Here is a 268,938-nt window from a genome sequence, read left to right on the forward strand (position 1 = left end):
TTGTGTCTCTACAAAAACACTCCACTGTTCACGGCGTCATGAAACATTTCATAAGGTGGAATCGTGCTGGTCTTGGAACTGAGAAGGACTCGTGCCAGGACGACTTCCACTGGGGCGGAACTGCAGCTCTGCCCGGTTCTGGCTGCGTGGCCTTAGGCAAGTCCCCTGGTCTCTCTGAGCCTCAGTTTCCTCATCTGTAGGGTGCAGATGGTGTCCTCTTCTCAGGGACGGGATAAATGAAATCGTGTGCGTAGAGGTCTGCCGCTTGGCTTGGGGCGGAGCAGCAGGAAGTGCCAGGAGGACGCTGTTGACTTGATACCAGTTGCCAGAAGAACCCCAATTTTGTTTAGCTCTCAGGTGGCCTTGGGCTGTAGAGGAAGTGGGGACCTCCCCAGGCCCTGGGGGCGAATCTCAATTGGTCTAAGCCAGTGCAGTCCTCTCCCTTTGCTGGCCGATGAGAGTCAGGGGAAGGCAGCTGGAAAGGGGGGTTTCTGAGCATTTTCAGACACGGGAGGAATGTCTCTTCTCTGCCTTTTGCATAAGAATGTGATGCTCAGAGCAATGGTAGTATCTTTTTTTTTTCTTTTGAGACAGAGTCTCACTCTGCTGCCTGGGCTAGAGTGCCATGGCATCAGCCTAGCTCACAGCAACCTCAAACTCCTGGGCTCAAGCGATCCTTCTGCCTCAGCCTCCCGAGTAGCTGGGACTACAGGCATGCGCCACCGTGCCTGGCTAATTTTTTCTATATATTTTAGTTGGTCAATTAATTTCTTTCTATTTTTAGTGGAGACGGGGTCTTGCTCTTGCTCAAGCTGGTTTTGAACTCCTGACCTTGAGTGATCCTCCCGCCTCAGCCTCCCAGAGTGCTAGGATTACAGGCCTGAGCCACCGCGCCCGGCCAATGGTAGTATCTTGAGGTCATGAGGGGACAACCCTGAGACCAAAAGTCGATGTGCTGGATCCTTGAAGACAAGAAAATGCCAGCCAGCTGCTGAATTGACCAACCCTGGTGGCACCAGACTCCTTGCAGTGTGTGGCCGCTGCCGTTGACTGTCTCTAATGTCCAGTCTTCTGTGATCCTCTTAGAACATACTGAGTTCTAGCGGGACACATGGCCGCTCGACTAAGCCCAGACCAGGGGGATGTGAGCAGAGCGATGTGTACAACTTCTGGCTTATCTCTGGAAAGGCATGTGCCTTGGGTGCACTCTGCCCTTCCTTCTGGCTGGCTGGAGCATTACGGCAACTGGAGCACTTTTTAAACCACACTTTGTGGCTGGCAGGGTGGCCCCTCTGGCCCTGGGACACTGACCTTGGGACTATGATGTGAGATAGAAACCATCTTCTACCTATTTCAGCTGCTCTATTCTGGGGTCTTTTTCTGGGGGGCGGGGCAGAGTCTCACGCTGTTGCCTGGGCTAGAGTGCCATGGCATCGGCCTAGCTCACAGCAACCTCAAACTCCTGGGCTCAAGCAATCCTGCTGCCTCAGTCTCCCAAGTAGCTGGGACTATAGGTATGTGCCACCATGCCTGGCTAATTTTTTCTCTATATTTTTAGTTAGCCAATTAATTTCTCTCTATTTTTAGTAGAGATGGGGTCTTGCTCTTGCTCAGGCTGGTTTCCAACTCCTGACCTTGAGCGATCTTCCTGCCTCAGCCTCCCAGAGTGCTAGGATTACAGGCATGAGCCACAGCGCCCAACCTATTCTGGGGTCTTTTTGTTACAATAGCTTACAGGGTTCCTTAACCAACATGTCATGTGGGAGAGTGAGTCCCCTCATAGTTTCAGCCACTCTTAGTCGTTCCTGGCAGCCGGCGGCCTCCTCTCTGATCTTGTTTCTCTCCTTGGAAGCTGGTGGGAGCCGGGGCTGGGTTCCAACGCCAGGTGGTGGACTACGGTTGTGGGGCCCATGTTCCCCTCTGAGCTCACGTCTCGCCCGCCACCTTGGCTCCCTCCAGCTGTTGTGCCCACCCCGGAAGTGGCTGTGCCACCCGGCCCGCCCCCACAGTAGCACAGCCCACGCCTGCGTTCAGGCCTGTGGTCCGGTGCCCAAGCCTGGGCCCGTCCAGACCCCAACCTCAGCTGAATTCCCAGCATGCCTCGCACCGGGGCGGTCCAAGGTAGGACAGGCAGAGACGTAGGAACAAGCAAACTGCAAAGCCAGACTTCCAGGAACAAAATCCAAAATTGCTCCCTTACCCTCAGTCTCGGGCCCACTGACGGAGGACGTCACAATTTAATATTTAAACAAGAAGTTGAATATTGATACCCCAGCAAGGTAGAATTAATAGTCCCCTACCCCAGAGGGGCTGGGAAGGCGACTTCCCCGCTTGCCTGTGCCTGGCCAGCCCAGAGGGTTCACTAAGTAACGGACAGCCCCTGCCAGGCCACCCACACCCGCTGCCCCCAGGAAAGGATGGATCCTCCTCTTCTTCCTCGGTCCTGGCCAAAAACATCTGTAAACGCACCAGCCAGAAATGAGCCGCCACCTTCTGGGGATCCGATTACATGTCCCCAGGGCAGGTTTCCACCTGCAGCCCCTTCCTTCTGCTTTACAGGAACCGGCTGCCCAACAAATGTTCCAGCTCCTACTGCAAAGGGGGGGCAGCCTGAGACAGCCAGGGCCTGGCGACTTTGAGCCTTGGATGGGACAGGAGGAAGTGGAGGGTCTCTCTGGAATCAGGCCCAGGCAGAGGGCAGGGGCGGGACTCCTCAGGCCACCGTGGGAGCCCCAGGAGGAGGACATGGGGCTCTGGTCTGTGACTATTGCACAGACAGGTGATGAGGAGTTGTAGCCCCCGCCCTAGGCTAGCAATGGACCCTGCCCGGGCTCCCCAGCCAGCCCTGAGTGTAGGACGGCCAAGGTATGGTTCAAATCCCAGCTCTGCCACCTACTTGATGAGCCTCAGTTTCCCCACATGGAAAGTGGGGGTGTGATAATATGTGGAAGAGGAAGAATCCAGCCAGCCCCTCTGCCTCTCCATTGCCCGGTTCTCAGAGACACGGATGCCAGGCACACGGTGGTTCTCCGGTTCTGCACTGGGCCCCTGCCTGAGATGATGTGGGGAGGAGGTGGCAGAGGAGCAGGAGACAGCAGCGTCTGAGAGGTGAGCCAGGTGGCTTGGGGGAGTCCTTCCGAGCTCACGGACACTGCTGCCAGGGAGCCCCAGGAGAGAGAGTCAAAAGCTGCAACCCTGGGAGCCCCCAGATCAGCAGGGCCTGGCATGCTCCCCCTGGACAAAGGCAGCAAGCAGCCACCCCCACTGCTTACAGAAGGGACCACAGTGGCCAGGGCGGCCTTGCAGGGGAGGGGCACTGGCAGTGATGGAGGCCGGGCCAGGTCCCTGCCAGCCCAGCCCGCACCCTCAGAGCAGAGGCCAGGCCAGGCCGAGGCGCTCTGGGCAGTTGCAGGGCCTGGGAGCAGCGGCTCTGGCCCCATCCAGGCTCTGCGGGCCGAGGGAGTCTTTTTCCTCTCTGGGCCTTGGTGTCCTTCCTGCGTGGTAGACCACCCTGTTTGTCTCTGCTACCAGACCACGTGCTCCGGCTGGGACCTGGGGTGGAACTCCAGCCCCGTACAGGGTGCACAGGACATGCCTGCTTGCTGGGCATCAATAAAGGAGAAACTCACAGAGGCCCCAGGACCTGCACTCGAGTTGGGGCTGCCCTGCCTCCCGGAAGCCCCCACGGACCTCTCAGATTTCTCCTGGGCCACTCAGCCCCCTCCTCCAATGTTGCCGTGAGACCTCAGGCCCCCACAGCAGGGACTGATGGGGTGCAGAGGGGCCAGGCCGGGCCTTGGGGCCTCTGGGAAATTCACCCCAAATGTTACCTTGGAAACTCAAGAGGGAGTTGCTTGGGGGGATGCAAACCACACTCGGTAGGGACCGCTTGGAAGTCTGCCCTGCAGTGTCAGGGACAGAATGTTCTAGGGGCTGATGGACCTGGGCGCCCTGAGCAAGTTACATCCTCTCTGAGCCTCCGTTTCTGCATCTGCAAAGTGGGGGAGTAGAGGAACCAGGGAGCCTTTAAGCAGCTTCTGGCCCTAAAATCCCAGACAGATAAGGATCTTCAGGAACCTTGGGAACTAGAGCTGGAATGTGACCACAGGCCCATTGTGAGGCCTGGGTGGAGTTGGGGGTCTGACCCGGCTGCCTTGGGGGTACCTGTATCAGTGCCTGGAAGGAAGGTTCCAGGTATAGTCTCCACACCTGAGAGCCACATCTCAAAGTCCAGAGGCAGCAGAGGCCCGCACGATGGCGCATGATGGCAGGCATAGGCCAGGGAAGTGCCCATCACATGCCATCTCACCCAACCGTCTAGGTGGGTATATGATTGTCATTTCCCAAAAGGAAGCAGGCGCCCAGAGAGAGCGAGTGTGTTCTCACAGCCAGACAGCAGGTCAGGCGCCCGTTCCTGCTGCCCAAACCACGGCAGCATCTCAGCCTGCGGCCTGGCCCAGCATCCTCCTCCCGCCTCTGTCTAGCCGGCCCCTCCCGCACAGAGCACCTCCGTCTCCCTGCAGGCTGTGAGGCTCTCAAGGACAAGGCCGGTCGCAGAATAACCCCTTCCCCGGAGGGGAAGGGGGGGGCAGGATTTCACGTCTCACGAAGGGCTCCCTCACCCTCACCTGCACAAGAACCCCGTGGAGCAGACATCGCCCCCACTTTACCAGGGGCCTGGTAACCCTGGGGCCTGAGGCTCAGAGACCCCAGCCGGCAGGAGGCGGGCCTGTCTGACCCATGCCCAGGTGTGTATTCTCCTCCAGTAGCCTCGGGGAAACCAAGAAGGGCCCACCGGCCAATGGGGGACCGCAGGCAGGGTCAAGGGACCACCCCACCCCCGTCAGACACAACTCGCTGGCAGGCCCATTCCATCAGGTAAAGCCAGGGTGTCACAGCCCAGAGACTGGCCCTCCAAGAGCGGAGCCAGGTGGAGTGAAGCCCTGGGGGTAAGTTCCCCCAGCCCTGTTGGCGACCACACGTGGTGCCTAGCCCAGCCTCCCTGGCTCCTCTGAGAGGCCTCACCCACCCCGAGCCCCTGGGCACAGGAGCCAGCCCAGCATCTGAATGCCATCGGCCTGTCAGGAGCCAGCTCGAGTGGGACAGCCCCAGTGACCCCCAGACAACCCCCCTCGCCCCGCTGGACTGATGCCACCCCCACTTGTCCCCACTCCTGCAGCAGCTCCGAGGGTGGAGAGCGTGAGTCCTCCTGGAGGGTCCTGCATCCCCTGGGGCCGGACAGGGAGGTGGAAGCTTCCTTCCGGTTCCCCCTGCAGCCGCACTCGCTGCACTGCTCACTCCGTGTTCTGTAAGTGCCTCCCTCGCAGACCGGACTGCGAGCTCCTCCTGCAGCGTGGGAACCTCGCCTGACTCCTGTGAGCCCCGGCACAGAGGAAGCATCTGGTAACTGCTAAGCGTGCGAGCGAATGAACGAAGCATGGTCTCCACGTCTCAGCCAGGGTCCAGTTAGGAAAACAGAAACCGTACCAGGTACTTTGCCACAAAGAATTTAATGCGCAGGGAGCTGGCTAAACAGGCATTGATGAAGCCATCAAGGGAAGTAGAGATAGCCACCCCCAAGAAGGAGCTGCCACACCAGAGCTGGGGCAGCAGATGGAGAAGCTTAAAGGAGGTGCCCAGAGCTGGAAGCCACCCTCCCGCTCCCAGGAGGACAAGCTGCCCACCCAGCCAGCGCCGCTGCCTCAGGAGCTTGGAGGAGGGACCCCACCAAGCCAGCACCCAGGCCTCAGAGGAGTGGGTGCCAGTCAGCTGGTGCCAGCGCCTCTGAGGAGGCGTGAGGCGGCTGGTTCCTAGAGCACGGAGAAAATTTGCAACTGACACTGCTGACGGAGGAGCCATGGCCAGGGTGGTTTTGGCAGGACACAGAGCAAATAAGGAGTAAGTCCTTCTTCTCTCTTCTGGCCTTGCAGCCTCTTTCTAACACCTCCTGTGGGCAGAGCACCGCAGGCTGCACGTGGCACAGGGGGACGAGGTCGCAGAGCCTCCCGCCCGAGCAGGGTGGGCTGGGAGCTGAGGGCCAGCGGCACGAGGACTGTCACACCCCGCCTGGCCGATACACCTAGGGGCAGTTGCCCCAACCGCTTTGGCTTCACAAGATGAGCCTTTCCTTTGTAGAAAGAAAGTGATACAAAAAGAAATACAAAGTCCCAGTGCTCCGTCTCTGGGGAAGGTTAATTATTCTTGGAAGTCAATCATAACCTTCCCTGTGCGTTCTGCAATCTGAAGAATGCATTGCTGAAGTTAATCACCAATATCGATGCTAAAATAAAATAGGGGAGGAGGAAGCAAGGAGAACATTATAAGGAGGTTAGCAAGGGGGCAGGGAGCAAAAGAAGACAAAGAAAGAGGAAGAGGTAAAGAAAAAATTGTAGCAGGTGCAGCTATAGAGGGGAAGTGGCTCCTCAATTTTGTCTGTCTATACAAATTGACAAGCTGATCTCCAAATTTACATAGAAATGCAAGGGACCCAAATAGGCAAATATTTTCAGTCTTGAAAAAGAAGAACATGGGAGGAGTAACACTTTCTGATACCAAAACTTACCACAAAGCTACAGTCATCACCAGCCTGAGCAAGAGCGAGATTCCAACTCTACTAAAAATAGAAAAACTTAGGTAGGCATGGTGGCATGAGCCTGTAGTTGAAGCTACTCGGGAGGCTGAGGCAGGAGGATCGCTTGAGCCCAGGAGTTTGAGGCTCCAGTGAGCTATGATCATACCACTCACTTTAGCCAGGGTGACAGAGTGAGACTCTGTCTCAAAAAAAAAAAAAAAAAGGAAAAAGAAAAAGAAAATATAGGAATTAATGGTCATGCTTTTGCATCAGGCAATGGTTCCTTAAATATGACACCAGAAGCACAAATGACGAAAGAAAAAATAGTTAAATTGGATTTCATCAACATTAAAAACTTTCGCTTTTCAAAGGACACCACGAGGAAAGGGAAAAGAGAACCCACAGAATGAACAAAAATATTTGCAACTCATATATCTGATAAGGGACTTTTATCTGGACTATATAAAGAATTCTTACAACTCAAAAATATAAACAACCCAATTTAAAAATGAGTGATGGATTTGAAAAGGGCTTCTCCAAAGAAGATATGCAAATAGCCAATAAGCACATAAAAAGATATGCGACATCATTAGCCATTAGGGAAATCTGAATCAAAACCACAATGAGGCCGGGCGCGGTGGCTCACGCCTGTAATCCTAGCTCTCTGGGAGGCCAAGGTGGGAGGATCGCTCAAGGTCAGGAGTTCGAAACCAGCCTGAGCAAGAGTGAGACCCCCGTCTCTACTAAAAATAGAAAGAAATTAATTGGCCAACTAATATATATAGAAAAAATTAGCCGAGTATGGTGGCGCACGCCTGTAGTCTCAGCTACTCGGGAGGCTGAGGCAGGAGGATGGCTTGAGCCCAGGAGTTTGAGGTTGCTGTGAGCCAGGCTGACACCACGACACTCACTCTAGCCTGGGCAACAAAGCGAGACTCTGTCTCAAAAAAAAAAAGAAAACATATGTTCACACAAAAACATGTATGTGAATCGGGAACATTCATTTTATTAAATATTTTGTAGAATGAAGTACTGACCAATAGAAAAAGAAAAAAGAGGAAAAATATGTATGTGAATGTTCATAGCTGCCAAAAGGTGGAAACAGCTCAAACATCAATCAACTGATGAATGGATATATCCATACAATGGACAATATTCAGTGATAAAAAGGAACAAAGTGACCAGCTCCCTGGCTCATGCCTGTAATCCCAGCACTTTGGGAGGCCAAAGTGGGAAGATCTCTTGAGGTCAGTAGTTCAAGACTAGCCAGGGCAATATAGCAAGATCCATCTTTACTATGTGTGTGTATATATATATATATATATATTTTTTTTTTTTTGCCAGTGCATTAATCTTGGACCTACAAAAATTTTTTTAAAAAAATTATCCAGGTGTGGTGGCATATACCTATAGTCCTAGCTACTCAGGAGGCTGAGGCAGGAGGATCACTGGGGCCCAGGAGTTCGAGGCTGCAGTGAGCTATGGTTGCACCACTGTACTGCAGCCACAGCCTGGGTGACAGAGCAAGACCCTGTCTCTAAAAAAGAAAAAAAGAAAAAAGAAAGGAAGTATTGATACATTGATACGTGCTGCAACAGGGATGAACCTTGACAACATTGTGTTAAATAAAAGAAGAAAGACAGAAAAGGCCACATATTTTATGATTTCATTTATATGAAATATCTGTCTGGGCAAGGTGGCTCATGCCTGTATTCCTAGCACTTTGGGAGGCCAAGGCAGGAGGATTGCTTGAGCTCAGGAGTTCGAGACCAGCCTGAGCAAGAGCGAGACACCCATCTCTACTGTAAATAGAAAGAAATAAGCCAAACAACTAAAAATAGAAAAAATTAACCAGGCGCAGTGGCGTGTGCCTGTAGTCCCAGCTACTCAGGAGGCTGAGGCAGGAGGATCACTTGAGCCCAGGAGTTTGAGGTTGCTAGGCTGAAGCCACAGCACTCTACCCCAGGCAACAGAGTGAGACTCTGTCTCAAAAGAAAAAAAGAAAAGAAATATCTGCAACAGACAAAGCTGTGGAGAAAGAAAGTAGATTAGCTGGGAGGTGGGGAGATGAGGAGTTACTGCTAATAAGTATGCAGTTTCTTTTGGGGGTGAGGAAAATGTTCTAAAATTAATGGTGACGGTCACAGAGCTCATGAATATACAAATTCCACTGGGCAAATTTTATGGTATGTGAATTATACCATAATAATGTTATTATTTTTAAAATATATAATACCTACATATACATATGAGTATGTGTTTGTTGTTTTGTTTTCTTTTGTTAACTGTGTGGGTTTTTTTTTTTTTTTCAGTAGGTAAGGAGCCCAACCTGGCCAGGTGACAGTCCCCACGTCCAATTAAGTGGAACCAGTGTTCTCTCCACGGGTAGCAACATTACCCCCTTGGACCTGCAACCTAGCAGGACCTCAGAACAGAAATTCTGTGTGTGATGACTGGGTGGAGCCTTGATTCCTGGCCGTGTGCTCTGTTACACAGAATGTGCTGGTCTCTGACTCAGCCACATACACTGTGCCCTACAGGACAGACCCCATCTTTTCAGCGTGTTGCCTCCCAGCTGGGGTCGCCCGACTCTAGTTTCAGGAGGTCATGCCATCCCATTGCACCTGCTCTCTCTGGGCAGAGAGGTGTCTGAGAGGACAGGAGCATAACGATGGCCTGCTCTGCCCGGGGAGATTCCCGCTGGGTTGTGTGTGAAACCCACGCAGCTGACCTCTCCCGTGCTGCTGAGCAGGGCGGAGCGTGAGCCTTGGCCCCAGCTTGGCCTAACGTCCCCAGATGTGACCCGCCCCAGGCTGAATGATTCAGAGGCCGCCCATTCCACCTGACCCTGGGAGGAAATAGCAGGTGCCTTAGTGAGAAAGGACAAATGTGTATCTCTAGGATCCTGCAAGATAAAATTCAAAATGTAAATGGTGGTGGCCTGCGACAACGTGAGTGCACTCGCCACGCCTGACTGTACACCTAAACATGGCTAAGAGGATACATTTCATTGCCACAATTAAATTAGCAGAATAAAATAATGAGACAGGAAGCGTGAGGTCAGGGGCACCACGGCAGAGTCAGTGGCTGAACTTGAAACCCATCCGACATATATGTGTCAATGTGAACTGTGCTTAAAAGACAGAAATCTCAAACCTGAAGCTCCTCAAATTTCAGAGAAATTGAAGCATCTTCCTTCTTTGCCTTTAGCAAGCTACTATTTTAATAGCAGCATGAAACTTTCTCATGACAAATCCTTTCTTGAGCTGGGCATGGTGGCTCACGCCTGTAATCCCAGCACTCTGGGAGGCCGAGGCTGGAGGATTGCTCAAGGTCAGGAGTTCGAAACCAGCCTGAGCGAGAGCAAGACCCTGTCTCTACTAAAAATAGAAATTAATTGACCAACTAAAAATATATAGAAAAAAAATCAGCCGGGCATGGTGGCGCATGCCTGTAGTCCCAGCTACTCAGGAGGCTGAGGCAGCAGGATTGCTTGAGCCCAGGAGTTTGAGGTTGCTGTGAGCTAGGCTGACGCCACGGCACTCACTCTAGCCTGGGCAACAGAGTGAGACTCTGACTCAAAAAAAAAAAAGAAAAAAAATCCTTTCTTGGGCAGGAAAACCCATGACTCCATGAATAATTGTGTACTCACTGGGGGGAAATGATGATGACAATGATGACATCTTCGTTTATCTGGGCTGCTGTAACAGAATACCTTACACTGGGAATTTCTAAACAACAGAATTTATAGTTCGCAGTCCTGGAGGCTGGGTGCCCAAGATCAAGCCCCAGCAGATTCGGTGTCTGGTGAGGGCTACCTCGCAGATGGTGCCTTCTAGCTGTGTCCTCACATGGTGGAAGGGACAGACAAGCTCTCCTGGGCTTCTCTATAAGAGCACGAATCCCATTCGTGAAGGTGGAGCCCTCATGACCCAATCACCTTCCCAAAGCCCCACCCCGCCGTACAGTTACGGAGACTCGGCACTTGTCCACGAGGCCAAATCAGAAGAATGAGGACAAGTGGTTTGGGAAGGAGGAAAGAGAAGTTTTATTACTTTGCCAGCAAAGGAGGAAAAATGGTAGACCTTCCTGTCCCAAATTTCCTGAACATTTATAGAAATACAGAGCTTTTAAATGGTGGATTCTCAGGCTTCAGGCAATTACTGTTCTACTACAGCTGATAATTCTGATCATTCCATCTCTGCTGAAGACAATCTGTGACCTCTTCAGCCCAGGACCTCCCTTTACCAGGTGGGGCCGGGCCATCTCCTGTTACACAAATGAACAAAAGACGTGCCCCGCCTCCCCCATCTCCCAACCACTGGCCTGGGGAAGGGATGCAGGCTCTAGTTCTCAAAAAGGAATGGAGGCCGGGCATGGTGGCACACGCCTGTAATCCTAGCACTTTGGGAGGCCGAGGCGGGCGGATTGCTCAAGGTCAGGAGTTCGAAACCAGCCTGAGAGAGACCCTGCCTCTACCAAAAATAGAAATAAATTAATTGGCCAACTAAAAATATATATACAAAAAATTAGCCGGGCATGGTGGCACATGCCTGTAGTCCCAGCTACTCGGGAGGCTAAGGCAGTAGGATCGCTGAGCCCCGGACATTGAGGTTGCTGTGAGCCAGGCTGACGCCACGGCACTCACTCTAGCCTGGGCAACAAAGTGAGACTCTGTCTCAAAAAAAAAAAAAAAAAAAAGGAATGGAGGATGTTTTAAAGAGACAGAAAATATTTTTGCCATTTTTTCCAGGCTATTCCCTCTGTTACAATAACACCACATTGTAGAATATGTTTCAACATATGAATGAATTTTAGGGAGACACATTCAGACCTTGAATTGCTGATAACAATGGCAGCAAAGACTAACATTTTTTTGAGCCCATAGTCTCACCCAGGCATGATCTAAGCATTTTGCTTTTTTTTTTCCTTGCATTTTTTTAAAGACAGAATCTCACTCTATCACACTGGGTAGGGTGCCATGGTATCAGCCTAGCTCGCAGCAACCTCAAACTTCTGGGCTCAAGTGATCCTCCTTCCTCAGCCTCCAGAGTAGCTGGGACTACAGACACATGCCATCACACCCAGCTGGAAGGGGCTATATTGACTCCACTTTGCAAAACTGTGAAGTACCTTCTAAGTCAGGATGGCTCATTGGCAGTCAATGTCATTTTGATGTTGACCTTTAACCAATGTCCACTTCTTCCAGAATGTTTGGCCAGCCTGACTCCTCTGGCACTCTCTTGCTGGGATGCCCTAGAGAGAAGCTCCCCATCTGAGAGGGGCCCCAGCCTTAGGTGCCCCTCGAACCAGCGACCCGACTTCCCTGTGCTCAGACCCATGTTCTTGGCTGATGCTCTCCTGTCTCCTCCTCCTCCATTTCTGCCCTGCCTGAGCCTCCTCATCCTGTTTCCCATCCCAAGGAAGCCCCCGCCTGCCCAACAAGCCTCAGAAAAGCCAAATAAGCCTAAATATTTCTTCACCAGAAAATGCAACAGCCCAGCCATCCTGGGAAAACAAGTCTTTAAAAAAAATCAGAGTCCAAAAAAACCCCAAAATGACACTGTGATGTTTTGATAGAAGGGAAAACAATAGTATTTCATAAACTGGATTTCTGACCATTGTAAAATCGTCATAAATGCTCCTGACTTCCCAGAAACTGAAAGGAACATTCGAGAGCTTCTTACTTTCCATAAATGTAGTCTAACCTTAGTTTGATTACAGGAGGTCAGAACTGAAGTTGAGGAAAAACAGTTCATATGAAGAAAAGGAAAGAAAGGATCAGCCCCCAGTCCAGAGCCTAGAAGTTGCCAAGGCCTCAGCCCAACCCAACTGCCCCATCCTGTAACCGCAGGATCTCAGGACTGTGAGTGACTGTTGGTCTCCCGGTCTAGCTGCTCCATCCCTGGACAAGCACACATCCCCCCATCTTAAAACAGTCTGCAAGTTAGCGTACAGTTTCAGATGTGGAAACAAATACCTGCAATTAACAATGACCTAAAAAGGTAGAGTTGTGTTTCTCTTTGAGGCCAGACGTGGGCAGTCAGGGCTCAAAGGTTGATCTGCTCCCCAAAGTCATCCAAATACCCCAGGCTCCTGCAACCCTGTACTGCCCCTTAACACTCAGCTTTCATCTCATGGCCCAAAGCAGCTGCCCCAGACCTGCCATCACACCCACACTCAGCCAGCAGACTGGACCCAGCGATTACTCTCCACTCTCATCACTTTTGCTCTTATTCAATAGGCTAGACCTTTCTTCCCTCAGTTCCCAGGGGAGGTAGGAAAAACAGTTGCTAGATGGGCAGCAGGTGTCAAGCTAAAAGTCTACTGCTGTATATGACAGAAGACTGGGTACTGGGGAGAATCGAACCGTGTCTGCTCGGAGCTTTCCTGTGGGAAGATGCAGACCATGGCATGGCATGCTTTCCCAGATGCTACGTGCTAAAGCATGAAACATAACCACTTTGTTGTTAAGGCCAGAACCACATCCCAAGACAAAAATGTAACAGTTTTTAGATTTTGCTGCTGGTTTGGATGGTGGGCTCCAGGCCCTCTTTCTACAAGCCATGTGGCTGCAGGCAAGTTACCTACCTCCTTGTGCCTTGGTTTCCTCATCTATAAAATAGCAATAATAATTGTTCCTGCCTCCTATGATTGTTGTGAGATTGCATGTGGTGGCAGCCAGCACAGCACTGGACACATGGAGAGGCCCCGTTAAACACTGTCGTTTCTGTTATTCCTCTGCCACCTGAGCCACCAGTCCCACCTCTGAGTCTCAGCTTCCTCGCAGGTGCAATCAGGGGTCTGGCAGCGAATCTCCAAAGATAGCTCCTAACACTTCCTCTCCTCTCTGCACACACGCCACCGCCTTCTAGCAAGATGTGGAACTTGGCCAGGTGCAGTGGCTCAGGCCTGTAATCCTAGCACTCTGGGAGGCCAAGGTGGGAGGATCGCTTGAGTTCAGGAGTTCAAGAACAGCCTGAACAAAATTGAAATCCCATCTCTACTAAAAACAGAAAACAATTAGCCAGGTAACAAAAAAATAAAAAGTGGAAAAACATTAGCTGAGTGTGGTGTCACGTGCCTGTAGTCCCAGCTGCTTGGGAGGCTGAGGCAGGAGGATTGCTTGAGCCCAGGAGTTTGAGGTTGCTGTGAGCTAGGCTGACGCCACGGCACTCACTCTAGCCCGGGCAACAGAGTGAGACTCTGTCTCAAAAAAAAAAATGTGAAACTTACATCTAGGCCCCCGTGTCTGGTCTGGGCATGCGCAATGGCAGAGTGACGGTGAGCTACTTCCCATCTGAACTTTAAGAGAACAGGAAGTTTCCACTTCCTCTCTGGGAACTCAAACGCCACACTGTGAGGAAGCCCACGCAGCTGCATGGAAAGGCCCACAAGAAAGGAAGAGGCTCCCAACCAGCCAGCCAGCAGTCCCCGCTGAGCTTCCTAACTCGGAAGGGAACCTTCCAGTCTGGCCAAGTTATCCCAGCTGATGCTGGATGGAGCTGACAGATGATCTTGCCGAGCCCACAAAATTGCAATATCGTGAGCAAAGGAATAATCTTTGTCTTAAGCCACTAAATTTTTTTTTTTTTTTTGAGACGGGTCTCACTTTGTGCCCAGGTTAGACTGAGTGCCGTGGCTTCAGCCTAGCTCACAGCAACCTCAAACTCCTGGGCTCAAGTGATCCTCCTGCCTCAGCTTCCCGAGTAGCTGGGACTACAGGCATGCGCCACCATGCCCGGCTAATTTTTTCTATATATATATTAGTTGGCCAATTAATTTCTTTCTATTTTTAGTAGAGACGGGGTCTCACTCTTGCTCAGGCTGGTTTCGAACTTGTGACCTGGAGTGATCCGTCCGCCTCGGCCTCCCAGAGTGCTAGGATTACAGGGGTGAGCCACCTCGCCCGGCCTAAGCCACTAAATTTGGGGTGGTTTGTTATGCAGCTATAGATGAGCAGAAGACAGTTTGGCACGTGGAGGTAGGATGCTGCAGAAACAAAACATACATGCTTTGAGGACCAGACAACAGGAAGGCCTTCAAAGAAACTGTGAGTGAAAGCTTAGAGAACAGTGAGGAAATTGCTACTGGATGCTGACGAAAATAGGATCCAGTTGGGCAGGCGCAGTGGCTCACACCTGTAATCCCACACTCTGGGGGGGCCGAGGCAGGAGGATCGCCTAAGCTCAGGAGTTCGGGACCAGCCCGAGCAAGAGAGAGACCCCTGTTTCTACTAAAAATAGAAAAAATTAGCCGGGCAACTAAAAATAGAAACAAAAAGAAAAAAAATTAGCCGGGCATGGTGGTGCATGCCTGTAGTCCCAGCTACTCGGGAGGCTGAGGCAGGAGGATTGCTTGAGCCCAGGAGTTTGAGGCTGCTGTGAGCTAGGCTGACGCCAGGGCACTCACTCTAGCCCAGGTGACAGAGTGAGACTCCATCTCAAAAAAGAAAAAAAAAAAAGAAAATAGGACCCAGGTATGTAATGTGAGTTACATAAACCAGATCACATGGTTTAATCACCTCTATCCACCTCACCAGCGAGGGAGGGATTCCTGCTGTAGGGTTGCAGCAACAGCCGAACACAAGACACCTGACTCTGGACAGAGGCGCTGCACGGCAGTTTATGAGCCTCATATACTCATAGTCTAGGGTAGGAGGACACTGCCTGCCACCCAGGGCCACACAGGGCTTGTGCTCGGGAACAGAGGGAACAAGAGGGGCTCTGGGAGGCAGGCTTTGTAGTATCAAGAGGGAGAGGTGCCCCCAGTTCCACGGGTGGATGTGATTGGCTTGTTTGTAGAATTCCATGGTTTGGCAGGAACTGAAACTCGCCACTCAGAGGTAAGTAGGAATTGTACCTGGTCCACTTGACAAAGAGGGTTGTTTGGCTAGAGGAGCTTATGTTGAAATGTTGAAAAAGCCAGCTATTTATTTTATTTTTATTTATTTTTTTTTTTGAGACAGAGTCTCACTCTGTTGCCCAGGCTAGAGTGAGTGCCGTGGCATCAGCCTAGCTCACAGCAACCTCAGTCTCCTGGGCTCAAGCAATCCTGCTGCCTCAGCCTCCCGAGTAGCTGGGACTACAGGCATGCGCCACCATGCCCAGCTAATTTTTTCTATATATTTTTAGTTAGACAATTAATTTCATTCTATTTATAGTAGAGACGGAGTCTCGATCTTGCTCAGGCTGGTTTTGAACTCTTGACGTGGAGCAATCCTCCCACCTCAGCCTCATAGAGTGTTAGGATTACAGGCGTGAGCCACTGTGCCCGGCCCACTTTTCTTTTTTAAAAAAATGTATATATATTTTATCTATTTTTAGTAGAGAATGGGTCTGGCTCTTGCTCAAGCTGGTTTTGAACTACTTATCTCGAGTGATCCTCCCCCCTCAGCCTCCCAGAGTGCTAGGATTACAGGCGTGAGCCACTGCGCCCGGCCAACAAACATGGATCACATTTATAATGCTTGAGTCGTGGCTATACATGTGCCCATCAGCCAAATAGTGTTCATTGTACCCATTAAGTAGGTTTCGCCCATCCCCTCTTCCTCCCTCCCCCCTGTAATTTCCTTTATAGTAAAATTAACCTCACAATAAAAGGTTTGTTTAAAATCTTGCCTGTCTTTGTGCCTAGGACAGAGCCTGGGATAGTGCTTATCTGCATTAATATCTGTCCGGATGTGGCCTGATGCCTGTCCCGCCGGGTCCTGCCTCCATTTCGGCAAGTACTTTTCCTGCAAGGGACAATCCATTTCCATGAAGAGCTTAACTAAGCAGAGCAAGTGACCCCAGCAACAAGTGGGGCATCTGGGGAGCTAAGATAAATGGAAGCCACCAAGAAGGTACTTTCCAGGCAAGTTAGCTGTTTTGTTCCAGTACTGCCGCCGCAGCCACGGCAGTGCACGCTAGAGAAGAGGGTCTGTGATGTGAAACAGGGGATCCGAGGGCTCAGGCGCTGGGATCATCCTCCAGGGTGTCACGGAGCTTTGGGAAATGAGCAGGTCAATTCAGGCCACCCCACAAAGCAACCGAGGCTCAGAGAGGTAGTCATGCAGCCAAGATTTGCACTCTGGTCTCTCTATGAGTTTTATGAGGATAAAACTCATACTCTAGGCTGGGTATGGTGGCTCATGCCTGTAATCCCAGCACTCTGGGAGGCTGAGGCGGGAGGATAGCTCAAGGTCAGGAGTTCAAAACCAGCCTGAGCAAGAGCGAGACCCCGTCTCTACTAAGAATAGAAAGAAATTAATTGGCCAACAAAAATATATAGAAAAATTAGCCAAGCATGGTGGCGCATGCCTGTAGTCCCAGCTACTCGGGAGGCTGAGGCAGCAGGATTGCTTGAGCCCAGGAGTTTGAGGTTGCTGTGAGCTAGGCTAGCAACATGGCACTCTAGCCCAGGCAACAGAGTGAGACTCTGTCTCAAAAAAAAAAACCCAGAAAAACCCCTCATACTCTATCAATCACACTAAGGAGTTTCAAGTTTTCACTCAAAGCCCCACCCTGTGAATACCCGAGAGACCCATAAAATTCCCAGGCCTCAAATAAGGATGAAAATGCTTGCCATCATTTGCATGCTACAGTGTAAAAACCTGCCACACTCATCGGCTTCCGTGAGCAGGGTACGGTGTGGACGCCCCCGAGGCCTGTCTGACCTGACCTGGGTAGTAGGGGCAGCTGGGCTGGACCCCATCTGTGCAGGGCGCTTTTGCGGTGTCATTCATTCAATCACTATTTATTGAGGGCTACTCCACACCGGTCCCTGGCACACGGAGGCAGCCCATGGGGCCACACTGACTGGTCTGAATCAAGTTCAGCTGTGTGATGCTGAGTGTGTGAGTCACTGGCCTCAGTTTTGTCTTCTGTGGAATGGAAGCAATACCATGTTTCCCCAAAAATAAGACAGGGTCTTATATTTATTTTTCCTCAAGAAGACACCCTAGGGCTTATTTTCAGGGGATGTGTTATTTTCCCCTCAAAGCCTCAGCTTGCAGCACGCACAGGATGGGTGGGACCTGACAGGGGGAGCCGACCTTGTTGGTGGGGCTGCCCGCATCTTTCCAGTCACCTCTGGGATAGTAGCAATGGGGCAGATGAGAAGGGCTGCTCATCTTCTTTACCGCTCCACGACAAAATGCACGGGTTGTGCAGATGCGCTGCGTAGCCACGCCCGTCACTAGGGCTTATTTTCGGGGTAGGCCTTCTACTGCGCAAATGCTTAGACATCCTGTGAGGGCTTATTTTATGGGTAGGTCTTATTTTCAGCGAAACACGGTACTTCCACCTTCCAGAGTGGTCAGGAGGGATGGATGAATTAAGGCGTGTGCGCAGTGCCCGGCATGTAGCAAGCACTATCATTTCTTTATTACTATTATTTGATGAATGGATGGATTTAATCACAAAATTGTAAGGTAGACAGGAAAGGCCACAATTAAGCCCATTGCATAGATGAGAAAAATTGAGGCTTGGAAGCATTAAAAAGGTTGCCAGGAACAGAATAGGTACAATTATTCCCATTTTGCAAACAAACTCAGAGAGCTAAGTACCCAGCTCGAGGTCAATGTCAGTGTAAAAGCCAGGCCCAGGTCCCTCTGGCCCAGGCCCCACCTCTGCTCTCAGTAACAGCCCCCTCTTTGGAAGTCTGCACTAATGGGGCAGTATTTCACAGAAGGCACAGATAGCCCTAGTGACAGGAAAGGCCCTGGTCACCGCTGCCCAGGAGGACAGGTGGCCTGACATAGCACAGGTCGTGCAGCAGCTTGTACTCCACCTGGGCCTCACCTGCTCAAGTCCCACTTGCTCAGGCTGTGCAGGAAGTCCTCTGGGAAATGCTGGCTCACCCCACAGTTTGTGCTTGGGAACACCATTCCTCCCGCCCCCACTGGGTGGGATACAAAGTGGGGTTGGACCTGTAGACCCCCAGCACCCACCCTCACCTGGCAGCTCCCTGGCTGGAATAGAAGGGCCTGGCACTGTGCCTGAAATGAATGCTTCCTTGGGGGTTAAGGTAGTTGTTAGTGGGCCAGGTGTGGGGGCTCACACCTATAATCCTAGCCCTCTGGGAGGCCAAGGTGGGAGGGTCCCTTGGCCTGGTGATCAGGTGATCAGGAGTTTGAGACCAGCAAGAGCAAGATCCCATCTCCACTAATAATAGAAAAAATCAGCCTGGCATGGTGACATGTGCCTGTAGCCCCAGCTACTTGGGAGGCTGAGGGAGGAGGAGCATTTGAACCCAGGAGTTTGAGGTTGCAGTGAGCTAGGCTGATGCCACGGCACTCTAGCCCTGGTGACAGAGCGACAGAGCTAGACTCTGTCTCAAAAAAAAAAAATAAATAAGAAGTAGGTAATTGCCAGAACTTTCTCAGGAATAGAAATGTCACCCTGAGGGGAAACTATTAATATAAAAGAAGTTAACAGGTAGAATACAGAAGGGAAGGGGCTGGGTGTCTTTCTCAATTTTCATGAAAGGAAGCATCTGTTTGGAAGGGAAGGAGGCGGAAAGGGGCGGAAGGAGGCTCCAGAGTGTGCCACCTTCCTTGTGCCAGGCCCTGTCCCCAGCACTGACCAGCAAGCCCCCACTGAAGCGGTCAGGTGGGAACTGTTTTCACCCTGGGCGTGGGGACGCCCCCTCAAGGCGCCCGGCATCCCCTGCTGGGTGGCCACCCCCGGGGCCTCCATTCAAGCGCTGTCGCCCAGCACCAGATTCCCTGGGGCCAGCGTGACCCGGGTGCAGGAAACCGCTGCTGAACCCACGCTGGGCGCGGAGACGCTCGGCACGGAGACGGGACTCGGTCGTGAGCGTCCAGCTCACTGCGGGCGGGGGCCCGCGCTCCCCTCGGATTTCCGTGCGGCGCCGCGGCCCAGGTGTGGGGTCCGCGGCCTCTTACCCACCAGGTGAGCAGCCGGCTGACCCCAACGCCTCCCGGGGCGGCGGGGGCCCCACGGACACACGCCCCTCCCAAGGAGACCCGAGGGGGCCACGGGAAGGGGTAGGGGGAGCGGAATTCGGGGCTCAGCGCCGGGGCGGGGACGGGCTGGGGTGAGAGTGCAGAGTTTCGGTGGAGGGACGGCGGGACCCAGGCGCTGGGAGCCTTTTCGCGGCTCGGGGCGCCCCCTGGGGGCCGGAGCCTCCCTTCACGAGCGCCCCCACTTCGGATCTCTGGACCTGGGACACCACCCTATCCCGGGTCTCCGCTGCCCGCCCGTGCCCGCCCGTCCCCCATGTCTCCCCAGCGCCGTCGCGGTCTAGGAGTACCGGCTGGGCGACCGTGATGACCGTGCGCCTCCCAGGGACAAAGGGAGGGGGAGGGCCAGAGCGGTTGACGTCCTGCGGATCCAAATCTTCCATGGACCAGGACACGGTTTTCCGTCCTGGACTTCTCTCCCCACGCTGGAGCGACACACGCACACCGTGGGCGCGCACACGTGCAGGGTGCACACGCTTGCTGCACGGCCCACTACAGGCATGCAAACATGCGTGCCCACGTGCACGCAGACGCGCACCGCAGGCTCACACACCTACACGTGCACGCATGTACGCACACTCACGCAGACACACTGCCCGTCTGCCCGCCTCACCTCGCCTGGTTCATCGCCAGGCTGGTCAGTACCCCTCCCCCTCGGGGACTGGGGTTTGTCCCCCAGACCCTGGCCTTAAGGCTTCTGGGCTGCTCAGGTCAGCAGCAGTAAGTCCTTGTTAGTAATCCCAGGGGAGAATGGGGTTGATAATGGGCTTCTGTGGCCTACCTTAACCCAGAGTGAGTGGCTCTGATGGTGGCATCTTAGGCCCAGTGACAGGCAGTGGGGCTCTCATGAGTCTCTCTCTCCCCAGCCCCACTTATTGAGTAATTCACTTCCCCTCCTCCCAAATTCAAAATGCCACCTTTGTACCTAGATCAATTTCTGGACTCTCAAATGATCTGTTTGATGCCATTCTGCATTGATTGACAGAACCAATATTTTTTTCATAAAGGAATAAAGTAAAACTTTCTGTAGGGTTTCTCCCCTTCCTCACTCCCCTGTTCTGTTTTCCTGGAAAGGATTGTCCTCTGCCAGGTGCGGGGAGGCCGAGGTGGCGGATCCTTTGAGCTCAGTAGTTTGAAACCAGCCTGAGCAAGAGTGAGACCCCTCTCTACTATAAATAGAAAGAAATTGGGCCAGCCCGTGGCTCACGCCTGTAATCCTGGCACTCTGGGAGGCAGAGGCGGGCGGATTGCTCGAGGTCAGGAGTTCAAAACCAGCCTGAGTAAGAGCGAGACCCAGTCTCTACTATAAATAGAAAGAAATTAATTGACCAACTAACATATATAGAATAAAATTAGCTGGGCATGGTGGCACATGCCTGTAGTCCCAGCTACTTGGGAGGCTGAGGCAGTAGGATTGCTTGAGCCCAGGAGATTGAGGTTGCTGTGAGTTAGGCTGATGCCATGGCACTCACTCTAGCCTGGGCAACAAAGTGAGACTCTGTCTCAAAAAAAGAAAAAAAAGAAAAGAAAAATTAATTGGCCAACTAATATATATAGAAAAAATTAGCTGGGCATGGTGGTGCATGCCTGTAGTCCCAGCTACTGGGGAGGCTGAGGCAGAAGGATCGCTTGAGCTCAGGAGTTTGAGGTTGCTGTGAGGGAGGCTGACACCACAGCACTCACTTTAGCCTGGGCGACAAAGTGAGACTCTGTCTCAAAAAAAAAAAAAAAATAGGATTGTCCTCAACACTTAGATCTCAGGCCCCAGGGGAAGGAGACAGTCTCACCTGATTGGTGAGTTGGGAGGAGGAATTGGCCACTGGGCCAGTCTCTACCTCCTGCTACCAGAGAGCCCCTCTCACTCCTGCCTAATGACATTCACAGCTGTGGCAGGATGGGGCAGTCTGGCCATCTCTGGGATTTTTTTTAATAGACTTAAATTTTTTAGAGCAGTCTTAGATTTATAGAAAAATGAGTAGATACTACAGAGTTCACACATACCCTGTGTTCCCCACTCACAATTTCCCCTATTAACATTAGGGTGGTGCATTTGTTATAATCGATGAACTAATATTGATATACCACTATTTTTTTTTTTTTTGAGACAGTCTTGCTTTATTGCCTAGGCTAGAGTGAGTGCCGTGGTGTCAGCCTAGCTCACAGCAACCTCAAACTCCTGGGCTCAAGTGATCCTCCTGCCTCAGCCTCCCGAGTAGCTGAGACTACAGGCATGCGCCACCATGCCTGGCTAATTTTTCTATATATATTAGTTGGCCAATTAATTTCTTTCTATTTATAGTAGAGACGGGGGTCTCACTCTCGCTCAGGCTGGTTTCAAACTTCTGACCTGGAGCAATTCCACCTGCCTCGGCCTCCCAGAGTGCTAGGATTACAGGCGTGAGCCATATAGCATCCGGCCTGATATACCACTCTTAAGCCAAGGCCATAAGTTACATTAGAGTGCACTGTTTGTGTTGTACAATGCATGATGTCATGCATCAACCATTATATCACAAGGAATCATATGGAATTACTTTCTTTGCTCGCTCTAAAATTCCACCATGCTCCACCCAGTCATCCCTCTTCCCCTCCCCTGGGACTCCTGGCAACCACTAATCTATGTTTGCCTTTTCCAGAGTGTCCTACGGTTGGAATCATATAGTATGTAGCCTTTTCACACTGGCCTTCTTTGACTAAGCAATATACATTTAAAGTTCTTCCATGTCTTTTTGTCTCGTCTTGTCTCTTTTCTTTTCTTTTCTTTTCTCTGCAGGACTTGCTAGAAAATGTGTATCTTTTTGTGGTTTGATAGCTCATTTCTTTTTATTACCGAATAAAATTCCATTGTCTAGGCTGGTCAGGGAGTGCGGTGGTATTTACAACTAATTGGTCACAACCAGTTACAGATTTCTTTGTCCTTCTCCACTCCCACTTCTTCACTTGACTATCCTTCAAGTAAAGAAAAAAAAATCTTCCATTGTCTGGATATACATCATTTCATTATCAGTTCACCTATTGAAGGACATCTTGGTTGCTTTCAGTTTAGGGCAACTACGAATAAAGATGCTATAAACATTAATGTGCAGGTTTTTGTGTGGACATAAGTTTTCAGTAAATTGGGTAAATAACTAAGAGCGTGATTTCTAGGTCACATGGTAAGACTAAGCTTTGTAAGAAACTGTGGAGATGTCTTCCAAAGCAGCTGCACTGTTTTGCATTCCCCCAACAGTGAGTGAGAGTTCCTGTTGGAATTTGTCTGTGCCCTGTTGCCCCCTGTCCTCACATTTTGCACTGTTAGTCTTTTGGATTTTAGCCATTTTCATAGATGTATGTAGTATCTTGTTTTAATTTGCAATGCCCTAATATATATCATGTTGGCCATCTTTTCATATGCTTATTTGTCATTTGTATATCTTCTTTGGTGAGGTATCTCTTCAGATCTTGTCTTCATTGTTCATTGGGTTGTTGGTTTTCTTGTTGAGGTTTTTTGTTTTGTTTGAGAGGGGGTCTTGCTGCTGCATTGCCCAGGCTGGACTCGAACTCTTGGGCTCAAGTGATCCTTGCACCTCAACATCCCAGTAGCTGGTGTCCTTGTTGAGTTCTTTGTATATTTTGGATACAAGTCCTTTATCAGATATATGTGTTACAAATATTTTCTCCCAGTCTGTGGCTTGTCTTTTCATGCCCTTAATTGAGTTCTGTCTGAAGAAGCCCCCTGCTGCCACCGCCTAAGCCTCACCCTCCAATCCAGCTTCCAGCTGTGAGAGAAAGATATGCTGATCTCCACCTCCCTCAGATGTCTTCTCATCTGTTTTAAGCTTGGGCAGGGGGAAAGGGTAATCTTATTGAGCTCCTGAAACCCTAATATTACTACCTCAAGTGTTGTTATGCAGATCAAATGATTTCATTCTTATAAAGCCCTTGGAACATAGGCCGGAGCATATTAAGGGCTCGAGTCCTTAGATAATAATGTTCATCATAATAACTCTAGCAGTACATCTTTTAATAGCTAATGAGTCAATCCTTCCTCATTGCTCTTCCTCTTTAGAATTTTCCTAGCTATTTTCACACATTTACTCATCTAGATGAATCATGATTAATTTTTAAAATATCCTGTTGAGATTTTATTAAATGCATAATTAATTTAGACAGAAGTTGACTTTTTGATATTGGGCTTCTCGTGAGTTTTGTTTTTTACTCAAGTCTTCCTTTATGCCCCTTTTCTTCATATAGAACTTACATAATACTTGCTAAATTTATTTGCTGGCATTTTACTTTTAAAAAAATGCTATTATGGGGCCCAGTATGGTGGCTCACGCCTGTAATCCTAGCATTCTGGGAGACTGAGGCGGGTGGATTGCTCAAGGTCAGGAGTTCAAAACCAGCCTGAGCAAGAGCTAGACCCCGTCTCTACTAAAAATAGAAAGAAATTAATTGGCCAACTATATAGAAAAAAAAATTAGCCGGGCATGGTGGTACATGCCTGTAGTCCCAGCTACTCAGTAGGCTGGGGCAGAAGGATCCCTTGAGCCCAGGAGTTTGAGGTTGCTGTGAGCTAGGCTGACGCCACGGCACTCTAGCCCGGGCAACAGAGTGAGACTCTGTCTCAAAAAAAAAAACCAAAAAACAAAAAAATAACTTAGTTTACTCTTGTTGATGAGAAACTTTAGCATGAGTGACTCCATTTTGGTTGAGCCAGTTGAGCCTAGGGCAAGAGCTCAGTCCAAACCAATGGCCTCCCATATATTTTATTTAACAACTTAAAGTATAAAATGTATTCCTATTTTGATAAAGTCTTTCCTCTCTCTCTCTTTTTTTTTTTCCGAAACGGAGTCTTACTCCATCTTACTCCATGGCCCTGGATAAGGGGCAGTGGTATCATCACAGCTCACTACAAACTCTAACCCCAGGGCTCAAGGGACCCTCCTGCCTCAGCCTTCTGAGTAGCTGGGACTACAGGCACATCCCATTACACCAGGCTAGCATTTTCTATTTTTGGTAGAAACCAGTCTGGCTCTGGCTCAGGCTGGTCTCCACTCCTGAGTTCAAGTGATCCTCCCACCTCCTGAGTGCTAGGATTACAGGCCTGAGCCACCTCAACCTGCCTGATAAAGTCTTTTGTGAACATTTGGAATGGTGGTTGTATTTCATCAAATACTTCCTTAGCATCTGTTGACATAATAATCTAGTGTTTCTCCTAAGAAAAGAAAAATAGCTGAGAGCAGTCTGAGCTACGTGAGGCATGCACAATTTATCAGGCCCAGAGGGGCTGGAGTACCCGGCCTCCTCCAGCCCCCCCACCCACACCCATACCCACACCCAGGGGCAAATGTTTCAAGGCACTTTGTACCTGTTACCTGCCTCGCCCCTTATCTTTATGTTTCCAGAATTTGTGATAAAAAGAACAATGTATGGTCAATAAATAGCTTGTGTTATTTTACTGTTAATTCTTGCTAAACAATTTAGAAACTGCCTTGGCCCAGCCAGTTGAATCTCTGAGCCTCTATGAGGGATATGATCCCTGTTACCTGTCAGACACTGAGGGTTTTAGATGAATTCTTTTGTTCAGTCCTCACAATATCCCAGAGAGGGTTGATGTATTCCTGAGATATTGTGAAATATATAGCGTATTTGATCTTTGTTCCTGTTTCCTGTTACACAGCTCCTAAAACCCTAGGAATTCTTAAGTGATAAGTGCCACTTGTATGCTAATGAGTTAACAACAGCCTGGGATGGGGCTGCTTGCCCGGGGAACCAACCTGTGATTGGCCGGGGGTGGGGAGGAGGTGTGGGGGGTGGGGGGGGGTCTCCTCTGCACCCAGGCACCCAGCAAAGGGCAGGGGCTGGGAGTTGAGTTGATCTCCAATGGCCACTGTCATCAGTCAGGCCTATATAGTGAAGCCTCCAGAAAAACACAAAAGGATGGGGCTTGGAGAATAAATAGAATGCAACGTGGGGGTCTTTTTTTTTTTTTTTTTGAGACAGAGTTTCATTGTGTTGCCTGGGCTAGGGCGTCAGCCTAGCTCACAGTAACCTCATACTCCTGGGCTCAAGCGATCCTCCTGCCTCAGCCTCTGGAGTAGCTGGGACTACAGGCATGCACCACCATGCCCGGCTAATTTTTTCTATGTATTTTTAGTTGGCCAATTAATTTCTTTCTATTTTTTTAGTAGAGACATGGTCTTGCTCTTGCTTAGGCCGGTTTGAACTCCTGACCTCGAGCAATCCTCCCCCCTCGGCCTCCCAGGGTGCTAGGATTACAGGCGTGAGCCACCCCGCCCGGCCCACTCTGGTTTTACAGAGTAGGAAACTGAGGCTCAAAAGGTTTCTGTAACTTGCCCAAGTTCACACAGCCAGCAAGTGTCAGGGTCCATGCCTGGCCAATCCCTCTCAGCATATTCTAGAAAGTTCTGCTCAAATGGAGTACATCCTGTGAGGCCTGCACCAAAGATTTCCTCAGCCAGTAGACCCGGTTCATCTTTCTGTCCTCTGGGTGTCCCCACAGCTACTCTGGAGGCTGAGGCAGCAGGATTGCTGGAGCCCAAGAGTGTGAGGTTGCTGTGAGCTAGGCTGATGCCACGGCACTCTAGCCTGGGGAACAAAGTGAGACTCAGTCTCAAAAAAAAAAAAAAAAAAAAAAAACTAGCCTTAGGCTTCACAGGGTGACGTTATCTATGGGAGACGCAGAGAAAGCTGAGAATCTTTAGGACCATCAGCTGTGACTCCTGGGTAGTAAGCAATTACAGGACAGCTAGCTGGGGGACAATGGCTGGTTATGTACATATTTCCCCTACCACAGTGCCTGCCTCGGGTCCTTTGTTAATTATATAAAGGGCGGTTTCCATAGTGTCAGAACTGAAATTTGAGGCCACCTAGCTGGTGTCCGCTGGAGAACTGCTTGCTTGGTGGATGTGTGGTATGAACTAAAAATCTTAAGTGCCTCAGCCAATTAAATGGAGCCCCTGTTGGCCAAGGGTGGTAAGGAAGACCCTCATCAACATAATACTAACCTAGTACCTGGCTTCTGCGATACACTTACTGCTTCAGCCACCTGAGACCCCACCCCTCGGACCACCCCAACACAATAAATGTGGGAAAAACTTGGTAGAGGGGGCTTGGAATTTGGTGGCGAGACCCCTCTGAGCCCGCTGGCGAATAAACTTGATTCTCCGACTCTCGACTCTTGGGTGCTGCCTGGTTAGTCCTCGGAACCACCCGCTGGAATGGGGAGACTGGCAGGGGCGGGGCCGGAGGGCTGGCGAGAGGGCTGTGTGTGGACTGGGGTGTTCGAAGCTCCCTGTGGACGCTTCTGCTTGTAGAAACTGTGGGGGCCGAGGGAAAACTTCCCCTTCACCCTCTGAAGTTTCCCTGAAAAATCAACTCACAAAAGGCAGATTGATTGGAGCAAAGGGATACAAATGTATTTAATATGCACGCTGGGGGAGTCACGGAGTGATGGCCACCCCCCCAGGCAGAAGCTTGTAGACCATCCTAGCAAAACAGGTTGTGTGTGTGTGGGGGGGATTTTGTTGAGGGACACCAAAGGATTGCTGGGGAGAAAGAATGGATGCAGAAATAGCGATTAACTTGTAAATAGTTCTCTTTGACTGGAAGGGTCTGTCCTGGTGTGTGGGTACATTCTTGGGCTGAGAGAGGAAGAAAAAACAATTGTTCCCCTTGGGGGGTCTGGGTGTTATGCAGATAAAGTCCTGTGCTTTGGGAGAGATGTGGGGGAAGGAGGTCAGAGAGGCCTTGAGGCTTCTTGTACCATATTTTGGGGTATCAGTTTCTGGACCCCAAGACCACACAGGAAATGGCTGACATGTCCACTAAATTAGATACACAAGTGAGGCCCTAACAATAAAGCAGGATGGCAGGTGGCCAAAACAAGGACGGGGCAGCATCAGTTTTGCTTGTCTAGAGACATGGCCCGAGGGTACTGGGAGGTGCAGGAGCGGAAGGGCGGAAGAATGCAGAAGAACCTGTAATCCTAGCACTCTAGGAGGCCCAGGCGGGAGGATTGCTCAAGGTCAGGAGTCTGAGACCAGCCTGAGCTAGAGCGAGACCCTGTCTCTACTAAAAACAGAAAGAAATTAGTTGGCCAACTAAAAATATATAGAAAAAATTAGCCGGGCATGGTGGCGCATGCCTGTAGTCCCAACTACCTGAGAGGCTGAGGCAGGAGGATTGCTTGAGCTCGGGAGTTTGAGGTTGCTGTGAGCTAGGCTGACGTCATGGCACTGTTTCTAGCCCAGGCAACAGAGTGAGACTCCCTCTCAAAAAAAAACTTTCCCCCCTCTTTTTGGAAACTGTAGCCTGGACTGCATCCCTGAGGCAGGTTAAGTCTTTTGTTAAAACCTCCAGGTGGCGCCAGCCCCCCAGGTGGGCGGAGCTAACAGGCTTTGTCTTTGGCCGAAATGGGATGATTAGAATAGTTAACCACAGTAATTGCCTGAGGCTGAAAACCCTCCCATTAAAAGCTCTGAATTTCTACCTAGGTTCAGGTAATTTGAAATTTTGAGATGAGAGGTTGTATCATATTTCCCTTGTCGACAAAGTAAACTCTCTTTGTTTCCTCCTGAACTCCTGAAACCACTTGTCCTTGTTCTTCTGAGCCACACAGCTACTAGGGAAGCTTAAGCAGGAGGATCTCTTGAGCCCAGGAGTTCAAGGCTGTAGTGTACTATAATCGCACCTGTCAATGGCCACTGCACTCCAGCCTGGGCAGCATAGCAAGACCCCATTTTTACATTTGTTGAAATTTTGCTTTTTGGCAATTTTGACCCATCTATGCTTATAAGTAAAGTTCTGTTGGAACACAGCCAAGTTTCTTTGTTTACATTTGGTCCATGGCTGTCTTGTTTTGTTTGGCAGGGCAGAACTGAGTCATTTCAAAAGAAACCATATGGCCCCCAAAGCCTAAAATGTTTACTATCTGGCCAGCCCCTGTAGTAGAATACCCTTCAATTTGAGTTTGATCTTTCCTCGTGGTTAGATTCAGGTCATGCACCCTGGCGGGGCTATCACAGAAGGACCGCACATTCCTATTTCATCCTGGCGGGTAAGTGGCGTGATTTCAGCTTGTCCCACTGCTGGTGATGGCCACTCAGATCACTTGGTTAAGGTGGCGTCTGGCAGCCTCCTCCACTGTGAAGCTTCTTCTCCCATTAATCAATGGGTATTTTGTGGGCAGTTACTTTGAGACTGAAGGAGCTCAGAAAATGTTATCCCAAAATATGACCTCTGGGTATAAAGAATATATTTTTTTTTTGAGACAGAGTCTCACTCTGTGGCCCAGGCTAGAGTGAGTGCCATGGCGTCAGCCTAGCTCACAGCAACCTCAAACTCCTGGGCTCAAGTGATCCTCTGCCTCAGTTTCCCAAGTAGCTGGGACTACAGGCATGACCCACCATGTCCAGCTAATTTTTTTTGGTATATATATTTTTAGTTGGTCAATTAATTTCTTTCTATTTTTGGTAGAGACTGGTCTTGCTCAGGCTGGTTTGGAACACCTGACCTTGAGTGATCAGCCGGCCTCGGCCTCCAGGAGTGCTAGGATTACAGGCGTGAGCCACCATGCCCAGCCTGAAGAATATTTTTAATTAAAGGCCCTTCCACATTAAAAAGCATTGGAAGGGGCTTTCCTTTTATCTGCATAAACCGACTGAGAACAAAAGCTCAAACAGAAGGTTGGACTGGACTTCCCTTTTTCTCCCTGTTATCTCAACATATTGCAGACCTGGCCCAAATTATTTAAAATATAACACCCAGGCCAGGCGCGGTGGCTCACGCCTGTAATCCCAGCACTCTGGGAGACAGAGGCGGGTGGATTGCTTGAGGTCAGAAGTTTGAGACCAGCCTGAGCAAGAGGGAGACCCCGTCTCTATAAATAGAAAGCAATGAATTGGCCAACTAATATATATATAGAAAAAATTAGCTGGGCATGGTGGTGCATGCCTGTAGTCCCAGCTACTTGGGAGGCTGAGGCAGGATTGTTTGAGCCTAGGAGTTTGAGGTTGCTGTGAGCTAGGCTGACGCCATGGCACTCACTCTAGCCTGGGCAACAAAGCGAGACTCTGTCTCAAAATAAATAAATAAATAAATAAAATATAACACCTGTCTCTGAGGTTCATTTATCAATCAATCTATTTCCCCCATCCAGTCATTCTCCCAATATCTATTCATCTTCGTTAGCAACTGTTTATTGTCCCTAAACAGAATAACCTATACTCATTTCCCCTCCCCTCTAAAAGGCATCTATAAAAATATCTGAACTTCATTGGGATATTGGATAATCATTCTGTGATTCTCCCCATGGGAATGGTAAATAAAACTTTCTCTTATTAATCTGCCTTAATTGTGAGTTGAACTTTCAGGGAGGGGCAAAGGGGAAGTTTCCCCTCACCCCTGAAAGACTCTATCAATGTGTCTGTCATTCCTCATCAAAATATCAGTGTATTAATTCGTTTATACACATCACCAATGGCTTCCTCCCCATTTTATTCAATGGGTTATAATGTGTCACCACTATCATTTATTTAGATGCTCAGATGCCCCTGATTGGGCCACCTTGAGCCCACTGAAGGTGAAGGGAAAAAGGGAGAGGAAGACAAAGAACACACCACCTCCGGGTTGCTGGGACTTCTCTACTATGCCAATCTGTTCCTCCTTCAAAAGAGAATCTATGGCTGCTCTGAAAGTGTCTCGAGTGGAAGGGATATGGCTAATGTTTGTCTGTGTGTCCCCAGCACAGAGCTGTGTGTCCAGGGCCTGGGTGTCCTCAGCCATCTCTGACTGCCCTAGGCTACACCTTTTGCATAATTGTCTCATTTAATGTAGATTAATTTGTTATAACTAAATCCTCAGAGTCATCCTACCAGGAAGAAGGTAGGGGCTTCCTTGAGCACTCTGCCCATTGTGCAGATGAGGAGGCTGAGGCTGAGGGAGGGGAAGTAACTTACCCAGCAGGGCTGCTCCATGGGTCAGAGAGGCAAGGATGTCAGTCAGAGCCAGGTCCCCCCTTGGAATGCAGTTTTACCATTTTAACCTTCCAGATTTCCTGAGACCTCTGAGGAGTTGGCCATGCCAGTGAAAACAAACAGCGTGGGGGGTGGGGAGAGACCTCCGATTATCTGAGGGCCTTCTGGGATTGAATCCCATTTTACAGATGACAAAACTGAGAAGTCAGTGACCTGCCTGAGGTTCCAGAAGAGGTCAGTGGTGGAGGCCAGATTCAGATGGGGTCACCTGACGCTGCTCCAAGAGGTGACTTCATCCCCATCTGGGAAGTGAGGGGGCAGCTGGTTTCTTTTCTCCTTTTCAACGTTGTCATTCTCAAATTATCCAGCTGGGGGCGCTGGTAGGCTGAGGCCGTTCTTGAAGCAAAGGGATCACAGCTGCATGCAGCTGGCTAATGAAGCGGTGGCAGGAGCTAAGCAGAGTCTCTGGCTCAGCCAGCCTCAGTGTGTCCCCTCAGGGCCCCACAGCCCCCTCCTGCCTCCCAGAGCCAAGCTCACAGCCTTTCCCGCACCTGCACGTCCTCCACGCCCACCTAGGGGCCTGCTCAGAGCGCCCCCCAACCCCAGCTCTAGCCCGGAGTATGGGAGGAGAGGGACCCCCAGAGCAGGAACAGGGCCAGGCCTGGGCTGAGCGAGTCCTGGGATCCAAGCTAGCTGGCCTCTCCTCTGGCCAGCGGGGCCCTTGGCCATGCCCCTCTCCCCTCCTCCATCTCCAGAACTCTCCCTTGGCCTCTGCCTTCACCCTGAGATGGGCCTGGTGACCTCACCGAGCTGCTGGCAGGCTCACGGGGAGCCTCCACAGCCCCCTCATCTCTCTCTGTATCACCTGTTTCTGGGCCTGAGCCCTACCTTCAGCCTGTCCCGGCCCACGGGACCTTCTGTTACTCGAGGGGGCGAAAGGGGACCGTGCCCGTGCCTGAAAGAGACGGGCGAGAGAAAGGAACGAGACCAAGCAAAGGGTTGCCAAGGTCTACTTTACTTCGATTCTTTGTTGGTTTTATAAGCATACAGAGACAAAGAGGTAGGGAGGGGCAGGGGGGTTTTAGGGCTAATCAGTTACAAACAGCCTCTGGCAGCAAGCCGGAAATATCTTGCGATTTTTTCTCAGAACGGATTTTTTCTCAGAACGGTCGTTATGCCCTTTCTGGCAACTCAGGGTATTTTCTGCTCAGGGTATTTCCGGGTTAAGAACTTCAAAGGCCTCGGTTCCCAACATCTCCCCCTCTCTTTATTAATATGAGGGAGATTTACACAGGTTGGTGGAGAGCCTGTCTTAGGCTACGCGATGGGCTTCCGCGACCAGCACCCCAAATATAAGATCGGGCGATCAATGTGAAGGTGAGGCCTCTGTCTTAGGCTATGTAGGTGGCATCCAGCTCCGGCACTTCTGAGTATGAAGTGTGCCCCCGGGCATGGACCTACAATATTCCCGTCATGGAGTCACCTCACTGCTGGCGGGGTGTGCACCTGGTACGCGGCATCGCGATAATCCCGTCATGGGCGTCTCCACAGCCTTTGGAACCAACTGCGTTCCATGTCTGAGGCAAGGTCTGAGAAATTTAGACCTTCCGTGGGTGTATTGAGAGACTCTTCATGGAGGTCTTCTCTGGAGCCTCTTTGTTCTAGCCTGCCACGTATAATTGTAGACCTGATGGATGTTGGCTGTGTTGATGCCTCTAAGTGTGACCAGAACCAGGTACAGGAGGGGCAGCGCCTTATCTTGGGGAGTCATTGTGTTTCTGGAAGAGAACAGAATTAAGAATTCTTCTCAGGGGGTTCCCTGGGTGGATTATATAACTTAATTGTTCTTTCTGGCAGCCATCTGGCGTTTCCTGCCTGGGTGTCATAGATACAGGCATGTCCCTTTCCCCATATGAGGACGGGGTCAGGCCCTAACCATTTGTCGGTAAGCGGATCTTTCCATAAGGCCTGTGCATAAGTATCCGTGGTGGATGGGTGCCAAAGGCGGTCGGCGGCTGTTTTACCGGCAGCGTCAAAAGTGAGAAAGTTTAAAATGAACAGGGCATGATTAAGCAGGGTTTTGGAATTACCTGTCAAGGGGTATAAAATTCCTCCTCCCGATTGTAGTTTGGAGAGCGTATTTTTTAATGTCTGATGAGCTCTCTCTACAATACCTTGGCCCTGAGGGTTATATGGAATGCCTGTAATATGCTTGATGCCTAGCTGAGCACAAAAACTTTTGAAATTAGAGCTGACATATCCTGGGCCATTGTCAGTCTTAATAACTTTAGGCTGAGGAAGGGAGGTGAGACAGGCTATAATATGACTAATAACGTGGCGGGTGGCCTCGCCTGTTTGTAGGGAAGCGAAGATAAATCTACTGCAAGTGTCTACAGAGACATGTACATATCTAAGCTTTCCAAAAGGGGGGTAATGAGTGACATCCATTTGCCAGAGCTCCCCAGGGACTAGGCTGCGAGGGTTAACCCCTAGGTGTGGTTCAGGGAGAAGGGTAAAACAGGCCTTGCATTGGTGGACGATCTCTCTAGCTTGTTCTCTAGTAATGGAGAATTTAAGTCTGAGATGGTGTAAATTATAAGCTTGGCGTGCAGCGGAAACAGGATCAACGGCGATAGTGTGGACTGCGCCTGCAACGCGGGTTGCCTGATCAACAAGATTATTTCCAGCGGCTAGAGGCTCGGGAAGGCCAGTGTGGGCGCGAATATGGCCTATGAAAAAGGGCGTAGAACGGGAGTGAATGAGTCTTTGTAGTTGTTGAAACATTTGGGTGGTATTGTTGGAGGGCTGAATATGAGGCACGGTTTCTAAGGTAGCGACAGCATGAGCAACATAAGAACTATCAGTATACAAGTTAAATGGTGACTGATTTCTGTGTTTGAAGATCGCGACTAAGGCCGCTAGCTCAACGAGTTGAGCAGAGGAAAATCCAGTGGGAAAACTGCGGACCTGGCCATTAATGCTATAGGCCGCGGTGCCCGAGGAGGATCCGTCGGTGAAGACTAATGCGGCTCCTGGAACGGGGGAGACTCTTGTTCTTTTGGGAAATATTACAAGTGTCCGATAGAGGAACTGAATTAGCTTATCAGGGGGGTAATGATTATCTATTTTGCCCTGGAAAGACGTACAGTTAACCGCCCAGTCATCATCATTTTGTATTAGCCACCGAATTTGAGAAGCATTGTAAGGGAGTATTATGATATCTGGATTTTTTCCAAAGAGTTTAAGGGAGTTTTCTCGCCCTAAGCGAATAATTTTAGCTACTAAGTAAGGGTAGGTGGGAAGGACTTTGGGGGGGGGGAAGCCGATAGGTGAACCCAAAAAAGGGGCTTGCCCTGCCAGAAGAGTCCCGTGGGCGAAAAGGGGGTAGGGAGAACAATGAAGTACAAAGGGGAGTCAGGGGAGAAGTAGCCAATGGTCTGGGCATTTATGGCCTGTTTGACCAAATTAAGCGCTTGCTGCCCTTCTTTATTTAGGGAGCACGGAGAGATTGGATCGGCATCTCCCTGCAGGTTGTCAAATAGGGGTTTTAACTGTCCTGTGGTGAGTCTCAAATATGGGCGAAGCCAATTAATGTCGCCTAGAAGGCGGTGAAAATCATTAAGGCATTGAAGAGAGTCTTTTTTTATTTGTACCTTTTGGGAGAGGACCTTATTGGGGAACAATTCAAAGCCTAGGAACAGGTGAGGGGGGCAGACCTGAATCTTTTCAGGGGACAAGCAGAGGCCTCGAGCTTGCAAGGCCGAGACAACCTGCATGGTAACTTGATGTAAGGTTGCCTCGTCAGAATGTCATCCATATAATGAATTATGTATAGCTGAGGATGTTGAATTCTAAAAGAATCAATTGTCTGAGCCACATATTTTTGGCAAAGGGTAGGGCTGTTGGCCATGCCTTGAGGCAATACTCGCCATTGGAAACGGGGAGAGGGTCCTATACAGTTTACCACCGGGAGACTGAAAGCGAAGCGCTTACAGTCATCTGGGTGCAATGGTATGGAGAAGAAGCAGTCTTTTAGATCAATGACTATCTTATAGTAGCCTCTGGGGATAGCTACTGCGAAGGCAAACCAGGCTGGAGTGTCCCCATGGGAACCATTGTTTGGTTAATAGCCCGTAAGTCTTATAGCAGCCGCCACTTGCCAGTCCTTTTTTGAATGACAAAAATGGGGGTGTTCCATGGTGAAGTAGAGGGCTCTATGTGTCTGGCAGCTAATTGTTCCTGCACGCTGTGGCTAGTTTGTTGGATGGGAGGGGCCACTGATTGATCCAGACAGGGGAGTCACTTTTCCAAGTGATTTTATCTGCCTGAAGTGCAGGGGGATCAATGGCCCTTACGAAAAATGGTCTTTGAACCCCAGTCCTGATCTGTCTGACTTAGGGAGGGTAGTCAAGGATGCTCTTAGTCCCTGACCCTCTCTGCCTAAACCCTGCCCTGGGAGGAATCCCTGCTTAAGCATTTGGCTGGTTACAACTTCATTGGGGCTGCACATAATGACATTCATTTGTGCAAGGATATCACGCCCCCATAAGTTAACAGGTAGGCTCGGGACTACAAAGGGTTGAGTGGTGCCTTTGTTTCCCTCAGGGTCTTCCCATGTCAAAATTTTTGAGCTCTGGAGAGTATTTTGAGACTGTCCTATACCTTGTAAGTGCGTAAGGGAGGGCTGCAGTGGCCATGAATCGGGCCAGGCGTCTTGGGCAATGACCGTGGAATCGGCGCCAGAATCAAGAAGGCCCTCAAAAAGTTTACCATCTAATTTTAGCCGCAGGGTGGGCCGTTCTTTGGTGATAGCTTGGACCCAATAGAGATCAGAAGAGCCAGGGCAAGAAGCACCTCGGTTAGAGGCGATGGCTGGGAAGGATGTATTAAGGGGCAAGGGTAATGCCTGAGCTAAGCGCTGTCCCTTAGAGACATACACAGGGCCGGTAAGCGCGCTGGCTAAGATGCTAATTTCCCCGGTGAAGTCACTATCTACTATGGAGGGGTGGACTATGAGCCCTGCAAGAGTGGAGGAGGCTCGGCCCAGAATAAAAAAGAACATATTAGCAGGGGGGGGGCGCGTGTCCAAATGAGCCAGTGGGCAAAATTTGAACACCATCCTCAGGTCTTAATATTGTGTCGGAGGAGGCACACAAGTCCACTCCTGCGCTCCCTGTGGTTGCTCGGAGGAGTCTAAAGTCTGAGGGCTCTCTTGTCGGCTGTTCTCCGAGACTGAAATTGAATAGGACGGGGGGCCCGGGGCTGGCCCCTCAGGCCGTTTTCCGAAAGGGGGGGCAAGGGGTTTTTAAGGTAATTGGTCTTGGAGCGGGATTGATTGGCCCAATGCTTTCCCCTCCTACAGCGAGGACAGAGGGAGGAGGGCTGATCTGGCCTGCCTGGCGGTTTATTGCGGTTAGAGGTAGCGGAGGAGGCGGCTAAGGGGCACTGCCTCGCAAAGTGCCCTGGTTGACCGCACTTAAAGCAGTCCCTCTGGGCCGCGGTCCCTTGGATGGCGGCTCTAACCGCAAGCTGTACGGCCTGCGATACTCTATGGGTGAAGGGGTCAACATCGTTACACATTTGGATCATATCGTTAAGGTCTTTTTTCTTAAGTTTGCCCCTGAGGATGGCCCTGCAAGTGCTGTTGGCATTTTCATAGGCCAATTGTTTAATGAGTTTATTATCGCTATCTTCTTGTCTGAGGGTCCTCTCAGCAGATTCCAATAGTCTACCTACAAATTCACTAAAGCCCTCTTGAGCTCCCTGGGTGATTTTTGTCAGGGCAGTGAGAACAGATCCCGTAGAGGGAAGTGCTCGCCAGGCGCCGAAGGCGGCTGCGGCGGTCTGAGACAAGAGCCCAATCGGGAGTCTCCTTTGGCGCTGTTCAGCGGCAAACCTCCCTTGTCCGCTAAGCTTTTCAAGGGTCCAAGATGCGGAACTGGGGTTTTTTAAATTATGAGCAGCCGTGGTCTGGCAGCGGTCGATAAAGTCGGCCTTCCATGAGAGGAACTGCCCGCGAGAAAGGACCGCCTGTACTAGCTTGATCCATTCTCCGGGGAGCAGGTAGCCGCCTCCCGAGGCTGCCTCCAGGAGGGAGTAGGTAAAGGGTGCATTGGGCCCATACGTCCTAACGGCAGAGTTCAGTTCTTTTAAGGTTTTGAACTTTAGTCTGCGAAATTCAGTGGGCTCTGAGTCTGTCTCTTCCGGGAGGTCGTCGCTTTCGCTTTCTCTTTCCCTCCCTTCCGTATCCTCGTTATCTGAATCTTGGGGCGAGGACTGGCTCGAAGAAGGGGCGGCAAGGTCTTCTCGCCTATTAGACCGGGTAACTACTGGTAATGCTAGGGCTTTAGGAGAGGATTTTAAGGATTTTTTATGTAAGGTGACGTGCGACTGGGCGGTCTCATGACGGGGCTGGCTAATGAGGACAGAATCTTTAAGCGTATCTTGGAGGGAGGACAAGTCTTTGGAAAGCTGGACAAACTCTTTTTGAAGTTGTAAGACATCTTTTAATTGCGTAACCCTTTGACTTAAGTCTTCTTTGGCACGCAAAAGCAAGGGCATTGTAAGGGGAGGCATTAACGAGGGTGCGCAAATCTGGGGCGGGCAAGGAAGAGGTCTATGGGGTGCTGCGGTAAGAGGCGGCCATTCGGGATTGTGATATCGGGCCGCTTCCTCCTCGAGGGTTGCCTCTTCTGTGGGGTCAAGGGACTCTCGGAGGGATTGTCTCTTGAATACCGGGTAATTGAATGCATGAGGGGCAGTGCCCTCGGGCAAGGGAGGGTAGAGGGTCTTGGGGTCTGGCCTACTAATCGGGGGCTCGTCCCTAGATGTCTGGAGCTCAGCCGAGGGGTCCTGAGGAGGCATATTAATACAAACCGAGGGGCAAGGGGAAGGGCATGTAGGTCCCTCAGGATCATTAGGGGAAGTTGACCCTTCGGCCGTCTTTAAAGACGTTCCCGAAGCGGACCGCGACACAGGTCGGAGGCAGAATTCTGCTACTGAGAGCAGCTGCTTTTTATTGGGGTCTGAATCTGCCCCTTCAACAATATCTCTGATTAGTCCCCAGTACGAGAAAACAGATACAGGGACGGCATCTGGGCCCTGATTTAGAAGTAAATTGTTTAGATCTCTGCCTACTTTTTGCCACTTGCGTGGGTGAATCTCGGGTCCACCAACAATAAACCAAGGGCAAGCTCGGTCAATGAACACAAAAAACTTTACTAAGTCTTTTTTCTTAACTCTAATTCCTCTCTCTCTGAGTGATGCCTTAAGTTCCTTGATAAAAACGGCCTCTTTAGACAAGGAATGGCCCATCTCGATGGGATGACAATGTAAAAAATCTACTCACCAGACCGTCGATTCTGTGAGCGGCATAAGGAAGGTCTCTTCTATGGCGTGCACGGCTAAAGAAGTGGTCGCAGCGTCATCCGGCAAGTGTCCGTGCCTCGTGCCCCACGTTGGGCGCCACTTGTCCTGGCCCGCGGGACCTTCTGTTACTCGTGGGGGTCAAGGGGGACCGTGCCTGAAAGAGATGGGCGAGAGAAAGGAATGAGACCAAGCAAAGGGTTGCCAAGGTCTACTTTACTTCGATTCTTTGTTGGTTTTATAAGCATACAGAGACAAAGAGGTAGGGAGGGGCAGGGGGGTTTTAGGGCTAATCAGCCTCTGGCAGCAAGCCGGTCTGGCAACTCAGAGTATTTTCTGCTCAGGGTATTTCCGGGTTAAGAACTTCAAAGGCCTCGGTTCCCAACATCAGCCCCCTGAGGGCAGGCCTCTGAGCAGAGCAGTGTGTGGCGAGAGTGAACAGCCCAAGGCTCCCGTGGTGGGTACAGGGGTGTGTCCAGGCAGGGCAGGGCCTTTGGGGGGACAGGCCCCAGAGTGAGGGGGTTGTGCTTGGGTCCTCTGCCCCTTGCATTCCCAGCATGAGTTGACACATGGGACTGGCTTTCTGCTAACCAGACTCCAAAAAACTGACCAAGAACCCAGAGTGGCAAGGTCCTAATTTACACAGATGGACACAAGGGAGGGTGACCTGCCCAGGTGAGCTGCTGAGGGTGGTGGGTGGCCTTAAGCTGAAAGGGCAACACCCTCTGTGTGAGGCCTAGGTGAGCTGAGCTGCTGAGGGTGGTGGGTGGCCTTAAGCTGCAAGGGCAACACCCTCTGTGTGAGGCACTTCTGGGCTCACCGAGCAAGGCCTTGCCCACTCACCAGGTGGGGGAGCATCTCCGTGGGGGTGGTCATCTGTGGGGGTGGTCATCCGGTGCTACATGGACATGGCATTAACTAATGTGGACTCCCTGGAGAGAAGGTTACTGCCTTTCCAGTATCTTCCCAAACTGTTTACCAGAGATAAGCCACCATTTGTTGCAAATTGAAGGCCTGCAGGTTTGTCTTGCATACCCTTAGGCCTGTTAATGGGTTATAAAGGAAGTCTCTAAGAAGGGAGGGGAGCATGATAAGGCCTGTCTAACCTCCCTCTTTCTGGCAGGCAACTTTGCCCCTGAATATTCTTCTGGCCACGAGGGGGGTCTATTTAGTCATTTAGTCAGCCGGTAGGGGTTCAGCATTTTAGTTCACAATTTTTTTTTTTGGCCAAGATTTGTTATAGGCAGCATCTATGGCCAAACTTTTATTTTGTCCCATCTGTTGCCAGGGTGGTGTGGCTACCTGCCCTGGGTCTATTTAGTCTCTCGGTGGGACCCTTGTGGTTAAGAGGACAGGAAGAGCCAAACTGGGGCTTATAGCCAATTAAATAAGCCATACAGGATGGGAGGTAGACAGGCACTTATTACTACGCTAATTCTTTAGATGACATAAGAGTAAAATGCAAAATATTAAAGGCAAGGCTATAAAACTAATTTATCTACAAGTATTGAGATATACTATGTTCTTGGGTTTAGTGGTAGACTTGTAGCAAATATAAGCATTATTAATTAATATTTAAGCTAAGGGAGTTTAGTAATTTATATTAAGGTAGCTGATAAATTATTCATTATATTTTTTTGTATAATTTATAACAGATAAAAATTATACTCAGTAAGTTTTAAGTTTATAAAAAGCAAGAAAAAGGAACTTTTCAGAAGGATATCAAGATCACCGAGAATAATTTGGAGGTTGCCAAGGACTTATTTAAAAGTGTTTTCAAGTCCGACCGAGAACTCTAACATTTAGAGAAAAAAAAAAAAAAAAGAAAGAAAAAGGAACTTTTATGATTGGGATGGATATTTGCAGCATGTGGCCTGAAAAGACAAAGTATTTTTTTTAGTATTCTTTTAGGCTTTTGCACGTCCCTCTTATATTTGGAGGGTAACTAAATCCATCCCTCAGAATTGGCCCTTACAATTTGGCATGCCCCCTCTTCTGCGATATTCTCTGGGCTCAGAGGGAGGATATTTGAACAGGGCTTTGGCAGATTTTATGGTCCCAGAGATTAGGTAAACTTGCTAATTACTTAAAATTTGTCAGGACTCTGGAAAACAAAACAAAAGAATTAGTAATGTGTTTTTTTGTGTTTTTTTTTGAGACAGAGTCTTGCTTTGTTGCCCAGGCTAGAGTGAGTGCCGTGGCGTCAGCCTAGCTCACAGCAACCTCAAACTCCTGGGCTCAAGTAATCCTGCTGCCTCAGCCTCCCAAGTAGCTGGGACTACAGGCATGTGCCACCATGCCCGGCTAATTTTTTCTATATATATAGTTGGCCAATTAATTTCTTTCTATTTATAGTAGAGACGGGGTCTCACTCTTGCTCAGGCTGGTTTTGAACTCCTGACCTCGAGCAATCCACCCACCTCGGCCTCCCAGAGTGCTAGGATTACAGGCGTGAGCCACCGCGCCCGGCCAGTAATGTTTTAAATAAAGAGTCTTTATATGAAAATTTAGTTTTATTTCATGAGGTTTGAGTTAGCTATATTTACGGTCATATTAGATTATTAATTAAAGTCTTGGAACTTTGTTTTGTTTTAGTCTAGTGGTATATATAATTTCTAAAGTTATTAGAAACTAGTATTTTATTTATTTTTATTTTTTTATTTTTTTTTATTCTTTCTTTAAGCAAGTAACATACAAGAGAATAGAAACTAGTATTTTAAGTGGATTTGTCAGTCTTTTTTATGGCCTTTACTTGAAGAAGCCAATTTTAGACTTAGCCAGAAAGAACTACTTTTTGAAATGAATTAAAGTAAAATAATAACTTAAAAGATGATAAAACTTGACCAGCTATGGTTATAGTTGACAAACCAAATTGGTTATTTTGTGATATAGCAATTTATATAATAACTATAATTATTACTGATATACATACCAAGACATGCCAATATTTTGCAAAACTAGTATATTAATAACATAAGTACAGCTCAAAGAAAATTAAACACCATTTTATATTTGACAATGTTTTTTGGATGGTTTTGACATATTAAATAAATGTAATGTCTTTCTTAGACTTTTAGTGATTTTAATGTATAAAAAGCTAATTAAACAAAAGGTCAAAAGGCTGGATTTAGAATTTAACTTTTGGAAAGGTCATTAAATATTAAAGGCTTAAAGCATTTGTTTATATATAATCACAAACTACTATAAAATAATTTAACAAAGAAAGAGAGACATTAAATAAATTTAAAGGTGATAAAGTTATATGGATATAAATCTTAACCCCCCCTTTTTTTTTTTAGTTAGTCAGAACCTAATAAAGAGAGCACAGGGATTATTTGACAAAGTATAAAATGTTTTACTAAAGCATAAAATGCCAATTACTAAAATTAAACAAAAACCTTTTGTACTACACTACTTTTTATATTAAAAGGAAAAAAAAACATGTTATAAAATTAAAATGAGTACACATTGTTATTTTATTAAGAGTAAATTAATATTGACAGAAATTTTTGTTTTAGCCAAAATTTTTTAATAAATTTTTTTTATAAACTTTATCTTTACTTGTACGTACCATACACCATTTATAAAACATACCTTAAAACTTTCGATTTTGTCTTAACATTCTCTTTTTCTAAATAACTATTTATTTTAGGACGAAAATTTCATGGAAGACCTTTTTTTTATATTAATTCTTTTTGTTAACCTTTTTTACTAAAAATATATTTCTATATTTATTGTCCCTTTACATTTTTTTCTTATATAAGTGGAATTTTGTTTTTATTTTCTTTTTTAATTTATTTTGATTTAGCCCTTATTAAAATGTGTAACTTTGTCTAATAAGAACATTCTGTTTTATATTTTTTGGTACACTTTATATGTAGAATTACATATAATGACTAGAATTCTTATTTTTAGTAACTTTAAATTTTAGTGAAAACTTTAAAAAGTAGGAAATTATGAATTGTTTATCTTAAGACACTTGTCATGAAACAAGATTGTAGGCTACTGTAAAATTATAGCCAAATTAATAATTTAAATATATATATATATATTTTAAGTGAGAAAATTTTATTTTTTTTGAGAAAGGAGACTCAGTGTCTCAAACAAGTATAAGACCTAATGGACGGACTGCAGTACAAGTTAATAAGGAAGCTGAATCTGTGTCTTTTTTGCAGTTTATTAAAAGGTGAATAAAAAATTGTTATTTTTATGACAATCTAGTTTAAAAGAGAAAACCAAATTTTATTGTATTAGTGTACTAATGATTAAAGTTAATTTTAATAAAATCTTATAAATAAATCTATCTAATTTTAACCTATAAGACTATAAGACTTTTATAAACCTTTTATAACTTTCAGGAACTCTCATTTTTACACAAAATTATGGAAACTAAACAACCTTTTACTAAATGATTACTTTATAAACAAGGAAATTAAGATGGAAATTAAAAGATTTTTTTTGAACTAAATGACAAGTTATCAAACACAAGTTATTAAAACTTGTGGGAGGAAAGTTTATTTCTATAAATGCCTATAAACAAAATTATCTTTTAACAAAACTAATACTTATGTTGTATAACATTTTTATTAAAAGAATTTTTGTATAGGGTTGTTTTTTTTTATTTAGAAGTTTTAATTACACGTGCTAACCATAATGTCAACTCTTAGAAAAATTTAGGAAGTTAAACTTTGAACTGTTAGTCACTAATTTTATTAGTATTCTTAAATATAAAGCTATGAAGAAAAATTTAGGAAGTTAAACTTTGAATTGTTGGTCACTAATTTTATTAGTATTCTTAAATATAAAGCTATGAAGGTATAAACTTATATTTAAGAACTGATGTTCTAGTATTTTACCTTATAAATGACCCATTTATAAGGGACATATAATGACATTTTAGGATTATCTTTTTTTTTTTAACTTAACATAATGACTGTAAGATTTTTTTTTTTTTTTTTTTTTGAGACAGAGTCTCACTTTGTTGCCCAGGCTAGAGTGAGTGCCATGGCATCAGCCTAGCTCACAGCAACCTCAAACTCCTGGGCTCGAGCGATCCTTCTGTCTCAGCCTCCCGAGTAGCTGGGACTACAGGCATGCGCCACCATGCCCGGCTAATTTTTTTTATATATATATCAGTTGGCCAATTAGTTTCTTTCTATTTACAGTAGAGATGGGTCTCGCTCTTGCTCAAGCTGGTTTTGAACTCCTGACCTTGAGCAATCCGCCCGCCTCGGCCTCCCAGAGAGCTAGGATTACAGGCGTGAGCCACCGCCCGGCTGACTTTAAGATTTTAAATTACATGAAAACTTTATTTGTATTTATTGCATTTGTATTTACCTAATTCATTTATATTAGCAGCTTACTTAGATTTTTACTATTAAAAGTTTAAGTTACTTTTTTATTAACCATTTCTATACCCTGTAAATTAGATATATATAACAGAACATGGATTAAAATACAAACTCAAATTTTATTAAAAACAATAAGCATTTTAATAAGACTTGTTATTTTAAACAAATAACATCACTTTTAAGTTTTGTAAATATAGTGGTCATTTTAGAATATTTTGTTTAAAGGTATTAGCTAATTAGATCTTTTTAAAAGCCTTTATTTTAAGCTAGTTTTTTTTTAATCTCATCAACATAAGATCTCTTGGCTGTAGACTGAGGGAAAAAAACTTTCAGCACCAATTGTTAGCACCTCAAACAATGATATAAAGCGGTTAACATGGTTAAATGGTCTCAAAACAATGTTTAGTGTATAAACTTGAGCACATTTATAGAGTAAGATTATTTTGAGATTCTTATGGATTTTAACCATTATTCACTTTTTATCTTAAAATAAATTGCTATATAAAAATTAATAAATTAGAATTTTTTTAGGCAAAAACTCTATTATAGTAACACAATGTAATTATAACTAGCTAGATTATAAAGAGTAGGACAAAAATGGACAAGACCAAGGTAAAACTAAAGTTTTCAATTTAAGTTTTTTACAACTTTCAGGACAACTTTGAATTTTTAACAGTATTGTTAAATGAGTTGAATACACCTTGTGCACCTCTCTACAGGCATTGAATGAGTGGAGGTAAACTATTTTTGCAGTTAGGATTAAAAGACCAAAACTAATATGTTTTTTATACACTTTTAACGATTAAATTTGGATTTTTTTTCTTCTACTTGGTGTTTTATTTATTCTAATTTGCTGACTCAGGTACATTTGCATTTTTACCTTAAAGTTAAACACATAAGTATTTTTGTTGGTAACCCAGATTTAGTTAATATTATTTGACCAAATATTAAATTTACTTAACAAAAATCACCCATTACTTTGTCTTTGGCTGAGTTTACATTTTTATCAAACCTTTACACCTCAAGAACTTAAAAATGTCTAGTGGCCGGGCGTGGTGGCTCACGTCTGTAATCCTAGCACTTTGGGAGGCCGAGGCGGGCGGATTGCTCAAGGTCAGGAGTTCGAAACCAGCCTGAGCGAGACCCCGTCTCTACCAAAAATAGAAATAAATTAATTGACCAACTAAAAATATATATATACAAAAAATTAGCCGGGCATGGTGGCGCATGCCTGTAGTCCCAGCTACTTGGGAGGCTGAGGCAGTAGGATCGCTGAGCCCTGGAGATTGAGGTTGCTGTGAGCCAGGCTGACGCCACGGCACTCACTCTAGCCTGGGCAACAAAGTAAGACTCTGTCTCAAAAAAAAAAAAAAAAAAAAAAAAAAAGTCTAGTAAAACCCAGGCAAAAACAAATGTATGCTGACGGTTTGAAAGCATTTTTATTATTACTTTACTAATAACACCTTTTTATTTATTAATAATAACACAGCTTATTTACCAACGGTTACTAAATTTATATGAAGCATTTGGGTTTATTTTATGAGCGCTTTCTTAATTTTAAAACAGTCTGAAACCTATAAGCACAAACATGTGATATATGGACAGACATAAAACATACCCAAACATATACATTCTCTCAGACGCATACATACACACAAAGTTCTGATAAATTTTACCTTAGAACGTTAGCCATGAAATGGTAACACAAACTCACTAGCCTGTAAAAGAAAGCTGGATCTAAATTTTTTTTGATGAGACTGGAACTTGTACACCTGGCAAACTTTAGTTGACCTGATAGGTAACGTAATTAGGCCTGTGGATTAACGTTTTGGGTAAAGCAGTTTCTATGGCAGTTTGATTTTTTTTTTCTTTAGTGCAAAATGAGTTTTCTATGTTAGCATTTTAGCTAGAACTGGCTGCAAGGTCTCTAGGTAGCCTTTCAATTGTAAACAAACAATGAGTTATTTTAACATCACTAGAAAAAGTTAGCAGATTTTAGAGTAGCCAGAAAGGAAGAGAGAGTTGGCTTGAGACATTTCAATTGAGACATTTTAATAGTGGGGGGTCGACCATTGTAGCTCTGAATTTTTCTTGATGTAATTTTGCCCTTTCTTAAAAACTTGTGCACAAGAATTAGCTATAACCAGCTGGAAATGCCCTAGAAAACCTGGCATGCCTTTTAATCTTTTTATTTACAAAAATACTTGCAAGTAGAGACGCTGCAAACCAACTGAGGTGCCCCAACAGGAGTCATTTTCCTTGCCCTTCCCTCACTCTTAAAGAATTTGTTTCTCTTCATTTTTTTTTTTTTTGTTTGTTTTCAAGGAACCAAACTGTGGTCTAGGGTTTGGTGTAGTGGATCAGAGCATGCTGCTTGTGGGTGGGGCTCCTCAGTGTTTCACCATTGAGTCGGTCCCACACTCTTACGTGTCTCAGTTTCTCTTCGAGGGTCTAGTACCTCCAAGAGGGCTCAAAACGCCTAGTGATCAGCTCTTATATGCGTTTCCTGAACGAGCCTTTTTTTTTTTTTTTTTTTTTTTTTTAGACAGAGTCTCACTTTGTTGCCCAGGCTAGAGTGAGTGCCGTGGTGTCAGCCTCGCTCACAGCAACCTCAAACTCCCGGGCTCAAGCGATCCTCCTGCCTCAGCCTCCCAAGTAGCTGGGACTACAGGCATGCGCCACCATGCCCGGCTAATTTTTTCTATATATATTTTTAGTTGGCCAATTAATTTCTTTCTATTTTTAGTAGAGACGGGGTCTCGCTCAGGCTGGTTTTGAACTCCTGACCTTGAGCAATCCTCCCGCCTCGGCCTCCCAAAGTGCTAGGATTACAGGCGTGAGCCACCGCGCCCGGCAAGAGCCTTTTTTAAATTAATTTGTTGGGGGGTTCCCTGTGGGGCTACTCGCCCCAGGCGACTCCCATTCAGGGCCCTGGTCACCCAGAGCTGCCTTAGGTCTGGGAGGAGTAAGCTGCCCCTTATCTTCTGAGCTGAGAAACTCAGTCTCTCATCTATCTATAAATAGCACAGTTGGGTTCTTTGCACAAATGCACAGACAAGACAATTGAAACTAGTTTTGAGAGGAAAAAAGGCAACGGAGAAAGCCCTTTAGAATGCACCTTCAAACCTAAATTAGGATCCCAACCAACAATTCCTAGGAAAAGAACCAGCTCAGAATAAACCAAGACCATCAACCAAAAGCGGGAGGTCCGGATCTCAGGAGGACTTACCAGTTCCCACCAAAGGAGAAGCTCTGAGTCGGAGGCCTAAAAGGGCCATGCCGGTATCTGGCGCCGAGTCCGCGCTGCTCCTTAGGAGGCCCTGAGTCTTCTCTGAGATCCTGCCGACTACGCCAAAATTGTCAACGGAAAAAAGCCAAGTCTGCAAAATAATTTTAAAGAGATTTATTCTGAGCCAAATTTGAGGACCATGACCCAGAGCCACTGCCAAGAGGCCTTGGGCAAGTGGACTCGCTGTGGCTGGGTTACAGTTTGGTTTTTATACATTTTAGAGACGAGGGTTATGGGTAAAGCCATCAATCAATGTGTGGGAGGCATACATTGGCTTGGCCCAAAAAGGAGGGCCATCTCGAAGCGGGGGCTTACAGGTTATAGGTGGGTTTAAAGATTCTTTAGATTGTAATTGGCTAAAGACTTGAAGCTTTGTCTAAAGACGTGGAATGTTTTAACATAAACTGTTTACCAGAGATAAGCCACCATTTGTTGCAAATTGAAGGCCTGCAGGTTTGTCTTGCATACCCTTAGGCCTGTCAATGAGTTACAAAGGAAGTCTCCAAGAAGGGAGGGGGGCATGATAAGGCCTGTCTAACCTCCCTCCTCCTGGCAGGCAACTTTGCCCCTGAATATTCCTCTGGCCACGAGGGGGTCCATTCAGTCAGCCGGTAGGGGTTGAGCATTTTAGTTCACACCAGCCTTCTGATTAGGAAGGAGAAAGCTGCAGTTTGGTGCTAGGACACCTGGCTGCCTCTGGGCAGCCAGGGAACAGCGTCAGGCTAGAATTTTAACTACATTGTTTCCATCATCCACCTGCTTATCTTCATGGTTAGCATCTATTTCTGGCAAGTGATACTTGTTTACTGCTTGTGATGACTCCCTAACACAGCCCCTGCAGCGCCCCCTCCATGGGAGCTCTCAGCTGAGACCCAGAGATTTGTGTATTGTCACCTTCACACTGCAGATGGGGAAAGAGGCTCCAGCCACGTGGTGTGCCTGAGGCCACACAGCTAAGGGTGGAGAGGTTGGGATTTCAACCCAGGTCCACCTGACATCAGAACCTGTGTTCTTTCCTTTGCCCCAACTCCCAAAAACATTGAGGATCTGAATCCTGGAGGCTGCCTCCTTGGGGACTTGCCCCAGGGCTTTCTCCGGATTCATCTCTTTTTGCTGTGTTTATTTCCATGATGTTCCTTGTTGGAGCCTCAGCCGGGACCCTGGGAAGGGCCCCACACTGCAAGTCCATCAGCTAGATGTGGAGGCCACTTATGTTTTCCTCTGAGCTCAGTGACAGCACCTGGGAAACAGGCTGTAGCCCTGCCCTGCACCCCGCACATGGCTGCAGCGTGGGTCCAAGGAGGTGCTAGACAAGCCTGTCAACCCCAGCTTCCCTGGCCTCCCTGACGCTGGGTCTCTCCCACTTCTCCATCTCCCCACACAGTCCTGGTGCACACAGGCTGTCATGTCCTACACTCCTGACACCTGTGGATGTCGATTATTGAAGTCAGTTGGCTGCTAGAGCTGTGGGTAACAGCACGCGAATGCCTTTAACCAGGGGTCCTCAAACTTTTTAAATAGGAGGCCAGTTCACCGTCCCTCAGACCGTTGGAGAGTGCGCACCGTGGGCCCAGGACAAGTTGGCTCCTAAGCAGGACAGGCATCAGTGGCAAAAACACCCAGAGGGCCTGATAAATGTGCTAGGAGACCCGTATGTGGCCCGCAGGCCGTAGTTTGAGGACGCCAGCCTTAAACCATTTGCTTTTACTCGTGTAAGTGGACATTCTCTTGTTAATCTGTTGGTGAGGACCCCACACCTCTCCTGGGAGACTGTATTGTGCCTGTTGCCTGACCCATCCCCGTAGGGCAGCATCTACAACTTCCAGCTGTGGCTCTTCAGAGTTGGGCCAGAACCTTCAGAGGCTTGAGAAGACATCTGAGTGCAGCGCCCTTCTAGATTTGGATAGTTAGCAATCATGTCACCTAAATTGCAGGCATTTTTAAAGCAATTTGCATGTATCAAGCTTTTCCATGGGATTCAAGTTTATTTCACAGAAACCACCATGATTGTTCTGTTTGCCCTTCAGTTTGAGCAGCTTACCTAACAATTATATTAATAGCAAGGACTCAACAAGCACAGACTGGTTTTAGGACACTCTGGATCTCAGGAAGCATGTTACTCAGGAGAGGGGGTGGCATGGAGAGGAGTCTCAAAGGTATGAATTCCATTGCACATACACAGTTGTGCAAGAAATGTTTTCTGGTTTTCTAAAAGGCAATGTCAGTCTCGATGTCCCCACTTTGCCAGGCTGGCAGGAGACATGAACCCACTAAGGAGTTTCAAGGTGAGGGACTGGGTGGGGCTTGGTTCTTGGTGCTCACACGTTGCTCAGAGATGCTCATCTTCAAAAATTGGCATGGGGGGGGCTCAAAAGTGAATAGCTCCCTGCTGTCTCTCCATCCCCTTGGGTCCTAATAGCCCATATTTACCTGGAAGGACTGTAGTGTGGCCTGTTGAAGAAGCAGGTGCAGCTAAAACCATCTTACCCTGTTGCCTAAGAATGCAAAGAGGGCCAGGCAAGGTGGCTCATGCCTGTAATCTAACACTTCGGGAGTCCAAGGCAGGAGGATTGCTTGAGGCCAGGAGTTGGAAACCAGTCTGAGCAACTCAGTGAGACACACCCCGCCTCTACTACTACTACTACTACTACTACTACTACTACTACTACTACTGCTACTACTAAAAAATCAGCCAGGCTGGTAGCACAGGCATGTAGTTCCAGCTGCTTGCTCAGGAGGCTGAGGAGGGAGGATTGGTGGAGTCCAGGAGTTCGAGGTTACAATACCCCATGATATACCACTGCACCCCAGCCTGGGAGACACAGCAAGACCCTGTCTCAATAAACACACACCAGAACCTCCCCACCCCCAGAGGTGGGAGAGTGGAGCCTAAAACACAGTGAGGCCACTCGTCAAGCCCCAGGCCCAGAGTGGATGGAAGTGAGCATTCCCCAAATGGGGCACCTTTCTCCTATTGCACAAAGGCATCCTACCAGCCAGTATAAGTGCTGGGGTGCCCTTCGGCTCCAGGATCCACAGACCTTCCTTAGCCCCTCGCCACTTGCCCCAACCCTGGGTCCGCCCCTCTGGACACTCTCTTCTTCCCTGCGTCCTCAAGGATTCCCCGCCCATGCCGGGGAATCCTCTCCCAGCCCACTCCGGGCAGGCTGTTCCGCTTTCTGCCCCGCCACACCCTGCTCCTCTGGGGCAGCGAGCACAGGGGAAGGGAAGGGGAAATACCGTGAAAATGGAAAGAAAACAGAGCCTAGATTAACGTCTTGGTCCTCTCTCTCTACCGGGCAAAGCGCCTGCCTGCCAGAGGCACAGGCGGCTCATCTCGGGCGGCTCCCTTTCTCCTTCGTTTGTATAAAATCACACAGGTTTTCCGGTTCTCAGTGCCCTTTCCGCAAGCAAGTCAGGGACGCAGCCTTTTCCAGCTCGAGGACCCTGCGGCAGCCCGCCCAGGGTGGAGCCCAGCTCACTCCCACGCCCTCTGCGTAGCCCAAGGGTGCGCCGGAACCAGCCCTGTGCTTCCGACAGGAAGTACCGAACCCCCATTGACTCCGCCTCCCTCACCACAGCGATTGGCTAAGAGGCTGGCAGCTGACCCAAAAGGGGCCAATTGGAGAGCGCTAGCCCTGTGGCGGCACTGATTGGGCCACTGATAGCCATGTGACATATCAGACCAATCAGGGTCCTTCCCGAGGGTTTGTTTACCTGAGACTAGCTCACCTGTGCCTGAGTCACAGCATCAATGTATGAAGAGATCCCCTGGGGGTGGGGATGCGTCGGCCTCCCTGGCTGAGGGAGGTGGGAGGCGTCGGCGCTTTGGCTCTAGTCATCCCCAGCCTTTCCCAAGGCCCATCCTTAGATTTGATGAGGCTGCCGGAGGGTCTTTCGAGTAAATTCCTCCCTCCTTAGCTAGTTTCAATCAGGTTTCTGCCCTGGGCTGGGAACAGCGACTCCCCTGGAGTGGTAGCGGGGACCTGTAATCTCAGCTACTGGGACTGCGAGGCAGGCGGGAAAATCGCTTGAGGGGAGTAGTTGGAGACCAGCTTGGTCAACATAGTGAGACCTCGTCTCTTAAAAAAACAAAAAACATGGACTCCGGAGTCAGCCAGCCTGGCTTCAGGTCCCCACCAGCACTCGAACTCACTAGCTGTGTACTTGGGGCATGTTACTGAACAACTTGCTGCCTCAGTTTCCCCAGCTGTAAACCTTGTGTACATTGGGGTATTGGGGATTAAGTGAGTTAATAACAGTACTTGCTACAGAGAAAGCCCTCCATAAACACAAGCACTTCAAACAGGAGCACGCTGGGTCCTACACCTAGGACCCTTGACTCTTCCCTACATAGTGGAATCTCAGTGGTTGCTTTATTTGAAAATAAGGTCTTTGCAGATACCATTAAAGACTTCACCTAGCACTCTGGGAGGCCCAGGCAGGCGTATTGCTCAAGGTTAGGAGTTCGAAACCAGCTTGAGCAAGAGCGAGACTCCCGTCTCTACTATAAATAGAAAGAAATTAATTGGCCAACGAATATATATAGAAAAAATTAGCCGGACATTTTGGCGCATGCCTGTAGTCCCAGCTACTCGGGAGCCTGGGGCAGAAGGATCCCTTGAGCCCAGGAGATTGAAGTCACTGTGAGCTAGGCTGACGCCACGGCACTCACTCTAGCCTGGGCAACAAAGTGAGACCTTGTCTCAAAAAAAAAAAAAAAAAAAAAAGATAAGACTTCAAGATGAAATCATCCTGAATTTAGAGTGAATCCTAAATCTAGTGACTGGTGCCATTGGAAGATACCAGTGAGGACAGAACACATACCAAGTAGAAGGTCATGTGAAAACCAGGGTGTGGGGGCAGAGACTGGGGTTGTGCCACCACAAGGAACGCCAAGGATTGCTGGCAACCACCAGAAACTAGGGGAGAGGCTTGGGGAGTTTTCTCCCTTGGAGCCTCCAAAGAAAATCAGCCTTGATTTTGGGCTTCAGGCCTCCTGAACTGTGAGATAATAAATTTTTGTTTATTGAAGCCAGCCAGTTTGTGGTCGTTTGTTAAGGCAGCTCGAGGACACTAACGCAAGCTCACATAGGGTGCTTGTTGGCAGTTTGGCTGTATGACTAGGAAGCTTTAAAACTTCCTCTTTCTGGGAGGCCGAGGCAGGAGGATTGCTTGAGCTCAGGAGTTCAAGACCAATCTGAGCAAAAGCAAGACCCCGTCTCTACTAAAAATATTTTTAAAATTAGCCATGTATTATGGTGTGCACCTGTAGTTCCAGCTACTCAGGAGGCTGAGGCAGGAGGATCCCTTGAGCCCAGGAGTTTGAGGTTGGTGTGAGCTGGGCTGACACCACAGTGCTCCTAGGGCAACACAGTGAAACTTTGTCTCAAAAATAAGTAAAAAAATAAATACACAGGCCGGGTGCGGTGGCTCACGCCTGTAATCCTAGCTCCCTGGGAGGCTGAGGCAGGTGGATTGCTCGAGGTCAGGAGTTTGAAACCAGCCTGAGCAAGAGCGAGACCCCATCTCTACTATAAATAGAAAGAAATTAATTGGCCAACATATATATATAGAAAAAATTAGCCGGGCATGGTGGCACATGCCTGTAGTCCCAGCTACTCGGGAGGCTGAGGCAGAAGGACTGCTTGAGCCCAGGAGTTTGAGGTTGCTGTGAGCTAGGCTGACGCCATGGCACTCACTCTAGCGTGGGCAACAAAGTGGGACTCTGTCTCAAAACAAACAAACAAAACAAAAAAAAACCCACAAATAAAACATTGCTCTCTCTTTGCCCAAGCAATTCCATGTCTAAGCATTTATTTTTAGTAAATAATTGGAACACTGCAAAGTTGTCCATGCAAGAGTGTTCCCCACAGTTGTTCAAAATGGTGAAAAATTACTAAAGAACTAAATACCCATACATGCAGCTCAGTTAAATAGGCACCTCCTTGTGAGGGAACATCAGGCAGCTGTTAAACCTCATTGTGTGGACTTCAAAAGAGGTTATGTAAATGTGAAAAAACACATCTCAAAATAGTATGTTTGCACAAACATTAACCATAAAAATGATAAATTGGACTTCATTAAAATTAAGAACTTCTATTCATCAATATACAACATTAAGGCCAGGCGTGGTGGTTCACACCTATAATCCTAGCACTCTGGGAGGCCGAGGCAGGCGGATTGCTCAAGGTCAGGAGTTTGAAACCAGCCTGAGCAAGAGTGAGACCCTGTCTCTACTATAAATAGAAAAAAAAAAAAAAAAATATATATATATATATATATATATATGTAAACTAGCCAGGCATGGTGGCACATGCCTGTAGTCCCAGCTACTCAGGAGACTGAGACGGAAGTATCGCTTGAGCCCAGATGTTCGAGGTTGCTGTGAGCTAGGCTGATGCCACGGCACTCTAGCCTGGGCAACAGAGTGAGACTGTCTCAAAAAAAAAAAATTAAAAAAAAATATATACAACATTAAGAGGCTAGTTTCAAATGCTAGTTCTCCTAGTAACTGGCTGTGAGACCTGGGTGAACTATTTCAATCCTCTGTGCCTCAGTTTCTCATCTGTGAAATTTGGGGAACTTCATACGGTTTGTTCCAGTTAATTGTTTTGTTTTTTTTTTTTATAGAACAACTTCATGTAAGACAGTTAATTGTTATTGTAGAACAAGCCACTCTAAAACTCAGTGGTGTCTTCTGACAGCGCTTTATTGAAAAGAACAAAAAAAAATAAAATAAAATAAAAATAAAACTCAGTGGTATAAAACAACAACAATCATTTCATGTGGTTACATAACCGAAATTTGGGCAGGGCTTGATATGGGGTAGGTGGCTCATCTCTGCTCCAAGGGTGTCAGTGGGTTGCTCCACTGGCAACGAGAGGCTGTATTTCCAAGCTGGCATATTCATGTGGCTGACAAGTTGGGGCTGGCTGTTGCCTGGGAGCTCAGCTGAGCTGAGGATCACTGGCCTGGGTTCCTCTCTCCTCTAGGGCTCTCTCTAGGCTGCTCAGACTTCCTCACGGCATGGCGGCTGGGTTTCAAGAGGAAGCATCCCAACAGTCAGGAAGTAAGAGCCACAAATTTCTTTTATTTTATTTTTATTTTATTTATTTATTTTTTTTTGAGACAGAGTCTCACTTTGTTGTCCAGGCTAGAGTGAGTGCCGTGGCGTCAGCCTAGCTCACAGCAACCTCAAACTCCTGGGCTTGAGTGATCCTTCTGCCTCAGCCTCCCGAGTAGCTGGGACTACAGGCATGTGCCACCATGCCCGGCTAATTTTTTATATATATATCAGTTGGCCAATTAATTTCTTTCTATTTATAGTAGAGACGGGGTCTCACTCTTGCTCAGGCTGGTTTTGAACTCCTGACCTTGAGCAATCCGCCCGCCTCGGCCTCCCAAGAGCTAGGATTACAGGCGTGAGCCACAGCGCCCGGCCCACAAATTTCTTATAGCTGGGTCCAAAAACATGGCAGAGCATCACGTCTGCCTCATTCTATTGGTCAAGCAGTCACAAAGCCCCGATGAAAGGGGGAAGGCACAGGCCCCCATCTCTCACTGGGTAGGGCACCAAAGAATTTACGATGTTTTAAAACTGCCACAGGATTGCCGTGAGGATTAAATCATGTACACAGTCTCAAAGGATCATCCCATGGATCAGTTATTAATACAATGCAGAAGGGAGCTTTGTAGAGAGAAGCCTGGCAGACATGGCTTAGCATGTCTAGATGCTAGATCAAAGTAGCATTACAGTAAGAGAATAAACTGACATTGTTGCTGCCCCTTAAAGACGCCAGGATACTCCTGCCTCAGGGCCTTTGCACTTGCTGCCCTCCCTGCCTGGAGTGCTCCTCCCCCAGCTGTCCACAGGGCTGCTCCCCTATTTCCTTTAGGTCTCTGCTTCAGTGTCACCATTTCAGGAAGTTACTCCTACTACCACCTGCATGCCTGTGACCAGCTCTGCCTTTCCTTTTCCACCTGATATTACATGTTTTTTTTAAAATTGTTTCTTTTTTATTCTGTTCTCCACTAGAATGTTAGTTTGCTAAAGGCATTTTTGTCTGTGTTGCTCACTGCTGTGTCCCTAGCACCTAGAAGGGTGCCTGGCACATAGTAGGTGCTCAATCAAGATAGGTGGAATGAATGAATAAGCCTGGTGGTGGTAGCTCAAATGCTACCTCCTTTGTGAGTTTTCCCTTGAGTTATTTTTATTTTTTATTTTTTTTGAGACAGAGTCTCACTTTGTTGCCCAGGCTAGAGTGAGTGCCGTGGTATCAGCCTAGCTCACAGCGACTTCAATCTCCTGGGCTCAAGCAATCCTCCTGCCTCAGCCTCCCGAGTAGCTGGGACTATAGGCATGTGCCACCATGCCCGGCTAATTTTTTCTATATATATTAGTTGGCCAATTAATTTCTTTCTATTTATAGTAGAGATGGGGTCTCGCTCTTGCTCAGGCTGGTTTCAAACTCCTGACGTCAAGTAATACGCCCGCCTAGGCCTCCAGAGTGCTAGGATTACAGGCGTGAGCCACACCGTGCCCAGCCTCCCTTGATTGAACCCATGAGTGAAGAGCCTGGGCCTAGAGTTTTCCTCCCCACTGTTTTCAGCTTGGTGTTTGTGCATCTCTCTGGGGACTCAGGCTCATTCATCTCTGGTTTCCCGATCTAGCCCATGGCATGCTGTAGACCCTCAGGGAATGAACAGTATCTCTTAGTCTAATTTCCCCCTGTCCGCAGAGCCGGCTTTATAAGGCGCATATCCGTCTGGCATCTCGGTGAATCCTCACCGCAGCCTTCTGAGATGGGTGTGATCATCCCCAGGTGACAGATGTGGTCCAGAGAGGAACAGTGGGTGGCCCAAGGTCAGCCAGCCTAGAGCCCAGTCTCCCACTTCCCAGGAAGGAAGTGCTTGAGAACCACAGGTCCTATGGGGGAGCTAAGGAGGATCTTGGATATCAGCTCCACAGGGCTTGCAAATCCAGGGCCTGCAGGGCCACAGCTGGGATCTGGTACAGCTGCGGTCTTGGTGGGTCACAAGAAGCCAGAAATCCGAACATGGCAATTGATTCAAATGAAGCCAAAATCCAAACGGGGAGCAGCCAGAACGGGCTCCTGTGTAGGTGGATGCTGTCTTTTGGCTGGCAGTTTGCAACCTTTACTCTGCACTGTATGTGCCTCCTAGACCAATCCTCCACTTTATGGCCCAGAGAGAGGAAGGATTCACCCGAGGTCACACAGCTAAAGCCAAGATTTGAACATGGGGACCTGGCCTGGGGAAGACAGAATTAGGTGGGCAGTGACTCCCCCAGCCCCACTTCCATTCCTGCCATACCCCGCCAGGCAGCCCAGGCAAATACCACAGAGGAAAAACAGATGCAGATGAGTGGGGAGGGCTGAGTTTCAGGAGCAAACAGACCCGAGGTTCGGCCTCCAGCCCCAGCTCTCGCCAGCTGTGTGACCTTGGCAGGGTGCTGCCCTCTCTGAGCCCCAGCCTTGTCCCTGTACAATGGAAACAGGATGCCCTGGGGAAGGAATGACCTGCCGTCCAGCTTGGCTGGTCAGTGTGAATTCCTCCACCCCGGGGGCCTGGCCAGATTCCTCTTGTTCAGGTTATGGGACCAACAGGTGTCACATGCTTTGAACACTTCCTGCATGAAGTCCTGCTGCATGCGGTTACCACATAGCGCCAGCTCTGTTCGTTGGGTGGTTGCATAAGAGTGGACTGTGTGGCTTCAGAAGAGGCCTCAGGACAGCGTGACACTGGAGCCAACCTCACCATCCTAGTGCCCCCTCCCTACTGAGCTCACTCCCAGGCTGAGCCGGTGCCTGGATCCTCCCTGGTTGCTCAGTCTCTGACATTAACAGCTTTCCCAATCCTGTCTTCATTTAAAAAATAAATAAATAAACTCACCCTTCAACTAGCAAAGGCCCTAGGGGATTAATGCATTAATACATTAGCTCCACAGAGGCCCAGCTGGGGGGCGGAGGGGGGAGTTGGTGATCTGCCTGCTTCTGACCTCCCCGTTCAAGGCTATGGGGGCCCTGCCCTCCCCACCCTGGGCCTTGGAATCCAGCCAGCTGCTTCTGCAACAGGGATGAGGAGGTGGGCAGTTTGGGCAGAAACACCTCCCCTCCAGGAGGTCACTGGGGTTTTTTTTGGTTTTTTTTTGAGACACAGTCTCACTTTGTGCCCAGGCTAGAGTGAGTGCCATGGCGTCAGCCTAGCTCACAGCAACCTCAGTCTGCTCAGCTCAATAGATCCTACTGCCTCAGCCTCCCGAGTAGCTGGGACTACAGACATGCACCACCATGCCCAGCTGATTTTTTCTATATATTTTAGTTGGCCAATTAATTTCTTTCTATTTATAGTAGAGACGGGGTCTCACTCAGGCTGGTTTCGAACTCCTGACCTTGAGTAATCTGCCCGCCTGGGCCGCCCAGAGTGCTAGGATTACAGGCATGAGCCACCGCGCCCGGCCTAGGAGGTCACTGTTCAGCCCACCACCCTAGCTAGCCCCTGCATCTCTCCGTGGGTTGTCCCCTCCTTCCCTGTCCCAAGGCCAGGCTCTCCTCCTTGGGCCCACCCAGCCCCTTCAGAATTCCAGACATGCCCCTCTGCCTCCCAGACGTTCCCTGTCCCTTCCCATGCCAGGCCCATGGCTGGCACCCCACCCAGGCAAGCAGCTCCTCCCCAGCGGTAGGCCTCCAGCCCAGAGCCCATCAGCCTTGCCTGCTGAATGCTCCTTTCATGCCCTGACCCGGGACCCTGAGCCTCCCAGCATGTCGGCAGCCACAGCAGCTGCCTCCACATTGGTCTTGAAGAGAATCAAAATATTTCTCCCCAGAATATGGAGGATTGTTAAATTAAAGACACTGAAAGTGCAGGGGGCACTCTGCCTCAGGCTCTATTTGCTGACGGCAGGACATAAATCCTTCCTCTCCGGGGACAGCACTTGCTTATGGGCTCAGAGAAGGCACCACAGGCACCAGAGGAATCTAGAGACAGATTTGACTGTCTTCTCACATTCTGCCACCTTTCAGAAGCCTGGAGCCATTCTCTCCTTTGTCTTGTCAGTATATAGGATTTATGGCTCTTTGTTAAAGTAGTATTTAAGCAAGGCCCCTAAACCACCGTGTTGAAACAGAAGTATTTTTATTTTTATTTTATTTTTTTTTATCTCATTGTGGTTTTGATAGAAGTATTTTTAAACTGAGACCTCTCCCAAGTGATGGGTATAGCATATACTAATAAACTTCTGCTTTTGTGTTGTTCTTAATCTGTCGGTTGTTTTCAGGGAAGAATCTCAACTAAGAACCTAAAAAGGGAAAGAAAAGAAATTATGTTTTCTCTCAAATTTGTTATGGGGCGGGCAGGAGGTAGGAGTGTGTGCGAAAATAAAAAAAATTAAAAAGAAAAGAGATTATGTTTTCTTCCATACAGTTTCTTTTCCTTCCTTCCTTCCTTCCTTCCTTCCTTCCTTCCTTCCTTCCTTCCTTCCTTCCTTCCTCCCTCCCTCCCTCCCTCCCTCCCTCCCTCCCTCCCTCCCTCCCTCCCTCCCTTCCTTCCTTCCTTCCTTCCTTCCTTCCTTCCTTCCTTCCTTTCCCTCCTTTCCTTCCTTCCTTCCTTCCTTCCTTCCTTCCTTCCTTCCTTCCTTCCTTCCTTCCTTCCTTCCTTTCTTCCTTTCTTCCTTTCTTTCTTTCTTTCTTTCTTTCTTTTAAAGAGATGAGGCCCCACTCTGTTACCCAGGATGGAGTACAGTGATGCAATCATGGCTCACTGCAGCCTCAAACTCCTGGTCTCAAGCGATCCTGCCTCAGCCTCCCAAGTAGCTGGGACTACAGGCATGCGCCACCATGCCTGGCTAATTTTTCTATTTATAGTAGAGACGGGGCCGGGCGAGGTGGCTCACGCCTGTAATCCTAGCAATCTGGGAGGCCGAGGCGGGCGGATTGGTCCAGGTCAGGAGTTAGAAACCAGCCTGAGCAAGAGTGAGACCCCGTCTCTACTATAAATAGAAAGAAATTAATTGGCCAACTATATATACAGAAAAAATTAGCCAGGCATGGTGGCACATGCCTGTAGTCCCAGCTACTCAGGAGGCTGAGGCAGGAGGATTGCTTGAGCCCAGGAGTTTGGGGTTGCTGTGAGCTAGGCTGACGCCACGGCACTCACTCTAGCCTGGGCAACAAAGTGAGACTCTGTCTCAAGGAAAAAAAATGAAATAAAATAAAAAATAAAATAAAATATAGTAGAGACGGGGTCTCGCTCTTGCTCTTGCTCAGGCTGGTCTCGTACTCCTGAGCTGAAGCAATCCTCCCACCTTGGCCTTCCAGCATGCTAGGATTACAGGCATGAGCCACTGTGCCCAGCCCCATTGTGAAGTTTTAATAGAACTTTTTTAGTATAAATATGTTCTAAGCAGTATTTGGGACAAACTTATACTAAAACATGATTCTTTATCTGAAATTCAAATCTGACTGTGTGCTTCTGTTTTTACTTGCTAAATCTGGCAACCTTGTTCCTATACCCTTAACAGGGACCTGGGAGACCATTAGGGGTAGGACATCTCCAACCCGGCCCGAAAATCTGTCTTCGCATCTGCCTGAAAGCCTCCTTTCCAGCCCCTCCTCCAGTCCATGGACGGCTGGAGCCCAGAGACTGCTGGGGGAGCGCTCCACTGCTGGCCCAATCATCTGCTATCTGGGTCTCAGTCTGCTTTTCTAGCAAATGGAGCTGATGGTTTCTTGCCCCAGCCTCTCCCACGGATCAAACTCTGAGCTGGGTCAGGGCTTCTCAGCCAACACAACTGAAGGAAAAGGGTTTGTAGGGAGTTTCTATTCTTTGGCTTATGGCAGGACTTTGGGAAATTAGGACAAGAGATTGTTTTTCTCCCCTAAAGCCATTTGTACACCTGTTAAACCACTTCAATGATAATTGATTCAGGCCAGGATCACCCACAGATGCCAAAACCATTCTATGGAGTTTGTTGGGAATAGAAGCATTCGCACAGTATCAAAGTAAAAGGTTACCTTACAGTGCTGCAACCTGCCACCAACAGTGGGTCAAGCTGACATCACCCACTTCCTGACTACATCTGTCTCCAGATTAAAGGAGACTAAAGAGACTTGCCAAATAAATGCATCAGTGCCTGGACCAGCAAAGAGTAGCCAGAAAGGACGTAATGGGGTAACTGGGACCATTGGAATACAGACTGGGGGGCAGATAATAGTATCGTATCAGTGTTAAATTTCCTGAATTTGCTAATTGCACAATGTAAGAGATATGTAGGCAAGTGTTTAGGGGCAAAGGGCCAAACACTTACAGCTAACTCTCATGTGGTTCGGCGAAAGCAAATAGAGAGACAGGGAGGAAGGGAGGGTGGGAGGTGGGGAGGGAGAGAGGTGAAGTGATGACAATTGCTGAATCCTGTTGTCTGGTGTACTGTTCTTGCAACTTCTCTGTCCCGACCTGCGGGACCTTCTGTTACTCGCGGGGGCGAGGGGGACTGTGCCTGAAAGAGATGAGCGAGAGAAAGAAACGAGACCAAGCGAATGATTGTCAAGGTCTGCTTTACTTAGATTCTTAGTAGGTTTTATAAGCATACAGAAACAAGGAAGTAGAAACAAAAAAATAGAGTGTTGACGATGAGGCTTGGGTCTGGGTTAATCAGCCCCAATCAGCGTCTTATCAGTATCCTGTTTGTGACTGGTTACTCATCTCCAACCTGGCAGGTGGTCGGGAACAATTGCAGTCAGCATACCCTGGAGCATCCCGTGGTCAGCACGTCATGGACTGCATTCTTCTCGGAGCTATAGCTGGAATTTTCCAGGGCGAAGTCCGTGTGTAGGACGAGTCATAGGGGAGTTGAGGGTCTTTGAGGGTCCTTGCCTCTAACACTTCTCTGTACATTAAATGTTTTTCCAAACAAAACGTCTCGGGGAGCACACACTGCAGAATAAACTATCAGAAGCAGAAGGGGCTTTAAAGACCTTGCAGCCTTCACCAGAAGATGGGTTAAAACAAACAAAAAGATCTTGCAGCTGCCTGCCCTCTGTCAGACAAGCAGACAAGGACTCTGAGAAGGAAAGGCCTTGGCCTGTGGTCAGCGAGCCGCAGCGGAGCTGGCCAGGCCCTGCCTTGCTAGATGCAAACACAAGGGCTCAGGCCTGAGCCCCAGGGGAGCACCTAGTCAATGTCCTCTCTGTTTCCTCTCCCTGTCCCACCAGGCTGTCCCACTGGCGCAGGTGGCACTTTGTGGACTTGAGCAGCCCCCATGGGGTTCAGGGGAGAAATCTACCCCTCCCTTTCCAAAGAAACTGGGCCACAACTTCACTCCACCTGTTTGCCCACCACCCCTGGGGAGATATCCCCACCTCTGGAGGTGCAGGCAGGATGGGGAGGGGGAAAAGGGGACAGGAACTTTGACAGCGTCCCCTGGAAAGCAACAAGTTCTGGGGCCTCACTTGGCCACTACAAGTGGATCCAAACCCCGGGTAGGGAATTTGTTGGGAGTTGAGGCCTAGATCAATAACTGAGCAAAATTAACACTTTTGGGCTAGTCTCTTGCCAGGGGTAGGGGCAGCCAGAGGACAGGATTGTCAGCCCTGGGGACCAAAACAGCTGGAGGAGGTGGACAGCCAAGCGACTCCAGGCTTCACAGCTCAGCGGCCATAGCAACTGTCCTGGCCACAGGAATACCCCAACCAGACAAAACCTGCCTCTAGTTGTAGCCTCAGCTTCAGTCTTTATCCACCTCTGCATCAGGTCTGCCTGGAGGCCGCACGCCAGTCAGAGGCCAGGCCTGGCATGGGGTCACTCTCTAGGGGAGCTTCCAGATGGAACCTGAAGTGAAATCTCCTTTTGTGCTTTACACATTGAAATTGTGTCAGAGGGTTAAGATATAAATGCAGATAGGATTTATTACAAGAGCAAAATGCTTCAATAATAGGTGTTGATTGTGAATGATATTAATTTTATGTACAGAAAGAATTATGAAGAGGTTCAATCAGATTGTCAACCTAAAAGAATCCCAGAAGGGCCGGGCGCGGTGGCTCACGCCTGTAATCCTAGCAATCTGGGAGGCCCTGGTGGGAGGATTGCTCAAGGTCAGGAGTTCTAAACCAGCCAGAGCAAGAGCGAGACCTCATCTCTACTAAAAAAATAGAAAGAAATTAATTGGCCAACTAAAAATATATAGAAAAAATTAGCTGGGCACGGTAGCACATGCCTGTAGTCTCAGCTACTTGGGAGGCTGAGGCAGAAGGATTGCTTGAGCCCAGGAGTTTGAGGTTGCTGTGAGCTAGGCTGACACCACAGCACTCTAGCCCGGGCAACAGAGTGAGACTCTGTCTCAAAACAACCCCAAAAACAAAACAAAAAAACCCAGAGAGACAGGGTCTCGAGAACAAATGATTTTATTAGGGAACAGCAGGAAGACTGCAATCCGGGGTATACGAGCTATGGCAGTATATAGCTTGACACAGGCATGTCCAAGGGTTGGGGAGAAGAGGACTCTTTTAAAGACAAAGAGAAGAAGTTTGCTTAAGTTGTTTCAAAACTAAAGGTTACAAAGACCAAAGGTTACAGGAGTTTGTTGCAGGAGTAGGTATGAGTTTATCAGCTAAGGCTAGGCAAGTGTCCTTGTGCAGGTAGCTTATTTGACTTGATGCCAGTGAGGTAACCTGGTAGTGCTCTAGTGCAGGGAAGTCTTATGACAAATTCCACTCACAAGCATGTTTGTGCGAGGGCTTCTTTGTCAAGGCCACCCTGACACCACCTTGCTACTGGCAACTTTCACAAGATAAATAAGGATAGAGATAGAAGGTTAGTAAGATTTTTTTTTTTTTTTATGAGACAGAGTCTCACTCTGTTGCCTGGGCTAGAGTGCTGTGGCATCAGCCTAGCTCACAGCAACCTCAAACTCCTGGGCTCAAGGAATCCTGCTGCCTCAGCCTCGAGAGTAGCGGGGACTACGGGCATGTGCCACCGTGCCCGGCTAATTTTTTATATATATATTTTTAGTTGTCCAGCTAATTTTCTTTCTATTTTTAGTAGAGATGGGGGTCTCCCTCTTGCTCAGGCTGGTCTCGAACTCTTGAGCTCAAACGATCCACCCGACTCAGCCTCCCAGAGTGCTAGGATTACACTAGCACTAGTGGCTGAGCCACTGTGCCCGGCCAAGTTAGTAAGATCTTAAGAAAGGCAGTCATAGCATGATAACTTCAGGAGGAAAGCTATTTCCTCCTTGAGTCTACAGATGTATATAATAATTTACATAACCGGCCGGGCGCGGTGGCTCATGCCTGTAATCCTAGCTCTCTGGGAGGCCGAGGCGGGCGGATTGCTCGAGGTCAGGAGTTCGAAACCAGCCTGAGCAAGAGCGAGACCCCGTCTCTACTATAAATAGAAAGAAATTAATTGGCCAACTAATATATATACAAAAAATTAGCCGGGCATGGTGGCGAATGCCTGTAGTCCCAGCTACTTGGGAGGCTGAGGCAGGAGGATTACTTGAGCCCAAGAGTTTGAGGTTGCTGTGAGCTAGGCTGACGCCATGGCACTCACTCTAGCCTGGGCAACAAAGCGAGACTCTGTCTCAAAAAAAAACAAAAACAAAAACAAACAAAAAAAATTTACATAACCATAAAAGGCAAAAATATAGATAGACTCTATCCCAATTCTGATTTTGTAGGATTGTTTGCTGGACTAGCATTTACAGCCTAAATATCAACAGTATTTACACTTTGTTTATTTTAAGCTATTAGATGATGAGTCTTTCGAGGAAAAGTCAGGTGTGGGAATTCTTTACAGCTTGTGGAGGGATGATTTTTTTTCCCCCAGTTTGAAAGCAATCACTGTTTATTAACTGACCAGATTGCAAAAACAATCATGGTAGAGGCCACAGTTCGTCCTTCTACTAAGCCTGTTGATGTGGACTTCCCTGTGGCCAGCATCTCCTCCTTCTACAAAATGGGCTGTCTTTTTCTTCATTCCACCCCGTGGAGCTGATAACTCAAAGGGCCACAGGAAGTTATTTGCTTCTTTGAGGCGTTTCCCAACAGCATAGATCTCACAAATCAGGGCCATATTCACCCAGAGATCGAGCAGTCAAAGCGCTGTGTTAACACAGTTCGCTTCCTGCTGATCTTGCCATGACCATGCTTGTCGATTAGTTCATTTACTGACTTCAGGTTTGGGTCACCCTGATGCAGTATATGGTTCCACAGTCCTCCGCAGGCTAACCGAAGTCTTGTTGAGCTTAACAAAGGCTGCACTGACCATCTGGCACAGGCGAAGAAGCTGCAGCACCTTTCGGACCTTTGGGCTCACACCGATGACAGCTCTGATCCTGATGACAAACGCCAACTTGGGTTCTGCAGGTGCATCGAAGTTGCCAGCTTTTCTTGCCATCCTAGCCATTCGAATCTCAGTTCCGTACATCTGCCTGTATTCCTGGTGATAGTGCTTAGCTTTTCAGAGATGAGCTTCCACTTCGCCTTTCGAAGCAGCTTTTGGGCAAACTTGTTTCTCAGGCGTTTGATCTTCAGCTCTGCAAAATCCCTTCACTTTTTCTTAAGGGCTTCTGGCCCAGCAGGAACCTTCTTTATCTTCTCTTGGACATCTTCCATGGTTCCAGCTGGAAAAGAGTTGTGAGGGATGATTAAAAGGAGAAAGCCAACTCTGTCACCTCCAAATTTCACAAGAAGAAACTCCAATGTCACCTGTTCACAGCCATGATAATCATCATTCATTCAGGTCTAACATAGGAAAGGTCCGAGCACTCTGGTGGCTGAGGTGGGCGGATTGCTCAAGGTCAGGAGTTCGAAACCAGCCTGAGCAAGAGCGAGACCCCGTCTCTACTATAAATAGAAAGAAATTAATTGGCCAACTAATATATATAGAAAAAATTAGCTGGGCATGGTGACGAATGCCTGTAGTCCCAGCTACTCGGGAGGCTGAGGCAGAAGGATTGCCTGAGCCCAGGAGTTTGAGGTTGCTGTGAGCTAGGCTGACGCCATGGCTCTCACTCTAGCCTGGGCAACAAAGTGAGACTCTGTCTCAAAACCAAAACAAAAAACATAGGAAAGGAAGAAAATCCTAAGGTACAGGGGGACATATGAGGTTCTGGGTGACCCTCTATAGCACTGGCCCCCATGGAAAGTGTCTATGGGCAAGGGCACATGTGTGGTGGGAGCCCCAGAAAGCACCCTGGCAAGGGGGAAGTTACTGGTCCCACATGCTAAAGTCAACCTTTACGATTTGATGACTTCCTTTGCAATTTTTTTGTTTGTTTTTGAGACAGGGTCTTCCTCTGATGCCCAGGCTGGAGGACAGTGGCAGGATCATAGCTCACTGTAACCTCAAATTCCTGGGCTCAAGTGATCCTCCTGGCTCAGCCTCCCAAAGCTGGAACTACAGGGGTGCCACCATGTACAGCTGGCCTCAAGCAATCCTCCTGCCTCGGCTTCCCAAAGTGTTGGGATTACAGGTGTGACCCACCACGCCCAGCCTCTTTTGTAATATTAAAATTGTAATCATTATAAATGAAATAATACCTGATCCTTTGTCAGGTTTACCCATGCATTCCATGGTGGTAGCTCCCTCCCTCCACGCTGCTCCCAGAGTTCTCTTTCTAAAACAAGCAGGTCATTCATTGAAGGTGACTTTGAGAAAAAAATTAAGAAAATAAAACCAGCAGTAGGTCACTCCCTCTCCTGCCTAGATCCTGCAGGGCTCCCCACTCTCCCTGACATCTCAGTTCCTTCTGCCGGGGCCCCACACTGCCTCTCTCTGACCTCAGGGCATCACTGTACACCCTGTCCCTGCCCCTGCATCTGTTCACCTCCTCTGTCTCTCCCTCTGTGGGCAAGGTGCTTCTCCTCTTCTCTGCCTGGCCAGGGTCACAGTGCAGGCCACAGGCCAACTGCTCAGAGTACCAGGAGCTCACATCTGGATGCAAGACCCTTCCAGGAGGGCAAGGCCAGGAAGTGACCCTACGGCCCAACACGAGACTACATAGAGGAGGTGCCCACAGTTTGTTGAAGTCACTCATTCCACAAGTATTTATTGAGCACCTGCTATGTGCCAGGCTCTGTGCTAGGCTTCAGGCATTTAAGGGACTTTTTTTTTTTTTTTTTTGAAACAGAGTCTCACTTTGTTGCCTAGGCTAGAGTGAGTGCCGTCAGCCTGGCTCACAGCAACCTCAATCTCCGGGGTTCAGCGATCCTCCTGCCTCAGCCTCCCGAGTAGCTGGGACTACAGGCATGCGCCACCATGCCCGGCTAATTTTTTGTATATATATTTTTAGTTGGTCAATTAATTTATTTCTATTTTTGGTAGAGACGGGGGTCTCGCTCAGGCTGGTTTCGAACTCCTGACCTTGAGCAATCCGCCCGCCTCGGCCTCCCAAATTGCTAGGATTACAGGCATGAGCCACCACGCCCGGCCTTAAGGGACTTTTTTTATTGAGACAGAGTCTCGCTTTGTTGCCCAGGCTAGAGTGCCGTGGCGTCAGCCTAGCTCACAGCAACCTCAAACTCCTGGGCTCAAGCGATCCTCCTGCCTCAGCCTCCCGAGTAGCTGGGACTACAGGCATGCGCCACCATGCCCGGCTAATTTTTTGTATATATATATTTAGTTGGTCAATTAATTTATTTCTATTTTTGGTAGAGACTGGGGGGGGGGTCTCGCTCAGGCTGGTTTCGAACTCCTGACCTTGAGCAATCCGCCCGCCTCAGCCTCCCAGAGTGCTAGGATTACAGGCCTGAGCCACCAGGCCCGGCCTTAAGGGACTTTTTTATTGAGACAGAGTCTGGCTTTGTTGCCCAGGCTAGAGTGCCGTGGCATCAGCCTAGCTCACAGCAACCTCAAACTCCTGGGCTCAAGCGATTCTCCTGCCTCAGCCTCCCAAGTAGCTGGGACTACAGGCATGCGCCACCATGCCCGGCTAATTTTTTTTTTCTACATATATTAGTTGGCCAATTAATTTCTTTCTATTTATAGTAGAGACGAGTCTCGCTCTTGCTCAGGCTGGTTTCGAACTCCTGACCTCCAACAATCCGCCCACCTCGGCCTCCCAGAGTGCTAGGATTACAGGCGTGAGCCACCGCTTCCGGGGAAAGGGACTGTAAATCCGGAAGAGTCCTACCCTCAGGGAGCCCACGGTTCACTGGGACGGGGATGTGGACGGGGTCGGGGAGGGGCAGACCTTCCCTCCTTCCCAAGGGAATGCACGCGGTGGCTTCAGCTAAGAGCCACAAGGACCCTCCACAGGTGGGGTAGTGGGGTGGACAGAGAGGGTCCCCGCAGGCACCCGAACAACAAAGAGCTGGCCCTGAGCCCGCCGGGGACGCGGTTGCTGAGGGAACCGCAGGCCTGGAGGTGGGCCCGCGCCGGGCAGGAACAGGCCAGGCGGGGTCGCTCCTGCAGGCCTCGGAGTGACCCCGGGGAAGGTTCTGGATTTTATTTTCCATCCCAACAAGGCGCGCGCCATAGCGTTCCCTTTACGGTGGCAAACGAGGCCCAGAAGAGGCCACCGAGCGACCGGGGCCGGCGCCGCGCGGGAGCCCGTCCCCCTCCCGGCCGAGCGGGCTAGGCGGCCCGGCCTCCGTCCCCGCCCCGCCGCCCCGCCCCGCCCCTGAGGTGACGCGAGCTGGGGCGGGCCCGGCTGTCTCGGCGGCGTTGGCGGCGGCAGCGGAGCGAGCACGGCGCGGCGCCACCATGGGGGCCCAGCTGAGCACGGTAGGCGGGCAGGGGGCGCCGGCCGCGGCGGGCGCGCAGGGCCGCGGGGCGTCGCAGCGGAACGGCGGCGCCCGGTCCTATGCGTCGCGCGGCGCCCGTGCCGCGAGTGGGCGGGGCCGGCCTGCGGGAAGGGGCGCGGGACCCCCGCCGCCCGGCTGCGCCCGCCGCACCCCGCCCGGCCCGCCGTACCCCGCGCGGCCCCGGCCCCGGCTCCGGCCCCGGCCCGGCCCGGGCGTGCGCCGTGGGGACCGTGACTCACGCCGTACGTCTGTGGGGGGACCCAGCCCTCCCTCCCGAGGGGAGAGGCCGGCACGCGGGGGCGGACGGCGTGGCCTAGGCCGCCGCCGCCCTCCGGCTCTCCCCTGGCCCGCCGCGGCCGCCGGGTGAAGCGGTGGCCGTGAGTGTGGCTGTGAGTGTGACTCTGGGTGTGCAGTGTGAGCACGTGTGGGAGTGCGTGCGTGTGAGTGTAAGGGCGTATGTGCGTGAACATGCGTGAACGTGTGTGATGTCACTGTGTCAGAGGCTTTTGCACATTTTTACCTTCTTAAAAAATTTACATTTCCATAGATGTGGGGGTACACGTGGTTTTTGGTTACAAGGGTGAACTGCATAGCAGCGACGTCTGGGTTTTTAGTGTTCCCGACACTGAACAGTGTAGATTGCACCCAGTGGGTGGCTTTTCTTCCCTCACCGCCCTCCCACCTTGCACATCTTTTAGCACTAACAAAAAGAAAACCGATGACACCTGGGCGTCCTCCTAAGTGGTGGGCAGGGCGCAGGTCTCCCTGGACGCCCCCAGCTGTTCTGTGGGTGGCCTGCACTAGGGATGTCAGTGCTGTTGTCCCATTTCACTGCTGGGGAGATGCCACTCAGACGTGGCCACCTGAGGGCGCCTGCCATGGTGGGGCTCCAAAGTCCACCCGCATCCGATGGCTTCTGGGTTGGCCCAGGGGCCTGCCTCCCTTTGGCCCAGGCCGCCTCCTGTCTCTGATTTCTCAAAAGTGACACAAGGCTGCAGACCCGTGGAGGCTGCAGCTGCAGAGGACAGCCCTGGGCCCTGTGGCTTGCAGCGCCCCGGCTTGCTGGGCAGGAAGTCTGGCTCCGGAAGGCTGAGCCAGCGCCTCTCCACGCCTCCTCCCTGGGGTGCTGGAGGCCCCTCCTTGGGGAAGCGGGCAAAAGGCCTCTTGGCCTGGGCGTTTGCTGGGGAAAGTGTGGCCCAGCCTGGACTCTCGGGGTGTCACCAGCCTCTGTGTAACATCCTGCCGTTTCCCCAGAAAGCGCCCACCTGTTATTGTTGAAATGTCCCATGGGCTCTGAGGCCTGCCGGCCCCCTCCCTGGGCCCCTCCTCTGCTGTCTGCCGTGCGCTTCTTACCTTCCAGCGGGCAGCGGGCGGGCGGCAGTGGCCTTTAGATTGAGCGCTGCACCCCAGCAGCTGGTTGCTCCATGCGGTTCTGTTGAACAGACAAGCAGTCCCCTGTGAGGGGAAGGACCCTGTCTGGGAGTCAGGAAACCTTCACCAGCCCCCTAGCCTCATCTGCCTAAGGGGTGGCCACACGCGCATTGCCCCATGTGGGCCCTGCCGGGATCCCCTCTTGGCCCAGAATGCTCCCCGCATGCCCTGAGCAAGGCTTCCCGGCATAGGGGCTCCCTGAGGTCTGCAGGTGGCCGGCGGGGGCCTGGTGCACCCTCCCTCTTATCTGAGTTATGCAGGCCCCATGGGAGGCCGCCTTAGGGGGCCCAGCCCAGGGCTGGCACTGAGTCTGCCAGCACTTGGGGAGAACGTTGAGGGCCTGGCCTGCCATCCCAGACTGTGGCTCCCTGCTTCCCAGCCCAGCTTCGTGCATGACGACACAGGTAGAGTCTACCTGGCTTCGGGCTTTCCCGCTGCCCTGGCAGCGCCGTGCCTAGTTGGTGGCCCAGATCTGCCCCTCCGCCTGGGCTCCCTTCCCCCACAGTTCCCAGCCTGGTGGGAGCCCCCTGCTGCAGAACTTCCTCCACTCCCTCCCACTTCCTCCCACTTAGAACAGGACTGGGAGGGAGGTGGACTCTCAGATCCAGGCAGGACAGCTGGTGGGCTGGCGGCGGGCAGGTAAGCAGATCAGCTGACTGGCTTGTCTAAGCCTCAGGACGGGGTTGGCACCTGGGGAGGACTGCATCTGTCAGGTTGGGCATCCTGGGAGGCCTCTGCCACCCCAGACCTCACCTGGGCAGGGTGGCTGTCAGGATCCCGGTAGAGAATTCCAGGGCAAGCAGCTGGGCAGGGTGTTCTGTGGGTGGGGAGCAGAGTTACGCGGCCCCTCAGCCATGGTGGTGAGCGGGGGGGCTCCCTGGAGATGTCCTGGGACTCTGGCCGCATGTCCCTGTTCCCTCCATGCTATCAGAGGCAGGCGGGGGCTCCCTGGCGGGGCAGAGCATGGCCTGTGGGGCATTAGGTGAGGGCCTGGGAGGCAGCTGACTCCTAGACCCCCCAGGTGGGTGGGGCGAGGTAGTGTGAGTGTGTGTGTGTGTGTGTGTGTGTGTGTGTGTGTGTGCAGCATGGCCGAGGAGGAGCTCGGGCAGGGCCTTGGCCTCAGCCGTCTGCCTCCCGTCGACTCGGCCCACTGCTGTTGGGGGTAGGGGTGGTTCCGTGATCCAGGACAGGGGCAGCGCCTGTGGCAACCCGTGTCGGCGGGAACAGAGTGCACCCCCGGCCCCTGTGAGTCTGGCAGGTCCTGTGACTTTTTGGAGAAGACGCTTGTCCCTGTGCTGCTCCTGACCCTGGTGTACCATCTGCTCTGCCAGCCACTGTCTCCCCAGTGGCTCCCCCAAATCGAGCAGGAGCCCTGATACCTGAGTGTCCTATGGGGTTTGTGGACTGAATGACCGGCAGACAGTGACGGTCTGCCTCAGCTGCCTCTCCAGATAAGAACTTTTACATAGAAAATCTCCATCTCTTCCCTTTCCGTGGCCAGAAGGTGTCCCAGGCTCACATCTGTCACCTGGGCCTTGGTTTCGTCGGCTGAAATGGGGGAGTGATAGCGCCTACCCTGATCCCAGGCTTGGGGATGAAATGAGGTGATGTGAGCCAAGCGGCTCCGTTGGGGTGTGGCCCCCGTTGTTGGGCAGACGCTGGAAGGAAGGCGGTGGCATTTGTCAGCCGCCCACAGCGAGCCTGTCCCTCTGCGGTGCTGCGGCCACCTCCCTGGGGGTAGGGGTGTCCTCAGGCTGCCTCCGAGGCCCCAGCTTCTGGAGGGCAGCAGGCTCTTCAGACAAACAGGATGGGCTATGCCCCGCCTTCACCCGGGAGGAGTCTGAGTTGTTGCCCTGGTTCTGGAAACTTCCAGACAAAATAAAAAGAGAGACTGAGAGGACGGGAGCTTGTTGCTGTGCCTTCACTAATTTGTTCCACGAATATTTGCCGAGTGTTTCTGTGCTGGGTGCCGGGGTACGGGGATGGCGGGACACGCACTTGGATGCTGGCTTCGCTCCGGGATACCTGTGCATGCCGGGGGACCGCGCTGGAGGTCGGCGAAGGTCCGTGTGACGGCCGAGGCCAGCGTTCAAGGACTCACTGTCAGAGCCACTGGCATGCGAGTGTCTTTTTCTTGGTTGTGGGCTTAGGGCAAGTGAGGGATGGGCCGAGCAGCAGAAAATCAGAAACCAAAGCCCGGGCTCCACCCGGGGCTGCCCTGAGCCTCACTGTCCCTCACTGTCCCATGGTGTGGAGCTGTTCCGAGCTCCCACCCCTGTGAAAGGAAACTCAGGGGAGGTGGAGCCAGCTGCTGGCCTCCGGGGTCTTGAACTTGGCTCTGCTGTGCTGAGAAAACAAAACCCCAGGGAGCACCAAGCACAACTCCAACTGGCTCTTGATGTCATTTCAGTTCATTTCCAGGGATCCCAACAATGGTGGTTTCCTTCGAATGTACCTTCACTCAGCTTTTTCCCTAAACTATATTCCCCATGGATATGGTTTCTTTGAGTGACATGGGAGAGGGCCCTGGCAGAGGAATCATCAAAATAGTCCCCACTCCCAGGGAGTTTCCAGAAAGGGCTGGGGCTGTGAAAAGTCCATTTGAGGTGGGCTCTGCAGGATGAGTAGGAGTTTGCTGGTTGGATAAGTGCAGAGAAAGGGCGTTTGGGATGGAAAGGAGAGTACTTGCAAAGGCCTGAAGCAAGATGGGCTTGACATTGAGGGAGCTGAGAGCCAGGAGGTGTGTCCGGAGTTGGGGCCTTAAAGGCAGGTAGTGGGGAGCCATGGTGAGTGTTTGAGAAGGAGGTGGGGCTGCCCATTGGTTTAGGTATCGAGGCTGGAGGCAGGTGCTCAGGCCTCACTGCGGGAGGCAGGGTGTCAGATTTGGGCTTTGGGTCCTGTGAGTACAATACAGAGAGGGCGCTTTGTCCTGGGAGGTGGCTCAGGAAGAGCAGGGCTGGGGCTGGACAGGCCTTTGTCAAATCCTGGTTCCACCCTGATTGGTTGTGTGACCTTGGCAAGTCACCCAATCTCTGCAATAGTTAAGAGTATCATGTGGTGTCACTAGTAGTACCTGGAGGGTTGGCTGTGTTGTGACTTGGGGCAAGTTACTTACCCTCTCTGGGCCTCACTGCTCCCATGGCCTAGGCCTGAAGTGGGGAACGTCCTGGGGAACTCTCGGCGCATACTTGGGGCAGTGCCAGCTCAGGGTCATCGCTGTCTCTTGCTCTAAGCATGGCCTTTCACAGCCTGTGCTTTCCTCCCCTGGGTGGGACCTGGGGAGGAGAAGTGACTCCCCTGAGGTCCTGAGCTGGGACTCAAACCCTGGTCTCTGTGACCCCAGAGTCCACGGCTGCGAACCAGGGCCTGAAATGAGCCCCACGATGGGCGAGACACCTGCATGGTGCCTGGGCTTTGGTAGGTGCTGGTTAAATGAGTGGCCGCCAGGGTCCCCTATGGGGTGGCCCTGGGCATGGGTGGGGGGCGGGCCGGCCACCTGCAGCCCTTCTTTTTAGACCATCAGTTACATACCAGGGCCTCCATGGAGCAAGGCCTCAGCTGCACCCAGCACGGAGGCCCTGCCTGGGGGAGACATGTTTTGTTCTGAGCCCAGCCAAGGGCCTGTAACTGTAGCCAGGCTGCTCGAAGCTGCTGGGCCGGTTTTGGGGGCAGGGGCCAGGCCTGGGGTGAACTCCTAGTGCCTCTGCCTTTCCTTTCTTTCCTTGAGTATCCACTTTCAGTTGGTAGCCGCCCCCTGAAGGCGGCAGGAAAAGCTCTTGTGTGTGAGCCGTACTTCCTGGGTTCCAGACCCCTGCATGATCTGGGTGCCCACCTCATACCACAGGTCCCCCAGGAGGTGGGCCAGCCAGTGGCCCTCACCTTCCTTCTAGAGACAGGACATCAGCCAGAGCACCCTCCCTGAGTTGTGGAGAGTGGGGAGTTCTGGCAGGGCATCCAGGAAGGGGACGGGCATCGGGGCAAGGCCTTGAATGGTGGGGAGCATCTCAGCCCCCGATAGAGCAGGGGCCACTTCCAGGTCTGTGTTCTGCAGAATATGCTACCTCAAGAGATCCACAGCAGATCCCACAAGGAAGGAGAAAAGTCATGCGAGCCAGGAACTTGGTTCTGAGCTTCCTGGCAACCAAGGTGAAAAGGAGACTTTGTAGGTTAAGAGAACACGCATGATAGCCAGGCGTGGTGGCTCATGCCTGTAATCCTAGCACTCTGGGAGGCCGAGGCGGGAGGATCACTTGAGCTCAGGAGTTCAAGACCAGCCTGAGCAAGAGTGAGACGCTGTCTCTACTAAAACAGATTTGCCAAAATAGCTAGAAAGGGTGGGAGGCCAGGTTGCCTTTCTTTGCAAGGTGTCTTCTCCAGGGAAGCCTAAGCCATGAGCTACCTGGCCATGGGGTTTGGGTTTTCTGTCTTTGTTTTTTTTTTTTTTTTGAGTCAAAGTCTCACTCTGTTGCCCAGACTAGAGTGCTGTGGCATCAGCCTAGCTCACAGCAACCTCAAACTCCTGGGCTCAAGCGATCCTTCTGTCTCAGCCTCCCATGTAGCTGGGACTACAGGCATGCACCACCATGCCCGGCTCATTTTTTCTATGTATTTTTAGTTGGCCAATTAATTTCTTTCTATTTTTAGTAGAGATGGGGTCTTGCTCTTGCTCAGGCTGGTTTCGAACTCCTGACCTCGAGTGATCCGTCCGCCTCGGTATCCCAGAGTGCTAGGATTACAGGTGTGAGCCACAGCGCCTGGCTGTTTTTCTGTTTTGAGAAACTCTGAAACACCTTTTAGGGTCTTGTGAGGCTGAGGTGTGGGGGGCAGGGCGCAGGCAAGGAACAGCCTCTCAGGCCATGTGGGCGGGTCAGCACGGGCCTGACATCTGAGGGCTGCTTTGGGAGGTAGGTGGACTCAGGTTGGAATCGTAGCTCCCCACCTAGCTCCCCACCTGCCGGCTGTGTGACGAGGTGAGTCACTCCACCTCTCTGAGCTGGTCCCTCCTCTGGGTCAATGATGACAGCGCCAGCTCACAGGGTCGTCGGGAGGGTGATGGCTGTGGCGATCTGAGCAGCGGAATCTCAGAGCTTTGTGGGACCTTGCAGGTCACCTGGTCCAGTCCAGTGCAGGGAGGGAAGGCACTTGCCCAGGGCCACGTGGCCAGTGAGGGCCGGAGCTTCCCAATGCCCAGCTTAGTGTCTCAGTTTCCCCTCCCAGCTGAGGCAGAGCCCCAGGGCTCAGAGAGACCCGTGGACGTCAGTTGTGGGAGTGACTCAGTGTACCCACACTTCACTGGCTTGTTCGGTGGGCTGAGGGAGGGTGAGGAGGCGAGAGCTTCAACCCCAGCGGCCCTGAGGATGGGGTTCAAAGATACCATAGAGCCATTGGTCAGTGTAGGCCTCTCAGAAAGGTAGATTCTGAGTCGGGATTATTATTCATTTGTCTGTTTGTCTAAATAGAGCTAGAACTTACAGGACCAGGAAAATTGACTATAGGAAAGAAGGGAAGGAGGGAGCACAGATACACAGTGCTCAAGATTAGTTTTACTCTGAGCTTCCTGGCAGCTAAAGTGAAAAGGTATACATGCTCAGATACGTAGCCTTTTTTGTTCCTGTTCCTCGCAGGAAATGGAGCCTTTCAAAGAAGTTTTCTCGTGGTACTGAGCATAGAAGACTGAGTAATGCAGTGACAGGTGTCATGAGTCTGGCTTTTGTAGCTTCTCTGGATGAGCATGGTGGGGAGGGGCATTCCCAGCAGAGGGAGGCCTGGGAGTGTGAATGAACCGGAAAGGTTGGGGGGAAGGCAGGTGGCAGGCGCCCCGCCCCGCCCCTGCACTGACTTGGTGGGTCTGTCCCTGTTGTTGCAGTTGGGCCATGTGGTGCTCTCCCCAGTCTGGTTCCTGTACAGCCTGCTCATGAAGCTGTTCCAGCGCTCCTCGCCCGCCATCACCCTCGAGAGCCCGGACGTCAAGTACCCACTGCGGCTCGTGGACAAGGAGGTGAGAGCCGGCGCCGCCTCCCCCAGCAGCGCCCGGCGTTTCTCGGCGCCTGCTCCGCGCTCTGGCCTGGGCCCCTCTGAAGTAGGTCCTGGGATCCGCCTGCTGTAGACATGGAGGAAGCGAGGTGATGTCCTTTGCTAAGGCCACCAGGAAGTGGTGGAGGGACTTAAACCCAGGTCTTTCTGACCGCAGGGCCCGTTCTCCTGGCCATAGCGACTGTCCCGTGGAAGGTGAGAGTGGGAGGGACTCCTCAGCCTTGTGGGCCCAAACCCCCATTTAGCAGATGGAGAAACAAGGTGAGGGAGGCTGAGCCCAGTTCCCTCCTCCTTGGCCCCCCCCCAGGGTCATTGCTCCCATCTCTCACTTGTCGGGCCTGGATGTCCCCTGAGTGGTCTCAGCCGCGCGGTCTCCAGCTGCCCAGCCAAGAGGCTCGCGCTGTCGTCCCGTTGGACGCTTTTCTTTTTCGATCCTCTGGTTATGCTTAAAACCGTCCTCTGCCTCCTTTGCCTCGCCGCCCAGCGAGGCTGCCTCCTCGGGCCCTCGCCCTCTTCACAGCGCCCTTACTCTATTGCTGGCCACCCCCAGCTGCTGCAGGAGGGACGGCAGGGAAAAGTGAGTCACAGAGCAGAGAAAGTCACCTGCCCGAGGCACTGGGCCCTAGCGTCACAGTGGGCTTGTGCCGTGCGTCTCAAGTCTCTGTGGCACGGAGTTGGCAGCTTCCTGTGACCGCTGGGCGTGTGTCTGAGTGTCCCAGGAGTTCACAGAGAAGTCAAAAACTAGAGAGAAGCAAAAAAAAAAAAAACCCCAAAAACAAAAAGTAAGGCCGGAGACTCAACACCTGTAATCCTAGCACTTTGGGAGGCTGAGGTGACTTGGTTTTAACACCAGGTAAAGCAGGTCAGGAGTTTGAGACCAGCCTGAGCAAGAGCAGGATGCCATCTCTACTAGAAATAGAAAGACATTAGCTGGGCAACTAAAACAGAAGAAATTAGCCAGGTGTGGTGGTACACGCCTGCAATCCTAGTTCCTCGGGAGGCTGAGGCAGGAGGATTGCTTGAGCCCTGGAGTTTGAGGTTGCTGTGAGCTAGATTGACGCCACGGCATCCTGGCACGGGCAACAGAGTGAGACTCTGTCTCAAAAAAAAAAAAAGAAAGAAAGAAACAACCAACAAAATAAACAAAATAAAAAACAAATCTACCCTATAAGGATAAAATTTGGGGAAAAAAATATAAATCACCACCGCACTTATCCTTGTAATGTAATGTGTTTCATACATACGTGGGCACAAACACATTTTTTTTCCTATCCAACTGAAATTGTAATGTTTTTCGGTTGTTTTATATTTTTTTGAAATTGTAATGTTTTGAAACCTATTTTTTGAAATTCTTTCTTTGTTGTTACTGCTTCTTATTTACTTATTTTTATTTTAGAGACAGAGTCTCGCTCTGTTGTCCAGGCTGGAGTACAAGTGGTGCAGTGATAGCTCGCTGCAGCCTCAAACTCCTGGGCTCCAGCGATCCTCCTGCCTCAGCCTCCCCAGTACCTGGGACCACAGGCACGCTCCCCCACGCCCAGCCTGTCGTTTTCTAATTCCAGAAGTAATGTGTGCTTTATATGTGCTCACTATAAGATGGTTTTTGTGAAGTGTGAACATTCCTCTCTCCCCTCCCCCCGTTGGCACACCCCAGGGCCAGGTCCCGAGTCAGTGTGTACCTACCAGACCCCTTTCAGGCGTGTCTTTCATACACAGTGGTGTACAGTGGTGCAGCTGTGTGCATACTTAGTTTATTTTTTGATAATCTGAATTTTTTTTTATTCAGCCATACGACATGGATACTTTTTCATGTTTAACCCGGAGCTGCTTTGTTTTCTTTTCTTTTTTCTCTCTTTTTTTTTCCAATGACCGTCTAGTATTTCACCTTAGGGACATTACACAAAGGACCCTTCAGTTTTGGACTGAGCATGTGACGAATGTCCTAGAGTCACATCTCCCTCCCACCCCCGTGTAGCTGGGCAGTGGCTTTGCGGGTCAGCGGGTGGGCCCACTTTTCGGTACTTTGTGCCATGCTCTGCCACGCTGCCCTGCTAGATGTTGTGCAGCATGGTAGTCTTTCCCTCATTTATCTTCTTCCTCCAAAAATTGTCTGGCTTGTGGGTGTGTGACCTCCCAGGAGGCCTTGGGGCTCCATTTGTCCCGAGTGCAAAGGCTTCTGGGAAGGCAGTGTGAGGCCTGGGCTGCTGGGCGGAGTGGCTGGGCCCGTCGTTCCTGAGATTTGCCTCTGCTCGCAGGCGTGGTGGTGGGGTCCCTCCTCGAGATGGCTGCTCTGTGCAGGGACACTTGTGAGGGTCGGGGAGCTCTTTCTCGGACCGAGCTGAGTTGGGCTTCTGCAGTGAGTCCTTCCTGCCACCCCGGGCCACTGCTGGAGCAGACTGCAGAGGTGGAGTCTGGAATTCCCCCTCCTGGAATTTTTGGGCCATCTGGCATCCTCCCTTTAGGTTCATTCCCTGCTTTGAACAGTTTATTATGTGTCCCTGGGCGGGTCACTGCCCCTCCTGGGCCAGCAAGAGCAGAGGCACGCCCAGCGTGTGCCGGACCTCTGCCCCTCACCCAGGCGTGCGGGTGTGTGCAGCCACATGTGGCCACAGCATGGCCTTTCAAGAGGGCACTCAGGGACCCTGGGGATGGGTGGGGTGCTGAGGAGGGGTGGGGTCCTTGAGGGCGAGTGGCCTTGCCCTGGGCGCCGTTTCACCACGTCAGGCCTCTTTGCAGATCATCAGCCATGATACGCGGCGCTTCCGCTTCGCCCTGCCGACGCCCCAGCACATCCTGGGCCTCCCTGTCGGTGAGTCCTGCCCCGCCCCGCCCCCACCAAGCCCGGCAGGTGGCTGGGGCACTAGGTCAGAGAGGTGGCAACTTTGTACTTCCACTAGGGAGGGCAGGGAAGCCTTCAAGGAGGAGGTGACAGGCACCCCAGGCCTTTGAGGGTGAGTCTGTCAGGGTGAGGGTGGGCAAGGCCTCCGGGCCCCCGGCAGTGGCACCACAGGGCCAGAGGCGTGGAGGCAGGAAGCTGGAGTGTGATGGGAGTCCCCATGGGGTAGCAGGGGGCAGTGGAGCAAGGCCAGACCACTGAATGCCAGGTGGGGCACAGGACGGTGGGTTGACAGGACCCTGGGGTCGCCTGCAGGGATGATTCCTGGCCCAGAGTGACCCTTTCCTGTCCTGCAGGCCAACACATCTACCTCTCAGCTCGAATCGACGGAAACCTGGTCATTCGGCCCTACACGCCCGTCTCCAGCGATGATGATAAGGGCTTCGTGGACCTGGTCATCAAGGTGAAGTCTCCAGACCATGATGACAAAGGGGGGTGGGGTGGCTGTGGCAACAGCCCAGGCCTCCAGGGGGTCTTTGTGCCCCCCTGCCTCATCTCCAAAGGCCCAGTGCTCCCTTGGGGCTGGCGTCTGAGTAAACAGCAAGTCATGGTTTGCCCACAAAGCCAAGTGGGGAGTCTTGGCAGAGGTCGGGCTGGGGACCGTCAAACAAGGACAGTATGTACAGGAGAGGGGCAAGGAAGGCCCACCGGCTCGTGCAGGCAGTGGCGGCGAGCTCCTTCCCTGCTGTGCCCCTGCAAAAGCCTGGGAGCTGGGGTTGTCTGGGGCTGGCGGTGGGCGTGCGCCGTGAAGATGGAGCGTTAGAAGCAGCAGACCGGAGAGAAGCACTGGCAGGGATCTTAAACATCCTCAGTACTTGAGTAGAAAAAGTGAGAGACGCAAGGTCAGGAGTTCGAAACTAGCCTGAGCAAGAGCGAGACCCCATCTCTACTATAAATAGAAAGAAATTAATTGGCCAACTAAAAATATATAGAAAAAAAATTAGCCAGGCATGGTGGCACATGCCTGTAGTCCCAGCTACCTGGGAGGCTGAGGCAGGAAGATTGCTTGAGCCCAGATGTTTGAGGTTGCTATGGGCTAGGCTGACACCATGGTACTCTAGCCCGGGCAACAGAGTGAGACTCTGTCTCAAAAAAAAAAAAGAGTGAGAGACAAATGACAACCACCCCATGGTACATTTTCGTGAAAATGAGAGATAGGAGCTTTCCCGTGGCGACCCACGCCTAGGCCGCAGGTGTGTGGTGTCAGAGACCCACCAGCCGAGGCCGTGACCTCCCGCTTAGGGTGGGAGGGGAGATGGGATGGGTCTGTCCTGGCTCTGGACGGGGTCCTTCCATGCTGGGGTGCCCAGGCCTGGCCTCGGGAGCCTTCTTTGGCTGGAGGATGGACGCTGAACACCTGGTCACACAGGAAGCCAGTGGACAGGGGACAAGTAACGAGACAAGTGCTCAGAACAGGCCCCAGAGCTGGCAGGGGTGGGCTGGCGAGAGCGGGTTCCCGAGCAGGCGACAGTGAGGTGAGGCCTGGGGCCGAGGAGGCGTTGACCAGGGGAAGAGGGAAGAAAAGGACCTTCCCTGTGCAAAGGCCCAGAGGTCAGATAGGACTGCAGGACTGGTGTGGCCATAGGGCAAGCACGAGAGGTGGGAGAGGTCGGTGGGGCCAGGCAGGGGCTTTGTCCGGAGGCAAAGAGAAGGTGACGAGGGCTTGGGCATCTGTCATGTTGACATGACTCCGGCCAGATGTGGGGAGATGCCGGGGGGATTCAAATTGAGGGCAGAGAGCTCACAGGTGGCCAGGCCAGAGGTCAAAGTCCTGGCCTGGCACCCAGGGCCACCCAGAGGGGCGAGGCTGAGCCACCCCCCAGGGCTGTGCTGACAAATGTCCCCAGACGGAGGGCCACAGAGACAGTTCTTGGTGAAGCATTAATGCGCTGAGTTGGTTGGCTGAGTACACCGTGCTTTGCTTTGCTTCCCAAGGGGGTTTTGGGTGGAGGATGGGACATGGGATGGGTAAGTTTTGACGGTCGGGGTTCCATAAGAGAGGCCGCACATGGGCTTGGGAAGAACTGGGGAGAGGAGCTAACTTCCCACCGTGGGCAGGAGCTCGCCTGGAGACCCGGGGCCGGGGACTGAGGGCCGTGGGTGTGTCTTGTAGGTTTACTTCAAGAACACCCATCCCAAGTTCCCCGCCGGAGGGAAGATGTCTCAGTACCTGGAAAGCATGCAGATGGGAGACACCATTGACTTCCGGGGCCCGAACGGGCTGCTGATCTACCAGGGCAGAGGTGATTTGGGTCGGAACCCCCTGGCTACCAAGCAGGCGCTGGCCCTGCCGTGTCTGGACGGTGACTGTTGTTGGGCAAGCTGTCTCCTCCCCGGGAACTCAGCCTCCCTGGCTGTGTAGGGGACAAGTTGGCCGGCGCAGCTCTTGCAGACTGGCCGTTCCTCGGGGCCAAACCTGGCCCACAGACGCCTGTTTGGCTCACTCAGTGTCTGAACCAGCGGCAGGACGGAGCTGGAAAGCTCTGGTGCCTCTGCGCTGCCCCGCGCTGCCGTCTGCAATCAGGGCTCCTCGCTGTGTTCGCTCTGGCGTTTGGGCGGGGTCCTGGGTCCCCACCTTCCCATCCTCTCCCTCACCTGATGACGGGGGTTGCATGGTGGCTGCCCCACCTTGGACGGGGAAGCAGGGGAGCAGCCCCGCCGCCTGTCAGCCCCCGAGCGTGGCATGGTCGAGAGCTGGGTCTCACGCCTTCCCTTTCCCCCAGGGAAGTTCGCCATCCGTCCCGACAAGAAATCCGACCCCGTCATCAAGACAGTGAAGTCTGTCGGCATGATCGCAGGAGGGACAGGTACATGGGACCCGGGGCCCCTCAAGAGTCGCCAGGTGGCAGAGTTGTGAGTCGGGGTTGGGGTGTTGTCCTGGCACCCCTCCCCTCGTGGGCGCCTGGCGCTCACTCAGCACGGGGCCCACCTGTGTTGTAGGCATCACCCCAATGCTGCAGGTGATCCGCGCCATCATGAAAGACCCAGACGACCACACCGTGTGCCACCTGCTCTTTGCCAACCAGGTCAGTAGACAGACAGTCCCCACGACATGCAAACTCGGATTCTTGAGAGGGACTCAGGCCCCAGCCAGGCATTCAGGGGGTCCACACCGCTCTGTTGAGGTGCTGGGGCGACTGGGATGTGGGGGTGCTGGAATGTTCTGTGCCCTGGCAACCTTTGCAGCAGCAGGTGGGGGTGAGGTTTACAGTCCAGAGTCTGAGTGTCTGACTGAGGGGCTGCTTTTCGGAGGAGACTTCCTGAGCACCCCCACCTCTGGCTGCTTTCTCCAAACCTCAAAGCCCCCTTCGCCATGAGCAGAGTTTGGAAGCCACCATTCGGGAGGGAAGAACGCAGGCCTGGACTTGGGCCAGCCTGAGGATGGGTGCCTGTTTTACAAATGAGCAGATGACTACTCGAGGTCCCTGCGCTGAAGGGTGTTGGGACAGGACTTGGACCTTCGCCTCTCCGGCTCCCGATTCATACCCTCGTCCTCAGGCCTACTGCCGCCTGCCCTGGCCTGCTGTGTGGCCTTGGACAAGTCTGCCTAGGAGGGCAACAGAGACTCAGATGAGCAGTACGACAGGTCTTGTTCTTGGACGGGAAGACCTGATGGTCTCAAGACGTCAGCTCTTTCTAAAATAATCCGCAGACTCCCAGTGGGCTTTTCTCCCCTTTTAATGCAAAACAACCTTGGAGACAGAGTATACACACATAACCAAGAAAGTTCTGAAAAAAATAGCAAGGAAGAACTTAATACACTAGATGTTAAAACACTAAAAAGTGTCAGTGATGAAAACACTGTGGTTCTAGAGCCACACATGGAGCTGGACTTACTGCATTCCAGGGTCACACAACAGAAAATCTAGAATTTCACTGGAATATGCTAGAATGAGTGGCTATTTGCATTTAAATTAAGATTAATTAAATAAAAAACTCACTTTCCAGGCCGGGCGCGGTGGCTCACGCTTGTAATCCTAGCACTCTGGGAGGCCAAGGCGGGCGGATTGCTCAAGGTCAGGAGTTCAAAACCAGCCTGAGCGAGACCCCGTCTCTACTATAAAAATGGAAAGAAATTAATTGGCCAACTAATATATATATATATATATATAAATTAGCCGGGCATGGTGGCTCGTGCCTGTAGTCCCAGCAACTCGGGAGGCTGAGGCAGTAGGATTGCTTGAGCCCAGGAGTTTGAGGTTGCTGTGAGCTAGGCTGACGCCACGGCACTCACTCTAGCCTAGGCAAGAAAGCGAGACTCTGTCTCAAAAAAAAAAAAAAAAAAAAAAACTCACTTTCCTAGTCTCCCTGGCCACATTTCAGGGGCCCCACAGCCACGAGTAACCGCTGGTCACACACTGGACAGCACAGATACAGAGCTCCCTTCACTGCAGGCGGTCCCGTTGAGCAGTGCCAGCCTAGAGACAGACCCAGGCAGATGTGAGATGTCGCGTACGGTACAGCGGTGTCTCAAACCTGAGGAGAGAGATGAATCAAGAGCATGGTCAGTTGCTATTGGCAAAAGACTAAGTAGGTCCCTGCTGTGCCTTATAATAATAAAGTTTAACAGCCAGGTGAGCTGGCTTGAGCCTGCAGTCCCAGCTACGTGGGAGACTGAGGCAGGAGGATCACTCAAGCCCAGGGTTCAAGATCAGCCTAGGCAACATAGCAAGACCTCATCTCTCTCTTTAAAAAAACAATTGGCCGTGCGCGGTGGCTCACGCCTGTAATCCTAGCACTCTGGGAGGCCGAGGCGGGCGGATTGCTCGAGGTCAGGAGTTCAAAACCAGCCTGAGCAAGAGCAAGACCCTGTCTCTACTATAAATGGAAAGAAATTAATTGGCCAACTAATATATATACAAAAAATTAGCCGGGCATGGTGGTACATGCCTGTAGTCCCAGGTACTCGGAGGCTGAGGCAGTAGGATTGCTTGAGCCCAGGAATTTGAGGTTGCTGTGAGCTAGGCTGACGCCACGGCACTCACTCTAGCCTGGGCAACAAAGTGAGACTCTGTCTCAAAAAAAAAAAAAAAAAAGAAAAAGAAAAAAATTAGCCGAGCATGTTGGCACATGCCTGTAGTCCCAGCTACTTGGGAGGCTGAGACAGGAGGATTGCTTGAGCCCAGGAGTTTGAGGTTGCTGTGAGCTAGGCTGATGCCATGGCACTCTAGCCCGGGCAACAGAGTAAGACTCTGTCTCAAAAAAAAAAAAAAAAAAAGTACTGGGTGAACTTTTTTATAAGAAGTATTATTGAATAAATGAATGGATGAATGAATGAGGGCGATCAGTCTAAGCAGGACACCAAAGGAGAACCCATAAAGGAAAAGATGGGTGAGTTCAACTGCTAAAAAATTAAAAGCTTCTCAGGAAGGGAAAAAAACCCCCACAAAGCACTATAGATAAGGTAGGAAAACAAATAACTAGGAAACGATATTCAATACATCATGAATAAAAAAGTAATATCCTTAACACAAAAAGTTTTTACAAACTAATAAGATATGACTAGATAAGGGACATTTTTATTTTTTATTAATAATAAAAAAATGGAAATTACAACATGAAGCTGGGTGCAGTTGTGGTGCCTCTAGTCCCAGCTACTCAGGATGCTGAGGCAGGAGGGTCGATAGAGCCCAGGAGTTGGATTCTATCTAGCCTGGGCAACATAGCCAGACCTCATCTCTTAAATTAAAAAAAAAAAAGAAAATTAAAACATGAGATTTCTTTGCCATCACTCTGATTGGCAAAAGTTAAACAAATATTACCCAGTGGTGGCAAAAGTGTAGGAAGAGGGATTGCGTGGGTGTGCTGCTGAGCTGCAAGTTAGTGGAACTTTCTGGAGCATAAATTGGCCATGTGGGTTGTGAATGCCTTATTGATGCAGAAGTTGCCACCCTGAAACCTACTTGCTGAAGCTTAGCCTAAGGCATGGGCAGGGCAGTGAGACCGCTCTTCTGGTGGGTCCACCCTGCCCTTCGCCCTGCCTGGGGGTTAGCCGGTCACCCTTCTGGTTGGCAGTTCTCTTTGGCCCCAGGTTTTGAGTCCCATGGGGTCAGTGACACTGCACTCTAGCCTGAGTGGCCTGTCTGACCCTGAGTGACCTGCAGACACACCGGGCCAAGGCCTGTGGTCAGTAATGGGGCCAGGTCAGGTGTGGGTGCCGGGGAGAGATCCCTGCATGCGCCTGGGATCCGGGAAGACTTGGGGGGGTGAGGCTGCTGAGTTTGGAAGGGCTGGGGGAGCTGGCCGGGGCAGATGGGGGCGGGGTGGGGCTGCAGGCAGAGGGGGCAGGGCAGGTGTGGGCCCGGCCTTGGCTGGCAGGTAGAAGTGGAAAGACTTGCTTGAGGGCTGAAGGTGGCAAACCCTCCTCCTCTGAACTGAACCTTGCATTATTTTAAGTATGTAACCACCCCCTAGGGATAATATCCCTGAACGTTTTGGCATGTTTCCTTCCTGTTTCCTGTAGTTGAGCTCTGCTATCTTTAGTTTTGTTTTCCATCTTTTCCACTCCTCAATATGCTGTGCACATTTCCCCACAACGCTAAAGCAATCTGCAGACTGCATTTTGAGGAACACCTTCTCGGGCAGTGTGGTGGGCTCCTTGGGGTGGGTCAGGGAGGCAGTGACCGGGGCTGAGCTCTGCCAGACACTTTCTTGGTAGCTCTGCCAAGTGTGTGGCCTGGGGCGGGTGTGGTGGTCAGCCACTTGGTGTCTCCAAGGGCAGTCTCTGGCACCTGTCCCTCCTGACCGCTTGGCCCTGTTCCCCCACAGACCGAGAAGGACATTCTGCTGCGGCCCGAGCTGGAGGAGCTGAGGAATGAGCACTCTGCCCGCTTCAAGCTCTGGTACACGGTGGACAAAGCCCCTGAAGGTGACTCGGGGCCCTGGGCAGGTGGGAGTGGGAGGAGCCGGCCCAGGGCTGCCCTGTGCGAGCCTCGTTTGGTGCAACTGTGGCCCTACCAAAGGGAGGTGGCGTAAACCCATCTCACAGATGAAGCCCACACAGCCAGAAAACACCAGAGCCTGAGTCCTTCCCTGGCCCACTGCACTGTCCCCTGCTGGACGAGAAGGCCCGGCGTCCTCTCTTGGGCTCAGCTCACTCCTCGGCAGCACAGGCCGTGGGGGCCGTGGCTTCCGCTTCACGGCTTGTTCTCCACGAGGCACTGAACACCCATTTTCTCTCCATCGTCAGCCCTGGAGAGTGGGCTGGGCCGATGATGGTGACCCCCTTTCTGCCTGTCTAGGCGGTTGAGCTGTTGGCCTTGGTCACAGTGAGGCCCCGAAGAGCCAGGACCACACAGGAGGCAGTGAATGAGGGCTGCCCCCAAACTGGAAATGAGATTGCCCTCTGGGAGTTAAACTATCCTGACTTTTCCTGCTTTAGGTAGAGATGGGGTTACAAGAAATAGCTTAATTCTCTCTTTGCCGTAAGAAAAGCAGCGGCTCAGGCTTCCTTATGGATGGTTCCCATGACGCTAGGCCTCAGGGTCGGGAGAGTCTAGGGCGTGGTGGGGACTCTGGGACACTGGGGGTCGTCTGCCTTGTCCAGAGGGGCAGCCCGCAGCTGTGGGCGGTCCTGCTGTGCAGGGCCCGGCGCTGTGTGGCTGGGCCTCTCTGCTCTTCCAGGGAAGGTGGGGCCTGCGTCTTCACAAGCAATTTCCATTATTTCTTCTTATTTATTTTTTTTATTTTAGCGTATTATGGGAGTATAAGTGTTAAGGTTACGTATATTGCTCATGCCCCTCCTCCCCCCCTCGATATTTCTTTTTTATTTGTTTGTTTGTTTTTTTATTGAGACAGAGTCTCGCTTTGTTGCCCAGGCTAGAGTGAGTGCCGTGGCGTCAGCCTAGCTCACAGCAACCTCAAACTCTTGGCTCACGCAATCCTCCTGCCTCAGCCTCCCAAGTAGCTGGGACTACAGGCATGCACCACCATGCCTGGCTTATTTTTTGTATATATATATTAGTTGGCCAATTCATTTCTTTCTATTTATAGTAGAGACGGGGTCTCGCTCTTGCTCAGGCTGGTTTCGAACTCCTAACCTCGAGCAATCCGCCCACCTCAGCCTCCCAGAGAGCTAGGATTACAGGCGTGAGCCACCTCGCCCGGCCTTGTTTTTGTTTTTGAGACAGAGTCTCGCTTTGTTGCCCAGGCTAGAGTGAGTGCCGTGGCATCAGCAACCTCAAACTCCTGGGCTCAAGCGATACTCCTGCCTCAGCCTCCCGAGCAGCTGGGACTACAGGCATATACCACCATGCCCGGCTAATTTTTTCTATATATATTAGTTGGCCAATTAATTTCTTTCTCTTTATAGTAGAGATGGGGTCTCTCTCTTGCTCAGGATGGTTTCGAACTCCTGACCTTGAGCAATCCACCTGCCTCGGCCTCCCAGAGTGCTAGGATTACAGGCGTGAGCCACCTCTCCCGGCCTCGATATTTCTTATTATTAATAAGGGTTGGAAACTGGACATTTTTGAAGCAGCCATGGGGATGCCAACTCATGATCTGCCTTCATGTCCTGCCACCCTGCCCTTGCTCCCCCGAGAACTCATCCACCGTGGGGGACACGGGAAGCTCTGTCCACAGCACCCCGAGTTCCCCCAGAAATGAGCAGATGCGCTGTGGGCCCGGTGCCCACCTGTTGAGCTGATCACCTGGGCCCATCCCAGAGGGAGGAGCTGCCCAATTGGGGTTCTGGGCCTGGCGGGCTGAGAGCCAGGCCTGGGGCCAGGTGTATCCTTGAACTTGACAGCTGTGTCCGGAGGCTCCTGGCTTGACCGGCTGCCCTGGCCCAGCTCATCCTAGCACAGCGGGTCCCATCCTGGTCAGACCCTCCACCCTGTGAGTTCGTGAAGCCAGCCTGGCCCTAGGATCCCGCAGTCTAGTAGGGGAGGCAGAGGGCGATGGGAACCAGGTTTATTAACAGTAAATTATAGAGCAGAGTAGCAGGTGGTTGGTGTCATGGGGAGGCAAGGCAGAGCCAGGCAGGGAGTCGGGAGTGGGGCACACCGGCCCTGGGAGTCAAGCTGCTGTTTTCCTTCTAGTAAAGAAAGGAACATTTTTCTTGTACCCACATCTCCATCAAAAGGGAGGAAATGAAAGACTGGTTAGCTCTTCCCTCTGGCTGCAGTTTTTATTTTTATCTTTTTTTTTTTCTTTTTATTTTACTCAGCTTAGTCAAGCACTTCTGGCTACAGTTTCTAACAGTGTGGCACAGTAGGCTCGTGGGCACGGTGGCTTGGCCACGATGAGAACGCCCGTGCAGGGAGGGGCAGGCGCCCCATCCCCTGGTGCCAGCCTTGTCCTGCGGGGGTGGAGGGTGGGGGGGAGGGGGCTGATGCTGCCCCCTGGTGGTGGTGTGCGGCAGCGCCGAGCCCCCCCCCCCCCCCCCCCCCCCCCCGAGAGCCGCACAGCAACAGTAACCGGTTCCCCGGCAGGGAGAGGAAGCGTGGGTGGTCTCCCAGTATTTTTCACTTATGTTTATTACCACCCTGACCCTCATCAAGACTAGCTGAAGTTTTGCTGTAACATTAGGTATGAGCCGAAGTTCTAGATGTTGAGAAAGATGGTAGCAGCCAGTGCGCTGTCTCTCGGAGCTAAGTGAAGGAAGAGGGGAGAGCAGTGAGAACACAGGACAAGTGCACAGACTTCCGTCTGCCCTGCAAAGCCACCTTCAGTACGTGTATGGAGAAAAATACACTGTAGGCCATCTAAATATAAGTCCTTGGAAAAGAGAGATTTGTCTTAGATACCTGTACATTTCATACCCTAGCAAATGCAGTCTATTCCCTGGCAGGTTTTTTTTTCCCTTTTTTTTCTGAGACAGAATCTCACTCTATTGCCCAGGCTAGAGTGCCATAGCGTCAGCCTAGCTCACAGCAACCTCAAACTCCTGGGCTCAAGCAATCCTCCTGCCTCAGCCTCCCAAGTAGCTGGGTCTACAGGCACGCGCCACCGTGCCCAGCTAATTTTTTCTATTTTTACTTGTTTGGCTAATTTCTTTCTATTTATGGTAGAGACAGGGGTCTCCCTCTTGCTCAGGCTGGTGGTCTTGAACTCCTGAGTTCGAACGATCCACTTGCCTCGGCCTCCCAGAGTGCTACGATTATAGGTGTCAGCCACCACGCCCAGACTTCCCATGCAGTTTTTTTGCAAAGTATTTTCAGATCCATTGCCAAGCTATAAAAATGTTATCTGGGCCCTGCCTGTTCCAGAAGGGATTTTAAGAGGTTTACAGAGACTCATATGATGAGTCACAGTGGCACAAATGGAAAGTGGGAGTGAAATAAAAACAAGGGCAGGGCCATGGAACGAATGGAATCAGGAATACGGTTTGTACAAAAGTGGACTGTAATGTACACTTGCCATGGATGGCCTATGTCTATCATTTTGAACTTCCCAGCAGCTGAGGTGAAAGGGGAAATGTAGGCCCGGCGCAGTGGCTCATGCCTGTAATCCTAACACTCTGGGTGGCTGAGGCGGGCGGATTGCTCAAGGTCAGGAGTTCGAAACCAGCCTGAGCAAGAGCGAGACCCTGTCTCTACTATAAATAGAAATAAATTAATTGGCCAACTAATACATATAGAAAAAATTAGCCGGGCATGGTGGTGCATGCCTGTAGTCCCAGCTACTCGGGAGGCTGAGGCAGTAGGATTGCTTGAGCCCAGGAGTTTGAGGTTGCTGTGAGCTAGGCTGATGCCATGGCACTCACTGTAGCCTGGGCAACAGAGTGAGACTCTGTCTCAAAAAAAAAAAGGAAAAAAAAAAAAGAAAGGGGAAATGTCATATTTAGCTCATGGTGTTCATGTTCATGAGATAAAGAGGACTGTGTTGCTCAGCACGGTAGAGACTTCCTGGTCCCAAGGCCAGCTGAGACTGTTTTGTGTGATGCGCAGTGTGTTGTCCATCTGAGCAGGGTGGCCAGGGAGGGCAGCGTGCCCTCCTCACTGCGGGCTTCTGCAGCAGCCTTTCTGTTGGCGGCCAGGGCTGTGGGGAGGCTCTTCTGGTTTGGAAGGACAGAGACGAGCCATGCAACGCTGGGTGTTCAGGACTGGAGGGACTTGAGGGGGCGGGAGACCACTCCCCAGCCTCAGCCAGGCCTGGTGGAGCCCAGGGCCTCTCTGGTAGGAGCCTCCGAAACAGGCGTCAGTGTCCCAGCATCCTCCGTCTCCTGCCACTTGCCCGTGTCTGCACAGCCTGCTGCCAGCGTCTTGCCCTCTGCCTGCCCCACCACCTGCTGTTTCTCTCGGACTGTCCTTGTTGCCCTTCCAGCCAAACAAGAAAGTTTTCCCGAAGTTTTGATGCCACCCACTGGGCGGAGCTAGGGGCCGGTCTGGGGTCAGATGCCCACAGTGGGATCAGGAGGGGCTGGGGAGGAAGCACGTGGCAGATGGCCGGCATCGGCTGGTCTATCCATCTGTCCTTCAGGGCTGAGCTCCTGCTGGGCTGCTTGGCATGGGATAATTAGAGAGGACCATGGCTACATGGCCAGTACGTGTCCTTACGTCCCCAGGGGGTATGTGTCCCACTGAACGTTGAAGAACCATGTGGGGTGGTGAGCTTAAGAGTAGGCTTCCTGCTGCTCTTCATCCAAGAGAGCAGTCACATTATTAAGCAGCACATCTGCAAGAAGCAGAGACACCTCTCACCTGGGCCTCATGCCCCTACAGATATGGAAACTGAGGCACAGAGGAATACTGGCTGCCCAGTGAGTTGGAAGCCAGAACTGGAGCCAGGGTGGGCATCTGTCTTTTCTTCCTCTCCTTCCTGGCCCCCAAGCATCAGAGTGCCCATTCTCCTGTCACCTGCCTGCCAGCCGGAGTTCAGGTCCCTGTTACCCACTGTGCTCCCTGGGCTGGGGGTCTCCCCCCTCAGCAAGCCCTGCTGGCGGGTCCATCCCTGAGGGTCGATGTTGGGTCAGAGCTGGTCCTAGCCTTGGGTGCTGGGGTTGTCATGCTGGCATCGTCGGCCCACGAAGGAATGAAAAGAAGCTCCAGCTGGGGCACACTGTGGGTGCGCATGCGTGCCAGAGGGGGGGCTCAGTGTGGGTGCGCATGCGTGCCAGAGGGGGGGGCTCAGTGTGGGTGCGCATGCGTGCCAGAGGGGGGGGCACGGTGTGGGGGCGCATGCGTGCCAGAGGGGGCAGGCATGCCCTCGCAGGAACTGCTGCGCGGGAGAGTCTCAGATCTGGAGCTGCAGCCTGTGTCCCGGCCTTGCTGTTTCGGGAGCAGGGATTGCTCATTTGGGACACGTCCCTTCAGTTCATGATTGAGCAGCTACTGTGCACCTAGGCACTGGGAACACAGGTGTGGGCAAGACCTGCTGCTTGTGGGGTGACTTCTTGGCCAGGGGAGGAGTCAGGCAGTGGGCCAGTGGCAGGAGAGCAGTTCGTGAACGTCAGCCTGACCAGCCTGGGGCTGGGCACTGGTTTGGGGACATCTAGAAGCCTGTAGTTCACATTTCAGCTTTGTCCCTGTCTCGTTGTGTGACCTTAAACAACTCAACTCTGGATCCTCTGGGGCTCAAAATTTTTTTTAATTTTTTTTTTTTAATTTTAGCGTATTATAGGGGTACAAGTGTTAAGGTTACATATATTACCCATGCCCCCCCTCCCCCCGGGCCTCAATTCCCACATCTGTAAAATGGGATCAATAACTCCTACCTTGTCTGGTCGCAGGGTGGATCTGAGGGACACAAGAGGCCAAATGGAAGGAAAAGGCTTTGCAAACTGTAAAGTGCGGGGAGGGGAACCACAAATGGTTTGTGTCCTGGTTTCAGGCTGCAAGGCCTGAAGCCACAGGCATGGTCAGGGTTGGGGTGGAGGGTACAGAGCGAGGGTTTGAGGGGATCAACCTCTTCATTCTTCAGTGTTTGTTGAAAAAGAAAGGAGGGACTCAGGCTTAGCAGGCTGGCGGGGAGGGGGATGTGGGCAGCTGGACCCTCGGTTGGTTGGTCGGTCAGTTGCAGGCTGCACTTAGGCTCACGTGGTCTCTCGCCCCACAGCCTGGGACTACAGCGAGGGCTTCGTGAACGAGGAGATGATCCGGGACCACCTTCCGCCTCCGGAGGAGGAGCCGCTCGTGCTGATGTGCGGGCCCCCGCCCATGATCCAGTTCGCCTGCCTGCCCAACCTGGAGCGCGTGGGCCACCCCAAGGAGCGCTGCTTCACCTTCTGAGGGCCGGCGCGGGCTGCACACGCCCACCGGCCCGCGTACGCACCTCGCCCTGTCCACGCCCGCGCCGTCGCCACCCCCCTCTGCCCCATCTCGCGCTGGGGCCCGGCTTCAGCCTGGCCTGGCCGCGCCCTGGTGACGGCCCGCTGAGCTGGCCCCAAGGGGCCCCTTTGGGCGCAGGGTTCTGTTTCCCGTGGGCCACAGCTGAACCTCCAGGGTAGGTTCCTGTCCAGCACTTGCTGGTTCCTACCAGAGGTGCCCAGCCCAGCCCTGTCCCCCAACCTGGCACCCACACTACAAGAGGAGGGCTGCCAGCTCCACGCTGCCGTCACCCCTCGGGGCGGCGGACCACAGGCTGGGTGTCAGCTCGCAGGGGCACAGTCTAGAGCTACAGGCGTCAGGGTCTGCCCGCCACCGTCCTCGCCAGCCACCCTCACTGCCTTCCCTGGGCCACAGCCAGGCCTTCGCTCCTGACACTACATGAGATGGCGGCACCGAAAAGTCTTCTTGGGGTGGGCTGCTTGGGGTGAAAGGCTGCCCCCACCCCAGGGCCCAGGCAGGCCCTGGCCGGCTGGGAGCCTGGCTCTCCCCGCGGCCAGAGTGGGAAGAGAGTGCTGGCCGAGCCCCGGCAGCGCGGGCCCTCCCGAAACCTCGGTGTCTCCCCGCAGCACACCCCGCGGAGCAGCGCGGGCCCTCCCGAAACCTCGGTGTCTCCCCGCAGCACACCCCGCGGAGCAGCGCGGGCCCTCCCGAAACCTCGGTGTCTCCCCGCAGCACACCCCGCGGAGCAGCGCGGGCCCCCGCCGCCTCGCCGCCACTGTGCTCTCTGCCGCGCCGAAGCTGCCGCCCGGCCGCGGGCGGTCTCGAGCAGTGCCTCTTGTCCGAGACGGCCGCGGCCTCGGTGTTGCCTTTAGACGACCGCCGTGTTAGCTCTTGCGTGTCGGCTTTTTCAGAGTCATTTATGAGCAGAAAAAAAAATTGAAATAAAACTTTGCTAATACTAAGCCCTCTGCAGCCCCTGGAGGCTCTGTGACTGGCGGGGCGGGGGCGGGACATTTACTCCTGGCGTCTGTTTGTGTTTGTTGTAGAAAACTTGGAAAGTGCAAAAAAGTACCCACAGGAGAAAGCGCCCGCGGCCGGAGGCGGCGCGCCTCCCTCCAACGGGATCCACAGAGCCCCGCGTAGCCGCCCGTCCCCTCGGGTCACCAGACGCCACAGACCGGGGCATTGTGCTTTGTTGTTCAGCGGACAGTTAGGCTGTTTCCAGTGTGTGGGTTTTGTCAATAACGGTGGCCACTCACCCTGCTCTGGGTGACTTCTTTTAGGACAGATTCCCGGAAGCAGAGGGCAGCCGGGGGGCAGGGTCTCCGGGGGTTCGGCTTTCCCACGGCCCCTCTCTCCCCAGCCTCATTCAGCTCAGCAGGGCAGGTGCGCCCAGGCCCGTCTTTGGACAACTGTCTGCCTCCAGCGTTACTCTGTCCTCTTGCTCCTCCGGGCAGCCCCGAGAGGTCGGGAGGAGTCGTCAGCCCCATTGGCGGCTGGACGGATTGAGGCTCCTGCAGCGAATGGTTTTCAGGCTGGAGATGGGGCCTGAGGTGAAGCAAGTGTCACTGTCCCAGGTGCTGGGGACTCAGCTGGGGATGCCTCAGGCACGGCCCATCTCTCACTGCTCTTGATGCTGGGCTTCCAGTGGGAAAGGCGCTAGACAAGTAACAGAGTGTCATTTGCGGGATGGTAAATTAAAGACAGGTGATGAGACGATGGCGTGAGGGCTATTCCTAAAATTGAGCAGCAGGAAAGCCCTGTCTGAAGAGATGGCATTTGTGCTGGGACGTGAAGAGATGGAGCTGGCACTGCTGGGATAGTTCAAGGTGGCGAGGACAGCAAGTGCAAAGGCCCTGTGGTTGGAACAAGCTTGTGGAATAAACTTCCGGAAATAGCTCAAAGAAGGCAGGTGGCTGGAAGGGATGGTGATGAGGCTGGGGAGGGAGGCAGGGCTAGACTGGTGCGCCAGAGGGAGTGTCCAGCAAGTGCAAAGGCCCTGGGGCAGAGACTTGCTGGATGTTCCAAGGAGCATAGTGAAGGCCAGTGTGCTGGAGCGGAGTGGGGAAGGAGGAGGATGTGCTCGCTTCGGCAGCACATACACTAAAACTGGAAAGATGCAGAGAAGATTAGCATGGCCCCTGCGCAAGGATGACATGAAAATTCGTGACGCATTCCATATTAAAATATTCTTTAAAAAAACAGGATGGGGCAAGTTCAAGGGAAGGAATGCCTGATGCAAGGAGAGAGGGAGCTGGGAGAGCCCCTGGTCCCCGTACCTTCCGTCTGTCTCTGACCCTCACTACATACTGGGGTGAGAAAAGGCCTCGGGCTGGGAATCGGGCCAATGGCCCTTCACGGTGCGCCAGTCACTTGATACACATTAGGTCTCACCCTCATTCCTGTCCCTGCCTGAGGATGAGAAAACAGGCCGTCTGAGCCCAGAAGAGGCTGACTCCTGGGGAGAAGGGGGTGACATGGGCCTGGCTCCTATACGCTCTCTCTTGCTCCGTTTCCCCATTCATAACCCAGGTAGTGAACTGGGTCAGTGGTCCTCCACCCTCTCAGGCCTGACACCTTTTAAAAATCATGATTGTATCAGTAATAGGTCCTTTACTCTCCTGAAGAGAGTTCACAGATAGTATCACCTACTTACCTACCTACATGCACAATATTATTTATTTTTGAGACAGAGTCTTGCTCTGTTGCCTGGGTTAGAGTGCAGCGGCGTTAGTCTAGCTCACAGCAACCTCAAACTCCTGGGCTTAGGCGATCCTCCTGCCTCAGCCTCCCAAGTAGCTGGGGCTACAGGTGCTACATGTGTGCACCACAACGCTCAGCTACTTTTTCTATTTTTGGTAGAGACGAGGTCTTGCTCTTGCTCAGGCTGGTTTCGAACTCCTGAGCTTAAGCAATTCTCCTGCCTCAGCCTCCGAGATTGCTAGGATTACAGGTGTGAGCCACCGCGCCCGGCCTCTCAAGAGGTCTTGAGAAAATGAGCTTGAGATGGCCAGATTACAGTTTGGTTTCATACATTCATGGAATTACAGTTAAACCATAAATCAGAACATGGAAGGTATATGTTGATTCCCCTGGAAAGGCATCTTGAAGCAGGAGGCTACAGGTCATGGTTGGGTTTTAGGGATTCTTTAGTTGGCAATTGGTTGAAAGAGTTAAGCTTTGTCTAAAGACCTGGAGTCAGTAGAAAGAAATGTTTGACTTAAGGTAGGGAGCCGGGCATGGCTACTCACATCTGTAATCCCAGCATTCTGTGAGGCTGAGGAAGGAGGATCACTTGAAACCAGGAGTTTGAGACCAACCCCAGCAACATAGCCTGACGCCCTATCTCTACAAAAAATACAAAAATTAGCCAGCGGTGGTGGCACATGCCTACAGTTCCAGCTACGTGTATCGGATCGCTTGAGCCCAAGAGTTTGAGGTTGCAGTGAGCTATGATGCTGCCACAGCACTCCAGCCTGAGCAACAGAGTGAGACTGCAAAAAAAAAAAAAAAAAAAAAAAAGGTGGTGGTGGGAGTGTTCTGCTAGAATACTTGAATTAAGACATTAAGATAAGGGGTATTCTATCTTTCTTGTGCTGCAATACTGGAATCAGGTTGGAAAGTAAACCACATTACATTGGGTTAATAAAATCCACTTAGTGAGATTTTATCCTTCGTAGGCATGACTCAGCTAGGCCTCTGAACAAGAGGAAAAACGTCAGACTCCAACGGTCCAGCTTTACAGGTTATAAAAGGAGGCCTAGAAGAGGGAAGGGCCAGGACCCAGTCACCCCCCTTCTGCCCGGTGCGGATCCCAGCTCCCAGTTTCTGTCCAGAGCCTCTGAGGCCAGATTTTTAATTGTGGGGATGAGCTGTCAAGAGCACACGACTCCACCTGTCCTAAGGCCATTGAATGTATTTTTTATTGAGCAGATTCGACAACTATGTGTCAAACACCTGCCTCAATGCGGGAGGCTGGGGTTGTGCCAGTGAAAAAGCCAATCCACGTATTGAACACGTAAATGGATTTGTCCATTTAACTCTCCCAACGACCCACCCATTTTACGGACCGGAAAGACAGACACAGGAAAGGGGGAACCCCTTTATTGTGAACTGGCTGAAGTTGAGCAACTTCAGGATAACCAACCGGACAAGAACCGTGGTCCCGCGGGCCACCCGCGCGATTTTGTGTGGTCGACTCTCCGCGATGCCTCCCACCTTACAGCGGGAGGAAGGCACTTTCGCTTCAGCCCCAGCATCGTCCCCAAATCCAGCAAGTTGGCAAATCAGCTAGAGCAGGAAAGAAACACAGCACCCCCCGCCCCTAGTTTTTCGTATTACACCTGGGGGAAAGGCAAGGCTCCACCTTGCAACCAGTCTGCTCTTTTAAATGGAAAAAGGACGGGCAGATCGCAGCTCCCAGGCATCCCGCAAAGTAGGCGGGTCACCTTAGGGGCGACCTTTACCCGCTCAAAAATTCGTCTCACATTAGCAGTGAGGATTCGGGCGTCACCCCGAATCGTTATTTTCCTTACTCATAAGTTTAAGGCATAAAGAAGCATAACGTTGACTTCCATGGTAATGAATCTTAATCTCATTAGCCATACGGTGAGTAACATAACCGACTGTCCAGATGACAAACTAAATCCGTTGAAGTTTGTTTTACTCAGTAGTTAATTTATTTAGTCGCTTTTCTTTTTATTTTTTTGTTCAGGGAGAATAAAGGATCAATAGTGCTCTGACCCGCCGTATGCAGATAACAAGTTGGCATCGCGAAGGCTCACGGGGAGCGCCCCCGCCTCTTCCGGCCCTTGCCTGGTTTTTTTTGACTTGTCGCGAGAGTTGGTCGGCTGAACGCCGGAAGCAGCTAGTCGTTCCGCGGAGGCCGAAGGGGCGGGCTCGCGGGCTGGGGGCGTCTAAGCTGCTTTCGGCTCGCTCGGCGGCGCAAGATGGCGGACATCTCCCTGGACGAGCTCATCAGGAAGCGCGGGGCGGCGGCGAAAGGACGGTGAGCGGCCTTTTATTCCTTCGGGGTTCAGGGTCTGCGGCCTAGCAGGGCTTGGGGAGGAGGAGGGAGCGACGCGGCGGGCCGTCTGCGCCCGCCCCCTGCCGCCGCGCTCCTCATTGGCCGGGCCGCAGGCTCCGCGGGCCTAGCTGCCCGCCCGCCCACTGGCTGGAGGCGCCGTTCCTCCCGCGGGCCGGGGGAGCCGGGTAGGGCTGTGGCGGGGCACTGGTGCCCGGCTTGTTGGGAGGAGGGGCTTCCCCTTGGGACCTCGTGGGCCGGGAGTCTCGTTGGCGCAGCCTCCTCGCCTGTCTGGGTCGGCATTTGGGCGCCGCTCCTCCATGATCTCTGCGCTGCCTCATCTCCACCCGTCTTAAGAGTTAAGACAACTGAAGTTTAGCGGGGAAGTGACTTGACCAGACACTGTTAGAACTGAGATTCAAACCCAAACCTTGCGTCCGGTCACTTCCACGCCGCCTCTGTTAACAACTCACCTCCTTTTTTGAGAGGTTTTAAGTTTTCTAAGCGCTTTCATATACATAATAATGCCTCATTTGCACTCCTGTCTGCTAGCTACTAATGTTTCCCCTGTTTTACAGATAGGAACTCGAGGCTGGGAGAGGTAAAGTGACTTGCCCGAGGCCACGGAGAACTGAGCTATGGGTCGAGTGCACTTTAATTGCTGGCTGCGTTGGCCTGGGGCATGGGCAGAAAAACCGGGGAGACAGGCTGGACATTGGCCATTTCCTCAGGGGGTGTAGTTCCCCAGACAGTTCTGGAGCTGTGGAAGTGATTTGCAGTAATGTGCTCAAATTTCTAAACTCTTAAATATTATTAGTTCTTTCTAGCGTTTGTGAGCTGAGTTCAACTGTATGAAGTGAGAGCTTGCCCAGCAGTTTTCCAATGCACGTTAAATAAGTTTTTAAATGTCTTTGTAGGCAGCCAGAGTGTACAGGTGCTAGGTATTGTTTTCTAAGACATTCACTCAGCAGATGTTTATTAATACCTTCTGGGGGCTTATGGCCAGAAATTAGATTTTTCTGTTGCTATCCGAAATGTATCCCTCACCTTCATCCCTACCCTGGACACAAATCCACTACAGCTGCCACTGTCACCTCCTAATTCACAGCCAGCACTTACTGGTTCTAGTTTATAACAGGCATGCAGTTAGTATTTGTTTCCTCAACTGTTAACTGTGAGTAGTTCTCTTCTAGGTCTTCCCTCCAGTGATGTGGAATTGGTCCTGGGTCCTTTGGCCACTTCTGTCCAGGTTTCATAGCTTCCTTTAGTAGTTGCTGAGTGAGCCACTTCCCAGGTCATGCTCTCTGAGGTCACAGCCCTCAGTTCCTGACTGCAGGCAGTCTGTACTAGCTTTGTAATCTGTACGTTGGTGTGTGCAGAATCTTGTGTTCGGCAGTGGGTGGGAGTGGAAGTATGGGAGGGGGTGGTATGTGTGGATCCAGAGGAAGAGCAGGGGCTGTGTAGCCAGGTGGACCTGGTCCCTGGCAGGTCACTGTTGGGTTCTCTGCCTCCCTGGCCAGGGGACTTATGAGCTGGGCAGTTTCCTCAACTTGTTATGGTCAGTGTGAGAATGCGTGTTTAAAGTTTGTGTCATGGAGTAAGTGTTTAGCAAATGATGCTAATTGTCATGGACCTTTCCTTGAGTAGAAGCATGAAATGCCCTAGGAACATAATAGGGAATCATGGGGCTCTAGAGTCTCTTTGTTGGCTGTGCATGTGAAATAAAAATAGTTTCCACAAGATTTAACCCAAACATAGCACACACTCTGGTTTCTTCTACGCTAGTCTCTCTGCCAGCACTCTTTGCCCCAATCCAATCTTCACATACTAGCAAAGCAATATTCTCATGCTGAATATTGATTTTTCACTTAAAAAGCCTTCAGTGAAGCATTCCATGTTTCAGTGTTTCAGCATTTGCCAAGTTTAAAATCCTTGCTTCTCTTACTTTCAGTGTGATCTTGTGCAAATTATTTAACCATTCCATGCTTCTTTTTCTTTTCTATGAAACATGAGTAATATTTACTTCATTAGGTTATTGTTAGGACTGAGTGGATTAATATACCTAAAGTACTTTGAAAAGTGCCTGACAGGCACTAAATTTTCAGTAAATGTTAGTTTTCTTCATTGTCATCATTGAATTTGTGATGGGTTTGAACAAATGTCATTTCCTACAGTAAATATATTGTTTTATGTGCATCCTTCCTAGAAGTAGTTTCCATACTGGGAACTTTGGTTTTAATGTTGCATGGATGTTCCAGGAAGAACCTGTGGACATCTCAGAAGGCTTCTTTCCTCTTAGTGGAAATAGCAAAAGATGGAGCATGTGGAAACATAAATAACCTTTTTCCCCACCAGTCTGGTCACTTTGTTTCCTGTGATCCTTGAGGGATTTGTGGAATGTCCTTGGTTCTCAAGAGCAGTCATTCTGTTTTCTGTTCTTTTTTTTTTTTTTTTTTTTTTTACCTCCAAGGTTCTGCTTGATGTTTTCTGTTCTTTACACCTTGTAAGTCAAGAAAAGGTCATTACATTATTAATACCTGAGCCTCCAATTAGTCATCAAACAATTCCTTGATTAAAATGGGAAATTATAGAATGGGGAGGGTGTGGTTTTGATTGATAACTTCTTCCAGGCTATGGTGAGATGCTGTCCTTCCCCACACACAGCACTTCTCTAGTGACTTTAGTTGTGGAGGATCCACAGATGAGTCTCCAGGACAGCAGTGGGCACCAGTTCCATGCAAGCCTGCCCCCATGTTGATTTCTTCCTTGAGACGTGAGAGCATCACTGATTAAGTTAACCTAGGTGTCTTCTCTTGTTGGTTTGATGAATTTAGCTCTCATGGGATAGCGTCTACTCTCTCCAAGTAGTTGAAGGGGCAGCCTTGAGTGTGCTGGAGTTGAACTCTGGGCCAGATGGCCTGTCTGGTGAGTCCTTGGAGCCAGGGGTGGGAGGAGGTGGATAGTGAACTTTTCAGATCAGCCCAGGGCTCTGGTCCTGGTACTGATTGCTTATTTCCTTGTTGAAATTAGATAAAGGAAATGTAGACCTAAACCCAAAAAGGAGGAAATTAGTTGTTACATAACTTGAATGGAAAGAATTATGTTTTAAAATGAAACGGCTGCACAAGACTCTTTGGTAAGGGGATAGTGTCTTAGTATTTTCCTTTTCTTTGTGTCTCTAAAGCACCTGATTTAGAGTTGATCCTCAGTAATAATTTGAATTAAACTGTTTACTCCTTATAAAAACTAACCTCACATACTCTAACTCAGAAACCTCCAAGGATTAAAATCCACTTTGTAATGATCCAGGGCTCCCCTCCATGAGCCTGAATCCTTTGGACTGGACATCTGTCCAGAGCTGGCTACAGCCCTACCTCCACAGACAGAATCAGGAGGGTGAGGCATTCCTAGCCCTGACAGACCCTCCATCGTCATCACATGTATGCCTGCTTGCAATCGACACTATGGGGAAAGAGTTCAGGGCTAGTGGGGCATTTGCCCTCTCACCCACCTGCAGCACTTTCCCTGGGACCTCATGGAATACCTGGTGAGGGCTTGAAAGCAGTTGCAGAGTGCAGTTTCTGTGTGAGGGACACAGAGCAGCTAAGAGACTTGCTCAAAAACTTTTTTCTCCCTCCCAAACATTTACTGAGGACAGAAGTGGAGGATGTGTTTTGGGAATATCAGTAGGCCCTACAATGGGGAGTGAGGCTGGAGGCAGAAGTTGGGGCCAGACTGGAGGCTCCCCTGGGGGTTGGGCTTTGTTAGGGAACCCTCAACAGTTCTTGGAGCAGGAGGGTAACATAATTGAGTCTGTTTTAGAGACCTACCCCTAGCAGGAGTGTTTATTTGAAAAATTCCAGATGACTAATGCCTGCCTTGAACCAGTACTGCTGCCTGCTGGGATGAATAGCAGTCTTTTCATGCAGGAGGGGAGCCATGATTATAAAAAGTCTGAATACTGAAGCCTCCTAAAGCTGTTCATGAAAGGAATTGAAAGAACTGGTGTAACCAGGGAACTGGATGCGTCAAATTGAAGGGAAATAGCTTACATGCTCCTGCCGTGAGTAGCTCCTGCGTCCACAACTGCCATTACCTCCCTCCCTCAAATGTACCTTTTATGCTGTTCAAATAGATTAAAAAGCCAGCTTGAGGCATCTTGGTAGTTTTTCTTGCCAGATGAACATGGTATGTGGGTCCTTAAGTGAGCACACTGCTGACCAGCCTTGCTACGCGTGCTCACCCTCTGGTCGCTAGAGAGTGCACTCTTTGTCCCTGGGCATGACTGGAGTCCTAAGATTTTTAATATTTAGGAATCTAATAATATATTGAAACTAAAATACCAGACACTAACAATATGGAATATTATTTCTTTTGTTTTCTTTAACTCTTCAAATTTTGGTCTTTACTTTTGACCCATGCTTAATTTATTGGTGCTGTAACTAGATGTAGTGAGGTTCAAATCCATTCTTAACCAGCTCTGGGTTAGTTAACTCCTTGATTTCTTAGTTTCCTCATTTACAAAATGTGAACAGTAACCTAATTTACCATGGTGGTTATAAGCTTTAAAAGGAGGTCTGTGTCAAAATTTGTCAACCTGTATGTAATGAATGCTCAGAAATTTTCATTGATCCCATTGCCTCTTATGTGGTTATAGCAGACATTGCTTATCAACCAGAGACTCCTGTGGAGGCTGGAAATTTCCTCAGAATTCATTCTCAGTATAAAACTTCAAACAGCCATGATTAGAGAAGGGAAACTATTGGGGAATTATGAATAAGTCAAGGTTGCAGAAGCCTAACACCTTTATACCCCTTCCTTTTATGAACATTTTTTCATGCAAAACTGGAGGCAGAAAACTTGAATCTGCACCTTTTTCCATTCTCTGTTCAGTGATGTGAAATTTGTTTTCAGGAATCTCATCGCTCCTTTAGTTATTTGAAAGAACTGATTGGTTATCCTTTTTTCCCATTTTTTTATGTGGCAGTGATGTTTTATTGCTTGAACGATTGGTGAAATTGGGAAACTTCTTGAAAGCAAGATTGATGCTGTGGGGGGTCTAAATTTTCCCAATTTTATGGTATTGTAGAATCTTGGAGTACCAGGTGTTAAGATGGTCCCATCTCCTTTTATTATAAATATAAGGAGCCCTTTGGTAATAAGGGGTGCTCTGGTGATAGGATGAGATGGAATTTGGAAAAGACAGAAGATAGGAAATCTTTGGGAAAGAATTGGGTTTGGATTGGGAGATATTTAACTCCCTCTGTGTGGTGGATGATATTGTCACTGATGTGTCCCACTTTTGTTGTTTATGCAGCTTGGCTCCATTTGTAATGCTCTCTCTCAGTTGGAGACCAGCTCTTTCTTCCAGGAAGCCTTTCCTGAAGCTCCTGTAGGTGGGTCAGGATGTGTGCTCTTCTTTGAGCTGGTGAGACCCTTGTGGGTCCCACTCTGAAGGTGGGACCAGGATGACCCTTTGTCCTAGCTGCATGGGTGCCCTATTTTCAGCTGGGAGGAGTGATTGGAGGCCAGCATCCTAGCAGAGCACTGGGCTAGTGGGTGAAGGCTGGCTTCTCTAGGGTGGTCATGGTTTCTCCTGTCTTACCTCTCCTGGGGCTTAGAGTTGGAAGGAGGGAAGCTTGGAGCCTGTTAAAATGTGGGCTCTGGAGTCAGGTGGACCCAAGGGTCCAGTCCCAGCCATGCCACTAACTCTGTGATTTGGTTCCTCTTCTGTAAATGGAGGTGGTGGAGGTTACTCCAGGCCATGTGAGCCTGAAAGCAGAGTGTAAGGTAAGAGCCCTGTAGGCTCCCTGCCACTCAGCAGGCACTCAGCACTCAGAAGCTCTTTGAGCCCTTCTCATTCCCCTGATGCAGGGTTCATATGGTTGAGGAGGTTCAGGGTGTGCCCCTGAGAAGCTCTTGTTCCTGTGGGAGATGCAGGCTTGTAAACAAATCATTGTGATGCACCATCAGAAGTGCCTTAATGGAAGCTTTGTGAGTGCTTTGACTGCTGTAAGGAGGGAGCCTCCAGCTGCTGCTGCTGCTGCTGTATGTATGTGTGTGGGTGGGGGGCGGCAGGGCATAATGGGGGAAGCTGGGGGGCCACCTCAGCTGCCTGGTGGGGGTGCAGGAGCAAAGAAACTGCAAGCTGTGGGCCATTGGAGGGCTTTCTACATTCTGTCCCCCTAGACTGCCCTTTGACAACTACTCTGCCCAGACACCCTGGGCCACCTCTAAGCAGTCCCCTGGCCCTCTGGGTGTCCACTTGCTTGTGGTGTCCCCACAGACTGTACCTTCCTCTGTCCTAGAGTAAGGGGTATAGTGATAATTGGTTATCTATATGCCACCCCTCAATTTGGAGCAGCTGAAGGCCTGTACCTCACATGCTCTTTTTGGTACCTTGATTGCCTGGCCCAAAGCCTGTGGCTCTGTAGGGTACACAATTAGTTTCATCTGGGGTGAACCTTGGTCAGAATCCTTTTCCCCATTTTATGAGTAGGGCTTCTGTAGCAGCTTGTGGTCTGAACTGGTGTGTTTCTTTGATGGGCATCATCAACAGGAATGAGAGAATTGAAAGCATTTTTTAAAAAGCTGGCTGGGTGCCTACCTGCCAATTGGTCCTGAGGGTAGGGCTTTGGTATATAGGTTCTGTTGTTCTCTTCATTCCCACCTTGCAAGGTCCCCTTATTGTAGCTGTACGTCTGGAGTCACCACAATACATAGCCTTACTATTGCCCATGGCTTTGTAGGCTGTGGACCACGAAGCCTAGGGTAGCCCAGGAGACTGTGGGTGCTGTAAGCTCCACACAGTGCTCCTTCTCCTGCTGGGCTCCCTGCCTACCTGTGCCTTTCGCTCTGCTTTGTTTAGCGCCTCCATTTCCCAGAGTCTTCGCATGAGAAAATAGGGCAGGGACAGGCAAAAACACCAAGAACCTGATCCTACCAATTCTATAAATGACCCTTCCGCCCTCTCTTCCACCCAGTTCTTCTATGAACCCCCCAGAAAATATTTACATCTTGAACTAATTTGCCATTTTCCAAAGAGGAGAAAGGTGCTGTGCATTACTGCCTGTGTTAGTCCACTTAGGCTGCTGTAGCAAAATACCATAAACTCTGTGGCTTATAAAGAGCAAATTTCAGCTGGGTGTGGTGGCTCACGCCTGTAATCCTAGCACTCTGGGAGGCCGAGGTGGGCGGATTGATTGTTTCATCTCAGGAGTTGAGACCAGCCTGAGCAAGAGTGAGACCCAATCTCTACTAAAAAAAAAATAGAAAGAAATTAGCTGGACAGCTAAAGAGAGAGAGAGAGAGAGAGAGAGAGAATAAATACATACATAAATAAATAAGCAAGCAAGCTGGGCATGGTGGCACATGCCTGTAGTCCCAGCTACTCGGGAGGCTGAAGCAGGAGGATCTCTTGAGCCCAGGAGTTTGAGGTTGCGGTGAGCTAGGCTGATGCCACAGCACTGTAGCCTGGGCAGCACTGGGCAACAGAGTCAGACTCTGTCTCAAAAAAAAAAAAAAAAGAAGAGCAAATTTCTTCCTCCCTCCCTTGCTTCCTTTTCTCCCTAAGGAAGTGCAGAGGTGGGGGGAGGCAGGAGAAGCCTGCAGACCCCAGGAAGGATCTCCAGCATTGCACTTGGGAGGGTCTTCTGTTCACCTTTGAGCCACTCAAGACCAATGGAGGAACCCCAGAAAGAGAATGGGGTCTGTTTAATGCAGTTTGTTTCTTTGTTTATTTATTTTGAGACAGAGTCTCACTCTGTTGCCCAGGCTAGAGTGGGTGCTGTGGCATCAGCCTAGCTCACAGGAACCTGAAACTCCTGGGCTCAAGCGATCCTCCTGCCTCAGCCTCCTTAGTAGCTGGGACTGCAGGCATGAACCACCATGCCTGGCTAATTCTTTCTATATATATTAGTTGGGCAATTAATTTCTTTCTATTTACAGTAGAGATGGGATCTTGCTCTTGCTCAGGCTGGTTTCGAACTCCTGACCTTGAGCAGTCCTCCCACCTCGGCCTCCCAGAGTGCTAGGATTATAGGCGTGAGCTACCCCGCCAGGCCAATTCACTTCTAATTGTAGCAGTTCCTGTATTTAACGTTTTTGTTACTGCAGAGTAACTTTATTTTTCTTTTCTACCAATTATTTATATCTTCAGTCTGTTTGTCCTTTAGCTCTAAGCCAGACTTCCATGTTTGTGCTCCTGGTCCTAGCCTAATAGATGGTGTCTGCCTGCTTTAGAGGCACCTGCTAGTCACTGAGCTTCTCCTAGGCTGTTTCTCCCACTGTAAATGGACACAGTAAGTGCTTCGTAGGATGCTGAGAGAGCTGAGAATGGAGCTGGGAGAGACTTAAACTAAAATTGCTCTTCAGGCCGGGCGGTGGCTTACGCCTGTAATCCTAGCTCTCTGAGAGGCCGAGGCGGGTGGATTGTTCAAGGTCAGGAGTTCGAAACCAGCCTGAGCAAGAGCGAGACCCCGTCTCTACTATAAATAGAAAGAAATTAATTGGCCAACTAATATATATAGAAAAAATTAGCCGGGCATGGTGGCCCATGCCTGTAGTCCCAGCTACTCGGGAGGCTGAGGCAGTAGAATTGCTTGAGCCCAGGAGTTTGAGGTTGCTGTGAGCTAGGCTGACGCCACAGCACTCACTCTAGCCTGGGCAATAAAGTGAGACTCTGTCTCAAAAAAATAATAAAAACAAAAACAAATTGCTCTTCAGATGTGCAGGATTATGGTCTTCGGAGGGTATGTTTATCCTATTTGATTGGCATAGTTCGGAGGTTATTATCCATGTTGGAGTCTCAAAACACTCAGGAGAGGCTGGGCGCGGTGGCTCACGCCTGTAATCCTAGCTCTTGGGAGGCCGAGGCGGGCGGATTGCTCAAGGTCAGGAGTTCAAAACCAGCCTGAGCAAGAGCGAGACCCCGTCTCTACTATAAATAGAAACAAATTAATTGGCCAACTGATATATATATATAAAAAAAAATTAGCTGGGCATGGTGGCGCATGCCTATAGTCCCAGCTACTCGGGAGGCTGAGGCAGAAGGATCGCTCGAGCCCAGGAGTTTGAGGTTGCTGTGAGCTAGGCTGACACCACGGCACTCACTCTAGCCTGGACAACAAAGCGAGACTCTGTCTCAAAAAAAAAAACACTCAGGAGAGCAAAACAGTCTGAACTGGTGATTAAAAACCACCAGGCCCACCTTTTTAATTTTACTTATAATATGAAGTTATGAAACCAGGAAAGAAGTTTTTTTGTTTTGTTTTGTTTTTGAGACAGAATTTCACTTTGTTGCCCAGGCTAGAGTGCCATGGCGTTAGCCTGGCTCACACCAACCTCAAACTTCTAGGCTCAAGCAATCCTTCTGCCTCAGCCTCCTGAGTAGCTAGGACTACAAGTGTGCACCACCATGCCTGGCTATTTTTTTCTATATATTTTTAGTTGGCCGATTAATTTCTTTTCTATTTTTAGTAGCAACGGGGTCTTGCTCTTGCTCAGGTTGGATTCGAACTCCTGACCTTGAGCAATCCACCAGCCTCTGCCTCTCAGAGTGCTAAGATTGCAGGCATGAGCCACCGCGCCTGGCCTGGCAGGACTGCCTCTGTTCCCGGTATTACCATGGCTCTACTTCCATGGGCTGCTGTTGATATCCAGATCTACTTAATATTGCCATTTGTGTTTGCAGGCTCAATGCCAGACCAGGGGTTGGAGGTGTCCGCTCTCGAGTTGGGATCCAGCAGGGCTTTCTCAGCCAGCCAACACGCACAGCCACCTTCCAGCAGAGATTTGATGCGCGGCAGAAAATTGGCCTCTCGGATGCCCGGCTCAAGCTAGGAGTCAAGGATGCCCGGGAGAAGCTTTTGCAGAAAGATGCTCGGTTTCGGATCAAAGGAAAAGTGCAGGATGCCAGAGAGATGTTGAATTCCCGCAAGCAGCAGACCACTGTGCCCCAGAAGCCCCGCCAGGTAGCTGATGCCCGAGAGAAGATCAGCTTGAAGAGGAGTTCTCCTGCTGCCTTCATGAACCCACCCATTGGGACAGTGACTCCTGCTCTGAAGCTCACCAAAACCATCCAGGTAGGTTGTGGCTTTTGTCATAATTTCCCAGAAAGCTAGGAACAAAGGTAGACTTAGGCAGGGGGCCAGGACTGTTTGGACAAAAATACGATTCTTCTGAGTGTTGGTGTAGCACTTGTTGCTTACAAAGGCTTTTAGTACGTTATAGTCAAGTTATCATAAGAGGGTGGCAAAGTTTATTTCACTTTTATTTTTATTTTATTTTTTTAAAATAAACAGAGTCTTACTCTGTTGCCCGGGCTAGAGTGCCATGGCGTCAGCCTAGCTCAGCAACCTCAAACTCCTGGGCTTAAGCGATCCTTCTGCCTCAGTGTCCTGAGTAGCTGGGATTCCAGGCATGCACTACCATGCCCAGGTAATTTTTTATATATATATTTTTAGTTGATCAATTAATTTCATTCTATTTTTAGTAGAGACAGGGTCTCACTCTTGTTCAGGCTGGTCTCGAACTCCTGAGCTCAAATGATCCGCCCACCTCGGCCTCCCAGAGTACTAGGATTACAGGCATGAGCCACTGCTTCCGGCCTCCACTTTTTTTTTTTTTTTGAGACAGAATCTTACTCTGTTGCCCGGGCTAGAGTGCCATGGCGTCAGCCTAGCTCATAGCAACCTCAAACTCCTGGGCTCAAGCAATCCTCCTGCCTCAGCCTCCTAAGTAGCTGGGACTACAGGCATGTGCCACCATGCCTAGCTGATTTTTTTCTATATATATTAGTTGGCCGATTAATTTCTTTTTATTTATAGTAGAGACGGGGTCTCTCTCTTGCTCAGGCTGGTCTCGAACTCCTGACCTCAAGCAATCTACCTGCCTCGGCCTCCCAGATTGCTAGGATTACAGGCGTGAGCCACCGCACTTGGCCCCGGCCTTTGCTTTTATTTTAAAAAGAGGGAGGTCTGTGGAAATTAAGTGACTTTCCGAAATGAGACAGTGGTGGAAGAGAGGGGAAAGGACAAACATTAATTGAGCACATGCTGTGTGGCAGGCACTTATGTTATATCCTCACTTCATCTCTGGGATTGTTACCTCAGTTTTTTAAAAGAAGAATCTGAGAGTTGCGAAACACTGTGTCCAGCATTATACAGCCGGGCAGTGGGAAGACCAGGGTAGGGGCCCAGTCAGGTCTGGCTCCTAGTCCGTTGCCCTGGCTGCCCTCCACAGCTACCACCCCAGAGGGAAAGGAAACTCATTTAACCTGGACCGCAGCGTGGGTAATGAGAATAGCAGCAGCAGTGGTGAACATGTGTTGAGCCAGGTTCATTAAACCCTGTGCGTGCATTGTCAGGTGGTCTGTGGGGTGATTTTTCTTCCTGTCACATCTTGCTGTGGGGGGTTAGGCACTCCGTAGTGCCTTTTACCAAAGACCATGCCCACCACATGTATCCAGTTCTGTGACCCCTCCTCAGAGAATGTGTGTAGACCTGTGGGGTGAATTATGACCACTGAGTATTTCTAGGTTCCACAGCAGAAGGCCATGGTACCACTTCATGCCCATCCTGCTGGAATGAGGATCAATGTTGTCAATAACCACCAGGCCAAACAGGTAGAGTGAGTGTGTGTGTGTGCGCGCGCGCGCGAGTGTGTGTATATACATGAACGCATATGCATGCACATGTTTTAATGAGGCCTGCTTCTGTGGTTTGACCGAGGCCTGGCCCTAGGTTCCTCGTTTAAAGTATTAGAGGAGAGGTTAGATTTGACTTTGTAATTTAGAAGTTTTAAGAAGATACTTCCTTGCTATGACATTCTGTTGACTAAAAAAAAAAAAAAAAAAAAAAAAAAGAAGAAGATACTTCTTTTTTTTTTTTTTTTTTTTTTTTTGAGACAGAGTCTCACTCTGTTGCCTGGGCTATAATGCTGTGGCATCAGCCTAGCTCATAGCAACCTCAAACTCCTGGGCTCAAGCTATCCTCCTACCTCAGCCACAAGCCACCGTGCCCAGCTAATTTTTTTTCTATTTTTATTTGTTTGGCTAATTTCTTTCTATTTATAGTAGAGACGAGGTCTCGCTCTTGCTCAGGCTGGTCTTGAACTCCTGAGCTCAAACGATCCTCCCACCTCGGCCTCCCAGAGTGCTAGGATTACAGGCGTGAGCCACCACACTTGACCAAGAAGATACTTCTTAATGGGCGAGGGAAGGCATGAGAAGCAGAGAGGCAAATTAAATTACTAATTTTTTATTTTATTATAAAAGTGTTTAATACAGAAAATTTGCAAAATATCACTCAAGCTCCTACTCTCCAAACCCAACCATTTTCGAAATTTTGCCGTAGTTCCTTAAGTGTCATTATTTTTTACTTAACGGTAGTTGTGGTTATGGTTATATTCTTATCCAATTTTATGTCATTATTCTTTCACTTTGCAACTCAAGCATTTTTCTATGATGTTTTACATTTACTGTAAATATTTTTAGTAGCCGCATAATCCATTGAGTTCACATTCCAGTTTATTTAAACCATTTTCCTGTCATTTTCATGGTAGAGATTCTTCTGCTATGAATGTCTTTGCAGATAAAACTCTTTCCAGGGTTTGGATTTACTTTTGTAGGCCAGATTATTCAGGATGGACTTTCTAAGCCAAAGGATATAAACAGACATTTTAGAGACCTTTGCTAGGTATTACCCACTTATATAAAAAACACTTCTGATGTACCCGGAAGTTGCAGCACTTTTGTTGGGCCCTTGTAAGCAGGAGTCAGCCCATCAGCACTTGAGCCCAGCCTCAGGCCAGTCTCCTAGGCACCTTCCTTCACTCCGTTACCCACTTTCTCCTGGGTCCCTCGCTCACTCCAGCTGTCATCTCCCTGCCGTGTTTGTTCCAGATAACTATTGAGGGCCTACATGCTACATTAACTAATATTTCTTTATTCTCAGAATTTATATGATCTGGATGAAGATGATGATGCTGTAGCTCCTATTTCCACAAAACAGATGAAGTTTGCAGCGTCAGGCAGCTTTCTCCATCAGGTGGTATGGCATTTTATGTTTTCATTACATTCACTATGTGTGTCTGATCAGGTGGATGGGAGAGGTTATGGAGAATAGGCCTTTTTTTTTTTTTTTTTTTTTGAGACAGAGTCTCACTCTGTTGCCTGGGCTAGAGTGCTGTGGCATCAGCCCAGCTCACAGCAACCTCAAACTCCTGGGCTCAAGCGATCCTCCTGCCTTGGCCTCCTGAGTAGCTGGGATTATAGGCACACGCCACTGTGCCTGGCTAATTTTTTTCCTCTATTTTTAGTTGTTTGGCTAATTTATTTCTACTTATAGTAGAGACGGGGTCTTGCTCTTGCTCAGGCTGGTCTCGAACTCCTGAGCTCACCACACCCAGCCGAGAATAGGGCCTTTCAGTGCAGAAATATTTCTTTACTTGGATCATCAGATTTTTACAGCTGGAACTAGTCCAATCCTTTAGTTTTATAAGTACTTAGACCAGGATGCCCTGTGATTTGCTCACTGTCCCATAGTGAGTGGAATGCAGAGCTGTAGCTCCCAGTTGGCCTGTTTAAGACATTTTAGGGGCCCAGTACGGTGGCTCACGCCTGTAATCCTAGCACTCTGGGAGGCCGAGGTGGGAGAATCGCTCAAGGTCAAGAGCTTGAAACCAGCCTGAGCAAGAGCAAGACCCTGTCTCTACTAAAAAAAATAGAAAGAAATTAATTGGACAGCTAAAAATATATAGAAAAAAAAATAGCTGAGTATGGTGGTGCGTGCCTGTAGTCCCAGCTACTCGGGAGGCTGAGGCAGTAGGATCACTTGAACCCAGGAGTTTGAGGTTGCTGTGAGCTAGGCTGATGCCATGGCACTCTAGCCCAGGCAACAGAGTGAGACTCTTACTTTAAAAAAAAAAAAAAAAACAAAAAAAAACACTTAAGGGAAAATTCGAGTGATCCCACAGGAGGGAATCCCATTTTCTTTCCTTTGTGGTAGGACCTTATGCATGCTTACTGACCCTCTGTGGTCAACAGCTCTGGCCCTACTCTTGGATTCTGTATTCCCTTGGTTGGTGTTAGCAAGAATAAACCACACCTGACCTGTGGGCTCTACCAGCTGTTGCCTGCATGTAGAGAAAGTTGCTAGGGTTCAGATGCCATGCAGAAAAGGAAAGAAAATAGTATGGAGCAGTGTCAGGGAGGTCTGTGCTGTTTGGCTTAGAGGATACAGCCAAGTGACAGGCCTGTGGGCTACCCAGCCAAGTCCCAGGGGTGGGGACCTCCTCTGTTTTGCCTTCAGAGGCCCAAAAACTCAATTTTTAGTTAACCGTGAGTGCATGATCAGTACCCTTGTTAGTTAATCAGTTACTCATCCCACCCTGTGCAATAGGTACTGATATTACCCTAGTTTTATGGGTGAAGCAACAACACAGAGAGGTTAAATAATCTGGCTCACCACCACCCAGTGGTTGTTGTAGTAGGTCTAGGAATTGAGCCTAAGCAGTGTGGTTCTTGAGGCCACGTGTGTAACCCCTGTGATATCCTGGCTCTGGAGACTCAGTAGGTGCTTGAGGAGTGTGGAATCCAGCATGGGGAGGATGCTTCACCCATACTTGGAGAAGCTGGTGAGCTTCCTGCACCATGCTCTGATCTACCTCTCTGGCTGCTACATTACTTCTCCTGCCTGGGTCAGTGTCTATAAATACTGCCTACAATTGGCAAGACCGCCTTCTGCTTTGCACATCCTTATCCTCAGACATGTTAACACAGTGGAGTTTATATTTCCAAGGGAGCACATCCTGGGAGGTAGGGCTGTGGCTGTTTTTGATGATCTGCAGATGCTATCTCTGCCAGCAGGTCCCTGGACGGTCTGGGAGCCGGATTATTTAACCTCTCTGTGTTGTTGCTTCACCCATAAAACTAGGGTAATATTAGTGCCTATTGTGCAGGGTGGCATGAGTAACTAACTAACTAACCAGGGTAGTGACCATGCACTCAAGGTTGACTAAAAATGAGTTTTTGGGCCTCTGAAGGCAAAACAGAGGAGGTCCCCACCACTGGGACTTGGCTGGGTAGCCCATGGGCCTGTCACTTGGCTGTATCCTCTAAGCCAAACAGCACAGCCAGATCTGTGTATGGTGCCTCTGCATGGCCAGAAGAGGGACCAAAAAGCTGGGAGTTTGGGGCCTTCTTAAAAATGGATCTCTGTGCTCAGCCAGCCGGAGGCTAGTAGTGATCAGCCCTTTTTGATAGAAGCATATCTAGGAATGAACTTGACCTCAAAACCTTTGACTTTCTGACCAACCTCAAGTTGTAGGATTTTTAGGAAGTTGAATGCTGTGGGTGAGCCTGTGGCTCCTGGGTGAGTTTTCAGGTCAGGGATGTATGGAATCTACCTGTCAGGAGCTTCCAGCACTGGAAAGTGGCTTCAGTGAGCACATGCTTGGGCTGTTTTTCTCTCCTCCCAGCACCCCTTGTGGGATGTCCCTGGCGGCTGGCAATCTTTTTGGCTCCAGACTTTTAATGGAATTGGAGAGCTAGGAGATATCGAGGATTCGTGCTCTCAGCTTGTGGTCAGCCCCTTGGGGCTGCTTCAGAAGAGTCCAGGTCTTTGGTTTCTCAGATTCCTTTCTGTTTTTGTCCAGGCTGGGCTGAGCAGTTCCAAGCTTTCTGTGTCCAAGGCCCTCCCTCTCACCAAAGTGGTTCAGAATGATGCATACACAGCTCCTACTCTCCCCTCCTCCGTTCGAACAAAAGCCTTGACCAACATGTCCCGGACACTGGTGAACAAGGAGGAAACCCCCAAAGAGCTGCCACCTGCTGAGGTGAGGTAAAGGTGACCACACCACTTAAGAGTCAGCCTGTGCTGGGTGGGTAATGTGCTGTAGGTACCCGGTTGAGTCCTCACAACATCCTGTGAGGTTGGCATTGCCACCCCCATTTTATAAATGAGCAAACCAAGACCTAGGGTCATCTGCCCTCAAAGAGCTTGCAGGCTCGTGGAGACAGCAGACCTGCAGAGAGATTGCTATGTCTAGTGATAGGTAGAGCTTCTCCCTGGGGAGAGCTGCTGGGAGCTCTGGGGCAAGAACACCTCATTCCACTTCGAAGCCTGGGAAGCTTTAAGTCTCAAGAAAGTGCCATTTGAGCTGAGTGAGTCTGGGAGCATGAGTACCATTCCAAACAGAGGCTTGGGGCCGAGGGGCCTGTATATTTGGGAAGTGGGGGAGAATCTGTGTCTTTAGCGTACAATAAGGGGGGCATGATGGGTGCTGAGGTCCAAGGGGCCCAGTTGTGATGACTATCCATGGAGCTGTCCTCTGGGTCTTCCTGATTGTGTGCCTGGGGTAAGTCCTGTCATGTGAGTGTGTGCCCACTGGCTTCTGGTAACGCTCTTGTCTTTGTGGCAGCCTGTCCTCAGCCCTTTGGAAGGCACCAAGATGACTGTGAATAATCTGCACCCTCGAGTCACTGAGGAAGACATCGTTGTAAGTACTGTGATGGGCCAGAAATTCACAACTCAAACTGCTTATGTGGCAAAGGTCCCTGAGACACTGCCCCCACGCCCTCCACAGTTGATGACTTGCCAGGACTCAGCATGTTGTCATACCAGGGCTCAGATTTATCAGAGCTAAAGGCTACACATGGCTCATGAGGCAAAGTCTGGGGAAACCAGGCACAAGCTTCCCGAGTCCTCTCTAGTAGAGTCACACAGGATGCACTTTATTCCCCCAGCAACAAGCTGTAACAACACAAGTGAAATCAGGGGAGCTCATTAAAGACTTAGTTCCCTGGGGTTTTATTGGGGACTGGCCACTTAGGCATTCTCACCTGGCATGCACCAGAATTCTACACTCCTAGAAGGAAAGCAAGGGTTCAGCGTAAGCCATATTGTTTGCACAGTTTAGGTGCGGTGAGCCCATCTTTAACAGTGGGGTGGTGGGAGCCCTACGGAAGCACAAGTTCAGCAGCCAAAGGCCACCCTTGGAAGTAGGCCTTTCAATGGCTAGCAGTCAGGCCAGTTGTGTTCACTGTCTTCTGTGCAGCTTCTAAACCAGGGCCCGAATCTCAGGGTCAGGGGACATCTGTGCCGTGTGGGTCCTAAATGGAATCCTTTAGTCCCACTGTGCGGTATCCAGTAGTTCATATTTTCTCATGAGTCTTTGGGACTTCCTGCTTCCTTTGGGGTTTTTACATGATGATTCCAAAGTGAAAGGAGTGAGATAGATTGGTGATGTCTGCCTTCCTAGTCCATCTGTCCTACCTGTGGGAACCTAGTCCTGGTGACTAGGACAGAGGTGCAGCTAGGACTTCCTTTTCCACCTCATTTTCACTTGGGCACCAAAAGAGCCATTTGTTTAGAAATCCACACACCCTTTGAACTGTTAGATCACAAAATGAATGCAACTAGAAAATCCGGCCTCTCCCTGCAGCTGAGTCCTGGGTTCTATAACAGCCCACACTGGCCATCACATTTAAGTCTTAATTGTGAAACACACAAGCGCTGTGTGATTGGTGTTAGAATTAAGCAGGCTCACCAGCGTGTTCCTTCTGCTCCAGCAGGCCCAGTGCCATGGACTGCACACGTGAAAATGGAAATTGCAGCCTACTTTGTGTAATACCTGACAAGTTATAAAGAACTAAAGCTTTTTTCTGATTATCAAAGTAATAACAGCTACCATTTATTGAGCACTTACTATGTGCCAGACACTTTATGTGGAATATTTGAAAATGTGTAAAAGTGGAAACTAAACGCCCATCATGATCACCACTCAGAGAAAATAGCTAATAATAATCCTCACTTCTATTCTACCCAAATAGGTAATGTCCAGAGGACAACAGTAATAAAATTGGGATTACATGTAGTACTTAGGTCAGCCTTTCATATCACAGGTTCCACAACCAACTGTGGATTGAAAATACTCGAATAAAAAAAAATGCCAGATGTGGTCACTCATGCCTGTAATCCTAGCACTTTGGGAGGCCAGGGAAGGAGGATCACTTGACACAAAGAGTTTGAGACCAACCTGGGCAACATACTGAGACCTCAACTCTACCAAAAATAAATAATTTTAAAAGGTAAAGGAAAGATGCACACTCACAAACAACTGTAAAAAGTATTTTTTTAAGAAAAAATATTTAAGTAAAAAATAATAATTCAACAATAAATAATGCAAATTTAAAAACCAATACAGTATAACAACTATTTAAATAGCATTTACATCGTATTAGAATTTATTTAAAGTATACAGGAGGGGCCAGGCATGGTAGTTCATGCCTATAATCCCAGCACTTTGGAAAGCTAAGGAAGGAGAATCACTTGAAACCAGCTTGGGCAACATAGACCCCGTCTCTATAAAAAATTTTTAAAATGTAGCTGGATATGCATCTGTAATCCCAGCTACTCAGGAGGCTGAGGTGGTAGGATAGCTTCAGCCCATCAGTTCAAGGCTACAGTGAGCTATGATCATGCCACTGTACTTCAGCCTGGGCAGCAGAGCAAGACCTTTTCTCGCCCCCCCAGCCAAAAAAGTGTATGTGAAGGTGTGTGTAGATTTATACGTAAATACTATGCCATTTTATATTAGAGACTTGAGCATCCATGGATTTTGGTAACTGGGGGGGGGGGGGCTCCGAGAATTAGATCATTGTGGGTACAAAAGGATGACTAGTTCCATACCTTGGTTTTGATATTTAACATTTTCCCCTTTATCATTAGGGGACCTTTCCATATCATTTCCGTATCATTCAGGGACCTTTCCATAAGCCTTCTCTTTGCCTTCCCTACAACCTTGTGAAAGGCAGTTGTAGGTGGGGAAATGGCTTGAGTGCTAATTGACCTCTGTTGTCTGTCTCCATATTACACTGCCTCAGTTTCCTTGTCTGTAAAATGAAGAGGGATTAAAGTTGATGTTAAAATGTAAGAGCACTGCCTTAAAAATGATCTCACTTGGCTGGGGCGCAGTGGCTCACGCCTGTAATCCTAGCACTCTGGGAGGCTGAGGCAGGCGGATTGCTCAAGGTCAGGAGTTTGAAACCAGCCTGAGCAAGAGTGAGACCCAGTTTCTATTATAAATAAAAAGAAATTAATTGGCCAACTAATATATATAGAAAAAAAAATTAGCCGGGCATGGTGGCGCATGCCTGTAGTCCCAGCTACTTGGGAGGCTGAGGCAGGAGGATTACTTGAGCCCAGGAGATTGAGGTTGCTGTGAGCTAGGCTGATGCCATGGCACTCACTCGAGTCTGGGCAACAAAGCGAGACTCTGTCTCAAAAAAAAAAAAGATTATCTCACTTGAACTTTCCAACAACCCTGGGGGTAAAAAGTACTTTTTATTTTCAGAAGATGAAAAAAGCCTGGGAGAAATTAAGTAACTTGCTGGAGATCACACAGCTGACAGGAAGCAGAGCCTCAGGGATCAAACGCAGGTTTATCTGACTTAGAGTGACCAACTGTCCGGTATTGCTAGGGCAGGGGTCCTCAAACTTCTTAAACGGGGCCAGTTCACTGTCCCTCAGACCGTTGGAGGGCCGGACTATAGTTTAAAAAAAACTATGAACAAATTCCTGTGCACACTGCACGTATCTTATTTTGAAGTAAAAAAACAAGTGGGCAAAAACACCCGCACATAAGTTTGAGGACGCCTGTGCTAGGGACTCTCCTGGCCTTACCACTTCAAAGTCCTGTGTCCTAGGAAACCCCTCTCTCCAGCCAAACCAAGATATTGGTCACTCTGGGTAGAACTCCAGAATTTGTATTTCTGCAGATTCCCAGGAGACATATTATTAGCAACTGTCTTTGACGAACCTGCACATTCATTCTTATGACAGAGCTCTCTTGAGCTCTGTCATGAGATTCCATAACTGTTACCGTATTGAGGTGGGTATTGAGGTTTTGGTGGTGACTTGCTGGGAGGACACAGATATGCCAAGGCTTGTAAGCCAGACCTGCTTCTTTTTTTTTTTTTTTTTTTTTTCCGGAATAGCATCACAGAGCTACAGACCTGCTTCTCACTGGCAGCACAGCTTATCCCTCATCTGGCTCTGTGTTGAGGCCTGTGGTTGTCTCAAGAGCACCACCAAAAACAGCTCTCCTGAAACCTTGGGCACAGTGCAGCCACCTTAGAGCCCTTGGAATGTGTGTGAGTGGTGAGCAGCCAGAAATTCCTCTCCAGCCCCAACCCCTCTTGTTCTTTGCAGGAGCTTTTCTGTGTGTGTGGAGCCCTCAAGCGAGCTCGGCTGGTCCATCCTGGGGTAGCAGAGGTGGTCTTTGTGAAAAAGGATGATGCCATCACTGCATATAAGAAGTACAATAACCGGTGTCTGGATGGTAAGTTAGGGAGAAAGCAGCTCCCTTACCTCCTACTCCTCTCTCCACTTGCTGTCAGAGAGCAAACCTTCGTCTGAGATGGGTGGAAGGACATCCTCATGTGATCATCCTCTGGGGCCTTCTCTGTACCAGGTACAGGCAGGGACATGTAGTCTCGGAGTGGTGCTGAACTATGGGTTCCATAGGGCCCTGGGTTTTAACCCAGTCTTCAACTTAAGTCCAGCAAGAAGGAAAACATCATTTCTCCATAGATGGTTCTCTTAAGGGTTCTTGCCAGGGAAGCCAAAGAACCACAGCCTTCCCTTCCCCTTCAGCTGTTGGTCTGTGTAGGACAAAGGTTCCTCCAAGGCCTGGGGCTTTGTCTGAATGTTGGCACCTAGGTGAGCTCTGCTTCTAGTAGTAAACTACTGACTTTGTTGAATTCAAATTCGTATTATGCACCTCAGGACATCATGTAGAGAGTAACTCTGTCTACCCTGCTCCTCCTTTCCATTGATTTGTTCTTTCAGTATGTATTGAATAATATGTGACTGTGGACCAAGGCCGTCTGCTAGAAGTGGGGAAGCAGAGAGTAATAAAAATAATACAACAAAATGATAATAAAAGACCTGGACCCTTGTCTAAATGTTGGCACCTGGGTGAGCTCACCTGGAAAAGTCAATGGTTTGAATTTCCCTGATGGCTAATAATGTTGAGCACCTTTTTTGTGTGCTTTTTGGCCATTTGTGTGTCTTCTTTGGAGAAATGTCTATTCAGAATCTTTGTCCACTTTTTAATTGGGTTTTGGTTTTTGGGGGGTGGTGGTGGTGTTTGCTTGTTTGTTTTTTAAGAGATAGGGTCTTGCTCTGTTGCTCAGGCTGGAGTATAGTGGTATGATCATAGCTCACTGCAACCTTGAACTCCTGGGCTCAAGTGATTCTCCTGCCTCAGCCTTCCAAGTAGCTGGAACTATAGGTGCGTGCCACCATACCCAGCTAATTTTTTTACTTTTTGTTAAAGTCAGTCTGGACTTGAACTCTTAGGCTCAAGCAATCCTGCCACCTTAGCATAAAATACGGGGATTATAGAACCACTGTGCCATACCTAATTTAATTGTATTCTTTTTTATTAATGAGTTGTAAAAGTTTCTTTATATAATCTTTTTTTTTTTTTTTTTTTGAGACAGAATCTCGCTCTGTTGCCCAGGCTAGAGTGCCGTGGCATCAGTCTAGCTCACAGCAACCTCAAACTTCTGGGCTTAAGCAATCCTCCTGCCTCAGCTTCCTGGGTAGCTGGGACTACAGGCATGTGTCATCATGCCTGGCTAATTTTATATATATATATATATATATTTTTTTTTTTTTTAGTTGTCCAGCTAATTTTCTTTCTACATTTTTAGTAGAGATGGAGTCTCGCTCTTGCTCAGGCTGATCTCGAACTCCTGAGCTCAAATGATCGTCCCACCTCAGCCTCCCATAGTGCTAGGATTACAAGCATGAGCCACCGCACTCGGCCTCATTCATCTTAATTAAAGTATTTTCTATTTCCCTTGTGATGTCTTCTTTGACCTATTGATTATTTAGGGTTGTTTTGTTTAATTTCCATATAGTCATGAATTTTATTAGTGTATTTGAAGGTCTGTTGCTCATTGTATATATGTTTATGCTAATAATTATTTTCATCCTGATGAATTGACTCTCTCTTTTTTTTTTTTTTTGAGACAGAATCTCGCTCTGTTGCCCAGGCTAGAGTGAGTGCCATGGCTTCAGCCTAGCTCACAGCAACCTCAAACTCCTGGGCTCAAGCAATCCTCCTGCCTCAGCCTCCCGAGTAGCTGGGACTACAGGCATGCGCCACCATCCCCGGCTAACTTTTTTCTATATATATATTAGTTGGCCAATTAATTTCTTTCTATTTATAGTAGAGACGGGGTCTTGCTCTTGCTCAGGCTGGTTTCGAACTCCTGACCTGGAGCAATCCGCCCACCTCGGCCTCCCAGAGAGCTAGGATTACAGGTGTGAGCCACCGTGCCCGGCCAGAATTGACTCTTTTATTCAGTTTTCAGTGTCCCTCTTTATCTCTAGTAACATTTTTTGTTTTAAAGTCTATTTCGGGCCAGGCATGGTAGCTCACACCTGTAATCCTAGTACTCTAGGAGGCCAGGGCGAGAAGATTGCTTGAGGCCAGGAGTTCAAGACCAGCCTGAGCAACATAGCAAGACCCCTTCTCTAGAAAAATATTTAAAAATGGCCGGGCGTGGTGGTGCATGCTTGTAGTCCTAGCTCCTCAGGAGGCTGAGGCAGAAAGATCGCTTGAGCCCATGAGTTTGAGGTTGTTGTGAGCTAGGCTGACGCCGTGGTACTATAGCTCTAGCAACAGAGCAAGACTCTTTCCAAAAACAAACAATACAGCTTTCTTAGGATTGCGTTTTGGGTGATAAATCTTTTTCTACCCTTTTGATTTCAATCTTTTGTATTTTTATAAAGTGTGTCTCCTATAGATAGCTTATAATTGGACTTTGTTTTATTTTTTATTCTGATCTTCTAGTCTGTTTCTTGATTGGATTATTTATTTAATCTATTCACATTTATGTCATCAATGATAATTGGGCTTAACTTAATTCCAGTAAGATATAAAAACATTATGGCTCTATTCCTTCCTGGTTTTTGTGCTGTTACTTTTATACATATCACAGCTTATATACAGTGGGAGTGCAGTCTTCCTGGCAGTTAATCCTTTGTGGACAAAGTAGAAGTCTGTAGATACACTTTTGAATCCTCTTTTCATTTAATTTAGCTGGATGCAGTGGTGCACACCTGCAGTCCCAGCTGTTTGGGAGGCTGAGGTGGAAGGATCCCTTAAGCCCAGGATTTTGAGGCAAGCCTGGGTAGTGAGTGAGACCCCATCTCTTAAAAAATAAAAAAATCCAAAATGTACATACTTTTTACTTAATTTGATAGCATACATATTTTCCCTTACTGCTTCACAAGTTTGGACAGCTTCACACTGAGTGCAATTTCTCTCTCATTTCCACTCTCCTCTCCTCCTGTATGAAGCAAAGTTTGTTACCACTTTGTTTTTTAGTGCCCTTATTGCTCTTTGGGGCAATTGTTTCCTCATACCTTAGGCTTTTCTTAGTGTCTAGACTTGGCTGAAACCCACCAGCCCTGTCCCCAACTGTGGAGCCGGAGCTATCTGTGTTGGGTGCTTCGACCCTTGGTGGTGGGTCTGATGGCAGAGCTTTTTCTTCCCTTGGTTTTTCAGGGCAGCCGATGAAGTGCAACCTTCACATGAATGGGAATGTTATCACCTCAGACCAGCCCATCCTGCTGTAAGTTTTGAAGGCAGGTGCTGGGGGTGGGATGGGCCGGAGCCTCTGCTTGTTTACTGTGCACGGGCGTGTCGTATTCACAGGGGCAAATGCCTGCGTCACGACTCTCCATCCACTATTCCAGTTCCTTTATTCTCATGGCAACTGGGCATGCGGGTGCTTGAATTTAACCAAATTGCTTTGCTTTGTCACTTTCCCAGGGCTGACCATGCTAGTGGCTAGCATTATGACCTCATTCTCAGACTTAGAGTTTAGAAACACCTGAGAGCAAAGTGGAGCACAGGCTGCTCTTCTGCCCTTTGCACAGCTGTGGGTACCATGCAAGTAAGCAGAGAGCTCCACCTCCTTGACTGACTGATGGGGACAGTGCCAAGTGCTACCTGTTGTTTTGCTCCTCAGTAGGGCTTTTTTGGTTTTTGTTGTTTCTAGACACAGAGTCTTACTATGTTGCCCAGGTGGTTTTGAACACCTGGGCTCAAGCATTCCTTCTGCTTCAGCTTCCCAAGTAGCTGGGTCTAGAGGCGTGTACCACTGCACCCAGCTCCCTGCACCTCATTTTGTTAATGGACACATGGGCATACATGGCAGGCCCAGGACTGAGGACTGAGCCTGAGATGCATAAAATGTGGGTACTGGCAAGACATCCTCATCTAGATAAGGAGACAGATATCCAAGGAGGAGGCTGGCCTTGCCAGGGTGATTGGGGTAGTGCCAAGCCTGGAATAGCTTTGAGATTAAGAAAGACTAGGATTTGAACCCTGGGTGATGGCTTAGGTGATTTGGATGAGTGTCTTAAACTATGTTCCAGGACTGAGTTGTATTCTCAAAATGTTTCTTAGGGTTTTGTGACCTAAAGAGTTCGGGAACTTGGGCTTCTCAGATTATGTAATATGCTAATGTGTGTTACCACCCAGGAGGGACATGCAGTGTTTCCTAAACTCAAAACCCCAGGGCCAGCACAGTGGTTCATCCCTGTAATCCTAGCACTCTGGGAGGCCGAGGTGGGAGGATCATTTGATCTCAGGAGTTCGAGACCAGCCTGAGCAAGAGTGAGACGCTGTCTCTACTAAAAATAGAAAGAAATTAATTGGCCAACTAAAAATATATAGAAAAAATTAGCTGGGCATGGTGGCGCATGCCTGTAGTCCCAGCTACCCTGGAGGCTGAGGCAGGAGGATCGCTTGAGCCCAGGAGTTTGAGGTTGCTGTGAGCTATGCTGACGCCACGGCACTCTAGCCTGGGCAACAGAGCGAGACTCTGTCTCAAAAAGAAAACAACAAAACCCCAGAACACTGCAGGTTGCATCTCATCAGTTAATAAGAAAAATGATAAGTTTGTTACGAAAGGAAATGAGATGAGGGGTGTAGAGAGCATCACGCTTAGTGCCTAGCTCCTAATAGAGGTACAGTAAGGGTGAGTCCTCTTCAGATCTAGGGAAAATAGACAAGAACTTTGACTCTTTTCTGCTCTCCACAGGCGGCTGAGTGACAGCCCCTCAGTGAAAAAGGAGAGTGAGCTGCCTCGCAGGGTGAATTCTGCCTCTTCAGCCAATCCTCCTGCTGAAGTGGACCCTGACACCATCCTGAAGGCACTTTTCAAGTCCTCAGGGGCCTCTGTGACCACACAGCCCACAGAATTCAAAATCAAACTTTGAGCAGGGGAGTGAGACAGCCAGAACGGGGGCAGAGGAGGGTGGCTCTGTTTCCCAAGGCAAAGCTCGTGACCAATGGCCATCGGACTGGAGACCCCCAAGTGTGGGAAGGGTTGCCAGGGTAGAGAGCTTCCTCACTGGATGGGACCTGCCTTTCTGTGTTGTTCTGCCCTGTGCTCTCCTGTACGTTAACAATTCCGTAGTGTGTGTTTTCTCCTCTCCACCTCATCACCAAGGTAGGCTTGTGTTTCTCAGAGTGTGCCTCCCCCGGCCTCAGCCCCAAGCTGGTTGCTTATCTGGAAATGGTACACTAAATTCTCTGGCTGTCTTGTGGCCCCGTGGGATGTGGGGCAGGAGCTGTTTGAAGGACTCTGCTTTTTCCAGGGACTGAGGGGTTATCTTTCCTTTCTGGTTTTTAAGCTTTTCAAACAAAGGAGGGAGTGGAAACCTCTGCTTTCCTAATGGGATCCAGGTCCGCTTAGGAGCTGTGCCGCTCACCCACCTGGCCATCAGTGGGGGTGGCATAGCTGGGGATCAGGTCACAGGCCTCTTTTCCTCTCACCACTGACTCCAGGCCTGGCTAGGTGCAAGGGCAGGATGAGGCGCTGCTCTAGTAGAGAGTGCACCCGCAGCTCTGGTTTGGAGAGCCCGCGCTGCCTCGCCCAACCCAGAGCAAATTCTTGAGAGTCCACGTTTCTTTTTTCCTTGAGTTGTGCTGAATGCCCCACCCCAGTTCTCTTGGCCTTCTTGGCGTCGCTGCTGGGAGGGGCTTGCACTGTTAACCCTCCCAGCTCTCACTTAGCGTGGCGCTCATCGTGCCCTGGTTTTGGTGCAAATGGCAGCTCCCTTGCAGTCTGGGCACACAAAGACTCTGCCTCCCATTCTGCAACACTGAGTTTGGGGGATTATGTGAGTGGGAGGTGCTGGTGTGCTCCTGGCTCTTCCTTTCTGGCCTCAGTAGTCTACAGGTCAGTAGTCAGGGATGGCTGGAGGCATATATCCAGCTGCTACCAAGGGGCACTGTCCCCACTTTTGTGAGTGACCCATCCGTCCATGCAGAGGGGTATTTTCCTGCCTTGGCAGTGGGGGAGTAGGGGAGGGGGTACCCTAGGGGACTGTTTCCCCAGTGTGGGGCAAAACTATAGAACCCAGGGACAGTCTCTGGATACCAGGACAGCATTGCTCCAAGCGTTGTGTGTCATTTAGCAGTCCCCTGCTGGTTTGTTGGGACTGTAAAGGGAATCCAGGCTGGTGCAGAGCCGGAACATGTTTGGGAGCAGGATTCTGGGAGCTCTACAGTCAGCAGCAAGTACTGTGGAAGGCACAAGCCTAGAGAGTACAGGGAACCTGAGACATTAAGAGCCTCTCAGGACCTGCTTGAGGCTGGCCCGGAGAGGTAGACCTTAGGAACTCGTGTTTCCACAGTTACATCCGCCAGGCAGCAAGGACTCAGCTTTAGTCCTCAGGCTCTGAGGCTGCCCAGGCCGAGGAGGTCCTGATGGTGCTCCACTCTCTGGCTCTTTAAAGAAAGCCACAGTTTTCCCCTTACCCGCTTCCAGTGGGCACAGACTTCCTTCTCTTTAGCAGCTGGAAGACATTCCTCTCATGCTTTACCCTTCCTGGCCCAAGAGAGCACCCCAGAGGCAGTAGGACCTGATTTCCCAGGTACTGGGAACAGTCAGTCAGGTCACTTCCTGGACACGGCTTAGAGAAGGGCTGCCAAACACCCTGCCCAAGAGGTGTCCCCCTCCCCTATTACTCCCAGGCCAGACTGCTCTGGTTCTCACAGGGTTTCACTGGGCCCAGCTGCAGCTGCCTGGCCATCTGGTGCTCAGTTTCTGGGTGACCATATGGTACGTTGAGGGGGGAGGGGGCCTGTTTGTGCCTCTGTTCGAAAGCCGTCATCTTGGGAAATGGAAGAGAAGGCGGCGGGCCAATCCTGTGTCCTCCACCTCCCGCTCCCCTACACTACCTGTCTGCGTCTTGTTCAGAAGGAGAGGAAGAGGCATTAAGGGATGGAGGGTGACTATGTATTACTTATCCATTTCTGAATAAACGTTTGTTATTCCTACCTTTGAGCTGTCATTTCTTAAAAGACATTTCTTGTATTAAAATACATTTATTGTATTAAGTGGCCTTAGTGGGACTTGGCACCAGGAAATGGGAATTTGCCTCGCTTTACTGTGACCTTGGGCATTTACTCATAGGACTTGCTGGACCTCAGTCTCTGCAGCTGAGAGACTGGTCACTACTGTCCATGGAAGCAACTGACACAGGGATGCAACACCTCCTGGGCCTGAAGTGCCTTGCTGGGTATTAAGGTGGCACAGAGTTAGGCAACTGTTTACAGGGAACAAGGCAGCCAGACTATGGGCCTTTGGTTTGAAGAAGTACACTCATGGGTGTAATTTACCTCTTAAATGAACTATGCACTAGAAAAGATGAGATTAGTTATTTATGGTTGGTTTTATCGTGGTTCCACCAAGGACAACCCTGGACATTTTGTGTAAAATGAACATAAAACAGAGGTGGGAAGGAGGCAGTCTGCTTGGGGACCTCACATATCCCAACCTAGGTGTGGGAGAAGCCGGAGCAAGGCCAGAGTGGCAGCCAGGGAGCTTGGGTCGCCGGGCTCTGTGGTGAGGCTAGTGGGCCAGGGTGTTTTGGGGCCATCGCAACTGCCACACTGACTGCTATAATCAAAGGAAGATCAAAAACAAGTGAGCAGGAAGCCAATGCCAGCTGCTAGTAGGAAATCCCAGCCTCTCACCCAGCTTCCAGGCCTAAGCCTGTCCTCAGATCCAGGGAGGCTGGGTCCCCTTGAGAAGAGTCCTATGATGCCACAGCAGATATTTGCATTAGCAATACTCCAGTTCTTGCCCACAATGGCCATTTCCTAGAAGTAACTGCCCCTGGAAAGGGAGAATACTAGACACTTCAAGGGCTAATGGGCACACGGTGTGAGGGGACCTTTGAAGGCCAGATAAATGGAGTGGTTGAGCTGCTTCTCTGCTCTGTCTACACTACCCTGCTCGGTGATGGCGCCATCTCAGAGCTCTCACTAGCACCTATATGTTGCCACCTCCAGGTGTGTTTCCCCAGGCTAGGTATCTCTGATGTTCAGTCTCATATCTTGCCCACCTGGCATCTCCCCTGGGATGTCAAAAAGGCATCTCAGCGTGCCCTCAGTGAGCTCCTGAGCCAGCCTCTCCTGCGGTCTCACCATCTCAGTAAATGGACACACCATCTTCCCAGTTGCTCAGACAGCAGAGCTAGCGCTGTACTGGACCTCTCCCCCTCACGTGCATCCAGTGTGTTGGCAAATCCTATTGGAATTCTTCAAAACATACTCAGAAACCCTCACCCCGCACCACCTCTGCTGCCACTTCCCTGGGGACCAAGCCATCCTTTTGCCTGTGAATTACTGCAGTGGTGTCCTAAACCACTTCCTTGCTGCTGCCCCCTCTCAAAGTCCAACTGCAGTACAGCAGCCAAAGTGTTACTGTTTACACATCACTTACGTCTGCTCAAAATCCCAGTGGCCCCATCACTCAGAGGAACAGTTGAGGTGCTTCCAGTGGTCTGCCAGACCCATAGGATTGGCCAAGCCGGCGATCCCCTCACTGATTCTCCTTCTGGCCCACTGGGCTCCAGCCACACTGGCCTCTGTGCTATTTCTCGGCCCTGCAAGGCAGATTCCAGCCTCAGGAACCTTCGCACTTGCCATTCCCTCACACAGAATACTCCTCCCCCTCAAACACCTAAAGGCTTTGTTCCCTCACATCCTTCAAGTATTTGTTCAAATGTCACTTCAATGGAGTCTTGACTTTATTTAAAATTGTGACATCTTTAATTTAAAATTGCGTCTTCCTCCTCCATTTTTCTCTTCCAGGCACTTACCAGCAATACATATGCATTATATTATGCTTCTTTATGTGTTTATCATTTCCTCCCCTCGTTGGAAGGTAAACTCCAGGAAAGCTGGGTGTTGTCTCACGTCCGCATCTAGCCTCTACTAGCGCTTAGGACAGTGCCTGCCGCATGAGCTGCTGTTGGTGGAAGGAACGAATGAATGAACGAGTGAGAGATGGAAAGTTGAGTTCGTACTCGTGAACGGCCTGGGCCAAGGCTGACATTCACTTCCACATTCGAGCGCTGATTTTATTCTGAGCAAATGAAGGTTGGGCCCTGGGGCGTCGGAAGCCTGGGAGGCAGATCCAGAACCGGGAGGGCGGGGCCCCCGCGCGGCGCCGTTGTCATGGAAACGGATTCTCAGTGGCTGAACTACAACTCCCAGCGGCCACCGCGCTTCCGGTCGGCAAGATGGTGGCGCGCAGGAGGAAGCGTGCGGCGCGAGACCCTGAGGAGGGGATCCCGAGCCCGCCGGGCTACTCAGGTGAGGCGCTCCGGGATGCGAGGCTGGGGGACTGCCAGGTTTCGCCGGGAGGTGACTGGGGGTTGGGGGGTGGCCGGGGGCCCTCAGGAGCAGCCTCACAGTTGTGTGTGAACCCCGGCGGTCGCTGGCCCCGGGCCGGGCAGATCATGAGGCTGCAGGGACCCAAGGACCCACGCGGCGCACTTCTCTGGTATGTCCACACTGTCCCGGGGCGGGTCGTCTCCGTCCACACCCCCTCGCCCAAGTGAGCCCATCCCCTTCTCATACAGTGAGTGCCTAGTTCTTCTTCCATCTGCTCTCACCAGGGCTGTATGTGCCCTCTTACTTGGTTCCCCTCCTTATTCTTGCTCCGGCATTCAGTTCTCCACCAGTTGCCAGAATGTTTTTTCTAAAGTTTAAATCACATCCTGCCTCACACGCCTGCCGATAACCCTCTCCCCCGCCCAGTGGCTTTACAAGGTAGCACCTAAAACGTAACCAGACTTCTTACTTGCATGGCCCACGTGTTGTGGCTCATGCTGACCTCCAGCTGTTTCCACCCTCAGAGTTTTTGAACTTGCTGTGCCCTCTCCCTCAGGCAGCTCTGTGCTGGACTGTTAACTGTGTCATTTGGTCTGAGCTTTAATGTAGCTTCCTCCAAGAGGCCTTCTCTGATGGTGTATTGAAAGGCCTCCACCTGTCACCCTGTATGTTTCTTTCATATTTAACACAAGCTTGTATATTTGCTTGTTCATTGTCTAATACCTTTATTACAATGTGAGCTTCTTGAGTCCAGGGTCTGCAGCTGTTTCCCCATTATACTCTGAGGAACATGGTAAGGAAAACAGAAAAATAGAAACAGTTCCTAGCCTTATAAGGATTAAAATTTCTGGGCATGCCAGTAATTAACCAGGGAATCCTTTCAATGTAGACTTACAGACTGTTAGAGAAGCTACAAAGGCACAGCCAGGTGTGTATAACCAGGCACAAAGGGTTGTAAGGCTCTCCAGAGCTAAAACCTGAAGCTTGTGGGGAGGGAAGAGGTTGATGTGGCAGGTAGAGGACATCAGTGAAGCCATGGGTTATTAGAGGAAGGAGGAATAGGGGAGGAGGATTCGAGAAGAGGCCACAATGGCAGGCTGGATGGGTCACATGGGGCTTCTAGCCATGGTTAGGATTTTGGTGTTTACCCCAAGAGCAGGGGGTTTGAGCTTTGCTCTCATTGCGCTTCCCTTCTGTGATAATTCCCTGTATACATACTCTCCCCACCAGCGTGGGAGCTCCTCCTGGGCAGATTCCGTTCACTCTCATAGCCTGCATAGGCTTTGCCAAGGGGGAGGGCTCAGCAAAGGGTAGACTGATGGACAGATGGGACTAGAAAGGCAGTTGTGTGAATGCCCAGCTGGCCGCAGCGCTGGCTGGCTGGAATCTGACTATACACACCATCCCTCCCCTCCCCCCATTCCCCTCCAGCCATTCCAATCAAGTTCTCGGAAAAACAGCAGGCTTCTCATTACCTCTATGTGAGAGCACACAGTGTCCGTGAAGGCACCAAGTCCACCTGGCCTCAGAAGCGCACTCTTTTTGTCCTCAATGTGCCCCCGTACTGCACAGAGGTGAGCTGCATCTGGGGAGGGACCTGTGGGCTTGGGATGGGGGACTCCCATGGACTGCCCCCCAGTCCTTGGTGGTGAGATGGAAGCAGCTGAAGGGCCCCCTAGAGGAGAGTGTCAAGAGGGCTGCCTCTATCTCTTGTGATAGGAAACTGGCTCTTTTTAAAGATGTTTAAAAATATGTAATTCTAAGGAGCCCAAAGCTTTTTTATTAATATATATCACCCAAAATTGTTTTAATTACATGATTTTTTTCTTGATTATAAAAGTGATACAGGCCGGGCGCTGTGGCTCACGCCTGTAATCCTAGCTCTTGGGAGGCCGAGGCGGGCGGATTGCTCAAGGTCAGGAGTTCAAAACCAGCCTGAGCAAGAGCGAGACCCCGTCTCTACTACAAATAGAAAGAAATTAATTGGCCAACTGATATATATATAAAAAATTAGCCGGGCATGGTGGCACATGCCTGTAGTCCCAGCTACTCGGGAGGCTGAGGCAGAAGGATTGCTTGAGCCCAGGAGTTTGAGGTTGCTGTGAGCTAGGCTGACGCCACGGCACTCACTCTAGCCTGGGCAACAAAGCGAGACTCTGTCTCAAAAAAAAAAAAAAAAAGTGATACATATCCATAATTTAAAAATACGAAAAGTATAAGAAAATCAAAATCGCCTCTAATTCAGCCATCTAGACATATCTGCTAATTTTTCTCACAGAAAATATTATGTTTATTATGTAAATTTACAGAGCGAAACTAAGGGATTGCTGGATTTTAGATGAGTTTGTTTTTTTTTTTAAATCTTCTAAAGTTAGAAAGAAGTGTTCCATAGAGAGGATGTCTTTTTTTTTTTTTTAAACATGAACCTGTTCCTATAAGAGGGCGTCATTTTTAACCTTTATTGAAGTGTAGCGTCTGTACAGAGACAGTCCTGGCTCGAGGCTATACAACTCTGAATACACTTGTGTACTCAGCAGCCAGCTGGAGAAATGTCAGCACCCCCCAGAAATCCCCTCATGTCCCTCATGCACCAAGGACAACCACCGTCCCGATTCTCATGGTGTAGATTTGACTGTCTACTTCTGATTCAGGGAGTGGAACTTAGTCGTCATATACAATCAGAACACCACCAAAAATGTCCCCACCTGTCTTGTGTGTCAGGTGGGGATGTCAACCTCCGTGTCATCCATGAGGGAACAGGTCAGAGGACGCGGTGCCCCAGGCTCTCCGGGTTGAGGAGACGTGAGCTCCTCGTCCTTCAAGGGCTCTCATCCTCCTCTGGCAGTACCACCCAGGGCAGAGGAAAGGCCCTGTGACATTCAGTCTACTTCCCTTGCACCATGGTAGGAAAGCCTGTCACGCCTGCTGTCCCCCTGCGGCCCTGTCCAGTCTGTGGAGTTACAGGAGAAGCCAGACCTTGCTGAGAGCCCAAAGGAACCAAAGTCAAAGTTTTTTCACCCCAAGCCTGTTCCGGTAAGCCTCCAAGTACTGGATCCCGCTAGAATGGGGGCATGGGGTGGGGCTAGGGTGATGTCCCCAGTGTGTGAGGAGTTGGCAGTGGGTCTTTCAGAGCATTCTGTGCAGTCCTGGGCCAGTCCTTGCTGTTGGTTTGGGAGGCTGTCAGGTGACAAGCCTCTGGTTTGTTCCTGGATTTATCACATCCTTCTTGCCTGGCGTTTTCCGTTGTCTTGTTTTGAAGCTTGGGGCCATCTCTGCTGGCTGCACTGAAGGACCTCCCCTAGCTCCTCACCTGTTTCCCTGCTGACGAGTCTTCCATGGGCTTGGTGGCCTCATCCCCAGGAGCACTGTTCTTCCCACGTTTCCCTGTGGCCTTGAGCCCATACCTCTTCCTGGCACAGTGACATCGTCTGTCCACCCCAGCCTGGCTTCCAGGAACCTGACCTGGCCCAGGGTAGACCCCACTTTTCACTGTGTCCCTCCCATAACTGGAAGAAAGGCCTCCTATGTGTCCCCTCTTCCTGGGGGAGGAGTTAGGAACAGGTGTCACTTGTAGCAGAAGTTGGATAACTAGGAGTATGGCTGTCCCTCACCTGGATTATGCGGTGACCTCTGCTTAGCTCATTACTGTTCCCTGGTCCAGCAACCAGTTAGGCTGAGGGCAGGTGTGGAGACCTTGTGTTGGACCTTCTTCACGCTGTGACCTCTCTCTCTTCCCAGGGGTTCCAGGTAGCCTATGTGGTGTTCCAGAAGCCAGGTGGAGTGTCAGCTGCCTTGACCCTGAAGGGCCCTTTGCTGGTCTCTACAGAAAGTCATCCTGTGAAGAGTGGCATTCACAGTGAGTAACACTGCTGGTGTCAGGCACCTACGTTTTGGGCCCTGGGTTGGTAGGAAGCTCTCTAGGGACAGCATGTGTGAGTGTCGCGAGCTGCACCCACCCTCCCTGAGAGCAGTGTGTGGGAGGCCCCAGCAGGTGCGCCACTGGGCTGTGTTTGGGACGCATCAGAGAGATGTTAGCCTGAGCCTTTGGCACTGAGCGGCACCGACACGCAGGGTGGTAGAGGTGAGGGCCAGCTTGTTGCCACTAGAATCTTCCTTACCACCTGCATCCTGGGCCTCGAGTCTCCAGTCCCTGTGGCCCTGAGTAAGAAGATCCCGACTGGCCTGGGGCAGGCCCTGGGCGGGGCCCGAGTGTCAGGCCTGAGGAACCGAGTTTCCCTGTCCCCTTTCTCCCTCAGAGTGGATCAGTGACTACGCAGACTCCGTGCCTGACCCCGAGGCCTTGAGGACTGAAGTGGACACATTCATGGAGGCATATGACAAGAAGATAGCTGAGGTAGGGTTTCCACAGGGATGGCCCAGCTTATCTGTGTGGCCTTGGTGTCCTGGTGTGTCTCCCAAGGGGGAGGTGTCGTGGCAGCCTGTCCTTGGTCGCCCTGTAGAGTCCAGGCTTCCTTTTTCCCTGCTAATCCTGGGCCACCTGGCCGAGTGACATCTAGTCTCTAAATAGTCTGTAGGGGGTGGAGGAGGCAATGTCGCACTTCTGCCCCCTCCCCATGCTTGGCCCCAACACTGTATGGTGGGAGGTACAGCAGGGGGGCAGTCTGTACCTTTGGGTGCCCAGGGTGGTTCTCACTGCAGGGTGACTGTGGCGGGCATGCTCTGGAGGCTCCGGGGTGGGCCCAGGAGTACACTCTCTGGCCAAGAAGCCTGCCCATCAGCAGGGTCTTGCTCCTTGCAGGAGGAGGCTAAGGCCAAGGAAGAGGAAGGAGTCCCTGACGAGGAGGGCTGGGTGAAGGTGACCCGCCGGGGCCGGCGGCCCGTGCTGCCCCGGACGGAGGCAGCCAGCCTGCGGGTGCTGGAGAGGGAGAGACGGAAGCGTGCCCGCAAGGAACTGCTCAACTTCTATGCCTGGCAGCACCGGGAGTCCAAGATGGAGCGTAAGAGAGCACCCGGCTCCTGTCCTCAAGCCCTACTGCCCGTGGTGCCCAGCCATGGAGAGGCCTGCAGCCAGCACTCCAGAGGGCGGCACTGGGCCTGGGGCAGGGAGGGAGAGTGTCCTTCAGCACAGGCCTCCCGACAGGCTTGGGACTGAGGCCCAGGCTGCCAGTACCCCCATGTGGTGGTCCTCTTGTCCCTCCGGGGCTGCCGCATTTGCCCAATGGGTGGGGGCCCTGGGATGTAGGGCCTGGAGGTGGGTCCTCCTCTGGGCCCCCTGAGCAATTAGTGCTGGAACTTGTCAGCCTCCAGTGTGCAAGGAGTCCAGTCGCACCGGGTGGGTCTCAAGAGCCCACTGTGGGTAGAGAGAAGGCACCAAGTGTGTCGTGGGGAATGGTGCCAATGTAGGTGTGAGTGTGTGTCAGGTGGCCCTGCATGGCCACTCCCATGGCCGATCACCTGATCACCTGTGCCCTCTTGGTGCTGCTGCTGCTACTGAGCTCGCTGCCCTGCCACCTGGTGTCCCAGATTGCATGGTGGCTTCCCAGGGGGCCCAGGAAAGGGTGCTGGGCGTGGGCTGGGCTCTGCAGCAGGCCCTGACCACCTGCCCGGTGGCTGCCTCATATCCCCACCCCACTCTGCCCATCCCCCCCTGCGCCTGCACCCCTGCCTCTGCTCTTGTCCTCTCTAGACCCTCAGCTTACACACAGCCACTGGCCTGGGCTGCTCGGTGTCCAGAGTCACCTTCTGAACTGGATGGCACAGGGGATGGAGTCCCTTTGCCAATTCCCAAGGCCCCTCTAGTCAGGATGGGGGGAGCAATGCCGTTGTCTCTCTTCCCCCTAGACGGGGTGGGGCAGGGGCTTTTGCCTTCTCCGTGCTGCTCTTGTTGCTGGTGCCTGTCCTGTCTCTGGACTCCAGTGTGCCAGCATTGCCTCTGACACGGCCCACAGTTGAGTGCCGCTTGATCCAGACCGGGTACCCAGAGCAGAGGGGAGGGGAATGGGAGAGGCAGTGCTGAGCCCCCTCGTGGGAATGGGGGAGAGGCAGGTGGCAGGAGCAGGCGCCTTCTAGTGGGGGGCAGCAGTCACAGCTCCCAGCCACAGTGCGTGCCTGACCCTGCCCTGTCTTGCACCCCCAGATCTAGCACAGCTGCGCAAGAAGTTCGAGGAGGACAAGCAGAGGATTGAACTGATGCGTGCTCAACGCAAGTTCCGACCCTACTGAGCTGTGCTGGCTGTGGCCCCCACGGAGAGCATTGTGGCTGGGCGGAGCTGCGGGGCCAGTGAGGGCATGGGCACCAGCAGGGCCTGCACACACCCAGGGAGGCTGTGCTCTTGAATGGGCACCAGCCCTGTCTCCAAGTCTACATGGGCTGGGAGTGAAAGACAGTGTCACCCCTCTCGGTCCTTGTGCTTTGGCAGCCTGGGTCCAGCGCTGGCCAGGCCTGCCCAGCAGGAGGACTTGGCCCTCGGGAAGCGGCTCCTGTGTCCTGCCTCCAGACGCTCTGCTCTGCCCTGTGCACCCCTTCCCCTCAGTGGAAGAGCCCTCGCTGGCAGTGAGACTGCCTCAAAACAGAGAGAATACAAGTTTTATTTTCCACCCAGGGAAAGGCCCGGCGGGCACTGCCGGCTCACTGGGGATTAGTAAGCACAAAAGAGATGACCCCAACTCCAGACATCATCTCCCTCTTGAAGTCTAGATGTTAAAGTTGGAATCTTGCCCCCATCCCCGTAACTGCCAGCCCATACTGGCCTGTCCCCACCACGCCTGGCCTTGCAGGGGGCTTGGGAGCTCAGAGTGAACGCCAGGTCTCTGTGGCCGCCCAGGAGCTACAGCCGAGCTGGGGTCTTGTGCTTGCTCTGCAAAAAGGAGCTGATGTGGCCAGCCAGGCGGTGGGGCTCCTCCATGTGAATGTAGTGATTGCCCGGGAGCTCCACGTACTGGCACTGCTGGGGAAGGGAGGGGGCACATGGTGAGGTGAGGACAGGAGGTGGCACTGCCCACCGTGGCCAGCTGAGCTTGGGGAGCTCCACAGGCCCCTGGGTGCATCAGGGCTTCGCTGGCGGGTCAGGAGTGCCCCATGTGAGCTCTCCCTACACTCAGCTTTGGGCCTCAGTTCACAGCACCCTGGGACTTAGACACCACTCCAGGGGTCTAGGCCAGCGAGTTGTGAGGTGACACAACTGGGACAGGGAGGGACCTAAAGGCAGGTTGCTATTGGTCCTGACAATCAGATGAGCTCTGCTTGAACAAAAACTAAGGAGATAGAGCCCGGGCAGCTTCCAGACTTGCTTCCGCCCTGGGAGAAAATGTTGTAACAGAAGCCCTTGTGTCCTGGCTCTGACCTGTGGCCCTTTGTGGCAATGCAAGGATGTCTCCAGAGGCCCCAGGGTCAGGTGTTCATGGGTGATGCTGCCAGGAACAGGGGAGGGGTCATAATGACAGCACAAGCCCCCCTCCAATCCTTCCCACCCTGCAGTCTGCCACATCCACCAGGCGCAGGTCCTGGGAGGGGGAGAAGCAGCAGGGTGATGTGCTATAGGCTTGGGACCTTCCAAAGCGTGGGACTGCCCCTGGCAGTTGGGTTGCTGAGTTGTGCCTGGTCTAAGACACCTGAGGGCAATAAAATGAAGATTCTGCCAGTAGAGGTCTCTGTTTCCTGCAGGCTGCGTCCATACAATCCTGGTTCTCTAGGGACCACTGTGGAGATCAAGGCCTGACAGCTCCCAGGGGTCACTAGTGGGACCTGAGACCAGACCAGGGGTCCCAGTGCAAGAGAAGAGATGGGTGAAGTGGGCCCAGAGTGGGTCACTATGGCCTGACACCACCTGGGCATCAGTCACCTGAGCCCTGAGCACCTTACCTCTTTTAGGACGGATTTCAGCATGTGAACCATGAAGTACAGGGGCTCCTTCTTGGTGTCGTTCTCTCTTCTCACATCAGAAAATCCTTCGGTTGATCTGGAAAGCAAGAAAAAATCAGGGTTTATCTTAAGACTACCTCCTAGCAGTGCCCTTGTTCTACCCCCAGTTCCAGGCCTCTCAGAAACCAAGCCGGGGCCACCCCAGACTTTCCTATAGCTGGGTCCCTTTGGGCTTAGATTTCATTCGAGATTCAGTCACTTATCACTAGGTCACATTCACAACTGGCCACAGGCGAAGTGCTTATGATGTGCCCTGCTGGGACTTGGGGACTTACAGGACTTGCCCATAGTTCCACAGTCACAGCCACTGAATGGCAGAGCTGGATGTGAACAGGCTCTTGAGTCCTGCTTTGCTTTTTCGTTTTTTAAGCAGCTTTACTGAGATACAATTTACCATACAATCCTCCCCTTGAAAGCAAAAGTGTGCAATTCATGGTTTTTAGTATATTTGGGGTTGTGCAACCATCACCTCAACCATAGGACATTTTCGTCACCCCTAAGGAACCTCTAGCTTTCACACACAACCCCGTGAACCTCTAGCTTTTACACACACACCGCCTGCTTCCAGCCTTGCACAGCCACTGTCTGTCTCTGGATTGCCCCGTTCAGATTCAGTGTGAAAGGACTTGCAGCGTGTAGACCTTTGTGTCTGGCATAGTGTTTCAAGGTTCCCCCATATCGTAGCACATCAGGACTTCTTTCTATGGCTTCAAAATCGCCCACTGTATGGCTTGCCCACATTTTGCCCATCTGTTTGCCCACTGGTGGACATCTGGGCTGTCCCCACCTTTTAGCTATTACAGAATGCTGCTATAAGTGTTCAAATACAAGTTGGCCGCACCATTTTGCGATCCCACCGCAGTGTATGAAGGTTCTGGTTTCTCCGTAGTCACCATTACTTGTTATCTGATTTGCTCTCCCCTCGTTTACCTTCCTCCTTCCATAGACCGTCTGCCAGGGGCATCCCAAGAAAGATCCCAAGCCACAGCAGTGTGGTGGCACTCTGGAGAACTGGGAGCCTTCCACCGGGCTCCCTCCTGGAGATTCCTGGCACCCAGGTCTCTCTCAGGGTGACAAAGGGTGTTGGCTCCAGACTTACTTGAGAATCAGGACCTGGGCCTGCAGCTTCCTGATAGAGTGCACATACAGCTCCTTGCTGATGAAATCAAAGGAGTTCTCCGCCTGCAGAGACGAAACCATGGTGAATTCTTGTCATCAGGCACCTGGCACTCCTGTGGTCCAAAGCCTGGCTCTGCTGGGGCAGCTGGGTTCTAGTGAGGCCATCTCAGCCATCCAGAGGGGACCCAGCTGGTGGCTGGAGACTGCCTCCAACCTTAAGATCTGTTCTCCCTTCTTCTTGGGTTCAGACTCCACTTCCAGACTTCTTACTGCTCGGTGTGGCTATGTGACTAAAGGCCACTTCTGGGCCTGGATTTTAGTACTGAGGTGTGGCCACACCCCCTTCCCGGGTCCACAGGCTCCCTCACAGCACAGTCCTGCCAGCCTGGTGGGGCCCTGGCCTCTCTGCTGAGTGGAGCCCAGCCCCCTTCACAGGGCGGTTCCATGAGAAAGAAATTCACTTGGCAGCAGTGAAGAACAGTCCACGTTGCTGTCCAGCACAGCCCTGCCTGCTGACTCTTCCATGTGTCTAGGTCCCCACCATCCCACATGGCGAGTGCCAGCCACCTGGGGCCACCGAGTATTGGAAATGCAGTTATTCCCAACTGAGATGCACTGTAGGTGTGAAAGGCACTCTGGGTTTGGAAGACTTATTATGAAAAAATAATGCAATTAAAGTTTGTGTTGATTGCATCTTGAAATGATAACATCTTGGATACATTGAGTCAAATAAAAATATTAGAACAATTGATTGCACCTGTTTTCTTTGTACTCTTTTAATATAGCTACTAGAAAATGTCAAATTACACATGGCTCACATTTTACTTCCACCAGATTGTGCTGATCTGGTCTGGGGACTCACCAAGGGTAGAAGCTCCCAGAATTTTCTCTGTATCCATAGCTTTCAGCACATGGACAGACCAAGGAGAAGCTTGATAAATGTGTGTTGAGTGGATTAATCCAAGGAAGCTCCCATAAGGGCCAACTCCATTAAGTCACACCCAATATTCCTACACCATTGTGATGAATATACAATTCTTGTGAGCACACACATACACACGACCATCTAGTCACAGCCATGAAAACTCATTGCTCTTGTTCTATCCTGACTCTCCCAGCCACTTCCTGCTCTTCAGACTAAAATGAAGTTGGAGCTGGGCACAGTGGCTCACTCCTGTAAATCCCAGCACTTTGGGAGGTAGAGGTGGGAAGATCACTTGAGGCCAGGAGTTCAAGACCAACCTGGGCAACATAGGGAGACTGTGTCTCTACAAAAAAATAAAAATTAGCTGGATGTGGTGGCATGCACCTGTAGTCCTAGCTACTGGGGAGGCTGAGGCAGGAAGATCCCTTGAGCCCAGGAGCTCGTGCCACTGCACTCTAGCCTGGGCTAGTGAGATGAAACACTGTCTCTATAAAAAAAGAAAAACCAGGCCAGGCATGGTGGCTCATGCCTGTAATCCTAGCACTCTGGGAGGCCGAGGCAGGATTGCTCAAAGTCAGGAGTTTAAGACCAGCCTGAGCAAAATCGGGACCCCGTCTCTACTATAAATAGAAATTAGCCAAACAACTAAACATAGAAAAATTAGCCAGGCACCGTGGTACCTGTAGTCCCAGTTTCCCAGGAGGCTGAGGCAGGAGGATTGCTTGAGCCCAGGAGTTTGAGGTTGCTGTGAGCTAGGCTGATGCCACGGCACTCTAGTCTGGGCAACAGTGAGACTCTGTCTCAAAAAAAAAGAGGCTGTTTTCCCAAGACAGCCTTTGTAACAGAGCTTTTGAGTGAGCCCAGGCTCCTGGGAGCAGCCCTCTTCCCCTTTTCATCTTCTACTTTTTCCCCTCTCTTCCTCCACATATCTTCTTCGCTTCTTTTATTAATAGCTTCATTCCCTGATCAGTAATTAAGGTATAACTCACAGGCCAGGTGCGGTGCATCATGCCTGTAATCCTAGCACTCTGAGAGGCTAAGGCAGGAGGCTTGCTTGAGCTCAGGAGTTCGAGACCAGCCTGAGCAAGAACAAGACTCCGTCTCTACTAAAAACATAGAAAAATTAGCCGGATGTTGTGGCACATGCCTGTAGTCCCAGCTACCTGGGAGGCTGAGGCAGGAGGATCAGGAGTTTGAGTTTGCAGTGAGCTATGATGACACCACTGTACTCTAGATCTGGTGACAGAGTGAGACTCTGTCTCAAAAAAAAAAAAAAGTATAACTCACGGCAAAGTTCACAGACTGAAGTGTCAGCTCACAATGGCCTTTTATTAATACATAGGGATACAGTCATGTAGCTATGACCCAGATCAAGGCATGGGACAAGCCCAGTGCCTGGCAAGGCACTCTTACCTAGAGCTCCCTCCTGGCAGGGGGTTCTCCAAGGAGACCACTATTCTGACCTCTAGGCCCACAAATTAATTTTGTCTCCTTTGAGCATCATATATATAATCATTGTGTCTGGCTCCTTTCGCTCCGTAAATGTGTCTGTGAGAGTCTTCCACGTTGGTGCAGTGAAATGGTTCATCTGCCTTGTTACCTGTGGCATTCCATTGTATGAATATATAACAATTGTGCATTCTTTTGTTGATGGACACCTGGGTTATTTCCAGTTTGGTGCTACCACGAATAAAGCTGCTAAGAACTTCCTCACATGGCTCCTGGCAGACACAGCACACGCTTCTCCTGGGTACATAGCTAGGAGCAGGGTTACCGGGTCACGGGCTTGGCTTTAGTAGGTCCTGCCAATTAGTTATCCAAAATGATGACATCAGTTTACATCTCCTCCTGCAGTACAAGAAGGTTCTGTTTGTTCCACATCTCATTAAGGTCCTTTTGAGCTATGGAGGGAGCGCGGGGGGTTGACAGGGAAGTATCTCATTGGGGTTTGATTTTCATTTTCCTGGTAACGAATGACGCTAAGCACCTCTTGTGTGCTTATTGGCCACCTGGGTAGCCTCTTTCATGAAAAGCCTATTTAAGGCCTGTCTGTTTTTAAAAATGAGTTTGTCAGTCTTTTTCTTATATTGATTTGTAGGAGGTCTTTATATATTATAGATAATGAGCCCTTTAACAGACCTATGCATTCAAACATCTCCTCTCAGTCTGTAGCCAACCTTTCCACTCTCTTATCTTTTGATGAACAGAAATTTTAAGTTTTAATAAAGCCCTATTTATCAATACTTGCATTGATTTATGATGTATGTACACACATTTATCTACCCTATGGTCATGAAGATGTTCCCTGTGTTTTTTTTCCAGAACCTTTACCTTTTGCATTAAGTATTAATATTTCGATCTATGACTCATCTTGTGTACACCGTGAGGCAGGGGTCTGGGAGCGCACTTTCCATGTGGGCGGCATGGTGCCCAGCCCCCACTGATTAGGCGTGGGGGGCCTTCACTGCCAATCAGGTGATCCTCATCCATAATTTCTACAACAATTCCCAAAATAGCCTACAAATTCAATGTAATTTTTAACAGATGTGGATGATTCTAAATTTCATTTGGAAGTGAATGCAAGAATAGTGAAGAAAAATTTGTAAAAGAAGAGCAAGAAGAGCAGACTTGTTTTGCTAAATATTGAAACTTATTAGAAAGAAAAAAGGAATGAAAACAGAGTGGTACTGCTCAGATGTTGATAAAGAGATGAGTGGGGGTGGGGAGGAGAGGACTAAAAGAAAAGACAAAGAGATGGGCAGAACAGAATAAAGAGAGTGCAGGGACAGACTTTATTAAAATTAGGAACTTCTGTGTATCAAAGCATACTACCAAGAAAGTAAAAAGATGATCTACTAAACAGGAGGAAATGTTTGCAAATCATATATCTGATAAGGGATTACTATCCTAGTATCCAGAATTTATAAAGAATTCCCAAAACTCAACAACAAAAAACCAAACAACTGAATTCAAAAATGGGCAAATAACTTGACATTTCTCCAGAGAAGATATACAAATGGCCAATCAGCACACAAAAAGGTGTTCAACATCACTAGTCATTCGGGAAATACAAATCAAAACCACAGTGAGATACCACTGATGCCTACTAGAATGGCCATAAGAAAAAATTGGGAAAGTAGCAAGTGTTACTGGGACTGTGGAGAAATTGGAACCCTTGTGCATTGCTGGTGGGAATGTAAAAGGGTACAGTAGCTCTGTGGACAAGTTTGATGGTTTCTAAAAAGGTTAAATATAGATTTACCATGTGATCCAGCAATTCCACCACTAGGAGTATACCTAAAAGAATTGAAAGCAGGAACCCAGACAGTTTGTAGAGGGTGAAGTAACTTCATCTTAGATGTTAATCTTGGCTGGGTGCAGTGGCTCACGCCTGTAATCCTAGCACTCTGGGAGGCCGAAGCGGGCGGATTGCTCGAGGTCAGGAGTTCGAAACCAGCCTGAGCAAGCGTGAGACCTCGTCTCTACTGTAAATAGAAAGAAATTAATTGGCCAACTATATATATAGAAAAAATTAGCCGGGCATGGTGGCACATGGCTGTAGTCCCAGCTACTTGGGAGGCTGAGGCAGCAGGATTGCTTGAGCCCAGGAGTTTGAGGTTGCTGTGAGCTAGGCTGATGCCATGGCACTCATTCTAGCCTGGGCAACAAAGCAAGACTCTGTCTCAAAAAAAAAAAAAAAAGATGCTAATCTTCTATGTTGACTTCCCATTAACCTCGGCCCCAGGAATGCCTGTAGGACTTCTACTTTGTTTACCGTCCCTTGAGTAAGCCAAGACAACCTGGATGTCATTGTAAACACATATTTCATTGTCCTGCACTTTCCTTCTACAGCATGTACCTTGCCCTATGGTATATAAGCCCCAGGTCTTGGGGGGAGCAGCTCTGAGATCTACCTGTCTTGCTGCCACCCAAGACCACATTTCTGTCCCTAAGTTCCCCAATATATGGCCTTTTACTGACAAACTGGATTCGTCTGCCTCATTCCTTGGCTTCTCAGCTCCTTCTGCTTTTGGGGGTCCCTTTGCATATGTGGCCCTTTCACGAAACACACTTGTACACCAATGTTCATAGCAGCAGCAGGGCTATTCACAATAGCCAGAGGTGGAAACAACCCAGGTGTCCATCAACAGACAATGGATAAAGAAAATGTGGTTTATCCATACAATGTGATACTACTCGGCCTAAACTCTACTCTGTGCTACATGAGTGGACCTAGAAAACATTACACTAAGTGAAAGAAGCCAGACACAGAAGGACAAATACTGTGATTCCACTTATATAAGGTCCCTACAATAGGCAAATTCATAGAGACAGAAAGTAGAATGGAGGTTGCCCGGGGGCGTGGGGAAGAGGAAGCTGTGTTTAAATAGTTAAAACAACAATGATTATGCCATGTATGTATTGCTATGCATGTATGTATTATGCATGTTATGTTATCTATATAATTTGAAACAGAGGCCAGCAAGCAACCGTGAAAGGACCCAGAGACAGTGGCACTTACCGAATGGACCCTCCGGTCTCTGTTCAACGTCACACCTGAAGGTGGAAGCACAAAGATAGTGGCCTCAGTGCCCTCTGTGTGTGCCTTTCCCTGGGAGGCACACAGGGAAACCCTGCGGCTTGGGGGCTCGCAGCAAATGCTGGCAGTTGCTGGATTGGGGGGACCCCTCCAACAGGGACTCAGGGACTAGAGCTGCAGGTGACGACCTAAATAAAACAGCAGGGCTGCTCCCTCTCTTCCTCCAAGTCTTTTCCAATATCACAGCAGGAGGTTGAGAATGGCAAACGCTCCCCTCTGACTTATTTTTCCCCTTCCACTTTCTGATGCGAGGGGCCCCTCACTTGTCTCCTGCTTCTCTCCTCCGCTAGATGTAGCTTCCTGAGGACAAAGAGTCTGGACTCTCTTGTTCACAGCTGTGTCCCCAGGACCAAGAACTGTGCCTGCCACTTAGTAGGTGCTCAAGTGCTTGCTGAATGAATACACAGATGTTTACCTCTGGGTGGGTTCCAGGACACCCACAGATGGGCACCCTGTTCACCATTTCATGTGACCTTGGGCTTAATCGGATTCCCTGTCCTAATTGGGAGCGTGTCTCATTCCAGATTAGCCCACTTCTGCGCAGGGCCCCTCTGGGCCAGCCATCTACATGGGGCACACCAGGGAAGCCTGGGCCCAAGGCCTCGACCTCCCCTCTCCAGGGTGGGTTTGCAGGGAGGCAAGACAAAGTTCAAAGACGGTAACAAAGACCCAGCAGGTCACAAACTGGCAGCCCAAGGCCAGAACAGCCCACAGGGATATTGCGTGAGACCCTCACAGTGCACTGTCCATTTCTGGATTGGTTCCCGATACCTAAAAATATATAGGTTTCCTAAAGCAACTGGAAATTCTGGCCACACTAGACCTGAACTCCCACACGACATCCTGAAGTCCCTACCCCTCCGTACTGCCTCCCCCTCTCCCAGCAGCAGGATTAACTCCACACTAGCCCGGCCCCCACAGGCCTGGGCTTTTGACCCCTACCTTGTTTGGCACCTTGTAAACCAAAGTCACCTCGATTGATCCCACCAGCTCAGGAGCACCAAGATCCCAGGACCTGAGCGGCCAGGGAGTCTAGAAGGGGAGGCTCAGCTAGCAGAGCTGGGAGTCAGAGCCAGGTCTCTCGGCCCAGTTTAGCCATGTGCTCCCCGACCACGCCATCTCCCTCTAGCTTCTGCCGCCCCTCCACGGAGCTGCTTCCCGGACCACCTCTCAGAGCAGCCCCTCGGTCTCTTCCAGAGCTCTCTTTGCAGTTCCTTTGTTACGCTGCAGAACGTCGCCCACTGAGTTGTCTGTTTGCCTGTTCATCACCTATGTCTCCTCCTAGGATGTGGGCCCCACCCAGCCTCCTCTCTGCTCAACTCCCAGGTGGCACTTCCACCTGGGAATGGCAGCCCCTGGAGCTGCCCTGGCCCCACTGAGAGGGACCTGCTCACCGGCAGCCCCCGTGGCCTCAGGAGAGGTTTTCTGAATGAATGTATTAGAAAACAAAGTGCAGAAAACGCTCATGCCAGAGGCTGCCCTGAAGCCGAGGGACCACCTACGCCACCTCTGCATAGTAAAAAGCCCCTTCAAAGTCACTCGGCCCCTTGGGACGTCCTTGCAGCCTCCAGCACTGGCACCCACCCCACAGGTCCAGCAGAGCACGGCCACAACATTCACCATTTAGTCCCAAGACAGGGGACCAAACTCCCTACAGAGTGTGACTTTCCTGGATGTGCCGCGGCCATCTGGCCTTGCAGAGTCTCTGGGCCACACCCAGCCTCGGCGTCTCCCACTCGGAATGGAATGGGCAGCGGGGACAAGTAGGACTCGATGAGAGGCTGTGCGAGAAGCACTCAGCATCCTGCCTGGTGCAGCGCCAGTCCTCGATACCCTTCCTCAGTAAGAATAGGGATGACGTGCAGTGGCCTTCGACAGAGACACTTACCTGTGCCCACCTTCGTGGTTCCTCTCTCCAGGAGGAGCTTGGCACAATCCTCATTCATCTGCCTGTTCTTCTTGAACCTGCAGGAGACAGGACGGCGGGGGCCTTGGGTCAGATGGAAAGGAGAGGAGGGCAGTGAAAGGGGGATCACCCCCAAAGGATGCAGGTTTGCCCACTGCAAGTGGATGACATGCTCACAGCAGTGGGACGTGTGTGTGTGTGTGTGTGTGTGTGTTTCTACTCCTTTAGACAGCAAACATTCATGGAGCCCTGACCCATTGGGCACACTGTCAGATGCAGGACACACAAACATAACCAGGACAGCCACGGTGGGGTTGTGGGGTCACAGGCACCAGGAAACTGGCAGTCAGTAGGCTCTTAATGGAGGTACAGTCCCCTCCAGGGCGGGAGGGACAGCTCAGCTGCAGGAGTTGGGGAGGACTTCTGGAGGCAGCGCCAGCCAGCGGAGGCCCCAGGGAGGAGTGGGGAAGTGGGCAAGGCGCAGGGGAGAATGCCAGGTAGAGGGCGCTGCAGGATGAAGTCCTAGGGGGAGCGGGTGTGGAAGGGGAGCATGTGCTCATGAGTGTGCGTATGTGCACACGTGTGTATATGTACACGCTTTTGGGGAGAGGAAGGAGTGTGAGGTGTGGAGAGGGGCGCTGGAAGTGAAGGGTATGGCTGTTGTGAGGGGCAGATGAAGTCCCCAGTGGGGTGGCAAAAGACTGGCTAGGGAGCCTGTGCTTGGGGTGATCACAGACAGAAACAGGCTTGGCAGGCAGGCAGGAGAAAACAGCTTCTTGGTGTCTCCCGGGGCTTCCTCCCCTGGTTCCCGTGGCCCCCCCGGCCCGCCCTCCCCACCCCTTTGATGAGTACCCACCCCTGTACCATCTCCTCCAGGCTGACCACGCTCGGGGGCTTCTGAAAGGCCTCCACCTGCAGCAGGTGCTCTATGGCTCTCCTCTTGTAGGTCACCAAGTTCTCCATTTCCTAAGGGTTTGCCATCAGCTGGGTGGGCGGGCTAGGGCTGCAGAGGGGGGCCCCAGCCCACCCTACCCTGCCTCTGCTCTCAGCAAGGGTTGGCACAGGATCAGCCCTGTGACTCTGAGCGAGGCCTCCCCTCTGGGCACAGTGAGCCCAGCTCAGCCTGCTGCCAGGGACAACTGCAGGGACCAGGTTGGATGATGGAGAGGAAAGCAGATCTCTGCCAGCTGCCTTGCAAAGGCATGCCATTAGATCAGGGACCGCCAGGGGTTGGCGGTTTCACCTGGTTCAACTAATGCCATCATTGCTGATGGCAGAGAAGAGGACGGCAGCCGGGAGCGCAGCTCTGGGGCTTCCACCCCCCACTGCGCGGCTCACTCTGTGAGAGCAGCCTGGCCCTGTCTGCAGGTCCACTGCCTGGGGTGTGGCGGGCGGCAACGCTCCTATCCAACCCCTCCCTGGAATGGAGGACAGAGAGGACCAAATGCTCCCCAGACTGGCCCAGGAGGAAGCCCCTGGGGGTCCAGTGCACGCCAGCTCAGGGGTGAAACACAGAAAGGAGGGAGCGTGTCGGCCACCTGCAGTCTGAGCTGGATCCCTACTGTGACCTGGCGAGCTAGCTGAACTATCTGCTCATGCAATGCACATTTATTGAGCACTTACTACATGCCAGGATTGGAGTGTGGTGATAAAAAAATAGATATGGTTCTTGTCCTTATGGAATTTGTGGTCATTTTATGGACAAGAAAACTGAAACTGATGAGAAAGCAGTGTCATAACTAAGAGGCTGAGCCCTTGGGTTGAATGACAAGATGTCAGAGCTGGCAGAGGACCTCCCAAGTCATCATGTCCAACCTTCTCACATTACAGGGAAAGAAACTGAGGCCCAGAGAGGCAAAGTGGCTTGCTCAGGGTCACACAGCAGACAAACAACGAAGCCAGGACTCAGATGCAGGGACAGTACTGGTTGTTATGGGTACTGGTGGTCAGAGAGGTCAGTAATTCTCCCATCAGTCCACACTCAGGGCTGCTGTGTGCGATCGTGCACTGTGTACCTAGCACAGAGACATCCGGCAAGGTATGACTGCAGTGGGCTTGCCAAGCTGTGTGTCCCCAGAGGCTCCTCCACCCACTGCTCGCTGCCCCACCCCCGCCACTGCCTGCCACTACACAATCCACCTGGCACTCTGCAGATCCCGGGCCACACACAGTTTCCAAGGGACCCTGAACCCCTTCTCTTGACCACTTCTAAAGGTATAAAGCAGCAGAATGCCATCCTCTGCGGGGCCCCCAGGACCGCCGCCCCCTCCCCCAATCCACCCTCTACCACCTCCTCCTGCCTCCCCAGTGGCCACCGCAGGAGACGCCAGCATGCATGAGAGCCCCTGCTCACATTGGAGTCCACGATGAGTGGCACCGAGTCCAGCAAGATAAGTTTGTCCACCATCTCAGGGAACATACAGGAAAACTACGATGTGACACCAAAAGGGAGAATGAGCAGGGGAGGAAGACAGAAAGGCACTCACACTTTGTTCAGGAGATCCTGGCATTTCCTGAAGCATCTTTCAGGCCGAGGGCAGAGTGCTGACCAAGAGGCCAACAGGCAAATCTTCTACCCCTTCAGTGTGCCTCCCACCCCCAGGTCTGCACCCCGAACCGAGCTCCAGGCCCTGGCGATGGCCACAATCCAGGGTGCTCCGTGATGGGGTGGGGGCATCTCCACTGTCCTCACTGCCTTCCCCGCAGGTGAACTGCTGTGACATGAGGCGGCACTGCCTGTCCCAGCTAACTCCCTCCTCCTCTCTCTCCCTACACCAGCTACAGGAGCCCCCAGGTGGCCTGGCAAGGCCATCTACTCACCATTCCAGCCACAGTGCCACCTGGGGGACAAAGGAGCAGTTGATGACATCCCCTCACTCCCTCCCCAGCTATAAAACTTTCCTAAAGCTTCTTCCCAGGGGCTGCCCACCCCCCAGGCTAGAGACCCAACTGCTTCCCATCAGCTAGTGGGGGCTCCTTATTGCTTATTGCTATAACTCAGCGCTCTCTCCCCTGGGCCATAATGGCCCCTTCAGCAGCCCTGACCACTCAACAGGCCACATTTCACTTGTGGAATTGGGAGTCAGCCACCTATGGGGGCATCTGTTCCTCAGGGAAGTTGCCTGAGGTCAGACAGCACAGTGCTCAAAGGTCATTTCCTAACTTACCCTTTCATCTCTCCCTGCAGTTCTGAGGCACAGGTGAAGGTGCCAGTGTATCACCGCCCCCCCTTCCCAAGTCCCCTCACCACTGCCCCTGGCCAAAGTGCACTCACCGAAACTGTGGCCCATCAAGGAAAAGCGACTCCATTTCATGGCTGCAAACACAAGGAGCCAGGAGGTCCGGATGGGCCCAGCCTCAGCCGCCCTCTCTCTTACAGTCCTGGGCTCAGGAAATCAGGGCACCCACCCAGAACACCAGCTTAGGGGGCCCCAGCTCCACTGCAGGGGGGACCCACAGGAGGGAGTAAGCTCTTCAACTTTCCCAAAGCCACCCACGGCTTGCTGGCAGAACTGGGGCCAGACCCCAGGCACCGACCCCAAACCAAGGCTGCTTCCTGGATGCCACACACCCCCTCTAAGGACGGTAAGAGGGGTTGTCTCAGAGCCCCTTCCCACACACACGCTGCCTCTTACTCACCTTCCACGACTCTTCGGACCTCACACACAAAGTTGTGGTGGTAGTATGGGAAACCTGGGCTGTAATGGGACGAGAGCCCATGACCTCCAAAATCCATGGCAACATAATGGAAGTCTGAAACAGAGAGAAGTGGAAGTGGGCAGGAGGAAGTGTCTACACCAGCCGTCTCCTGCCCCCTCCGCCCCCTTCAGCCCCAGCCCCAGCCCCACCTTGCGGGAGAAGAGGGATGAGTCTGCTGAAGGAGTTGGCATTGTCCAGCCAGCCATGCAGGCAGAGAACCGGGGGGCCCTGCGGGAAGCCCCAGGTTTTGGCGGCGATGTGGCCCCACGGCACAGCCAGCTTCAGCTCTGAGAGCAGGCCTGAAAGACAGAGCCTGTCATTCATTCCCTCACTCGTCCATTTTGGAAGCTGGCGCATCATTACACCCCCACATGCATCAGAGCCCCTGAAAGGGGCTCACACCCCTGAGCTGCCCCCAGAGAGTTACCAGGAGAGAGAGCCAGACATGAATGTGGGGACACCCAGAGGACAGAAAGATGAACCGGGTCTACTGGCTGAGGAAATCTTTGGTGCAGGCCTCACAGGATGCACTCCATTTGAGCAGAACTTTCTAGAATATGCTGAGGGGGGTTGGCCAGGCATGGACCCCGACACTTGCTGGCTGTGTGAACTTGGGCAAGTTACAGAAACCTTTTGAGCCTCAGTTTCCTACTCTGTAAAACCAGAGTGGGCCGGGCGCCGTGGCTCACGCCTGTAATCCTAGCACTCTGGGAGGCCGAGGTGGGTGGATTGCTCGAGGTCAGGAGTTCAAAACCAGCCTGAGCAAGATCGAGACCTCGTCTCTACTATAAATAGAAAGAAATTAATTGGTCAACTAATATATATAGAAAAAACTAGCCGGGCATTGTGGCGCATGTCTGTAGTCCCAGCTACTTGGGAGGCTGAGGCAGGAGGATCGCTTGAGCCCAGGAGTTTGAGGTTGCTGTGAGCTAGGCTGACGCCACGGCACTCACTCTAGCCTGAACAACAAAGCAAGACTCTGTCTCAAAAAACAAACAAACAAATAAACAAAAACAGAGTGAACAGAATAACAACAGCTAATTTCCTAAGCCTTCACTGGGGCCAGCAGGGGTGCTGAACACTCCACACAGGCCAGCTCCCCTGTCCCCAGGATGCCACTCTCACTTCAGGGGGCGGGAAGCTGAGGCCCTGGGAGGTGTAATGAGTGCCCATGGTGACACAGGGCCAGGGTGGACCGACGATTTAGAGTAGGCGGCACCACTGCAGGCCCCAGCACCCTGCACCCCCAGCACGCGGCCGCTGGCCTGGGGGCTCCCGGGACCCTGAGAGGACACGTCCGGCCGCTCCGGCTCTGCTGGCCTTCGGGACTGCGGACGAAGGAGCAGCGGCAACCAGAAGGGCCGGCGTGGTCAGCGAAGCCTCCCCTCCGTCCCGCCCCTCTTCCACCGCCCCAAGTAGGTGGGCGGGCTGGCGGTGCCCGCGCGCGGCCTCCTCATGGCCTCCTCACGTTCCGCCCGCTCGGGTCTGAGGGCCCCTGGCGGGCGTCTTTACCCATCGCTCAGCTCTGGCGGACTCGCGCAGTCAGTCACTCTGGCGCCGAGGTCGCGGGAAGAAAGGACACCAGCAGCTCCGAGTCCCGCCCTCGCCGGCCCCTTTCCCGTAGGCCCCGCCCGCGCGCCTGGGAGCCCGGGGCGGCAGCCGAGGCCTCCGCGGGACGGACCCAGCGGGGACGGCTCCGTTTGCGGGACCCCGCCCCCGCCCCGCGCGGGACGCGGAGCTGGCCGAGGCCTAGGAGCAGCCGCAGCGGAGCGTTCCCCGGGTGCTCGCTCCCCCGCGCCGCAGCGTTAGCGGTGGGGAGACTCTGTTTAAAGTAGTTTTAGTGGCCTCCTTAAGCCTGCGTCCGCCCCGCCGTGTTCCTACCGTGTCCCGGGGTCCTCAGCAGCGCCAGGCACAAACTAGTCTTCATAGCTGTTGCACGGGTGACCGAATGAAGGTATAAACTGGGGGCGTCGAGGGACCCCCCCCCAGGTGAGGAGGGATTACAAACAATATCATCCTGCCTGGAAGGGATCAGGAACCCCAGGTCATTAAGAGGATGTTTGTTCAGACTGAGACCTGACAAGTGTAGGATTTGATGTGTGAATCTGCTAACCCCAAACATCAAGGCTCCTGGCCTTGATTTATAGTTTAGATTCAATTGCATACATGAGGGGCTAACATGTGTGTTGTACAGTGAAGTGTACAGTCATTAACAAGCCTTTTTTGCTCTGACCCAATTTGCTTTCATTTTTTTAAAATTTGCTTCCAATACATGCATTTAACACTTTAAATCTCTAAAAAATTTTAGTTGTGTTCCATACAACTTGACATGGTATATTTTCATTCTTATTGAGTTGTACATATTTAATTTTTTGTTTTTCTTAAGACAGGGTCTTACTCTGTCACTCAGACTAGAGTGTAGTGGTGTGATCATAGCTCACTGCAGCTTTGAACTCCTGGACTCAAGCGATCTTCCTGTCTCAGCTCAGCCAGTAGCTGGGACTACAGGTGTGGGCCACCACACCTGGCTAATTCTTTTTTTTTTTTTTTTTGAGACAGAGTCTGGCTTTGTTGCCCAGGCTAGAGTGAGTGCCATGGCGTCAGCCTAGCTCACAGCAACCTCAAACTCCTGGGCTCAAGCAATTCTGCTGCCTCAGCCTCCCGAGTTGCTGGGACTACAGGCATGCGCCACCGTGCCCGGCTAATTTTTTCTATGTATTTTTAGTTGGCCAATTAATTTCTTTCTATTTACAGTAGAGATGGGGTCTCACTCTCGCTCAGGCTGGTCTTGAACTCCTGACCTTGAGCCATCCTCCCACCTCAGCCTCCCAGAGTGCTAGAATTACAAATGTGAGCCACGGCGCCCAGCCTTTTCCCACTTTTTTGGCACCAAAAGTAGGCTGGCTATATACACTGTTCTGCACCTTAGCAATATATCCTTGAATTTTTCCCATATTTGTCCAAAAAAAAAAAAAACTCCACAAAATCCTCCTCATTCTTTTTTATATTTGTGTAGTTTTCTACTGTGTGAATATCCCACAGTTCTAATTATCCATCCCTCTATAGAAGAAATATTGAGATGTTGCCCAGTTTTGCTTGAGAATGTTCCAATGAATAGCATGGTCAGAGACTGCCATAGGATAGCTTGCCAGAGGTGGGATAGTTAGAGCAAAGGCTAAGCACATTTGTATTTTTGCAGGTCTTTCCACGTCACCAGATTGTCCCATTTTGCATCCCGCCTGCATTGGACAAGCCTCCCTCCATCCCTGTGGCCTTGACAGCTGAGGAGGGTATCCAACTTTTGAATGTGTGCCAATTTGATAGGTAAGAAATTGCATCTTAGGGTGCTTATCATTAGAATTCTTTTTATAAATTGGCTTAATCATCTTTTTATATATTTAAGGATAGTTTATATTTTTAATATCCTTTCTCCACTTTTTCCTGATTTCTTAAAACTGTTAAATATTAGACAGATGAGTTCTTTCTCTGTGACATGAATTGTATATTTTTTTCCCAGCTGAGGATGAATTGTGTCATTACATTTTGGGGTGGATGGTTATATAGCAATAGATTACTGGAACAGCCTTAGCACATGAAAGGAGCTTGGAAAATTCTTTGTTAAATGAATTAATGAATGAAAGAAGAAATGATGCACAAACCTAAGAAAACCAGTTTACCTCAAAAATTGTACTTTTCTTTTTAATTCCTTAGAGTACTCATGAAAGTATTAGGTTTTGGTCTGAAACTCTTGGTTATTTTTTTTTTTTTGAGACAGAGTCTCACTTTGTTGCCCAGGCTAGAGTGAGTGCCGTGGCGTCAGCCTAGCTCACAGCAACCTCAAACTCCTGGGCTCAAGCAATCCTCCTGCCTCAGCCTCCCAAGTAGCTGGGACTACAGGCATGTGCCACCATGCCCAGCTAATTTTTTCTATATATGTATTAGTTGGCCATTTAATTTCTTTCTATTTATAGTAGAGACGGGGTCTCGTTCTTGCTCAGGCTGGTTTCGAACTCCTGACCTCAAGCAATCCACCCGCCTCAGCCTCCCAGAGTGCTAGGATTACAGGCGTGAGCCACCGCGCCCGGCCTAAAACTCTTGGTTATTGACGCGCTCGCTCATGGCCGAAGAATGACCAGACACGCCAAGTTAGGCAAGCACGAAAATGAGGTTTATTGAGGAGAGAAAGATAGGATTATAGGGAAAGAGCAAGATAATAGGTTTACAGAGCACGATACTTACACTTTAGATGATGACTGGACCCATTGTGGCAACAGAGCAGGCAAGGGCCAAGAGAAAGTGAGCTTGGCTGTGGTCTGTGTCCTATTTTATAGTGTCCAGATAGGGACCTCCCTTGTGGTTCAGAGGTCAGTATGGAACCACTTTGATTAGACAGAAGTCACATGACCTGAGCCTTAACTATGCATGTGGGTTCTTTCCAGACTTTATGGTACCCATGAGGCTTGGTCTGTGGGCCAGCGTTCTCTGAATTCTTTTGTGGCTGGTGCACCAAGTTCTGACTGGCAGATTCATAGGATGTTCCCTCCTCCCCCAGGGGTGGAAAGTCAGGGTTGGGTAGGACCGAGATGGAGCAACAGCACCCACTTTTGTCTCTGGGAGACCCGGAATCCCTCACTATCTACCTAACAAGTGCTTTAGCAGGGTTCTGGGCCTCTTCTCTCCAGTTTTGTGGTGCGTTCTCCTCAGACAGTCTGGGTCAGTCTCTGTGGAGGAAGTTGCTGGTAACTCATTTTCTATCCCCTTGTGGGTTACTCAGTTTAGCACAGAGAAGACTGTTAGACAAGTCGCTGCTCTCTACACAAATGTATCCCTGGTCACAGGGGCTCTAACAAAGGGTGACCCATGTTGGCCCAGCCTCGGGGCACATCTAAGCCCTCACCCCTGCAGACTTGGCTCTGAGCAAGAGCCCTGCGTGGCGGACGGGGTGAGTGACAGCATGCTCCCGAGCCTTCACAGCCAAGCATGTCCTCTTTGCTGTGGCACAGAATCACGAATGCTAGTGGTCAGTTAGGGGACACAGGGTACAGCCAGAGCGAGCTGAGATGGTGACCAGCTGGCAGTGGCCCAGCCTGACGTGACCAGGGGTGGTGAACAAGGTGCTCTCACCAGCCCAAGGCTGCAGAGGAGGACTGGAACGTTGGGAGGTGGAGGATGGACAGAAATGCTGGGTCTCTGTGGTGTACCTGGTCCTGGCACAGGTGGCTTCAGAATAAAGCCAGAATGAATGTTACATTCCTGGGTGCCTTGGCAGACTCTCTGGAGCTGATGTCCAGGGGCTGGTAAGCAGTCTTTGGCACTACACCACACCTAAGAGCTCACTTGCCATGGCTCTTGGCCAAGTTGGCTGCCAGCACACTCCAAGAATCTTAGTGTCCTAAGACACAGTGGCCTTAAGCACCCTCTGCGAGGCCAGCTGCTTCCTCCCTCCCTCCCTCCCCACCTTCCCTGGGGCAGGGCCTGACCTATTTCCTAGGAGCCCTGAGAGGACGGATGTGGTGGGGAGAAAGGACACTGCTCTGTATTTCTTCTCAACAAGCAAAAAAGTCAAATAAATGGCAAGCTCTTTCTGAGAATGCCCACAGCATCCCTTCTTCCTTTGTCGAGGGACGCTGGGTTTGTATTTCATTTAAATTAGACCTTTAAAAGTCAAAGAGTTCACCTAAGCCAGGCGTCCTCAAACCCGTGGGCCACATGCGGGTGTTTTTGCCCGTTTGTTTTTTTAACTTCAAAATAAGATATGCGCAGTGTGCATAGGAATTTGTTCATAGTTTTTTTTTAAGCTATAGTCCAGCCCTCTAACGGTCTGAGGGACAGTGAACTGGCCCCCTGTTTAAAATATTTGAGGACCCCTGACCTAAGCCAACAGATCTTGGCTCAATGAAATCAACTCCTCTCCCAAACACCCTTCTTTTGCATTTGCATGATATTCAAAATGTGTGACCACCCATCGGGTTAGGGCCCTGCTGTGGTCCATCTTGGCCCTTCAGCTGCTGGGAAATCTGAAGGGAGTCCCTGGGGAGAGGCCCTTTACATCCGCTGTGGGAACCCTGAATGTTTCAGCAACTGGTTCCGCCCAGTGACTTAGACCAGTCACACCGTCAGTGTGGACTCCACTGACCTTCCATTGCCTGGGGTTAGAATTTTCTCTTTATCCCAGAATGTCTAACAGGGGGGGATCCTGTGTTGTTCATCGGTCCCCAAACCCTTATGTTTTCAGATTCTTTAAAGAATCATTTCCTGTGCAGGCAGTTTTTGTGAGGCCATGTGCTGGGAGCTGGAACAGAGAGACACGTCAAGGGTCATGTTGTTGGCGGATCCATGATGACAACAGGGAAAAGAGGGCCCAGATGAGAAAGATTCAGGAGGTAGCACAGGCAAGATTTGGGTTGGCTGAGGAGAGTGAAGAGTCTGGAAGGTGAGAGCACCAGGACACTGGTGTGTGCTGTCCTGGTGGGACAAGGGAGGAATTGGTTAGGAGGCTAACAGTAAAGTTCGTTGAGCTGTCGGTTGCAAAGAGCTGCTCTTGGAAGCCTCACTTGGAAATAGTGAGTGTACCTCCAGAATTATAGTAACAGCACCGAGAGTGGAGCCCCTTCTTTGTTTCCAGAAACTGTTGAGTACACAGTGATAGAACAGCAGTGATAGAAACTAATGTATACATTGCTCAATCTTTTTCTGTGTAATTAGATTAGATTAGATAATTGTTATTGATTGATCTTCAAGTGCATTCTTTGTTTTATCATCTCCAGTCTGCTTATGGGAACTCTTTGACTTTTAAGGGCCTAATTTAAATAAAGTACAAACGCAGTGTCCCTGGACACAAGAGCTACAAGAGAGGCTGTGGGCATTCTCAGAAAGAGCTTGCCATTTATTTGGCTTTTTTGTTTGTTGAGAAGAAACATAGAAGAAACAAACCACTCAATGAATTTTTATTTTATTTTATTTTATTTTATATTTATTTTATTTCAAGACAGGGTCTTCCTCTGTTGCCCTACACTGGAGTGCGGTGACACATCTATAGCTCACTGCAGCTTTGAACTCCTGGGCTCAAGCGATTCTCCTGCCTCAAGTAACCAGGACTACAGGCATAAGCCAACATGCCTGGGTAATTTTTTAAAAATTATTTTTATAGAGACATGGTCTTATTATATTGCCCAGGCTGGTCTGGGCAATATAATAACTCCTGGGCTCAAGTGATCTTCCTGCCTTGGCCTCCCAGAGTGCTGGGATTACAGGTGTGAGCCACCACTGCTGGCCCCATTCAATGAATTTTAAGTCTCAGATATTGTACTTTTCAGTTTTAGAATTTCTATTTGGTTCCCCTTTATCACTTCAATTTCTCTGCTAAGATTTCTTATCTATTTACTCACTGTTAGTGTGTTTTCTTTTATGTCCCTGAACAAAGTTATAATAGCTACTTTAAAGATCTTTGCTAATTCCAACATCTGGGTTCTCTTGAGGTCAGTTTCCATTGATTTCTTTCATCATCCAGAAGACCACCAGGATGGCTAAATGGTAGAAAGGAGAGCTTTATTAGCAATATCAGTTTGCAAACCAGGAAGAGATAGTCTCCAGCATGTGCCATAGGTGCTCTCTCTCTGATGAGGGAAAGGGCAGGATGGGGTTTATGGCTCACAGTGCCTGTATCACACAATAGAGCCATACATACTCAGCAGGTTTGGGGGAAAAGCTATACGTATTTATCAGGGGAGCCAAGTGCATGCGCAATGAGTACACATATATGTAACATACATCCCAGGTTCACTTTGACCCAGGTTTTAGCATTAAAATGAGGTGTATCACCTTTGGAATCTTCTGATAACTATTGCTCTTGGTTAAATAAATGACCCTTGTTTTATAATGGCTTGTGATTCCATCTGAACAAATGTTTTAAGCCTTTGATATTTGACAAACTTTCCAAAACCCAAATTCTAAACCCAGCCTTTTTAACTGTTTATATATTAGGGCCACTGAAAGCCTAAGAGAGACATATTTAGGTTTATTTTGTTATGTTAAAACTGTACAGGAAGCATTGCCAAATATGAAATGGTGTTTTACTTTCATTGGATTATATTTGTATAAATATGTTATTAATATATGTTCCAATACTATAAAATATTGATATGTCTTGGTGCATGTTATCAGTAATAATTATGGTTATTATTGTCATATGCCACAAAAATAACCAACTTTATTTGTCAGTTGGCTCTTTAACCATGACTAGTCTAAGAGTTTTTGTTTTACTTGATTCATCTTGGAAAGTGTTTTTTTTTAACTGGCTAAGTCCAAAGTTTGCTTCTTCGAGGAAAATCATGGAAAGGACTGACAAGTTCTCTTGAATACAGGCTTTTGATAACTTAGGAGATTATATATCACTGGACCAAAACAAAACAAACTTCCAGGACCTTAATTAGAAAGCTGATAAATCCATGAGTATGGCTAACTCAACCTCAAACAGCATAAAAATTAATTACATGGGACTGAACTAAATTTGTTATGATTTTTATTTAAAACATTACTGATTCTCTTGCTTTGTTTTCCAGGGTCATGATAAGTTTTGTTTTTTTTTGAGACAGAGTCTCACTCTGTTGCCCAGGCTAGAGTGCCGTGGCCTCATCACAGCTCACAGCAACCTCAAACTCCTGGGCTCAAGTGATCCTCCTGCCTCAGCCTCCTGAGTAGCTGGGACTACAGGCATGTGCCACCATGCCTGGCTAATTTTTTCTATATATTTTTTAGTTGGCCAATTGATTTCTTTGTATTTTTAGTAGAGACAGGGTCTCGCTCTTGCTCAGGATTACAGGCGTGAGCCACGACTCCGGGCCATGATAAGTTTTAAGTAAATAACAAGTTTGCCTGATATCTCCAGGATTTAAAACTATTGAGTCCCGGGCTGGGCTCGGTGGCTCACGCCTGTAATCCTAGCACTCCGGGAGGCCGAGGTGGGCAGATTGCTCGAGGTCAGGAGTTCGAAACCAGCCTGAGCAAGAGCGAGACCCCGTCTCTACTATAAATAGAAAGAAATTAATTGACCAACTAACATATATAGAAAAAATTAGTCAGGCATGGTGGCACATGCCTGTAGTCCCAGTTACTCGGGAGGCTGAGGCAGCAGGATCGCTTGAGCCCAGAAGATTGAGGTTGCTGTGAGCTAGGCTGACACCAGGGCACTCACTCTAGCCAGGGCAACAGAGCAAGACTCTGTCTCAAAAAAAATAAATAAAATAAAAAATAAAACTATTGAGTCCCCTGTTGCTGGGACTGCAAGCATCTTCACTCTATGCCCAGGGACTATCGAGAAAGAGGGTACGTGTGAGATTGTAAGGGCCCATTTCCGAGGAATGTAATTAGTTTAGATCCTCTAAATCCAGGAGGGGCACACATAAGCCTAAACAAATACTGAGAAGCTTTGTCTTTTTGGTCCATGTGGTACAGATATTCATCCAAATCATAAACATTTCCTGCTTCCCATAGACTTAGAGCTTCCTTAGAGCATAATTGTTCTCAGTTATGGGGTTATACAAAAGGAGATATAACAAGTAATTTATCAGCCACCTTACTATAAATTATTACAGATACTAAATATTGTGACACAATAAAAGTCCTTAGCTTGAATGGTTAACAATGCTTATGTTTGCTACAAGTCTACCACTAAACCCAAGAATACAGTAGCTCAACACTTATAGATAAATTAATTTTGTAGTCTTGCCTTTGACATTTTGGTTTTTATTCTAATGTTGCCTAGAAAGTTTTAAAGGGTTGTTGAGTGCCTGTCTATCTCTAGTCCCATCTGGCTTAAAACATTTAATTGGCTGCAAGCCCTTTTGGCTATTCAGTCCTCTTGGCCATAAGGGTCCCATTGAGGGCCTGGATAGATCTGCGGCAGGCAGCCACATCACCCTGGCAGCTGATGGGACAAAATAAGATCTTGGCCAAAAGGGGGGAATTGTAAACTAAAATAAAATCTTAAGGCTTCGCCCCCCCCTAACCGGCTGACTAAATGGACCCCTCCCCCTTCCTGGCCAAGGGGATACCCTAAAACTAAATTGTCTGCCAGGAGGAGGGAGGTCAGACATGCCTCATCACGCCTCCTCCCTTCTTGGAGACATCCTTTGTAATTCATTAATAGGCCTAAGGATATGCAAGACAAACCTTCAGGTCTTCAGTTTACATTTACATAACAGATATGTCCAGTGGCTTGTCTCTGATTAACTGAGTTCTTTTAAAACACTCCTAGCCTTTAGACAAAAGCTTCATGTCTTTAACCAATTACAAGTCAAAGAGTCTTTAAACCCACCTATAACCTATAAGTCCCTCCTCCCCTTGAGATGACCCACTTTTGGGGGCCAAACCAATGTATGGCTTCTATGCATTGATTTATGACTTCACCTGTAACCCCTGCCTCCCTGAAATGTATGAAACCAAATGGTAACCCAACCACAGCAATTCCACTTGCTCAAAACTTCTTGAGTGTGGCTCCAGGTCATGGTCCTAAAATTTCGCTCAGAATAAACCTCTTTTATTTATTTTGTGGAGTTTGGCTTCTTTTCTGTTGACAAATGTATTGCTGTGTAACCATCATCACTATTCCAAACCTTCGTGATCATCCTCAATAAAAACTTTGTCCCTATTAAACATTTACTGCCCATTTCCCCACCCTCCAGCCCCTGGTAACCTTAAATCTCCTTTCTGTACCTATAAATTTGCCTACTCTAAGGACATTACAGGAATCATGCAGTTTGTCCTTTTGTGTCTGGCTTAATTCCCTTAATGTGTATTCAAGGTCCATTCATGTTGTATATCAAAATTTCACTCCTTTTTAAGGCTGAATAATATCCCATGGCATGAATAGACCACATTTTCTTTGACCATTCATCTGTTGGTGGACACAGGTTGTTTCCACCCTTTGGGTATTGTGAATGCTACTGCTATGAACACTGGTAAGTGTCTGTTTGAATCCCTGCTTTCCATTCTTTTGGATGTATACCTATGTCAATGGAAAAGAATAGAATATTTTAGATAAGGAGGAGACAAGCCAGGGCATATATATTTTTTGTGTAAATTGAGGGCCTGCAGATTTGTCTTGCATACCCCTAGGCCTGTTAATGGGTTACACAGGATGTCCCCAAGAAGGGAGGGGGCATGATGAGGCATGTCTGACCTTCCTTCTCCTGGCAGGTAATTCAGTTTTAGGGTATCCCCTTGGACAGGAGGGGGTCCATTCAGTCAGCAGTGGGCCGGGAGCCTTAAGATTTTATTTTAGTTCACACCTAGAAGTGCAAAATTACTGGATTGTATGATAGTTCTGTATTTAACCTTTTGAGAAACTACCAAACTGTTGTCTGCAGTGGCTGCACTGTTTTACCTTCCTACCAGCAATGCCCAAGGGTTCCAATTTCTCCACAGCCCCAACAACGCTTATTTTTCATATTTTTGATTATGTTGATGCCCAACCAGGTTCATATGCCCGCTGCCCAAGAGGAAGCCAATGCGCTGAGTCAGCAAGGTTTTCAAGGCAGAGAAAGAATCTTTTTTTCTGAAGAGCGCTAAGCAGGGAGATAGGAGAAATTTCTCAAATCCACCTCCCTGAGAATTTGGGAGACAGGTTTTTTTAAGGACAGTTTGGTAGGCGAAGGATTAGGCAATTAGGTTTGTTAAGTAGGGCAAAATGATAGGGATGTTGAAATCATCTTCTTGTGTTGTTTCAGTTCCTGGAGTAACAGTTTCAGTTGAGTCAGTCTCTTGGTATGGGCTGCTGGTCCACTGGGTGGGTCAACCAGTCCACTGGAATGCTAGGCCTGGAAGATATCTGAAAAACTACCTTTAGGTTTCAAAAAGGTGATGTTGGCCTGGCGTGGTGGCTCACGCCTGTAATCCTAGCACTCTGGGAGGCAGAGGCGGGCGGTTTGCTCGAGGTCAGGAGTTTGAAACCAGCCTGAGCAAGAGCGAGACCCTGTCTCTACTATAAATAGAAAGAAATTAATTGGCCAACTAATATATATAGAAAAAATTAGCCGGGCATGGTGGCGCATGCCTGTAGTCCCAACTACTCGGGAGGCTGAGGCAGTAGGATCGCTTGAGCCCAGGAGTTTGAGGTTGCTGTGAGCTAGGCTGACGCCACGGCACTCACTCTAGCCTGGGCAACAGAGTGAGACTCTGTCTCAAAAAAAAAAAAGGTGATGTTATCTATGGAGAAAGTCAAGAATCTTTATGACCACCAGCTGTGTGTCTCCCAAGTGCCAATTACAGCAGGGCAGTTGCTAATTATTATCATTATTTCTGGCTAGGCTTGCGCATTATTTTTAGCTAGGCCCTTTTTACAGTTCTCTTGCCTTGCACCCATTATTGAAGGGTGGTTTCAGGTATGGCCATCCTATTAGGTGTAAAGTAGTATAGACTTTCATTTCTGGAATGACTAAAGCTGTTGAGCACCTTTTCATATGCTGATTGGCCATTTGTGTATGTCAAGTCCTTTGACCATTTAAAAATTGGGTTGTTTGGCTTTTTTGTTGAGTTTTAAGAGTTCTTTTTATATTCTGGGTATTAATCCCTTATCAGATGTATAAATTGCAAATGTTTTCTCCTGTTCAGTAGGCTGTCTAGTATTCTTTGATGCCCAAAAGTTCTTGATTTCCATGAAGTCTAATTTACCTATTGTTTCCTGTATTCTTGAGCTTTTGGTGTCATGTCCACAACACAGCCCCAATAATCTGCCTCCAGGTGCGCCGGTGGCCCAGGGGCAGACGGGATGGGGCTAACCTGAGCGGGTAGTGGAGGGTGCGCCCCTGGGACCAGAGTGGGGGCGCGATGGGCACGCTTGCTTGCACGGGACTCAGCGGGAACTGAGTGAGAAAAGGGTGCGTTCTCACGCCTAGTGCCAGGTTCGCTGAGGGCGGGAACCCAGAAAGTATGTACAGGACTGAACGCGTTAATGGAAAACTTAGCTAATCATAAGACTTGTGAAACAGTAGCCCCAGGAGTCTGGAGAGTCTGGAGGTTGTAAATCCAACTCTGACAGCAGGGAGTTGTGGTGACACCCATCACTGTTAGAAAAATTCACCCTCCCCAAACTTCCATCCAAACCTCCCAGCAAACCCACCGCTCTCCCCTTCCTGGGGTCTCCGCCCCTCTGCAGCCCGATGCCCAAATAAACAGCATTTTGGTACCCCGAGGCTTCGTGCGCCCGTCCCCGCCCGACCTCACACTAGAAGCAGGAAAGTTGCGTGGCCCCTGGCCGGAGGCGGGTCTCCCAGATTGTTAGGAATGTGGTGAAGAAAGCAGTCCCACGCTGCCAGTTGTCTGGGCGAGGCCAAACCTTTGCTCCCGATCGGAGGGGCGCCCGGCGCAGTCGCAATCGGCGCTGCGGGGGCGTCTCGCCTTTCACCCTAACCGACCCGGCAGTGGCATCCCCAGGCCGGGGCGCCCCCCGCGGTCTTGCCCTCCCCGGCTGGCTGGGGGTGTCGTCCAGACACGGAGGAAGAGGAGCCAGGGGCTCTTAGGGCAGTAAAGTCTGCAGCCGGAGGGCCAGCCAGGTGTGGCGAGGCCGCGGACACTTAGGCAGAGTGATCGGGCCGAGGTTATTTCCCCTGCGCCCCGCCCAGGGCATTTTGGGGAACGCGAGCTCCGTGTGCGAGGGGCGCGGCGGGAGGAAGCGGGCGGCGTCTGCTCGCACTCCCGCCTTGGGGGGAGCCGAGGAGACCCCGAGAGCGGCGCAGGCGCGGGGACCTCGGGCGCGGGCAGGACTGGGGCGCCCCCTGCCCGCGCCCCCGCAGCCCCCGCGGCCCGGCTTCCCCCCGCAGAGCGGGGACCTCGCCCTGAGTCTGCCCGCGTCCTTCCCACCGCAGGCTCGCCCTTAGCCCGAAGACGAAGGTCGTCTCCTTCCCGTGGCGCAAGTGGAGAGGACCCCTCGGTGGGGTCTTCCTAACGTGTGGTTCGAGGGCCACTTCGGGGGCAAGACTCTAAGCGACACCTGCCCTCGCCGCCTTCGGAAGTCTGGGGAGCCCTTGCTTGGCCACGGAAACGTTAGACCTGGCGCTTTGAAACCGGCCTTCCACCTGTACAGGAAACAGAATGGTCTTTACAAATTAATTTCATGGGTGACTTGATTCTTTGGAGCCTCTGCTTCTTAAACCACCTGGAAGACCCTCGGGGTCAACTCTGAGAACCGGGTTCGGGAATGGCAGGGATCAGGATGGGTCAGTTTGTCTTCTTTTGGATAATGCCACCAAGGGCATCCTGGGTTGCTGGTTATGCTAGGACTGTGTCCATGTTGACAGATTAAAGGTCATCGAGCGGCCAGGCGCGTGGCTCATGCCTGTAATCCTAGCACTCCGGGAGGCGGAGGTGGGCGGATTGCTCGAGGTCAGGAGTTCGGAACCAGCCTGAGCAAGAGCGAGATCCCGTCTCTACTATAAATAAAAAGAAATTAATTGGCCAACTAATATATATAGAAAAAATTAGCCGGGCATGGTGGCGCATGCCTGTAGTCCCAGCTACTCCGGAGGCTGAGGCAGGAGGATTGCTTGAGCCCAGGAGTTTGAGGTTGCTGTGAGCTAGGCTGACGCCACAGCACTCACTCTAGCCTGGGCAACAAAGCGAGACTCTGTCTCAATAAATAAATAAATAAATAAAGTTCATCAGAGTAAGTAGAGCAGAAAGAAACTTCGGGATGTGACCCATTTAGTGAGAAGACTCATCACTTAGAAGAGCATACTCATTTGTTGATTGATAAAGGGCTAGACAGAAATAGATTTTACATTCTTTCTTGATCTCATAACATTTATTCTTCAGAAGTTCCAACCTAAACCCTTTCTATTAAATTTAGAACAGTACTTCTTGTTCCTTTTGGAAATGGAGGACAATTTCCCTTTAACTTCTACATGGTAAATTTTCTAATAGTTGAAGATAATTATTAATTAAATCTGTGTCAGTTATCTTTTCTCCAGGTTAAATAATAACAATCTTTAGCCTACCTTTATATAACCATGAAATTATTATGTAAACAATTTCCTCTCTCTGTGTAGTTCCTTTAATTTAGTATTCTTCTTCAAACATAAAACAGAATACAATAGTATATAATGATTATATTATATAATAACAAAAGTATTCACAAAGAATATGTAACATAAGCATCACAAATGTCATCTCCATATATTCATATCCTTAGGGTGGGAGGTCGGCTCATATTGAAGGAATTCACAGCTCTAAGTTTTGAACTAACTATATGTGAAAATATCCAGCCCCCCTGTCCCCCCCACTCCACCCCCACCTTCATCTTGAAAACAGATTGGATGTTGGTAACAGAGCTCCGTCTATCTTCAGGCTAACCAACTTCTTCAGTTGATATAAAACTTTGGTTTCCTACCTTGGGATTTTACTAGGACAGCAAAGCAAATACTGTGAGCTCTACCCAAAGGGGTCTTAGACTCTTATGCTTTAGGTACATAGTTGTAGAGTCACTGAAGTTTGTTATACCGAACAAACCAAAAAAAATTATGTCCTCATCTGTCCAGCACATTCTGGTGGGTTTTAGTTCATTACTGATTCGTGGCAGGGCACACCCCAATCAGTCTCTGAATCGGCCTTCCTGTGCCTCTTGGCGTCTGCTGTCAGGACAGTTTCAAAGAAAAACATCTGTGCATCTGCCTGTTACCTGAGAAAGTTTCCTCAGTTGAGCGTCCTTAAAAGCAAACATGAAAAATAAAAAAACACCAAGGCATTTAACTGCCCCATCTAGTTAGCTAGTTATCTTTTTGTCTAGTTAGCTCATTTGCACTGAAGGACTAAAACCGCCCCATCTAGAGAAGCAGGCCATCCAGGTGTGGTGGCACGAGCCTGGAGTCTCCGCTACTTGGGAGGCTGAGGCAAAAGAGCTCCAGGCTACAGTGAGCTATTATTGTGCCACTGCATTCCAGCCTGGGCAACAGAGCTATACCTGTTTTCCAGGAAGGCTTCCCAGGATCTCAAAATCTGTGAGCCTCCCTGTGTCTTGAAAGACAAGACAAGGCAAACATGGCCCACAGATGGGAGCCAGAGACAATGACTGCACTTTGCCCAGAGAAGTGCCTCAGTGATTATAAACAACCTGTTTATTAGAGATGGGCTTCCTGCTCTCTCCTGTCTGTCTACATTTAAGTTCCCCATAACTAACCAAAGAAATATTGAGTCACTATACCTCTTTTGTTTTACCTTTGTTAATTGACAACTACTTCTTAGAACTTAGAAAATAGCCCCTAAAAGACTTTGTACCTGTTTGTTCACCTAGATAGATTAGTAGCCCCTTGAGAGGACTTTTGACCCTAACCCACTCCCTGTATCCCCTAGCAACTGTGTTCCCTGATATGCAAATATGCTACCCTGAGGACTGGTAATTGATGTCCGTGATTATAAAAACCTGTATGAATCTAAGTATTTTGCTGGTGGTTGTGGAGATCCGCCAGACCCCTAGGAACCTCCCGCTATGTTTTATCTAATCTTTATATATATATATATGAAAAACTATAAACTATACCTTAATTTCTGTGCATTCTTTTATTTCTCTCTGTTGCCTATCAATTTCTTTATCCTCTGTGGCGACCCTTAGGGACCTGGCTCCGTGGAGAGAAGTAGCTAATCTCCTCTCGGGCCTGCCTCAACTACTCTCACCCTACAAGTGACCCTTAGCATGTGACATGTCCACACTCCTGCTGGTAGCACTCAAGACCTGTGGGATCCTCTCGTGCTATTCCTCTCTTACTAACCACTATGCAGTTTGACAGGATTTGTGTTTTGGGGTGTTTCGTTTCCATCTTCAATGAGGCCTGAGGAGCGCCAGCCTCCTTCCCTCCTAAGGGCCCTGCTGGTCCCCCGCTCCCTGGCCCAGCTCCATGTGTCTTCAGGTTCGGCTGCTGGGGAGGCCGTCCCTTTCCATCCACAGATGCCCATAGCACCTGACATTTCCTGGTGACACATCTCTCTGCTGTTTGTCTCTTCCATTAAACCAGCAGTTGCGAAGCATTTTGACCTTATGACCCTTTTGTGTTTGAAAAAATTAAAGACCCCAAAGAGCTTTGGTTTACATGCATTACATCTATTGATATTAAAGCTGAGAAATTAAAATAATATGCATTAACGCATTTGAAAATAACAATAACAAGCATATTACATATTAACATATAGCATGGTTTTATGAGAAATAACTATTTTCCAAACAAAAATCATGTAGTGACAGTGGCATTGTTTTACATTTTTATACATCTCTGTTTTAATTTTTTTTTTTTTTTTTTTTAGGCACGAGGTCTTACTATGTTGCCTAGGCTGGTCTTAAATTCATGCCTTCAAGCAATCCTCCTGCCTTAGCCTCCCAAAGTGCTGGGATTACAGGCGTGAGCCACCATGCTTGGCTTACATTTTTATAAATCTCTTTAATGTTTGATTCTAGAGACACAAGTTGATAAGACTTATTATGTGTCAGTACCTTTGCTTGTAGATTTTTTAAAAATTATGATGAAATATACATATGATAAAATTTACTAATTTAACTGGTTTTGAGTATACAGTTTAGTGGCATTAAGCACATTCACATTGTTGTGCACCATCACCACCATCCATCTCCAGAGCTTTTTCATCTTCCCAAACTGAAACTCTGTCCCCATTAAACACTAATACCCCACCCCCCGCCCCTCCTTTGCATGTTGTCATGTCCAAATAATAGAGGTGGTAAAAGAAAACTGTTTCTCTACTTACAGCAGTTACGACACCCTCACACGTGTAGGGTTTTTCCTCACGAGCCAGTTCTCCAACTCTCTGGATACCAGCTGGGTGTTCTGCAATTCAATTCTGACACCAGCTACGTGGAGTTAGCACAGACCCCACAGGTTAGGGCTCAGTCCCACAAGACTGCCCCTACTGCAGACACGAGCCAACTGTTGAGTGCCTGGGTACCCACACGTCTGTCTGACTTGGCTGGAAATAGGGGGTTCCCACAGCCCCTTCCTGGGTTCAATAATTTGCTATAATGGCTCACAGAACTCAGGTGAGCATTTTCTGTACGTTTCTCAGTTTATTATAAAGTGTACGAATGAGCAGCCAGATGAAGAAGTACTAGGGTCAGGTCCTGAAGGGTCCAAGTACAGGGGCTGCTGTCCCTGTGGAGTTAGGATGTGTCACGCTCATGGCACATGCATGGATTTGCCGACCCAGAAGCTCTCTGAACCCTACAGAGATTTTTATGGGGGTTTCATCACATAGGCTGGATGGGTTATTAACTCAATCTCCAGCTCCTTGTGTCTCTCCAGAGGATGTGGTGGGGAGGGCTGAAAGTCTCTAACTTCTAATCACAGCTCGGTCTTTCTGGTGCCCAAACCCCAAAAGTTACCCAGGAGCCTATCAAGAGTCATCTCATTAGGAAAAAAGATGCTCCTATCACCTGAGAAATTCCAAGGGATTTAGGAAACTCTGTACCCATTAAACAATAACTCTGTGTAAGACACTCATGTCACCCCCATTACTCAGGAAATTCCAAGGGATTTAGGCGCTCTGTGAAAGATGATCCCTATCCTCTCTATGCGATAATTACTTCTTCTCCTTAATGTGGATTTTTCAAATACCTACTGTTGGCATCACCAAAGGCAAACATTTTGAATGCCTTCTGTATGAAGCTGGCACACAAGTGCAGGCACACTCCCAGTCCTCAGGGAGCTCACAGTTTTAGCTAGATGAAAACGTAAGATGAGATGCAATATATATGAAAGTGTGCATTCATTCACAAAATATGGCTCTGTGTTTCACTGATTGCAAGATGCATATTTTTTGCATGTTAAAACCTCTTAAGTTGGGATGAATTTTACTATCAATGAATATCATAGTTTAATCATCAGAGTTTTTTCTTTCTTAGTGGAACACTAATGGTGTATCTCACATGTAGGGGACTACAGCATGGGTCAGGTATCGTTCAAAGTGCTGGGAATACAGCCATGATCAAAACAGGTGAATAGAACAGTGAATTGCATGCAGCAGGCACTCACTAAATATTTGTTCCTTCCTTCCTTTTAAAAACTGGCAAATAGGCCGGGCGAGGTGGCTCACACCTGTAATCCTAGCTCTTGGGAGGCCGAGGCGGGGGGATTGTTCAAGGTCAGGAGTTCAAAACCAGCCTGAGCAAGAGCGAGACCCCGTCTCTACTATAAATAGAAAGAAATTAATTGGCCAACTGATATATATATAAAAAAAATATTAGCCGGGCATGGTGGCGCATGCCTGTAGTCCCAGCTACTTGGGAGGCTGAGGCAGAAGGATCACTCGAGCCCAGGAGTTTGAGGTTGCTGTGAGCTAGGCTGACGCCACGGCACTCACTCTAGCCTGGACAACAAAGCGAGACTCTGTCTCAAAAAAACTGGCAAATATTGGCCAGATGCAGTGGCTTATGCCTGTAATCCTGACACTCTAGGAGGCTGAGGCAGGTGGATTGTTTGAGCTTAGGAGTTTGAGACCAGCCTGAACAAGAGCGAGACCCCATCTCTACTAAAAAATAGAAAGAAATTAATTGTCCAATTAAAAATATATAGAAAAAATTAGCTGGGCATGGTGGTGCATGCCTGTAGTCCCAGCTACTAGGGAGGCTGAGGCAGGAGAATCGCTTGAGCCCAGGAGTTTGAGGTTGCTGTGAGCTAGGCTGACACCACAGCACTCTAGCCTGGGCAACAGAGTGAGACTTTGTCTCAAAAACAACAACAACAGCCAAACCTGGCAAACATGCACCTTAAGGACTTTGCACATAGCTATTCCCTCCACTGGCAACTCAGAGGGCACCGAAGGCATTAGAGATCTTGAATGCCAATGGAACAAGGTGTTCGATATCTTCTGTTGAAAAGTAATGATAGCTTTTATTTGATTAGAACTTCACAGTTTACACAGCATTTCTACATACATAGTTTAACAAATATTAACCAAGTGAGTAAATATTCTCATCGGATCACAGCATTCTTTGAGACGGGCTAGCAGAACTGCATTGTCATCTGCTGGGAGGAAGGCCCAAGAAGGTAAAGGACTTCTCCAAGGTCACCTAGCTCTTCAAGGGCAGACCCAGGATGATAATCCAGGTCTCTGAGTCTTGTCACGGATACACCCACCGTCCAGCTCCTTCGAAGCGTCTGTGTGAAGGGGTGTCTCCTGGGTCTGACTAGTAAACATGCAAGACATCTTAGCTTTCCTTCCCTTCTTAATTGAGGGTTCATTCAAAGATACTATCCAACTTTGACCAGAGTAGAAGAAAGTTCAAAGGTAAAAGCTACTCTCTTTGGAGTTTTAAGATGGGAGGCTTTCACACTGTTTATTCATAAAGTAAATATTATCCCTCAGTGGTAACTGATTTTTACAGAGAGGGAAATGGGGTCGAAGAGAGTGACACCAAGAAAGATTCAGATGGCATCTGGGAGCCGAATATCCAGCCAGGTTCTGCGAGGTTCTCAGTGTTTGAAAACATTTCACTGATAAAATTTCGCCTACTCCACTAAATATTAATTGGAGGTTGAAAGTGAAAGTGAACAATGTATTTTGGCCCTTTGAAGTGTGCATTAGTCTTGTTTTGAATTGACCAAATTCCTTAGTGCCCAGGGATGCCCAAGATGCCCTTGATACCCTAGATTTGGAGCCAAATGACCTGGGCTCTGATTTTGCCTCTGCTACTGTTTAGCTGTATATTTTTGGGAAAAAAATAACTTAGTACCTCTAAGGCTTATACTATTTGCAGGGCGAGAGTAGTTGAGGCAGGCCTGTGAGGAGATTAGCTACTTCTCTCCACGGAGCCAGGTCCCTAAGATAGGGGTCGCCACAGAGGATAAAGAAATTGATAGGCAACAGAGAGAAATAAAAGAATACACAGAGATTAAGGTATAGTTTATAGTTTTTTATATATATATAAAGATCAGATAAAACACAGAGGGAGGTTCCTAGGGGTCTGGCGGATCTCCACAACCACCAGCAAAATGCTTAGATTCATACAGGTTTTTATAATCACGGACATCAATTACCAGTCCTCAGGGTAGCATATTTGCATATCAGGGAACACAGTTGCTAGGGGATACAGGTAGTGGGTTAGGGTCAAAAGTCCTCTCAAGGGGCTACTAATCTATCTAGGTGAACAAACAGGTACAAAGTCTTTTAGGGGCTATTTTCTAAGTTCTAAGAAGTAGTTGTCAATTAACAAAGGTAAAACAAAAGAGGTATAGTGACTCTATATTTCTTTGATTAGTTATGGTGGACTTAAAGGTAGACAGACAGGAGAGAGCAGGAAGCCCATCTCTAATAAACAGGTTGTTTATAATCACTGGGGCACATCGCTGGGCAAAGTGCAGTCATTGTCTCTGGCTCCCATCCTATGGGCCATGTTTGCCTTGTCTTGTCTTTCAAGACACAGGGAGGCTCACAGATTTTGAGATACTTGGAAGACTTCCTGGAAAACATCTCTACCGGAGATTTGAGAGCTCTCCCATGATAGCAGCCTCTCATAAGTGAACCGTTGAGTCCACACATTCCTTCAGAGCAAAACCCTGCAAACTCCTGTTTCTGTCTTTAACCCAATAATATTGGGTTATACAATAAAATAATAGTCTTATGAGCCACATCTCATTAATTCCTCAATCATATTTTCCCAGCAACTATTAATTTATAAATTGGGAATACTTTCATGCTGTCCACATGATAGAATGACTTTGGGAATCAAATGAGATACCAGACTGCAAGTGCTCTGCGAATTAGCAAAGCCAGGCAGGAGGGGAGCTGAGACTGTGGGCTCTGGCTGCCAGTCTGTGTTCCAGCCATAACCACCACTTAGCTCTGCATGCCTTTGGCAGAATGTACTCTTTTCCGATTCAGCAGTACATTGGGGTCATTGTGGGGGCTCAGTGAGATGTTGTGGTGTGTGTATGGCCAGGATTCTTTAGATTGCAAGTCAGAAACCAAATTCAGGCTGGGCGAGGTGGCTCACACCTGTAATCCTAGCACTCTGGGAGGCTGAAGCAGGAGGATCGCTTGAGTTCAGGAGTTCGAGACCAGCCTGAACAAGAGCGAGACCCTGTCTCTACTAAAAATAGAAAAAATTAGCTTAGGTGAGGTGGCGAGCACCTCTAGTCCCAGCTACTTGGAAGGCTGAGGCGAGAGAATCACTTCCCAGGAATTTGAGGTTGCTGTGAGCTAGGCTGACGCCACAGCACTCTAGCCCAGGTGACAGAGCGAGACTCTATTTCAAAACAAAACAAAACAAAACAAAAACAAATTCAGACCAGCAAGACAAAGGGGTGTGTGTGTGTGTATTTATTGGATGGTATATTGGGGACATGCAGTGGTGAACTTTTGGGGCATAGCTGGAACCAGGGGCTCCTTGTGTTATGGATTCATTCTGCCCCACAGCTGGTGGCTGCCTCCATGCAGTTAGGCAAGATGGCTCTAGTAGCCCCAACTCCATATTCTCCCAGATTAGCACCCTATCCATGAAGCCTGGGAAGGAAATGGAGAACTCTGGCTGGCTGTTCTCTATCGCATGCCTGCCCTGGGAGCAGGCTCGGGGACTGACAGACATCAGGACCGTACAGAATGGGGACTGAGTTCCCTGAAGGAAACAGAAGGAGATGAGAAGTCCCTCCTAGCAGCAGAAACCAGCTCCCAGGCTACCCCAGTGTGACAAACCTGAGCACGGTGCCAGGCACCTGCTTAGCAAGCAAAAAAAGTATTACCACATTACTATTGCCTTTAGCAGCTTCTTCTTTGTAATATTATTATTGTGTAAACAATTGTTTCACAAAAATCCCAAATGTTATAATTCTACTACCCTAACAGATCCGCTGTTTTTATTTCTTCTTGTGCCTTCAGGATACCCTTGGTTTTCCCTCTCCTTAAAAGACAGAGAGACGGGGATTGCCAGACAGCTGTGTAGCATCCTAGGAAGGTAAAACTCGGGGCTGAGCTGGGGCTCGGTTCACCTTCCTGAGCGCTTTTCGCTGCTGCTTCATGTTGCACACGTGTAACCTGTTAGTTTCCCGGGGAAGGGCTTGGCCTCCCAGGCTGGGGGAAGATGAAGGGCTATCAGTAGTTCCCACGCTGGGAGAGAGGCTGGTCTGGCCAGAACAGGCCCCAGGGGCATGGGGGGGGGGGGAGATGGGAGACACCCCAGAGCATCTGGAGGTAGGAGACAGAGAGTCTGAATTCTCCACCTCCTGAGGGCGCAGCTGGGACCCATTCCACAGTGGAGACGTCTGAGCTGGGCCTTGGAGGATGTGTGGAGCCTAAACGCAGGGGCGAGGAGAGAGGATGCCCTGGGGAGCGGAACAGAAGGAGCAGAGGCGGGAGGGCAGGAACACACAAGACTGAGTTTGGGAATAGGGGCCGACTCGGGTGGCTGTAGTGGCCCTGGAGGGGACAAGGGAGGGACTGGCGGGGTGATGGTCCTATCAGGGGAGGCCGAGTGAGGAGCTCACTCTGCATTTGGTGAGCTGGGCATGATTCATTAGCTGCAGATGACAGAGGCCAACTTAACCTAGCCTAAGTCCCAGAGGGGAGTGCGTGGACTTGTAACCAAGAAGGGTGGGTTTCGTGCCTTTAGGACTTGTAGTCTGTCTGCCAGTCACTTCATACCGTCCTCACAGAGGCTATGGGCTCACTCACAGGTGGTTTCCAGTTAGAGCAAAGTCGGTCTTCTCTCTCCTGTCCAGTCTGACCCCCACACCCCAGGAAGAGTCCTGGCTGTCTTGGCTTGGATACCTCCCCCTCACCCGACCCCCACCCCAGCCAGTCTCCGTGGTCAGGGGTAGTAAGCTCCGGGGCTTGGTCTAACTCGGGTCAGGTGTCTTTGGGCAGAATCCTCAGCCGTAAATGGGGATTGGGGTGGGAACGGGTGGGTGTGTCAGACAGAGAAGGCTGTTGTAAGGACGTGAGCCCTGGGAGCTGCCACCCCAAGCTCTGTCTGCTCTGGGGAGCTACCGGGTATTTGTAAACAGAGGAGGGGCAAGATCGCAATTGCACTTAGGAGGATTCATCCAAATGAACCACCAGAGACCAGTTAGGAAGCTAGGAAGCTTCTGCGGTATTCCAGAGCAAGGTAAGGCAGACCCGAGTTGCAGGAGGGGTGGCAGGAGAACGGGAAGAAGAACCCATAGGATGTCGCTGAGAATGTAGCGGTGGAGACAGCTGACGAGATGCAGGAGGCAGAGAGAGGAGAGTCAGAGAAGTTCTAGGTTTTCCGACAAGGAAGAAGGCTGGTGTTGTTGGTGGAAATTGGCCAGGCAGGGGCTGGGCGCCAGACAGAACCCGGCACTCAGGGGTGGACGTGAGAGAGGGAGGCTGGGCTGGTCCCCCACGCTTGGAGAGCCGCGGTTACAATGTCTGTTCAAGCACTCAGCAGGACTCGGGTAGGACAGGGGATGCCCTGTAACCTTTAAAACGTGCAATCTTTCTAATGTGTGCCAGACTGCAGACTGCAGACCTGAGTCTGAAGTGCACAGTGGGCGCCTCAGAGCTGCCTTCTTGCCCTTTCTTTGTGGCTTCCTTCCTGCTTGTCCCTGCTCATCTCGGGAATGTTTTCTCTTTTCTTTTTATGCTTTCCTTTACCTTTCGCTTCTTCCTCAGACTTTCTCCATCTTTCTGACTCTCCTAGAGTGGATCTGTTTCTCTTTTTTTTTTTTTTCTTTTTTTGAGACAGGGTCTCGCTCTGTCACCCAGGATGGAGTACTGTGGTGTCATCATAGCTCACTGCAGCCTCAAACTCCTGGGCTCAAGTGATCCTCCTGCCTCAACCTCCTGAGTAGCTAGGATACAGGTGTGCACCACCATGCCCAGCTAATTTTTAATTTTTTTGTAGATTTGGGGGTCTCTCTCTGTTGCCCAGGCTGGTCTTGAACTCCTAGCCTCAAGCAATCCTCCCACCTTGGCCTCCTAAAGTACTGGGATTACAGGCGCCTGGCCTTTCTCCTTTTTAGTTGGGAAGGATGGCAGGAAGCAGAACAGGAACTGGGCCTAGAGCCTTCTGAGGTTGTGGGCAGGTCCTGAAATCCTGGGGCTTCACGCCTGGTGTCCAGGAAAGTGGGTCAAGGTACCCAGTGACCTGGAAGGTGTTCCTCCTCAATACTCATGGACAAAACCAGGAATGTTTTCAGCAATAAATCAGATTGTGGGAGTAAACTATTTACTACTTTTTTTTTGAGACAGAGTCTCACTCTATTGCCCAGGCTAGAGTGCTGTGGCGTCAGCCTAGCTCACAGCAACCTCAAACTCCTGGGCTCAAGCAATCCTTCTGCCTCAGCCTCCCAAGTAGCTGGGACTACAGGCATGCACCACCATGCCCGGCTGATTTTTTCTGTATATATTAGTTGGCCAATTAATTTCTTTCTATTTATAGTAGAGACGGGATCTCGATCTTGCTCAGGCTGGTTTCGAACTCCTGACCTTGAATGATCCACCTGCCTTGGCCTCCCAGAGTGTTAGGATTACAGGCATGAGCCACTGCGCCCAGTCATCTTTCTATTTTTAGTAGAAATGGGGTCTTGCTCTTGCTTAGTCTGGTCTCGAACTCCTGACCTTGAGTGATCCTCCCACCTCACCTTGAGCGATCCTCCTACCTCGGAGTGCTAGGATTATAGGCATGAGCCACCACACCCGGCCAGGTGTAAACTACTAAATGTGACACTGATAGGAGTTCTGAAATAGGCTATCATATCTAATAATATATTCAGATCTAACCTTTTATCTTAAAATAGATTATATGTATCTTCTCTGATTCAATGTGAAAAATTTTTGCAAAACCTTTGGTTATTTTGAGAAGCTAGCATAATTTTTTTTTCTTTTCAAAGTCTAACACAATTCTAAGCTGCATAAAGTAGACAGGTAACCCTAGCAGCTAAGACAATCCAATATGCTACATAATGCTTTTACATTTTTTTTTTTTTTTTTTGGTAGAGCCTTACTATGTTGCCCAGGCTGGTCTTGAACTCTTGGCTTCAAGTGATCCTTCTTGGGATTACAGGTGTGAGCCACCACAGCCAGCCTACACTTTTTAAATACTAGTAAGAATAGGTTCAAGGGAACCTGACTAAGAGCTGAAAGTACCATCTATTTCCTTATAGCTTGTACTAAATTTATATGTGATAGCTTGACTTTCTGTGAACATCTAATGGATATATTCACCACCTTCTCTTTCTTTTGGTGAAATTAACATTTCTGCATGAGCCAGAAACTAATTTTAAAAATTTACCTTTTCTCTCCTGTGGCAGCTCTTTCTCGTGGCTTTGAGCATCACAGATGCGTGGCAGCTCCCACACTTGTATCTTGCCAGAACCTCTGCCCTGGACAGTGCCCAGCTGTCTTTGCGACATCCCTGTGTGCACGTCCATGTCAGGCTTGGCACGTCCGGTGCACGCACCTCACCTGGCCTTCAGGCCCACTCCCTCTGTGTCTGCCCCTCTCAGCGGACGGCAGCTCCGTTCCCAGTGGCCCAGGCCAAGACCCGTAGCGTTGCTCTTTTTTCCTCCTCTTTCACCCGAGAGTGGGTTTGGCACGAGAGGCTCTTGTCTGCGTTAAAATAAAATCAGAATCTGCCTGCTCCTCACCTCTGCTGCTGCCAGCCAGAGCCACTCCCATCGCCCACCTAGAATACCACGGCAGTGCCTCCACCTGTCACCTGCCTTCTCCTTTTGTCTCTAAAACCTATTTTCAGCACAGCAGCTGGAGTGATGTCCCGTTCAAAACTTTGCACCGGCTCCTCCCCCCAGTGAGTGCCGGCGTCCTCGCCACGGCCCCTCAAGTCACGGCAGATGCACCGCCCAGCTGCAGGGCGTGCAGCAACACGCCCGGCCTCTTCTGTCCTGGCCCCCACGCTGCAGTCCCCTTAACTGGGTGCCCGTCCTTCCTGGTGATCCCCGTGGCCAGCTGTTCCACGCCTTGAAGTCTTTTTTTTTTTGAGACAGAGTCTCACTCTGTTGCCTGGGCCAGAGTGCCGTGGCGTCCGCCTAGCTCACAGCAACCTCAAACTCCTGGGCTCAAGCGATCCTCCTGCCTCAGCCTCCCGAGTAGCTGGGACTACAGGCATGTGCCACTATGCCCGGCTTATTTTTTCTATGTATTTTTAGTTGTCCAGCTAATTTCTTTCAGGCTGGTCTCGAACTCTGGAGCTAAAACGATCCTCCTTCTACCTGCTGTCTAATAAAAAAAAATAAAAAGAAAGAGAAAAAAATAGAAAATAAAATTTAAAAATGAAAATAAATAAATAAATAAAGTGATCCTCCTGCCTCGGCCTCCCAGAGTGCTAGGATTACAGGCATGAGCTGCCGCGCCCGGCCACCTTTGAGTCTTTACCTAAATGTCACCTCCTCTCTACCCTGACCACCTGACTTACGTGTCAGCCCACCCTGGCACCCCAGAGCCCCCATCCCCTCTACCTTCTCTTTTCCGCTCGCGTTGTCACTTTTCAGCATACTACAGGGACAGTTTATTTTTCGTGTCTGTTATTTGTCATTTGTCTCCCTCTGCTGGAACATAAGCTCTACAAGGGCAGGGACTTTGTTCTGCCCTTGGTTGCACGCCATGTGGCCGGCGGCGCCAGCAGACCCTTGCTAAACTGAATGAATGAATGAACGAATGCTCACAGCCAGTCACCTCAGGGCTCTGCCAGCCACGGGGCTGGATTCTTACTGGGGTTGTCCCCACGTGCATCTGCTCGGTGCCACTGACAGCCGCCTTGGGGACCCGTGCGGGTCACTGTTGGCCCTTTCTGTTTCCGGTTCCCCTCTTTGAAATGGTGCAGTAGCTTTATGGAGCGCGGATGATAGTTTGTGAGGGCTGCAGCCCAGGGCCACACGCTCAGCTCAGGAGCTGGACTGCCCGGGTTGGAATCCTGGCCAAGCATGTGCCTGCTGTGCGACTCTGTAAGAGTTACTTGCCCTCTCTGAGCCTTGGTTCCCTCATCATAGATTGGGGATAAGAGTCATGCTGAACAAGTTAATTCAAATAAAGGCTTTGGCTGCTGACGGCCTGCAGCATGTGGTTAAATGGGAACACACAATAGCTGCTATCCCTAATAATATGAATACTGGGCAAAATATCCTGCAGAAAACATTTGCCTTTCAACTTGCAAGGTAATTGAATATTTGGTACAGAATGAGACGTGAGGGGCCTACTCAGAATGGGAATGTGCCAGTTCTGGAAACTTTACACTTAATCTCTTCAGTGTCACAGAGGTTTAGACGTCAGTGCATATTTGACTCGGAAGATTTGGTTCCTGGAAGGCTTTTAAAAATTAGGTAAAAGTATATGGAAAATATGAAGTACAAGAAGATATTTTTTTCCCCAACAAAATATACAGTTAGAATATTTACAGTGGACGTTGCTGTAATTGATCAAGAAATAGTTCTGGAACTTATGAGCCCGGGAGAGATTCGGTGCCCTCAGTTTTGAGTAAGCCCCCGCTCCTCCAGGTCAGAGATACCCACGTGCTAAGGCTTCTTCCTTGGACCGTGGTTGGTGAGAGATGTGCGGAGGGAGGATGAGTGGTGTGTCCCACGGTGTCCCCAGGACTTCGCCTTGTTGCCCAGACTGCAGCGAGCCTTGGGCACCTGCCTGTTCCTTGCCAATGCCATGCAACTGCCTGTTAGCCCAGGCGTGTGGCACCGTCAGCCCCCACCAGCCTCTGGGTGTCCTTCCAGAAGGCTACTTCTGGCTGAAGAACTGGTCCTCGGGCTTCATGGGGAGGCGTCTGGAAAGGATTGTGGAAGTAACTCAGCTCTCTTCACTGAAATGGTGGCCTTGGTGGGCACCATGCCCGGCCAGGGTCTGAGCTGTAGGAAGACAAGAGACAGAACAGGCTGCAGCTTTTCAGCTGGGTAGGGAAAGGGACCTGCTGACACTGGAACTCATGCCCTTTGGGGACACTCACTGCCAGCTGGAGAATATGGCCTGCGATGCGTGACTTTGTGGTAGCAACCACCTGCTAGGCAGTAGCATCTGACCTAAGTGTCCCTTCTAGGATACCCAGACCTGCCTTGCTGTTTGTTATTGTTATTTTTCTTTTTTTTGAGACAGAGTCTCACTCTGTTGCCCAGGCTAGAGTGCCGTGGTGTTAGCCTAGCTCACAGCAACCTCAAACTCCTGGGCTCAAGCGATCCTCCCGCCTCAGCCTCCCGAGTAGCTGGGACTACAGGCACATGCCACCATGCCCGGCTAATTTTTTCTATATATTTTTAGTTGGCCAATTAATTTATTTATATTTTTAGTAGAGATGGGGTCTTGCTCTTGCTCAGGCTGGTTTCGAACTCCTGACCTCGAGCAATCCGCCCGCCTCGGCCTCCCAGAGTGCTAGGATTATAGGCGTGAGCCACCGCACCCGGCCTGTAATTTTTCTTAATGGTGGTTGTACATAGAGAGTTTAAAAGAAAGTCTGAGGCCATCTGTTTGATCCTAAATAGATCAATGGTCCCCTACTGCTGGCCCCATGGAGGGTTTGTGACTCTTCTTTCAGCACAATTAATTCCTTTTCCCTTTACAGCTTTTCAAAGGGCAGGATGGTAGGGTTTTTTTTTTTTTGGAGACAGGGTCTTGCTCTGTTGTCTGGGCTAGAGTGCTGTGGCATCAGCCTAGCTCATGGCAACCTCCAACTCCTGAGCTCAAGCAATTGCCCTGGGACTACAGGCACGCGCCACCACACCCAGCTAATTTTTCCATTTTTAGTAGAGACGGGATCTCACTCTTGCTCAGGCTGGTCTCAAACTCCTGACCTCAAGCGATCCTCCCGCCTCGGCCTCCCAGAGTGCCAGGATTACAGGTGTGAGCCCCGGCGCCAGCCAGCATGGGGATTTTGGACTGCTAGCATGTTTTCTCCTAATACATACCTGCAAAATCAGACACAGATCACAAGCCAGGGGGGATCAACTTTTATTTCCGACTTGCTCAGAGTCCTCATTTCCCGTCACAGACATCTCCCGTGCGCCTTTCTCAGACAGCACAAACGAATCCTTTACAGGCCTGTGGCCAAGCCGAGGCTGGTCTCGGGGTGTTAGTTTCACAATAAACCTAGGTGTCAGTAGAAGCGCATATATAGCAGTATAGGTTTTTTCCTCTCCTTTCCTCCCAGAAAACTCCAAGTCAGCCTCAAATGGGATGTCACAAAATATATTCATGGGTATACGGAACACAGGAAGGGGAAGCATCTGACGTTCTCCTCACAGCAGTGCTTTGCGGGTGGGTACCCGCTCAGCAGGCAGCCCGGCAGCCCCGCTAACTGATCTTTGCAATCCCAGTAGGGCAGAGTCCCTGACACCTCGGCGGGACTGGGGAGTGTTCTCAGCTCAGTAGCGTTCATCTTTCCTCACAATCCCACACTGCCCTAGCAAGGCAATTTGCATATATTTTCTAGGGTCATCGATTTCTTTAGCAAACATGCGTGGGGAGGCCCCTGGCATGTGGCCGAGTCTAAAGAGAAAGGGAAAGTAATTTCAGGGCTTTCACCATTGAACAGAATGCTCCGCTGAAAGGCTGGCTCCTAGGTCCCGGTGTGAGTTGAACCCTTAACCTTGTGGAGCAGGAAGTTAAGTCCTCCAGAAAGGAAATCATTTATTCAGTGTCTCTTGCTTCAACCTGTAGGGTTTTCTTTTCTTTCTTTCTTTCTTTCTTTTTTTTTTTTTTTTTTGAGACGGAGTCTTCTTGCTCTGTTGCCTGGGTTAGAGTGCTGTGGCATCAGCCTAGCTCACAGCAACCTCAAACTCCTGGGCTCAGGCAATCCTCCTGCCTCAGCCTCCCAAGTAGCTGGGACTACAGGCATGCGCCACCATGCCCGGCTAAGTTTTTCTATATGTTTTTAGTTGGCCAATTAATTTCTTTCTATTTTTAGTAGAGACGGGGTCTTGCTCTTGCTCAGGCTGGTTTCAAACTCCTGACCTTGAGCGATCCTCCTGTCTTGGCCTCCCAGAGTGCTAGGATTACAGGCATGACCCAGGGTGTCTGGCCTCAAAGCAGATTTTTTTTTTTTTTTTTTTTTTTTTTTTTTGAGACAGAGTCTCGCTTTGTTGCCCAGGCTAGAGTGAGTGCCGTGGCGTCAGCCTAGCTCACAGCAACCTCAAACTCCTGGGCTCGAGCAATCCTTCTGCCTCAGCCTCCCTGGTAGCTGGGACTACAGGCATGTGCCACCATGCCCGGCTAATTTTTTTTATATATATATCAGTTGGCCAATTGATTTCTTTCTATTTATAGTAGAGACAGGGTCTCGCTCTTGCTCAGGCTGGTTTTGAACTCCTGACCTTGAGCAATCCGCCCGCCTCGGCCTCCCAAGAGCTAGGATTACAGGCGTGAGCCACAGCGCCCGGCCTCAAAGCAGATTTTAAAAAACTTTTGGTACCTTGGGCATCCTTTTAAAGTAAGTTTGCATTTGGACATGAATTGTTCAATTGTGTGTGTATCTAAAATACATAGTCCCACAGACAGCTGAGGGGTGGATGTGGCGCCCTCAAGGGCCGTGGCTTCTCTGAGAAGAGATGGAACAGCTCATGTTTTTCACAAATATTTCCATCCCTGGCTCAGCACATGGACCCTGTGCTCCAGGTCTTTGTCTATAAAATGGATGCTGACAAGGAACTTTGCAAATAGAGACTAAAAGGGACCAAAACCACAACCTGACAAAAACACAAAAATACCTATATATATGAATTATCCAATAATCTTTATCCAAAGTGTCTTTTGAAGATAACAATTTTAAACAGAGTTTGGCCCACATTTTTTGTAATTATACAATTAGCAGGCATAAGGATTTTGAAAAATGTTTCTTTTTTGCATATGAATATTTTTAAAAATTTAAAGACCACAAATATATGTCCCATATAGGTTGTCTATTGTGCATGATTCCAGTGGACTTAAGGATTTTCTTTCTTTCTTTCAACAACCCCTTCCAAATGATTAAGAATTTTTTCTCTCAATGGTGCTTAACAAATACTTTGCAACTAGTAGTGGGAAGCTCCGTGAGTCTTGGTGAGAGTCTTGGTCTTAATTCAGAATGATTTTGCCTTAGCAAACTGCAGAACTATGATAGCATAAGTTAGGTCCAGATTTAAACATTCTTAGAAAGAAATAGCTGCAAAACAGATTTAGTAAGGGAAGGTTAAAATGACTTTTCTGGTGTTAGGAACCTTCTATTTTGGTTATAGAAGGACATTTTGGCTTCTAAATAGTCATATTTACTATGGATCATTTGATCATACTTTCACAGATCTTTAATTATGCTATTTTATAAGTTTAGTTAATGAAAGAAGAGCTTCACTTGAGGGATGATAAATACTTCCATCTTCATTACTCCTGGCTTGTGATAAAAGTTGAAATTATTTACTTTGGTCCCAATTGTATTTACAGGAAGAGTCAAAACATCATTTTATTCAATTCTGGTAGATAAGGACCTGCCCCCAAATTATCTTAATAAACTTGTCTTTATAGTACACATGAATAGTTTTTAAAAAGATGGTAAAATGGCTGGGCGCGGTGGTTCACACCTGTAATCCTAGCACTCTGGGAGGCCGAGGCGGGTGGATTGCTCAAGGTCAGGAGTTCGAAACCAGCCTGAGCGAGACCCCATCTCTACTAAAAAGAGAAAGAAATTAATTGACCAACTAAAAATATATATACAAAAAATTAGCCGGGCATGGTGGCGCATGCCTGTAGTCCCAGCTACTCGGGAGGCTGAGGCAGGAGGATTGCTTGAGCCCACGAGTTTGAGGTTGCTGTGAGCTAGACTGATGCCATGGCACTCACTCTAGCCTGGGCAACAAAGTAAGACTCTGTCTCAAAAAAAAAAGATGGTAAAGGATCATTTTAAGTAGTTACATTTTGTTACACTTTGTTTAATTCAGACTTTTCACTGGTTCAGTTGAGCCTTTCCCCCAGATGGGCCAAATTGGTCTAATTACCCTACACAGTGGCCTAGGCCTACGCAGTGGCCTAGGCTGGGCATTGCTTCCCGACCAGGCTGGTTGGCAGAGCGATGATCCTGTTGGTTTAGCAGTAAGTTCAAGGTAATTCAAGCTCTCCATGTCTGAAGTCCCGCTAGTGGGACTCCTCGGCGACTTTAGGGGCAAAGGGATAAGAGGAATTTTTAAAACATAAGAAATGGGGATTCCCTTGGGAACTTCATGCCGGGGAGGGGACAGCGTAGGGATCTGTCCCTCAAGCACTAGTGAGGGCCGCCTGTGCCCCAGCCTAGGACACGACAGAGCCTTAAGGACCTGCCCAGTGACAGGTAGAGAGGGCGAGGTCTGGGGCTCACGGGGCTTTGTAATCCCGTCAGTCTTCTCTGCTGAGCCGGGGTTCAGTGGGAATAAACAGAGGCGCCTTCTAGACAGAAAGGGAAATGAGCCGCTGCAGAGAACAACTGTGCTCCCTGAGCGTCCCAGCAATGCCGCCAGCTCGGCCCCTGCAGGGGAAGGGGCGCTGCAGACACGGGTCTCATTGCCTTTCCTTGTAAAGCCGTTCCCCAAAGGCTTTCGCTGCTTTTGCTTGGCAGAGCAAGGGAAAATAAGACGTTGTAAATGTGTTCCATTGTCTTCCCGGTGACAGAGCAGCTCCCCCAGCATGTTTCCAAAGCGTCTGAGAGCAGTTGCTCCCTTCTTCTCTTAAAGTGCTGCAATAATGAGTAGGAAGAAAAAGTGCTTGTTGCAAAGCGCTGATTATTATGGGTCTCTGAGCGTTCTGCATCCACCTGCTGAGGAAATCATGGCTTTGAGCGTTCAGGGATTTATTGCTGTGCAAGTTCATGTGCAAGTTTAGAAGGCCTAAAAGATGGGAACCAACTAATATTGAATTACAGAGGCAAAGAGGGTTGAGCATTTGAAGGGGCACAGCGTAATTAAAACATCTAGTACATTCTCCTCCTCGGCCCCCCATCCCCACCTAGGGACAGTGATATCCCACGTCCCTTTGGCCGTGGCCCTGCCGGTAACTATGCAGATGACACATTTTCTAGGGCGAGAGCTAACTAAAGCTTGGGGTCCTTGGCTATTATGAGCACAATGTGTTGCAGCTGTCGTCTTACGAGACCAGCTGGAAGGAAGCCCCTCCCAGGCTTCCAGCCCCTGAGCTTGGGCCCAGCTGAGGCAGGGTGGTGGATTGGAAAGAGAAGTGGCAGCTGGATCACAGCGTCTTCCTTTTCCCACATACCTGCTGTGGATTTGAGGAAGTTCTATAAACTTTCAGGGCCCCAGTGACCTCCTTTACCAAATGGGGGGTGGCCAGGGGGCTCCTTGGGCTCTAAGGCCATCTGAGTAGCAGGACACAGCAGCGAGTGCCCACTGGCAGGTGATGGAGTTCCAGGGAACCCGGGACAGAGCAGCACCTGCCCGAAATGCCAGTTTCCTCCTTCCCAAAACTCCTTTGCACTGTGGCCTTAAGTCAGCCCCACAGCTCAGGGTAGATAGAACCATTTCATAGCACGAGCTTGTGTGTATTGTCAACGGACAAGAACCCAAACTCTGTAGAATAATTTAAAGAGGTTTATTCTGAGCCAGATATGTGTAACTATGGCCTAGAGAGCCATGCTCAAGAAGCCTTGAGCGAGTAGTCTCGCTGTGGCTGGATTACTTTGGTTTTATACATTTCAGGGAGACAGGAGTTACAGGCAAAGTCATAAATCAATACATGGAAGGTGTACATCGGTTCGGCCTGAAAGGGTAGGACATCTGGAAGCGGGGAGTACAGATTATAGGTGGGTTTCAAGATTTTTTGATTTGTGATTGGTTAAAGAAATGAAGCGTTGTCTAGTGGGTTGGAATGTGTTAACTTAAGGAAGTCTGTTAATCAGAGACAAGCTGCAGGACATATACCCAGACGCAAGTGGTTCATTGGGTGAATTGAGGACCTGCGGGCTGGGTTAAGCTTTGTTTTGCACAGCCTAAGGCCTGTTCCTCAGTCACAAAGGAACAGGAAGGGAGGGGGGCATGACAAGGCATGTCTCATCGCCCTTGTCACAGCCAGCACCTGAGCTTTAGGTATTTCTGGGGTCTTCTTGGCCAAGAGGGGGTCCACTGAGTCAGTTTCGGGGGCCTAAGATTTCATGTTAGTTCACAGTTTGCTAATTAGCAGGCATGGAGATCAAACACAGGTTCTCCCCAGGTTTTCTAAGACAAGCACTTTACAGAGAGACGCAGACCTGGAGGAGGCATCTGGAGGATTGAAACTGCATGTGTCGTTGCATTTTCGGTAAAAATAGTTCTGGCTGCAGTCACAGGCTGGGGGAAGGGTGACAGGCGGTGGGGAGGTGGAGTGTCTCTCGTGTGGAGCCATAACCAAGAAAAGTGGGTCTGAGAAGGTGGCTCTGAGCTAAGGAAGCTCAGGGAGAGTAGGGGAGGATGCTCGGGGAGCCCCAGCCAGGGGGGCGTGTGGAACTGAAGGGGCACCGAGTTGCAAAGCACCCCACCGAATTTGCATCCACCTGGCACCTGTGAACTAGACCGATTCAGAAATAGGGTCTTTGGGCCGGGCGCAGTGGCTCACGCCTGTAATCCTAGCTCTCTGGGAGGCCAAGGCAGGCGGATCGTTTGAGCTCAGGAGTTCGAAACCAGCCTGAGCAAGAGCGAGACCCTGTCTCTACTAAAAATAGAAAGAAATTAATTGCCCAACTAATATATATAGAAAAAAAAATTAGCCGGGCCTGGTGGCACATGCCTGTAGTCGCAGCTACTCGGGAGGCTGAGGCAGGAGGATTGCTCGAGCCCAGGAGTTTGAGGTTGCTGTGAGCTAGGCTGATGCCACGGCACTCACTCTAACCTGGGCAACAAAGCGAGACTCTGTCTCAAAAAAAAAAAAAAAAAAAAAAGATAGAAATAGGGTCTTTCCAGATGTTGTCAAGTTCAGAGGAGGTCACACTGGGTTAGGATGGGCCAGTGACTAATGTCCCTGCAAGAGGAAAATTCGCACACAGACACTGCTGCAGAGGGACGGCAGCCACGTGAAGACGGATGCAGGGATCGCAGTGGTGCTGCCACAGGCCACAGAATGCCGGGGGTTAGGGTGTACGGTGTACGAGTCTGCCGGGGCTGCCAGAGGAAAATGCCATCAACTGGGGCTCGAATAACAAACATTTATTCTCACAGTGCTGAAAGCTGGGAAGTTCAAGATCAAGGTGCTGGCAGATTTGGTTCCAGCAGGTGAGGACCTGCTTCCTGGTGTTCAGGGTGGCTGCCTTCTCACTGTGTCCTCCCGTGGTGGGGAGGCGGAAGGGAGGAGGGAGAGGGAGGGGTGTGGGAGAGAGAGATCTCCCCTGTCTCTTTTATTTATTTATTTTTTTTGAGATAGAGTATCGCTCTGTTGCCCGGGCTACAGTCCCTTGGCGTCAGCCTAGCTCACACCAACCTCAAACTCCTGGGCTCAAGTGATCCTCCTGCCTCAGCCTCCCGAGTAGCTGGAACTACAGGCATGCGCCACCATGCCCAGCTAAGTTTTTCTATATATTTTTAGTTGGCCAATTAATTTCTTTCTATTTTTAGTAGAGACAGGGTCTCACTCTTGCTCAGGCTGGTTTCAAACTCCTGACCTTGAGCGATCCTCCTGCCTCGGCCTCCCAGAGTAGCTAGGGTTACAGGCATGAGCCACTGCGCCCGGCCCCCTGTCTCTTCTTATAAGGGCTCCGCCTTCAGGACCTCATCTAAACCTAATTACCTCCCAAAGATCTCGCCTCCTAGTAACATTGCGTTGGGGGCTAGGGTTTCAACATATGAATTTGGGGCAGGACACAAACACTCAGTCCATATGGCCAGAAACCACAGGAAGCTAGAGGGGGCAAGGAAGGATTCCTTCCTCGATTTGACACCTTGGTTTCAGACTTGATTTCAGCATCCAGAATGGTAAGAGAATACAGTCTTGTTTTAAGCCACCCAGTTTGTAGCTGTTTGCTACTTTGACTGCAGCAGGAAACTACTACAGGAGAGAAGTCTTCAGAGTGAGCTGGGAGCCCATATCTGCCTCTTGCATCCTTGGCCTCCCCCTGCCTCCCAGGGTCTCATTTCCTCCTCTTGCCTCCTTCCCTCCTCCACTGGGGTCAGGGCACCAGCACAGTGCAGTGTGGGGCCCCTGCCCCTCTCCCGCCTCGCCTCGGGAGGTGACACCTTGATGGCCCTCACACGTTAGATCCCATTTTTGTCCGACCACATTTCTACAGAGTTGTCCATACTTTGTTGAGCCTGATCATAAAAATGCAGTTTCCCGCGTATCTTTGGGTCTTCATTCCGAAAGCTCCCGTGTCACTTAAAACTACGATCACATAAATTTGCATGCCTTATCTCCTGTTAATCTGGCTCCTGTCAGCTGATTTTCAGCAAAACTTCAAAGTTACCCAGGAAACACGAGTAAGTGCTTCCTTGAGTTCTGTGAGCCGCTCGAGCAAGTGAGTCCAACCCAGGGAGGGTGTTGTAGAAACCCTGATTTCCCTAGGCAGCTGGTCGGAGGCGCAGGCAGAACACAGGCGCTCAGTCTCTCGGGGTCTGACGCTGCCTCCAGGTAGACAGTGTCAGAACCGCGTCGGATCAGAGGACACCCAGCCAGTGCCCGCTGCAGAACTGCCTGCCTGCTGGGGAGGGGACGTCCCCACACAGCCGGGGACAGAAGCAGTGGGTCTTCTGTGGTGATTGTCGCAGCTTGAGAGCAGAAGAAAAAGAGCTTGTTTTTTCCTCCGTATCTACACATGTACGTAACATCTTGTTTCCTCCACAGACTTTTCAAATCTAGAAGTTTCTAATTGATTTGCATGTTTCCACCTCTCTGCAGGTGGGAGATGCACAGGGCAGGGACCGTGCCCGTCTTGTCCAGCTTCCGGCCCGTACGTACCCAGCGCTAGTAGGCATTCAACGTGCATGGAAAGGAACTAGTATTTTAATCTTCATTGTGACAGTAAGAAATCTGAAACAAAAGAGATTAAATAAACAATTTGCCAAAGTCATCGTTGCTGCGCGTCACAGCTGGACATGGATCTAGATGTCCCACTTCTGCCGCCGCAGTGCCTGGCTGGGGACTCGCAGCCCCCGTGCCGACTTCCTGGTTCATTTTCTTGCCTTCGAAATTTGGTGCCACAGTGAAGCCCTGTTCTCAGAAGTGCCCCGGTTAGACAGCGCCATTGATTGGAAATTGATTTCACAGAGAAAAGCATCAGGTGGTCCTGATGCAAGAGGGCACTGAACTGTCCTACTGCTCTGGGCTGGATCCTAAAGAACCGGTAATGTCACCTCTGTTCCCGCCGCCGAGGCAGAGGGGAGGCTGAGGATGGGTCTCTGGAAGCAATGTTTCTGAATTGCATGGATGAGCTATTTTTTCCTTTTCTTCACCTTCTGTTCCCTGTGAGAATTCATCTAGCAGTGCTGCCTGGGGAGCTGCCGGGCAGATCCCACCGGGGAAGGCGAGAGGAGCTGCCTGTGGTCTTCCGAGGAGATGCCTGGTTTCCTCTCCCGGCCCAGGTCGAGTGTGACTGCCACACCACTGTCAAACACGAGTTTGGCTCTGTGTGTGAGGTGGCTGCATTTTAATAATGTGTGATTCTCATGGATTTGTTCTATGAAGTTATTTGAGATCTGACTGTATGGTGCAGACAGTTGCTACTCATTGATAAGGTGACCTTTTAAACTTGCTGGGTGGACTAACTGATTCACCCTTCAAAGAGAAGGGGTGGATTTATTTGACTAATTCTTATATAATTCTTATCTTATGACAGACTGCATATGCAAAGGGACAATGGCCGGAGCATATATCAAAATAGAACTTGGACCCACGACCTGCAACAAGACCTGTCCAAGAACCAACCCCCTTAACTGCGATCAACACCGTGGGATGCCAGCCTGTCGTGAGTCAGACCTGCAGGAAGCCAAATGGCCGTCTCAAGCGACAATCCAGGAAGCTAAACAGTAACTCAGTAACAAGCCAAAATGCACAGGACTTGATTAATAACCAAGAGCTTTCCTAATTTTTGCCACTGCTTCTGACTTAGGGCTGACCAGAGAAAGCCAGATATGTATCCCTAACCAATCGCACGAGTGGCCCCACTTCTAGTTGGCGGCCAGCAGGGGAAGCAGCGTCTAAAATGTGCGTACCTGCGCCTGCCCAGTTCCCACTCCACAGCTTGCCCGCTCCGCTCCGCTGCCGCCTGTGCATCTCGCCAAAGCGCAGCGGTGGTGGCAACTCCCTCGCTATAGCAAGTTCAGGAAAAATAGCCTTCGCTTTTCTCACTTGGTTGGTCTTCGCTTATTTCCAGTTAGCAGGACTGAGGCGATTTAAATACACATCCATGTATGCGTAAAATATGCACACACCCACAGAAAGCACAGAGATACTTGTTATTTTTAAAGCTAGTTTTAATCTGCAAATAACTAAAATTTTAATTGCAGAATTTTTTGGCAAATATCTAAGTAAAAGTGTGTCTAAGCCAAGCGTGGGCACTTTTCCAGACACTACTGTATCCAAAATGTCTTGGCTCTAAATTTGCAGAGAGTTATCTTCAAAGTGTAACCTCTGCTTTGGTTTGATTGAGAGAGGGGGGCTAGTCCCCGGGAGGGGAGCACCCCCCTTCTCCAGCACACTGCTGCCTCAGGATGGTGAAACCAGACAGATGCCAGACACTTCGGGCTGGGGGCTGCGGGCCGTGCATAGCGGAGACCTTTCTCTCTTCCTCACATGGGCTTCCACAGTCTGAAACCACACGTGGGCAGAGACACAGAGGGCTTCGGGTGCCGCCGGACAAGAGGGACTCTGGGGTCAGGGTAGGAAGGGGAGGGCTCCGTGAGGTCCCTGTGAGGTGGGGAGGAATGAACCAACCGAAGATCGAATTGGTCCCTGTGAACTAAAATAAATTAAGGTAGCCTGCAAATAATTCAGCTATGACCAAGCATATAACATTTTTATTAAAACTTTCTATCTAGGCCGGGCGCGGTGGCTCACGCCTGTAATCCTAGCACTCTGGGAGGCTGAGGCGGGCAGATTGATCGAGGTCAGGAGTTCGAAACCAGCCTGAGCAAGAGTGAGACCCTGTCTGAAAGAAATTAATTGGCCAACTAATATATATAGAAAAAATTAGCCGGGCTTGGTGGCGCATGCCTGTAGTCCCAGCTACTTGGGACGCTGAGGCAGGAGGATTGCTTGAGCCCAGGAGTTTGAGGTTGCTGTGAGCTAGGCTGACAGCATGGCACTCACTCTAGCCTGGGCAACAAAGCGAGACTCTGTCTCAAAAAAAAAAAAAAGAAACAAAAAAAAACTTTCTATCTAAATCCAATTTCTGAACGAATGAGATTTAACGCTATGACTCGGCCGGTGACCTTGTTAGACCAGAGTCAGGATCTGGAGTGTTCTGCAGGGGGATGTGGCTTGGAGAGTCGCCTGCAGGCTGCTCCCTGCGTTGTATCACCTTAGAATCACGGGGGCCTGGAACAGGGCTGAGCGATTTGACGCAGATTTGTGACTGTGTCCACACCACCAGCTGTCTCGCATCCCCCATCCCCACCCCACGCTCCCTGCCTTTCTCCACCACAAGGGCAATGCCCGACCTCAGCGAAGCTCTCCAAGTCAGGTGCATTATCACAGTAACCTTAATGAGTAAATATTCCTTTTGGCTGTGCCTGATAAAATCCTTTTTTTTTTTTTGAGGCAGAGTCCTTACTCTGTCACCTGGGCTGGAGTGCAGTGGTGTCGTCATAGCTCACTGCAACCTCAAACTAATTTTTCTATTTTGTGTAGAGACAGGGTCTCAATCTTGCTCAGGCTGGTCTTGAACTGCTGACCTCAAGTGATCCTCCCACTTTGGCCTCCCAGAGTGCTAGGATTACAGGTGTGAGCCACTGCGTCTGCCCCTGATAAAATCCTTCCTAGTGGGCCGGGCCCGGTGGCTCACGCCTGTAATCCTAGCACTCTGGGAAGCTGAGGTGAGAGGATCGTTTGAGCTCAGGAGTTCGAGACCAGCCTGAGCAAGAGTGAGAGCCCCGTCTCTACTAAAAATAGAAAGAAATTATCTGGACAACTAAAAATATATATAGAAAAAGTTAGCCGGGCATGGTGGTGCATGCCTGTAGTCCCAGCTACTTGGGAGGCTGAGGCAGGAGGGTTGCTTGAGCCCAGGAGTTGGAGGTTGCTGTGAGCTAGGCTGACGCCATGGCACTCACTCTAGCCTGGGCAACAGAGTGAGACTCTGTCACAAAAAAAATGCGAACTGCGCTACCCCATTGGGCTGATGCGAGGACTGGACGAGTCAGGCGTTCAGAGGGGCACCCGGCACCCGGCGGGCGCGTGACGCATCTTAGCTGGTAAAATGCCAGCCTGTCGGCGGCGCTGGGGGTTGAGGTGCGCACGGTGGGCGCCACGCTCGGACCTCGAGCGCTGCAGACATCCCCAAAGGTCACCGTGTGAGGGAGAGGAAGGGACGCGGCAAAAGTCACGTGGTGGCTGAGAACGTTGAGATAAACCCTGAAGTATGTGGCAGAGAGGGCTTTGGGGTGCTGCAGTTCACCCTAAGTACCAGACGGGGGCTGTCTGAGGAAAGCGCGGCCACTCGCGCGGGCGCAGCTCGGTCGGCCCGGAAGGCCGGCGCCGCGGCCGTGAGGGCACGCGCGTTACAGGGGACCGTGCGCGAGGAAAGTCCTTGCGTGGGAGTGTATGTGGCTCTTATGTGAGATTTCCTGGTTACACACAGCAGTTCAGATGTGTCAAGGAAAGCCAAAAGCTCAGAATCAGGTTACGCTGGCGGGAAACGGTGCTCTGGACTGGGAGGCCGCTGCCTGTGGAATCGGGAAGACCCCCTTCTCGCCTGAAAGCTCAGTCCCCGCGCTGTGGCCTCGCCCGCACGCAGACTTGGTCTTCACGCTCAGGGGCAACAGGGTCTGTTTTCCCTCCCCACACTCCTTACGATGGAGAGCACAGCTATCCCCGAAGCAAACAGAAGCTTCTGGCTAAATAGGAGAAGGAAAATCACTAATACATTTAAGGCTATGTCCCTCTTCTCCCTCTAGCCTGGCACTTATGACAAACGCACTGACCCTTTTCCTTGCCTGTTGTCCCAAATAAAGTGTAGTTACTTAGAGGCAAAGGACAGCTCTCACCCATTTTTTACGTCAAGTGCCTAAATACTGTGCCTGGAACCGTGTAGGTTCTCCCAGGCTTGGGTGGATGAATGGCTGGGCGGGCAGATGGGTGGTGGGCGAGTAGGTGAGGGGATAGATAAAAAATAATTGTGGTTCTGTCAGTAAATAAGGGGGCAGAATGGATAACAGGTACGCTGCGGACAGTGGCAGCTAGAGGAGGCTGCGTTTTAGCCAAACCTTACAGGAGGGGAAGGAAACAGAATAACCAAAGGTACGGAGACGAGAGATTACCTACCAGGGGCAGGGGATGGCTCACAGTAAGTTCTGGATAAATGTTAGTCTATCATCATTACTATATATAAGCAGAGGATTCTGTAGAAAGGATTTGTATTTAACTTAAACTGTGAATAAATATTGCATTATAGAATGAGGCATGAAACTGACTCGTAAACGTGAGCTATCGTTGCTTTTGAATCTCTACTCTAGCTGTGTTATGTTCCTTTTGTTCACTCTTAACATGCTTGTGCTTTCTCCTTTATTCCTTAGCCGCTCTTGCCAGAGATCTGGCGATTTTATTAGTCTTGGTAAGGAGCCAGCTGTGGTTTTGTTAATCTGCTATTAGTTTTTCCTTTGATTAATTTCTCTTCTTATCTTTATGATTTTCTTATTTCCTTCCTTCTACTTTTGTTTTTGTTGTTTTATTCATTTTTTTCTTCTAGCGTTGAACACTTAAGCTCATTAATTCTGAATCTTCTTTTCCAATGTGCATAGTTAAGGCTATAAATTTCCCTCTGCCTACGCCTTTAGTGGTATCCTTCTAGGTTTACCACACAGTGATTTAACTGTCTCTCAGTCCTAAATATTTTCTGATTTCCCTTATGATAGCCTCTTTAACTTTTATGTTAGGTAATCTATGAATTTCAATTTCAGAACATACGGGTTTAAAAAATAATTTTATGATTTATTTCTAATCTTATTGCATCATAGTCAAATACCAATTCATTGTATGTGTTGAGGATGGCATTGTGATCTACTACACATGCAATTTTATGAAAGTTCCTTGTGTGTTTAAAAATGTATGCTTACTAATTCTTGGAAATAGGAGTCTATTATCGTCCATCAATCTTTAGGAGAATATCTTCATTTGGGGGTCCTGAGTGACGTATATTACGTAGGTTATTATTTTCTGCTGTGATGGTGCCTATGGCGGCTGTGGACCGTGGACCCTTCTCAGGAACCTGCTGCAGGGAGCACGGCTGACAGCAGCCTCCAACTGTAGCACCCTCAGACCACCCTGGCATCCAAGCTAAAACCACATTCCTGCCCTCCCACACCGGTTGCTCCCAGCTGATCCCCAAGGGGGTACTAGAGCAGGACCACTTCTGTCGATGGGAGACTCCTCTAATTGGGAAGTCCTTGCTTGGGGACTAGCCATCACCTGGCCAAAGCTTCCTCAGAGCCGTGCTGCAGCCCGCAGCTTCCTCCTTCCTTCCCTCTCGCCTTGCACACGTCTCAGCCCTGCCTTCCTGGTCCCTGGCTCTCCTGGCTCTCCTGCTTCTGCGCCGCTGCCCTTCAGCCCTCACAGATGTTTCCTTGAAGAAATCTCTTGTGTATCTATCTCTTGTGTTCTTGGCATCTGCTTCTTGGAATCCAAACTAATACAGAGGATTTGTCCATTTCTCCTTGTAATTCTGACAATTCTTGGCATGTTTTGGGTGCATAAAAGTTCAGATTTGTTATACCTTCTTGATGAGCTGTTCTTATTATTATATGTAATAATCCTTTTTTTTTTTTTTTTTTTTTGAGACAGAGTCTCGCTTTGTTGCCCAGGCTAGAGTGAGTGCCGTGGCGTCAGCCTCGCTCACAGCAACCTCAAACTCCTGGGCTCAAGCGATCCTCCTGCCTCAGCCTCCCGAGTAGCTGGGACTACAGGCATGTGCCACCATGCCCGGCTAATTTTTTCTATATATATTAGTTGGCCAATTAATTTCTTTCTATTTATAGTAGAGACGGGGTCTCACTCTTGCTCAGGCTGGTTTTGAACTCCTGACCTCGAGCAATCCACCCGCCTCGGCCTCCCAGAGTGCTAGGATTACAGGCGTGAGCCACCGCGCCCGGCCTGTAATAATCCTTTTTATCCTATGCACAGTTTATTAAAAGTGTCTCTGTCCCTGAACAATACATAGTATTGTTTTATGTTTTTCAAAATTTAAATAAAGTTATCATTTTGAAGTATTCCTCTGTAATTTAGTTTATGTTGTTGAGATTTATTCATGTGGAAACATGCAGTTGCAAGTTATTTTTACTGCTCTACATTAATCTGTTACATGAATAAAATGCAATCTATCTTCTCTGCCACTGAAGGATACTTAGTTTATTTGCAACTTTTCTTTATTATACATAATACTACTGTGCACATTCTTATACATTCTCACACTGTGGTGCTTGTAGATGTAAGTTTCTTTACGATATTTGCCTAGAAATAAAACCGATAGGGCATAGCATATGTACATCTTCAATGTCACTAGTTAAGGTCAAATTGGGCCGGGCCCGCGGTGGCTCACGCCTGTAATCCTAGCACTCTGGGAGGCCGAGGCGGGTAGATTGCTCGAGGTCAGGAGTTTGAAACCAGCCTGAGCAAGAGCGAGAACCCGTCTCTATCTATAGATAGAAAGAAATTAATTGGCCAACTAATATATATAGAAAAAAATCAGCCGGGCATGGTGGCACATGCCTGTAGTCCCAGCTACTCGGGAGGCTGAGGCAGGAGGATCGCTTGAGCCCAGGAGTTTGAGGTTGCTGTGAGCTAGGCTGACACCACAGCATTCACTCTAGCCTGGGCAACAAAGCGAGACTCTGTCTCAAAAAAAAAAAAAAAAAAAAGTCAAATTGCTCTGTGAAGCGGTTGTCCCAGTTTACACACAATTAGCATTGGACATGGGTTTTCTTTTCTCCCTATCCTTGCTTATGCTTGAGATTGCGAAGCTCTGATATTTTTGACAATCTAATACTATCTTGTAGTTTAGTTGTTCATGTCCCCTAATATCAATGTAAAAGAACTTCTTCTCATATTCTCATTAACCAGTAGGTTTTGCTTTTTGTTCTCTTTTGCCCATTTTTCTAATGGCCTGTGTATCTTTTTCATTTTATTTCTAGGAGTTCTTTATGTATATTGGAAACTAACTCCTTGTCGGTTACATTTGCATTCTGTCTTCTCTCCTGCAGCCTATGGCTTGTTAAATTTATCTTGTATTTAATGCAGAAAGTTTTTATTAATGCAAATACAGTCAGATTTTTCAATCATCTAATTTGGAACTTGTGCTTCTTAGTGTCTTATTTAAGAAATATTTTGCTCCAAGGTTGTAAGGATTTTATCCTAAAAGTTTTATTAAAAATTTGCTTATCACATCTGGACCTTTATTTATTTTTATTTTTAGAGAGACTGGAGTACAGTGGCATGATCATAGCTCACTGCAGCCTCAAAGTCCTGGGCTCAAGCAATCCCTCCACCTCAGCCTCCTGAGTAGCTGGGACTACAGGTATGTGCCATCACACCAGCTACTTTTTTTTAGTTTTTGGAGAAACAATGTCTTGTTATATTTCCCAGGCTGGTCTCAAACTCCTGGGCTCAAGTGATCCTCACATCTTGGCCTCCCAAAGTGCTGGGATTACAGGCATGAGCTGCTGCACCTGGCCAAAATGCACTTATATTTCTAATAGAAGATCAATGGCTATATTTTTAAGAGTTAAATATCTTCTCAACCAGGCTGAATGAGAGTGTTTCCCTCCATCTTTCTTCTCTGCTCAACCTCTCATCTTAAAGCTACTGAATTGGAGCTCTGTGAAATCCCTTCTGGCTTACAAGCTCTGATGTATGACAAATTACCTATGTATGTGGCACTCAAGAAGGAACTTATATGTCAGATAACACTGGAGCCACCACTCCTGGCCCCTACTGATGTTTACATGTGGTGTGAAGTAGGGATCCAATTATATTTCTTCCCACTTGGAAAACAAATAGTTCCAGCATCATTTATTGAACAGTACTACTGTTTTTATACCCCAAGTTAATCGTTGTTGTTATTATTGTTTTATGTGGTCAATGCTTCTTTGGGTTAATCCATATTTTTACAGTGTCTTTGCTCACTGGTGTTTCCATTTAGGAAATCCTTCCCAATGTTTCTGCACAAATTTATTATTTTTTCAAATTCTGAATCCCAAGAAAAATCAGTTGAAAAATTTGGGAAAAGGATTATAATTTTCCTATGAGAATTAAAGCTTAATCAACATAGAAATGTTACTGGTTCGGCCAGGCATGGTGGCTCATGCCTGTAATCTTAGCACTTTGGGAGGCCAAGGTGGGAGGATCCCTTGAGCTCAGGAGCTGGAGGCTGCAGTGAGCTGTGATAACCCTACTGCACTCCAGCCTGGTCAACAGAATAAGACCTTAGCTCAAAAAAGAAAGGAAAAAGAAAAAGAAAAAACGAATAAGAAAGGAAAGGAATGTTACTTGTTCAAAGGAATTTACTGAAGCTGAGTCAAAAACAGGAAATACTGACCAAAGTTGAGAGGTGAAGCCAACATTTCTGGGGAAGGAGAGGGAAGACATGGTTGTGTCAGTTACCTTTGCTTATAGCTGTCAACGTGACCATGGGCCTGTCTGCTGCTAACTGGGAGTCATTCTTGCAAATAAAATAATTATTGATTAGTCTATATGCATAGTATACTTCATACGAATTCTATTGGTGGTGTTCCAAGAACGAGTTTGGGAATCAGAGTAAGTCCTTAAACTGGCAATTTTGACACATGAAATGTCATCTGAAATGAGATATGAAGTAAGGTTAACCTTGCTGTAAGATCCAAATGTTACATTATTTGAATATCACTCAATAATGTTCAGTGGCTTTTCTAGTATTTTAATATCCCCTAACTAGCAGTCCCCAACCTTTTCAGCCCCAGGGACTGGTTTGCTGGAAGACAATTTTTCTATGGACTGGGGAGGAGGGAATGGTTTCGGGAATATTCAAGCACATTACATTTTTTTTAATTTATTTTTTAGCGTATTATGGGGGTGCAAGTGTTAAGGTTACATATATTGCCCATTCCCCCCTCCCCCTCGAGTAAGAGCTTCAAGCGTGTCCATCCCCCAAATGTGGCACATCTTACTCATTTGGTTGTATATACCCATCCCCTCCTCCCCCCTCCCACCTGCCCGACACCCGATAAATGTTACTCCTATATGTCCACTTAGGTGTTGATCCGTTAATACCAATTTGCTGGTGAGTACATGTGGTGCTGGTTTTTCCATTCTTAAGATACTTCATTTAGTAGAATGGGTTCCAGCTCTATCCAGGAAAATACAAGAAGTGCTATAGCACCATTGTTTCTTAAAGCTGAGTAGTACTCCATGGTATACATATACCACATTTTATTAATCCACTCATGAATTGATGGGCGCTTGGGTTGTTTCCACAGCTTTGCAGTTGTGTTAGGCAAACGTGATAACCACTCTACACTACGGAAACTCCACTAGCTTTGCAATTGTGAATTGTGCTGCTATAAACATTCGAGTGCTGGTGTCTTTTTCATAAAGTGACTTTTGATCTTTTGGGTAGATGCCCAGTAGCACATTACATTTATTGTGCAGTCAAACCTCTGCTAATGACGATCTGCATTTGCAGCCGCTCCCCGGCGCTGGCATCACCGCCTCAGCTCCACGCCAGGTCACCAGGCATTAGGTTCTCATAAGGAGCCGCAAGCCAAGTCCCTCGCACGTGCAGTTTACGGTCGGGTTTGAGTTCCTATGAGAATCTGATGCTGCTCTGATCTGACGGGAGGCGGAGCTCAGGCGGTGATGCGAGTGATGGGGAGCTGCTGGGAATGCGGGTGAAGCTTGGCTTGCTCACCTCCTGCCCTGCCGCCCAGTTCCTAACGGCCCCAGAGCAGTACTGGTCCACAGCCTGGGGATTGGGGGCTGCAGCTGTAGGCTACTGTTCTCTGTAAATAGTATTAAGCTTAATGTTTCTTATTTGTTAAATACGTTTTTAGGTTATTAGGTTAAAAGTATGAATAATGTTGGAAGTATTTTAGGAATAAAATATGATGTGGGGAATTCCCAAGAATTCTTGGAAATTCTGGTTTCTTATTTCTGAATCATAAAGTTTAGTATCTGTTGGAATTTGGAAATACTTTTGCTCACTTGCGGCAAGATTGCTTACTTGAAAAGTAAGCAATTTTTGTGGGACTTTTTTTTTTTTTTTCTTTTTTTTTTGAGACAGAGTCTCGCTCTGTTGCCCTGGCTACAGTGCCGTGGCATCAGCCTAGCTCACAGCAACCTCAAACTCCTGGGCTCAAGCGATCCTACTGCCTCAGGCCCCCCAGTAGCTGGGACTACAGGCATGCGCCACCATGCCCAGCTAATTTTTTCTATATATATTAGTTGGCCAGTTAATTTCTTTCTATTTATAGTAGAGATGGGGATCTCGCTCTTGCTCAGGCTGGTTTCGAACTCCTGACCTCAAGCAATCCACCCGCCTCGGCCTCCCAGAGAGCTAGGATTATAGGCATGAGCCATCACACCTGGCCATAACTGAGAATTTAAATACACCCATCTAATATCTTGATGTTATTCACCTCAACAAATATCAACCCACAGCCCATCTCGTTTTATCCATACTCCTTCCTGAAGATCCCTACTCTGAGATTATTTTGAGGCAAATCTCAGACACAGTATCGTTTCATCTGTAAATATTGTTCAAATCTGTCTATTCTTGTTTTCATATTGTATCATTATATTCCTGAGAGTTTGAATCTTTTATTTTGGCCTTTAATCATTATAAACAGTATATTGTCTTTCGGTCTGCTGCTCTGTTATCTCAGAGTCTCGGGCCTCCTGCTGCTGTGTTTAAGGCGAACTCTTTCTTCATATCCTGAGATTTGGTGCTGTGAGCTCATCTTGGAGGAGCCTGGTTTTGCGTGGGAATTTCCTGCTGGTTGAGTGGTCGGAGGGCCCCTGCGGAGCCCCTTGCACCTGCTTCGCCAGGTGGTCCAGGGCTATCACCAACCTGGCATCAATTTTCAGCCCATGGGCATGGCACAGATTTGCACTTCACACCCACTGAAAGCATACACGTGAGGCTTGGATTTTTCAAGGGATCCTTTTGTAGCCCCTCACTGCCTTGATAAACAAGCTTCCTTGTTATCTCCCGGTGCTAGAGGGCAGGTTTTTTCCAGCCCATCCTTCTCTGAGAGAGAGATGAGCTTGGAGGAGTCTGTCTTTTGCCAGGAGGCATAGCTTCAACCTCACCTCCTGTCAGCTGAAGATCTCACAGTCCCAGCACAGCTGCCAAAAGCCAGGCCTCTGTGTGGCTGGCTCTGATTATCCTTCCTCCCCTCTCTTGAATCCCTCCCAGAGGCAACCGTGGGGCTGGGGCACGTGACTTCCACTCTGGTTTTCCCCTCTTTGTTTCTCTCCCCTGGGGATATTCCTTTCTTGCTTGCTAACTCAGCCAGACACTGACTACTTATTTATTTATTTGGTTATATTTTATGGGCTTTTCTATGTTTTTGTAGGGAGAAGTTTTTCACATTATTCTAGTCAAAGATTTGTCAGAATGAAGTCGCTTTCATTGGTAAAGCCTATTTGATTTGTTTTTCTTTGTATTTCTTACTTGCAATTTAAAAAAACAAACCAAGACAATTATCATAGCATCAGGCTCAGATCAGACCCACCTGTCCGCAGGGTCACTGCACAAGGACACCCATCTCTGTCGGATCCTTTCCTGGCTAAGGACCTCGGACTTGAATGGGCCACTTGCACAACTACACAGAGTCCTGCTCACAACCCGGGATCCACTGGTGACTCTGCACTTCAATCTGGATGTGTCCCCTTCCAGAGCCTTTGAGGACAGAGCCTGTGCCTTCGTTTGGTCCAGACTAGCTGTGGGCTTTGCTGCATGAAACATGCTGGACAGCGTCTCTGCTAGTCCCATTTTGCAGAAACTTCAGAATTCTGGATTTTGCTGTGACAGAGCCTCTCTGTCAATTTTTCTTTGTGAATAGGCAACATCATCTATAATACTGACTTGCTAGCCGGCAAAACGGCCTGAGTGTTCATAACCCAGTCCTTTTCTGGCAAAGAAGAAGAATGTGAGAGGCGGAGTAAATTTCATCCTGTCACGGCTACAAATCTCCAGCCCTGCGCACGCTCGCTGCTGTGCTGTGGCTCATGTTCTTGGCTGGGGAGGGCCCGGGCTTGGCCCCTCCAAACCTGTCTGTGCTCCGCCACCAAACGGATGGAAGATGTAATGTGGCCAGGCCATGCCCCTGTCAAAAACCCTGCCCAGAAGGTTTTGGGGGGAAATGTCCTAAAGTTAGTTATGGTGATGGGTGCACAACTCTATAAATATATTAAAAACCATCGAATTGGACACTTTAAGCAGGTGCATTTTATAATATGTGAATTAAATCTCAATAAAGCTGTTTTCTTGCTTGCTTTTTAAGTGCAAGAGAATTATAGGGGAGGAAAACCCCACTTGGTTACCCAAGTCCTGCCCCAAGCTGGTTCTCCACGTGACTTTAACCTTCAGCCATACCAAACTTCTTACTGTTCCTCCCAGCACTACCCAGTTTCATGGCACCTGTGACTTTTCATAAACTATTCATATCTCTTCTATCTGGGAGGTCCCTCCCCCCACCTGCTCCCAGCTGACTCTTGTTATCTTTTAAGGCTGAGGTTTCTGTGACCATTTGTGAGCTCTGCAGTAGCCTGGCTTATTTCTGCCACTGCTCCCATCACATGGAACTCAGGTTCCCATTTATCAGTTTGTCCCTCGGGACAGCCATGGGTCTTAGTCATCTCTGCAACCCAAGGACCTCCCTTGGTGTCTGGTACTTCCAAGACGCTCAGTCAATGTTTGTTCAACTAGACCCAGCTGGTTTCACGGTACTCCCTACGGAATACTCAGCCCACTCTAGAATGCAGGTGCTGTACAGCCAGCTCACGCAGAGCTACAGAAATGCGTGGTCATAATCTCTTCCTTGTTCTCCTCTTTAGCTTTTTCGTAACCTCTGATTTAGCAATTAGCAATTTAGCAAGAACCACCTTCCTTGTCTTTCCTGAATGCTTCTCTACTAAGGTACCTTTCCCTTGGGGGTAAAAAAAAAAAAAAAAAAAAAACTCAGGGACTGCAAGTACTAACTGAATGAGGAAGGGGAGCCAATTAACATTCAGCTAGGAGAGAAAATGATTTCTCCTATCAGCAGTAAAAACTGACAGCTCTATCAGAAAATGAGCCCAGGGAGCCACAAAGCCTGGCAAGGCAAGGTGGGGAGGCAAGGAGTCTGCAGACCTAATCAGGAGTGATAAAGATGGCTGAGGGCAGAGACCACTGCTGGGAGTCAGGGACTCGCTCAGGCATCCAAAGGAATCACCTCGGGAGGTGGAACCACCTTGCCCCTCCTTTCTGATCCGGCCCCAGGCAAGAGGACTAGCACTGCTCAGGTTTTATACCTGAAACTTAGCTCTCCGACTCCCCTAACTGTCTCTCCCTATGCACTCGTTTCCTCTGACCTTATCATAAAGGGAAGCCACGTGATGTCTATTTATGGCAGCGGGATGGTCTGGGGAGAGAGGCTCACAGTGCACCAATTCCAAGGGCTGATGAAATTGCTCCGGCCCTCGGATCTCTCCATGCCACGGATGAATAAACGGCGTGGGGGCAGGGCGGTGAAATCCAACTCCAGCGTTATCTGACATACAAGTTCCTTCCTGAGCGCCACATAGGTAATTTGTTATACATCAGAGTTTATAAGCCAGATCCGACTTCATAGAGCTCCAATTCCGTAGTTTTAAGATGAGAGTTTGAGCAGAGAAGAAAGATGGGGCAAAGCACCCTCACTCGTTCTGGTCAAGAAGGTATTTAGCTCTTAAAAATATAAGCATTGATCTTCTAATTGAAATATAAGTGTGTTTTGCTAAGAAAAAAGAGGCCGGGGAGACTGAGACAGGAAGTGATGGAAAGAGATCTCACACTGGAGCAGGTCGTTTGTTTTAATTGGAGACACAGCGAGAGGCGGTTTGAGGTCATGCTTTGTACACAGTTCTGGACCACATGCTCCCTCCAACATGCAATAATGAAACATAAAGACAGGAGGGAAGCTCAGTGCCTGAGAGCGTGGGCGCCTCCCCTAGGCCTCTGCCTGCCCATCGTGAGGACGTAGGAAACAGGAACAGTCTCGGTGAGACCCTGCAGGGATCCGCATTTCTCCAGACACATGTTTTCAGCAGACACTAATAGAGGCAGAGCAGAGAGGTCTGGGCCTGGCATCACCAGAGATGACAGCTCTGCGGCTGTGGTTTTCTGAATCGCTTCCAAATGCTTTTGAACTGGGACGTTATTTATTTATTTATTTAGAGAGAGAGTCTTACTCTGTCGCCTTGTCTAGAGTGCAGTGGTTTCATCATAGCTCACAGCAACCTCAAACTCCTGGGCTCAAGCGACGCTCCTGCCTCAGCCTTCCGAGTAGCTGGGACTACAGGCTCACACCACGACGCCCGGCTAATTTTTCTATTTTTTTTAAAATTTCAGAATATTACGGGGGTACAAATGTTTTGGTTACATGTATCGCTTTTGTACAGTTTGAGTCAATGTTATAAGCGTGCCCATCACCCATTGTGCCTTGTACCCGTTAGGTGTGAGTTTACCCTTGTACCCGTTAAGTGTGAGTTACTCCCCTCCCACCTGCTTGATTTCCGCTGAGTTTTACTTCCATACGTGCATATGAGTATTGATCGATTAATTCTAATTTAATAGTGAGTATATGTGGTGTTTGTTTTTCCATTCTTGCAATACTTCATTTAGAATGGTCTAACTTTTCTATTTTTTGTAGGGACGGGGTCTCACTCTTGCTCAGGCTGGTCTTGAACTCCTGATCTCAAAAAATCCTCCCACCTCAGCCTCCCAGAGTGCTAGGATTACAAGTGTGAACCATTATGCCCAACCTTGAACTGGGGCTTTTTAAAAATCAGGTTTCTTATCCAAAATAATCTACATTTTTTTATGTGTTCTTAGTATAGTGGCTATAACAAGACAGTAAACTTAAGGCCTTTAATACTCAATGATTGATTCTTGATAAAATCACCGATAAGGTCAGATATGTTCGTGGATGCCATGTCCTTAATGGTTATTAGAAGGCATCTTTCATGATACACTGATGAATTCTGAGGTTAACAGCAAGGAAATGCTAGTGCTGTAACAAATCCCCAAATATCAATGGCTTAACCTCAAAGACATGTGTTTCTCACCCACACAACTGACCACCAATGTGAATGTTTGTGGATGGGGAGAGCTTTCCTCCACACAGTGATTCAGGGATCCACACCCCTTCCATCTGCTGGCTGGACTACCTCTAAGGCTCCATCATTATTGCCTGCCTCTCAGGGGGAAAGGGGGAGGTGGAGAAAGAATATCTACTTCTTGGCCGGGCGAGGTGGCTCACGCCTGTAATCCTAGCACTCTGGGAGGCCAAGGCGGGCGGATTGCTTGAGGTCAGGAGTTCGAAACCAGCCTGAGCAAAAGCGAGACCCCATCTCTACTATAAATAGAAAGAAATTAATTGGCCAACTAATATATATAGAAAAAATTATCGGGGCATGGTGGCGCATGCCTGTAGTCCCAGCCACTCGGGAGGCTGAGGCAGCAGGATCGCTTGAGCCCAGGAGTTTGAGGTTGCTGTGAGCTAGGCTGACGCTATGGTACTCACTCTAGCCTGGGCAACAAAACGAGACTCTGTCTCAAAAAAAAAAAAAAAAAAAAAGAATATCTACTTCTTAACTGCCTTGGCAGTATGCAAGGATGACTCAATATTCAAAAATCAGTTAATCTAATCTACCATGTCAACAGGCTAAAGAATAAAATCATATGATCATATCACTTGATGCAGAAAAAGCTTTTGACAAAATTCAGCATCCACTCATGATTTAAAAAAAAAAACACCTCTTAACAAACTGGGAATAGAGGAGAATTTCAACTTGATAAAGAGCAGCTATAGGCCGGTCGCAGTGGCTCACGCCTGTAATCCTAACACTCTGGGAGTGTTAGGCCGAGATGGGTGGATTGCTCAAGGTCAGGAGTTCAAAACCATCCTGAGCAAGAACGAGACCCCATCTCTACTATAAATAGAAAGAAATTAATTGGCCAACTAATATATATAGAAAAAATTAGCCGGGCATGGTGGCGAATGCCTGTAGTCCCAGCCACTTGGGAGGCTGAGGCAGCAGGATTGCTTGGGCCCAGGAGTTTGAGGTTGCTGTGAGGTAGGCTGATGCCACAGCACTCACTCTAGCCTGGGCAACAAAGTGAGACTCTGTCTCAAAAAAAAAAAAAAAAAAAAGAGTAGCTATGAAAAAAAAAAATCTACAGAGAATAGACTGCGGTGGTTCATACCTGTAATCCCAGCACTCTGGGAGACCGAGGCAGGAGAATCACTGAGCTAAGGAGTTTGAGACCAACAAGAGCAAGACATTTACTAAAAGTCTCTACTAAAAATAGAAAAATAAGCTGGATGTTATGGTGTGCACCTGTAGTCCCAGCTACTCGGGAGGCTGAGGCAGGAGGATCACTCCAGCCCAGGAGTTTGAGGTTGCAGTGAGCTATGATGACGCCACTGCACTCCACCCAGGGTGACAGAGTGAGACCTTGTCTCAAAAAAAGAACAACAAAAAAAACTACAGCTAATAATCCCACAAATTTGATTGTGTTGTGTTTTCCTTTTCAGTCAGTTCAGAATTTTTCTAATTTCCCTTTTGATTTCTCTTTTGACCCCTGGGTTATTTAGAAGTATGTTATTTAATTTCCAAATATTCAGGCATTTTCAGAGATCTTTCTGTTATCAATTTCTAATTCCATTGTAGGAGAGTACACTTGGAATGACTTGAATCCTTTTAATGTACTGAGACTTCATCAATGGCTCAGAATATTGTCTATCTTAGCAAATGAGAAGGATATGTATTTTATTGTTGGGGAAAGTGTTTTATAAATGTCAGCTGGTCAAGGTGGTTGATAATGTTATTCAAATATTCTGTATACTTACTGGTTTTCCATCTATTCTATCAATTATTGAAAGCAGGGTATTGAAATCTTCAACTATGATTGTCAACTTATCTATTTCTCTTTGCAGTTCTGTAAGTTTTTGCTTCAAACTTTTTTTTTTTTTTGAGACAGGGTCTCACTTTGTTGCCCAGGCTAGAGTGCCATGGTGTCAGCCTAGCTCACAGCAACCTCAAACTCCTGGGCACGGGCGATCCTCCTGCCTCAGCTTCCGGAGTAGCTAGGACTACAGGCATGCGCCACTATGCCCGGCTAATTTTTTTCTATGTATTTTTAGTTGTTCAATTAATTTCCTTCTATTTTTAGTAGAGATGGGGTCTCGCTCTTGCTCAGGCTGGTTTCGAACTCCTGACTTTGAACAATCTATCCACCTCGGCCTCCCAGAGTGCTAGGATTACAGGCGTGAGCCACCGTGCCCGGCCTTTCATTACAATTTAATTTTGGTTTAGAATGAAAACACTTACATGGTTCCAAAGTCAAAATTGAAAAATTGAGAAGTCTGGTTCCATTCCTACCTTCTCTATGCTATTCCCTCTTTCCCCATCTGAGTGATCTTATTTTTTAGATTTTCTTTTTTTTTTAACAGAAACAAAGACATCTGCATCCTTGGACCACTTCCCGTCTGCACACACTGCACACACCTCTCTCCCGCAGACTCGCACAGGACCTGCGGCCCTTACATGGCTCCACAAAGTGGCAAAAGACGCCGGCTCACTGTTCGGGGGTCACGTCGAGAGCCCACTAAAGATGTTTATAGTCTTCCATTTTCTGAGCATTTTGAGTCCCCCTTGTGTATCCCAAATGGTCGTCGTTGGTCGTTAATTGAGTGTTGCCAGGAGCCGGCCCTTGTGCTGTTTATATACCATGTATTGCTGGCAACAAATCACCCAAACCCGCACCTTTCCTATCTCACACGCTCTGTGGGCCCGGAGCCCGGCTGTCGCCCAGCAGTTCCCCCGGCTGTGGGCGTCTCACCAGGCTGCCATCCAGATGTCAGCCAGGGCTGCTGTCCCCTCAAGGCTCGGCTGGGGAAGGACCCCCTCTGGCCCCCTCGTGTGTTTGGCCGCCCTGGGTTCCCTGCCCTGGGCTCTCTGCAAGGCCCCTCTCTATACAGTACTAGAGTAAGCAAGTGACAGGAGAGAGAGGCCACAGGTCTCAGTCTTCGTAACCTAATCCCAGAAGCGCCCCCATGGGTTCTGCCACGCTCTGCGCTCTGTTGGGGATCGGTGTGCAGTAAGTCCCCCACGGGGCTGTGTGTCCCAGGAGGCGGGAGTCACAGCCGTTTTGGAAGCTGCCTACTGCGTGCCTTCCCTCACTTAACAATCTCGACAGCCCGAGTTACAGGCGAGAAAACGGAAGCACAGGGAGCGGGCAAGTCCCCGGGGTCGCAGAGCGGCAAGCACAGGGCAGCCTGGCGCCTGGGCCCTGCCTGCGATCTCAGCCCCAGCCGGAGCCCTGTGGAGGGACAGGTGGCAGGCGGGGCCCTGGGCGATGCAGCTGGGCCCAGCACTCCCTAGACTGAGTATCAGCGCCGTCACTTGTCACCATTTCAGGGCCACACTTGACTTCCATGAAAACCAAACTTCACACCGAGCACCGTCAAGGGGCATCAGGAAAAGCCAGGTGAGGGCAGAAAAGGGGTTCCACAAGCCAGGCCTGCGTGGCCCCCACTCAGCACTGCTCAGCTGCCGGCCTTCTGACCTTCCGTGCTGCTGCGGCAGTGCCCGGCGCCTGCCTGATGTCCGCTCCGTGACGGCTGGGCCCGGCCACAGAAGGCAAACGTTCACGGCAGCTAGTCAGGACGGTCCCCAACCCTGCCCCAGGCAGCTGCCCCAGAGCTGTCCTTCCAAAGCTCAGATCTGCTCACGTCCATCCTTGCTTTTAAGGGTCTGGCGACTCCCCCACCTGGGGCCCAGTCCGAGGTCTCCCTGGCTCGCCCATTGCCCGGCAGCCCCAGTCCTTGCCTGGCCTGGGCCTCCCCTGCCCCTCGGCTCTGCCTGACTTCTGCCCACTCGAAGCCCACTCTGCCCCCGCCCCAGGCCCTTGGGGCCCGCACTCCGTCTCACTCAGTTTGATGTCTGGGGGACTGGGGGCCCCGAGCATGGAGCTGGGCTCCCAAAGCATCGACTGGACAGGGAGTGGAGGGAAGAGGGACATTCGCTGCTGTGGGCGGGGAGAGAGAGTCACATCTTCCTCTGAAGGGACAGGGGGTGGCGGGGCGGAGGAGGCCATGCTCAAGCCCCCAGGCTGGGTGGCTGGAGTGAGGGGATCTGACAAAGGCCCGGGTTTTTCTGTAGATCTGGAAGTCGGCTCTGGGGTACAATGCTTGGACCCTGAAAAAGAAGCACTCTGCAGATTATTAGTAACGATCCACAGATGCTCACAGCACAGGCTCTGCTGTGCAGGAAAGCCACTCGAATAAAAATATCTCAGAATTCCCCCCACCGGATTATATATCTCAAAATACCTGACTCAGCTTAGCTCTGACTCACGTCTGCATTTTTCCGTGACTTATGTTCAGTCCTTAGATTTCCGTCTGTCCCCTTGTCAGCATCAGGGAGCAGAGATCAAAGTTGGATGGCATTTTCTGGAGCTGTAATTTCTGAGTTAATCCAAAAAGACAAAACCCTGCCCTTCCAGGGTATCCCTTGAAGAGACACATGGTGCTGAAAATTTTGTATTTATATTAAATTTTCTTTCTTCTTCTTCTCCTTTTCTTTTTTCTTTCTTTTTTTTTTTGGAATGAGGCCTCGCTATGTTGCCCAGGCTAGACTCCAACTTCTGGGCTCAAACGACCCTCCTAGCTGGGACACATTAAATAGTGACCAGAGATGGTTCGGAGTTGGGGCGAGGGCTGGGCCAGAAGGCAAGACGAGGCGTACACCTGAAAGAGGTGGGAGGCATTCCAGACACAGGGGAGATGCCAGGGCCCTGGGGCAGGGATGTGGGGAAGGTCCCAACACGGTGGGCAGGGCAGTGTGTGGAGGAGGCAGGGGGTGCCTGTGGACCCAGAGTCTGAGTAGGACTCTGGATGGACCGACCTGGAGTGGGGTGGGGTCTGGCCAGGGGTGCAGGGTGGAGAGCCTCGGCCCCCACGGGAGTGGATGCAGACTAAGAGGGAAAGGGAGCTGCAACTTTTCCTTGTTTAGCGGTTGAGCTGATGGCAGCCAGCAAAGGGTGCTGAAGAGGAGCAGCCAGGGAGAGAGGAGAGAGCTCGTGGCCAGGGCTGGGCACCCCAGGGCGGGAGGGAACCTGTGTTAACGGGACGGCCCATGTTCAAGTGGGGCTTGGCCTGGGCCAGGCTGACGGATTACGACTCAATTCACAGGACCTTGGCATGTGCACTCCAGGGACAGGAGGAGGTGAAAGCTGACCCAGGAGGGGAGCGACCCAGCCAGGGCAGACAGTCTTTCAAAGGGTTTTGCTAAGCGGAGGATCAGAGAAAGGGCGTGAGTGCTGGAGAGCCAACTGGGCCAAAGGAGGCTTTTGTGGGGGTTTTGTTGCGATGTTTAAGAAGGGAGAAATTGCAATGTATTTGCACATCTGTACACTGCTGGAAATGACCCAGTGGGATGGGGAAAGCTGGAGTTGGCAAGGAGGGGTGGGGTACAGCACCAGGGTGGAGGCCTAGGGTGGGCACAGTCACCGTAGGAGGCAGGCGAGGTGGCGGGAATCTTACTGGTTCATCCTAGATGCCACAATGTCGTGGCCCTGGGTGAACGAGCACGTGGCAGCAGTGGACGAGTGAGAACTTCTTGCGCATGTGGAGCTTCTAGTGCAGGGCGGGAGGCGGGCACAGCAGGAGACAAATAAAGATAAACAAAAGCCATGGCACCGAGTGCCAACGAGGGACAGAGGCAGAGCGGGGAGATGGAGAGTTTGGGGAGGGGGCCCTTTTAGCTGGGGGCCTGGGAAAGGCCTCCCGTAGAAGGTAACATTCTAGTAAAGCCGGGAAAGGTTGAGAGCAAGGATGGCACAGCCCACCTGCTCCAGGCCCGGCAGCACAGGACTGGGAGAGAAAGCAGCCCCACTCAAGAAGCCTGCAGGGGACACTGAGGCAGGCCAGATGCAGTTTCAGCTGACAGGAGCCAGTCGCTGGCCGGCCACTGCCCTCCTCCCCGCCCCGGCCTGGCGTCCTGCAGCATGACCCAGAGACAGCGGCACAGCCGGGCCTGGGGAAGTGGCGCCTGGCCACGCAGGCACGGCCACGTCACGGCTTTCACGGGGCCCTCCCTCCGGTTTATGCTGCGGCACAAAGGTGAGTGGCACCAGGCTGAGCTTGTCATTATAAGTCACTTTTTAAATGATTTTTTTCTTCTGATTTTAATAGAATTTAAAACATTTCAGTGGGCCCGCAGTGCCCCTCATGCACGGTGCCTGCCGAGCCTAACGTGGATGTGGGCCCTGCCTCCCGGCTTGGCGTCAGGAAACGCCGCCTCCTTCCCCTGCAGGAGCAGCAGTTTTCCTTCCCCACGGGCACCTGCACACACCCCAGGGCCTCCTCCCTGCCCCTCTGCTGGGGGGGGGCAGCCCAGCAAACGAGCCGGCTGCGTGGGTGGCAGTCGATGCTGACTGTCCTGTGTTTTCTGTGATGTTTGTTTTATGCATGGACTTGCCTGGGCCACGGGGTGCCCAGATATTCGGTTAGACGTTACTCCGGGTGTGTCTGCGAGGGTGTTTCTGGATGGGGTTAGCATTTGAATTGGGGTAGACTGAGTCAGGCAGATGGTGCTCCCCAGTGTGGGAGCCGCCTAAGGCTCCTCCTCGAGGACCGTTCAGGGGTGAGGGCCCCCCTTGGTGAAGCTGCTGGGCCCTTGTCTGACACAGGGACGTGGTGACTTCGCCTCTGGAAATTCCCTCTGCTGTTACGTGCAGGCAGGACGGAAGTGAAATGATGGTCCATGCAACGGAAACAGAGGAGATGACGAGGGTTTTCTTCTAAGTCTTGTTTGGGCCATTACAATCGATTCCCGGTCATTTGGGATTTGATCGTGCAGTTTGGGGACCACTGAGGCCTTTTTTGAGATGTTCTGGTCCACCTCTTAGTTCTTTCAGTGCTCTTGGCACTTCCTGATATTAATGGAAATAGAAAGAAATGAAACTGAAGCAGCAACTTTACCTTCCTCTGTTACCTCCCGAGGAGGCGACCCTGCCTCTGCTGAAGGCACCTGCTCCTGCGTCAGTCGGTCCCGGTGTCCCTGCGCTGGGGACCGGGCCCGAGAGCGGGTCCCGCCTCTGCTCTTCTCCCAACCAAACCTCTTAGTAAGTCTGACTTGGAGACCACTAGGAACCTGATTGGGACCAAAAATCCCACTCCTAGGCATTGCCCAAGAGGAGCGGAAACTTGTGTTCACACACAGACCCGTAATGCGTGTTGGAGCAGCTTTATTCATGATCACCCAAACCTGGAAATAGCCGCACCTGGTCAGCGGGTAAATAACCCGTGGTCCGTCCACACAGCGGAGCAAGGCTCAGCATGGAGTCACACCGCAGCACGGATGGGCCTCGAAAGCGCTAGGCTAAGGGAGGAGTCCAGACTCAGAAGGGTCCGGCCACGTCACTCCCCTTCAGCGACACTCTGGAGAAAGCAGAAGGAGAACAGAGCAGCCGTTGCCCAGGGCCGCACAGGGGAACTTGGGGGTGACGGGATGTTCTGTATCTTGGCTGGAGTAGTGGTTACACAACTCCGCGCACTTGTCAAAACCGAAACAGAGGCCGGGCGCGGTGGCTCAGGCCTGTAACCCTAGCTCTCTGGGAGGCCAAGGCGGGCGGATTGCTCGAGGTCAGGAGTTTGAAACCAGCCTGAGCAAGACCCCGTCTCTACTAAAAATAGAAAGAAGTTAATTCACCAACTAAAAAATATATATACAAAATATTAGCCGGGCATGGTGGCACATGCCTGTAGTCCCAGCTACTCGGGAGGCTGAGGCAGCAGGATCGCTTGAGCCCAGGAGTTTGAGGTTGCTGTGAGCTAGGCTGACGCCGCGGCACTCACTCTAGCCTGGGCAACAAAGTGAGACTCTGTCTCAAAAAAAAAAAAAAAAAAAAAAAAAAATGAAACAGAGAACTGTACTCCAAAAAGAGTGAATTTCACTATATGTCAATTTAAAAGTATTTTTTTAAGTAAAAAAAGAAAAATCTCTCATTAGCTCCAAATAAAGGAAGAAGAAAATTGTGACACATCCAATTTTAGGGATGTTAAGGCAAATCCAATTTCATCATTTGAAACTTGTTTTTCATAAAGGGCCCCTGCACCAGCGAGGCTCCGTGGCTCTCACTTCCTCTGAGGGACTTGCTGGCGTGGGACGGGGGTCCCTGCTGCACAGAGGAGACTCCGAGGGGTGAAGTAGCCACTTCCGAGGAGAAAGGAAGGTGCAGGGCAGAGAGCTGGGCCCCATCTGCAGAGCCCAGAGGGTGCTGTGAGAGGCAGGCGAACGCTCCCTTTTGTTTCCAGGACTTTTCAGAAAGTCACGTGGCTTACCGTGAAGAGTCACCGTATTTCCCTCCTCCTGCTCTTGGCTTGTGGAAGCGTTGCTCCCAGCATGGCTTCAGAATGTTTAAAGTCACTTGCTTCCCTCCTCTGAAGGAGGGCCCACGTTCCAACACTCTTGCTTGGTTTCATTACTCGGTGCACCCGTTTTCTGGGCTGCCGTAACAGAATCGCATGAACCGGGGGGCCTCAGACAACAGAAGTTTATTCCCCCGCTGTTCTGGAGGCCGGAAGTCCACACTCAGGGGTCTGTGAGTCCCCTCCACAGGCCCTGGGGAAGAACGTTCCTTCCTCCCCCAGCTTGCGGGGGCCACAGCTTTGCTCGGCTTGTGGCCTCATGACTCTAGCCTCCACCCTCGTGTGGCCTCCTTTCCTCTGTGTGTGTGTCCTCTTTTCTTCTTACAAGGACACTGGTCATTGGTCCCTAAGGCCAAGACAATTTTGTCCTGAGTTGAAAGGACCCGATTATATCTGCAAAGCCCCTGTTTCCAAATGAAGTCGCATCCACAGGAAGGGGGCGAGGGAGAGGTTAATACTTTTTTTTTTTTTTTTTTTTTTTGAGACAGAGTCTCACTTTATTGCCCAGGCTAGAGTGAGTGCCATGGCGTCAGCCTAGCTCACAGCAACCTCAAACTCCTGGGCTCAAGCGATCCTCCTGCCTCAGCCTCCCGAGTAGCTGGGACTACAGGCATGCACCACCATGCCCGGCTAATTTTTTCTATATATATTAGTTGGCCAATTAATTTCTTTCTATTTATAGTAGAGACGGGGTCTCGCTCTTGCTCAGGCTGGTTTTGAACTCCTGACCTTGAGCAATCCGCCCGCCTCAGCCTCCCAGAGAGCTAGGATTACAGGCGTGAGCCACCGCGCCCGGCCAGAGGTTAATACTTGAACATATCTTTCAGGGGACACAATTCAAACCCCACATCCAGCAAGACTGTCCTAGTGAGGCAGGGCAGGCTGGCCTTGGTGCTCATGGTGGCCCTGCCACCTCCGTGGTCCTCTGCTGTCACCCGTAGACCTGGCAGAGCTGCCCCCAGAGCTCCCCCATCACCTGTCGCCAGTTCTCCTGGGGACGGTTTGGGGGCGGTGAGCTGGAGCTGCCACTTGGCAGCAGAGAGTGACAAATTCATGGCTCCTAATGAAGCCCGTCACTCTTCCCGCCTTCCCCTGCCCAGCAATGTCCCCGCAGTATCCCTGGCGAAACAAACTGACAGGGAGAAGTGGTAGGGGGAGGGGATTATGGGTTTAGAAAAGTCCTGACAAAAATGCACCTTTTTATGATGGGGGTGGTCCTACCTCCTCCTCCACCACCCCCAGGCACAGCCGCTGGACCTTCCTGTGGGGACATCTCTCCTCTGGAGGTCGTTTAGCTGGGCGGGGTGTCTCCACCCCCAGCTCCCTGTCCCCCCAGCCAGCACCCCTCCTTCCCACCACAGGCAGGAGCAGACCTCCCCACCGCCCCTCTCCTGGCTCAGCTGCCCTGCCCGGCTCAGGCTGGAGCTGCCGCCCCCGGCCACCTGCCCACAGGAAAGCACACCTCCCGGCTGGGTCTGCAGGGACGATGAGATGCCTTCCTGTGAAAAGGGCAGGGTGCTGAGCCTCCGGATTTAGGACGGCCCTATTTCTGTAAAAACAAACAAGTGCGGAGCCTCCGGCTGAGCGCTGTGCTTTGTGTGTTTGCAGAGTGAGAAGAGAGACAAAGGTTACAGGTGAGCCTGCAAGAGTGGACATGAGGGGCAGAGAGACTGGGGTGGGGTGATTAGACTTTTCTTTACAGATTTTTGGGTTATTGCACTTTCTGAACTCTGACGCGTGCTCTGACCCCCGGCAACCCTCGCTGGTCCTTGGTTTCTGCCCTGTTCCACCTTTCTTCGCCCCTGGGGTTTCAGGGTTTTCATCCTGAGCTCTGGTTCAGGGTCCACTCCCGGGAGCCTGAGGTCCCCACATGGGTGCCCTTGGCTGACCTGTGAACCAGTGAGTCGTGAACTTGGGGGAGGCACAGCTTTTCAGATCCCTGGCTCCTTCTCTTCCACGCGGCTCTTGTGAATGAAGCCCAAGGGACAAGATGGTTGAAAAACTGCTTTGCAAAACTGGGATTCGCCACCAAATGAGAGCGCTTATTACTAGAGACGGGGATGTGGAATGCTCAGGCAGCATCCACTCCATCTCCTTTGCTGTCAGGAAGGCTGGGGCTGCGGAACGCAGGATGGCTGGAGCAACATGCCACCTGCTACCACCTTCTCAAAAGTCTGACCCGCCCCACCCTTCCTGTCCGACCTCCAGGGGCCACCAGGTGTCCAGCGGTGAGAGCAGGTTGGCCTGCTCCCGCTGACCCTCTGCCAGGAGCATGGCAGACCCCCCATCCGTCTGGGTGACGCTGGCAGAGGGGAGGGCATGGGGCTTGGGGGCTGTGGGTGACAGAGGGGCTGGCAGACAGCAGAACAGGCGCCATCCATGGCCAAGTTCAGGGCTGCACTGACATGTGGCCAGGGCGCAACATAGAGAATTCTGCAAGATTCAGGACATCCCTCGATGCCCACATCTTCAGAAAATGGATGAAAAGCTGATCCAACAGCGCTTTTGCTCAATGCCAGGATGAAGGGGAGCCGGATCCTGCACCTCCAAGTTGGAGGCAAAGTGCGGGCTGGAGTTCTCCGGGGCTGGAGGTGGAGCCTCCTGTCATCCATCCAGCCTGGCAGGGAGAGAAAGGGGACCCTGGTTTCTCCTCCTCAGAGCGGCAGGGGCCCCCTCCGGTCACTGGGCGGATACCTGAGCGTGGCCTGCTCCCTGCCTGTGGCAGGTGGGCAGGTGAGAGGCCGCAGGGAGCGCACCCCAGCCGGGCAGAGGTGCAGAGGTGCAGAACGTGCACCCCACGCTCACTAGGCAGCACTCGTGAGCCAGGCGGAACTGGATCCGAACCCCAGAAACCCGGCTCCACCGTTGCAGGCTGTGTGGCCTTAGAACAGTGACTTCCTTTGCCTGAGCCTTTTCCTCTACAAAACGCAGACACAGCAGCACCTGCCTGGAAGGGTGGACCTGAGCCAAGCGTCTGGCAAGGACAGGCTTCCTTCCCCATCTAGGCCCCCTCCTCCCCACCTCCCCTCCCCCCAGGCAGCGCCCCGCCCGCAGCCAGTGCCCTGAGGTGGGTCAGGGGAGGCAGGAAGGCTGAGGGTGAGGGGTAAGGGAGAGCCCTGTCCAGGTGCAGGCCCTGGGCAGGGGACAAAGCGTCTGCTGCCCACTCTGAGGTCAGCTGCATCTGGCAGGTACCCGAGTCCCTGCCGCACGGCAGCGCAGAGATGTCCTCGTCCGTGCGCCTGCACTGGCTCATCTTCCCGAAGGTGCTGACACAGAGTCGGCAGATGCTGGGAGCAGAGCAGGGAGAGGGAAGCCCAGGAAGGCGGTGACTCAGGCACAGGCTCCCTGCCAGGCGGGCGGGAAAATCCTGGAAACACTCTCCTTCTGCCCCAGAGGAGTTTCCCTTCTGGGGAGCGAAGCTTCTCTGGGCTGCGACCTGCTGGAGACACGTGGTCCCCTCCCCAGTCTGGCCTCCGCTGATTTTTCCCTTCCTCCTTCTCCGTCTGGACCAAGGACAGACTGTGGCTACTGTCAACCAGCACGTCCCTTGGGCATTTCCGGCCCTAAGAAGTCCGCCAGCGTCTCCCCAGTGTGCAGGGCGCTGTGTACAGAACGGGCCTCCGGTGCGTCCAGCTCGGGAAGCCTCCGCCTGGCAAAGGGCTTGTCTCCGAGGGAGGCTTTCCTCCTAGAAACCGTGTCATGAGGGACGTCAGGCTCCTGGCCCGGCCAGAGAGCTACTGAACCTGACCCTTGGTGGCAAATGTGTGCGTGTGAAATGAGCGGTGGAAAGCAATACTAGTTGCAATACCAGTAAAGATGTGTTGGTTTATGCGTCTAACTGAGGATGCCGGAGAGGGAAGGTAGTTTTCACCGGGAGGCCCAGGGGAGGAGGGAGGCCGCCTCAGTCGGGCCCCCCTGGGCCTCTCCCAGCCTCAGCCTCTTGGCCTGGGCAGGACACCCTGGCCCCTCCTGGCAGCGCTCTTGTCTCCTCCTGGAAGCTTCTTACAGAGCCTTTATGAATGCCTGGCCGTGGCCTCCTTGGCAGCCTTGGCCTGGTCTGGGCTGTTGCCCTTTCACGCTGGGTTCACGCTGGGTGTGAAGAAGAGTGGGTGACTTAGAAGAGTGGGTGTCAGGCTCTGCCCTGCGTGGTAGGCATCCAGGATAGGCCTGAGCCAGAGCAATGTCCTTGATAGGTTGATGATCGAGTGAATAAGTGACCTAAAGTTCCTCCTGGATCCTTGAAGGGGACCTCTGGGCCCCCCGCAAGAATTAGAGAGGGCCCAGTTTCTTTATTGTCCCTGAACCTAGAGCTTCTCACTCTGACCAGGTCTGCACGGCTAAGCCATTACTGTCCCTGCCCCTCGGGGCCTGGGGGAGCTGGCCTAGCTGCAGTGCAAAGGGAAGAGACAGTGGGAGGCAGAGAGGCTGCAGGGCTGAGAGGAGAGGCTGAACACAAGAGGAAGGCAAAGCTCTCCTGAGGAAGGAGGCCGAGTGGGAGGAGAGTCCTCAGAGAAGGCCCCCCCGTCCACTGACCCTGGAACCCCAACTCCAACAGCAGCCTCCCTTTCCTGCCCCTCCTCCTGCCCCAGCCTCCCTGCTGTGCCCCTGCAGCCCCTCCCAGACCTGCTGCCCTCCACGATTTCCTCACCCACAACCACACACCCCCTGGGGCTGCACCCCCATCTCCCTGGGCTCTCTGACTCCCCCAAGCTCCTCCTAAAGGGACCGACCAGGGGAGAGGCTGAATAAAGATTTAAGGCAGAACAAGGACCTTTCTATCAGAGTTGTGTTGTTTGCAAAATGCTCCCAGCTCTGTTACTTACCTGTCCTTCCCCGACCCTTACCAGGTGGGCATTTCGCCCCACTTTGCCGTGAGGACACTGGCCCTGAGAGGCTGCGAGGCAAGGCCAGGTGCACACCGAGGGGCCTGTCCAGCTCTGCCTAGGACACCTGTGACCCTCTAAGAAAGAGGCAGAGGAAGGGAGTAGGAGGGAAGGTTGGGGAAGGGGGGGAGGGAGGACAGGTGGGAGGAGAAGGGGGAAGAAGGGAAGGGAGGACAAAGCAGTGCTTCCAGCATTTTCTCAAGTGTGAGAACGGGGTACCTAACAATGCAGATTGCCGGGCCCCTGAAGCCTCCCGGCTCAAATCTATGGGCGGGTCCAGGACTCTGGATAGTTAGTCCCTCCACACCCCCTCTGCCCACAAGAGATTAGGGCTCTCTGTCCCTTAGAGCCCTGAGGACAATAAAGCATGGATTAACCTCAGGGGAGGCTAATTGTTTCCTTAATTGGCTGAACTCACACTGGGGAGCCCAGCCCAGAAAGCCCCCAGCTGTGCCTACGGAGGGTCGACTGCTTTGCCTGGCCCATAACCAGCTCCAGCGGAGACTGCCCTAGAGGTTATAAGATGTTCCCAGCAGAAGCGGCTGCTTGGAACAGGGCCTGGCCCCAGGGGTGCCCAGGAAGGGCATTCGAGAGGCGTGTGGGGGTCCTGCAGCTGCCACGCCCTGCACCCCGTTCCCACAGCCCGCTCTGCACATGCCTAGTTCTGCCTGCACCCAACCCCCCACCTGCCCCACCCCGCCGTCACTCAAGCCTGGCCTGATCTTGCTGGGTGGCAACCCCCCCAGCCAGCCCAGGACCCTTGCAGGGGAGGAAGAAAAGGTCACGAGAGGAAGCACTCTCAGGTAAGGGCGTTCTCACATCTACCACCAGGTGGCGCCATCAGCACGGGCCTGCCCGGGGCTGTCCCGCGTGGCCGGGAAGGGAAGCAGGGACATTAGCGCAGGGCTTGGTGGCTCTGCGCCTGCTGCCCCAGGACCTCCAGCGACCAGCCTCTGGGTGGGTGCTTGTTTCTTCCACGGACGCAGTTGTGCTCAGGGCCTGAGCCTCACAAAGCCTTGGCTCCTGGTGGATTTGGAATGAATGTTGAAAATGGTGCCACCTTTGTTTTCTGTTTTCTCCAGATCTTTGGGATTACGTTGGGCGTGACGGGGTGGGGGGTGGGAGCAGTCGCATAGCTTATCGGGGAAGGTCTTGCCTAACCGTGCGTGTATGTCCAGGAGGAAGGTCTCTGGACCCTGGACCCAGGCGTGCCTCTGGCTGCCTTTGTGACCTCCAGCAGGTCACATACGCTTTTTCTCCATCCCCAAATATTTAAAATGAGGTGACAATACCTGCCCTGACTGAAAAATCAGGTCCCTTGCAGAACAGTGCAGTCACTGGGGCTCAAGTCCTGGGTCCACAGCCTACTTGCTATGTGGCCTTGGGCAAGGGGCTCGTGTCCTCTGAACTTGAGATTCCTCATCTGTACAATGGGGGCATAATAACACCTCCTGCAGGAGGTTTCTGTGAGCACCGACGTACAGGAAAAGCTTTTAGGACCGTGTCTGGCATGAAGCAAATGCTCAAGAGCCAAAGATACGGGCGGCTCAAGCTTCGAGGGGACTTTGGAGCTCAGCGGGGCTGGGCTTCAGGCCCAGGGAGCCTGCAGGGCAGGTGGCCCCCAGGTGGGCTTGCCTGTCTGCAGGTGAGGGTCAGCACCACCCAGTGCAGGGCTGCTACGTGGTACAAGAAGGACCCAAAAGAAAACCAGGCTACTCCTGGGAGGGGAAGGCAGCTGCCCTTTTTCATGCGGGGGTGCTGGAAGGAGAAGGTGGAAGGAAACTAGGAGCATCAGCGTCTATGGAGAGAATTATCTCACCATCCATTCACCATTATTTCAAGAATGGTAGCCCTTTTCACCATTGTTTAAAGAGTCGTTTGTTGGAGCTGGGTTTTCTGCTAAGTGGAAAGTGGAGGTCCTGGTCGGTCAGTCTTTTGTTCGAGTCGATTATCCTCAGAGATGAGAAGTGCGCATTTTCAAGACAGGTGAAAGGTGCCGATCCTGTTTCAGTCTAAAGAGTGTCAGCCCTGGCACCCTGGGCGTGGGGACCTGGGGAGTGGAATGCTGTTTGTCTCAGCCACCGGGCCAGCTTGGAGGTTCCTTCTGAGAGGTCCCCCCTGCTGGTGGCTTGGCTCCTCCGGGTGCGGGAGTCTTCGGGGAGGAATGAAGTGACTTCCCCGGGCCAGGCTGGGGCAGGGAGCAGCGTGGTCCCCGTCCCACGGCACTTCTGCTTCCTGTGCACCCACCACCCACAGCGCTGCCTGGAGAGGAACCTCGGGGAGCTCAGGACCTCACGGCGACCGACGCCACACTTGCTCGCTTGGGCATTTGGAAATCCTGGAGATGTTTCTGTCTCTCGGCACGAGAGGCCTTGAGGACAAAACCATGACGTAGGTTTTGCCCACACGCGGCCCAGCACACAGGAGGCACAGAACAAGTGTGCATGGAACTAAGCCGAAACAGGGCCCAGCAGTTGTGGTCCCATTTGGAAAGCTCTAGTCTTAGTGGGGAGGAGGCCCCTGGGGACTTCAGGGACACCTGTGCTCCTCCATTTGCCCACCCAACTTTCTCCTCCTTCAGGGCTGCCACCTCCCCCAGCCAGCCCCTCCTCCTCCCCCTCCCCCCTCCTTTGCACCATGCACACCTCTGCCTCGAGGTGGGCTAGAGTAGCAGTTAGGAATTACTTTAACCTCCTCCAGCCTCAGCTTCCTCGTCTGTACAATGGAAACGATTAGAGCTCCTACTCATAGGGCTGCGGTGAGAACCAAGTTGGTTAGGAGATTAACACTCCCAGAGCAGTGTCTGGCGTTCAGCAGCTGCCCCAGGCTGCTCTGTCATTACCCGATGGTGCTGGGGTCGCCCAGCGCCCGCTCCAGACACTGGCTGGGGAATTCCACGTCCACGTCCGCTGCGAGGCCAGGGCCCTGCATGCAAGCCAGTGGCTGAGAGGTGCCTTCCCGCGACCTGGCCTGCAAAGTCCTGAGGCTGTGCAGGCTTCTGGCTCCTCTGCACCTTGCCCTCGGGCCGTCTCTGCTGGGCCGGGGACAGGCGAGGAACCTCGAGAGAACGGATAGGAAGTTCTGACAAAAATGAGCTTTCTGGATGTGCAGTGGTTTCTCTTCTATCGTCCTGACTCCTGAGGCCCTGACAGCACAGCCTGGGCCAGTGGGCGCCTTGCCAAGGCCTGTCCCTGCCGGGACCCTCAGCCTCTCTTCTAGGGGCCCACCTGGAGAGGGCATGGCCCCACGCCCAGGTCCAGCTGTCCCGACGCCTGCTGAGAGCCCACTGTGTGCTCACAGTCAGGGCAGCCTCCGCGACAGGCCGGGGAGGAAGGCCCGCACCTCCGCCTCGTGCTCACCAGCCCCACTCGAGCACCTCTGTGCCGGGCGCAGGGCTCGGAGGTGGAGACAGGCTGGAGGCCGGGCCAGGTGGGAACAGGCCGGCTGGACCAGGCTTAGCTGCGGTGAAGCTCTGGGAGGTTGGGGAGCACAGAGCCAGCACGGGGTGCAGCCAGGTGGTCCCTGGGTGGGGTGGAGCCAGCGCCAGTGTCGGATGGGCAGGGTCCCATCTTCCGGGGCACCTTTGCTCTCAGCTGCCTCCCGGTGCCAAGCCGTAAGGAGACTTGTGGAGGCTCAGACTGAGCCTTTTGAACACTCAGTCTGTGCCCGGGGCATTGGCATGAGGTCTAGCACATCGCATCGAGGCGCTTAGACAGCCTGCTCCCCCCAGGAGCTGGGGAACAGCGTGGAGCAGATTATCTGTGTCTGGCTGTGACATACGCGACCATGTATCACCGTGATGGGTCAGCAGTCAACACCACTGGGGCCCCCGGCCCCCTCGCCACCTCCCCCCGGGCGCCGGCAGGAAATGTCTTGTGCTCCTCGTCTTTCTCCCCTGGCGGCTGCCCTGCCCCTCCCACGCTCTGGCGTTGGTGGGAAACGGCTTCTGGTTTCCACTGTTCATGTGCGGAGTGGCTGAGGCAAAGGCATTTGGGCAAAGACCGAACCTGGACCTCGCGGTGCCATCCCGGGGCTGCAGCCGGTGCCTGGATTCCGCTGAACAGGCCGTGGTGGGTGGGAAGCGAGGCTCGCACAGCCCGGGGTTAGAATTCCTGCCCCAAGGACCTGCCCTGATCTTGGGCAAGTCGCTTTGCCTTTGGGGGCTGTGGTCTTCTTTCTAGCATGGTTGGGACAACCATATTTATGTGGGGGCCAAGGGCACCGACAGAGAAAGAGACAAGGTCCCAGCAGCTCAGCCGCCTTCCCACCCACTGCCTCCTCCAGCCAGGACCCTCCCGCCCCAGCCGCGTTCCTCTGTCGCTCCAGACGGCCGGCAGACCGCTGGCCCCACCTGACCAGGCCCCTGCTGGGCTCCAGGCCGCACAGGGCGGAAGGCTCCCAGTGCACAGAGGAAAGGGGCCCTGGCAGCAAACAGCAGACTGTCACTGTCCCTGTGTTGGCACCTGCTGGAGGCGAGAACAGGGCTGAGCTGTGCAGCCAGATGGGGAAGCAGTTCCTGTGTCTCATGGCGGGGGTGGCGGGACGGGGTGAGCTAAGGTTCAGGGAAGCCACAGGGAGGAGATGACATTTAAGGTAAGCCAGAGAGGAGGTGTCCCCTAGGCTTCTTCCAGGGACCCCCAGTGGCCCTTGGTGGGCGAGTGGTGGGCAGCCTGCCTTTTGGTCCCCAGATGTGTTTGGTCCTCTCTGAGGCTGGGAGCGTGTGGCTCCTGGTGCCCACCCTATCCTCCCAGCACCTCCACCCCCACCCCAAACCCTACTCTTTGGTAAGCACATTATCAAGGGATTCCTGGGATTTTGAGAGGGGAAGTTTGTGTGAACACAGTTGTAGTCGTTTGTCTTTTTTTCTTTTTTTTTGAGACAGAGTCTCACTCTGTTGCCCAGGCTAGAGTGCCGTGGCGTCAGCCTAGCTCACAGCAACCTCCAACTCCTGAGCTCAAGCAATCCTCCTGCCTCAGCCTCCCAAGTAGCTGGGACCATAGGCATGTGCCACCATGGCCACCTAATTTTTATATATATATTTTTAGTTGTCCAGCTAATTTCTTTCTATTTTTTAGTAGAGACTTGTCTCTACTAAAAGTCTTGCTTGTCTCGAACTCCTGACCTCAACGATCCTCCCACCTCAGCTTGTCTCTACTAAAGGTCTTGCTTGTCTCCAACTCCTGACCTCAACGATCCTCCCACCTCAGCTTGTCTCTACTAAAGGTCTTGCTTGTCTCCAACTCCTGACCTCAACGATCCTCCCACCTCAGCCTCCCAGAGTGCTAGGATTACAGGCGTGAGCCACCGCACCTGGCCGACTGTGGTCGTTTTAAAGGTGTTTCAGGCCGGGCGCTGTGGCTCACGCCTGTAATCCTAGCTCTTGGGAGGCCGAGGCGGGCGGATTGCTCAAGGTCAGGAGTTCAAAACCAGCCTGAGCAAGAGCGAGACCCCGTCTCTACTATAAATAGAAAGAAATTAATTGGCCAACTGATATACATATAAAAAAATTAGCCGGGCATGGTGGCGCATGCCTGTAGTCCCAGCTACTCGGGAGGCTGAGGCAGAAGGATCACTCAAGCCCAGGAGATTGAGGTTGCTGTGAGCTAGGCTGACGCCACGGCACTCACTCTAGCCTGGACAACAAAATGAGACTCTGTCTCAAAAAAAAAAAAAAAAAAAAAAAAAAGGTGTTTCAGAAGTGGGGAGCTAAACCAGGACCTTCCGTTCCCATGGCAATCCTGCGCCCCCCTCTACGTGGTCCCAATGTCTGGACTGTGGGGCCGAGGAGGGGTGGAACCCCCCAAGGTTTGGAGCAGGGAGGCTTGGGTCCCTGTCCCAGCCCTTCTGGTCCCGTGGCCTGGACAGGTCTGAGGCCCAGATCCCTCACCTGGCAGCCACCCCTGCCCAGGGCTGGTCTTGCCGCTTGAGCTGAAGGTCCAGGGAGCGGAACTGGCCGGGGAAGCCTTGAGGAAGCAGAGCGGCCACTGGGGAGGAACTTCCTGGGAACGCTAAGGGGAACCGGGTGCCGGCGCCAGCGTGGGCCCTCCCCCTCCCGAGAACTAAAGAGGAAGGAGGGACACTGACTGGAAAGAAGGCCCAGATTCTGAGCCGGCGTCCGTGGTGGCGGGCCCTGCCGGGTCCCCTGCACCTTCCCGGCCTCCCCATGGCCTCCTGGCTCCTCGGCTGGCTCCTGTTGCCCTGGACCCTGCGGCTGGCAGGTAGCGTCTGTCTTGCTTCTTCTCACGTACTCCCTCGCCCGGGAACATCAGAGCGGCTTTCATCCGGCCGGTGCGGCTAATTCCCGGGGACCTGTCTCCAGGGATTTGCTGGTTGTCGTTTGAACATTGCAGACTTCACAGGGGAAGCCTTCAGGGACCAAGAGGATGTTTAGCTAGTGCCTTGCCAAGGTGGCTTTTGAAGGGGCGGAGGACAGCACTGGCCCCTCGCCGCCGTGCTAACAGCCTCCCCGGCACAGCCCTTAAACAAGGAGGGCGGACGTCGCGTGGCTGGGTCGGGTGCGGGTCAGTGGGGAGGGACGGCTCACCGCCCAAGGAATCTTACGTGGCTACTGCGGAGGCGCCGCCACGTCGAACCTGCCAACGGCAGAGCCATCCCCGGCGTGTTGCCGGCTTTGCCAGGGAGAGAGGGGGAGGCCAGGGCCAGCCGCAGGGCACTGCACCCTGGGCACAAAACTGGCGGAAAGGGCTGCGCCTCCCACTTCCTGAAACAACCGGAGGCCAAGCGTCTTAGGACTCGAGCGTGTCTTTCCAAAGGTGCCCCTTGGCTGGGGTCAGGCGCCCTCCGAAGCTGGGGCCTGGCCCAGGCGGGCCGTGGGGATGTGGCCTCCGGGAGAGTGTGTCAGGCCCGGGAGTGTCCTCCTCCGGGGCTGCCAGCACCGGGGTTCCTCGTGCTCAGTAAGTTCTTCCAGATTCTCTCTGGCCCTGCCTGGCCTGGGCACCGGCCGGCCCTCTTGCAGCCCGTCGTAGCCGCCCCACTGTGGAGTAGGTGCTTTTCTTTTGTATTCGCTTCGGCTGAGGGGGCTTCCAGGAGCTGCCTCCCCCTTCTGCTCCACCCTGGCTCTCCTTTATGCTGTGACAATTATTCTCGTGATCATGAGTTAGCCTTTCTTGAGCCTTAACTGGACACGTACCGTCCACCCTCACAGCAGCCGTCGGGCACCCACTGGCCTCCCCAGCACCATTTTAAGGAAAGGGAAAGGGAAAGAGAGGCGCCTGGAGGCCAGTGAACTTGCTCAGGGCCTGGCCTGGGTCAGACCCAGCTCAGCCTCAGCTCAGCCCGGCCCTTGGGGGCTGTGGGCTCTGGGGCGCCAATTTTTTTTTAGACAGAGTCTCACTCTGTTGCCCGGGCTAGAGTGCCGTGGCGTCAGCCTAGCTCACGGCAACCTCAAACTCCTGGGCTCAAGCGATCCTCCTGCCTCAGCCTCCCGAGTAGCTGGGACTACAGGCATGCGCCACCATGCCCAGCTAATTTTTTCTATATATTTTTAGCTGACCAATTAATTTGTTTCTATTTATAGTAGAGACTGGGTCTCGCTGTTGCTCAGGCTGGTTTCGAACTCCTGATCTCGAGCGATCCTCCCGCCTCAGCCTCCCAGAGTGCTAGGATTACAAGCGTGAGCCACCGGGCCTAGCCATGGGGCACTTCTTATCTTTCACTGCAAAGATCATTTTTCTCAGAAAAATTTACCCTGGGGAGGCAAGAGCTGCCCCATGTGGTGTCTGTGCAGGCTGGGCCCAGCCCCCAGTGACATTGGGTGACCTCCCCCCCCAAGAGTCTGGTGCAAAGATGACCGGGGTACCGGAAGTGCCGTTTGTTGGTGACATGCATTTGAACTCACACTTGGTCATTTTTAACCTGATTTTCCCCCGGTTCCCATCATTTCTCTGTGTGTGGTCCCTCCTCCCTAGGAGACACCCAGCGCTCCTGTAACTGAGCGCTAGGAGAGGCTTTGCCGGAAAAGCTCTTTTGTAACAGTCTCAACTGCAAACAAAAACAGATTTCCCCCCTGTATTGCAACAAACCTTTCACAAAAGAGAAACTCTGCTGTTTCTCAAGAGGCTAAGACACCAGCGTGGTCGCCTAGAACAGTGGTCCCAACCCTTTTGGCACCAGGGGCTGGTGTCATGGAAGACAGTTTTTCCATGGACAGGGGAGGCGGGGCCGTGGGGTGGAGCTCAGGCGGTGATTCATGGCCAGTTCCTGACAGGACACAGACGGTCCTGGGCCTTGGCCCGGGGGGTGGGGACTGCCGTCCTAGAAGGCACTGGGGCAGCAGACGGACCACCCCAAGTGCTCTCGGTCCTGCCCCTCCAGCCGCCTTCATCTACCTGTTGCTCCACACCTCTCCCCCACCTCCTTGGCCTCCACAATTTGAGGTTTAGGGGAAGGAATCCTGCCCCTCCCGCATCTTCCAAAGCGTCCTGGCTTCAACCATCAGCCTGGTGCAACCAGCTCCACCACCTGCCAGTTCCGTCAGCTGTGTCCACGGGAGGGGTCCCTGGCGTCCTCACCGAAGCCCAGGTGGCTGAGTCTGCAAGGTTTCCCTGAACATGGGAGGATGTAGGGTTAAGAGGGCAGGCTACAGTGTTCAGCCTGAGTTTCAATCTGAGCTCTGCCACCCACCCCAGGACCCTGTATCCCTGTGTCTTAATTGCCGCATCTGTTAAATGGGTACGATAATAGTGCCGTCCTGGGCACTGAGAGCCCGCCGGTGGGTACTGCTCATGAATGCCAGCCACCGGCTAGCCTGGCAGGGCCGTGGAGACTTGAGATATGGTCCACGAGGCCACAGGCTCCTTTCTCGCAGTCTCCGGCCCACCCTGGGAGGCATCTTAGGACCTCTCTTGCCCCCATCCCCCCTCCTCCCCGGTGTGAGCTTCCTGACCCCTCTGCACACTGCTTTTCCCAAGGGTTCCCGCCGCCACTGGTGATCTCCTCCCGGGTGGATCGTGGGAGCTGGAAGCTCGGCTTTCCCTGGAGCGGCTGTTCCTACTTCAGCCCTGCCTCCCCGGGTCTCCGTCACCTCCAAGGACTTTGGGGCCAGATAGACCTGAGTTCAAGGCCTGCCTTCTTCTCTTGACTGCTGTGTGACCTCGGGCAATTTACTTAACCTTTCTGAGCCTAGTGTCCTCAACAAATGTCAGTCCCCTCTTTCCTCTTGGCCTTTTGAGAAAGCTGGGCTTTATTTAGTTCTCAAATAGATGTTGAGGAGGACCAGTTCTAGTCACCGGGGGACCCCAGAGCAGCGCAAACCACAGTCAGCCAGGTGGTGACCCGGAGACTCAGCCAGACAATGTGACCCAAGGCGGGAAGTTCCCGCGGCAGGTTTGCCTCCCCTCCTGTTTGCTCTGGACCCAGGTGTCGCCGGCCCTTTTTCATGCAAAAGGTGTCCAGGAGCCTCTGTCTTTGCCCGGCTGAGGCTTCCTGTCTCCCTTCCCGCAGCTCCGGGTCCCTCTCAGGAGCGGCCTCTGCTTTTCATCTTTGTCTAATCCAGCCGAAAGCTCGGGCCAGGCAGGCGGGGAGACGCCCGCTCCCTGCCCTGGGCAGGCGGGGAGTGCGGAGCGGCGGGTGGGCAGCCGCGCAGCGGCAACAAAGGCGGAAAGGCCAGGCGGCAGGGCAGAGGGAGGGACGGAGAGGTTCGCGGGGCTGGAGGGGAGCGTCCCTGGCAGAGCGGTGCACGGATGTGAATGCCTGTCAGGCAGGGGTCCCGGCGCCCTCCCGACAGGTCCTGTCTCGCTGCTTTCTCCTTTGTAATTGTGAACTATAATACGCGTGCAGAAAAGTGCCGCGCCGGACAATAAACGCTGTGGAACAGCGTCCTGTGTGACTACCACCCAGGTCAAGACAGAGAACATTCCGGTGCCCCAGAGGCCCTTGTACCTCCCCAGACACCCCTCCCTCCCCTCCGAGGTCGGAACCACCATCCTGACTTTTAGAGCGATCACTCCCTGGCGTTTCTTTATAGTTTTATCATTAGTGCCCGTCACTGAGCCACAGAGGCGGGTTTTGCCTGCTTTTCAACTTTTTTCTGCAATTGGAACGATGCTGTGCGCGTTCCTTTGTGACCCTCTTCTTTCATTCAACATTGTGTTTCTAAAGCTGCATCCAATGGACGGGGTGGCTGACGCTTGTTTGTTTTCGTGGCTACAGAGCAAGGGTCACAGACCACGGCCCGTGGGCTACCTCCAGCCCGCTGCAGCCGCGTGCCTGCCCTGCCAGTTATGAATGGTTTTTATATTTTAAGTGGTTGACAAAATCAAAAGGGACTGTGCAGACTCACGTGGCTTCTGATCCTCGAGTCCCAGCACGCTGCCCGGCACCCAGCGGACGCTCAGGAAATAGTAACAATGACAGGAGGAATCAAGCTCCTCGGCCCCAGCGAGTTCGGAGCGGGGTGGGACACGAAGCCACTGGGAGGGGCGCCTGGGGGAAGCCACAGAAAGGCTGGAAGGGCCGGGTGGTCGCCTGGTGCCAGGTGGGGCTGAGCCCAGGGTCTTCTCGGGCAGAGGCGGAGGACCGAGCCCCTCACCCTGAGTCCTGTGAGTGCGAGTGTGGACGCACGACCCCTCCCTGTGGATCTGGGCGAGGGCTCAGCGCAGTGGGAACGCGGCAGGCCCGGGCTCGGGGCTGAAGCCAGAGAAGGTGGGGGGGACACACCAGGTGAGCCTGGCGAGAGGGAGGGGAGGAGGCAGACGTGAAACTGGCAGGCGGAGCTCGGCTGCCTGGAGAGGATGGCCTGGCCAGCCTGGATTTGAGTCCCAGGAGACTTTGGCCAAGCACCCTGAGCACCCCAGGCCTCCACATGCTCACCCTGCCGTGTGCTCGGCCTCCTCCAGGCAGGCCTCCTGCCAGCAGCATACAGGAAGGCATGTCCAGCACCACCAATGGCCGCAGGGCCTGGCGCCTGGGACCCCCGAGGGAGGGTCTGTGAGGCTTTGGCCCTGGGGACAGGGCTCGAGGGCGCAGTGAGTGATGGGACTCAGTGCTCACCTGCCCAGGTCAGGTGTGTTCCTCCTGCCCACCAGGCTCCTCTGGGCCCCGCCCCTGCCCCTTCTACGCATCCCCCTCTGTGCCCAGAGCTCAGGGGCTCACGGGCCAAGGGGCTCACCGTGGCCTCCGCAGACCTCCTGCAGGCCGTGGTGACTCACTGTCCCTGGACACCCTCAGGCCAGAGCGCAGAACATGAGCTCCTGAGGGGCCAGACCAGGCCCAAGTCACCTGTCTGAGGCCACCTCCAGCCACCTCCAGCCAGGGCCAGGCACAGAGGAGGGCTGCAGGGCCACGGCCGGAAGGACTGGCCCAGGGTGCCACGGGAGTCATGGCTGACACTAGGAAATGCTTGGCTTCCGAGGGTCTCTTTGATGAGTCGCTATGTCAGGGGGCTTCATCCTAGGAGTGGGGGTGTGCAGCGTGCCTGGAAGAGCCAGAAGCGGTGGACGGTCGGCTGGGCTGGGTTTCTGGCCCCTCCCGCCCTGGGGCTGCAAAGGCTGTGGTGGGGAGATGGAGAAAGGGCAGGGCCGGGAGCTGGGGACCCTTTGGGACTCTGGGCCAGATGGGTGCTGCTGCTGGGCGGGGGAAGAGGGTGTCGGGCACAACCCGAGCCAAGGGCAGGGGCAGCCTCCTGTCAGGTGGGCTGGTCTCACACTGCGTGTGGGCTCTGGCTTGCAGTGCTGGCCTTAGGGTGAAAGGGCACATTTCCAAAGGCCACATGGCAGCGCATACTAAAATTGGAAATGTGAATACTCTTTGAATCGGCAACTCCCCTTCTCAGACCTTGTCCTAAGGAGTCTGGGGACTAGGGGACAGGGGGTCCACAGAGCACAACCACAAATGGCCTCACTGCCATCACTGGCCCCTTGGATGAGACCCTCTCTAGCCCTGGGCTGCCCTTTCCTGCCTGACACCTGCCCTCAATGGGCACACCCCTCTCGAGCCTTGCTGGATGCCGGGTGATGTCACCTTCAGCACCCCCAGCCTTTGCTCCTGCTGCTCCCTCAGCACGGAGGGTGTCCTCTCACTTGCAGCAAACCTGGTGACATCCAAGCTGCCTGTCAAGGTCAAACTCAGGCTACCTCTTCTGTGAAGCCCCTCTGGCCCCTCTCCCAGCCCCTGACCCCCCTGATGACACACCCCTCCCCCAGGGTGTTCGCCTCAGGTGTGCGGGGCATGACTGAACTCACCTGGGCAGGTGAGGCCGTGGGCACCAGCCTTGAGAGGCAAGTCTTGTGGGAAAGGCCAGAGGGAGGCCCCCTCAATGGCAGCAGAGCCAGCAGGGGGTGCACTGGGGGGGGGGCGGGAAGGAGGGGGTTGGCAGGGCCGGGGAGGGAGGGGGCTGGGGGCTGGGTGAGCTTGCAGCCCAGAGGGTGTGGGATCAGGATCGTGGGGGAGGTAGCGATTTAAGAGAAGTCAGGATAAAAGCGAGCTGGCGAGTCATCATGGGAAGGAGTTAGTGTGTTGACAGCCAGAAGCATTTATATTTTAAAAGGAGGCTGAGGCGGGAGGGGCATGAATCCCACAGAATGAATCACTAATGCCGGGGAAGGCTTTCGGCAGCCGAGGGAGACTGTTTGGAACTCTATAGTATTTCTGTCCTCGTTCTAGAATGCAAATATGATCATGTCACTTCCCAGTTTAAAATCGCGCAGAGGGCCAGGTGTGCGGCTCACACCTGTAACCGCAGCATTTGGGGAGGGTGACTTGAGCCCAGGAGTTCAAGACTGCAGTGAGCTATGATCACGCCATTGCACTCCAGCCTGGGCGACAGAGCGAGACCCTGTCCCTAAAACAATAATAACAATAATAAATAAAAGGCCACAGAGGCTCCACCAGGTTTCAGAATAGCATCCAGCCCCCACGCCCACCTCCAGGGCATCCCCTGGTGCCCCTCCCAGACACAAACCCTCTCAACTCCCCCATGGTTCTTGAGTCCCTCCGACTCAGTGCCGTTTCAAGACTTCCAAAGTTCCCCCAGGAACTTTCTTGTGCTTAAAACCCCTCTCCAGGGCTCTCCCCGCACCTGTCTGCGTCCTGCTCTTCCTTCCAGGTTCAGCTTGGGACAGAGACGGGAGGGAAAGGTGCCAAAATGCTCGTGGCTGCGGTGTCGGTGGCAGACCTGCCGTCGAGTTCGGCTGTGACTTACAGAATTTCCTCAGTCCGCAGCCTTCACTTCTATGATGGGAGGTGTGGGGGGAACATGAAGGATTATAATTTAAAGAACAAACGACGACCCAGCCGAGGTGGCCTCCCCAGGAAGCCTCTACCCCTTCCAGGCTGGGCTGGGCCCTTCCTCCGGGCTCCTGCAGCCCCGGGGTCTGCCCTCACCCCGCGTTTCCAGCCCAGCCCAGCCTCCCTGGCAGGACTTTGCGGGGGAGGGGGTGGGGGGTGGGGGGGGGTGGGCTCCACTGCACCCACCCCCGTTCAGAGATGAGAGGCAGAACCCCCCCCACCCTCTCGCCCCACCCCCCATCCTGATGCCCCTCTTCGAGGGTGGAGGAAGGAGCAGCTCCCCTGCGGCCCTGGGCCACACTCCCAGACCAGCCCCACCGTTGGAGCAGTGTGCGCTTGGCCGTGTCCCCGCATGGCCTCTGCGCAGCCTGGGTCTGGGGTCTGGCAGTGTGAGCACGGGCCGGGGACAGGCTGTGGAAGTGCTCCAAGGCAAGCCACATCTGTATGCATCTGTGCAGCCCGGAGGTGCTGATGGACGTGACGCCAGTCCGATGGGCTGTTTGGAGGGCGCCGGTGCTAAGCGCCGAAACACTTTCTGTTCAAAGTCTGCCTTTCTGCACCTGCCGCCGCCGCGCGCCCCTCCCTCACCAGCCACCTGGCTGCACGCCGCCGCATTTGATGCCTGTGTCCCGGTCGCCTGTGGCGTCCTGGGATTCAGCTCCGGTGAATGGCCGGGGTCTGTGATGAGACCAACAGCCCCGGGTCCGTCTCCCCAGCAGCCTTTCAGATGGGCCTTGAGAAAAAGGCCCAGCTCTGAGAGACGCCGGGATTAAATTGGAGGGCAAACTCCAGGCCTGAAATACAGACCGTGGGAACTGCTTTCTTCCGTGGCTGGAGAATCAAAGTGTTTTCCTTTAAAATCGACCTCGGTGGGAAGGGATGCCTTTGATCAGCACGTCGGGGCCTCACGCCCTCAGCTGACAGCGCGGATGCCGCAGACAGGACTGAGTTCCAGGCGTGGGGGCAGCGGGCCGGGCCCTGGCCTGGAGGTGGTGGATGACGGGGGCCTCGAGGAGGCCGGGGAAGGACAGGGGAGACACGGGGTGGGGGCACCTCTGGGTGGGAGTGTTTTCAGTAAGGGCACACCACGCTTGTTCCGCACGGGCATGCTTTTCCCGAGAGAGAGTTCACTGCTGCGGCAAGAGAGGGACGCTGGGTTGGCCTGGTCACGGGGCCAGTCTGTAAAGGGCTCGTGGCGTCACTTATATCTGTTTTTGGAGCCACAGGCTCTGTGTGGGCTGAGATGGCAGTCACAGTCCCCTGAACGCTGCAGGGGTTCCTGAGTGCCGCCATCCCCAGACCCCTACGTGTTGCTGGCCCTGTCTGCCTACTACATGGCCCAAATTTAAAGAAATGGCTTCTGAGATTGTTTACACTCCCTTTAAAAGAGTGTATTTCTTTCCTTTGAGAAGCTTCTCCTTCGCTTGCTTTGCGGTTCTAAGTGGTAGCACAGAGCAGTGGCAAGGAGTGCGGGTGACAGCCTCGTCACTTACTAGCTGTACCATCCGGGCAAACCTCCTTCTTTCTCCGAGCCTCAGTTTTGTCATCTGGAAGAGGGGACCATGCCCAGGGGCCCTTAGCTCTTCTCATCATGTGGCTTCACAGTGGGTGCCGGGGAGTCTGTGCTGTGAGGGGGTGAGGGGTGGGGGGGCACCAGGCACCCAGGGGCGGCTCAGGGAGGAAGTGAGCAGGACGGAGTGTGGCCCCTAAGCCGGGAGGGGGAGTGACAGGAGCAGCAGGGGCACAGGAGCGTGGGCCGGGGCGGCTGAGCCCGGCTAGGCAGGGCCTGGGAGGAAGGGCTGGATCCTCTGGGCCAGGGACTTTCAGTGTTTTTAACAGTGGCCCCAAGTTAAGAGAGGCATGCTTTAGCATGACCCTGTCTGCACCCGACTGCATGAATGTAACTGAAACCAGAAGGTCACAAATAGTGCCCTTACCACGCGTGAAATGCTCCGTGTTCTGTGTTTTAATTGCTTGTCTTAACCCTGTAAATTGATTCCAGTCTCCTTCCTGGGCTTCCTCCTGCAGGGAGCCGCTGCCAGCTCAGGCGGGCAGGAGCAGGATGAGTGATGGGAGCTGCTGGGCTGGGAGGGGGGCATCTGATCCTGAACGCTGGTGACCGGAGGGCAGCTGCTGGGCTGGGCACTGGCACACCCGGGGTCAGGTTCCCTGCCTGCCAATCGCTGCCCCCAGGGACTCAGCAGGGGTCCCAGGCCAGGGGGGGGAGGGCACCAACTCCACCCAGCTCTCAAACCCCAAGTTCAGGCGGCCACAGATGCATAAGAAGAACCGGAAAAGGAAGGACTCAGGCGCCAGCGGGTGGTAAATTGTTTCCCAACACGGTGGGTGGCGAACGCACAGAGGTGGTGGCACGGGCAGGCGGGAGACACAGCCCAGGGCTGTGGGAGCTGCCTCTTCCCACCCAGAGCCCGGCATACGCCACACCCAGGCAGGGGAGCCTCTAGGGCCAGGCCCCTGGGGTCCTGTCACGCCTGGACCACCACCACCAGGGCATGTGTGCCCTGCGCTTAAGCAGGCAGAAGGGCAGGGCTGGCCTTTGCTTTGCAGACTGGAGAGGACTCCAGGACGTCCCTGCCTCCTCCCTGTCCCCTAGGGCAAGGCAGCCTGGCCCCGTGGCAAACATGCTGAATTTCTGGTCCCGTTTAGTCCCACTACAACCCCGTAAGGTTGGCATTGTTCCTGTCCCTGTGTTGCAGGGGAGATACCAAGGTTCAGAGAAGTAAAGGCACCAGCCCAAGGTTGCACAGCCTTTAAGAGGCAGAGCCAGGATCCGAATCCAGGCCTGTTGCCTCCAGACCTGGGCTTTTCCCCACTGGCCCCCTGAAAACACCATCTCCTGCAAAGTTGGGTGGCCAGGCTTGGCAGGGGTAGTCTGTGCCGCCCAGTTGGGGACATCTGCTCTGGTGGTCATGTGGGGGTAGGGAGTGGCAGGGGAGGGTTAGAGACTACATAAGGAACAGCCAAGCCCTTGGGTGGGTGTGGCCCTCCCAGACACCCCAGCCTTCCTCCCTCTAGGCAGCTGCATGGGCCAATCTAGGTGGTGCCCAGCCAGCTCCCCGGCCTGGCTCACATTGTCTCGTGGGGGACACACTGCCTTTGCAAAGCAAGGGACAAAGCGTGATGCAGCCACAGCCGTCACCAGGTGTGAGGCAGCAGCCAGAGTGCCCTCACTCAGGACACACCCCGCGTTCTGGGAGGGTCCCGCTGCAGCCCCCCTAAGCCTGGGGTGAGGCGGGGACACCCCCAGGGCAGGCCCCTGCAGTTCTCCCCAGCCCCTCTTCACCCACCCTCTCTGCCCGCTGTGGCCTGCGTGTGATCTTGGAGCCACCCAGCCACTTGTCAGCCATCTGACTGTGAAAATCTGTGGCGTCCGGCAGGGTCTGACAAACCTGTTTTTAGTGTCTGATGGCTACTGTGCCTGGTGTCACCACAAACGCCCCGCCATATCTGATGGCCGCTTCTCAGCCCGGGTGCTGGCTGTTCTTCCTCAGCACAGTCAGACTAACGTGGGTTCAAACCCTGCCGCACTACTCATGTCTTCTGTGGCCTTGGGCCTCTAAGACCCTCTGTTTCTTGGTCTGCAGAATGGGTTGCAATAGTTGTCTTTTAGGATTGTTGTGGTATTTAATTGACCTAGGACCTGTCACACCCAGCCAGGGCACATTTCTGTGCCCTTTCCTTCCCTTGTCTGTGTGCTCCTGCTTCCAGGTCACCAACATGCCACCCTCTGCCCAGAGGGACCCAGTGGCTCCCAGCGCCAGCCCTACCCCAGGCTCCCTCTGCTCCACACCACCCTTCCCTGTTAGACTGGGGGTGCTGCCAGGGTACCTAACTGGAACCCTTTAAGTGTTTGTGGGAGGCAAAACAAATGGTGGGTGGAAAGAATTCGAGGACTTGGAAATGACTATGTACCTGTCTACACCGGCTGGGGGCAGCACCCCACAGCCTGGCCCCCAGGAGGGGCCTCCTGGCGGCACATGTCCAGGATAGGGGGTGGGAGCCAGGCAGCTGCTGTGGCCCACGCCAGGGTGCCGACAGCCCAGTGGCAGCTCAGGACCGGGGAGGCGATTAGCTCCACTGCCAGGCCAGGACCCAAGCACTCGGTGCAACCGCAGACCTTTCCTCCTGGGTTTCTGGCCTGCTGTCTCCAGATCGCTGTCGCCATTGATTGAGCTGGTCAGAGATGCTTCCTGTCTTCACCGTTTGGCGACAACAGAGGTCTGAGGTTCTCGCTCCAAAGCCTCTCCTGGCCGGGGCAGGCCTGAGCTGGGGCCACGCATTTTCATGACACTGACCCGCTCACCTTAAAATAACAAATCCCAGAAGGCTGTAGAACAATAGATGTTCTATTTTCATAGATTTCCCCAGAATCGTAAAGATCAGCTTAACTGCAGTAGCAACTTCCATCATCCTCTGAAAGGACACCTCGAATGGGGAGAATTCTTTAAGACAGTTGGACAAATGTCTTCCCGGCACGACAAAGAGGAAGGTGGCTTTTTTGTACTGACAGTGTGTCCATCCTCCTAGAGACACCATGAGGAGGAGCAGGGGGCCCCGGGGAGGGGGAGTGCCCTTGGCGTGGCCACCATCCGCCTGGTTTCAGTCAGGTGCCAACCCTGTCCCCCACGAGAAAACACCAGCCGGTGCATTGCCCCAACTGCCCAGGGATGCTGCGAGAACGAAACAGGAGGATGCAGATAAAAGTTGGCCGATGGCTCCCACGCCGAGTCTGGGCAACCAGGCAGGAGTTGGCCAGGTGAGGAGACGGAGGCTGAGGTCAGGGGGCCGCAGGGCAGGTGCACAGAGTGTGTGCAGGGTGGGGTCCCCGGTGCAGCCAGCAGTGTTCTCAGTCATTTGCAGTTGATGCCACCCCTCTTGCCTCTTGTCCTTCTGGCCCATGGACCTTGGGGTACCATGCAACACCCGTACCTTGGCACCCCTCCCCTGCCCCTGCCACTTCCTTCTCAGATAAACCTCTGCCCTGAATCAACGCTGCTTGTTTTATGACAAAACTGATATATTGTGATTGTTAATGACAATCCTGAGATAGAGTCCAGAGCCACGAAGTACGGTGTAAAATCCTCTCCCACTCTGCCCGCCAGAGGGGAGCCGTGGGACGGGGGGGCCTGGCGCCAGCTCGGTGGATATTCCGCCGTTGTCATATCCATTATGACAAAGCCGACCCGCTGTGGCAGCCAGTCGATTCCCTGGGACTGTGAGTGCCTTTCGTGCTTGGAGGGAGGGGTGTCTGTTTCATGGCTTAACACCAAGTTCAGAACATCTGTGTGGCCGGGGCTTCAAGGGATTAACTGGCACGAAGAGCCACCTCTGTCCCTCCCTCTGCGTCTTCCAGAAGGCCTGGCCTCCCCTGGGGACCCCCTCCCCAGGGCTCGGGCTTGGAGCTGAGCTGAGGAGATGTGGGAAGAGACCAGCCTGGCCCCTCGCCAGCCGCTCGCCACAGGCGGGAGGCCCACGTCTGACTCTCCCAACAAAATAAATCTTGCGGCTCCCTCTGAGCGGCTCAAACGCCGATCTTCTCCCGATTAACAACCCGGCCTGCGTGTTCTTGGCTGCCTGCTGCCGACCTCAATTTAGAACTGTCTGCTGTTGGGCTGCTGGAGAAGGAAGGGTCCAGAGGGACAGGAATACTGAGGCCGGGGCTGCGTGCAGCTCAAGTCTGGGGGTGCGCCTGACCCGGGCCAGAATCTGAGAGCATCCCAGAAGCCTGCGGGGGGTGGTGAGGGGGTCAGAGGCCCAGCCAGGCAGGGCCGCTGCTGGGACACCAGGTTCAAACTGTTTTCCAAGAGCCTCTCGTTGGGGAGGGGAGGGAAGGGGGTCCGGCAGAACTGCTTTGTCATGGCCATTGAGCGTCCTGGTCACAGCAGATGGAGCACCCTGCAGTGTTAGAAAAACCGCTCTCAGGGATGGTGCCTGTTATACGATATAAAAGCTTGACAAATCCTCTCCCAGCTCAGATTCCGGGAAAGTTTTGTCCCTCCTGCTGCCTGCGCGCCTCCTCCTTTGGCACCAGAGAACCGTGGGCAGACCTGCCTCCCTCCCTGTCTACTCACTGCCGGGAAGCGCTTGCGTTTCTTTATTTTGCTTTCCTCCCTCCTTCTGTACTTCTCATTCTTCACCTGCTCTCCATCTTCCCAGACCTGTGCTTTGATCCAACGTGGCCGCTTGGCCTTTGGAAAGGAGAGGGCCTCGGAGGTGGGCTCCAGTGCCCCAGGGCGGGACAGGGCGGGAGCTCCGCCCCATACCTGCTGAGGGCTGGGAGCAAGGGGCTCCGCCTCCCTGACCTGAGACTCTTCCTCGGGGGTATAGTAATTAAGAGAGGCGGAGCAGTGTGTCAAGTGCCTGGCACAACATCTGTGCATGGTGAGTCCATGAGAAGTGGGAGCTGCCCCTGCACCCAGTGGGTGTACAGGAGGTGTGAGTTGCACCTGCACACAGTGGGTGTATAGGAAGTGTGAGTTGCACCTGCACCCAGTGGGTGTATAGGAGGTGTGAGTTGCACCTGCACACAGTGAGTGCACAGGAAGTCGGAGCTGCACCTGCACAGGTGAGCGCGGGGGAGGTGCAGGCCTTAGTCCTCACCTGCAAGCAGGTAGAACCGAGGCAGCCCCCAGTGACTTGTCACTCTCTCCCTCTGCTTCCCCTACAGGAGGACAGTCAGTGATCCACACTGGCCTCCCCATTGTGGTCTCCCTGGCCAACAAGGCTGTCTCCTTCAGCTGCATAATCACCTACCCGAACAAATTCAAAAACGTCACAGTCTGCTACTTTCACGAAGATCTCCAGGGCCGGATGAGCCCTGAGGAGAAGATAAGCTGCAGACCTGCCCCGAGCACAGGGAACCAGACCTCCACCTTGAAGTGCAAGGTCAACACCACGCTGCAGGACTCATCAGCCACTGGCATCTACTACTGCTCTGTCCACTGGCTCGGATCCACAGTGCGCAGCAATGGCATCTTCATCCTGGTCAGAGGTGAGGCTCCCTCTGTGGCTCTTCCCCGGGCAAAGGTTTCAACTGGCAGAGTTTGGGCACAGGATCTGAAGTGACGGGTGGCTTGCCTGGTCTTCCTGCTTCGGCAAAGCTGCAAGAGCACCCTCAGGGAGCCCCGGCCTTACAGGGGTGCCAAGGCTCCACCTTTACGTGGGAAGGGCAGAGGCTGGCATGTGATCTGCCCCTGGCCACGTCCGGCAGGTGACCCAAGAGAGGTCACTTGGCCCTTTGGTCTCAGTGTTTCATCGGCACAGTGCGGGGGGCGGGGGGTTGGGCTTCTGCAGAATTGGGCACGTGCACATATGTATTTGTGGGGGCCTCGTGTACGTGAGCACCCGGATTATGTACATCTTTCTAGGGACAGACTTTTAGTTTTCATCACACTTTCAAAGGTGTGGTGACCCCAAAAGTTAAGAACGGGCCCATCCTCAAAGCGGTGATTCTCTGACCTGCTCTGCGATTCCCACTGGAAGGGGCTGGGGCTTTGGAATCTGCAGATCTGAGTTTGAATCCCATCCTGCTGCTTGGCCCTGGTCCTCATGGCGATGCTCTGCCTTTCGATGCCTTTCATGAGGAGGGATGAGAGGGTGCGTGTAAGGGCTGGCGCCTGGCATTGGGAGGTGGTGGTGATGGCACTGACGTGCCCGGTGTGTGGCGGGCACTCCGTCAGTCTTTGCCAGGCAGATGGATGGATGGGGGTGGGTGAGGGAGGGAGGGAGGGCTGAGGAGGAGCACTGTGCCCTCACCTACCGGGGGTGGCCCTCTGTCAGTCCCAGCACAAACCCTCCCACCTGCCCGTACCGCCATGACACAGAGGGAAAAGAAGAGGCCCCAAGAGGTGAAATGACTCGTCCAGGGTCCCTCAAGGAGGCCAGTTCACTGAGGCAGGGACAGCAAAGAGCAAGCGGTGTGGTCCATGCCCACAGTGAGAATCAAGGCAGTAACACAAAAAGGCGGCTTCTGCTCTGGGAGGCCGAGGCAGGCGGATTGCTCGAGGTCAGGAGTTCGAAACCAGCCTGAGCAAGACCCCGTCTCTACTATAAATAGAAAGAAATTAATTGGCCAACTAATATACATATAGAAAAAAATTAGCCGGGCATGGTGGCGCATGCCTTTAGTCCCAGCTACTCGGGAGGCTAAGGCAGGAGGATTGCTTGAGCCCAGGAGATTGAGGTTGCTGTGAGCTAGGCTGATGCTACGGCACTCACTCTAGCCCGGGCAACAAAGCGAGACTCTGTCTCAAAAAAAAAAAAAAAAAAAAAAAAGGCGGCTTCTGGGCATCTACCCGAAAGATCCAATGACACTCTACAAAAAAGACACCTGCACTCGAATGTTTATAGCAGCACAATTCATAATCGCAAGGCTGTGGAAACAGCCCAAGTGCCCATCAATCCAAGAATGGATTAATAAAATGTGGTATATGTATACCATGGAGTACTATTCAGCTCTAAGAAACAATGGTGATATAGCACATCTTATATTTTCCTGGTTAGAGCTAGAACCCATACTATTAAGTGAAGTTTCCCAAGAATGGAAAAACAAGCACTACATATACTCACCAGCAAATTGGTATTAACTGAGCAGCACCTAAGTGGTCATATAGACTACAGTAATAGGGTATTGGGCAGGTGGGAGGGGGGAGGGGGGCGGGTATATACCTATATAATGAGTGAGATGTGCACCATCTGGGGGATGGTCATGCTGGAGACTCAGACTTGTGGTGGGGGGGAAGTGGGCATTTATTGAAACCTTAAAATCTTTACCCCCATAATATGCTGAAAAAAAATTTAAAAAAAGGCGGCTTCGCAGAGCGGGTGGCCAGCGAGGACTGCGCCGAGCTCTGGGGGCCTCCTGGGGAGTGTTGCAGATGGCCCTGGCGGAGGAGAACACAGGGCTTTGGGCGTCTGGGGTTGGTGGAGCAGGGTGAACCCCGCTTCTCCCAGTGACTCCCTCCTCTGCTCGCTGCCCCTTCTCCTAGACTCGGGGTACCAAGAGCCCCCCTACGGCGCCCAGAAGGCCCTGCTCTTTGGCTTCACCAGCCTCCTGACCGTCCTCAGCGTCCTGGGCACGGCTCTGCTGCTCTGGAGAAAGGTACGGGCGAACGCACACAGCACGGCGCCGTCCCCGCACGCACAGCTCGGGAAGCCCCGGGGCAGAGGGGCTGCCCGCAGGTGTCCCCATGACCCCTCATGCCAGCAGCCGAGAGCACACCTACACTCCCAGCGCTCTGGGGGCCGACGTGGGAGGAGAGCTTGAGGCTGGGAGTTTGGGACCAGCCTGGGCAAGAAAAGACAAGAAAATTAGCCAGGCGTGGAGGTGCGCACCTGCGTCCCAGCTACTCTGGAGAGACTCTCCCTGCCTCTTAAATAAAAGGAACGGGTCGAGGAGGGTCTCCCCACACAGCGCCCAGAAGGAAGGAGGCAGGAGGCTGCACGTCATGTCCAGCAGGGAACAGCAGGCTCCGGGTGTTCCAGCAGCTGCGGGCCGTGTGGCTGGCGAGTGGCCCGCGCTCACAGAGGGGACAGAGGGAGGGAGATGAGGCCGGTGAGGGTGCTGGAAGGACTTTAGCTCTTCCTATAAGTGAGGAGAGCGAGGGGGACAGGATGTGACTTGGTTTCCAGGGAGGCGCGGGGCCTGGGAGCGGGTGGGTGGGGCCGAGGCTGAAGGTGGTGCGAAGGGAGAAGGGACGCTGAGGGGCGGCGCGCTGCGCAGTCTGCGGAGCTGGCTGTTTGTGGCTTTGCTCTGCTGCGTCCGGGAGGGCCTGCCGGCGGCTGCCCTGCGGGCTGTGGCCTGGAAGGGTGGGCAAGGAAGCCACAGGGTCTTAGCCACACAGCCGCACTTGGCAGGCCTGGGATTTGAACCAGCCTCGGTTTCCCGTCCGTGTCTTAAGGCTGGAGACGTAATCGCTCTTCCAGAGAAGGCTCCGGGTGCTAGAGCTGGGCCCCTTTTCACCCCAAGAGCCTCGGGAGGCTGCGTTTTCTGCCTTCCTCGAGCTGGTGCCTGGGAAGCCGGGTCCTCCCGGTGCCCGGGAAGCGGGCTCCTCTCCTGGCCCAGACCGCGCCCTCGGGACGCAGCAGGAGCCCCTGTGACCCTGGCCTGACTCGCCCTGCTGATGAGCTGTAAAGGCAGCCCACAGGTGCTGGGCACCACTGTGCAGTCCTGGGAGGGCCTTGTCCCCTTGGCAGGTCCTTGTCCCCACCTCTGGCCCAGCCACAGGGACGAGCTAAGCAGCAGGGAAGACCCAACAAGGGCAGGGAAATGCTTCCCTCAGCCTCCAGGACTCCAGAGTTAGGACGGAGACCACCGGCTGCTGGGCCACCTCCTCCCTCAACCAGCACGGCTGTGCCCCTGCCAGGTGCCAAGTGCCACCTCTCTCCCTGCTGCACCCCCACTCCTGCCCTCAATACACTCCCTCCCTCCCTCTCCCTGCTTTTCCCAGGACGATGGCAAGTAGGATAGCTCTTGATTTGTTCACAACTCAGCGAACGTCTACCGAGCAGCCACCAGGTGCTGGAAACGGGGCCAGGCCTAGAGCTTGGGCAGGGACACAGAAACCAGGTCCAGTGGCCCTCCTCAGAGAGGCCCTCCCCGGCCCCCTGGCTATCTCCTCTGCCACCTTCCCTGCCTCCACCCCTATCACTCACAGGTCCCCTGGCTCCACTCCATTCCCCACCGAGGCCAGCTCTGTGCGCCAGCTGCACCCTGGCCCCACCGGCGTTTGCTGAGGGGCTGCGGCTTGCAGGGCCCTTTCACGGTCTGCGTTAAATCCGTTCATCATTCCTTAAGCAGACACGAGCTGAGCACCCGCTATGTGCCAGGCCCTGTACCGAAGGCTGGGGACACAGAGGGACACAGTGAAGCCTCCCAGTCTGGGGAGGACGCCGCAGTTAAACTCATGCCATGTTAAGAGAAAAGGAAGCGGCAGTGGGCGGGGGGCTTACGGACACAGACTCGGCCGTCGCCCCTAGTCCGGTCCTGTTGCTCCCCAGTGCCGCGAGCCTGGCGGGCTCAGCGCCTCTGTGCTGTCTCCTCAGCGGGGCTCAGGCAGCGGGCCGCGTCACGGGTTGTGGAAGGGGCAGAAGTGCCATTTGAGTCTGCGACACTTGGAGCACCAGGACAGGCAGCCCTCTCGAGAGGCAGTGATTGCCATGATTGCCACCACAGGAGCAGGTCCAGGCAGTCTGCCAGGACGTCTGACCTGTCCCTGCCCTCTGACGGCATCTGACACACGGCCCCTCCCCCACCGCGCACTCCCTCCCTCGGTTCGTTCCCCAGACCCTGCCCACGCCCCAGACCGTGGGCCACCGTGCCTAACACCCCACGTGGGGCCTGAGGGGGCTCTTCTCTCTCACCCCTACATCTGCCCCCTCAGCAAGTCCCGCCCCATCTGTCCAGGATCCAGCCCCGTCCCCCTGTCCCCGCCATCCCCAGGCTCATCCTTCACCCCCTGTCATCCTTCTCCCGGAGTAGGAGTAGCGAGTAGCGCCTCTGCTTCCACACCTGCCTCCCGCCCCTGCCGCCACACGCTGGCCTCGGCTTCACGCTGTCTCCCCCCATCAAAGCACAGCCCCCGCGGGGCAAGGACTTGGTGTCCCTGTGCCTGGGGGAGCCTGGCCCATAGTAAGTGTGGGAGGAATGAAGGAACAAATGCACGAGGGGACCTGGAAGATGAGCTGGAGGTGGCCAGGGCACCATTCTCGCTCCATTCTACAGAGGAGGAATCTGAGGCCCAACAGGCACCCTGGTGTGCAGGGGGTGTGTCCTGGCCCAGGCCTGGTGACTCCCCACCACTGCCTACTGGTGCGGAGTGGCTTGGGCACACAGAGCTGGGCATAGCGGGAGGAGCCACACTGGTTATTCATTTGAAAAATGCAAGTGAAAGGGCCAGTGTTGACTGCCTGGGACAGGGTGCTCAGATGGGCAGGGCTGGCTCCAAGGAGCAGGGCACCCCTGGCACCTGTAACAAAATGACACCTGTCTGAGTTTTCAGGGGAAAACTCTGCTCTATGGGACCCTTTGCCCCAGCCCAGGCCTCCTCAGCTGTCCCCTAAGGCTCCCACTCCCAGAGGTCTCCTTCCCCTGCCCCTGCCAGCCCCAACCTTCAGTCCCCTGCACCTGTGGCAGCCAAGGGAGCCTTATAAAATGCGAACCTGGCCACTTCCCTGACCTGGCGGCCACCACTGCCCTCGGAGCAGAGACACCGTGGCCTTTCGTGGTCCTGCCCGCGCCAGCCTCCCCGGCTCACCTCCTTCCCTTTCCATCTGACAGTGCTTGACACATTGCGCTCTCCTGCCCCCGAGCTGCTCCACGTGCTGTTCCCAATGCCTGGGACACTTTGTCAGAGTCAGAGAGCAAGAGATGCGCCGCAAGGCAGCCCTGAGACGTCCACTCCAGCTGCCTGCACACTTGAGGCTCCTTCCCAGGACCCTGCAGTGGCATTTACCCCCTGGTGACCTCACCAGTCTCACCGAGAGAGCCACGAGGCCAGGCCTGGGTGTCACTCACCACTGTGCCCAGGCCCGGCATGTAGTGGGTGGGCGAGAGTTGTCCACAGGGACCTGAAGCTCCTGGGGCCATGTTTTCTAGCCTGTGTAGCCCAGACCCAGAGAGCTGTCCTGTCCAAGGTCAGCCTTGCAGGACAGCCACTGCCCATGAGCTGCCCCCTCAGCTTGGCAGTGCTTGGGCCAGCCGGCTCAGTGAAGGGAGGCACCAGGACCCCGGCTGTCTCAACAAGAGGAGGCATTGAGGTACCCTGTGGGGGACCACAGCCTCTGCCCACGACCGTCAAGAAGCAGGTGGTGCAGGGGAGGCGGCACTGGCTCTGAGGATGGGGCATCTGGGCTTGATCAAGGGCAGCCACCTACTAGCTGGGGGCAATGCCACACCCACCTCCTGAGGTCTTCATGAAAATTAAATGAAAATAAGGACAAGTCCCAGGGGTCTCTGTAAACTGCGAAATGGTGCACAGGTGTCAGTCCCTTTAACTGTAGCTGTGAGACCTATTCATTCTAACAGAACAGAAGAGCGAAAACTCCAGCTCATGCCTGGTCAGTATCTTGGTGAAACACAGACCTGGGTTCAAATCCTGCCTCTGCTGCTTCCTGGCTGTGTGGCCTCAGCAAGTCACCCACCCTCTCTGAGCCCGAGCTGCCTCCTGTGCAGGGCAGAGACGTTGCACCAAGACCGGCCTGCAGGTCCGAGGAGGGCTGCGTGGGCTGAGGCAGGCCAGGTGCCTGCAGCCCGGCCTCGCCCCGGGCTCTGGGCCGTGCCTGTGCCGAGGCTGGGATGGCTCTGGCTTCTGCCTGAGAGTTAAGTGGCTCTCCAGAGCTAATCCCAGAGTAAATGGGCAGGGGACTGGCAGTCAGCCAGGGTTTTTAATTAGCTCCCGCCTCGAGATGCGGCTGCCGTTGCTGCACGGTTGGCAGTGCGGTGGCTGTGACGGGGGGAGGTCCGGGCCACCCCCTGCCTCGGTAGGAGCTGCCCGCACGGCCCAGCAGGCCCGTCCAGCCTCCACAGCCACCGCTAGCAGCGCCAGCGTGCGCTTGCCAGAGCCCAGCTCTGAGCCCCGCGCCTCCTACTAAAGCCCTCAGAGGTTACACACACCCCGCCCCCGTCCACACTCTCCGTGGCCACGCTGACCGTCTCTAAGTGCCTCAGGATCTCCCGGCCTTGGCACAGGCTGTCCCCTCTGCCTGGAACTGCCCCCTCCCTGTCTTGCCAAGTGAACGGCTCGGCTGTCGGATTCCACCTGCAACAGCCCCTACCCAGCGGGCGCTGCTTTCCTCCTTGCGTGCCGCAGGCCAGGGCAGCGCGCACCACCTTTCCGTGTCATCGTGCGTCTCTCCCCTGGACCCCGGACTCCAGGAGGGCAGGGGCAGTGTCAACCTCTCCACGCTGCCTGGCCAACGGGTGCTTGCCAAGTGTGTACCGGTTGACCGAGAGCCTCCTAAGTGCCACTGCAGTGCCAAGCATCTACCCCCTCATCCCCTCCTTGGATCCTTGCAACAATCTTGCCAAAGGGGGCTATTGCTGGAGAAATCGAGGCCAGAGCCAGGGAGGGCACAGGGGGACTGGACGCTGGGCCTGGCTGGTGCCTGCTCAGGACCCACCCTTAGGAGTTGGCTCCATCACTGGGTCCCTGCCACGCTGGCCCCAGGCCCTGCAGCTCCCGCCTGTCCTGAGCCAGGCGCTGTGTCCATGCACCCAGCCCGTGTGGGTCTTGTTCATTTCCTGTGTCTCCAGGTGCACGAGTGAGCGCCTCGATGTAGGTCTTGGAGACATTTGTCACATTTCCCAGGAGAGGGCGGGTGGAAGGTGCTGAGCGATGAGTTTCTGTGTGGCCTCCTGACAATCTGCCATGCTTTCCCCCGGTGGGGGCTGTAAGGGGAGGAAGACGGGGTCTGCTCTGCCCCACCCCTGACTTTTTTCTCCCTACAGAAACGGATGCAGATCCCAGGGAAGCAGCCCAGCAAGCAGTGCCCAGACCCTAGATCTGCTGGCTGCCCCAAGCAGCCCCCAGCGGAGTCTGTCTACACGGTGAGTCCCAGGGCCTGGTGCTGGGTCTGATGCTGTGGCTTGGTCTTGTACCAGCTGTGTGGCCTTTCTGAGCCTCAAGTTCCTCATCTGTAAACATGGGGGCAATAGTTCCATGTCTATGAATGTGAAAAGAGGTTACCTGTGCGGGGTCCCTGGAAGGTATACCAATGTTGGGGGCCACTCTGTTCCCCTCCTTGGCACAACACTTCACCTCTGGAACAAGAGATATCAAGGCCAGAAGACGGGGAGGAATTGCAAAAATTTCTTCATCTGACCACTGATGGTGACCAGCTCACCAACTTCCTCCTCTTTTTATTGCACAAACAACATCACAGCAACAACAACCAAAAATCACAAAAAGAGGAAAAGGTCAGGCGCTGTCCCACGCCCTCAACACATCGGTGATTTCGATTACTCATGTTCTTCCCACCACACACGAACATTGCTTTGTATCGTCCCAATGGCAGCCAGACACGGGCTGGGACCCTGCTTGTTCCACACCCTGTCGTGTCCCAAGCATTTTCCCCAGCATTCTCCATCATTATGCAAGGGGTGGCTGCCGTGCGTGGGGACGAGGGGGCCACCCCGGCCCGCCCAGCCCCGCAAGTGCACGGCCACTCTGCCCGATGCCTGGGGCCAAAGAGGGCGAGGAACACTCTTTTCCAGTTATGTTTCTTTTAGTTCTACAAGTAACATATGCTTACTGTAGAGAAAGTGACAAATGCCGCCCGTGTGGGCTGGGCTCTCAGTCCCAGGAGAGCCACCTGGGGAGTGTGACTCCCCACCCCTGGTGCACGCTCTCCGGCTGCCTCTGGCCCTACGACTCTGCCTGTGCCTGCTGCCGCTGTTCCTGTCCCCACCGCTGTGACTCACTCGTGAACTGAGGTCCTTCCTCCAAGGCCCCAAAACCCCACACAGAAGTTCAGGATGTGGCCATGTCTGCTGGCCATGGGGGCGGGGGCAGGGAGACAGAGGGAGTGTCACTGCAAGGCAGCTCCGACAGCTCCAAGTGGAACATGACAGTTCTCGAAGGGCCTTCAGCCCCTCCGCCCCAGGGAATTTCCACCAGCCGCTGCTTTGCATGCGGCTGCAGACTTCCCCATGCGCTGTTGCCCGCCCAGAGCCCAGCACTCCGCGTGGTGTTTTCTCTAGGAGGAAGTCTGGTGTCAGCTGCTAAATGAAAACATTTCTCTCTCTCCTCTTCTCTCCCTCTCTCTCTCCCTCTCTCTTTCTCCCTCTCTCTCTCCCCCCCTCCTCTCTTTCTTACTCTACACACACACACACACACACACACACACACACACACACACACACACACACGTGTGGGATATCTATAAAAGAAGAAAATAACCAGCATCCTAATTCCGTCTTCTTCCAGGATAAATACTAGTAACGTTGATTTCTATACTTTCCTGGCTTTTTTCTATAAATACACAGCAGGAGACCTGCACACACTCTCACTACATACTTTATAAAAACAACAAACTGGACTGGTGCAGCTGTGTTTTCCCTGACCAGCCCATGGCCATCCTTCCCCGTGAACGCACCGCCTTCTGTGAGGTCATGGTAATGGAACAGCTCTTTGGAACGGAGCTTCCTCCTCACCCGTGTCTGGAGTCCCCCGAGACTCAGGCCGACTTCTCTGGAGCGCAGTGGAGACTGAGCCGCCCGCAGGCTTGCAAGGCGGCTGGGAGAGGTTTGAGGACCAGAAAGGAGAGGTGACGGGAGGCCACAGGACTTTGCTTAGCCCCCGAGACAAGGGTCTACTGGCTGGGATTGGACCTGGGCAGGGAAGAATGACATTAACTACAATAGTGATGCTACCAGGAGCCACTTGTGGTGCACCTGCCATGTGCCGGGCACCGTGCTAGGACGTTACACCTGGATCCTCTTGATAAGGCTTTAGGGTACAGGTGTCCTCATTTTTATTTTATTTTCTAAATGTCTATTGCTGGTATGGAGAATATGGTTGATTTTTGTATGCTGGCTTTATATAGAGTGACCTTGCTGAATTCACTCATTAATTCTGATAGTTTCTCTGTTAATGCCTTTGGATTTTCTATGTACCCAGTCATGTCATCTATGAATAATGGAAGTTTCACTTCTTCCTTTCCAATGCTCACACCTTCTGGTTCTGTTTTTCCTGCTTTATCTCACTGCTGAAAACCTATACTGTGACGGGCAGCAGGAGCGGGGACAGCTGGCCTCCTTGTCTTGTTCCTAACCTCCAGGAAAGGTTTTGTATGTTCTTCCTTCTTTGGATGGACACTTGAATAGTTTCCTATCTTTCTTCCTTTCTAATTTATGCATTTAAGGCTATGAACTTCCCTTTAGGTATGGCTTTAGCTGCATCCCACCAGTTTTGATATGTCATATTTTCATTATCTTTCAGTTTGAAATCTCCATTGAGATTTCTTCCTTACCCCACTAGTTATTTAAATGAATGTGTTTTGCTTAATGTTTGATTATTTTCTGGTTATGTTCTGTTTTTTTTTTTTTTATTTCTAGCTAAATTCCAGTATAATCAGAAAATATATTCTGCATGATTTTAATCCTTTTAAATCTTTTGAGACTTGCCTTATGGCTCAGGTTATATTCTGTGTGCAATTGAAAAGAACTTGTGTGGTGCCTGTTTAAATGAGTGTTCTACATATCTCAATTAGGTTAAGTTTGTTGGTTGTGTTGTTTAAAATATTCCATATCCTTTTTGATACTTATTGATTTTTTGGTCTATTTTATCAGTTGTTAAGAGAAGTTAAAATCTAACCAGTATGATAATGTATTTGTCTATTTCTCCTTTTCATTATGTCAATTCTTGCTTTTTATTCATGTGGAAAAGTACTCACGGTCTATTATGGCATGAAAAAAAAACCTGCACTATTTCAATTTGTACTTAAAAACTTGACCTATTAAGAGCGTGGATTTGGGGTGGGTCAGACAGACTAGAGATCGAGCCTTGTTCTTTTGCTCACTGCTTCTGCTACTTCAACTTTCTTTCTGAGTCTCGGTTCCATAATCTGCAAACTAGGGTTAAGGAAACAATATTGCATTCACAGCTTACAAACTTGCTATGGTTTCTCCCATCTTAAATTCCTCACCTTGAGCCCACATCCGCCTCCAGCTACCTGCCCCTTCCCCGCAGCTACTTGTAAGGGAACTCCAGAATTGTCACACTCACCTCCAGTTTCTCTCCCTGTCCTTTCCGACCTTCTCTGTCAAGCTTGCAGTTCTCTCTCCACCAGGACTTTCCTTCCCAGGGTCATGTTGATGCCACATTGTTACACCCCATGGGCAGTTCTCTCTGTCCTCACCTCCCTTGAAGAATCAGCAGCATCTGACTCTGCTGAGCGCTCCCTCCTCCTTGACACACTGTCTTCACTCGCTTCCAACACGGTCCACTCTCCTGGCCCTCCTTGACTCCCGCCTCCCCAGTGCCCTCACTGGTTCCTCCTGGGGACCAGGGGAGCCCCGACCTCTGCACATTGGAGCAGGCGTTGGAGCCCGGGACCCCTTTTGCCTTATCTCCACTCCCCTCCCTGGGGGATCTCGTTCAGCCTCAAGGTCCCGAAGATCATCTGTATCCTGACCGATCCGAAATTTATATCTCTAGCCCAGACATGCGCACTGAACAGCAGAGTCAACTCTGCTCGCAGGTCAAAGCAGCACCACTCTCAAGCCAAATCCCGACTCTTTGCCCACCTGAGTGCCTCCTCTCAAGGACACCCTCCATCCTCCCAGCTGGTCGGACTGAAAACACTGGGGTCGTCCTTTCCTTCTCTCCTTCAATCACTGCCCATCTCTGATCCACCAGCGAGTCTCGCTTCAGAACGTGTCCGGAATCCGCCCCTCCTCACTGCCCGGTGCTAGCACTGCCGGGAGCCACTCCCGAGTCTCACCTGGAGTCCTGCAGGGGTCCCCAGGCAGCCGACCTGTTTCCATCCTTGTCCCATGGTCTCTGTGCCACCAGGTAGCACCCAGAGTGATCCTGTTAAACCATCAACAGATCGTGCCCTGTGCTTAGGGCCCTTGGAGAGCCCAGGTCCTCCAAGGAGCAGAAGGAAGATGGGATTAAGTGAGCAGCGATTTTATTAGAAACCCCGTGAGAGAAGGTGGGGGGCTGGGGAGCGCTAGGAGGGCAGTCCCACTGTGCGCAGGTCTGACCCTGCGGGAAGGAAGGCTGAGGGTCTGCACCGTGGACCAGCACACCGTGACGCAGGTCACATGTGAGGGGGCGTGGGGAGGGCCCGTGGCCTCCGTGCAAACTCGGAGATGGCTTTCAGAGCCCAGCAGCTGGCGATGCCCAGCCCTTGGTGGATTCTGATCCCTGGAGGTGGAGTCTGCGGAGCAATTCTCCTGACCACCACAGTCTTGCCCAGGTTCCCGTCTCGCTCAGGGTCAAAGCCAGCACCCTCATGTGCTCTGTCTGCCTAGGAGCACACCAGGCATGCCCATGCCGCAGGGCCTTTGACTGCAGCTCGCCCAGCCATCTGCTCACACGGGACCTTTCCAGTGTGGCCTTCCCTCACCTCCTTCTTAAACCTGCCGCCTCCCACCCCAAGCCCTGTCTTCCTTCTGTGTCTGTCCAGTGCCTCCAGCTGCCTTTTACTTCGGGGCTTATTGTCCGTGTCCAGCCCCCTCCCCACCCCACAGCAGCCCAGTGCATTCAGTAGGTGCCCCATGGCCAACTGCTGTGTAGATGGGCAGAAGACCGTTCTTGCCTTCCAGGATGTCTAGGGTTTCACAGGGCCCAGCGCAGGGCAGAGGGGACAGAAGGGGCTCCCTGTGGCAAATCCGGAGCGTCCGCATTGTGGTTTGCACCCTCCCTCTGGCAGCTCTGCTCCCACGCCGGCTGGCCTGGTGGGGGTCCTCACTCCCACCCTCCAGTCCCTCCCGCTCCTGCCCCTCGTCACAGCCCGAGGGGCTGTTCTAACACGAGACTCTGATGGGGTCAGAAGAGCCTTCGGAGGCTCCCCGCTGCCAGCGCCTCGGCCTGGAGCTGGGGTGCTCCTTCTCCACTGACAGCTCCTTTCTGAACAGCACCCCAGAGCTCACCATCACCCCAGCGTGCAGGACCCTCAGATCAGGTTCAGGCCCAGGGCAGCTGACGTGGGCTCTGGCCTCAGCCCCTGGAGAAGGCCGTGGCACTGACTTCCCACCTCTGCGGCTGACGACCTTTCAGGCCAGCACTGTTGGCCGAAGGGCAGCAAGAGGAAAAGGGCCTGGAGGGCCTGGGTCCCAGCCAAACAGCCCAGCCCAGCCCAGCCTGAACACAGCACAGCAGGGCCCGGCACAGCCCTACGGGCCACTTAGGAAGCCTGCGCAGTCTTCTCCCGGCGGGCACTCCTAGGGAGGCTGTCCCCATCATCACCATGGAGGGCCAGGAGGAGCTGGTTCAGAGGCTCCGAGGGTGTCCTGTTGACAAGGCTGCACACTGCATTTCACAGCCTGGTGATCGGGTCGCACCCTGAATACAAATGCAGCCCAGCAGGTCAGAACTTGTCAAAGACTTCACTCAGCAGCTGCTAATTGGTGGCCACCTCCGCGGCAGCCTGCTCTGCCTGCTGGACAGCAGCCCCTTGCCCGCCCGCCGAGTGGGTTAGAGGCTGCAGGGTCCCAGGGCAGAGTCCTCTTCTCTGGCCCTGAACCCCCTGCCTCTCTGGGCTCATGCGTGCCAGGCAGGCCATCTGAGCTGGGCAGGAAGGAGAGCGGACCACCGGTGGGACCCCAGACCTGCTTCCCTGCCAGGACGCCAGCAGAGAAGCTGTTTCCCTCTTCTCTCTCTGAAAAGGGACCAGAAACGTCCAGCTCAGAGGGGTCCAGCTTGGAAGGGCTGTCAGATGTGCCCCAACTTGGACGGGTGCAGGCCTGGGTGGACAGAGGGTGGGGGCCACAGGGCTGCCGAGGAGCCTCTCCCATCCCCGTGCCAGGCTGGGGCAGCTGATGCTCTGTGCATGTACGAAGACCGCACAGGCCAGAGCAGGCCTTGGAAGTTTCTTCCACCAGAAATGGGGCTTCTCCCGGGGGCGACCCTGCCCCCTTTCCTACTGAGAGGCAGGGTGGAAGCCCCTCTCCCAAGACCTACCCTGTTTCTGGCTCAGAGACCCCTTGAACTTGTCCCTAGGGCCACTCCATCATCCCCGTGGCTGATGCCCTTGAAGTGAGGGTCTCCCAAGTGCCAAATGGTTTATTACACGGATTTTCATGCCCGGCTGCCTCTTGGCACCTCCCTCCCTCCTCCAGTTCCACCTCCCCCCTCCCCTCCCACCTCCCGGCCCTCCTCCTGTCTCTGAGCACCACCTGTCTCTCCAGCCTGCCTCGGCAACCCCTGCTTGCCTGTTGCCAGGGAAACCGCCTCCTTGGCAACCAGCCGGCATCCATATGACACGTATGCTTGCACACGGGAAGGAAAGGCTTTGCTCTTGCTTAGGCTGTTGGTGGGCTGTGCTCCAGAGCCTGGTGGGTTCTGAGGGAGGGTCCAGGCTGTGACCACAGCAGGGGTGGGGGAGCAGACATCACACCTCCCTCGATGATCACTCAACAGTGGCTTATTAAGCCCTACTATTTGCCTATGTGCAGGGCCCTCCACGCACAATATCTCATTTAATCATGCATTAAGCCTGCAAGATAGATATGATGATTCCTGTTTTATAGATGGGGCAACTGAGACAGAAAGGGTTTTGTTTGTGTGTGTGTTTGTTTGTTTTTAAGGGGTTGCCTATTGCTGGCAGGAGTCAGAGCCAAATCTAGTCTTGTCTGACTTCAAAGCCTGGATTCTTCCTGCCACCTTCAGGTCTCTGGTCAGGCCCCTTGTAGCTGGGCCTAGAGTGAGTGTGGCCCGAGGACCACACCCAAGCGGGCGAGGAGCCCCTCACTACAGCCCATTTGGTGCCGCCTCCTTTGTGCCAAGCACAGCTGTAGGGCCAGGAACCCAGAGACAAGCCAGGCACGGTCTCTGTCCTCGAGGGGCTTCCAGTCTGGTGGGGGCTGGTGGGGAGCGGGCTCTGATCTGATCCCCAGCAGGGAGCCGTGGAGGCTGGGGTCTCGGCCAAGCACAACACCCCCTTGGCTGCCTTGGGAGGGGCGAGGGCAGCGCTGGGGCTGTGGTCTGAGAATGGGCGGTGGGAGCCTGGGACCTCCAAGGAGGAGCACTGGGGACTGATGGGAGCCCAGGTGGCCCTGGATGGGTAGCTGAGGGGGATGAAAGGACAGTGATGGCAGGTGGAGTGGGAGAGGGTGTGCTGAGAGCCAGGGCTGGGCTCCAGATTCCCCCAGCAGGGCACAGGCTTGTTGGGCGAAGAGTGTGACCTTAGCAGGTGCGTGGGTCATCCATGAGCACAGGCTGGGGTTGAGATCAGGGGAGACTGACAGGATGAGGGTGGGTGGGTAGGTGGGACCCTCACAGGGGCAGTGGCTTTGAACCAGGGGAATGAAGGCAGATGCAGGAGGGTGTCCTATTGGAGCAGTGGCCACAGGTATCATGCAGGCGCTGCTGACTGCCAGGCCCTGGAGGACCTAAGGACAGGCAGGGATGGCAGGACTATGCCTGGGTCCTTCTTGTTGGATAGGTGGCAGTCTGGATAGAGCCTACTGTGCGGAGCACAGGCTCTGCTGGAGTCCTCAAGGGAGGCGGCAGGAAGCAGAGAGGGATCAGCCCTGTACAGGCAGGGGTGGGGGAGGTGGCTGAGGAAGGGGATGCAGGCGAAAAGGTGTGGCCGTGCATGTGGCCTTCCAGTGGCGTGTGTGACAGGGTGGGAGGCTACCATGGGGCCTGGGGACTGCCCCTGGCCTACCTGCCTCTGACCCTGGCACCCTGTCTCCTGCAGGCCCTGCAGCACCAAGAGACCGAGGTCTACGCGTGCCTGGAGAGTGAGGATGGTAGCCCGCCCGCCGCCTGGAGCCCGCCCTCCCAGGTATGCAGGGGTTGGGGCTCCGAGCTCCGGGAAGGGGGACACCGATTCTGGCTTCTCATTCCATCTGACCCCCTCATCATCTGCAAAGTGGGGTTAGATAGGATATGGAAACCAGCCACCTGCTGCTGAGTCTCAGCCCTCTCCCACGCAACTGTCCACTGGGCAGGAGGAGTAGTGGGTGTGAATTCCTGCTCCGGCCCTTTGGAGCTGTGCAGCCCTGGCCAAGGCACCTGACTTCTCTGTGCCTGAGTTACCTGTCTATAAACTGAGGACTCTAACAGTACCCACCTCACAGATAGAATGTTGTGCTGAGAGGGCTGCCCAGGACCCCATAGGTGTCCGTGCAATGTGAGCAATCATAACTACCACTAGGCATAGTGTCTACACTGCCTGTCCATCAGGCAAGGGGTGTTAGGTTTCTAGCTGCCCCCAGGCTGGGGTTAGCTAAAGTCAGGAGCTGGCATGTGACTGGTGCCAGCTCGCTGGCCTGGTCAGGGCTCTGTTATTGCCGTACCAGGACCTAAAGCATATTACTTAATCACACTTTCTCCATTAAACCTCGGTTTGCTCATCTGTAAAGTGGATGAGCGGTGTTTTCCTGCAATACCAACTACGCTGAATTCAAATTAGTTCCGAGGTGAATTGCATCTGCTACACCAGAGCTTTGAACACTGTAAAGTCGAGGTGTTGTTAACTGGCACAGAAGTTCACAGGCACCTTGGAGGCGTTGTCGGGGAGTGCAGGGGGCTAGTGCTTGGCTTTCTCTGCCCCAGGCTGGCACTATTTGTTGTATCTCCTATTCTCAAAGTCCTGGACTAGGCCCCGACTGGAAGCAGGGCTTCCCCACCCTGGGACCCCCAAGGATGTCTGGGCCATCTCAGGCAGTGCCAGCCCTATGCCCGGCCCTGGGGTGCTGGACAGGAGAACTGGGCATGTTCCTGCCCTCTGGGAGCCTCAGACTACAGAAACAGGTCCCTGACACCATGACACAGAGAGACATCTGTAGCCCTATTCTGAGGGATGGACTCTGGGGAGGGACCTGTCCAGGGCTGGGGGACAGGTGGGGCCCCTGCCACTGTAAGCTGAGCCCCCACAGACAGAGTGAGTAGGTGGCAGTCAGGGAACAGGTGGGGGTGTCTCAGGCAGCCGGAAGAGCGTGCAGGGCAGCGAAGGGGAGGGGTGCACAGCTAGAGGGCAGAGAGCGGGGCGGGGGCAGCGTGGTGGGAGAAGAGGCTGTCTCGGGGGGCAACACCCCCAAAAGCTACACAGGAGGCGATCTGTTGCCTCTGACTAAAAGTAAATTAGTGCAAGTTCATTCTTTTCCTACCTAATATTACCCCTCTCTCTCTCTTTTGTTATTTTTTTCGTCCAGGAGAAACCGTATAGGTTTGAGGACGACAGTGAACTGAACCTGGTCTATGAAAACCTCTAGGATGGCTCGGCTGCCCGCGGACCTACTCCTGGAGCAGGGGCCGGGCCAGCGCCTCCTTCCGAAGGACTTGACCTGTCCCAGGAGTAAGGCCCCAGCGGCCCCCATCCCTCACCCTGCATTCAAGGCCCTTCCTGGCCCATTCGAGGGCCTCTGCCAGCCGCACTCCCCCCACCTGTTTCCTGTCTTTGGCCTTCGCCCAGGCTGTTCCCTCTGCCCCTCCTCGCCTGGTCCAGCCCGCAAAGTGCTACTCAGTCTTCAAGGGCTCACTGGGATGCCACCCATTCCCAGAGCCCTCCACAACCCCTCCCGCCCGGCAGAGGGGTGCATGCGGTGCCAGCCTGCGCCAGGAAGGGCCTGTCTGGTGGAGTGGAGAGCAGAGACAGACTGCTCAGCAGGGCCAAAGGCATGAGGCTCCCATGGGGGGGAGCAGGGGATGGCGTGGGAGGCTCGGGCTGTGGGCAAGGAGGAGGATGAACCTCGCAGAGGTGGGACTAGGCTTAGGGACAGATCTGGAGGCCAAGAACGCGGCTGGTGGCGGTCAGCAGGCTGGGCGCCAGGAACAGGGAGGGTCTGGGTGCACATGGGGGAGGAGGAGACCTGGTGTGTTGAGACAGGGCAGAGGGATGGGGTCCAAAGAGGAGCTGGGCAAGCGGGTCAGCCCCCATGGGCCTGGCCTCTGCGCTGGCTGTGCCCCTGCTCATGGCCCTCTGCTCCCTGGGCCTTCCCCACGGGGCCTCGGCTGCCCTTCCTTCCACCAAGCCCAGGCCCCCAAAGTCCCCTCACCTGGCCATTCCCAACACCAGCACCTATGGCCCCTCCAGTCCTCCTCTGTCTCTGCCTTAGGCCCCATCCTTGTCCCCTGTGGACTAAGGCCCAGCACCCTGAGGCCACCTCTCTCCAGTGTCTAGCTGTGTGGCTGGTGCTTACAGGCAGAGGGTGGGTCCCCCCACGTGGGCCCCTGTGGAGGGCAGCTCCTCAGTGCCTGGCCCTGAGCCATTTCTGCTGCCCTCAGCATCCACCGCCCTCATCTGCCCTCACAGGACAGCCCTGCAGTGTCACTGCAAACCCATCCCCAGGCAGCAGGGGTCAGCGTGGCCTGGCTCTCGGCTCTGCTCCCCCAACCCTGCATCCTTCCCTGCTTTCCCGCTGTTGGTTCATTTGTGAACTGGGCAGGTGGCTCCCCTCTCCCCACCTCCTGAGCTGCCCCAGAAGTCCCTCTGCTAGGGGGGACCAGGCGTACATGGGCACACGGGATGGCCAGTGGCCTTCCGGCTTGGTTCTGGGCCGGCCTTCAAGCAGGCAGCGAGGAGGGCTCTTAGTGGGATCACCGGGCTGAGGTGAGGCCCAGCTCTCCAGGAAGCTGGGTTTTAATGAACCCCATGCTGCTCAGGAAAGCGAAACTGCTGCGCACGGCTGCTCCCCGGCTCCTGGCTCCAGCAGCCTGGGGTGGGGCAGGGTTGGGCCGAGGGGCACAGTGCAGTGGCCTCCCCTGGGGAAGCTGAAGCCAGCAAGCCCTGGGCCTCTCTGCCCTCAGCCCCTGGACCCTAGACCCGCTGCTGGGACTCAGCCTTTTCCAGGAGTAGTGAGGGGCCTGGTGGGGACGTCACTGCCATGCCCTGGCCCCGGCCCCGGCCCCGGCCCCACTGTCTCTTCACAGAGCGGCTGAGGGATCCGGACAGGACCACGCCTGGCCTTGCACCCCTCCACTTGATACCTTGCATGGTTCCCACCACACTTAGAAGAGCTTCCCAGGGGCAGCTGTGGCCTGTGAGCCCCCTTGGGCACTGACCCATCACCCCTCTGGTAGACAAGACCTCACCAGGTGCTGAGGTCTTCAGTGAGGGAGGAGAGAGGCAGGAAGGAGGAGGAGGGCGCAGGGTGGAAGGCGGGGCCCTAAGAGGGCTGCCACACAAGGGAGGGTAGAGGAAGAATGTTCTGGGACTCCCAGTGGGCAGCAAAGAAGACTGAGCACTTGTTCCCAGCCCCTGCAGAGACGAGCTGGCACGGGAGCAGAGGGGCTGGAGAGGGCCATGGCTGTGAGCTCCCGGAGGGCTCTGCATGGGCGGGGCAGAGAAGGGAGACAACTGCCCTTGGGCCCCAGCTCCACCTCCCGGCAGCAAGTCGCTGCCCACCGAGCCTTGGCTTCCAGTGACAATCAAGACCACTCAGTGTCTCTGAGAGAACAGATGGGGACTCCTGGCCCACATGAGGCTCAGCAGGTGTGCGTTTCCTTCAAGCTTCATCCTTCAGGAGAAACAGGCCACCGGGGCAGTGGGAAGGGGGTCTGCTCCCAGGGTCAGGCTCCCTGGGCGGTGGGGACCCAGGCGGGCTCTGCAGCCGCCCCCAGCAAGCGCCTGGGAAGCAGCATGCTCAGGTGGGCAGGTCAGGGCTGGCTAGGGCTGGGGTAGGGGCAGGGCAAGCACAGAGGTGAGGGAAGGGCTCTGGACCTGGGAGGGGAGAGGCTGAGAGAGCTGGGAGAGGCGGGGGAAGGGGAGCCTGGGAGCTTTGAGGAAGGGCAGGTGTGGACTGTCCTGAGGGGACAGCCCTGCAGGACCTTCCTCCGGGGCCCAGGGCAGGAGATCTCAGGGGTCCAGGGTGCTTCCCTGTGCCTGGCCTGGCCCTGCCCTGATGGGATTTCCACCCCACCCCCGCCTGCCCTGCTCGGGGTCTCCAGCACTGCCCCCTTCATAGCCTCAGGGCATCTGAAAGGTTCCATCTGCTTCCCCTGACACCCTTGGGCCCCCCTGCCTGCCTCTCCAGCGGCTTCCTCCATCATAAACGGCCAGAAATTTCTCACTCTGGCTCCTGCTCCTTCCAGCACTTGCTTGAGAAAAGCTTCCCGGGAAACCAAGCCCAGGAACCTGAAGTGGGAGCGGGAAGTGGTGGCCCCTCCTCAGCAAAAATTTCCAGAGGATTCTGGCAGCAGTTTCCATGGGAACACGTGCTGGTTATAACACCAAACCTCAGGGGGGCAGGGTTCCCTCCCCCCCCCCAGGACGGGGGGAGGGGGTGGAGGTGGTGCTGGCAGTCGGCTGGGGCGCTTTGGGCCCTGGCCCTCTCAAACCTGAAGGCTAGTTATAGGCAAAACCTGCTCTTTTTTTTTTTTTTTTTTAAACACATTCTAATTTAAAGGCCATGCTCCATTCTAAGGATGCCTCTGGGATTTCAGGGATGGATTTTTATGTAGTTCAATAGTTTTCTTGGCAGACAGCTCAGCCAGGAGAGGTGGGCGGTTGCCTCAGCCCAGCCAGGCTGAGTGGTGTCTCTCTGTCCCTCCAGAATGCCGGGGGATGTCATTTGCCCACCCAAGGGGGTTCCCCAACCCTGAATTCAGACTTCAAGAGTTAGGGACGTGGGCATGAGGGTGGAAGACCCTCCCTTCCTTGACCCGTGGTCATAATGATGGCCTCTGAGCCTTGACTGAGCGTGGGTCGGGCCATCCTCTCTGTGCTGGGTGTTAGCATGTGTTTGTTGTGTGTATATGCAGGTGACAGAGGCATATGTTATGGTAAAACATTAAAACTCCAGCAAAGTAAATTTCCCTGTGATGCACCTGCCACCTCCCAGCCTCCCCACCAATCCCCTCCCCAGAGGTAACCGACTGGGTCATCCAGGAGTGTTTTCTTCGCCGCTGTTTGCATTGCATCTATGTACATACGTGTGAGCATGGAAAATATATGGCGTCTGTGTGGGCTTCCGCACAGCTCGCGTGGAGCCGTTCCGTAGGTGTTGTTTGCACTCGCTTTGTGCGCGGGGCCCCACGTGGTGGGGATCCGCCTGAGACAGCACGCCGGAGCTGCCAGACTCTAATTACAGGGAAGGATTCTGCAGAACGGATGGATCCTAATTTAATCAGGCCCCTATCGAAGGCCTTTTCAGTTGTTTACGATTTTTCAACCTCACATAAGGTGCTGCAGGGAACATCCTTGTAAGTGCCTCCCTGGACACATCTGCAAAACTTTCTCTGCAGGAAATGACTAAAAGGGATTCCTGGGGCCCAGGGTGTGGAAATTCACTGTTTTAGCAGACGCTGCCAGATCTGAGGCACTGAGGCGGCGCTGGTTTCTGTTCCTCTGACTCTATCTAGAGTCTCTCATTTAATCCGGAAAACAGCCCTGCGAAGTGGGGGGGCTGGTAGCCCGGTTTTACCAAAGCAGAAGCTGCCCTTCAGAGGGGCTGGCTGGCTACAGGTCACACAGCCCAGAAAGGGTGACACCCTCCAAAGGCCAGGGAGGGAAGTGGGGGGGAGGCAGAAAGAGCCATCGAGAGACTTGATGGCCCCAGAACTAGGGAAGCCCATGGAAGGACAAAACTCCTTCAGAGACGGCCTGTCAGCTTCACATGCTCATATCCAATGTCTCAGAATTGTGTGTGTGGATGTCCTCCTTCCCCCCTGGGGTCTCTCTCCTTGGGGAAATGGAGGCAGGTCAGTAGAGGCCTCGGGGGTGGGCCTGGCTCCCGGCAGCCTGCCCGTTCCCAGGCACAGCATGCCTGGAGGTGTGGGCTGCCTCTTAGAAGCTTTATAATCCAGGATAATGCTGCTGTAATTGGCCTTGTTTTGCTTTTACAATCCTCTCATTACCTGAAAACCTACTTCGCAAATGGCTGTATCTGGGGTGGGTTTTATTTTACCGCTTTGTGGACCTTGAAGGGCGAAAGAGCGTGGGCTCTCCTCACCCCCCCCACCCCCCGCCACCCCACATGCCCCAGTCCCACTCCCCAGCGACTCTGGCTGACCTGGCCTTGGCTAAGGACACAGCCCTGCACCTGGCTCCCCACCATGGGCCTGGGCTGAGCCAGGGCCTGCTCTTCTCCCCAGAACCCCCAGCCCCCATCACACCCACCCAGCAGAGCCTCCCTCCAACCCCTCCTCCCAGCCCTTCCCAGTCTCTGCACCAAACTGAACTTTCTATAGCACAGACCTGGCCCTTTCACCCTCCTCTCAAATCCGTGCACTACCCCATAGTTATGGTCAATTTGTTGCAATAAGGGAGCCAAGATCATTCAATGGAGAAAGAATAGTCTTTTCAATATATACAGTGCTGGGAGAACTGGACCTCCACACACTGAGGATGAAGCTGGACTCCAACCTCACACCCTATACCAAACCTCGCTGTGCCTTCTTCCATGGTCCACAGGATCGAGGTTCGACCCCTTAGCCCTGCACTCGGCTCTTGCAACCCCTTGATTCTTTCAACATTTGTCCTGCTCCGACTGTGTGCCAGGCCCCTTGCTGGGGCTGGGATAAGAGACGGAGGATGCTTCTGCTGCATCCCAAGATGCCAAACTCCCCACCTCTGAGCCTGTGTTCCTCCCATTCTCTCTGCCAAGGCCCTGCACCTTTGCCTGAGGAGTTCCTGCTAGAATGCCACCTCCTCCATGAAGTCTTCCTGAAACCCATTCTCCCCCAAGCAGTTTCTTTAATCCTTCCCTTGCTCTTTCCTTCCCTGAATCAATTCCATCTCCCCAGGAAGCCCTGAGCTTTCCAGCAGGCAGACACCTTATTTGCCTCTCTTTGTCCTGACTCCTAGCAGGGGCTCAGAAGCCTTTTGTTACAAGAAATAAATGAATCTTTTCCTTTCCTGGTAATTCAGGAAAGGAAGTTAAGTGCCTGTTCTTGCTGAAAAACAGAGAATTTTTTTTTTTTTTTCAATTTCCAGGAAGTGATTTCTAATTAGTATGTGACCCATTTTACATATGTGAAAACTGAGACAGACATGCTGCACCCACAACACCAAGTGCAGGTCCTGGAAGGCCAACACCCCCTATCTACTGGGGACGGGGTGGCTCTGTGCCAAGCTGCTGGAGGCCAGGCCAGGCACAAGGGAAAAGCCAGCTGTCCTCCCGCCCCCATTCAACTCCTGGCTGTCAAGAGGCTCTGATGACACGGGCCTGCAGACTGTGCATCAGGGCTGTGAGGCCTATTAGGGTGGTTCTACTAATTAATCCTGGAAGCCCCTGTCACTGCCAGGGGACACCTCTGCAAGTTTGGCAATGTCCTGACCGCTGTCTCTGGCCTCACCAGATGGCCTCCCCTCGATGTCTCCAGGCTCAGACTGACACTCCGGCCATTTAAGGCCTGGGGCCCTCCAAGTAGCCAGCAAAACTGGCCAGCCCAGCCAGGGGTGGGTGGTGGGAGCACTGGCAACCACCCCATTGTGGGTCCCTCGAGTTCCAGCCTGGTCACAGCCATCCCAAGAGTGGCTGGGTTGGAGGAGGAGGCTCAGGGCTGCTCAGTCAGCACTCAGGCTCAAATGCCCCCACCTTCCTCCAGTGGCCCCGCAGCCTACTGCGTCCTATGGGTGGGGAACCCCAATGTGCCATGTGATTGCAGTGCAGCCAGGAGAGCCGCTGGCCTCCCTGATCCGTTAGGGCAGTCTATGCGGCTGAGTCCTGGGGACGGGGGCTGACACTGGAGCCAAGTGCAGGCCCAGGAATAAAAACGGTAATTGTGGTGATGCAGAGTGAGTCCTGAGCCCTGAGCCCTTGCCGGGCGGCCTCCCATCGTCCTGTGCGGTGGAGTATCCCTGTCTCAGGGGACAAAGAAAGGAAAGGAAGCTGTGAGGGGCTGAAGGGGAAGCTGACCCCAGGCCACTGTGGCCCCTGAGGCTCTACTCTCCCCACCACTTCTCGGGGCTCAGGGTGCCCCTGTCTTTTTTCTGGATGCAAGCCTGGGGTTTAATCATGGAGAGCATCAGGGTGTGCCATCCTAAAACTGCCTTGCTTTAGGGAATTGCTAACGGGTATGGGGCTTCTTTAGGGGTAATAGAAATGTTCTGGAATTAGATAGTGGTGATGGTTGCACAGCCTTGTGAATGTGCTAAAAACCACTGAATTGTACTCTTTAAGAGGGTGCACTTTATAATATGTGAATTACATTTCAATAATATAAACCAAAAACAAACAAAAAGCTATTTAAACACATTCTTTGTCACCTGTTCTTTACCCCTAGGACAGAGCTTGCTCGCGCGCACACACACACACTTCCTTCCTTGGAACCTGGCTCAGCTCCCTCCACCCCAGCCTGCCCCTCCTCCCTCCCTCCTTCAGAAGAGCCCTTCTGGGTCCTCTTTCAACTTCCAGGCTCTGGCACTTGAAGCTCTCTCTGCCTAATAACTAGTTAAATGCCTACTGAGTTCTTATCTGGATATAAGTGTTGATCCCATTTTACAGGTGAGGAAACTGAGCCTCAGAGAGATGTAGCGACTTGCCCAAGGCCACCTAGCTGGCGGATGGTGCAGCTGCGATGCAAGCCCTAGCAGTGGCTTCAGAATCTGTGATCTGAACCACTTTGCTTGGTGGCCTTCTGTGGTAGGCTGCGTAATGACCCCCAAGATATCTGTCCACATCCTAATCCCTGGAACCTGTAAATGTTACCTTATATGGCAAAGACTTTGCGGATGTGATTAAGGATCCTGAGATGGGGAGATTATCCTGGATCATTATAATCACAGCTGTCCTCGCCAGGGGGATGCAGAGGGAGATTACAGCCAGGGCAGCGGCAATGTGAGGATGGAACCAGAGAAAGGATTTGAAGATGCCACGCTGCTGGCTTTGAAGATGAAAGAAGGGGCCATAGCCAGGGAATTTAGCTCTAGAAGCAGGAAAGGGCAAGGAAGCGGATACTCCCCTAAGTGTCTGGAGGGAATGTGGCCCTGCAAACACCTCGGTTTCTGCCTATGGAAACTGATTTTGGATGTCTGGTCTCCGGACCTGTAAGAGAAAAAAATGTGTGTTGTTTTAAGTCACTAAGTTTGTGGGAATTGGTTACAGCAGCCGTGGAAAATGAATACCCTTTCCCTCCTAGGAGGGCCTATTCAGCCTCCCAGGCTGAGCCTCTGTCCTCACCCTGACCTTGGGCCTCTTCTCTGGCTCCCAGCACTGACCTTACCAGGCTGGTGTCATCCTCCAGTTGCCCAAGGGCAGGCACCAGCTCTGGGGGCAGAGTGAAGGAGGAAACTGAGGCTTGGAAAGGGTAGAGGAATGCCCCACATCACTCGGCTGGCAAAAGGCAGAGCTGGGGGACGTGTGGCCAAGAGATGGCCAGGGCACCCAAGCTGAAGGGCTCTTGAGAGAAGAGGCCACAGCTGCTGCCACTGCCCCTGGGTATCGAGTGCAGCACCCATCTGGGCCCGCACAGAATCGCACCAGTCCTGGTGGGCTGGGCTTTAGGGAAACCTGATAGCAAATTCCAAACCAATAAGAGCAAATAAATGAGGGGTGATTACCGACAATAGGAGAGGATACTCGGCGGGGTGCCTCCAAATAGCATCTCCCCAGCACGTTGTAAGTGCTTTATAGGTCATTAACTACTTGACAGAGAGAGCCTGACACTTAAAGCAAAGAATTTGGTGCCTCTACCAGGGAAAATCAATCAGAAATGAATATAGAGCATCGGTGGTGGTAAGATGTAGTGGGTGGGCAAACGGGATTCGATTTACACATAATTTTAAGGCCCTGTCCATTGTGTAAAGTGAGGTACCCTGGTATTTGAGGCCATTTATAAATCCCAAATGAGAGTTTAGAAAAACTTAACCTTGCCTGCCATTTTGTTGTTGTTGTTGTTAATGATATATTTCAAAGACATGGAAAAGCACACAGACAAGCTTAAAAATCTAAGCCCACCACCTAAGTCTGTCAAATAAAACATTACAGCCATGGTTGAAGCACCCACTTAAAAAAAAAAATGTTACTTCTTTTTTCTTCCTGCCTTTTCAAATCCTTTCCGTCCTCTGGCTCCACCTCGTCAAGGAGACCTAAGCTGACCACCCACCCCTGCCCAAGACATCGCTCCTTCCTCTGAAATCAGAGTGCAATTACTGCCTCTTTAATTAACTTGGCGATTAATCACCAGCTGCTTGTGAAACAGCTTTTATTGTCCTTGTCTATCTCGGACGAGGGTGAGGGTGAGGACCAGGAAGGCAGGGGAGGAGGGACGGGCTGGCAGGGCCCTCCTCGGGCATGAGGCTAGAGCAGGGTCAGCTAGAAAAGGAGGCCCGAGAAGGCCTGTTACCCAGAGGGTGGGCACCAGCCTGGCTCTGCTTAGGCAGCTGTCAGGGACCAGGATCCAAGATGAGCTGTTGAAGCCCAAGACGACAGTGGGCAGCCAGGAGGTGGATCCACGCGGGGTGGCCTCATGGCCTCTGCTCTTGCTGTTCCCCTCTAGTCAGAATGTTCTTTCCTCCCTGAGCCTTGTAGAATTGTGTCCCCCAAAAAGATATGTTGAAGTCCTAACCATGGATACCTGTGCATGTCATCTGATTTGGAAATAGGGTCTTTGCAGATGTAATCAAGTTAAGATGAGGTCATACTGGGTTAGTACGGGTGTCACTATAAGAAGGCCATATGGGCCAGGCATGGTGGCCCACGCCTGTAATCCTAGCACTTTGGGAGGCCGAGGTGGGAGGATTGCTTGAGCTCAGGAGTTCGAGACCAGCCTGAACAAGAGTGAGATCCCATCTCTACTATAAATAGAAATAAATTAGCCAAACAACTAAAAATAGAAAAAATTAGCCAGGTGTGGTGGCGCGTGCCTGTAGTCCCAGCTACCCAGGAGGCTGAGGCAGGAGGATCGCTTGAGCCCAGGAGTTTGAGGTTGCTATGAGCTAGGCTGACACCACGGCATTCTAGCTGGGGCAACAGAGTGAGACTCTGTCTCAAAAAAAAAAAAAAAAAAAAAGGCTATGTGAAGACACAGACACAGGGAGAGCTCACTCACCCCATCAGGCTGGCTCCTCTGCATGCCTGAATCCGGTTTCTCACTGTACCTGAGACAGGACCTCAGACAGCATTTTTCTCAGATCACCCCTCCCCCTGTCCAACTCCAGGAGCAGTTCCCACACCCTCCTTTGTTAGAGGAACCCTCTCCTTCATCCCATCTCAGACACCATCTCTCTCAATCAAAAGACCCGCCTGGGGAGTTCCCAAGGACTCCCTGCAAGAAAACAGCATCTCTGCTCCAGTCACTTTGCTTAATAATACTCCTCATGGTTCCCCCAGGGAAATCCACTGGACATGCCCCCAAACTGTCAGCTGGGCAAGGTAGCCTTGTTTGAGGAGAGTGCTTCTAATTTTTTCTTCTTCTGATTTGGGGGTGGGGTGGGGTGGGGTTCGGGAGGAATTCCCAGGAAGGGATAGGGCTCAGCAGGTTACCAGGAATTTAATGTGGAGGCAGGGGCTGTCTCGTTCACACTGCCAAGCACAGCACTGGGTACAGCACGTTCAGTGAAATAACTTCTTCTGAAACCATCTTCTGCTCTAATCCAACATTCTCTTTTGATAGGCGGGAAACAGAGGTTCTGACACCCAGCAGGGCAGTGCTGTGTGGAAGAGACCTTTGGTCCAGTGATGGATGTTTGTCCCAGCATCGGCTCAGCCATTCATTCCCAGTCCCCGTGTTTCTCTGCACCTTCGTTTCTCTCTCCTTGGTGGAGAATAGTAATACCATCTCCTAGGGACGTTGCCAGCATTAAAGACAGTTGCAAAAACCTGTATGCATATTTTCTATTAATTCATTCCGCTAGTGAAATAACGTTTTGAGCACCTACTGTGCGCTAGGCCCTGGGGATACAGTGGTGAGCAGCACAAACCCGGTGTCCTGACCTCAAGGTGCTGTTTGGTGGAGAAGGACAAGAAAACGCAGTTACCACTCGGGGCGGTGTTATGACGGGGAGCGCAGAAGCACAGAGGGGAAAGCTGCAGAGTTCAGAGGGGCCCAAGAGAGCAGCGGCCGCCGCAGGAAAGGCAAAGAATGAAATCCGCAAGCCCCCACCCCCACTGGCTGAGCCCTTCCTCGTCCCAGCCAATCAGGCGTCAGCAACGCCGGCTGGCCGACCAATCAGGAGCCGGAACAGGAGCCCTAGTCGCAGGCCACGGTCTCCCCCGGGAGGGCGGCCGGAGCCGGCGCGCCCCGCCCCAGCCACGCCCCGGCCCCGCCCGGCCCCGCCCCCGGCCCCGCCCCGCCGCGACCGGCGCTGCGGGCTGCGAGCCCCGTGGCCAGCGGCCGGCCGCTGGGGCCGAGCATTGTCCTGAGAGCCAAGAAGACGGGAGCAGGGGTTGGGGGACAGCTAAGTGGCCGCAGGAGGATTTACAACATTTTCTTTCGGCGTCGACCACATTGCAAAAGATGTGAAGGAGACGGCACGGCCAGGACGCGAGCGCGAGGGCGCCGGGAGGTAAGCAGCCCCCAGCCCGCTTCGCCGGGACCGGGGACACCAGGAGGAGCTCGCGGGCATCACCCCCGGCCCTGAGCGGCCGTCGCGGGGTCTGCGTCCAGGTCCGCGCGCTAAAGGGTCTCGGCAGCTTTGGGTGGTGTAGACGCGACTCCTAAGCTGAAGGCATCTCCGGTGTCCCAGGGGCCGCCGCGGCGGTGTGGACCAGCGCAGGTGGTCCGGCAGAGGCGCCTCCGGAATCCGGAGGCAGTTGAGACTGATCCTCAAGGCTGAGTTTTGCAGTCCGGGTAACTCGCAGCTGGTGATCCAGTGGAGACGCGGACGAATGACTGAGGCACCCTCCAGCGACCCGGGGGCAGGTGAGGCTGTGTAGACACGTGCTTGTGGTTCAGGAGCCTCAGAAGCACGAGCAGGTGTAGACGCGGGAGGGTTCCAGGCACGGAAAGTTTGCTGGCCTGCGCTGAGCCCGCTGGCGGGGAGGAAGGGTCGCGCGCACACCGAGCGGCGCCTGCCAGGGGCCAGGCGCACCCCTGCGGGCGGGCGTGGGACTCACTTGTCGCGTCTTGGCCGCCTCCCAGGGTGCCTTGGGCTGCTGTGATTCGTGTACCCACTTCCTCGGGAGGGGCAGAAGCTGCAGCTGAGGTAACAGAGCGAGTTGGGCAGGCAGTAAATGACCGGAGTCCTAGAGCAAGACCTGAGCGATGCATTCATTTTGAGGGTTTTTTTTTTTGTTTTGTTTTTTGTTTTTGTTTTTTTTAGACAGTCTCACTCTGTTGCCCGGGCCAGAGTGCAGTGGCGTCAACCTAGTTCACAGCAACCTCAAACTCCTGGACTCAAGCGATCTTCCTGCCTCAGTAAGGACTACAGGTGCATGCCACGACAGCAGGCTAATTTTAGTAGAGATGGGTCTCGCTATTGCTCAGGCTGGTCTTGAACTCCTGAGCTCAAACGATCCTCCCTCCTCAGCCTCCCAGAGTGCTGGGATTACAGGCATGATTTTTTGTTTTGGAGACAGGGTCTTGCTCTGTGGCGGGGCTGGTGTGCAGTGGCCTCATCATAGTTCACAGCAACCTCAGACTCCTGTGCTCCACCCATCCTCCTGCCTCAGCCACACCCCAGTAGCTGGGACTACAGGGGCACACCACCACACCTGGTTAATTTTTCTATTTTTTGTAGAGACAGGTCAGTATATTGCTCAGGCTGGTCTGGAACACCTGGCCTCAAGATTCTCCTGCCTCTGCCTCCCAAAGTGCTGGGATCACAGGTGTGAGCCACCGCGCCTGGCCCCATTTGGAATCTTTTAGAGTAGTTCAAGCACCCACTCTGCTCCCTGGCTTTGGAGGAGCCTGAGGTGTCTCCATCTCACCTGTGAGTAATCTGAGGGGCCAGGAGGCCAACCTGGTGTCCTATCACATGCTGGCAATCAGAGGAGGGGACTCAAACCTTGTTTTTCCTGGCTCCCTTTCTCCTTCCTCCACCTCAGCGAGGAGAAGGGGTGCCGGGCATGGGGGGCGGTGCAGATGGGACCTGGCTGTGGGGTGCAGGGAGGCCCAGGTCTGGGACCTCTGGATCTGCTTCCCACTCCCCCTCTGTGGCTCCCAGTGGCCCCACAGCACTGAGTGAGGCAATGGATGGAGGAGGGAAGGTGGTTGCAGAGTCCTGGGCAGGTGATGCAGTTGCCCACCTACCTCATTCCCAGGTGTGCTGTGCCGGGGCAGATCAGGTGGGGCAGGGTATTCATGTGACACTCTCTCCTATGGCCAGTCTCTGCCACAGGGGAAGGGGGCAGGAAGGCGCCCGTTGGCTGGAGAAGATACCCACATGTCTAGGGGGGTTCTTGGGAAGGTTCAGTCTCATCTCCCATTACCCTCTGTGCCCTTTGCTCCATTCCTACTCCCACACCCTCCCAGCTCTGTGACTCCTCCTGCCACAGGGCCTTTGCACATGTTATTTATTCTTTTCATCAACAAAAAATCACCACGCACCTATTCTGTACCAGGCGTGGGCAATCCGGCAGTGAATAAGGCAGGCCCGGAGCAGCGCAGAGACATAGGGGCGAACAGCGCCAGACGGGGTAACGCTGCTCCTCCTTTGGGCCATTGTCTCCTCCCCCCAAGCCTTCTCTGACCTCTCTGACTTGACAGTTCCACCAGGACCAACTCTCCTGGCCTGGGACCACACCCTCCATGGACACTTTTGTTTTGGTGGGTTAATGTTTGTCCCCACCCATTGATTGTAAGTACCTTGAGGGCAGGACTCTAATGTCGTAATAGAGGATGGGCAGGATTTCCCCAGAAAACAGGACCTGCTCGAGCAGCCAGGTCAGGAGTCCGGATGGCAGAAACTTTTCTTTCCCCTTCCCTGGCCCGAGTCCTGGCTCTACAGCTCGTTTGCTGTTCACAGAAACGAAGTATTAATAAAAGGAGCCAGCAGGCCTTGTGCAGGGCGAGACCCAGCCCCGACGGGCCACTGCAGCGCCAAGTCTAGCCCGCTGGAGGCAGACGGGACTGCAGGGAGGCTCGAGGTGGGTGCCCGACCTGGTCTCTCAGCTCAGACCACCTGCCCCTTTCTCCTGTCCTAGCTCTTGGAGGCTGGGTTGCCTTCACGTGCTGCTCTGGGTTCTGAAGGTAGCGGCCAGTAGGGCCCCAGGGTGTCCAGGGTGCAGGGCCACAGTGACTGCCTCGCCTCCCCCCATCCCGGGTGGGCAGGACCCACCCTGGGCAGCGCCTCTCTGACGCAGAGCTAGGCCTCTGGGCAGAAATAGCTGCTCAGCTGACCCACAGCTCATTCAAACTCTCGGCTGGAAAGTAGGAATCTGGCTCAGAGGGACGTCTCTTATTTTTATTTTTCATAGTTTCTACATACCTCGAATTTCTCCCTCCCCTGGCTCCATCGGACCTGTGTGCCTGGCACCTTCCTGGGGCAGGTTATGCTGTCGCAGATGCCCGACAAAGCTTCTATTGCGTTGCCCAACCCCGCACCGCCCCACTTCAGGGGACTGAGCTGCCGCCACCGCCGCATGCTGCACGCTGCCAGAGAGCCAGTCTACATGCTGTATTCAGGCTCTGGCAGGGATGGAATAAAAGTGGCCTCCCCACCCACTCACCCGGCCAGCCAGCCCTCCTGCCTGGAATGGCTTTAAAAAAATTAATTTGCAGTGATTTACTCCCTTCTGTTCTGTGGGGATCACCGGCATTTTAAATATGTATTTAAATCAGATTCACTGCTTCCAGCTAAACTTCAGCTCCCTCCCTGCACCGAGCAGAAACAGCACTGGATTCAGAATCAGGTGACTCAGAAGTTCAGGCCAAGTTCTGCTAATGATGAGCTGTGTGACCTTGGGCAAATTACTTAACCTCTCTGCGTCTTCATTGGCTCCTCTGGAAACTGAGGTTAATGATAATCCCTCCCTCACAGGGTGTTTTGAGGATTAAATTAGATAACGTTCAGGGAAGACCTGTGCAATGCCAGACGGGTGTTTTCTGGTCCCCAGTACTGGCTGTCCTGCTAATTAGCCTGGTGACCTTCGGCAGGCCACTAAGCCACCCCAGGCATCAATTTCCTCATCTGCAAATGCACAAGGGTTGTGAGATGAAGGCCCAGAGCCCCTTGCCCCAGCGCTGAGCCTCCACTCACCTCGGGCCCTCTGCCAGACTTTGTCCCCTCGACCACCCGGTTTTAATTAGAGGCAGCACCCTCCCCAGCTACCCCTCTTCCTGCTGGCTGTGAAGTTTCAGGGTTGCAGCCCTGAGGGGCCTGCAGTTCCTGGCGCATTTTCAGGGACAATTAGCTGCGAAGTCACAGGCCTAGGAGGTGGCCTCAGTGGGTGCTTGGCCAGGCCTCCAGGAGGCCAGGACCCAGCTCTGTCTGTGGCCTGGGGGACTCCCCCAGGCCTGGGGGGTCCACACACTGCTGCTAGCCCTGTCCCCGGGCACAGCCATTTCCACTTCTGTACTTTACAACTCCTTGAAGCCCCGTCTGAGCGTAAATTAGTTCTACCCTGTGCTTTTGTTGGCCACTGTCGGTGCCTTGGAAGCAAGCGGCTTTGTCAGGAAGAACAAAGCTGTTCGGTGTTTTTCTGATTTGGGGGAAGCGAGCTCCTGGGGGAGGGCTCATCGCTTCTCAGTGTCAGTCCTTGCTTCTCAGACTGGCTGGTTTTGTTTTGGGTTTTTAAGTCCTATGGCTTAAGAGTCACATATGTTTGTGTGTGTGTTGGCTGAGGGATTTTTTTCCCTCCTTTTTGGCTTACACAGTGTATTCTGTGGCAGCTAATTCCAGGGACTGAACTTTTCAAATCACTGCTTCAACAGCTTCTAAAAATCTGGAACTAGTTACTCCTGTCATCCATGCGTAAGGCTTTAGAAAAAAACTCGCAAACGCAGGGGTGGGTGGCGGCGAGGGTGTACAGCTCCTGGCGGCGCACCCTCTGCCGACCTGGGGTCAAAGCCAAAATGTCGAGTGCCTCCTGGGAGGGGGGGCGCGGGCTGCCCAGTGCCAGACATCTGGATATTGAGAAAACATCTGGGTGGCTGGGGTTTTCAGGTTTCTGCCTGACATTTAATATCACAAACATTGAGCCCACCTCGTCCCCTGCGGGCCACGGGGCTTCTCCTCCCAAACACACCCAGCCCCTTCCCCGCCTCCCTGACGGGTAAGAAACATCCATTCTTTCCAGTCCCCCAGCGTGTTCCCCCTACCGGAAATCTGATGGGCTTATGACATCATGGCTGGCTGCTGAGCGATGAAGTGGATGCACAAAGAAATCCGACATATCGGATGGATTCTGAAATCAGTTTCCCTCCGGCTGTAGTAACAGGCGTGAAGTCAGGAGAATTGGAGCTTTGTTTAGAAAATAAGAAACAAAACTAAATCTTGCCCTTTATTAAATGCAATTTTCTTAAAAACAAGCAAACCTTCTGGACAGCATCCTATTTTAATAGAAACGCTGGGTTTTGTGAAACAAAAGTGGCTGATAAATGGGACCTGAAGCTTCGTGCAAGCCAGTCCATTTCTGCTGAGTGTTTTGTGTGTCCTGATTCACTAATAAAAGAGGAACTAGCAATGGTTAATCTCTCTTCATTATTCAAATGAGATAGCTTTTTTTTTTTTTAGGTCAATAAAATTCATAGGGTAAATTGCTGGTTTATGTTTTTCCAGGAATCCATTTTTATGGAGTGACCTTGGACCTGACCGGTCTGCAGACATTGTATTCCCCTCTGCCGGCTCTCCTGGCTGTAACGCCCTTAAGAGGACGCAGTGAAGCCTTCTGGTCCCCTGGCCGGGCTCCACGGGATGACCAGCGTGTCAGCAGGGCAGGGCTGGGACTCCCGGGCCAGGGCGCTTCTTGGGAATGAAAAACCTCTTTGAAGGAAGAGAGTCAGGAGGGGAACAGAAGTAAAGGGACCTGGGACACAAGCCCAGGGCAGCCTGGGAGGGGATCCATTGTGTTCCTTCCCAAAAGGGAGCAGAGACCTCAGAAATAGCTCCAGGCCAAGGGGCCCCCCTCACCCCTGGAGCAGGCTAAGTTAAAGGAAGTTCAAGATTGTGTGTGTCATGCCAGCCAACCCCCCAGCATGGGCATTTGGAGTCCCAGCTGCTCCAGGGACAAGCTGTGGGGCCCTGGGTGAGTCACACCACCTTCCTTCCAGTGTCCTTCCCTGTACTGGGCACAATGACCCTGTCCTCCCTACCACGAGAATCAACAGTGCCAGGCGCTTCACCCCGTGCCCGCCACTCCAGGGTCTCTCTCAGAGCCAGGAGGGGCCAGTGCGGATTCTGGAGTCAGACCTGCTGCCTGGGTTTGCGCCGCAGCTCTGCCACCTGTTACCTGCATGACCACATTGATCTGCGTGACATTCTCTGTGCCTTGGTTTCCACATTTGCCAAACCATCATAATAATAGGACCGACTCTGTGCAGCGGCTACTGTGAGGACTGACGGTCTCAGAAGGCCTGGGACGTAGTGAGTGCTCACCACGCGTCAGTGCTCTGGGTGTGCCCTGAGCCCAGCAGGCTGGATGCCAGGTGGGACAGTGGGTCCTGGGATGGGGGGGCAAGATCAGCACAGGTGAGGATAATCAAGGACCAACAGGAACATCTACTCATCTCTCTGTGTAGAACTTTCCATGGCTTCTTGTTGGCCGAAGGGAATAAAGCCTTTCCCCTGGGCCTCATGCACTGTTCTTCTCTCCCCTTGCTCTGTCTCTCTCCTCCCAGGCAGCGGGAGCAGGCAGCTTCTCTGGGTGCAATGCGGACGGGTAGGCGAGCTGATTGAGCACCTGCTGTCACGTTGTGCTGTGCACTTTATGTAGATTAATTTATTTGATTCTCACACCAACCTGTGAAGAGGGGCAGTTATCATTCCTGTTTTGCAGAGGCAAAAATGGAGACCTCAGAGGTTAAGTATCTTACCCCAAATCCCAGAGCCCGGATTGGAACCGGCGGTCAGGACCCTGTGCCCATCACTTAGCCCTGGCTCCACTGGACCCTCCTCCTGTTTCCCACCCGCCTTCCCGGAATGTCCATCTGTGTCTGCTGAAACTTACACCAGGTCGGCCCAGAGGCCTTCCTGGCTCTCCGTCCTGCAGCACCATCGGGAAGTGCTGGCTGCACTGCATGCGCCCCTCAGGGTGTGGCTTTCTGGGGTTGGCCCTGGGCCCCTTGTCTACCTCTCCTGGAGCTCAGGAGCTGGACTGTGGCCAGTTATGTGTCCCCACAAATCCCTGCAGGCCAGGTGAGCAGGCGTTTACTGAGGACCTACTATGTGCAAGATGTGGGGACTCATAGGGCAGGTGCCTGCAGCCAATCTGGACTTCTCTCCCAAACCCCAGACCTGTCAAGCCAACGCCTGCTGCTGCAGCTTCGCTCAGAAGGCCAGGGGCAGCTCTGCCACTGCAGGTCACAAACTGAACTGAAATTCAACCTGGGCCTGCCCCACCCCCAAGCTGTCCCTGTCTCACTTCCATTCTCCACTCTCTTGCTTAGGCCAGACACCTTGCAATCATCCTTGACCTTTGAGACTCTCTCTCACTCTTATTGGTTGTACTTTCAAAATATATCAGCAGTTTGATCCTTCCCTCCACAACCACTGCCTCCACCTGCACTGCACACCAGGATGGAGACAGCAGCCTCTGCAATGGTCTCCCTCCTTCCTGTTGCCCCCCAACTTCACCCTCCACACAGCAGCCAGAGTGATCCTGTTGGAACTTGAGCCAGAGCCCACACTTTTCTGCCCAGGGCCCTGCAACGGCTCCCAGCCTGTTCAGGATCAAGGCAGAGCCCCGCCTGTGGCCCTGGCTTGTTCCCTCCAGACCTCTGCTCCCGCCACCCCCATGTGTCCACTGCTCTTGCCATTCCTCCAATATGTCACGTCTGTGCTCACCTCAGGACCTTTGCACTTGCTGTTTCCTCTCCCTGGCATGCTCTGTTTCTCTGAGAGTTACATCACTCCCTCTTTGGCTTCTTTCAGAGCGCTGATCAAATGTCACCAGCTCAGAGAGACTTTTCCTCACCCCATCCTTTCCCTGCTCTCTTGCTCTTTGCTCACAGCGCTCCTTTCCACTGGGCGTGCACGTATGTGTTACCAAAATGCGCCTGCGTTAGAGCAAGGCCCTGCCCGTCCTCTCACTGCGGCGTCCCAGGGCCCTAACACAGGGCGGGCGGGTGCTCAGGAAACACTGTTGAATGAGACGACGGCTGCATGGGTGCTGTGCAGGGACAGCAGGTGTTGAACACCTGACTTCTCCAGGTTCTGTGCTGGGTGCTGAGGCAACACGTGCGGACGAGATCTCGTCTGGGGAGGGAGAGAGACTGTGCACCAGACATCACAAAGCAGGCGCAGCGGGTGGCGTCCGGGGATGACTCGGAGGAGGGAGTGGTCTGGCGGGCAGAGGGCGAAGAGGAATTGGAGGGCGAGGAGGGCTGAGTGGACAGGTGGAGAGTGTGCTTCAGGGGCTAAGGACAAGGCAGCGGGACCAGGGCAGGTTTTCCAGATGGGGTTTACAGGTTTACGGTGTGGACAAAGGCCCCGAGGGAGGATGCGTGGGGACGGACTGGGGAGGGTCTTCAGTGTGCCCGGAGAGATGTCGGGAGGCCTGGGCGGGGGTCCTTGTTCTTCTCCTCTGGTCACGAGATCCTGAGTGCACCTCTTCCCTTGTCTGGGGCTCAGTTTCCCCACTGTGCACTCCTGACCATGTGCTTTTCTCCTGCGGTGTCCCGCCTCACTGAGAGGGCGAGGCTCAAACCTGGAGGGACCGAGGGTAGACGGGAGTCT

At 51.7% G+C, this 268,938-nt stretch overlaps 6 protein-coding genes, 3 long non-coding RNA genes and 2 other non-coding genes across 22 annotated transcripts; 7 read left to right on the forward strand and 4 right to left on the reverse strand.

The window, feature by feature from the left end:
• Positions 1–31,516: 31,516 nt before the first annotated feature.
• LOC105858629 (uncharacterized) lies at positions 31,517–50,041 on the reverse strand. Of its 4 annotated transcripts, none has more exons than XR_012921360.1 (3): positions 46,463–50,041; positions 37,866–38,039; positions 31,517–32,295 (listed from the first exon to the last, which is right to left on the reverse strand). XR_012921360.1 is itself a non-coding variant. In XM_076006945.1 (3 exons), exon 3 carries the CDS (start codon positions 37,829–37,831, stop codon positions 35,711–35,713), a length of 2,121 nt encoding a protein of 706 aa, XP_075863060.1. In that variant the 5' UTR covers positions 37,832–38,039; positions 46,463–46,613; positions 49,763–50,041; the 3' UTR covers positions 33,103–35,710. The 4 variants fall into 4 exon arrangements, 3 of the variants coding, with proteins under 3 accessions (XP_075863060.1, XP_075863059.1, XP_075863058.1); XM_076006945.1 differs by lacking the exon at positions 31,517–32,295 and having other exon boundaries at positions 33,103–38,039; positions 46,463–46,613; positions 49,763–50,041; XM_076006944.1 differs by lacking the exon at positions 31,517–32,295 and having other exon boundaries at positions 33,103–38,039; positions 46,463–46,613; positions 48,953–50,041.
• Positions 50,042–57,676: 7,635 nt separating this feature from the next.
• On the reverse strand, positions 57,677–69,217 carry LOC142873320 (uncharacterized). Its single transcript, XR_012921364.1, has 3 exons — positions 69,134–69,217; positions 68,641–68,719; positions 57,677–57,842 (listed from the first exon to the last, which is right to left on the reverse strand). It is a non-coding gene; the product is annotated as an uncharacterized LOC142873320 (long non-coding RNA).
• Positions 67,151–91,820, forward strand: CYB5R3 (cytochrome b5 reductase 3). 3 transcript variants are annotated; one of them, XM_020287810.2, is made up of 9 exons: positions 67,151–67,267; positions 74,585–74,716; positions 77,488–77,560; positions 77,944–78,050; positions 79,761–79,890; positions 80,371–80,454; positions 80,588–80,673; positions 84,416–84,515; positions 90,647–91,820. In XM_020287810.2, the coding sequence occupies exons 1-9, from the start codon at positions 67,247–67,249 to the stop codon at positions 90,817–90,819; spliced, it is 906 nt and encodes a 301-aa protein (XP_020143399.2). In that variant the 5' UTR covers positions 67,151–67,246; the 3' UTR covers positions 90,820–91,820. The 3 variants fall into 3 exon arrangements, with proteins under 3 accessions (XP_020143399.2, XP_075863068.1, XP_012597244.2); XM_076006953.1 differs by lacking the exon at positions 67,151–67,267 and adding an exon at positions 69,025–69,122; XM_012741790.2 differs by lacking the exon at positions 67,151–67,267 and adding an exon at positions 69,290–69,357.
• Positions 91,821–92,937: 1,117 nt separating this feature from the next.
• On the forward strand, positions 92,938–93,044 carry LOC142873519 (U6 spliceosomal RNA). Its single transcript, XR_012921539.1, has one exon. It is a non-coding gene; the product is annotated as a U6 spliceosomal RNA (small nuclear RNA).
• A 2,216-nt stretch (positions 93,045–95,260) lies between these two features.
• On the reverse strand, positions 95,261–95,410 carry LOC142873472 (U12 minor spliceosomal RNA). Its single transcript, XR_012921507.1, has one exon. It is a non-coding gene; the product is annotated as a U12 minor spliceosomal RNA (small nuclear RNA).
• A 296-nt stretch (positions 95,411–95,706) lies between these two features.
• On the forward strand, positions 95,707–123,253 carry POLDIP3 (DNA polymerase delta interacting protein 3). Of its 4 annotated transcripts, none has more exons than XM_012741793.2 (9): positions 95,708–95,866; positions 105,573–105,963; positions 107,418–107,504; positions 108,835–108,927; positions 111,536–111,715; positions 112,301–112,378; positions 116,092–116,221; positions 119,465–119,531; positions 121,008–123,253. In XM_012741793.2, the coding sequence occupies exons 1-9, from the start codon at positions 95,808–95,810 to the stop codon at positions 121,183–121,185; spliced, it is 1,263 nt and encodes a 420-aa protein (XP_012597247.2). In that variant the 5' UTR covers positions 95,708–95,807; the 3' UTR covers positions 121,186–123,253. The 4 variants fall into 4 exon arrangements, with proteins under 4 accessions (XP_075863066.1, XP_012597247.2, XP_012597249.2 ...); XM_012741792.2 differs by having other exon boundaries at positions 95,709–95,866; positions 108,835–108,930; XM_076006951.1 differs by lacking the exon at positions 107,418–107,504 and having other exon boundaries at positions 95,707–95,866.
• A 2,216-nt stretch (positions 123,254–125,469) lies between these two features.
• Positions 125,470–133,203, forward strand: RRP7A (ribosomal RNA processing 7 homolog A). The gene is made up of 7 exons (XM_012741799.3): positions 125,470–125,578; positions 127,031–127,173; positions 128,507–128,632; positions 129,338–129,455; positions 129,856–129,953; positions 130,359–130,557; positions 131,697–133,203. The coding sequence occupies exons 1-7, from the start codon at positions 125,506–125,508 to the stop codon at positions 131,780–131,782; spliced, it is 843 nt and encodes a 280-aa protein (XP_012597253.1). The 5' UTR covers positions 125,470–125,505; the 3' UTR covers positions 131,783–133,203.
• Positions 132,130–147,693, reverse strand: SERHL2 (serine hydrolase like 2). 2 transcript variants are annotated; one of them, XM_076006952.1, is made up of 12 exons: positions 147,612–147,693; positions 145,880–146,029; positions 145,671–145,784; positions 145,306–145,347; positions 144,852–144,871; positions 144,385–144,459; positions 142,888–142,997; positions 142,014–142,090; positions 140,048–140,082; positions 134,581–134,663; positions 133,422–133,518; positions 132,130–132,507 (listed from the first exon to the last, which is right to left on the reverse strand). In XM_076006952.1, exons 1-12 carry the CDS (start codon positions 147,655–147,657, stop codon positions 132,388–132,390), a joined length of 969 nt encoding a protein of 322 aa, XP_075863067.1. In that variant the 5' UTR covers positions 147,658–147,693; the 3' UTR covers positions 132,130–132,387. The 2 variants fall into 2 exon arrangements, with proteins under 2 accessions (XP_075863067.1, XP_012597250.1); XM_012741796.3 differs by lacking the exon at positions 147,612–147,693 and adding an exon at positions 147,243–147,389.
• Positions 147,570–189,564, forward strand: LOC105858574 (uncharacterized). Its single transcript, XR_001148171.3, has 4 exons — positions 147,570–147,684; positions 148,930–149,054; positions 183,498–183,942; positions 184,435–189,564. It is a non-coding gene; the product is annotated as an uncharacterized LOC105858574 (long non-coding RNA).
• Positions 189,565–218,392: 28,828 nt separating this feature from the next.
• NFAM1 (NFAT activating protein with ITAM motif 1) lies at positions 218,393–259,979 on the forward strand. 3 transcript variants are annotated; one of them, XR_012921361.1, is made up of 7 exons: positions 218,393–218,561; positions 232,277–232,600; positions 234,597–234,709; positions 240,056–240,154; positions 247,978–248,064; positions 249,437–249,579; positions 259,779–259,979. XR_012921361.1 is itself a non-coding variant. In XM_012741930.3 (6 exons), the coding sequence occupies exons 1-6, from the start codon at positions 218,507–218,509 to the stop codon at positions 249,494–249,496; spliced, it is 738 nt and encodes a 245-aa protein (XP_012597384.2). In that variant the 5' UTR covers positions 218,393–218,506; the 3' UTR covers positions 249,497–252,503. The 3 variants fall into 3 exon arrangements, 1 of the variants encoding a protein (XP_012597384.2); XR_012921362.1 differs by lacking the exon at positions 259,779–259,979 and adding an exon at positions 254,537–255,103; XM_012741930.3 differs by lacking the exon at positions 259,779–259,979 and having other exon boundaries at positions 249,437–252,503.
• A 472-nt stretch (positions 259,980–260,451) lies between these two features.
• LOC142873319 (uncharacterized) lies at positions 260,452–268,497 on the forward strand. Its single transcript, XR_012921363.1, has 4 exons — positions 260,452–260,670; positions 260,851–261,026; positions 261,427–261,521; positions 265,343–268,497. It is a non-coding gene; the product is annotated as an uncharacterized LOC142873319 (long non-coding RNA).
• The last annotated feature ends 441 nt before the right edge of the window (positions 268,498–268,938 follow it).

This window comes from Microcebus murinus, chromosome 10 (assembly GCF_040939455.1).
Source record: "Microcebus murinus isolate Inina chromosome 10, M.murinus_Inina_mat1.0, whole genome shotgun sequence".
NCBI lineage: Eukaryota > Metazoa > Chordata > Mammalia > Primates > Cheirogaleidae > Microcebus > Microcebus murinus.

Bases quoted from the DNA above. Each gene is read 5' to 3' on its own strand.
- LOC105858629 (XM_076006945.1), bottom strand. From the start codon at position 37,831: ATGGGCCATTCCTTGTCTAAAGAGGCCGTTTTTATCAAGGAACTTAAG.
- CYB5R3 (XM_020287810.2), top strand. From the start codon at position 67,247: ATGGGGGCCCAGCTGAGCACG. The intron at 78,051-79,760 runs GTGAAGTCTCCA...TGTGTCTTGTAG, and splicing joins TCGTGGACCTGGTCATCAAG to GTTTACTTCAAGAACACCCA. The intron at 79,891-80,370 runs GTGATTTGGGTC...CCTTTCCCCCAG, and splicing joins GCTGATCTACCAGGGCAGAG to GGAAGTTCGCCATCCGTCCC.
- POLDIP3 (XM_012741792.2), top strand. From the start codon at position 95,808: ATGGCGGACATCTCCCTGGACGAGCTCATCAGGAAGCGCGGGGCGGCG. The intron at 105,964-107,417 runs GTAGGTTGTGGC...GAGTATTTCTAG, and splicing joins AGCTCACCAAAACCATCCAG to GTTCCACAGCAGAAGGCCAT. The intron at 116,222-119,464 runs GTAAGTTAGGGA...TTGGTTTTTCAG, and splicing joins CAATAACCGGTGTCTGGATG to GGCAGCCGATGAAGTGCAAC.
- RRP7A (XM_012741799.3), top strand. From the start codon at position 125,506: ATGGTGGCGCGCAGGAGGAAGCGTGCGGCGCGAGACCCTGAGGAGGGG. The intron at 128,633-129,337 runs GTAAGCCTCCAA...CTCTCTTCCCAG, and splicing joins TTCACCCCAAGCCTGTTCCG to GGGTTCCAGGTAGCCTATGT. The intron at 129,954-130,358 runs GTAGGGTTTCCA...TGCTCCTTGCAG, and splicing joins ATGACAAGAAGATAGCTGAG to GAGGAGGCTAAGGCCAAGGA.
- SERHL2 (XM_076006952.1), bottom strand. From the start codon at position 147,657: ATGAAGACTAGTTTGTGCCTGGCGCTGCTGAGGACCCCGGGACACG. The intron at 140,083-142,013 runs GTAAGTGTCTCT...TTCCACCTTCAG, and splicing joins AACCACGAAGGTGGGCACAG to GTGTGACGTTGAACAGAGAC. The intron at 132,508-133,421 runs GTAAGGTGCTCA...TCCCTTCCCCAG, and splicing joins TGAAATCCGTCCTAAAAGAG to CAGTGCCAGTACGTGGAGCT.
- NFAM1 (XM_012741930.3), top strand. From the start codon at position 218,507: ATGGCCTCCTGGCTCCTCGGCTGGCTCCTGTTGCCCTGGACCCTGCGG. The intron at 234,710-240,055 runs GTACGGGCGAAC...TTCTCCCTACAG, and splicing joins CTCTGCTGCTCTGGAGAAAG to AAACGGATGCAGATCCCAGG. The intron at 240,155-247,977 runs GTGAGTCCCAGG...TGTCTCCTGCAG, and splicing joins CAGCGGAGTCTGTCTACACG to GCCCTGCAGCACCAAGAGAC.